The sequence below is a fragment of the Lontra canadensis genome, unplaced genomic scaffold (assembly GCF_010015895.1).
Source record: "Lontra canadensis isolate GAN:19392208 unplaced genomic scaffold, GSC_riverotter_1.0 scaffold46, whole genome shotgun sequence".
Classification (NCBI taxonomy): domain Eukaryota; kingdom Metazoa; phylum Chordata; class Mammalia; order Carnivora; family Mustelidae; genus Lontra; species Lontra canadensis.
The window spans coordinates 14117649-14406006 of NW_022631040.1; the positions used below are offsets into that span (position 1 = coordinate 14117649).

General features: G+C 46.9%; 1 protein-coding gene, 3 long non-coding RNA genes and 1 pseudogene across 5 annotated transcripts; 2 read left to right on the top strand and 3 right to left on the bottom strand.

The window, feature by feature from the left end:
• Positions 1 to 4272: 4272 nt before the first annotated feature.
• Positions 4273 to 5058, top strand: LOC116876623 (annotated as a pseudogene).
• A 33481-nt stretch (positions 5059 to 38539) lies between these two features.
• Positions 38540 to 43076, bottom strand: LOC116876609. Of its 2 annotated transcripts, none has more exons than XR_004384430.1 (3): positions 42966 to 43076; positions 39710 to 39782; positions 38540 to 39407 (listed from the first exon to the last, which is right to left on the bottom strand). It is a non-coding gene; the product is annotated as an uncharacterized LOC116876609 (long non-coding RNA). The 2 variants fall into 2 exon arrangements; XR_004384431.1 differs by lacking the exon at positions 42966 to 43076 and adding an exon at positions 40586 to 40893.
• Positions 43077 to 103941: 60865 nt separating this feature from the next.
• On the bottom strand, positions 103942 to 122422 carry LOC116876677. Its single transcript, XR_004384442.1, has 3 exons — positions 122316 to 122422; positions 121218 to 121278; positions 103942 to 103974 (listed from the first exon to the last, which is right to left on the bottom strand). It is a non-coding gene; the product is annotated as an uncharacterized LOC116876677 (long non-coding RNA).
• A 418-nt stretch (positions 122423 to 122840) lies between these two features.
• LOC116876676 lies at positions 122841 to 142963 on the bottom strand. The gene is made up of 2 exons (XR_004384441.1): positions 142800 to 142963; positions 122841 to 122984 (listed from the first exon to the last, which is right to left on the bottom strand). It is a non-coding gene; the product is annotated as an uncharacterized LOC116876676 (long non-coding RNA).
• FAM78B (family with sequence similarity 78 member B) lies at positions 142215 to 216994 on the top strand. Its single transcript, XM_032872980.1, has 2 exons — positions 142215 to 142868; positions 216097 to 216994. The coding sequence occupies exons 1-2, from the start codon at positions 142606 to 142608 to the stop codon at positions 216617 to 216619; spliced, it is 786 nt and encodes a 261-aa protein (XP_032728871.1). The 5' UTR covers positions 142215 to 142605; the 3' UTR covers positions 216620 to 216994.
• The last annotated feature ends 71364 nt before the right edge of the window (positions 216995 to 288358 follow it).

The following is a 288358-nucleotide window of genomic DNA, read 5'->3' on the forward strand; positions in this document are numbered from 1 at the left end:
TCACCATCCTTGAGCTATCTCTGTTCTTCTTTCCTAGAATAGTTGATACAGACATTTTCCTGCAATAAATAGGGTTCATTTTTGCAAATAAAATAAATATGGTATAAAATACTCAAGATATTTTCTGAAAGGCTAGCTAGAGGAAGAAAGAATTTATCTTGGAGCCAGAGGTCCTGGATATGGCTCCCAGTTTGTCTTTCTGAGTCTCTCTGGGCCTCAGTTTCTTCTTCTGTAAAGTAAGGGTAATAAGTCGTCCCTGGAAGGCTGTTAAGGGAGATTCCATTTAATTAGAGACTGGGTGGACTCCATGAAACTACGGAAATGGAAGTTACTATTTTATATGTTTTTGACAGTCTAGTCCAAGAGACGGAGAACGTGCAGGCAAAAGGCCTTAGCGATGTTGTTAGGCTAAAAATATATGGTGTGGACTAGGTCTTTGATTGTTAGAGAGATTCCAACAGCCCGTTGGAGTTGGGGGGAAATGATCCGTGCAAACTTGCAAGAAGTTAATGTGGAGCTCGGACGTGAAAGAAGGGAGGGACGCGGATTGATAGGAGGGAGGCACAAATTGCTTACAGGATCTAAGTCACTCTTTTCCTCAGCTCTAAAATGGAGATTAAAATAAAACCTCGCAGAGCTCTTGTGAGGATTAAATGAGATGATGTATTTACAAGTGCAGCTCAGTGTCTTACCCACAGTAAGTACTCACAGCTTGACTTTTTTCTAACCCTTACTGTTTTGTTTTTTAAATTATCTAACAGGTAATATAAACTCATGATTCAAAAAACCCAGCACAATGTAACAAAGTATATACTGGCAAGTGTTGCTCTCACCGCTTCCCTTCCTCAGATGCCCCTCTCCCCACAGGTTGTATTCTTAGCAACTTATGTAGCTTTTCAGTGTTTCTGATGCAGACAGAAGCCAATGCAAACATCTATTCAGACTGTCCCCTCTACTCCCCAAAATGCAATGTAGGATATACACTGTTCTAAGCTGGAGTTTTTCATTTTCTTCTTTTCGTAGAAATAATTAGAGAACTTTTCTGGTTTGTTGTTGTTGTTGTTGTTTTGAGCTGTGTAGCATTTTACCGCGTGGGCAGTAATATTCTAGCAGTGTCCCAGTTGTGGGAACTTGGACGTCTTCTTATAAACATGCCGTGACAAACCCCTTTTGAATACCCATCATTTTGTCATTTTTTGAATACCCATCATTTAAATGTATAGGTTAAATTCCCAGAAGGGGAGTAAATGCACTTGTAATTTTGATAAAATTACATTACATTCCTGTCCGTCTTGCCAACAGAGTGTGCAGTCAGAATCTGAATGTCGACACACATTCACCACTTGCTCCACTTAATTCTCTTGTTAATCAGGTCTATTTCTGAACTCTCCAGTTTGTGTTACGGTCTGTGTGTCTATTCAAGTATCACGATCACTCTGTTTTTATTACTGAGATGGTCTAACACACATTATTATCCACAGGGGCTGATCCTTCTTCATCACTCTTTGTTTTCAGATTTTTTCTGACTATCCTTGCTTGTTTATTTTTCCATACGAACTTGAGAATCAACTTGCCCCACTCCCGGGAAGGGGAAGGGGAAGGTCTTTTTTCTTCCTTCCTTTTTCTTTCTTTCTTCCTTTCTTTTTTTCTTTCTTTCTTCCTTCCTTCCTTCCTTCCTTTCTTTATTTCTTCCTTTCTTTCTCTTGGATTAAATTAAATTTACAAATGGAGGAAAACTGACCTCTTTAGGATGCTCCATCTTCCCATGCAAGAGCACAGTGCGTTTTTCCATTTGCCGAGTTTTACTTTTATGTTATGACATTGCTGAGCACATTTCACACTGAGTAACAGACAAGCTAAAGACAAGAAGACAAAGGTTAACAAGTTATGATGGCAAAAAGCAAACATATTAACCTGTCCAAAAGCAAAAGGACAGTCACTCTGAATACTGGCAAAGTGGTAAGTGGAAGGATTAAGCTGGGAAGCAAAAAGTGGGAGAAGAATCAATCTCTTGGTTCTCATGGAATCCTCATTTCACAGGTTGTAACAATGTAATAATGACGCCTCTCCCCTGGGATTATTTTATCCAAGAGATAACAGGTGCAGAGCACCTGCTGTGGTATGAGCCACAGAGAAAGAACTCCACACATGCTAGAGATTGTAATGCTGCTGGAGATGAAGAAGGAGGAGGACCGATGGAAGATGTGGGGGAGGAAACAGTTTGCCAGAGTTCTTACAGATCCATCATTCAGACACAGGTCAGCCAGTTTCTAAAGCCTGTGTTTTTTTCACTGTACCATTCTGCCTCTAGGGGAGTTAATTTAATTCGGCTTAATAACTATTTATTAAGTATCTGCTAAAAACAACTTGAATATTATGTTCCATTCCAGGGGTCACACTGGGTGAAGGCTCGTTCATTTAAAAAGCATAGAAGCAAATGCGACCTCTCTTATGTAGACAATGTCTAAGGGAAATACTTATTTATCAGCTAATGTAGCCAGTTACAGAAAGGGCTAGAATCAGATTGGCCTCAAGGACAGCGAGATTCATAGGTGTGGAGGCTGTGAGGTTGATCCCCTTCTCTCTCTACCTGTATCTCTCTCTTCCCTCTTCCTCCGGCTTGGTTCCCTGGCCTGTCCCTGTTCTGTCTCCGTTTCCTGGTGCTTTCTGCTTGCAGGTGGGCTGTCCTGGGAGTCTGGGCTCCCATCCCTGCTCCAGGCTTCCATCCTCACTTCAAGCTCTTTGGTTCTGCTCCAGTCAGAGAAAGTCTCAGGAAAGTTGGATTGCCCAGGCTTGGACCCCCTTCTCAGGGCTCCGGCCAGAGGCTATGTGGAGATTGGCCGCCCCCACCTGAATCACATGGCCAGAGTGGAGGAAGGGGGGCTGCCTGCTTGCGAATCTCTCGGGAGGCTCTTCCCAAGAATATGGGAGTGTTGGGCAGACAGCACAACAAAGGACAATGACAAAAGTAAATCAGTGTGCAGCTGCCCGGTTGGGCTACCCAGCAGCCCTTTCAAATTACGTTTCCTTTGAATGTGATGTGACAACATGGGAAAATGTTTATGCCGAGAGAATCAATGAAGAAAAGCAGAAGAGCCAGCTGGATGAACGCAGCTCTGCAAAAGCCAGAAATAAGAACCTGCTTGTGAAGACTAAAGAAAGAGATAGTGACACCGAGTGTGAATACTGCTCATCTCCGCCTGGTGCAACCCCTAGTGGTTTTTCTCCCACCTACTTTTTGGTCTTATTGTGGCTTCTGTTATGGTAGCAGTTCCCATTTGGCCCAAGGCCTTTCTTTCTTGTTCAATTATTTATTTCATGTTTATGCAAGTAGTGTCCCTTACCCCTCACCCGTCCCCAACCACCCCGAGTCCCTCGGTGCAGACACGTCACAAGGAACTCTCATACTGTTTCTTCCAAATAACATTTTTAAATAATGTATTTATATTTCTATATCCTGGTCTACACAGCTTAGGCAGCATCTATCTCTTCATTTCCTTCCCTAGTATTTGAAGATTTAACTCTTTAAAGCCATCCAAGCATACTTAGGAGCACTTTCTTTCTCCCATTGCCTTTATTTTTTTTTAAAGACTTTATTTATTTATTTGAGAGAGAGAGAGTGAGAGAGAGCATGAGAGGGGAGAAGGTCAGAGAGAGAAGCAGACTCCCCGTGGAGCTGGGAGCCTGATGTAGGACTTGATTCCTGGACTCCGGGATCACGACCTGAGCTGAAGGCAGACGCTTAACCAACTGAGCCACCCAGGTGCCCTCTCCCATTGCCTTTAAATGATTATATGAGAATGCTTATCTAAGTAAGTAGAGGGAGAGGATATTATTCTGATGATGTGAAGGCAGTTTGCTGGTAGGTCACATGTCACCCCTCTTTCTTGCTTTACTCACTTCCCTTGCTGCAAAACACCTTCAAGTAGCTCCTTAAAGGATGCCTAGGGGCTCAGCATTCAGAATCTTTGTATCTGTAAAACGTCTTCTACTCTCATCCTTGATGACTAGATATAGAATTCTCAATTGAAAGCTGCTGGAGGGATTCCCCCAGCAAAGTCCAGAATCCAGGATAACTGTTGAAAAATCCAGTGTCATCCTTGACTTTGGGACCCACAGTCCCTCTCTTTAGAAGTCACTCTTTGTCTCTAATGCTCTAAACTTTCATCCACACAGTCTTTGGGGTGATCCGTGGTGGACGTTTTGAGGGCAGCTGACCTGCAGCCTGCGCGTCCTGGACCGCCTCCCGAGGAAGCCTGAGCCAGCCGTATAGCTTTCTCCCTTTGTCTCATAACCATGTCCACCAACAAGAATGCTAATTCACTAGCTGCCCGCCTTAACAGATTCAAGAACAAGGGGAAAGACAGTACAGAAATGAGCCGGCGATGAATAGAAGTTAATGTGGAGCTGAGGAAAGAGAAGAAGGATGACCAGATGCTGAAAAGGAGAAACGTAAGTTCGTTTCCCGATGATGCTACCTTTCCACTGCAGGAAAATCGCAACAACCGGGGCGCTGTAGATTGGTCTGTTGATGAGATTGTCAAGGGCATAAATAGCAACAATTTCGAAAGCCAGCTCCAGGCTACTCAAGCTGCTAGGAAACTGCTTTCTTGAGAAAAGCAGCCCCCCATAGACAACATAATCCGGGCTGGTTTGATTCCAAAATTTGTGTCCTTCTCGGGCAGAACTGATTGTAGTCCCATGCAGTTTGAATCCACTTGGGCTCTCACCAACATTGCTTCCGGGACATCAGAACAGAGCAAGGCTGTGGTCGATGGAGGCGTGATCCCAGTGTTCATTTCCCTGTTGGCATTTTCCCACGCCCACATCAGCCAACAGGCTGTGTGGGCTCTAGGAAACATTGCAGGTGACGGTTCCGTTTTTCGAGACTTGGTTATCAAGTATGGTGCAGTTGATCCGCTTCTGGCTCTCCTCGCGGTTCCTGATATGTCATCGTTAGCATGTGGCTACTTACGTAACCTTACTTGGACACTTTCAAACCTTTGTTGCAACAAGAACCCCGCACTCCCGCTAGATGCCATCGAGCAGCTTCTCTAATGCTCTAAACTTTCAAAATCATATGTCCTCCCCTCACCCTCCACCATTTACAATGTTGGCACTTAATGGACCCATTTAAACTGGAAACACCTGCCCTTCAATTCTGAGAAATTTCTGTATCTGTCGAATAATTTCCTTCCATTTTTCTCTGCCCTCTCCTCTAGAAATCTTAAGAGAATAGGAAATATTTGAGGCCAATCTTACCAGTTTACTCATTTTTTTCTGCTGTTGTCCATTTCTTTATGTTTTATAATACTTTCTGGAAGATTTCCAAGGGCCCTTCCATTGTTTTTAAAATTTTTATTACAATATTTTTAATTTCCAGAAGCTCTAATTGCTTTTCTGTTCTTTTATCATAGCATCCTGTATTTGGCTTGTGATTACGGTATCTTATATTTATGAAAATATTCTGTGGCGTTGTTTGTTGAAACCTTTCTGTTCTCTGGGGAACTATTTGTTTTCTTCAGGAGGGTTCTTTTTTTCACCTTTGTTTCATTGTTATTTCCTGCCCCCTCTTTTATGTTTAAAGCTTTCCTCAAATATCGATGATCTTTTACTTTTTGTTCATATTTAATTTGGGGGTAGAGGTGATTGTCCAACTATTGAACTTTTGAGTAAGGTGACCAAGAGGTGACAAAGGCTCTTCCCTTGGGGGCTCTCAAACATCAATGTATCAATGCTTCTTCTCCAGAAAAGAATTCTTCCAATTTCCTGGCTAGGGATAGTGAGCAGAGGGTCAGGAGGCAGGGCTCGGCATGTTCTGGGTGGAAAAGGAAGTCGTGCTGAGGATCCTGTGGTTCAACACGGAGACACACTCTTTCCCTTTTTAGCCTCCAGCCCTCCCCTTAGGATCTCCCACTTCCTGGGGGAGGGAGAGATGGGGAGGACACATGTAGTCAACTGGCCGGAGTGGGTGGGAAGGTAGTTTGGGGGGAGCTCTGACCTGTCTGCAAAGCAGGTCATAGCCACTTGTCTTCCCTTTGACACCCCAAAGCTTAGGCTTTACCATTTTCAGTCTCTCTGGGGTATCTGTTGGGTAAGTGGGTCTCCTTTTCCCCAGACCTCTCTCTGCAGACGCTGGAGTAGAACCTCCCCACTCTGCTTGTGTGATGAGTTCTCCTCCATTTGCTTTCCATGTATGAAACTTGTTGCTCTTTTTATCCTTCCAGGTTAACTCCTTCAAAAAAAAATCACTTCACAATTACTTTGGTAGACTTTCTGGAGAAGATAGAACAAATTCAGTCAATTTACCTGATTAATGTGAAGTGTCACTTTCTTTGTTTTAAAATGAGCATATACTGTGTTTATGCTAGAGAAAATACACTTTAGTTATTTTAAGTGGATAATTTAAAATCAAGAAGGGATAAGAAAACCCAAAAACTAGATAGTAAATGGACACAAGAATTGACATGTGGTTCATATCTATTGTTTATAAATGGTCTTTAAACATGGAAAGATGCCCAATTTTACATATAACAGGAGAACTGCAATTAAAATTACATCTACATACCATTTTCCCACTGTCTTCTCACCAAAAACATCTCACCAATGTGTAAGAGAATAGCGACTGTTGGCAAGGAGATGGATTAACTGGAAACCTCCTGAATCGCTAGTAGGAATGTATGATTTATAAAATCTTATAAAATGCTTTGGTGGTCTCTTATAAAATGTTAAATATAAATGTACCACAAGACCAGTAATTCTACTCATAGGAATCTACATAAGAGAAATAAAAATCTATGTCTGTACAACTTACAAGTGAGTGCTCTTGGCGGCATTATTCACAACAGCCCGACAGAGGGAACAAACCACACGTCCATGAGCTGGTGACTGGATAAACCAGATGCAGTAGGAATTCTCTCTGACAATAAAAAGAAAGAAAATAGTGGGGGCACCCGTGTGGCTCAGTCAGTTAAGCATCTGCCTTTGGCTCAGGTCATGATCCCAGAGTCCTGGGATCCAGCCCTGCATCATGTCAGGGCTCCCTGCTCAGCTGGGAGCCTGCTTCTCCCTCGGCTCCTCCCCTCTGCTCATTCTCTCTCTCTCTCTCTCAGATAGATAAATGAAATCTTAAAAAAAAAAAAAAAAGGAACAAAGTACTGATAAATGCTACAATGTGTATGGACCCCAAAAACGTTATGCCAAATGAAAAAATCCAGACACAATAAGCCACGTACTATATGATTCCATTTATGTGAAATTTCCAAAAAAGGTCATGTGTATAGAGATAAAAGGTAGATTACTCCTTGGCTGCGGCTGGGAGTGGGAATGGAAAGTGACTGCACATAGTCCCGCAGTTCCTTTTTGGGGTGATGGAAATGTTGTAAAATAAGATTGTGGCAAGAGTTGCACAACACGGAAATTTTACTTAAAATCACTGAACCGTGCATATGAAACAGGTGAATTCTACAGTATGTAAATTAGATCTCAATAAAAGGATGAAAGGAAGAAAGGAGGGTAGGGAGGGAGGAAGGATAAAAGCTCTTGGATTTAGCACGGTAGAAAGCCAGGAATCCAGCCACAAAAGTCACTGCAGCTCTAAAGTTTCTGGCTTGAGAAGAAACAAGGAACTAAATAGAAAGGAAAAAAAAGTGTTAAATATGCAAACTCCAAGGTTTCAGAGAGGAGAGAGGCTTGGGTTTTTCTTGCTTTCGTCCCCAGGGAATGGATTTATTTAAAATAAAATATAATACAAAATCATGTTTGGCTAAATTATAGCAACACAGTAGAATATGCATAATTCAGATTAAACCAGCCCCAGTGTGAGTCAGATAACAAACCATGGGAATTATTATGCTGGCAAATAAAAGAGATGAATGGTATAAGAAGCGTCCCTTTTATTCATTTTGAAATAGATCACACATGAACTCCCAGGGAACTAAATGAAATTTTAGAGCTGATTATTGCAATCTATCCTTGTTGAAGGTACCGTGTAATCAGAGCTGATTTGACTTTGCTCCCTCTTTGGGGGAGAGGTGTTGAGAAAACTGATAAGCCAACTTTGCCTTGAAATATTATAACTGAAAAAAATGTGGGAAGTTATTTAGGGATCTAAAGGACAGAAAACCTTCTTGAAAGCATAGACTCTGCAGAGAATCTGATAGGCTGATGCTTATCTCGGCACAGCCAGAAGAAGTCATCCTGCTGGTCAGCTCCCACCACTTTCATGGGTAGCCCCCATCATAACCGATGCTCTCCAAGATCTTGCTTAGGAAGGCTGTCGCTGTCCAATTTTCCTGTTCCGTTAAAACTGGAACTTTCTAATCCACCGAATGGCATCCCTAGTTAAAACTAGGGCGTCTGGTGTCTGATGACTGGATTCTCATTCACCTGTACTCCTTACTAGCTACATGACCTTAAGGCAGCTCCTGACCTTCCAGATTTTTCCATCTGTAACGTGGGGATGGAAGTAGTAGCTCTTCCTCATTGGGGTGGTTATCAAGGTTCAGGGATAAAATACAGGCAAAGTGTATAGACAAGCACTTGGTGCCTAGGAGGGAGTCAGTAACATAGGCTAAGATTTCTCCCAGAAGAAAACCAGTCTGGGTGGCTAATATTTCTCACTCCCTACTACATGATAGGCATTGTCCTAGGCACACGGTGATCATTTAATCTTCCTGACGAATCACGCATGTGTTTTGCTCCCCTTTTTCAGAGGAGAAAACTGAGGCTCGAGGAAGTTAAGTGATTCACTGCAGCTCACTGAGTAAGTACAGATTTAGGGATTTGACCGCAGGTCTGTTTTAGACCAAGGGCTAGCATAGCTCTTAAAGACAGAATTACCAATCTAGTCATTCCCCCTTCTAGGAGCAGCCCCACCTGACCTCACAGAACTCTAGTATGAGAATTTAATCCAATAATGTAAGATATTTTGTGCAGGGCCTTTGATGAATAAAGCACCGGAAAATACAATGATGAGCGGACATGGAGACCCATGACCTCAATTCCGAGTATCTGAGAGGTTGCAGGAAAGAGGCGTGTAAACATATCATGTGCGGACGAGGCAGAACAAAAAAAAATGTGCTAAAGAGAAGCCCAAGAAAGGGCCATGGGAGCACAGAGGAGGAAGCAATTAATTCTGCCAGAGCGATAAAGGGAGACCTCGGGGAGACGCTGCAAATGAGCTGCGCCTGGAAGCTGGCATGGATTTTGATTAGCGGAGGCGTTCAGGGCCTAACAAAGGTGAGGAGTGAACGTCCTGAGTGTTTGGGGATCGTGCAGGTGGTCGGTGAAGGACACAGAAGCTACGCGGACAGATGTGCTAGAAAACGAGGCCGGAAAGCCGGCTGGGGTTAGGGTAGCTCACGCGGCCCCCCAATGCCTGTGTAGAAGATTGAACTGTATTAAGAGGTCAACAGGGAGCCCCTGAGAGTTTTATGAAGACAAGGCGAGCAGCTGCGTGGGAGACGGTCGGTACGGCAGGCGGATGGAGGAGGAGAGATGCAGGCGGAGGAGAGACTGCAAGAAATTGGGGCGCCCCTCGTGCTTCCAGGAAGTGCTGTTCTAAACAACAATCCCCAGCAGAAACATCTGTGCGCGTCCCAGACTAAACGTCCCTTTCCTGGCTTCCTCAACGGAAGATGCTGGCCAGGGAGGGGGAGATTAGGGCTGGTGTCCCCTTCCCTTCGAAAGGCCTTCAGGGCCGGGAGCAAAGAGGGCCTGCTGTTCTGCAGGGTGTGGTTGCTCAGAGGGCCAGGTGGGGACAGCTCTGAGGACCCTGTCCTTTCAACCCGAGCGGAAATCCCTAGTAGAACTTGAGGACTGTGTGTGGGGTCTGTGTCTTGCATTCACTGCCGTGTCCTCAACCTAACACCGTATCTGGCACACAGTCGGTACTCAGTACTTGTTAAGTGAGGGAATCGATGGGTGGAATTATGTTTGCGATTTTATTTGGAAACAAAGTTTCCATGGAAAGAGAAAGAAGAAGGAGAGAAGAAAGGAGAAGGTTTGAAATGCCTCTTTCCAATGAAAATATTTGCCAACTTTCCAGCGATCTATGACAGTTTTTAATGAACCCGGGAGGAAGTCCTCTTTTGTATCTGACCTAAATATTTCATTCCACAGCATAAGCCCTTTTTTCCTCTCCCCTGCTCTTGGTAGAGGGAAAGGAACGTCCTTTTGCTTAGTGGAGACAATTTATAAACAGGTTTCTTGTCATTGTTATTGCTGTTGTCTTTATCAAACCACTCAGCAGGGCATGCATTGTATTCCCTGAGTATGATCATTTCCTCGAGGGAAAGGTGCAAGGAGGGTGGTGGGGTGGGAGGTACCCATGAGGCCAACCCAGTGAAGAAATCAAGACAACATGGTGTATTGGAAAGAGTGCTGCCTGCGTAGCTGGTTCGACCCGAGTCCAGATCAATCCGTTTGACCTTGACTAATTTACTTAACTTTCCTAAACATCTCTTTCCTCTACCATTAAATGAGGAAATTAAATAATACCTACTTTGTTTGATTGTCTTGGAGAGTAAAGCTAAGTTAAGCCCAGCACATAGAGGTGCTTCATAAATGATAACCATTATTCTAATAAGCAATGACACAATACACAGAATGCTCTTATCTCCTCCCATCAAAATTAATTTAAAATATTAGTAAAATTTTCTTGAAAAATAACAAGTGATTTAAAATAGGGACAATTGTCCTATACATACACACACACACACACACACACACACACACGCATGCCCATGAGATTCATAAACTCAAAATTTGGAAGAAATCTCGGTTGTCTTAGAACGCTGAAGAATCATTATTTGGCAGTGCCCTAGGAAACCTAGAATGTAGGGATTGAAAATGAAAATGGAAATACTATAGCAGGTAGATCCCTAATTTTAGCCTCTGGAGAAATATAACGGTGAGAGCCTCAGGACCTAAACTTGAAAGGAGGGCTGGAATGAAGTGATGGTATCGTTCATTCCCTCACTGATTCATTTCAGTACTTACCCAACTCCGGTCTGATGTGCCGCACTGCCCCCGAAAAGGGAGAGGCCCCCAGGAAGAAGAAAGCCCAATGACCAAGGGAGTTCCAACTAGTTCAAACAAGGAGAAATTAGAGAAGATAAAGACGAATCTAAAGCAGCCAACATTCTAGGTAAAATTGTTAAACTCTGGTAGTCAGCACCCTTTTCTATTCCTGCTCTTGTTGTGGCATTCTGCCGTAGGTTGAGTAAAAAGTCCCATTCTCTACCCCTCCGTGCACCCACGGTCCCCATCCGTGTCCTCTCGGGCAGACATAAGTGTGGAAGGACTTGAAAAGCCCTTGCAAGCTAAGGCTTCCTGCCTCGAGGTAGGAGAAGAACCTGCTCAGATGGGTCCCAGACCAGCCCACTGATCCCAGGAAGACAGCACAGGACAGACCAGGTTGACCCATTGGATCCCTGCTGTGAATCAGGCCAACCCAGTCTGACATAGTCACCCAGCCAAGTGCAGCCTAGATCAGCCAGCATGCAGATCGATGAGGATAAATGATTGTCGTCCTATAAATTTGAGAGCAATTAGTTACACACATGTTTGTGACAATAGCTACCGTATACACATGAACATTCACTTAAGAGAACTTCGGCTCTGCAGCAAAATATCTGAAACACATTGAAACCAAAGCTTGAAACATGTCTACTAAAGCTTAAAAAGTAACTCCTCATGAGAACTACACATTTAAACTGGGAAGAGTGATTTTAGTTAGGACAGTGACTTTCTTTCCCTGTGTGTGTGTGTGTGTGTGTGTGTGTGTGTGTGTGTGTGAAGGATGTCAGGAGGGGGATGAGGCACAGAATACTCTCCTCAAAGGGACTGCCCCCTAGAATCCCAAGGTGAAAAACAGATTTTAAAAAAATACCAGAAATTCAGGGCGCCTGGGTGGCTCAGTTGGTTGAGCGACTGCCTTCGGCTCAGGTCATGATCCCGGACTTCCAGGATCGAGTCCCGCATCGGGCTCCCAGCTCCTTGGGGAGTCTGCTTCTCTCTCTGATCTCCTCTCTCATGCGCTCTCTCACTCATTCTCTCTCGAATATATAAATAAAATCTTAAAAATAAAATTAAAAAAATACCAGAAATTTGCTTCAAGATGAGATATCCTCCCCAGGCCCCTAAGGCACATTCCCCAAACTCTAGAGCCGTATGAAGACAGTTGTGAAAGTATAAGCCTAAGCAAGATTCTTACGTTAATTTTTAAAAAGATTATTTCTTTGTCAGAGAGAGAGAGCGCACAAGCAGGGGGAGTGGCAGGCAGAGGGAGAAGCGGCTTCCTGCTGAGCAGAGAGCGTGATGCAGAGAGCCATGATCCCAGAACCTTGGGATCATGACCTGAGCAGAAGACAGACAGTTAACTGACTGAGCCACCCGGGCGTCCTTATTTTAATTTTTAATGGTAGAAGAATCATCAACTCTGATTGGACTATGCAGAATGAGGCTTTAGATAGTCTTTAGGTCTGAATCGTCTGGACATACCAGCTGGACCGCAAAGAACATGGAGGCAGGGGTTGCTGGTTCTCAAGAGACCTTACACAGTACAGCTATAGTGATGGGTTATTAGTTAAAACAGAGCTGGTGAGTTTACACACAGTTATAAGGAGCCAGTTCAGTCTTCAAACCACCTTATTCTACAACTGATTAAGTGATTAAGTGAATAAACACCATTTCCTTTTTTTTTTTTTAAGGGAGAGAGAGAATCTTTTTTTTTTTTTTAAGATTTTATTTATTTATTTATTTGACACAGAGAGAGAGAGAGAGAGAGAGCTCACAAGCAGGCAGAGAGGCAGACAGAGAGAGAGGGGGAAGCAAGTTCCCTGCTGAGCAGAGAGCCGGATGCAGGGCTCGATCCCAGGACCCTGAGATCATGACCTGAGCCGAAGGCAGAGGCTTAACCCACTGAGCCACCCAGGTGCCCCAATAAACACCATTTCTTATAACAAGCATGTTTTATAAGTTATATCCCTAGTGGTTATACAGAAATTTTGTAGATAAAACTTAGTATTTAGTGTTCCTCTAACTATTCCTCTTTGTCCCCCCCCCCGCCCCCCCAGATTCAGTACTAATGTCTGGATGCCACTCAGTAGAACAGAACAAGGTAGGCATTCGTGCTGATGGGGCATACGGGGTAGACTTCAGAGATCCAGAGTGCGGTGTCCATCTCAAACAGGGTGTCCTGCAGGGGAGTGTACCAGCATGGGGTGTGGAAGTTCAAGGAGGACGAGAAGGGCATTCATGCATGGGGATCGCCTGCCATGAAGGATCAGAGCCCAAGAAGAAAGAGGAGGACATCAATGCAGAAGAGCAGCTTCGCATGGAGTGGCAGGGCCTGAGTATGGTGACAAGGGAACCTGTGCCTGGAGGAGGCTGGGTGTATGTAGGTGGCCTTGTGCCAAAGTTTAAAACCATTGAGAACAGTGTCCAGATACTTGGCTTAGGGGTTCAGAGCCAAAGTAGGATGGGAAGCCGTCTGCATGAAGGACAAGGGAACAGTCTAGTGTTGAAGTCCAGAGTCCAAGTGGGTGAGGTTAGCATGTCAATATGGTGAGGGAGGGGCCAGCATGAAGAATCAGAGCCCGGGCAGGGAAGGGGGCCTCCCAGAAGATGCATCTGGTATGGAGTGTCTGAACCCAAAACGAGTAAGGAAGGCATCTCTATGCTTGGGAGCAGCCTCAGCAAAGTCAAGATGAGGTCAATAACCATCTAGGGAGGGGACCCGGCATGGGATATCATAGACCCCAAATGGTGAGGAGGGTATCTAAAGAGGGGGTAGTCTGGCACAGACGTTTAGAACTCAGATGGGGTGAAGAGGATGTCATTATGGGAAAGGGGGCAGCAGAGTTGGGAAACTGAAGAAAGGGAATTGATGAAATAAGTAAGTATATTAAAGGTCATGGCTCAAGGTCATGGGAGCCAGGTTTTCACTGTTGAAGAGGGGAGTTACAGGTACTGGAAGGAAGGAGACTAGAATCAGCTCAATAGTGTTAGATGGGAATTAGAGTTATCAAGATGAACTCAAGTATCTTAATTAATGGAAATAAATCCTCCTCCTCCTCCTCCTCCTCCTTCCTTTAAGTAGGCTCCATGCCCAGTGTGGAGCCCAACATGGGGTTTGAACTCACAATCCTGAGATCAAGACCTGAGCTGAAATCAAAAGTCAGATGTTTAACCAACTGAGCCACTCAGGTGCTCTCCCAGAACTTGACTTCTAAAAACCTTTCTCAACCAAAAGGAACCAAAACAATGAAGACATGACAAAAGGATACAGAAGCCTGCTTGAAGGGATTTGCACCACTCAAAATTAGGACAATTTGAACATCAAAATAAAGATGGGTAATGATGGATTATAACTGATTGGATACCATAGGCTTCTATGAACATGTACAGATACAAATAAATACTTTGAAAGATGACGAGAAATGAGATATTAACATGATTTCATAGTTTGTCCTTTCAAAATGCTTGATAAGTTAAAAAGGGGGAAAGCAAAACTTCTCCATAGAGAAGTCTGGCAGACGCTACCTTAATCAATGATCAAAGTAACTCATTAGCAATGGAATAAATAAAAATTATGTGCCACTGGATGGAAAGATTCAGTATGAAGACCACAGCATCACTTCCGTGGTATTCCTATCAAAGATGCAGAACCTGAATCTAGGAGTGAAAAATCATCAAACCTAAATTGAAGGTCTTGCCACGACTGGCTTATTCTTTCAAAAATTTAAGAAGCTGAACTTCAAGAAAAGGCTAAAGAACTGTTCTAGACAGAAAGCTAAAAAACATGACAATCAAATGCCAGGTGTAATTCTAAACTGGACCCTTTCTCTGTAAACGACATTACTGAGCAACTAGGAATCTGAGGGCTGGATGGTAATATATTATTGTTATTTTCCTTATTTTGATGATTGAATTAAGGTCTTATAGAGTATGCTCATCTGTGGGAGATACTAGAGTAATTGGATGTGATGGCAACAGATGGACAATTTTCTTTCAAACGTGCAGGTAGGAAATGTTCTTTATTCTTGTATAATTTGTGTTTCAAAATAAGAAACATTGAAGCAGAACTTCATAGTTAAATATTCTGGGGACTCTCCTCCTGTGTATCAGTAAACGTTAACGGGAGGAGTTATAATCATGTGAAATGAAGACCCTTACCCTACTGGCTTTTGGCAAGTAACTTTCAGCGTCTTTTTGTTCCCTGTGCTCCCCTGCTCAGGAGAGTGAAAACATCTCCAACCTGCCCTTGTCTGTGTCATTAAGATGTCACTCTATGTCTTCATATCTCTAACGAACAAAAACAAAACAAAACAGAAACAGACTCATAGATCCAGGAAACAAGCTGTTTGTTACCAGAGTGGAAAGGGGCTCAAAGTGCCCTGTGTTGAAGATACATTTGAAATAAATAAAATGTTGAAATAACCATTTCTTTTGAACAGAAAGGACCATATAGTGTTCCCTAGTACAATTTTGTCCCACTTTCCAGGAAGCCTGAAGTCAAAGTTATAGCCAGCAGACCCTCCCATCACCTCGCCTCGTCCCCTTCTTGAGGCAGAGAAGAGCCAGAAGACAGCACCTCGAATTCCCCCCAGTTCCTGCTTCCCTCTTCTCCACTCGGTTCATTTTCTGCATGTATACTTCCTTCTTTGCTGCCTCGTTATCTAATGTTCAGTCCTCCACCTGGGCTGGGATCACCTCTCCTTCAACTGTCCCCTCATTTCCTATCTGCCTATACCTGGTCTAGTGGCCCCTTTTGCTAAACTGAATGAATTTTTTTTTCACTTACCTTTTCTATAGTTTTATGATGGTACCATGTTCTCCTTGAATTGTTTTACCTTGACTTTTACCTCTCCACCCTACTTGATGGATGGTTTTGCTCCCCCATCTAGGGCTCCTCCTCCTTATTCTCCCCAAGGCTTTATTCCCATCTCCTTGTCTTGCTTCATCCAGACTCCATGAACACAGTTTGGTCCCTAAAGGGTCTACAGTTGGACTGCAAGTGATCTGTGTATCCCCTGAAAGTATATGTAGATATTTGTATACATGTGCATTTTTATGATGAAAATAGCTTTCCTCCTATTCTCTAAGGGGTCCCCGAACACATGAAGTTAAGAACTCTGGAATATGCTGATGCCCCAACATCTAGATCTTCAAGTCAGACTCCTCGCCAAGCTCCAGACCCATAAATCCAGCAAACATCTGTAAAGCAACATGCCCCAAATGGAGCTCATTCTCTTCCTACCTGACACCCTCCCAGGTACCCTTATCTCAATGAACAGCACTATCATTGCTTTAGTTGTCCCAGTAAAACATTTTAAAGTCACCTTGGACTCCTTGCTTTCTCTCTCACCATTCCCATGTCCAGTCAAGCTCCAGGATTCAGCATTTCTCTCTGCTCAATACCCCTTCCATTGATCTGCTTCTCCAGATCCCACAGACATAAGTTCATGTCTCTCTTGGCTCTAAGCCACTATAGCAGCCTCCCGTGGTTCCTGCCACTAGGTTTGCCCCTCTGAACCAATATCGCATACAATCAGAGTCTAAAATGTAAATGTGCTCATCTTCAGTCCCCTGCTTACAACTCTCTAAAGTGGTACTTTCTCATAAGATAAAACCTAAAAGTCCTACTGCGATATACATCACAGAATAACGTGGCCCCAGGCCCCAATCCATCTCTCACCCCCTCGTCACCCTCATCATTTTGCTCTCTATGATCCAATCATGCTGAACCATTTTTAGATTCCCAAAAGGTATCATTACGTTGCTAGATTCTGTGACCTCACACAATTTTTAAAAAATGTCTTTATTTCATTTTTTTTAAAAGTAGGTTCTATGCCCCACATGGGGCTCGAACTCATGACCCTGAGATCAAGAGCTGCATGCTCTATTGACTGAGCCAACCAGGCTCCCTGCTCCACACATTTTAATGTCTCATGCCCCCTGGAACTCTGCCTTCACACCCAGTGCCTAGAACATCGACAGGCTGCAATGGTTTAATCCTGTGTCACCTTGGCTAAACTGGAATTAGCCAGACCTCATCTCTGTAGGTGGTCAAAAGAGAATTTACACATTTGCAAGGCAGAAGTGTAGCCGCAGCCATTTTGCTCCAAAGGTTATTGTGAGATGGATGGGTGTAGAGACATGGATGAAACCCAGTGTACCCTGCTTTTCCTCCCAACTTCCATCCCACTGACCAGCAGAAACCCAGGCCCACTATCAGGCTGTGAATTCACAGATATAAGAAGACCGCCTTTCAGACCTTTCACGGATACAAGAAGACCCCTCTCGTGGTCCCACTGCATGACCTGGGTGTGCCTAGCATCACCATTTCTCTGCAAGCTCTGACTAGTCCATTCACAAGGACAGCCCAGGAGGGCTGATTAATAATTTTCCTCTGGACTTCCAAATCCCCTTTTCAGACCTTTACTTCCCTGTGCTTTTCCACACGTGTGGAAGAGCTAATCCTCTAGTGAGTAAGTTGCTCATTCCCTAACCAACAGAGTGGCTCTGATTCTCTGACCCCTGATTTTGTTGAAAAGTTAGCTTGGGCACATCCTGCTGTTTGTCCTCTCTGCAGGGAAGCTTCTCTCACTCTGGAGCTATAAGGGTCTCAACATGGAGGAAGAACTCAGAGACACTTCATGGCTGCCTTCCTGGGCTCACCGTATAAGATGCACTCTCACGGCTCCACCCCAAGTGAGGAGAAACTGGGCTCTGATTCTTGGTGCTCTTCACAAGGATAGGATCTGGGTGACCATTTAGACTCCTTCTGCTCTCCCGAAATTGCCCTGAAGGCAGCTTGTCACTCCCTGGGAACTTCCCACACCTCTACCCTGCAGGTTGGGGAAGAGGAGACATGGCTCTGAGACCATTTTCTTGTCTAAAACTACATTTCCAGTCCAGGTGAGTTTCCAGAATATTGCTTTCGGGGAGATTTGGCCCACACTTAACCTCCCTGTGGTGAAGACAAGGTATCCACTAGGAGCTGCGGATGGGTCCTGCCCCCAAGCCGAGATGGGGTTCTTCAACCCCGGAGGCAAGCCTTAGCCCCACCTGCCCTGCACAAAGCTAGAACGCTCTGCCCACTCCCACCCCAGAGGCCCAGCTCTGTGCCCTCTAATACCCCAATGCCAACTCTACCGACACAGTAAGTAACTCCATCCATCCCTCCAGAAGCATCTCTGCTTGCTTGTGAAGCTCCCCCGCACCATGGTGGCTTGCACAGATGGGACCCACTCTGCGACCATGCTCTGTGAAGATGCTGTTAGAGATTCTGAGCTCCTTGAGGTCTGGGACCATGCCTGAAGACCCCTTGTTTTTCCTCCCGGCCCCGGGGAAGGAGATGGGTCAAAGATGCTAGAGAATAAAAACCAGAAGACTCAATTCGAACCTGGCTGCCAGTGAGGAGGCTGGAATAGAAACAGAAAGGGTAAAACAGCACGGAATCCTAGAACCATTAAGTGAGGGCTGGAGAAACTTGAGTGTGTTCCTTCTTTATGAAAGCAGATGTTCTGTATGATTTGGCTGTCCACTGGGTATTTTTGAAAATGAGCAATAGACTTCAGGAAGAAATGAAGATGTAGGCAGAAGGAGGAAAGAGAAGGAAGGAATGTGGAGGCAGAGAGGGACCAAGTAATTCTTGGTAATAGAAAAGATGGTCATGTTCTCTGTGCTCTATATCTCATGCCAGGGATTTAGGCAACCATTTCTACAAAATCCAGAATGATGCCCTGCAGAAGAGATAGCACCTACACAGATATTTCAGAATGGGCATGGCTGGTGTGGGAGTGTTGGCGGAGCTGCTGGGACCCCCAGAGCCATACCGATTATCTACCCTTGGTGCCGGCTGTGCGCCCGACACTGTGCTAGCAGGCACGGGGACATAGAGAGCAGTAAGAAAGATCCCACTTTAGCTTTACTCTGAGGCTTTATTTTCCCGTCCTCCACCCCCCAAGAACTCTGTTCAGAAGAGACATTTTTCATACCCACTGTGCAGAAAACTGAACTCAGGCCTGGAGAGATTTGTGACTTGACTAAGGTCATCGAGCAAGTTGGTGGAGTTGGGGCCACTCTCTATGCAGAGACCAAAGAAGCTGGCTTCAGTTTCATATAGATTTAGATATAAAGGCTATGGGTAGGGGCGCCTGGGTGGCTCAGGGGGTTAAAGCCTCTGTCTTCAGCTCCGGTCATGATCCCAAGGTCCTGGGATCGAGCCCTGCATCGGGCTCTCTGCTCAGCGGGGAGACTGCTTCCTCCTCTCTCAGCCTACCTCCCTGCCTACTTGTGATCTCTGTCTGTCAAATAAATCTTTAAAAAAAATAAAGGCTATGGGTATAGGCGTACATAAATACATATACATATATACGTACACCTGCCATCCACCATCAGTCCTCCAGCCTGGGGAACATGAGAGTAGTCACGTGGGGGTATCTCCTGCGTTTCAGCGCCTCCTTTCAGGCTGAGCAAAGATGCTTGCAGATCGCAGATGGACTATGTCTGTTAGGCATTCACTTGGTCAATATGAGGCCGACCAGAGGGCCTGATTTGTCTTGCTTTATTCTGTGATGCCAGCCAGACCCTCCTGTTGGTTTACATGCCCTACACCTCACTTCTCAGGCAGAGCAATATGTGCTCCCTAAACAGAACTCAGTCTGCCTCTCAGGGGGCAACACTTCAGATTAATTTGTCAGAAGCACTTTGTACAAATTCCATGACTGCCTATAGCTCTCCCCCTTGGAAGGCAAGGCTTGCAGCCTCAGTCCTGACGACCCGGGAGCTCCTTTGGGGTCGCATCTGTGTCTGCCTTGTTTCCCAAGTGTGGCTCCCTCACCTGACCAGGAGAGGTGCTCACAGAAACACTGGTAAATTTGTGTGGGTGGCTGGAGTTCCTGACGGGCCAGGAACTTGTCCACCTGAGTCTTTCCCTCCCTGTGAATGTCTCCTTGTTCAGGGTCAACCAACAGTCCCAGAGAACAGTAACTTTATACATCTCACTGATAAAAAGGTCACAGGGGCGGTGGGGAGGCTTTGTCTCCTGGGGATTTTTCTTTTCAACTTGATGTTGACTGGCTGCCCCTGTTGTTGGTGTATTTCCTGAGATCAGCATTCTAGAAGAAAGAGAACAAAGTTTCTCAATGGAAAAACAGTCCGGCTGAGCCTTTGGGTTTAATCAGAACTGTACAGGTGTAAAGTGATTATGATCTGTCCCTTACCTCATCTTTCCCATCTCTAAAATAGGTTAATTCTTATCTATTCTCAATCAGTGCACCAAGACCAAGATTTCAGTTTTATCATTTTAAACTAGATTTGACGGCTGCGTGCACACGAAGTCTTTATTTCCCCATCATAGCATTGTGATGCCTTCATTTTTTCTCACCACCAGCAAGGAGCCCCTCAGGTCCTAGAATTCCAGAACAAGCTCAAAATTCATGTTTAAGGTGGAGTGCTCTAATAAAAACATTATCAATATTGAAACCAGACAGAATCCACTGCAAAAGAAAAATCTGGAAACAATACTCTAAAATTCCATGCAGCCTTGTCTAAAAATGAGTATTTCACAACATGGAAGAATATTTACAGTATCTATTGAGCAAGAAAAAACAAAAACAAGCCCGTAGAGAAAACAAGTCATGGGAACTACATCGAGTGTGAGCCCACCTTCGGAAAGAAAGTAAAAAGAAAAGAAATAGGAAGTCCCATATGTTATCTAAATATATCAGAGAGAAAAGTTTGGAAGTTTACATATTAAAGTGTCAAATGGGAGAGAGATCAGTTTTTAGCTTTATATGTATTTTTGAATTCTTTGAATTGTATAAAAATATATATAATTTTAAGACTATAATTAAAAATGGGAAAAATGAAGTTTTTGAAAAGAGGGTGTGTGGACAAGTCAAGGCCATAAAATTTCTGCAAGTTGGTAAGTTCAAAAAGGCAAAAATGCTTCCATCAAAGAAGAGCCGAGAGCTGAGGCCGCTTTGCGAAGAATGGCAGCCCTTTATGGACAACCAGAGACCAAGACCTTGCCCCCAGCTCCCTGGGTCCAATAATGAAAATCGGTAACGTGTTTTGAGTGCCACCACACGCTGGGAACTGTGCTAAGTACGTTTGAACATCATTTCATTTCGTTGTCATGGCAATCCTATAAGCTAACAATGCTAGCAGAGGCCGCGCTTAAAAAGTGAAACCTAGTTCAAATCAATGAAAAGAAAGCTCGCTTTGGCAGAAGGGAAGCAAGCAATGGCTCATAGGAGATGATTTCTGAAGGAGAGTTGGCAAATACCTCAAGGCAATCAAGGCGCCAAGGGTGTATTCAGGAGAGGGGCGGGTTCTCAGACGGGTAGAGCCAAACCAGCAATGTGGTAAACAGAGCTAAGGGTGTGGGCTTCTTGAGGAATGAAAAAGAGAGGGGGTAGGATGGGTTTTTCCAGGTCCATCCACGAGACAGGAGGCCAGTAACTGACAGACATGGCAGATGAGGTTGCTCAGAGGAGCACTGTAAGGAGATCTGTGACAGATATGAAAAGTAATTACACTGTAGTTTATATTTATATAGGACTCCTATTAGCTTTATGATTGCATGTTCTGAACACCGACTGTATGCCAGGCCTTCTAGATGCTAGAGTGCTTTAACAGGTTTTTAAATTTAACCTCTAAAATAACCCTGTGCCATAGGACTGTTATCATCCATATTTTATGATGGGAAAATCAGTCCCTAGAGAATTCTCTAAGCCAGTCAGTCTGGTAAGGGAGCGATGCAGGATTTGAGGGCAGGACTATCTTGCCTCAGGGGCCCTGGTCTGAACCATTCTGTCCTTTTTTTTTTTTTTTTTAAGATATTATTTATTTATTTGAGAGAGGGAGAGAGAGTGAGCAAGAGAGAGAGCACAAGCAGGGGAAGCAGCAGGCAGAGGCAGAGGGAGAAGCAGACTCCCTGCTGAGCACGGAGCCCGATGCAGGACTTGATCCCAGGACCCCAAAATCATGACTTGAGCTGAAGGCAGTTGCTCAACCAGCTGAGCCACCCAGGTGCCCCTGAGCCACTTTGCTCTCCTGCCTCCCTACGCTGCTCATCCATCCATGGATAGGAAATCAGCCGACTCTTCTTTCTCACCTGGCATACATCTCTGTCTCTTGGATGCCTATGAGATTGCTTAACTCAGCAGGAAACACTGGCCGGAGGATTTATAGACAGAATGATGCTTCTCAGCCCTTGTCTGATTTTGTTGCTGCCAATGTCCCCAGGTCAACCTCATTCTCATGTTTGCCCCCGCTGCGGATCCCAACTCACACAGCCGGACAGACAGAAATGGCTCACGATTCCAGTCTGTAGGAAAGTGTGTGCAAGTGAAAATGAGCTTTAAGGGCTAGACAAAGACACCCTATTATTCTGGAAGGAGCCACCATTACTCAGCAATGACAACCCTGGAGCAAAAAGCTCATTTGCTGAAAGTCCACAAAACTCTCTGACCTCCTAGTGCCTCAAGGAGTCACTGAAGAAAGAGGCTGACAGGTTCTTTGTGTGCGGTCGTGGTGGTGGGCTATAGGTAGGAGCAGGGAAATGGTAATCCACACATAGCAAAGCTAGAAGGCCTTGGGGAGTATCTGAGCTGGTGGTTTTCGGTGCCAGGGACAGGCCTGCCTACATTGAAATCACCAGGCTGCCATTGAAAAAGCCAGTTTGCTGGGTCTCTCCATCGGGGAATTTGGAATCAGTAGGTCAGGATGGGTCTCTGGAATCCGTACTTTTTACATGTCCCCCCCACCCCACCCCCAGGCTCTTCTAATGTTCAACCAGGTTTGAAAAACGTTGGTCTGGTCTAAACCTCCCAGATCCAAAGGAGTTTGCCGCCTGCAGAGGTGATGAGTAGGACTTAGAAAAGTGCCCCAGAGATTAAGGAGCACTTGTCTGATCAAAATATCACCCACAGCCAAAGCATTAGCATAAATATTCCCCACATCACCAGAAAAGAATGTTCACGTGATGGACACATGGGAACACATGGGGGAAGAAAAGCCAGCTGCCCTGAATTCGTGCTCCCGCCACGTTTCAAGGCTCCCAGCACAAGACACAGAGGCTGAAAATCAACTCTGTCAATTTGCAGAGGCAGAAGGGACTCCTGCCAATTTATATGAACGTCCTCTGTGGCGAACCGCAGACTGTTTCTGCGTGCTCGTCCAACACCTCTCGCTCTTGTTTGGCGCAAATGGGGGAAAGCCTTTTTTCGTTGCCATGGCACCGCCACAGTAAAAGCTGTTTTCAAGTGTTAGATGTTCTGAAATGACAGGCTCTGTTTCGAGAAATGAGACTGCTGAAGAGGTCAGTAGAAATCGCCAACCCCCATGTATCCACGGGCTGTCGTGAATCAGTACTGTCACTGCCCCGGGAATTTGTTCTGGAGACACACGTTTTGATGGTCTCTCCCTAGCCTGGGTTCTGAGTACAGACGAGGACAGTTCTTTCTGGGGCCAGGCACCTGCTCAGAGGCCTCAGCCAGTCGTGACACCTGCAGCTGCTGGCTGTGCCCGTGTCCTGAGGAAAGCCTGTTGGTGTGCGCTTTTGGATGGAGGGGGCCTGGGTCATGGAGGAAATGCTGGTCCCATGGGACATAACCGAGCATTGCTGTCCTTCCTTTGTCTGTCTGCTTGCTTGCTTGGATGCATCTCCCCCACTCTTAAACTGAAGACAGGTTAACTGCACGCCTGCCATTCTAGGGATGGCATGGACAGAGAGCCCTTACACTCTAACACCTGAGTTCCAGGCACAAACTCCAGGCCGACTAGCTTTTCAGCCTCACTTTTGTTCATAGCCTCCCATTAAGTGGGGGGTGCCTCTGTGTGCCTTCTTCTCTGTATTGTCGGCTCCTCAAGGACAGAGGTCGCGGTCTGCTCCTCTCAACATCTACCACAGTGTTTGGCCCGTGCTAAGTAGTCATAATATTTGTTTGGTGTTCATATAGTAAATTAAAATGAAAGAAGCATGTGCGTGTATGTACATGTGTGCTTTGGGTGACAGGGGCCTTGCTTCGAGGACAGCGAGAATGGAAAAGAAGAGAAATCGTAAAGATGCTTCAGAGGCATCTTGAAACGTAGTTGTTAGCAAACTTAGGGTGATTTCATAAGCCCCCCTAACAGCTTATTCAAACGGCAGATGTTACGTCCCCACGCCTGGAGTTTCTCATTCAGCTAGGCTGGGAAAAACCCCGGGAGTCTTTGGAAGGCACGTTCCTAGGGGCATTCTGATGTCCAGAAAAGAATCTAGTAGATGAAGACAGAAGTGTGAAGGATGTCTGAGCGTTGGTGGCTCTGCCTGTAAGTCCTCTAAAGCACGTGTCAGGAGAGCAAAACTGCACATACGAAACAAGTAAGGCAGGAAAAGAACACGATAGAAAAGAGTACACAGTACGATGCAAAATGATCCGTCCAATACCAAAATCCGAGGGTCAAATACAACGTACCCTTGTGATTCTCCGAGCACCAGGGAAGATTTCATGGCAGAGTAAGACCTGAAAGGGAAATGCATGCTGAAGAGTGAGCAGAGCTTCCTGCCAGAGATGGAGGGGGCACCGCGGAGCAGTGAGTGCCTTATCACCACCACAGTTTGTACTCCAGCGGGTTTAGGAGCAGTACGGCAACCTGGTGAGGACGCAGAATAGGGGGATGAGAGAGAGGGGAGGGGTGCCTGGCCTGGAGTAGATGTGGGTCATATAGTCCTGGAGTCTCCTTTAAAGACACACTTGAGGAGGAACAAGAGAGTTCTTTTCAAACTAAGGTCAGATGAATGGAAGCAGGAGCGTGAGAAAAATACGGAGAAACCTGCATGGTTTTGTAAATGAAGCATCTGCTCTTGAAGGGTTAAACAAATGTTGGTACTTAGGAAAGTGGAAGGGAGCAAGGTAAGAATCTGCTGTGTAAGGAAAAGCTGACAGAGGAAGATAAGGATACAGCGGGGGTGGGGGGACTACGCACAGGAGGGATCAGGAGAACAATAAAGGTTTGGGGGTACATCTGTCCCAGCACAGAAGGAAAGAATGGTGCAGACGGAAACCCACTGACAAATGGGAGGTGGGTTAAATAAACAATTAGTACAAAACGATCCACAGCTGAGCTTGGCTCACAGAGAAAAAGAAAGACAGGTAGCCGTAGACAATTAAGGGCTGCTGTGATATGATCAGAAAGCTATAGGGGGCAGCGAGGGCCAGAAAGCAGGCAGGCTCTGGCAGCTGGGTTGCAGGCAAATTAATAGGGCCCCTGATTCCCAGAGAGCCCAGGGAATCGGTAATGAGCCTGGACCTGCCAGGGCTGATTCATCAGAGGGAACAGTAGCAGGGTGGGGTCCCAGGAGGCTGCAGGGAGCAAAAGCATAACTCCAAATTTCTCAAGAGGCCGGGAATTTAGTGGCCAGTGCCAGGAAATCATAGCATCAGACTGTATCTGGAGGACAGCATGGTCCGTGGTAGGTAGATGGAGACACGTTCTACCTGTAAGTGAATGCAGCCTAAACCAAGGCTCATCTGTTTAAAGAAATATGTAGGTAGGATACAGTACACCAGTCATAAAGTTGCTATGTTTATATAACTGGGCCAGAGTGATGACAAATTAGAACAAGTCCTTTATCAGAACTCACGGGGCTAAGTTCCATTTCCCCTTATGATTACTCGCATCACTGAAAACAGCTACATTTAACTGACCACGTCCCCTGTGCCAGACACTAGTGCTAAGTATTTGACATATAATAAGCTCATTTAACCCTCAGAACATCCTGATGATATAAGTTTGTTCTCATTTGACAGGTAAGAAAGTGGAAGCTCAAGGAGATTAAAGAGATGATCTAAACTCACATCACTAGTGTGCAGGGAAGGAAGGACAGCCCACATCTGTCTGCTGCTGAGTAAGCCCCCGCCAGCTGCCAGCTCACAGTGGGGTCCAGACAAGCCCCTTCTTCTCCTCTAGACTTGGGCTATTCATCTGGAGTGTCCTGGAGTGGGGTGCAGTGTTGGTAGACGTTGCTTGATGGTGGATGGGTGGCATCTATGGGAGAAAGAACGAAGGCTTAGAATTTGAATAGAGCTGAGTTTTGGTGCCTCCAGCCCCACGATGCTGGATAACCTATCAGAGCCTCATATAAATACAGGAATTCATACCTACCTCACAGGCTACTGAGGGATTTTGCGAGCCATCCTGGTCGGTACCCAGTAGCGTTCATGGTCTGCGATTTTATTCTACTTGTAAATCCACCTGAACGTACTTACACGGAAACCAAAAGATAAAACCATAATTTCTGAAAGATTTTAGGAAACTCTTCTAAAAATTAGTAGTATGTTAAATTATTGAAAAATCATCCGTTTCTAATGTGTGCTATAGTGTGAGATGTTATAATAACAGATTAGTTTAAAGGGCGCGTTCAGTCTTTGAGCTTCCATAATTTAGAAAGAAAAGTTGTAAAGGTTCTATTCCCTTAAGTCACTCAAAATTGAATTCTGAATCTAACAGCAGATTCCAGAGCCTCTGAGGATAATGAAGAAATTATCTTCTAAAGGGAATCTGTTTTCAATGAAGTTAAGTATCTTGTTACCCAGTCACTTCCAATAAAGGGAGTGAGTTCATGTAATCAAAATATTTGGGGAAATTTATGCCCTTTTGTCCTGAGACAATGAACTTCAATGTTTTTTTTTTTAGGTGCGGAGCACATTTATCTTTGTAACTTCTTCCCCCTCCTAATTTTTAATCTTTTGTTAGCCATATCTTATTTCAAGAGAGCAGACTCAGTCACAAACTGAATTTAAGCTGTTTTTGATGTCCTTTATTACACTTGATTTGGTCCAAATCCGCCCTCCCTTAATCAGTTGTGTGGAATCCCCACGAGGAGACAAACAGGAAGTGCCAGATGGCCGAATTGGAATAAAACCCAAACTTCATTCCCCCACCAAGAGCATAGAAACAGAGAAACATAACAGTAACAGGACTGACTGACATCATCCACTCCCTAATGATAAAGGAGTATTCGAGAATTATGATGGCAGCTGATAGTCAGTGAGCCCGTACTCTGGAGGAGATTTTTCTAAGATGCTGGATTCAGAGTGCTCAAATACGTTGGCACATTTGGTGCTCGGAGCAACCTAGGGAGCAGTGGTCACTTTTTACGCTCATTTTACAGCTCAGGAGGTAGAAGCCCAGAGAGGTAAGTAGTTCCCTAGGCTTCAACCCTCCGTGGCAGGGGAGGATTTTAACTCCAGTGGTCCTGCTTAGAACTCATGCTTTCAGCTACCAGATCACACCTGTGCCCCCTCCTGAGTGCGCCGGGCGAGCAAGCTCCTGTCCGGGCTCAGCCACCGAGGCCATGAAGCATCCTTATAAACACCCCCTCCAAGAGTTTAATTCTGGTTTTATAATATATTGTTATTAATGCTCATGGGCTCTCTCCAATGCAGACTGGACGTGGTGTGTCAGTTATCCGCTCGTGGGTAATGGCGGCCCCCCACAAGCTTAGCAGCGAGAACAGCACACATTTACTGTCTCACGGTTTCCGTGGGTCAGAAATCTGGATACGGGTTGGCTGAGTCCTTAACAAGGTTGCTGTCAAGGTGCCCACCAGGAGTGTGGTCTCATCTCAGTGCTTGATTAAGGAAAGAGCCATTTTCAAGTTCCGTAGTGGCTGGCAGGATGCAGGTCCTTCTGGGGGTACAGGACTGAGGGCCTCAGTTTCTTGCCAGCTGTTGACTCATGGCTACTCTCAGTTCCTAGGTGGTTTTTGGCTAGAACCCATCCTCTGTTCCTTGCCATGTGGGCCTCTAGCGCATGGTCTCTTGCTTCATCTAACACCGCCGGGGTCTCCTGGCATGACAGTTTGCAATATTATGTCACATAATCTTGGAAATAGCATCGTATCATCTTTGCCATGTTATTTTTGTGGAAGCAAGTCCTAGGTCCTGCCCTGCTCAAAAAGGGAATTGCACAAGTTGTGAGTACCAGAGGCAGAGATCACTGGGACGATCCCAGAGCCTGGCCGGGACCCATCCCTTCTGGAGGCCAAACACACAGGTCTGCTATGAAGAACACTTCCAGTTTGATGGCACGCCCCTCTTTTCATAAGAAACCTTGAAAAAGCAAAAAAAAGGGGAATTTCTGCCTCATGGATAAAATTAGGAGACACTAACCCAAACCACAATATAGAGGCAAGTTCCCAAATTACAGGAAAGATTTCACAGGGGTGTGTGAAGGCCTGAGAGGGGCCGCCCAGGGCTTTCAATTTTTGGCAAAGCCAGCAGGAAAGAGCTCTGAAAGCATGCGCCCAGCACGAGGGGCAAACTGCAGAGCGGCAGTAGGATTTTCCATAGATTCTTTTTGGTACAAAGCCTTGAGAAGTGGGAAAGGTGGAGCTAAATGAGGAATCACACACATTTGCCACGTTTGCAAGAAGCAGTCTACCAGGATGGCAGGAGGAAAGAGAGAGACTCTAAATTGGGAATATCCTGCTGGGCCAACCTAGTTTGGCTGGAGGAAAGCGGTCACGCTGACATAGTGCTGTCAGAAGGGAGATGCCTGCAGCCTGGAGGGAGCTCTGGCCCTCCCAGCCGCAAATCTTCTGCCAACAGCTGGCCCTGAAAGGACCCCACTGACTCAAAGATGATTATTAAGTTAAAGAAGTAATTCTAAGACCATAAGGAACTACGAGGAGGGAAACAAACAAACAAACAAACAAAGGTAAAGGCAACAGGAAAAGTAAAAGCACTTGCACAAGAAAGCTGTTGTCCTAAAGCAGAGGAAAAATCTGGCCAAAAATAATGATAGCAAAGTGATCGCCTCCATAAAAACAAGACTTCAGAGCAGAGGTGGAGAAGTTCAGAGGAAACATGGCAAGAAGCAGAACTGGATGAAATATGATCTGGCAAAGGAAAAAAAAGAGTAAAATCGATCACAAGATGAAAACCAAATTGGAAGTACCACAAATGGGTGGGGGGGAAGCCCTGTTGAAAACAAAGCAATGACATGAAAAGCAGGACAGAGAAGCAGCAAACTACTTGGAATGGAAATTTTTAAAAATGAAATCAAAGTCCATAAAATACTTAAAGAGGAACAGAGAGACCAGAAAATGGCAGCTCCACATATTTGTGGCCCAAACGAATAAAGGGACAAAAACAGGTACAGTTAAAGGGATGGTTAATAAAATATAATAATGTACGATAGGTAAAGAAAATTGGGCTCCACCTGTCGAAAGGACAAACCATCCCATGACCAACAGCAGAGATAATCTGATAAAATGACAAGACTCCAAAGATAAAGACTGCGTGGGGCAGCTAGAAGAAGATCGTATCCCCTAAACAGAATAAAATGGGTTGAATGAAGAGCAGACTAAGAGATAAATGGTCTGAGCAATGGAAAAACAAACAAAATAGGTGTGCAATAAGTATTTTCAAAGTCCTTGAGGAATAATGTGACCCAAGAATTTCATACTCTGTAAAAATTATTTCAGATATAAAGCCATCAGGAAAAGCTCTTAGGAGCATGCTAGAACTCAAATAATACTTACCTTGAGTACTTCTTTTTTTTTTTTTTAAAGATTTTATTTATTGATTTGACAGAGAGAGATCACAAGTAGACAGAGAAGCAGGCAGAGAGAGAGAGAGAGGGAAGCAGGCTCCCTGCTGAGCAGAGAGCCCGATGCGGGACTCGATCCCAGGACCCTGAGATCATGACCTGAGCCGAAGGCAGTGGCTTAACCCACTGAGCCACCCAGGCGCCCCAAGTACTTCTTGAGGACTGTAGGAGAAATTAAGAAATAAGTGGGAAAACTGGCCCAAAAGTTAGCCGTGAGCAATGAATCCTTAACTTTAAGTTAGAGTCCCAACCAGATGTGGACATCAGGGTTACAGAACAGACTAAAATGTCCCAAACCCTGACAGCTGCAGGCACGAAACAACTAGCAAAGTTTAGGAAGTGAAGTGAGGACAAATGGTGCGAGATAATGTAAGAATTGATTATTTTATCTTTTGTAATTAGAAGCTGCTAATCCAAGGCATAGATATATAAGTATATGGAAAACCGGAAGTTAAACACTAAGAAAAATTATATAGTCAATGGAAATTGATGTGGAAGAAGGAAGGAAAGAGAAGAAAGAAGTCCTCTAATGCTGTTCACTCATTAAAGATAATAAAGATACTCTTGCAAACATAGAAGACTGGTGTCATATGAAGGTATAGATATAAAAGTGAATGCTAAAACAAAATATATACAACTCCAATACATACATTTATATTTGTGTTGATTACTTTTCTGTGTCACCTAGGCTGGGCCATGGTGCCCAGATTTTTTGTCAAACCTTCTGGGTGTTTCTATGAAGGTATTTTTCAAATGAGATTAACATAGAAATTGGTAGACTTTGAGGAAAGATTAACCTCCAAAATGTGGGTGGGTCTCATCTAATCAGTTGAAGGCCATAATGGAACAAAAATTGACCTCCCCTGACCAAAAAGGCATTCAGCCACCAGGCAGCCCTTGGACTCAGGCTGTGTCTCCAGCCTCCTTCTGCCCTGCAGATTTGGGATTTGCTAGCTCTCCACACTCACATGAGCTGATTCTTAAAAAGATTCTCTCTTTCTTTGTTTCCCTAGAGAGCCCTGACTAAAACAATTGTGTGTGTGTGTGTGTGTGTGTGTGTGTGTGTGTGTGTGTAAAATTTCAGAGTTATATGAGTCATATATAATACAGAATTCTAACACATGTACAACTGTGGTGAAAACTGAGACTATCACTTTTTTCAAGATTCCAATAAATCTTTTTAAAAGTTAACTATTTTTTAGGACCAAATAAAGTCTCCATACATTCCAAAACGTTGATGAGGATAGTCAATATTTTCTGATTACAATGCAATAGAATAGAAGTCAATTAGCAGCACTGGAAAGAACAAGAAAGCCTTTCTCTTATACAATTCTTACATAGATCAAAGAAGAAAACTGAAATCACATTTCATCAACAAAATAACAGTAATTAAATCATTGTCTGAATCTATGAGTAGTATTCAGCAAATGTACATTTATACTAATATACAAGAAGAGAAGTTAGGCTTATGTAACAGTTTAACAGTAAAGAAAATATACCTTAAAAGTGAAGTTAATAAATGTGCAATAATAAAAATAAAGTATCAAAATCAAGAAGATAAAGAAAAGGGACACCTGAGTGACTCAGTTGGTTAAGCATCTGCCTTCTGCTCAGGTCATGATCCCAGGGTACTGGGATGGAGCCCCGCATCAGACTCTCTGCTCAATGGGAAGTCTGCTTCTCCCTCTCCCTCTGCCCATCTCCCTTGTTCATGCTCTCTCTCTCTCAAATAAATAAATAAAATATTTTTAAATATAAAAAAGAAGGTAAAAAAAACAATAAAACATCCAAAAAGCATAAAAAAGAAAATATTATAGGTATTAATAAGTTGGAAAATGAATTGCTTGACCTCATTCATAGAAGAAATGAAAATTGAAACAATATTTTCCTTTTTTACCATTTAGATGATAGAAGGTCAGAATGTTTGAAAGTATGTTGGCAACAATGCAGAGTAGCAGGTACAACCATACAAAGTAGCAAGTACAGAGCTGGTGGGAATGTAAATGGTGAAAATTCTCTATTGAAAGCTCCTGGGCAAAATCTATAAAAATTGTAAAGCATATACCCTTTTATATTACAATTCTCCTTTTAGGACTTTATTCCATATATACCAACACACATGTGGTTGATATGTACATGATATGTTATTCCTGATAGCATTGTTTATAAAAGCAACCTGCTGGAAACTATCTCACGATTCATAGAGAACTTTAAAAAGAATTACGATGGGGCATCTGGGTGGCTCAGTGGGTTAAAGCCTCTGCCTTCGGCTCTGGGGTCCTGGGATCGAGCCCTGCATCGGGCTCTCTGCTCAGCGGGGAGCCTGCTTCCCTTCCTCTCTCTTTCTGCCTGTCTCTCTGCCTACTTGTGATCTCTGTCAAATAAATAAAATCTTAAAAAAAAAAAAGAATTATGATGCATTTTTAGAATTCAGTGTGCTACATGGCTGTTAAAGAAAATCATGAGACTGTTCAGTATGGATTGACATGAACTAATCTCCAGGACACCATATACTGTTAAATGAAGAAGATCAGAGTGTAAAACAGTTTGTTCATTTGCATTTTTAGAGAATAAGAAGCATATACACGTGTTTTTGCATATGCATAGATCAAGATCAGGAGGACCCAGGAGGAATGGGTAATGGCCATCACCATGGGAAAAGGCTGCAAGAATGGGAGACAATCCCACCTTTCACCACCAACTTTTTAAATATTTTTACTTCTTTTGTGCCATTCATATATTATTTGCTTAAAAATAATGCCAAAGGCGGCTCCAGGGTGACTCAGTCAGTTAAGCATATGACTCTTGATCTCAGCTCGGGTCTTGATCTCAAGGTCTCAGGTTCAAGCTCCATACTGGGCTCCACACTGGGCATGGAGCCTACTTTTAAAAAACATTTAAATATTTAAATATTTAAGAAATATTAAAACATTTAAATATTTAAATATTTAAGAAATATTTAAATATTTAAAAAATATTTTAAAAATATTTTTAAACAAACAAACAAGCAAATGCTAAAGTGTTAAGAAGACGGAAACTGATATGAGTGCTGGCAAAGGGATTTGAGTTCTAAGCAAGATGCTCCAAATTATTTACCACCTCTCCTCCTGCCCCATCCATCTCGCCCCCACTGCTGTGGTTCAACAGCCATCGCTCTGATTCTTGAGGATTTAAAAATCAGTTCTGTGTAGCTTTGGGCTAGGCTAGTTGGTCAGCTCTGTGGGTATTTAACTTAAGCCCCATCAGTTCTGAGGCTGGTAAGGTCTTACTGACCCTGTTAATACCAAGGACCTATGGAAATAAGGAGACATAACTGAGGAGCCGAGGAGGGGATGTGGAGAACGGGTAGGTCCGAGGATGTGAGGCAGCAGGTTTTCTTGAGACACTGCGCAACAGGCTGCCCCACCCTCACAAGATAAGGGCACGCACCCCATTTCTCACCCTTCCCCCTGAGATAAGCCACCCTTCAAGTAAGCAAGTCCGCACACAAGGACTAAAGCAACAGCCTATCTCTAGGGCAGTAAACATCATTTATTTGGGTTTTGCCTGTTCCAAGATCCATTGTCTCCTGAAATCCAATTTGCCATGTGCCCTAAGCTTATTTGGGGCTCGATGGAACACAAATTAGTGCAAGGCAGCAGAATCTCCATGGAGGCCCAAACAGGAGATCAGTCAGTCTTAATAACCTCACACACAATCAGAAGGAGCAACCTTAATGTGCATGAAGACAGCCTGGTTGGGAACAGCGAGTGGAAGGGTGCATTTCTTAAAAAGTCCTCTGCTATTTTTCTCACATTATTTGCACCCAATGCTTGATTGCTTTCCTTTCCTTTCCTTTCCTTTTCTTTTCTTTTCTTTTCTTTTCTTTTCTTTTCTTTTCTTTTCTTTTCTTCTTCCTTTGTCTCTTTCCCTCTCTCCCTCTCTCTCTCTCTTTTGGTGGAATTTAAACCCAGAACTGTTAACCATTTTTTCTTTTCTTTCAAAGCTGCCATCAGCTCCAATAAAGAGACTATGATCTCCACTGAGCAGAGAGATTTGGACTAGGCTGGCTAGGAATAGGTTTTCCTATACACACTGTGTTTTGTTTGCCTGTTGCTCAGATCCAAGAGAAAGTATAGCCCTGAGCTGGTGTTGCAGAAATGTAAAGTTGGTTCATCCTCCCCTCTTACCACATAAAATACTTACTAAACACATATTGAGCACCAGCAAGAGAAAGAGGAAGCCTCTGGCACAAAATAAATGAAAGGCTCATTCCTGCCCACCAAGAATTTACAGTCTCGTGGGTAAGATGTAAAGAGCACACATAAAAAGAACCAGAGAAGACATGAATTTGCACTTGATTCTTAATTGACTTCACACATCCATGTTCAAAGGCTGACAGGTTTCTGAGCACTCAGGCTCTGCTGGAAAAGTCTCTAGGAGCGGTTCAGTGCCAAGAGGACTGTTCCAAATGCATGACCTTCCTCAGCCAGGCAGCAAAACAGTTTTCAAGAAGAGCTTGCATTCGCCTGAAACCCAGAGAGAAAGGGGAATCTAAGACCTTTGAGAGCCTCAGATTGTCTGTCCCTGTGCTGGGTGGCCACTAGTACATTTGAGCCAGAGGCCCCCTCAGGCCTGGAAAGGAGATTTCAGATCAGGGCATCAAAAATGGGGGAAATGATGGTCAGCACAGTCTTACTTTTCTTCACTGTTCATTTGGATTTCTGAGAACTGAAACCCATAAGGATGTGAGTTTGATCTTTCTTCCTGCATAATACAAAGCATAAGAGTCCCCCATTTCTGGAAGCAAAGGAGGAAGATGGTGAAGGGAAAGGCCAGGCTGGGCTGGGGTCATTGAAGAAGACTGTCTCAGAAGGGATGGGGGTTTGAGCTGAAGCCAGAAGGAAGGAAGAGAAGCCCGGAAATGGCCCTGGTAGTAAGCCGACTGTGTGACCCAACCTCTGGAAGCTGAGATGCTCCTGACCTGGGAGGAAGATCAAAGAGGGTCTAAGGCCGCCACTTGTCCTATGGGGGGCACTACGAGATCCAGGGACCAGCCCTGGACACCCCCCCCCCACCATCAAGACCCCCGAGCTGCCTCTACCTGCAAAGCTCATTTCCATCTTGAATTCTGAACATCCCAGTGGTTGGCAACCACTAGTAAGCATCTGGAACCCAAGGCCCCATGTCAGACGGAGCTAAGTCAGAGTTTTCTACAACACGTCCAGCTCCTTGTTATTGACAAGTTACCAAGTTCTTCTCTGGTCTTCATTTTTTTAAGATTTTATTTTTAAGTGGGGTGCCTGGGTGGCTCCATCAGCCAAGCAGCTGGCTCCAGATTTCAGCTCAAGTCATGATCTCAGGGTCATGAGATCAAGTCCCACATCAGGCTCCATACTGAGTGGGGAATCTGCTTGAGGATTCTCTCTCTCCCTCTGCCCCTTCCCCCCTGCTTACACTCTCTCTCTCTCTAAAATAAATAAATAAATAAATAGATGAATGAATCTTCAAAAAAATTTTTTTAATCTTAAAAACACCTTATTTTTAAGTACTCTCTATGCCCAACGTGGTGGGACTTGAACTCATGGCCCGCTAGATCAAGAGTCACATGCTTCACCAACTGACCTTTAAAATAAAAATGTTGGGGTGCCTGGGTGGTTCAGTCATTAAACATCTGTCTTCAGCTCGGGTCATGATCCCAGTTTCCTAGGATTGAGCCCCGAAACAGGCTCCCTGCTCAGCGGGAAGCCTTATTCTCCCTCTCCTAATCCCCTTGCTTGTGTTCCCTCTCTCTCTGTAAAATAAATAAATAAAATCTTTAAGATAAAATAAAATAAAAATGTTACTATCTACCTTGCAGCATTTTTGTACTATCCAGGTATAATTTATGGAAGGGGTATGACACCTAGCAGGAGCCCCAAAATGGTGGTCACTACTACTGTATCAGGTTAACATGCTCCTCAAGAAGAGATAGGGAAGAGGAAGCAGATTGCTGACCTGCTAACAGGCGCTGCTCACCCCAGGAAGGAGACTGATGCCTGGTATGTGCCCGGGGTCCGATACTCAAATACTGCATTAGTAAATAGGCTCTTCTTGCCAGTTTGGCTATTTCTTTTCACATAACTTTATTGTCATCTTAAAGGTCATTAGTAAATTATAGGATTGTCTTTTAAGGTTTGTATTACATACATTTTAAAATTTAAATTCATGCAAATGAGGAAGAAATTGAACTATGTAACTTGACTTTTGCTTTGAACTGTGGTAAGTTTAGTCTTAATTGTGGTCCCTCAGTAATAGGCAAATGAGAGGTCCTTCTTCTTTTTTTTTAAACGTTTATTTATTTATTTGAGAGAGAGAGACAGAGTGACGGGAGTGATAGAAAGAGAGAATCCTCGAACAGAATCCCAACTGAATGCGGAGCCTGACAGGGCTCGATTCCAGGATCCTGAGATCATTACCTGAGTTGAAACCAAGAGTCAGCTGCTTAGCCCACTGAGCCACTCAGGCGCCCCCCTCCACCCCAAATCAGAGTTTCTAATGGTCCCTGCCACCAGAATGTTGTTACCTTCCAAAAACCTCACAGTGCGGCTGCTGAGGGCCTGGAGCCCATGCTTGGAGCCAAGGTGGGGCGAGGTGGGAGACCTTCTGAAACCCACAGAAGCAAGATACTCCTTGCAAGTGACAAGTGCCCCAGCCAAGAGGCTGGTGGCCTGCAACGCTGGTCTAGGGCCTTGCTAGCTTTAGCTTAGGACAAAACAAGTGTAACTCTTGAGTTTCTGTGTCCATAAGGGCTTTTTTTTTTAAAGATTTTATTTATTTATTTGAGAGAGTGCGAAAGAGAGACAGAGAACATGAGAGAAAGAAGAATGAGAGGCAGTGGGGGATGGGGAGGGCAGAGAGAGAGGGGGAAGCAGACTCCGCACTGAGCAGGGAGCCCAAAGCAGGGCTCGATTCCATGACCTTGGGATCATGACCTGAGCTGAAGGCAAGCACCTAACCAACTGAGCCACCCAGGCACCCCTGTCCTTAAGGGTTTAATAATACTTCTAAGTTACAAATAGCCCCCACTGCTCAAAGCTGTGCTACGACTTGTGGGTCCCAGGCACACTGGTTTTCATGGGCACTGCCTCCATAAAAAATCATCTTAAGTTATATTCTATGCATTGGCATAAAGATGAATATATTAATACTGTATATTAAAATTTTTTCTTTGACCTAAGAGTTCTTCCTTTTCTGATTTTTTTTAAAGATTTTTATTTATTTGACAGACAGATCACAAGTAGGCAGAGAGGCAGGCAGAGAGAGAGAGGAGGAGGAGGCAGGCTCCCCGCTGAGCAGAGAGCCCAATGTGAGGCTCTATCCCAGGACCCTGGGATCAAGACCTGAGCCGAAGGCAGAGGCTTTAACCACTGAGCCACCCAGGCGCCCTCTTTTTCTGATTTTTAAAAAATATTTTATTTATTTATTTTAGAGAGAGAGAGTGCGTGTGTGCTTACGAGAACGGAGAGGGGCAGAGAGGGAGAGGGAATCCCAAGCAGACTCTGCAATGAGTGCGGAGCCTGACATAGGACTTGATCTTGCAACTCTGAGATCATGACCTGAGCTGAAATCAAGAGCCAGATGCTTAACTGACTGAGCCACCCAGGCACCTCTCTCTTTTTTTTTTTTCCCTGATTTTAAAGGAAATTAAAATAGTTCTGTGGGACTTCAGCACTGTGCATGCCTGTACTTACTGGGTAATTTGACCCCGATGGGGTAAGATTTGTATTTAAAGGCGTTGGTGGGGAGGGAAGAATTGGAAGTGTGGAAAAAAAACAACTTTACTGAGGACCACAGAGCCGTAAGAGAAAGCAGCAAATAAGTGAGCCATATTTTGTCAAGGTCTCCAAATACAGTCTCTCTTTTCAGAGGTTAAAATCTCCAGGTCTTAGAATTTGCTCATTTTACATTCAGGTTGATTACAGTTTAATGCAAAGCACCACAGTGATCACTTTTCAGGAGCAAATGTTTTTCTGATTACTTTGCATTTGTGTATCTAAAACTGGTATTTCGTGAATGCTAACAGCTGCAATTTGAGTTTCCAATTGAATTGTCAAGTAGTGACTTTGTTCTCTCACTTGTAAATGTCCATGTAATGTCCTTAGTTTCTTCAGCGTTTCTTCTTTCCAGTAATCTTGAAGTATGTTTAGAAGCTGTCATTCCCTGCCAGCAGGGTTAGAAAGGGCTCTGCAAAGAACTAGGAGAATTATGGAAAAATTCAGTAAGTGCTGTCAGAAATTTTGCTCTTAACCTGTTTTTAGGTCTATGTTCTCCTGGCCTGAGATGTGAATACAAGCGACATGTGTGGTCCTTCTACCTGCCAGACAGAGCCACCAGGACCTCCCTGGAAATAGTTAGCAAACCCACAATGTAGGCACCCAGCCACCCAGCCACTCCAAGGTAGAAGGAGGACTACCCTTTGAGATACTCCTTGTTATTAGGTTGTAAAGGTGAATTATTTTTCTAAAGATCTCAGCACTAATATGCACTATACCTCCTACAGGGAAGGAAGACACACTTCCAACATATATCAGTGCTATAGTTTCTGCCCCATATGAAATGGTGCTCCTGCCCTGTGCTGTTTCCTTCAATGTCAAGGCACCTGCTCTGAATTGTTTTCCCATTTGTAGAGACAAAGTCACACTGACTTAACCCCTATCTTTTAACCAGTTCCCACTCTAGTCACCTATTGCTTTGGGATTGTTTTCCTCTAAGGAGAAGGACTAATATTTATTGAGCACTTACTTAGTGCTTAGTTAGGTTCTTTCCTGTGCTTCCTCTGATTTAATCTTCACACTTCTCAGAGGTGGAAGTAATAGCCCTTGATAGATGAGTAAATTGAGGCTCAGAGAGGCAAAGCAATTGATAGAACTCAACAGTGAAAATTATGAAAGACAAAATGTACCAGACAATCAAGGATATGATTTATTCAGAATATTTCAATAAGGACAATGTTTATTAATGAGGAACCACTGACAGAAAAGGAAGGAGGCCTAGGGCTTATAGAAGCAGACACTCAAGAGAGTCGTCTATGAGACTGACAGGATTCATGAAGGAGGATGGAGATGGATCTTGGAATCTTCAAGGGTAGGGTGGTCCTTTCTGGTTAGCTGCTCCGGGGACACAAACTGGTGGTGGATTTTTTAACTGTCACAACTTCTTGGGAGCACAAGGCCCAGAAATAGTTCCACATTGTCAGTTCTCCTCATTTGTTCAAGACAAGCACCGTTCCTTTCTGAACAACTCAAAGGTGATCATAAATCTCCGAGAAGGTGACATAAGATCTAAGAAAGTCTCATGAGGCGTCTTGTTAGTCATGCTCCTATAAAACCAGATGAACTGCCTGGTGAGAAGTGGTGACAGAGATCAGTTGTTTTGGGGTTCTGGAGACCAGGTATCTTAAAAGGAGGATTCTTAAAATGAAAAAGGGAAATATTAACATTAAGGTACCGAGCGAGAAACTGAATTCTGAAGATTAGCAGTCCAATACATCCCAAGAGGTTGGTGGAGGAAGTTCTTGGTTATTCAGTACTACTCGGAGTTTCCTGAAGCTCTCCAGTCTGGATGTTGATGTTCTTGCTGATGTCACCCACTATGTTGGCTACCTCCTGTTTAAGAGCATGGGTGACCCAACATTTTGCTGGACTTCCTTAGTGGTGCAGATGTGGCTTGTCCAAGGAGAATTCTGGCCCATAAATGGTTGGCTGTGGTGGTGAGCCTTTGCAGGCTTATGTCAAGTTTCTGGGCTCCAGCTTGCAGGGTTTCTTCAGATCCTAGGGGAAAGGGCCAGTTCTCACCTAGAATCTTGATAGGAATCTGGGCAGTCAGGTTTTATTTCTGAGCGACTTTAAGCCGGGTAAGAGTAAGAAAAATTGGAAGAATTTCTTTGGAGAATATTAGCCAGATGTTGAAGAAAACTAAAAGGATTAAAAATTTTGGTAAAGATTGACAATTTGACCAAGGTAACAGGATTCAATCTACTTTTGGTACATAGGTTTTTCCAGGAAAGAGTGTGGGGGGGGGGACGATTAAATCTCTACCCAGACCAGACATAGTTTGCATATTTACCACTTACTTGTGATTTTCAAGGGTAAAAGATTTGATAGGTGTTCATGTAAGAATAACACAAGTGACAGTGGAGTTTGTTTCTGTGCAAAACAAGATAAAGTATCTATGAATATAATGATCATTATTTTTAATTTGTGGTTATTATGTATAATTTATAAAAATGGATGAACATAATCTTCACAAAGCAAAAACATCATACTTGATAATTGTAATTCTAAGTCGTAATATACCACAAAGATATCAAGCATATAGGTAGAAAATACCAAGAATATATCATGGAGTTTGATTAAGGTTTGGAGTTTATAAAACTCCGTAGATAAATGATGTCATAGATAGTAAAACTCCACTGGAAAACTACAACCCTAAAAGATGCTAGATTTAGGGTGCCTGGGTGGCTCGGATGGTTAAGCGTCTGCTCTCAGCTCAGGTCATGATCCCAGGGTCCTGGGACTGAGTCTGACATCGGGCTCTCTTCTCCTTGGGGAGCCTGCTTCTCCCTCTGCCTCTGCCTCTCTCTCTGTCTCTCTTGAATAAATAAATAAAACCTTTTTTTAAAAAGATGCTAGGTTTAAATTAAAGAAATAAAGTTGCAACAAAGGTAACATTTTTAAAAATACTAAAATATGATGAATGCTACACTGCTGTCTAATATAAGGCAAAGCATTACCAGGACTTTGATAAATCCAGCATATTGTAGACAGTGAGGGACTGACAAATCCCTAGGGACTTCCCATATGACATGCAATTCTGAAATATTTGTATTATTAACATTATCCATACAAATTTAACCTAGGAAGAAGGCCTAAGCATCTCTTCTGATTTGACAACTCTTTGCTTGCAATTCAACAATAACATCATATCAAATAAGCATTATTTCTAGTACCTCTCTATTTACAAGATGAAAGAATGAATCCTCTGTGATTTTCCAAGGACCCTCTGGGAAATCTCAAAAACAGTTTTAGGTGCAAAAGATATCACTTAAAATTGGATGTTGGAAAAACAAAAAGCAAAAGTTGTTAAGAGATCTGAACATCTCAGATGGGAATTGGATCTGGGTACCTGCAATGCAACATTTTGCTTCTCATCTCAAAGCAACAATAAAACATAAAAATAAACATAGAAGTTAGTATCATTGTAAAGAACCTTAGCTCCTTCTTAAGTGAGAAGGTTTTGTTTTCTTAAACCATCAAGGACATAATAAAAAACAACATAAAAATATAGAAGGTGATGGAATCTAGGTAGATTTTTTTTTAAAGATTTTATTTGACAGAGATCACAAGTAGGCAGAGAGGCAGGCAGAGAGAGAGAGGAAGGGAAGCAGGCTCCCTGTTGAGCAGAGAGCCCGATGTGAGCAGAGAGCCTGATGTGGGGCTCGATCCCAGGACTCTGGGATCATGACCTGAGCCGAAGGCAGAGGCTTGAACCCACTGAGCCACCCAGGCAACCTGGAATCTAGGTAGATTACACAGAAAGTAAAGAACAACATTTTAAAACCTCATATTAAGTGCAGACCAATGATATGAGAAAATTTTGTATTTTAACAGAGATAAAAGCAAATTCTAGTTTTGCTTCGGCATAATTGAGTCTTATAAATCTGCCCACCAAATCTTGGTGAGATTTGACCACCACAAATAAAAGTTCCTTTCCACAAATCTTCTGTAAGATTTTATACCCACTCAGATTGGGTCCTCCTCTTCCTTCTTTCTCATTCTGCAACCATCAGTCATTTTATTTTAGGACAAAACAACTCTCATTCTTCATTAGCAAAAACACATCCTGGGGGTGCCTGGGTGGCTCAGTGGGTTAAAGCCTCTGCCTTCGGCTCAGGCCATGGTCCCAGGATCCTGGGATCGAGCCCCACATTGGGCTCTCTGCTCAGCAGGGAGCCTGCTTCCTCCTCTCTCTCTCTGCCTGCCTCTCTGCCTACTTGTGATCTCTGTCTGTCAAATAAATAAATAAAATCTTAAAAAAAAAAAACACATCCTGTCTACCTTGCATACAAAATTGTTTCTCTCTGTCATCTCATTCACATATACTGATAATAAGTTTGACCACAGTAACTTGTATTCCACAGAAAAAATTAGAGGGCTGATAGCTGTGAATGATCTTTCGCATACCAGACTTTGCAGCAGATTAGTGATGCTTACAAATTCCTACAGACATACACATCCTCCATAGCACAGTGTCTCGAGGTGGCAAAAAATGAACATGGTCATCAACAACGCCAAGATATATAGCTTCCCTGCTCCATATAAAAATAAGAGGCAAATGTATATAAAGCTAAAATTATGAGCAGTAATTAATGTTTCAGTTTTCTAACATACTTAGACATGATGGATGTATCCAATGACTATTCATTAATTAACTCAATTTAGTAGAAGTCCAAGGTTTATGTTGCCTAAAGATCTTGGAAATTATCTTCAGTTTCTATACTACAAAACATAATAAAATAAAGTTTCAGAACAATGATTCTTTTTGGTTACGTGCAACTTTATATTTTTTCATAATCTTAAACACAAAGCAGAAGTAATGCTAAACTTGTAGAAGTTTTGGAAGCCCATACCCAAGTAGAATAAAAATGTATGCTTTTATTATATTTAATAATTCAGAGAAAACACAACTGTTTTTATTAAACCAAAATTATTAAACTAGCCTCGTTTGCCAGAGATTTACATAAACTATATAAACTTGAATTCTTAAAACAATTCTGAGTTATTTTATATTAACAATACCTCTTTTTTTAACATGCTTTTTAACAAAGCACATTTTACCTCTAAGTCTATCAGAATCGAACTCCTAAAAGAGATTTTATAATTTGATTTGTTCATACAATCCAGAGGTAGGAAAATATTCCATACTCACACAATGAGAGGGAAAAGCTTTTTTGAATTACAGATATATAAACATGCAGACACACACAGAGAAAAAGCATATAGCTTTAAGTGCAAAATTCTAGCCATGGGTCAAGCATAAACACAGAAATAGAAAACTCACCAGTCAATATTAAGGAACCATTCCCTTCCTAGTGAGTACAAATTCTTAGTTGATCTGAGCTCAGACAACTAGATAAACGGAAAAGACTAACAAATCCGATTCTGTTATCATTCACCCAATAGAGAAAAGATTTGTTTCATGACATTACACCTGTTACATTTACATTAATCTGTTTACAAAGAACACCAAATTGTCAGACAAGAAAACCAAGAGAAGCCATTTCCAGAAGTCAGATGAGTATTCATGAAGAATCAAAGTCAATTACTTACTGTGTTTTACCAGGGGACAGGAGTCCAGAGCACAGAACCAGGGGCTGGGCCCACTGTTATGTCCCCAGATCAGAAGTAAGGAAGAGAGCACAAAGGGCAGAAGAGTTTCGGCATGTGGACGGTATAAAAAAGGATTCAAAGGCAAGGCCTGATTCTGGTCAAAACTGTGAACGACAAAACGTGCTGGACAGTAAAGGACGTGGTTTAATCCATATTATTGCAACATGGAGAATGTTCATTAATGAGAACTGTCTCAAGGAAAAAGAGGGGGACCTGGGATTTATAGAGGCAGGTAAACAAGGGAGTCATCATGAACGAAATTGTCCCGAGGAAGGATGGAGACAGATCTTATCGCAGAAAATGCAAGGGCAGGAAGGCCCTTTGTGGTTAGACAACCCAGGAACACAAAATTTAGGGGAATTCCTGACTGTAGCTACTATGTAGGAGCACAGGGCTCAGGAAAAGTCCAACATTATTAAAAACAAAACAAAACAGCAAAAAAAAACCTTTTTCCTTTAAAGGTGAAATCCTTTCTAATTCTTTTTTTTTTTTCTTCATTCCTCTAGCCTCCCTGGTCCTGGTTTTAATAATTGCTTATGAGCTGACTTTAATTGAATCTGATGAAGGCTGTAGCAACGAGGGAGGGCTTGGGAGGATGGAAAGGGCCCACTGGGTCCAGAAGAAGTGGACTCAGACCAGTCTGAAAGTGTCCATAATGAATAAATCTATAACTGGAGTGGACTCTTGTCAAAGGTTTAAATTAATCTCTGCCAGCAGGAAAATTCAATAACCTTCTAGAAACCCATTGTTTTCATCTCTAGAATGGAGACATAACAGACTTCTCCCAACCTCCAGTGATATACTAACATAAAACAACTGTTACATGTTGGGCACTCAGCATTTTCTCCCTTCTCCCCACCCCTACCCCTACCACTTTCCTTATTACTTACTGGGTTACAGCTCAGCCTCACTCTACCAGCAGCTCTCACACAGGACTGACTGCATGCTCTGTCTGGGCAAGGAACTAGACAACTTACCTTGGAATCCTCTTTGTATGCTGAGCACAGTCAGTGCTCAGTAAATTCCAATTTCTGCATGACAAAGTCATGGCTGAGCTGCTACAACAAAGAACCCCTAAACTAAAGTGACTGAAATAGGACAGAAGTTTTTTTTTTTTTTTTTTTTTTCACAAGTTAGTCTTGAAGGTAGCAGTTCAGGCTGACAGGATGGCTCTGTGTGACACTTTGGGGATCTGATTCCCTGTATCTGTGGCTTTGACTAGGCTACTAAGGCAGGGTCAGCAAACTGAAGTCTGTGAGCAGACCACCTGTTTTTATGTAACCACAGTCATGCCTATTTGTTTCCATATGACCCATGGATTCTTTTGTATTACAACAAGATGAACAGTTTGTACAGAGACCATACAGCCTATGAGCCTAGAGTATCTCCTATGTGTCCTATTGCAAGGAGTCTGCCCACCCTGCTCTAAGGCACTGCCCTCATCTGCATCACTGAAGCTAGGTTGCTGCAAGGTCTAGGTTGCTGCAAGGTCTAGGTTGCAGGACAGGAGAGAAGATAGAAGTTCAGTACACATGGTTTTATTTTTTCATTAGAGATGACTCAAATATTGCATGCATCATTTCTGCTCTCATTTCATTAGCCCAAACTTGGCCATATGGCCACATCTGGATGCAGGAGAAGTTGGAAATGTTGTCCCTAGCTGGATAGCCAGGTGTCCAGTGTAAACCAAAGGTTTTTTAATGACCCTTCAGTTATTATAAGAAAGAAGGACTGCAAACCACATATCAGATGAAAGACAGTAGCTAGGATGTAAAAAGAACTCTCAAAACTCAGTAAATCATTTTTGATGTTTTCCCAAATGAATAATCCAAGTGGAAAATGGGCAAAAGACATGAACAGATATTTCACTGAAGAGAATATAAAGATAAGTAAACCCATGAAATGATGTATCACATCACTTGCCACTAGGAAAATACCAACTAGAACCACAGGAGATATGACTACATACCTGGCTAAAACAAAAAATGGTGACAGTGTCAAAAGCCAAACAGGATGTGGAAAAATTGGACCACTCATACATCATTAGAAGGAATGTAAGATGGTACAGGCATTTTTGGCAGTTTCTTATAAAGCTAAACATGCATTTACCACACAGACTAACAATTGCACCTTTGGACATTTATCCCAGAAAAATGAAAACTTGCGTTCACACAAAAACCTATACACAGCTGTTCATAGACCAAACTGGAAACAATTAGGCCATCTTCAACAAGGGAATGGTTAAACCAGCTGTGGTATACCTGTACCATGGAATACTACTCCAGAAAAAAAAAATTATTAATGCACAAAACAATTTGGATAAATCTCAAGGGAATTATGCTGGATTTTAAAAGGGCCAATCTCAAAATCCTATATACTATAGAAAGGATTCCATTTATATACACATCTTTGAAATGACAAAATCAGACAAATGGAAGAGATCAGTGTTTCCAGGGATTAGGGACAGTGGTGGGGAGGAGACAGGAGGGAGGTGGGTAAGGTTATAAAAGGGCAACATCAGGGACCCTGTGATAACGGAACTGTTCTGCATCTTTACGGTGGCGATGGATACACAAACCTACACAGGCGGTAAAGTTACAAAGAGCTAAACACAAGCACACAAATAGTACAAGTAAAACTAAAAACAAAATCTGTGTAGATAAGGGAAGGAAGCAGGAGAAGATGAATCCTGGGGCACAGCCAGCAATCTCTACCATGACCATGTTATTGTTCTGGATCAAGGCTTACAGAGATAGAGGAATATTCTTATCACTCTGGCCTCTCTTCTGTCCATTTCTTCTGAAATGTGCTACAGGGCCTAATACTAGCATGTGATGGACAGTTTCTCTCCCTCCCACCCTCCCTAAACGGGAGAGAAGATGAGAGCGGGAGATGTTTCTTTGCTAGTTAAATAAGGAGTTTTATTATCCCATAAGAAATCCCCATGGAAAGGGTTAGAGAATTAGAGATAAACTCCCCCATTTTACCAGATAACAAAATAATAAGCTGAACACTTGAGGGCTTTAACAGAGCAAATAACAATGAGGTTGTTTTCCTCTTTGTAAAACTTGGGTACATGAATCATTTAAATTGCAAGAGGGATTCTTGGAAGTAGAAAACATAAACTCTTTTAATCATCCGAGCTTTCCGAGGTGACAGGAATCACATAATAATGTATGTTATGGAAGGAATTAAAGTCTGGTTGGCCAGTTGGAAGCCATACTTTGTGCTTTTGGAATGTGGACTGTAACTGTGAGCCCCAGGACCATCTTTGCTGCCTAAAAAGTGTCATTCAACTGCCCATCTGCAGTTGTGCACATTAATGGGGATTGTTTTCTTTTTAATTTCAGTAGGGCAGACAGGGCAGCAGGAGCTTCTGTCCAGGGCTCCCTACAGGAGACAACAGTCGAGGGCACTGACTGATTGAGCACGGGTGCCAGACCTACTCTGGAAGCCTAAACTGGAGCCAAAGCAGAAATAGATGGGCTCTACAAGCTCTTGAATGGTACTTCCTTCTGCTCTGTGTCTTCTTTCTGAATGTCAAGGCATTCTTCACTGTGCACCATACCAGAAAGATCCCCTAAGAAGAGCCAGGGCAGAGGATTGTGCTCTTTCTTAATGAAGGTTGATTTATCCCTAGGTGAACCTGGGAAGACAACTCCAACCCCAGGACCCAAACAAGGAAGGTCATCTCTCTGGTTCCCTCTTAGAAGATCATTTTATTCATATAACCCACAAATATTTATTGAACATCCACAAAGTGGCAGACTTCATGAAGATGGGACTGGACAGGGGTTAAATCTTGATACCCTGATATCACAGATTCTCTGACTTTCCCATCACCAGGGCCTGTGGAAGCCCCTATAAGACCAGCTCTATTATTCGGTAGTTGATGGATGCCTGTCTCTTTGCCTTCTTTCAGACCTCATCATCTCTGTCATGTCAACAGCCCACTCCATCCCTTGTGGAATAGCTCTGTTAAAAATGCTACATCCAGGAATGCAAGCTGGTGCAGCTACTCTGGAAAAAAGCATGGAGGTTCCTCAAAAAGTTGAAAATAGAGCTACTCTATGACCCAGCAATCACACTACTGGGTATATACCCTAAAGACACAAATGTAGTGATCTGAAGAGGCACGTGCACACAAATGTTTATAGCAGCAATGTCCACAATGGCCAAACTATGGAAAGAGCCTAGATGTCTGTCAACAGATGAATGGATAAAGATGTGGGATATACATATGATGGAATACTATGCAGCCATCAAAAATGAAATCTTGCCTTTTGCAATGACATGGATGGAACTAGAGGGTATTATGCTATGTGAAATAAGTCAATCAGAGAAAGATAATTATCATATGATCTCTCTGATATGAGGAATTTGAGAGGCAGAGCAGGAGTTCGTGGGGATAAGGGAGAGAAAAATGAAACAAGATAGGACCAGAGAGGGAGACAAACCATAAGAGACTCTTAATTACAGGAAATAAACTGAGGGTGGCTGGGCAGGGGGAGGGATAGGGTGGCTGGGTGATGGACACTGAGGACAGTATGTGCTATGGGTGAGTGCTGTGAATTGTGTAAGACTGATGATTCACAGATCTGTACCTCTGAAACAAATAATATATTATATGTTAATTAATAAAATGCCACATCCAAACTTCTTGGTCTGTCCTTCAAGACTTTGTGACTTGTCCTTTTTCCCCTCTTCAGTGTCAGCTTCTGTCTTTCTCTCTTGTGTAGTCCAGGTACTTAAATATCTTAGTAGTTTCTCAGCTGGTAAGGCTTTCCATGTCATACCCTCTCCACTTAGAAAATGGACAGAACTCCTACTCATTCCTCAGGGCTCAGCCCAAATGCCCTTGTCCTCATTCTATAACTCTTCAACAGGCTGAATAATGACTCCCAAAGATATCCAGGTCCTAATTCCTGGAATCTGAAACGATGTTACCTTATACAGCAAAATGATCTTTGTCAATGTGATTGAGGTAAGGATCTTGAGGTGGAGAGATTATCTTAAATTAGATGAGCCCTAAATGTGATCATAAGACTTGTCCCAAGAGGCAGGTGGAAGGGGGATGTGATTACAGAAGAAAGGGCAGGAAAGGTGATGATAGAAGAGATTGGAGTGATGCAGGGAAGAGGTCCTGAGCCAGGAAATGCAGGTGGCCTCCAAAGGTCAGAAAAGGCTGGGAGGCCAATCTCCTTTGGAGACCCCAGAAGGAACCAGCTCTGCTACCATTTTGCCTTTTGCCCAATAACACTGATTTCAGACTTCTGGTCTCCAGAGCTACAAGAGAATTAATTTGTGCTGTTTTAAGCTACTACGTGTGTGGTCATTTGTTACAGCAACCACAGAAAACTAATAGAAACTCCTCAGCAGTTTGCCCCTCAGAGACCTCTATTTATGCTCCTGTTGGAGGACTAACCACATATTCTATGGCTTTCTTTCCCCACTAGCCTGTGAATTTCTCAAGCATGGGCATTGAGCCATTCATCTTTGTATTCTCAATGCCCCATACTGGGTTTGGACATAGTAGACCCTCATTAATTGTTTGAGGAAAGAAAGGGATGGAAAGAAGGCATCAAAAATTTTTTAAAAGTTCTACTAGGCATCTCTTCACCATGTTTGTACCCCTATCACCCTCTGCTCACGTCTTTCTACAAGGTTTTCCAGCTTCTTCCTGGTCTATGACACTTCAACTATCCCACAGTTAACTGGGGTGTCAGGACTAAGATGGGGATAAGAGAAAACATGGCTGAGAAGACATGGCCGAGAAGATGCTCTACTCTTTCCCAGGCCAACTGTACTCTTCAGGGAAACTAGAGAATAGAGTTAATTGCCAAATGTCCCTCTGGGGGAGAAAAAGAGCTCCCAGTTGAGAATAACTGGTCTTAAGGGATGTCTTCTTCAGGTGTTGCAAAATCTGCACAAAAATAGAACTTTTTTGAAGACCTACATCCTGTTGCTGCTCAATATGGTCCCTACATTTTTGGTTTTGGTGAGATTTCTTAGTCTAACTCCTTCTTCCCAAGTCCAGGGCAGCCTGGTCATTTTGCCAAACTGCTCTTACCAGAGGATGATTACACAACTCTTTCTTTGCAGTGAAGACCAAGCCTAAGGACACACCACAGCTGCACTTGAGTATTCCCTGATTCGCCATCAGCAGCACGTTGACAAAGCACTTCTCAGGGCTGACCCTCTCTGGCATGGCCAAGCGTATCCACTGTTTGCTGAGTCTTCCTGGTTTTTTTCTTGGATGTTGACCTCATTTGCCACATTCTTTTTTTTTTTTAATTTTTTTTTTCAGCGTAACAGTATTCATTATTTTTGCACCACACCCAGTGCTCCATGCAATCTGTGCCCTCTCCAATACCCATCACCTGGATCCCCCAACCTCCCAACCCCCGCCCCTTCAAAACCCTCAGATTGTTTTTCAGAGTCCATAGTCTCTCATGGTTCATCTCCCCTTCCAATTTCCCTCAACTCCCTTCTCCTCTCCATCTCCCCTTGTTCTTGAGACAACTCACTGCAGACTCCAATGTTCTTTTCCTGAGATGAACCTCACCAGAGCAGGCTTCAGAATGACAAATGCAGACAAGTCTGCAGACATAATTTGGGCAGATTTTTTGGTGTCCACTCTTGGGTGTGAAGTGGGAGGTCTTAAACTGTTCATTGTGCTCAGTTATAAGCATTACTTATTTTTTATAAGTGAATACTGAGATACTGGAAAGACATTCTTGGGTCCTTGCCTTTCTTTAAAAGTAAAGCAAGTCCAGATGAGGTGACCTGTGGAGTTGATGAAGGAAGGGGGCCCTGGGCCTTTGGTCAGGATGGGCCTGCAGGTGGAAAAGTGGTGAGCTTTGCAGAAAGATGCTGGGCTAGATAAAACTGGAGTTTGGCAATCAAAAGGATTAGATAGCCTCCCAGACCAACAGAAAGAAGCGGCCGGCTGGAAAGTAGCCAAAGACATTAAGAAATTGAGCAAAAACCTCAGAGTTTAAAGGCCAAAGCAGAAGATGTGAGGTGCCCCAGCTGATTTTGCAGGACAGAGGAGACTGATAAAAGGTCTGTATACAAATAGCATGTAGCCTGTTTCCAGAAGCACACGGCTATCCATTCTCCACAAATACCCAGCACACAGGCATCAGTATATTTCTCTCCTATTCTTCCTTTAAACTAGCATCATGCTGGGCACAAAGGTGTTCAGTAACTGCTGGTAGATGCTTTTCATTTGAGTCCTGATGCAAACATAAGAGAGTAGTTACTTAGTAGATGAGGAAGCTGAGGCTCCTGCTTGCTTGCCGACCAAGGGGCAAAGCCAGGACTCCACTCTGGCTCTGGCCTTATGGCTGTAAGTCCATTTTTCCTTTCTGCACAAATTAATGGGAATCACATGTATTCGTACAGCTATATTCTGGCTCTCCCTTTCAAATTATGCCATCCTAAGTCATCTCACTGGAGCTAATAGCAAGTAATAAAACGAACATAGTTCACTTCCTGTTCTTTCCTTCCCCCTCCCCCCAAGGAGAAGCCAAAGTCATAGGTTAAAAAGGAATGAGGTAATAGATCCCTGAAGGATTAGGGCTGGGTTTTCCCAGGATACCTACCAATTTACAAAACCAGGTCAAAACACACAGGTTCTAATTTAAAGAGCTCCAAGGTAAGCACCAGCACAAATCGGTCAAATAAAGTACAAGCCTGTGATGCTAAGTGTGAGCAGAGACAGTTAGCACCGTGGAAGGAGAATGGCCACCTGGAGAAGTGAGAGCTGAGTCTGACCGCAGTTCTGCCACTTCAAGCAATGTGGCCTTAGAGAAGCCCCTTAGCCTTCTCAGCCTCTTTCCTTATCGTTGAAACTAAGCTAACAACATCCATTTTATTTTTTTTTAAACATTTTATGTACTCATTTGAGAGACAGAGTGTGTGTGAGCAGGGGGAAGGACAGAGGTAGAGGGAGAAAATCCTTAAGCAGACTCCCAGCTGAGTGTGGAGCCCAGTGCGGGGCTCAATCTCATGAACCTGAGCTGAAATTAAGAGTCAGATGTTTAATTAACTGAGCCACCCACGCACACCACAACATCCACTTTATATCCAGAGTTGTGACGAGAAGTGCCTGAAAAATAATAGGGACTTGCGGTTTCTGATCTGGTGTAGAAGAAGCTTGGAAGTAGTCATACAGTCCTAAGAACAAATAAAAAGCTCGACATACTTTTTTAAAAAGTCAACAACTCACCTAACGTTCATCAGAGACATGATGTCCAAAGGCAAACCACTGCCCCAGGGCAGGATCCCTAAGCTCTGATTGACAGACAGCTGGAGGCTCAGTGAGGACAAATATGAGAATGAAAAACTCCACAAAGTCCACTCATATGGGAGCCCCACACTTTGGTGATCTTCTCCTCTAAGAACTCTATCTGATTCTCACAGTGAGGATCAGAGAAAAGGCTCCTCATGCTTCTGGCAGGAGTGGCAAGGAAGCCATTTTGAAATAAGCAAGAGGATTTTATCCTTTTCAACAAGGGTTGCTGTCAAGAGAAACTATTTTATCAGAGCCCAACCCACTGAAATTTAATTAGAGCCTGACTGACCTGGCAGAAGGGTAATACCCAACTCTAACTTTATGTTTCCACACAGAAGAAGGGAAACACACAGCTCCAGTACCCTCTAGAAATCCTATCCTCCAGAGGGAGGGAGAAACTGAAGCCCCTGTGCAGGTCACAGTTTAGAGACACAGACTCAGGAAAGCCGGAGACCCAGATGGACTGAAGAAGGCTTCCCCTTCACTACATGTTACCCCCACGTTACTAAAGACCTATTTATTACAGTTTCTCTGACCATGTATATCATGTCCACCCATCAAGAAAACATGACAAAGCATTCTAAAAGGCAACAATCACAATGAGAAGAAACTGAACAAGATATGGCAGGAGTGTTGCAATTATCAGACAAGGAATTTAAAACAATCTGATCAATATGTCAAGGGGTCTGATAGAAAAAGTATACAGCATGTGAGAACAGATGAGTAATGTGATCAGAGAGATGGAAGTTCTAATAAAAAATAAAAGAGAAATGCCAGAGACTAAAAACACTGTCACAGACATGAAGACTGCCTTTGATGGACTCTTTGGTAGACTACACAGCTGAGGAAAGATTCTCTGATCCTGAAGACACGTCCGTAGAAACTTCCAAAACTGAAAAGCAAAGAGAAAAAAGACTGGATAAAAAAGCAGGGGTACAGAATATTCAAGAACTGCAAGACAACTACAAAAGATATAACATACGTGTAATGGGATATGCAAAGAAGATGAAAGAGAAAAAGGAACAGAAGCAATAATTGAAGGAATAATGACAGAGTATTGCCCAAATTAATGTCAGAGATTGAGCTACAGATCCAGGAAGCTCAGAAAATAATAAGCAGGATAAATGTCAAAAACAAAAACAAAACCAAACCCCACCAAAACCAAAGCCAAATCAAACCAAACCAAAAACTACCCACACTTGGACATAATATTTAAACTGTAGAAAAAGATAAGCAACAAATCTTGAAATAAGCCAGTGGGGGTGGCGGCTCCTTATTTACAGTGGTGCAAAGATAAGAATTACACCCAATTTCCCTGCTCTTTGAACGAGAAGTGCCCACCAACCTAGAAATCTGCATTCTGCAAAAAATATTCTTCAAACGTGAAAGAGAAATACTTTCTCAAATGACAAAAATGGAGACAATTTGTTGCCAGCAGATCTGCTTTTTTTTTTCTGCATTTCTTTTCTTTTTTGATTTCTTTTCAGTGTAACAGAATTCATTGTTTATGCACCACACCCAGTGCTCCATGCAATACGTGTCCTCCATAATATCCACCACCTGGCAGATCTGCTTTGAAGATTTGAGTAAGTTATTGAACCACTGTGGATCTCAGTTTCCCTTCAATAAAATGACCATAATACAGATCTTCCTTGACTTACAATGGGGTTACATGGCAATAAAGCGACTTAAGTTGAAAATGTCATGTCAAAAATGCGTTTAATACATCTAACCTACTGAGCATCATAGTGTGGCCCAGCATACCTTAGACATGTGGTGTAACTCTTACATTAGCCTGGAGTTGGAAAAAATCATCTGACACAAAGCCTATTCTAAAATGAAATGTTGAGTATCTCATGTCATTTACTGAATACTGGACTGGAAGTGAAGCAGAATGGTGTGTGGGTACAGGATGGTTGCACCCAGTGTATTTACCTTCGTGACTGGGTAGGTAACTGGGAGCTGCATCTCTCTACTCATGCCCAGCATCTTGAGAGAAGATCATATTGCATACTACGGGCCTGGGGAAAAGATGAAAATTCAAAATTTGAACTACCGTGTCTACTAAATGGTGTTGCTTTTACACCCTTGTAAAGTCAAAAACTCATAGGTTGCACCATCGTAAGTCGGGGACTGTCTGTAATGAGGACAGTGGTCCTTAATTTCAGGACATGCTTTGGGTACTGATTTAAGTACTGGCTAAAAACCAATCAGAGCTGGGGCACCTGGGTGGCTCAGTCAGTTAAGTGTCTGTCTTCAGCTCAGTCATGATCTCCAGGTCCTGGGATCAGCCCCACATCAAGCCCCATGTCAAGCCCGCCAATGGGTTCCCTGCTCAGTGGGGAGTCTGCTTCTCTCTCTCTTTCAAATAAATAAATAAATAAAATCTTTAGAAAAATAAAAAATGAAAAACAATTAGTACAGCGCCAGACACAAAATGGTTGCTTAAGAAGGGATACTTGAGTAGCGCCTGGGTGTCTCTGATTGGTTAAGCAGCTGACTCTTGATTTTGACTCAGGTCATGATCTCAGGATTGTGTAATTGAACAGTGCCTTGGGCTCCACAATGTGTGTGGAGCCTGCTTAAGATTCCCCTCTCTTTCCCTCTGCTCTTTGCCCCCACCCTAAAAATCAGAGTGGGGGATACCTGTAAGGATTATTAGCTAGCTCTCTCCCCATGACTCAATTTGCATCTTGCAAGTGTTTGACAACAAGGGGAGGACTTCTCCATAGGGCTGGAATTACTGCTAGATTCCCTATTTCTTCCTGTGGTCCTTTGGGTCTCAGCTTCTATTCACCAATGGCCACACCAAGAGAAGGCTATTCCTTTCATCTCTTTCCTTTCCCTCTCCTTTCCCTGATGACCTTCTTTCCCATTAACCTGAGAAAATAGAAGCCACCAGAAAAGCACACCCACATGCTTCCACCGACCCATCTATCTATATCTGTAACAGTGTGCTCTGCCTTGTCTCCTGTGACCATGGACAAGTTGTCCATCCTGCTCTCCAAGGTCATTCCCTCCTCCAGGTCCCACACCCTTCTGCCCACTCCAGGAAATGACCATTCTCTCCCACATGCCATCTGTGTTTTCCTTTCTACTTCCTCATTCTCACAGCTGTCATCCCAACATGCTGTCTGATCTTAAAAAAAAAAAAAAATCTCTTGACAACACAGTGTTTTCCCCTCTTCCCCACCCAGGTATTTCCCTCCTTCTTCAGATCTCCCAAGTGGTCTATACTGACTGCTGCCTCTAAATCCACTTTCCCTATTTTCTGTTGAAATTCTTTGATCAGGATGTTGTTCCCACAACTAGGAACCAGGGACCCATGAATTGTTAAATCCAATGGTCAACTATCCATTTTCCTCTTACTTCCCCCATGAGCAACATTTGACACAGATGAATAAGTTCTTCCCCTCAATACACTTTCTTAGAACGTCACCCTCTTCTGACTGTCCCCCTGCTTCACCAGCTGCTCATTGCCACATTCCTGGCTGGGTTCTGCCCTTCTCCTTGACCTCTGACTTTGGAGTGCTGCAGGACTCATCCCTTAGCTCTAGTCTATCCCGTGTCGACGTTTACCCCCATGAAGAACTCATTCAGTCTCATGGCTGGAAAATATCAAAGCTGTCTATGCACACACGGACAGCTGCCGAATTTCTAACTGCCTTCCTTCTAACTGCATTTCCTTCTTTGTTCCCACCTGTCCCTCAAACATCCCAGTGAGGGCCTATTTGACTACCCTGATTTAAAGCTGCCCCCCACCCCATTAGGCCACTCCCTACCCCCTCCCCTACTTTCTTTTCCTTCACAATATTTTTTACTTCCCAATATACAGTATAACTCACTGAGTTTATTTTGTGCCTCCCAATCTTGGAATGTAAGCTTCATGAGAGCAGGTGTTTTGTCTGTTCTGCAGTACAGTTTCCTCAGTACTTAGAATAGTGTCAGGGACACAGTAGGTGCCCAATAAGTGCTTGTGAAAATGGATGGATGGATGTCCTTACAGGAGTGATCCTAATATTAGGGGCAGAAAATCATAACTGGAAACACCCATTTCACACAAATTGGCAGTCTTGACTTCTAACCACACGTCTGTTTATCTCACCTCAAAACCGGGTCTCAATCCTTAGAGCTGCCTGGGTCTGTGAGCTCCCAAGGCACTTCCACAGTGTTGTCTTCAGAGTCCTGTGAGCCAGGCATCTGCGCCCCATGGGGGTCAAGGAGATACCAAGTATGATAGAATGATAGACAGATAACCCCCTCAAACGTCCAGTCCTTACCCCCAGAACCTGAGAATATGTTACAATGCCTGACAAAAGGGACTTTGCACATGGAATGAAGCTTGCAAAGTTTTAAAAAAATATTTTTATTTATTTATTTGATAGAGAGATCACAAGTAGACAGAGAGGCCCGCAGAGAAAGATGGGGGAAGCAGGCTCCCCGCCCAGCAGAGAGCCCGATGCTGGGCCCGATGCCAGGACCCGGAGATTATAACCTGAACCGAAGGCAGAGGCTTAACCCACTGAGCCACTCAGGTGCCCTGAAGGTTGCAAATTTTAGGATAGAGAGGTGAGCCTGGATTATGCAGGTGGACCCAATCTAATCATATGAGCACTTAAAAGCAGAGAACTTTTTCTAGCTGGAAGTAGGAGAGATGTGGCTAGAAGGTCAAAGAGAGTCCAAGTGGGAGAAGGAGTCTTCATTTGCCGTCGCTGGCTACCCCTCCCCCACCCCAGCTTTGCTCAGAAGGATACAGGATATTATCAGAAGGATATCACCTAAATCAGTGCTAGAAAGAAAAGAGTATAGGCTTTTAATAAATCAGTCTTTTCTGGAAATGCCTAGAATGAACATGAGTTGATATCTCATGTCTTAGCATTCACACTTCCAAGCAATTCTTGGCTTTCCCCACCCCAGGTTTATTGAGATATAGTTGACATGCAGCATGTGTAAGCTTACGGTATATAATATATATATATATATATATTTTTTTTTTTAAAGATTTTATTTATTTATTTCACAGACAGAGATCACAAGCAGGCAGAGAGGCATGCAGAGAGAGTGGAGGAAACAGGCTCCCTGCCGAGCAGAAAGCCTGATTCGGGGCTTGATTTCAGGACCCCGGGATCATGACAGGAGCCGAAGGCAGAGGCTTTAACCCACTGAGCCACCCAAGCGCCCCTATAATATATTGATTTGATACACTTATGTATTGCAAAACAATTACCACTGTAGAGTTAATGAACACCTCTGTCACATGACATAATTACCATTCCTTGTGGTAGGAACATTTAGGACTTACTCTCTAAGTAACTTTCAAGTATATAACACATTATTGTTGACTGTAATCATTATTTTGTGTGTCCGATCCCCAGAACCTACTCATCCATCTTCTAACTAGAATTTTGGACCCTTCAGCCAACATCTCCCCATGTCCCCCACTCCCAGTCCAAAACCACTTCTCTACTCTGTTTCTGTGAGTTCAACTTTCAAAAATTCCACATGTAAGTGAGACCACAGCAGTATTTGTCTTTCTTTTCTGGCTTATGATAACCTAGGTATGGGTGTATAGTAAAATACATATAGTCACACCTTTCCCATGATTGCATTGATGAACACAGGTTGATTCTATGCCTTAGCTCTTGTGGCTGATGCTCCAGTGAACCCAGGGGTGCATATATCATAAGCCAGGGAATGTAAATGACCTCAAGATATGATGACAACCGGGGAGCCTGCATGGCTCAGTCATTAGGCATCTGCCTTCGGCTCTGGTCATGATCCCAGGGTCCTGGGATTGAGCCCTGCATCAGGCTCCCTGCTCGGTGGGAAGCCTGCTTCTCCCTCTCCCACACCACCTGCTTGTGTTCCCTCTCTCGCTGTCTCTCTCTCTCTGTCAAATATATAAATAAAAGTCTTTAAAAAAGAAAAAAGGAAGTAACAGCAACTTCTGTCCGAGAGCCAGCAGAGACACCGGGACCTCAGTCCTATTGCTGCAAGGAACTTAATTCTACCAGCAACCTCAAAGAGCCTAGAAGCAGATTCTCCCCTGGAGCCTCTGGATCAGAGCCCCACCTGGCCAACACCTTGATTTTGGCTCTGTGAACCCATGAGCAGAGAATCCACCTGTGCCCACTTGGGCTTCTGCCTAAACTGCGAGATGACAAATGGGTGTTAATTTAAGCCACTAAGGTTGTGATAATTTGTTAGGAACAGCAATGGAAAACTAATACACTGGATAGCTCTTCATCACTGAATCATCAGGGATCCTGAAATATTTGTGACAGGAGAACTTTCTTTCACCCAATAACCAGGCCCACTTTGAGAGATCTGGCCCTCATCTTTGACATCCAAAGATGTCAAACTGATGCTTTAAACTATTATTAAAACACCACTTTCTTTTGATTCCCTTGGTGTCAAAAATTTAAATGAACCAAAATAATGGAGGTTGTCCTATATATTTTTTTCAGGTTGTGGGGGAAACATTTCAGAGACCTTTCCCTCCACATGGGCTGGGCTGGGCTTAACTAATGGTCTGATTTTCTGTTAAGCTTCAGGGAAAGTGAGAAATGGCTGCTTTCATAGAATTAGTAAATGCCACCAAAACTAAAGGTCAAGCCACGTTGACATTAAATACAGTATTTCCAGTGGGACAATGCGGTGCTTGAAAGAGCGGATCCCACAAGCCCCTGCCATGCCTATCCTTCTGAGCTTGTTTTGAGTGCTAATGGAAGCCAGTTAAACTCTTTGTCAGTCCCCAGCCTTTCCCACCTGTGACCTATATTAGCCACAATAAGTCTGTTTTCTCAGACAAAGCCCCCTTGGGGACCAACGTGGAGAAAGGCAGTGTGGCGGGTTCCATGCTGCAGATGGAACATTCGCTCATGCTGGCTTCTCGCGGGCCCCCAGCCCTGCCAGCTTGCAGCATCACTGTGAGCTGGAACTTGTTTATCCTTTCATGTGGCTTTGGGGGACAGCGGAACAAAGGAGGACAGACACAGGGCGGAATGCTGCTGAGCTGAGTTTGCACAGGAGACTGAAGCTGGGCATAAGAGCCTGGTAAGCGGGGAGCTTGAAGAAGCACAGGAAAGCAGGCATGTAGGGGGACGACGCACAGACTTTGGAACCAGGCTCTGCCATCTATTAGCTGTGCCTCCTTAGGTATGGTTTTGATGTTTCTGAACCTCAGTTCTGTCACCTGTAATGCAGATGGTATTAGATTAAAAATAAGATAAACAAAGTAACGTGCCCTCACCCTGCTTAATTTTTATCCATGGCACTGACCACCATTTGACATCTTACATGTTTATAGTTTAACATCTTCTCCGCATCCACCAGAACGTAAGCCCTGTGAGGGTAGGGACCTGGCTTGGTCACTGCTGCATCCATGGTTCAGAGAGGCAATGAGAAGCAGAGACCCTCGTGGTTGGGAGCACACGTTCCAGACCCAAATTGCTGGGCTCGGGATACAGACCTGCAAGCCACTAGCTGTGTGGACCTGGGAAAATCATTTAACTCCTCTGTGGCTCAGTATTCTCATATGTAAAATGGAGATAATAATAGAACCTCCCTCAAAGGGTTATCCCAAGGATTAAGGAGTCAATTCCTGAAAGTGCTTAGGAGAGTGTTAGACACACAGTAAGTACTCGATAAATGTTAGCTAACAATAATAATGATGATTAACAACAACAATAATAACAATACCTGGCATATTGTATGCAATGCAGCAGGACTGGCCAAACGAATGGTAAATACTCACAAAGCTCTTGGAATTATGCCTAGCACATAGTAGGCCCTCAATAAATGAGAACTCTACACAGTGTGCAGGTGTATGTTTGACAACGTGGGCTGTTTGCTGTTGTGAGCTGCCAGCCTGACACACACCCTGTGGTGCCCCGTTACAGACTATTTCTAGAACATAGATGAGGACACAGATAATAGTAAAATAATTAGAAAATGATGAATATTTATATATTTATCACCTTTGCTTTAATATAATTTAATTATAAGTTTGTATAACGCAATTTTCCTAATGGCTGAGTTCATTTAATTTTTAGTAACAGATCGTCCAGTTTCCTGAAAATTGAACAGTTTGCTCCTTGGAACCAGTACAAGCTGACTCTAGCACACAGTTGGCTGGAGGCTTGCTACTCTTCCGACCACCATTCAATGCCCAAGCTTTGCCTCCAAACAAATAAATAAAGAGTAGCATAAATGCTTGAGCAGCCATCAGGGCAGACCTCTCTCCCAGGCAAAGCATGGAGTCGGATCCCCAGGAGGAAATAAACTGATCCAACCTGCAAACATTTGGCCAAACTGGGTGAAACTGCTCAAGTCTTAGGCCATTCCCCTTGAAGGGACAGCCTAGACTCCCTGTCTGTGCTAGAATTTAATTGTCTCCGATACCGCTGGAAATAAATGAGTTGTTAGCCTAATCTTGGGTATCTCTGGATCACATGGTCATTTAGAAGATGAGACTTTGAGGTTTGTCTGGAGGCATGAGTAGAGAGGATGATTTGGAGCATCACCAGTGTTGGTAATCATTGTCACAGCTTGATATGAGCCTCGGTCATCTTCATCTATCCTCGGCTCTATAGTCAGGAAAAGAAATGTATGAGATCCAGAGAAAACTCAGTGCAGCCTGGTAATTCTTTTTTGCTCCACAGATGACAATCCCAAAATAAGTTCCTCAGTTCCCCTGGGCCATTTCTTAAAGCGGGAGCATTGTGGTCCGGCACGTCCTATTAGTAGGGGGAACTACCATCTTGATTCTCTGGGACTTTCCCAGTTTCAGCCCTGCAAATCCAGAGCCTCGGGAAGCCCCCTAGTCCTGAGCAAACCAGCCCAGTTCCTCACCCTAACTCTTGGCCCCCCCAGGCCCGGATCCTTTAGCTTTCAGTCTGCCAGGAGAGTGCAGACTGAAATGATTCCAAAGGGTCCTTTAGATGCAGGCTGTGGAGTAGAAGCATGCATAGACCCAAGAGGGCAAGAATTAAAAGTGAGATCAACTCTGTTTGGGCTGCTATAACAACATATTACAGACGGGGCGGCTTACACAATAAACATTTATTTCTCATAATTCTGGAAGCTGGAAGTCCAAGAACAAGGCACCCATGGATCCGGGGTCTAGTGAGAACCTCCTTCCTGATTTGCAGATGGCCCTCTTCTTGTGGTATCCTCGCATGGATGAGAACTGAGAAAGAAAGAGACAAAGCAAATTCTCTTGTGTTTCTTTTTTTAGAGGCACTAATCTCATTAATGTGGACCTACCCTTGTGGCCTTATTATTTCCCAAAAGTACTGCCTCCTACTTCCATCACCTTGTGGGCTTAGGATCTCAACATCTGAATTTGAGGGGCATATACACTTTTAGTTCAAGACAGAGACATTACTGCAAATCCTCCTCATGGCCAGCCGTTGCCCTGAAGTGGTCCACAAAAGTTGAAAGTGGGACCATGGAATAGAAAAGGACATTTCCAACTGGACAGAAGCACAGCCTCGCTGTGCCCTTGCTGCCTTTTCCTTCCCACTTGGCTCAGTCCTGCCCATGAAAGGGGCAAGGTGGCATATTTGGAGCAGAGGAGAGATGCCTGTGTTTGGAGCCACGGCACTCAGGATACCCCCAGGGGCTCTCCTGACCTGGACCACATAAAGATTGAGAGAGATTGAAGACAAACATTCACCTGAATCAGGAAGAGGAGCCAGTAGAGTCTGAGGTGATTTTCTAACCCCCACCAGAGAGCAGACAAAGCAAGTGGCCTTCCCCAGGAGCAGAGGTGAGCCACAAGCACTGGTCTCTAGAGCAACTGCTCTCTGAACGGCTCGCCCATCACAGCAGGCCTTGTCTTTGTTCACTACAACCCGCAGGCCCCCTTCATCTCCCCTGCTTCTCTTCCTCATGCTCCTTCATGAGCCACAGAAACTCCCTCCCCTCGCTCCTGGCTCATCCTGAGCTACTCACTCAACCAGTGCCTCTGCGGCAAACTCCTTCAAAAAACTTTTGGTACAAGAATCTGTCACTGTGGTTTTCATTTCTAAAAATCCTGTTTGGTTCCTTTTAAAACCCATCTATTCTTTTTCTTCTGTCCACTTCTTGTCTTATGGTACCTCTTTCTCCTGCCAGGCCAGTGTGGAATGTAGTCATGGTGTGGTGCAGGGGACGGCCACCTGCCAAGTAATCAATCTGGAATTGATCATCAACCGACACAGCGGGTTTCGGAAAGGGACGAAAGCAGAAATACAGACAAAACATTAATTCTGAAGCTCAAAGGAAAATAGAAAGGTGTTTCACTTTCATGTAGTCGACCAGGTTAGTGGGTGGTTCAGATCCATACATGCAGTCATTGAAGAACCAAGATTCCTTCTATCCTACTTTTAGTCATTCCTAGAGCATCGTCCTCTTGGGCATGGTTGAAGCTTTGGGACCACATCTCAGATGGAGCCATGTGAAAGGAAGGGAGGGATGGAGGAGAAATCCCTACTGTCCTCAGATGCCAGCCGGGATGTGGCACCCACTTCTGCTCGCAACCCACGGAGGGAACTAAGCAAGACAAGTGGTCGCACCTAACTATGTGAGAGGCTGGGAAACATCGGGTTGTGGGCCCACCATATGTTGGACTCTAGTCCATCACCCTGAAGGGAGGTGGCCATGGATTTGGCCAGACAGCTTCAGTCTCTGTCATAGTGGATCAGAGGTGAGTACTGAAGAGGGTCTGCTGTTTCAAATCTGGCTCCGCCATTTCCTTACTACGTGGCCTTAGCTAACCAGTACGTGCTTAATCTCCTCTTCTCTACAGTGTGCACAGTGTCAGTCTCCGATTCAGTGGAAGGTACCACGTGGAAAGTTCTTATAACAGTGCTTGGCATAGAGGAAGTACTCAGAATTATCGTGATCTGAAAGATTCATATTTTACAGTCTTTTCAACATTATTTGATTTTCTCTAATTTTTAGGGTATTAATTTTGTTATTTCCTGCCTTGAACACTTTTCCTCATGAAACTTCCTTCCTGGTGTGGGCCTGTGATTTTTTTTTTTTTTTTTTTTACGCTTACCAGCAGAAGAGATCATTTCTTTTGGACCTTCATATGCCCGGGATTGTGGGTTCATCCCTAGAGAGGTTTATACTGGCTGGGTCCATTATCATTTCCATTTCTCAAATTGGCAAACCGGCATTGTGCATTTTCCAGGTAATTTGGACTGAATATTTGATACTCAGAGTTGTGATTTCTCTAAGGTGATGAGATTTCTGCAGAGGGTCTCAAACAGATGGCAAGGTGCTCAGACCATCAGAGTTTTTCTAGTGTTCTCTTCAAGGAAGGGACGGACTTTGAGGTTCCTAGTAAGACACAGGGGGTTCCCTTTCAATTCCCCGCCTTGCACGGGCGTGAGGCCTCATTTCCTGTTTCCAGGTGGGCACTAAAATCCCCACCTGGCCTGAAGGCTTTTATCTGGGTCCTCTCCCCTCTGCTCTCCCCCCCTCTGCTATCCTCCTTTGTTCTTCCCCTTTTAGTCTCCCCCCTCTGCCCTCTTCCCTAACCCCTCTGCCCTCTGCTCTGCCCCCTATGCTCTCCCTACTTTGTTCTTGTCCCTCTCCCTTCATCTCTCTCCCCTCCCCCTTTCACTTCCCCCCTCTACATTCGCCCCCTGCTCTCTCCCCTCTGCCCTGCCCTGACTATTCTAGCATTAGCTCCCATCTACCACTCAAGTTTTCTGGCCCTCTTTTTTTCTGGCACCTAGAAATTTTCTTCTCTTTCTTTAAAATATAGCTTTTTTAAATACATAGCTCAGTTACATATTTAAATAAATTTTTAAAAGTGTTTTACTGAGCATTTCTGTTTGCTAAAAGTGGGAGGGGTTTTCTGCATCTGCTCTGTCTGCCACATTCTTCGCCAGTTCATTTTATGCCATGAGACAGAGAAAGAATTCCTTTCTCCCCACATGGAGGGAGAGCACTGTGTGTGTTTGAAAGGACTAGGATGATAAGCTGCTGTGTGGGGTGGGACAGGTGAGGAAAAAGGTGATCCTGACCACCCACTACCCACGGGTGCTCCGCACTGTGATTCCAAAGTCTGGGCCCTCTCTGTCCTCCAGGGAAGAGAAACAGCCTCCCTATTCCACATCCTGGGTTCAGCCTGATGGATCAACCAGCCCCACTACAGGCAGAAAAGGGTTTAATGAACTTGTTTGTGTAGAAGGTGCTAAAATCACAGGAATTAGGATCAGAAGAGAAACGAAGAAAGTGAGGCAAGGAGCCTCTGTCTGGACTGAACAGAGTTGGACTGCGGCCCAGAAGTGCCAAAGGGAGTGACCTGAGTGGCATAGAATGGCCCACCCAGTTCTGGGGCTTTGCACAACCTCAAGGCAGGCTCCTCGCCCTGCCTCGACTTTGAGGCCTTGCTCCCTGGCCTCAGCCCCAGCACTTGCACTCCATCCCACAGCACCCCACAACAGCTGTGCCCTAGGAGTCCCTGACCTTCAGGCCACAGGCTGAAAAGGGAGGAGATACCCTCCTACGCTTGGTAATAGTAACCATCACAGCTCACAGCAAAACACAATGTTGAAATAAGTATTTTACAACAATCCTGTGGGGTAAGTATTCTTGGCTTTATTTTGCTAACTGCCTCAAATTCAACACAGCTCCATTGGGAAAGAAGTAGAGGGTGAAAAAGAAATTTATATTTTTATAAAGAACAAATTTATATTTTTATAAAGCTGAATTCTCTCCTTGTATCTGTCCTTACTATGTATCATTGTACCTGATTAAAAATATTAAAATCCCAGGTTAAATTTTTGCATTTGGATTACTTCACAAACTTCAGAGTCAATGTTTAAAAAGGAAATTGTGGTGCCTGGGTGGCTCAGTGGGTTAAGCCTCTGCCTTTGGCTCAGGTCATGGCCTTAGAGTCCTGGGATCAAGCTCTGCATGGGGCTCTCTGCTCAGCAGGGAGCCTGCTTCCCCCTCTCTCTCTGCCTGCCTCTCTGCCTACTTGTGATCTCTGTCTGTCAAATAAATAAATAAAATCTTTTTTAAAAATTTTAAAAGAACAGTTACTTGACTTATATTCACCTAAACAAAAAGTGGACTCACCCAAACTATTTCTTCAGAACCAAGACTCTGCCTTAAAGGCCACTTTGCACTCTTGGGTTAATGGGGGGAAATGCCTGTAGCCTCAGAATAGCCTTTTGTCTGTTTCAAGCCAAGAGTGTTCCAAAATTTTGATGTGCAGTCTCAAAGGACCTTACTGCATGCTCATGAGTTTTAAAAAGTACAAAATACTGGGCAGTGATATAATCCACTTATTTTATTATCATTTTCATTTTACAATTGGAGAAACTGAAATTCAAAAGGGTCCATTTCATTACGGAGCATTGGCAAGCCTGCATTTCACAAATGGGCAAATAAGGCTCAGGGAGATGAAATGACTCACGGAGGTCACACAAAAAGTGAGTGGGAGAGTCTGCACCTGAGCCCCGTCAGACCTTTTGATCAATCACTAAGAGCTAATTCCATAGTAGGTCAAAGGATGTTTGTGAGGACCATGTGAGTTTGATGGGCCCATTTCTTCTTAAACCAAGCCCATCATTGTGAAATTTCAAATATTAGTTGATACACACACAAATAAAGGCTTGGGGTAGCCAATTGTAGGAACAGAGAAGCATTCTCAGCTATAAGGTTCAAACCACACTCAAAGCCACCTATCCAAAAAGCTCATGCTGTATTTCTCCCCCATGTTCCAGGCCCTATGTTTGTGGCTTTGGCTTGTGGACCCAGTTCATGATTGAGAGACCCCAAGTCTGGCAGGTATGTTACCTTGACCAGGTCAAAGTGACCTGGGACAAAACATAGCTCACTTCCAGCACCTCCAAGGAAACAACCAGTCCCTGGTCCAATGCATACGGAGACCTGTTTATGTACCATCCTGTGCTAGAGTTGGAGGGGAATCAGCAGTCAGAGAGGAAGGCAGGAAAAAGACAGAAAGATGGAAGAAATGAACAGAACACTGTATCTTGGAAAAAAACAAGACAAAACAAAACTTGCTATTCTGTTGGGGAGAGAAGATAGCTCCACAGGGACATTTAAGAAGACAAAATGCAGAAGGAAAGTCCCAGAAGAATATATACAATGGGTGAAAGTTGTCAAGATAGTTCAAAGAATGACAAATGGCAGCAGAGAGGAAAATCTTGTTATGGGATCAGTCCAAGATTTGTTATAATCTTGCTACAAGAGAAATAGCCTCCAGTAGACCAGCCCAAAGATTTCCTCTTGGTAGGAAAACTATAGAGGAGGAGAGAATGGGTAGATAATCATTGTTAGACTAGATACAGGAAGAATGTTCAATTGAAGGTCACTAGACACTTAACTGACAGTCAGCGGGGTGGGTGGGTGAGTGGGTGGTTAGTTTTCTCAGAGCAAGTCTCAATCCCATTATACTTTCCAGAAAATAGGTTAAGCATTTTTATCAGAAATGCTAATGTCTTCCCACAACTAGATTCAGAAATTCATCTCACAAAAAAATTCTGTCCTAGTCTACATTTGGGACAATTTTTCCTTCACCCCATCACATCTGTGTCTTTCATGACCTTGTCTGTCCTTACAAGGCAACCAAGACCACAAAACTCAATTCATATTGTGTGGGTGTGCTGTCAGGGGCTAGCTCTGGACTTGAACATTTACTCTCTGAAGAAGAAAGATGACCCCAGTTAGCTTATTCTCATGGGAGAAATGTATAGGGGAGGATCCATATGTAGTCATGTCTAAAACATGTACAGTTTGGGGGACATTCTTTAAGAAAAAAATACAAAATTACAAATATATAACTAGGCACAAAAATATGCATATTTATTTAGGATGAGAAAAGAAATCCCAACAATTCTTGGATGGCTGGAGATTCAGGTCCCATTCTTTGTTATGTTTGTTGATGTTTACTTCTTCTTGTGGGTTCAGCTTGCCAGCACCCACACTTTTCCTACCCTGGACAGTCAGCACCCTGCCACCTGGCCCTGGCTTTACTCATTGACCAAAAATGACAAAGAAAACCAGGCATTCCTCTGTGCACGGATTCAACAAACAGCCGTTGACCACCTTGATATGCCAGGCATGAGCTCAGATGGAAACACACCTTCCATGAACTGAACATAACATCTAAGACTATTTTGAGCAAGTGGATTGTGTCACCTCATTTGTTTGACAGATTTTACTGAGGACTGCGTGTATGCCAAGCCCCAGCTAAACAACCAGCCCATGAGGTAGACACAATTGTTACTCCCATTTTGTCGACGAGAGAACTATGGTTCAGAGAAACTAAGTAAATTAGAAAGTTAAGTGGATAGGGGAGCTTGGGAGTTAAACCTAAGTTTCTTCAGAATCAGAAGCCTTATCCACATTCTGTGTGTTCAGCATCTAGGACAGTTGTCTCTTTGTAATGCACACACACACACACACACACACACACACACTAGATGATATGTATCTATTCTTTAAAATTTATAAAGCACTTTTACCTATACAGCATCAGCCATCTTTCCAGCTCTGTGAAGAATAAGGGAGAAAGTGGAGGATACCCTTGGGTCCTCATCCTGTTTTCCAGCTGTGGGACCTCAGAGAAACCACATTCAATACTCACACAAAGGGCTGGGTTTAGTCCTTTTTGTAACCCAAGAGCTCTGGCGTCCTTTGATCTGTGACTGTCAACCCTGACCTCACATCCCTCTCCACAGACCCTTACCGATCGATCTGTGAGGAAACCCAGAGTGCTCTGGCCAAATGCCACCACCCCCAACCCAGAGCTGAGGAGGCCTAGAAGCTGTAATTTGTCCCTGCTCAATAGTTGTCCAGTAGTGGCTTTCTGAGCCCTGTCTTTATAGACTGGAGGGCCTGAGGGGCAGGACGCTTGGAGGAGTGCCCACAGGAGTCCAACCAAAAGGAATGTTTTACCCCACAACAGTTCTTCCTGCCTTTGCTTTCCCTTCCCAGTGGCTAAAAAGGACTACTTTTGCCTGAGCTACCTGGAGCACAGTAGCACCCTCTGGCTGGACAGTATTCCAGGCTCTGCTCTTCAAGTGACTGGGACACAGGTGGCAAGGGGTTCTACAAGCAAAGGCCCACAATAACCATCAAGCTGCCCATGATAACCCTGAGGGACAGGGAGGGGGCAAGGATTCCTGAAATACATTTTAAGGGAAATGAGAGAATAATTCCTAAACTAATTACTCTTTTAAAAAGTTCTGTTCATTCAACTTTTTTCATGCTTTAAGATTATATTTCACTTTCTCCTTTCTAAAAAATATATATATATATATTTTCAGCATAACAGTATTCCTTGTATTTGCACCACACCCAGTGCTCCATGCAATCTGTGCCCTCTCTAATACCCATCAGCTGGTTCCCCCAACCTCCCACCCCCCCACCTCTTCAAACCCTTCAGATTATTTTTTCAGAGTCCATAGTCTCTCATTGTTCACCTCCCCTTCCAATTTCCCTCAACTCCCTTCTCCTAACTCCCCATGTCCTCCATGTTATTTGTTATGCTCCACAAATAAGTGAAACCATATGATAATTGACTCTCTCTGCTTGACTTATTTCACTCAGCATAATCTCTTCCAGTCCCGTCCATGTTGCTACAAAAGTTGGGTATTCATCCTTTCTGATGGAGGCATAATACTCCATAGTGTATATGGACCACATCTTCCTTATCCATTCGTCCGTTGAAGGGCATCTTGGTTCTTTCCACAGTTTGGCGACCGTGGCCATTGCTGCTATAAACATTGGGGTACAGATGGCCCTTCTTTTCACTACATCTGTATCTTTGGGGTAAATACCCACTAGTGCAATTGCAGGGTCATAGGGAAGCTTCTGTTTGATTCATCTCCCTTCCTCAATGCTTCAGGTTTCTAATCTGGCCTCATAAAGGACTTCAGGAGATGGACAGTCCCCTAAGATTATGATCAGATTGTCAAAGAGAGTCACAATCCTGAATAATTATGAATGGTGGCAGCCCTTGGTCCCAGCTGTGTTGGGCCAAGAGCAAAGAGTCTTAAAAGCCTGTGGTTGAGCGATAGAGGGCAGGTACATTGAGAGCCTTTCTTCTGAGATCATAAGCAACTGTTTCAATTAGATGTCCTCTTATAAAAATGGACTCAAGTGCTGGTGAGGTCAAAAGAGGCAATACTTGTTTAAAATCCTTAAGATAATTAAATTGGGAAGAGAAAATATCAGTAAATTAATTAGTTGTAAATTTCCTATGCACAAAGCTCCAGGTCTGCAGTTAGTCTAGACACTTGTCATTGGGAGTGATTTAGCTATGGCAACTCTGAGCAATCACCCCACCTTCCTATGGGATGCATGGTTGCCAGCATTGCCCCCATTCAACCAACTTTGGAATCACTGGACCCTAGAATTCTGAGTTCTTTTTTTTTTCCAGCGTAACAGAATTCATTGTTTATGCGCCACACACAGTGCTCCATGCAATACGTGCCCTCCATAATACCCACCACCTGGCTCCCCTAACCTCCCACCACCCGTCCCTTCAAAACCCTTAGGTTTATTTTCAGAGTCCATAGTCTCTCATGGTTCATCTCCCCTTCCAATTTCCCTCAACTCCCTTCTGCTCTTCACTCTCTGGAGCGGCCAGTTTCCAAGGGTCTTCCCCCTACAATCCATGGGCATGTTTCTGCCAGTAACTCCTCCTAAAGTAATATATAATTCTAACACTCGGAAAATTCACCAGCACCCCTTGCTTACAGAATGAAAAACAAATTCTTCATCCTTTTCCCCCAGTCCCTCACATTTTCAATCCAAAGTTCTTTTTCCTTGTTTTTATTTCATGAACTTTTCTCCTGTCAACCTGCCCCACTCACTGTCCCTCAAACACACCAAGCACAACCCATGTCCACACTTTTGGCCAACTCCCTCCCTGCAGTGACTTGCCTCTTCTTCTGAAACTCTGGTTCCCACACGGGCCTCCTCTGCAGGTCTCTCCTGGAGCCATGCCTGTTTCCATGGCTCTTCTGTCTGACACAGTGACCACACCCCGCTCGTTTATTATGTTCCTGTATCGTGTTCTAGGTCCATTTGCCTTATGATGTCTTCCCTCCCTTGGATACAATTAGAATTCCTTGAGGACAGCGGTTTGTGTGCAGCCATTCTGAAATCCCTGCCATATTGGACACAGTGTTTGAACACAGTAGTAACTCAGTATTTATCGAGAACTCAGCACATTCTTCCTCAGATCTGCCTGAATCAAAATCCTCAGTCCACTGTTTAATGACCATGTGTCCTTGAGTTATTTGGCTCTTTAAAGCTTTTGTGTCTTCACTCATAAATGGAAGTCACAGTAGTACCCACGCAAAGTGAGGATTATGTGGGATAAAATATTCATGGTGCTCAGGATAGTCTGATACCCAGTGCCCAGTGTGGGTGAGGGGCTGTTATCCTCAACAACAACACCAGTGCTGTTACAGGAATCAAAAAACGTGAAAATTCAGGTAATCCTGAGAAGAGTGTTGGGCCATCCCTTAAGTGAAGATGGCCCGTTGAAGGCAACATAGCAATGAGGCAGCCCTCTCCAACACACGTAGAAAGGAGGAACAGTAATTTCAACCCTGCAGATGTGTGTGTGGAAATTTCAGATAAAACAACAATTAGATGAACTAGAGCTAGGCTACTAAGGTTGCCTCAAACCAGTGATCTGCAACCAGCAAATTGTCACTTTCTGGTAGCCAACTGAGAGTGCCCCTGCTCTCCAAGATCTATTAGCATTCCATGGGCACCATCATGATGTGTCTTTTCTGTGTCCCTTCTAATACTTTCACTTCTCAACCTCTCAGTCCCCACACAACATAGGTCTACCTCATCTTCTTGGGACCACTGTCCCCAAGAGTGAGTGTAAGATTTTGAGAAAATAGGGGCACCTTGGTGGCTCAGTCAGTTGAGCATCCAACTCTTGGTTTTGGCTCAGGTCATTATCTTGGGGTCTTTAAATCGAGTCCTGCATCGGTCTCCATGCTTAGCTGGGAGTCTGCTTGAGATTCTCTCTTCCTTCCCCTCTGCCCCTCCCACTCATGCTCTGTCTTTCTCTAAAATAAATAAATAAACCTTAAAAAAAGAGTTTGAGAAAATAAATGTATCTTTTCATTAGAAAGACTTGGGGATACTGTGTTAGAGTCAGAGCCCAGAGGTGTGTCCATTAGTACAGGCTAACCCCTAATGATTGGTGTCCAGGAAGTAGCTGGTGTTTTTCTGTTCCTCGTGTTTTTCTTAGGTCCTGTCCTACAGTTGTGGACAACAAGAGTAGCACATCTAACTGCAATGAAACGTCACTATGGAGAATTCTAGTCATGGGCCCTCCTTGTCCTGCAACCACCGCTACTCCCACAGAGTGAAGGAGGTGTGGGTCCTGCACCACCTTTAAAGAAAAAAAAATATTTATTTATCTGTTTGAGAAAGAGAGAGAGCATGCATGTGAGCGGGGGTAGGGGCAGAGAGAGAGAGAGAGAGAGAGAGAGAGAAAATCCTCAAGCCAGCTCCCTACCCGACATAGAGCCCAATGCAGGGATCCATCCCAGAACCCTGAGATCACGACTCGAGCTGAAATCAAGAGTCAGCGGCTTAACTGACTGAGCCACCCAGGCACCCCCCTCTACCACATTTTAATCATATCATTTCATCAATGCACTTTTTTCCATGCTGGAAGAAGACCTTGCCAAGATGGGCATCATGTTTCTTAATAAATTAAACCAGCATGTGTCTGGCTCTGTCCTAAGTACTAGGAGTCAAATGATAAATTAAGACATGGTTTCTGAGCCTCAGATGGCCCATCTTTTATGCACAGTGTGGCAGAGAGCTTTTCTGAAATACAAACCAGCTTTTGTCACTGCCTTGCCCCCTGCCTCCCCCAACTCAGCCAGAGCATCTCTTCGGCTCCATCTCCAGGTTATCAGAAACAGACACGCAAAGTGGGAAAGATTGAGGACATGCGGTTTAGAATGTTGGCTCACCACGGTTCCAGCTCCAGGAGAACATCTGTAAATGCAGCAATTGCTCACTGGTATATACAGAAGATACATGAAGAGAGCTGTCCCTGCCCAAGCTCAGTCCTTGGTGGAGAGGCAAAGCATCCCTCTGGAGCCATGTGAAACACACTTTCACTCCAATAGGGCTTCATCAGAGTGTGCGTGTTCTGACTCCAGTCTTCACATCCCCCCCGCCCCAGCCAGAGACTCTTTCCCTATCCCCAGGAGCATCTTTCTAAAGGTTCTCATGCCTTTTCCCAAGATTGCACAGCCCTAAAAGCAAGTCTGATTTGCTGGAAGCCTTGGAAAGACGTTCAGTAATCTTCTATATTCCCCTGGCATGTCCTACCTTCTCTTCACCAAATGTGCTTCTTTCATTTCTCCTGAAATCAGGCCCCAAGGTCACTCCCTCCAGGAAGCCCTCCCAAATTTACCACCCCCCCACCATCTCTAATCATGTATTTGCTCTCCCCTTCTAGCTCTCCGTGTTGTTTTGTGTTCAGTTTGGGTTGTGTCCTTTCCCTCCTGTTGACATGTTGTTAAGACTACAGATTGTTTATCCTTTATCCAAACCCGTGGAGAGAAATGTGTTTCAGAATTCAGAATTATCCAGATCTTAGGAAGGTAATAGAGGTTGTAGGGGAGCACCCCTAACCAAACACATTAATGTTTATTCAACAAAACATGAACAGTCACACGAAGTGGGATACATTAAGATTATAATCAGCTTCTTATCAATCAGTCCAGGTGAGGTTTTCCACACGTATGTAGGGTATTTCTGAAGCGTGGATCTGGGTTGCTATTAAGAGTCAGCACTCCTGAGCCTCCCTCTGTGCCCAGTGCTCTCCTCTTTATTATCTCCTCCAACCTCACAACAGCACACACGAGGGAGGTGTTATTTTCCACCTGGGAGAAATGAGGACAGCAGAGCTCAGAGGGGGTAATTTGCCCAAGGTCAAACAGAAAGAAAACAGGGCACCCACATTCAAACCCGAGCCTGCCTACCCGCAAGCTTGATGCTTAATGGCCAGACAGTTTTCATACCAAATGTGCTTCCTCTCACATCTCCGATGACAGTGTTCCATATGCGAGATGGAATATATAAATGCTTGCCAACAATGAAAACAAACAGAAGAGCATTTAATTTTTTTTATTTGTGATTCACAAGTTATGCTTGCCTTCTTCCAAAAAGACTGTACAGCCCTTCAAATGTCAGTCAGCTCTGCAAGGCAAGCACAAACTTCTGGAAGCCCAGATGTGACCAGGGTAGCTGAAGGCGGCGACAAACAATGTCAGCGGATGGGTCACAATGCGGCAGTGCACGGGCCACACCGACGGCCATGGGCGTCCAACACACATCGCATCGGTGGTCAACACTTAGAGCTCAGGGGATTTCAAATAAAAGTCAAAATGGTTTCCCTTTATAAATGTGAAACACGCTATTTTAATTATTCCTACTTCTTTCTCTCAAGAAAATTAGATATTCCCACAATACCGTGTCTTCATTCCTTCCTAGCAATCGTTAGCCGATGCTGGTGAGCAGCTTGAGGTGGGGTGAGCAGGTCCCAGTTATCCAGAGTCCTTCCACTCCTGCACACTAGGATTCAGAAGGAATTTGAGTGTGGGAACCCTGCACCTGATAGAGCAGACCTGTGTCTGATACCTTGCCCTGTCAGGCTCCCCGTGGGCCGGCAGTTTGCTTGCTGATGTGAGCTGGGCGGATGGTTTCTGTAGTTCTGTTACCAGTCAAGGACTTGCAACAGGGTGACACTGGAAAATCGTATTTTCAGCAGTCACCGACTTGCAGCAAGGACAGAGAGAGACAGACAGACAGGCAGCAGGTGTGTGTGTGTGTGTGTGTGAGACAGAAACAAAAGAAACCTGAGGGGACTTAACGCAGCCATCAGACCCAGGACCCAGAAGGAGGCAGAGGTGGGCCCTAGTGCCAGCTCCTAAAAGGGAGAGTTTCTCCCGTGCGACACGAGCACCAGAACAAACACCCAGGTCACTTCTCGAACCCAGCCTCCACCCCCCTCTAAAGGAAGCTGAGAAAAGCCACAACAAGCATTGCTGGGGGCTGTGGCATACATGAAGTTCTGTGATCAGAGGGTCTGTGTGAAACAGTGTCACAACAAGGTCCCAGCCACATGTTGCCTCCTTGGGTTTTCCCAGTTGCCAAGGTGATCATCCAAAATCCAAGTTGCCCAGCTTGCTGACCTTTCTTAAGTTCAGCAAAGACACCTTATGGAAGTCCCAGCAGAGTTTACATTGGAATCAGCAGGTGAAGAGAAGCAAGTATTCCTTTTCCCCCACGTTGGGAAGCCAGGTGTTTGCCAGTCATGATCTGAAGTCCACTATACAAGAAGCATGTGCCTTTGGACCACCAATTCCTAATGCTGAGTCCCTCGAAGGGGTCCTCTTTGCTTCCGGAACTCTCGGGGAGACTCTTGGGAAGAAGCAGAAAGATAGCAGTAAAATCCAGGCAACCCACCATGCCAACGCTTGTCGAGGGCACATGTGGGCAAAAGGACCTTGAATAGATTGGCCCACCTGCCGTCTTGGAAGGAGGGACCACAGTGATGGCTCTAGTCTTTACCACCTGCAGCACTTGCTGTCAGACACACTCGGAAATCTGGTGACTGGCTTCCAAGGAAATGTGCCCGCCCGTCAGTATTGTAAACTGAATGGAGGTAATTATTTTGCTAGTCTTTTGAGCATTTCTAGATTTTCCAAATCGGCTCTGTTTGCTGGGCCTGGGACAGAAAGCCCGGTGGGCTATGTGCCCCACCATCCTGGGAGACGAAGGGCTGGCCAAGAGCGGCTCTCCGGGAGCCAGAAACGAGAGCAGGCCTGGTAACTGCATCACTGTTTTGTTTGGACCTGAGAGGCAGACATCCAATTTGAGATCAAATAAATGGATCCTGGGCCTGAGTAAGCTTTTTAAAAAGGATTCACTTTAGAGTCGTTGAAAAATTAGAAGGAAGTGCCAGTGAAATTCTGCCCATACTTCTTGGGCTAAAAAAGAGAACCTCCCCCAGGAGGGGACCCATCCATACCAGATGCTGTTTTATATTTACAGAACAGGCTTGAGGAATAGGGAAGGATCTTAGATAATTTTGACTCAAATGAAGATAAATGGAATTTCTTTTTTTTTTTATAATTTTTTTATTATGTTATGTTAGTCACCATACAATACATCATTAGTTTTTGATGTCATGTTCCATGATTCATTGTTTGCGTATAACACCCAGTGCTCCATGCAATCCGTGCTCTTTTTTTTTAAGATTTTATTTATTTATTTGAGTGAGAGAGAGAATGAGAAAGAGAGAGAGAGCATGAGTGGAGAAAAGGTCAGCAGGAGAAGTAGACTCCCTGAGGAGCAGGAAGCCTGATGTGGGACTCGATCCCAGGATCCAGGATGATGACTTGAGCTGAAGGCAGTTGCTTAACCAGTTGAGCCACTCAGACACCCTACAATCTGTGCTCTTAATACCCATCACCGGGCTCACCCATCTGCCCACCTCCCTCCTCTCTAAAACCCTCAGTTTATTTCTCAGAGTCCATGGTCTCTCGTAGTTCAACTCCCCCTCAGATTGCCTTGCCTTCATTTTTCTCTTCCTTCTCCTAAGGTCCTCCGTGCTATTCCTTATGTTCCACATATGAGTGAAACCATACGATAATTGTCTTTCTTTGTTTGACTTATTTCACTCAGCCTAATCTCTTCCAGTTCCATCCATGTCAAATTAAATGGTTGGTATTCATCCTTTCTTTTTTTTTAAATTTTTTATTTCTTTTCAGCGTAACAGTATTCATTGTTTTTGCACCACACCCAGTGCTCCATGCAATCCGTGCCCTCTCTAATACCCACCACCTGGTTCCCCCAACCTCCCACCTCCCCACCCCTTCAAAACCCTCAGATTGTTTTTCAGAGTCCATAGTCTCTTATGGTTCACTTCCCCTTCCAATTTCCCTCAACTCCCTTCTCAATTTTTGTAGCAATATGGACGGGACTGGAAGAGATTATGCTGAGTGAAATAAGTCAAGCAGAGAGAGTCATCTCTCTCTGTGAAATCATACGATTTCACTTATTTGTGGAGCATAACAAAGAGCATGGAGGACAAGGGGAGATGGAGAGGAGAAGGTATTCATCCTTTCTGATGGTCGAGTAATATTCCATTGCATTACAAACCTGTGGTCACCAAGGCAGCATGGTACTGGCACAAAAACAGACACATAGATCAATGGAACAGAATAGAGAGCCTAGATATGGAGTCTCAACTCTATGGTCAACTCATCTTTGACAAAGCAGGAAAAAAAAATCCAATGGAAAAAAGACATTCTTTTCAATAAATGGTGCTGGGAAAATTGGACAGAATTTAAATATACAGCACGAGTGATTTCAAAATAAATGCAGGTAACATTTCATGAGTGCTTACTATGTACTTGACACTGTTTCAAGTATTTAACAATTATACAACATTAACTATTTAGTATTTATAAAATCATCATCATCATCACCATCACCATCATCATCATCCCACCAAAGCTATGAGGTAGGTATTATTACTATCCCTGATTTACAGATGAAAAAACTGAATCATAGCTAGTGTGTAGTGGGGTCAAGATTCAGACCTAGCATGTTTGACTCTAAACTCCATGTGTTTAACCTACCTAAAAAGTGTTCTTACATACAGATGTAGTGATCCGAAGGGGCACGTGCACCCCAATGTTTATAGCAGCAATGTCGACAATAGCCAAACTACAGAAAGAGCCTAGATGTCCATCAACAGATAAATGGATAAAGAAAATGTGATATACACACACACACACACACACACACACACACACACACACACATATACACAATGGAATACTATACAGCCATCAAAAAACACCAAAATCCTGTCATTTGCAATGATGTGGTTGGAACTAGAGAGTATTATGCTAAGTGAAATAAGTCCATCAGAGAAAGACAATTATCATATGATCTCACTGATATGTGGAATTTGAGAAACAAGACAGAGGATCATAGGGAAAGGGAGGGAAAAATGAAACAAGATGAAACTAGAGAGGGTGAAAAACCATAAGAGACTCTTAATCTCAGGAAACAAACTGAGGGCTGCTGGAGGGGGCGGGAGTTAGAGGGAGAGGGTTGGGGGGGATGGACATTGGGAAGGGTATGTGCTATGGTGAGAAAAAATAAAAACAAAAACAAATAAATAAATATGTGTTCTTACAATATCTTACTCTAAAAACAATTCCAGAATCTATGCATCTTACCTACAGTGAGATCTCACTACACACTGGCCTCGTTTACTCCCAGCTAGTCCCAGCCTCCTCTTTGTAGAATTTCACATTGTTTGAAACATAACATCTCAAAGGAAAAGGGACCCTCCTTCAGACCTTGGCAGTGAACTGTCATTGATCTGAGCCACACAGAGTAACCTCCTTTGCCTTTGCTGGGAACTGGTGGACATGTGACACAGACCTAGCTGTAAGAACTGATGAAATTTTTGCAGGTGTCTGGAAAGGATTTTGTACCATAATAAACTGATGCATTTTTTCCTTTTTTGAATGTGTATGAAGCATGACGTTTGGAGTTGAGACCACCATTGACACCATAGGTCTGTCAGCCTATGGACAAAAAGCCAATATACTGAGAATGGCATAGCAGGAAGATTTTTAAAAGCCTGGGTCTCCTGACAGATTGGACGCTTGTATCTCCAGATTTCTCATCTTGCTACATTGGATAATTATACACCTTTGTTGCTTAAGCCATTGTTAGGCATTATGTCACTTTGCATTCAAATGTATCCTGACTTACACTTGTATCCTTTGCCCATGTGTAGACATATGTCATGTCTATACATTTTCCACCTCATCTATGCCACTTAATTTAGAGCTACTTGACCAGATAAAACCAGTCAGTTAAGAAAGGAAAGGCAGTGTATTTGAGCAGCAGTTAATCAACACTGTTCTGGGGAAAAAAAAAAAAAAAAGCTCAGGACTGCTATATTGTCATTTACTATTCTCCTACCCTGACTCTTGCTCAGATGCACTCACCAGGAGGCTATGACTCAGCAGTAAACAAGATAAAATACATCCCCAGTTTACTCATTAGTAAAATAAGCAATCTGAACCAGATGATCACTACGTAAATCTCAGCACCAACATTTTATTCTTCATGCTCTAACTCTCTGTTAGAAAGGTTATATTATAATAATTTCTAGAGATGCCCCATAACTAATGACCACATCTTTAAACGCTGAATAAAATAGTAATAGTTTATCAACAGTCCTAAGTCTTCCCACTCTGCTGTCCTCAGTTCTTTATCAGTAAAACGGGAAAATGAAATCGATGGCCTCTAGGGCACTTTCCAGCTCAGACACTCTTGAATCTGGCCAGATTCTTATATATGGGGTTTTACTCCTTCCAGACTCCTCTTCTGAGCTTCTGAAGCCAGGTACCAGGCAGTGTCTGAACCACACATTAGACCTTTCTGGAGCCTGTATTTATGGTAAAAGTTAACGGACTCACTTCAGCTGTGAGCTCCTCATTAACCCACGTTCTCAGTGCCAGGAGATACACGCAGTGTGTAGTGGGCCCTCCGTAATGACTGGTAATTCAAAGACGCTACCATTTTTTTTTTTAAACATCTACTATTTGATAAACATTTTAAAGAGGCTATCTCAAACCCTCGCAACAACCCTGCGAGGGCAGTACTTTTTTTTTGTCTTTTTTTTTTTTAATTTTATTTTTCATCTATCACCTGAATACAACTGGGCTGCCTGCAGGGCAGCCCCAGCATGGTGTGACCTCCAAAATAAACCCAACAACACAGCAAGCTCACGTAGGTCTTTAGGGAAGTCTTAGAAACAAGGCAAAGAGGCCGGTTCTATTGCCGACACCCAGAAACTCCTCTTTACCCATCCCTCTTCCTAAAATCCTCTCTAGCCCCACAAACACCCACAATCGCAGTCTTCCCCAAATGCCCTCACAACGCTCCCCACTGCTCCCCATTCCGGTTCACCCTTTGGGATCTGTTCCCTCCTTTGGAGAGTTGCCTCGCACCCTGCGTAATGTAAATTGGTCTGAAAGTTTCATCTCTCGGAAGTCTGCAGTGTTCCCAACAGCCGTTGGTTTGCCAGGTGGTCTGCGGGTTCAGACTGGAGGAGGATTTGGGGCCATCCAGGGAGGCAGAGTCCACGTCCCCCAGCACTGTGCAGTGTCTGCTCCCACAGAACCGCTCTCTCCCCACACGGATATCCGTTAGCCAGCGGCTGCCTCAGAACCACCCAAGGAACTTGTCAAAAATGCAACATCTGATCCCCAAAGCAGTCCCTCTGATTCAGTATATCTTAGCGTGAGACCCAAGATTCCCCATTTTTAATAAGCTTCCCAGGTGAATGTGAGGCAGAGCCATGTTTTTTTGTTTTTTAATTGTGTTATGTTAGTCGCCATACTGTATATCATTAGTTTGGCTTTTTTTTTTTTGAAGATTTTATTTTTACTTATTTATTTGACAGAGAGAGTGAGAAAGCACAAGCAGGGGGAGCAGAGCAGGAGTGAGAAGCAGTCTCCCTGCTGAGCAGGGAGCCTAATACAGGGCTCGATCCCAGGACCCTGGGACCATGACCTGAGTCAAAGGCAGACACTTAACCGACTGAGCCACCCAGGCATCCCACATCATTAGTTTTTGATGTTGTGTTCCATGATTCACTGTTCGAGTAGAATACCCAGTGCTCCATGCAATCCGTGCCCTCCTTAACACCCATCACCGGGCTCACCCTTCCCCCCACCCATCTCCCCTCTGAAACCCTGTTTGTTTCCCAGACTTCATAATTTCTCATGATTCGTCTCCCACTCAGATTCCTCCCTGTTCCTTTTTCCCTTCTTCTAATGTGGAGGACATTCAGAGCCAGGTTTTGAAGCCCTGTTTTCCACCACAAAGGCTTCCCAATCGGGCCACTGAGTAGCTCACGCCCACAGGAACAGACACATTGCCCTGAATTTTCATGTTTGATCTTCCCTAAGATGTGGTGTTTCTCCCCTACAGCCCCCTGTGAGTTTCAGAGCTGCATGAGTAAGTTGGTGGTGGGCAATACAGAATTCTTTCCCCCAGAGAAACACTGACTTCAGATCCCTGCAGACCTGGACAGTGCTCCAGAGCCTTCCATGTCTTCTCAAAGGGCTTTTGTGAGAAAATGGACAGCAAAGTTCCCCACTGGGACTTCCAGGAACAATTTCTCCCTGAGGCGAGGCAACAAGTACCTGACCCTGACTGCTGTCCTTTCTGGGGGACTGGTGACAGAGAGAGAGCAGAGAGCTCGGGTAGCCACTGGGGCAGAAGTCAGAAAGGGAACCTTCCACAGAACCTCCAGGAGGTGGGCCCCCAATGAGGAAGGGAGGCCCAAAGCAGGATTCTTGGGCAGAGGGCCTCACCCTTTCTCCAGCAGTGGCTTCTCTCACAGCGTGAACACTCTGAATTGAGCAAAGGAAAAGGTGTTCATTGGCCTGAAGAGGCACCTTGAGCTGGGGAGGAGGGAGGGCTCCAGGTCCTACATCCCTGAGGCAGCAGTGGCCAAGGATCCCTCCAGCATCAGGAGGACAGGAGGACATCAAACCCAAGGGCAAGGCCTTGATCAACCAAGTGGTCACTGCCCTTCTCGAAGCCCTGTTCTCTGGAACAGACCTGAGCATCTGGAGGCTCCTCACTGGATCCCTCTGTGTAATTTAGCCACTGAAGAAATCACCCAGCCTCATTATAAGGCGATCATACCGGAGAGACTCTGAAGAGTTTTAAAACAAGGGCCACTGTGTTTCCAAACTCAGTTGTGTTGAATGAGGAGCAGCAATTTCTGTCAACAAACATTGATCAAATGCCCACGGATGCCCTAAGCCTGCGGAGCACGTGGGCAAGAGTGAATCGATCCTTTGGCAGAGCTTCAAGGACCAGAAGTCAGAACACATGATCTGACAAGCATGAATGTCCCTGTGAGTCTGCTGGAACAGAAAAGTTGAGAATAGAACTACCTCAGAAAAGCCAAGATTTTGCTTGCTTGAAATAAACCTGGAAAAGTCAGTGGGATCATTGATCAAAACAATTAATTAGGTCTGCATACCTGTGGTTAAATCTGATGTAATCCAAACATGAGTTCCGATCCAACACCAAAGATGGGCACAGCCATCTGTACAAGGGAATAAGATTTCACCCCTTCCCAACGCAGCTCCACCGCACAGGGCAACAAAATCAAGGTGATCACCGCTCTGGCTGGCTACAGGGACACGCGTACAGCTGACTTTTTTATTATCTTGTTCGTGCTCCTCTATTTCTCAGATTTCCAAGTTTACCCCCTCCCCATGTCTCTCTGTAGTGTTCTGCCTTCAGGCTTGTTTAGAATCGACGGACATTGTCTGTCCTCACCAACGGTGGTTTGCAGTTACCTTGGGCAGTGGAATCCTTTTAGAAAAATAAACCTTCCATGTCACTCCAATCTTTTAAACATGTAAGCAGAGACCTTTGAGTCTCTCCTTCCCTGAGACTCTCTCCAGCCTCAGAAGAAACTCTAGAGTGTAAGGAACACACCTGCTCAACATGCAGCCACGTGTGTCTCCGAGGCAGACACTGCAACTTGCCATCCTACAGCCCTTCCCCTTCTTTCTTGGTAACAGAATTCCAGTCAGTGGGAATGAAACCAACTAAAAAACTACATTTCCCAGCCTGCCACCAAATATCGGGGAATGATAGGTAAATGGGAGAATCATGAAAGATTCCTGGGAAGATTCCGTAAAACTGAGAATCCTGCCCCTTCTGTCCTTCCACTCTTCTTCCTCCTCACTGTCTGTAATAGATGGGTGATGGTTGGAGCTCCCGCAGCCCTATGGGGCTATAAGGTTACATGGAAGTTGGAGGCTATGCTCCAGAGATGTGGGGCAGAAAAAAGACAGAGCCTGGTCCTGTGTGACTTCATGGTGCTGCCGTACCAGTTCTCCGTTGTCTGTCTCTGACTTCTTTTACATGAAATAGTAAGTCCAACGTGCTTAATGCAAAGTTGTTAAGATTTTCCTGTCTGTAGCTACTTTTTTCCACGTGGGCCTTTTCTCATGTACTATTTGGAAAAGAAGAGTTATAGAGAACTAAGGTAAGGCTATACTGACATTATGGTATGCACCATTTGGATTGAATTTGTTTATAAAATCAATAATAATACAGGGCACCTGGGTGGCTCAGTCAGTCAAGTGTCTGCCTTTGGCTGAGGTCATGATCCCAGGAATTTGGGATCCAGTCTTGTGTCGGGCTCCATGCTCAGCAGGGAGTCTGCTTCTCCCTTTGACTCTCCCCCACTCATGCTCTCAGATAAATAAATAAAATCTTTGAAAAATAATAATAATAGCTGGCATTTCCTGGGTGTTTACTGTGGGCCAGTATATCTGCTAAGCACTCATGCTTGCATTATTTCATTTATTACTCAGGTATTAAATATATTGCTCAATCCCATGAGGTAGGGAAGATAACAGACTGCTTTCCGGTGAAGAAACTGAGACTGAGGGGGATTCTGTCCTACCAAAAGTCACACATCTAGTGTGAAGATGATTTAAGCCGAGAAAATCTGACTCATGTACTCTTCCACGATCTAAACTTGGGGTGAGATAGCTCTGGGATCAGACTGGGTAGGGTACAAGTCTTTGCTCTACCTCTACCCTTCCAGAAGGGTGACCTTGGGCAAAATTCTTTGCCTTCCCTGAGCCTCAGCCTGCCTTCCGCAGAGAGGTGTGGATTAGTGAACTCATGCACCTGCGTGTGCCCAGGGAGCCGGTATCAACCAGAACACAGGGCAGAGTGCAGGTAGAAGAATGTGAGGACAAGAAATCCACCAATTTTCAGAAGAATTTGGAAATAGCTCCTTGGAGACCAGGCACAGAATAGAAAAATGTTTAGGGTGTTTACATGCATACCATTGTGTGAAGTTGAGCGAGATACGTCTCCTCATTCTCAGATTTCTCATCTGTTAAGTGGAAATAACAATTTCTTTTATGTGGGTCCCAGGCAGGAGGAACTGATTGGCAGCAGGATGAGACATGGAGCTAAGGATATTACATGTTCACTTCGCTAACCCTAACCCTTGGCACTTCTTCATTTTCCCAGATGAAGTGGCAAATGACCTATCCCGCTTTCTTCTTTTTCCTTTTTCAAGTGGTTATTAGGATTTCCTTTATATTGAGGAAATTGATGCCAACGGGTACAATTCAGAAATGCTAACCCCCAACAAAAGTGCAAGAATCAGTACTAGATGATAGGGAAAAAACAGCAAGCCCACAAAAATGGTAGTTTTAAAAGGAAATGGGATAATTTCTAAAATCCTGAAAACTTTCAAGAAACTACATCAAAATTGAAAACTTCTGTGTATCAGGGGACATGAGTAATAGAGTGAAAAGACAACCTATGGAACAGAAGAAAAGATTTTCTTGTCATGTATCTGATAAGAGGTTCATATCTAGAATATATGAAGGACTTCTATAACCTAACAACACCAACATAAGTAACCTTATTTGAAAATGGGCATAGTACTTAAATAGACATTTTTCCAAAGAAGATACACAAATGGCCAGCAAGCATATGAAAAGATGTGGAACATCACTAATCATTAGGGAAATGCCCATCAAAACTACCACATGATGTCACCTCACCCATTAGGATGGCAGCTATCAAAACAATAGAAATCAGCAAGTGTCTGTGAGGATGTGGAGAAATTGGAAGCCTTGCCCACTCTTGGGACTATAAAGTGGCGCGGCCACTATGGAAAACAGTATGGAGTTTCCTCAAAAAGTTAAAAATAGGACTACCATATGATTCAGCAATTCCACTTCTGGGAATAAATCCAAAATAATTGAAAAAAGGGTCCTGAAGAGACATTTGCACACCCATCTTCATAGCAGCAATATTCACAATAGCTAAAAAGTGAAAAAGCAACCCGAGCATCCATCAATAGATGAATGGATAAATAAAATGTGTTATACCCGTACAAGGCCTTAAAAAGGAAAAAAAAGTGGACACATAGATGAACCCTGCACACATTATGCTCAGTGGAATAAGCCAGTCACAAAGACAAATGTTGTATGATTCCACTTCAAGATGCATCTAAGAGTAGCCAAATTCACAGAAATGAGACGAAGGATGGTGGTTTCTAGGGGATGGGGAGAAGAGGAAATGGGGAGTAGTTGTGTAACGGGTATAGAGTTTCAGTTTTACAAAATGAAAAAGTTCTGGAAAAGTTTTTGAAAAAGCAGTGTGAATAGTTTTAACACTACTGAACTGTGCACTTAGAAAGGGCAAAGAAAGGACATTTTATGTTATGTGTATTAACCACAGTTAAGACAAACAAACCCTACTGGGAGAGCAGCAATAGGAGGAGGCATGAGAGAGACAGAATGAAGGGATGAGCAGGTGATGGGAGAGCAGCAACGGAACGTGGGCGTCTATGACGCATTTGACAACGACTTCCATAAAAGTGGTGCTCCAACTGAAATTGGCCTGTTTGGGAATGCTCTCATCAACGTGGAATGCTGGCAGAGTGAGAATACCACATAATCAGGGATAAATGGGAACTACATCTGGGTGGGAGCAAAAGCCAGGGCAAATCTCAGGCTGGTGTGGGAACAGGCCTCATTGAACAAACTCATGAATGACCCGGAAGTCAACAAGAATTGCCACTGTTGATGAAATTCGCAAAGATGGGCTGGCAAAGCCCTGGCCTTGGCCATAATGACATAAACATCCCCGGGATGGAGAAAAATTTCCCACTAGGTCCTTAATTGGATTAAAACAGTGACTTCCTGGGATGAGGACACTTGCCCAGCCCTACCTCTTATCTCCAGAGCAGAAAGAAATTCTGAAATGTGATCCAGTTCATAAAATCACACTTGACAGAAGCCAGTGGAAGAACAGTGCTTTCCCAGAGCACAATTCTGCCTTTGTCCTTTACCTCTGGTTATAAGACAAGTAAGCTATACCTTCCAAAGGGATAAGAGAAAGGAGAAGGTGAGAGGCAGGGGAGAAAATGTTCCCTCCATGGAGGAAGTTCTGGGCCAGATGCCCACGAAACCTAAACTTATCCGAGGCTCTGACGTGTGGCACAGATTTGTCACCCTCTTCCTCTGCTTAAAACCTATCTGCTGTTTCCCAGGGCACTTCAGAGAAGTCTAACGTCCTTGACCAGGCCCTGGATGGTCTGGCCTCCCCATCAAGCCTCTTGTCGCATGGCTGCCATTCTCACCTCTGCCATGCTCATCAACTACTTGACCTGCCCAGGAGCCCTGCCTCCCCTTCTGCCCACAGCTCCACTGTTTTCCTCGGCGAATACACCCTTCCCCTCTCTGAGTCACCACTCCAGCCCCAGCCCCTTTGCTTGGTGAAGATGTGGACAGTGAGGACCCAAGCTATGCCAATCTGTTTCCACCCCAGGACTTTGAGAGCAAACACTGTGGAAGGAGCAGCTCTCTGATGAGGCCAACTGCCAAGAAACTGACTTCAGCCTCTAGGCTTTCTTTCTTATTTTTTAAAGATTTATTTATTTATTAGAGAGAGAGAGTGAGCAGGGGGAAAGGTAGAAGGAGTGAATCTTCAAGCAGACTCCCCACTGAGTCCAGAGCCTGATGCAGGGCTCCATCTCATGACCCTGAGATACTGACCCAAGCCAAAATCAGGAGTTGGATGTCTAACTGACTGAGCCACCCAGGTGCCCCCAGCCTTTGGGGCTTCTTAGAATAAGGTGTTGTTGGCATTTGCAGAAGGACAGTTGTGCAGAACCATCTTTGGCATTTAACTTCTCTGCTTCTTCACACCAATTTCCAGTAGTATTCCCTGAATCATTGTGACGACAACAATGAAATGATTGACGACAACAATCACACACACCTGAACACCACCTGTGGTTGGAAACTGTGACTTTTTGCTATGAGAGGAGACCTGAGAAAGAGACACTTGCTGGGGCCACGACGTACCTGCCGTTCATTCAGGTCTGCAGCTCTCTTGTCACTTCCTCAAAGACGCCTTTCTGTTTCTCCACCATCTGAATCAGGTTCCCATCATGGCACCCTCTACTTCCTGTGTGTAGCATGGAGCCAGTTTGCAAATGCATGCTTCAACATGTGGTTGTTTGTTTCACATGTGTTTTCTCCCACTAGACCATAAGTGCCACGAAGAAAGAAGCTATTTTGGTTTCCAATGATTGCTGTTCAGTAAACATTTGTAAAGAAAGGGAGACAAGGAGAAAGAGAGGTTGCTTGGAAACTAGTAGCATGTAGTGACTAGAGTCTCAAACCAACCCACAAAAGCCTGTTCAATCTGAGAACCTAAATGTCATCTTCTACACTGTGTTTATGAGAGAAGGGCATGAGCTAGGGTTGACTGTAGAGCCCCAGGAGCCCATCTGGCTTTCCCTAAAACACGTTCTGGGAATTCCCCTGCCTCCCAAGTGGGAGAGGGTCCATTTCAGAGCAGCAGGGGCTGGAAGAGGGAGGGTGAGGGTAAGAGTCTGACAGCAGCTTCATCTGACCCTGCTCCTCTCATCCCTCCCTCCAGCCTTGGCAGTGGTGTCAGGGGTTCCAGCCACAGGGAGAAGGGAAGGGAGTCATGAATGGATCACTTGCGTTGCTTTGGAAATCAGAGACCTGTCTTCTAACATACTCCCTTGTTGGGAACAGATGTTGTTTTGTGGGCACCTAGCACTATGTTCTCCTTCCTTACACGCTGCTGTCCCCTTGGGGGCACCATACTTCCCTCTGTGGGTAGCCTTGGTAGGATAGGAACCCCAGATGCCTGCCTCCCACTTTGGAAGACAATGGATCAAATCCTTCCCACCATGTTGCCTTTCATTGACACAGCTAATTGATTATCTCCCAGGATCTTGAATATTTAGTGGGCAATGTAAAGACATTTTTTAAAAAGTGACCAGAGGACATTCCTCCAGTAATGTGACCCTGACTGACCACATTCCTGCTGAGTGAGTCATGACCTCTCGTTTCCTGGGGAGTGAACTTACTCCTATCTGTTTCTAAGCCTAACTCTATAGACTCCTCTCAATTCCAGTAAAATACCTTTATCTAGAGGCCCCTGGGTGGCTTAGTCAATTAAACATCTGACTCCTGATTTCAGCTCAGGTCTTGATCTCAGGGCTGTGAGATTAAGCCCCATGTTGGGCTTTGCACTCAATGGGGAGTCTTCTTGAGATTCTCTCCCTCTCCTTCTGCCCTCCCCCAACTCGTGCTCTCTAAATACATACATACATACATACATATATAAGATCCTTAAAGTACCCTTTGTCTAAATTATCAGGGTCAGAGGTTTTGTATACAACACAAGAGTCTAGATGGATTTTCTGAAGCCTGATCAAGTCATTCATTGCAGCTTCATATTCATTTTCATTCATTCCAAATACTGTTAAGGGAAGTCCTTTATGGCTCATGCACCATGCCAATTGTTGGGTGTACAAAAACAGGGTTCAGGCCCAGGCTTAAGAGGGTACACTCCACTTAAGGAGACAGAGAATTAAATCAACAATTAAAATTAAAGTGACTTGATCTATGGCAGAGAGTCCTGGGAAGATGAGGACCTGAACTTCTTCCCTCCCCTCAATCTCTCTGCCATGCCCAATTCTAATGGCTTCAGGGGCCTCTGAACAGCAGGTGCAAGTAAGGATTTAAGTATCACAGAGCAGCCATTGAGAGAACTTATGCAAACGTTCTCCATAATGGGCTGCACTGGAACCAGAGTTGGAGAGCTCCAGGCTGAGGTCGTAAGCAGAGAATCACAGTAAGAGCTGGAGCCCCCAGGGAAGTTGCCTCAGTTTCCTGGCCCTAAAAGGCCAAGAAGAACAGGACTAGTAAACAGAGTACCCCCTACTCCAGAAGATGGGAGAGCATGACAAAACTAGGGAGCAAAGAGGCTTCTTCCAGGGCCCTGGCAATCTACTAGTTTGCATACACTGCCCTCGCCCATTGTGAGGACAGCATTGTCTTCTGCCACAGCTGGGGCTGCTGCCATGTGAGGGGCTTACACAAGCAGACCTCATCCTAAGGAAGCTGAAATGTCTCTCCTCTGGCCACCAGAGTGAACTACCCATCAGAGGAAACTGAACAACACACTAAAACAGAGTTTCTGAAGAATGCCATCTTCTTGAATATAGAAATAATGAGTACTCAAGGAGGTTCAAGTGCACACAGCAACAGCAGCAGCAACAATCAAATGGTCTTCTGGAACTTAAAAAGAAAAAAAAATCTCAAAAGATTGAGGAGAGAAATCACATAGAGGGTGGTTACTGTTGAGACCCACATAAGTGGCCTGGATGGTCAAATATAAGAAACATTTCAAAGCACAGAGAAAAAAAAATAGAGAGATGGAAATTGTGGAGGAAAACATATGAGACATGGTGAACATATTTAGGAAAATTAACAGGTGGATTATAAATATCTCAGAAGAAGAAAAAGGACACATAATAAATATGGCCTCTTGGAGTTGTGTCAGGACTGAAGAAAAAGGGATCCACCAAGAATATCCTAGTAACATTCCAAACATTAGGTAAGAAAAAGAGCCTGCCAAGCATTCAGATAGAAAGAACATAAGCTCTACAAGGGACATATAATCAGAATGGCACCAGCTTTCTTTACTGCAACCTTGGAAGGGGAAGAACAGTACAAGAACATCCACAGACACTGAGACTACAATCAAGACCCTAAATCCAGCCAAGGTTATTCCCTGACTAGAATGAAAGAGAAATGCAAGGGAATGTGCCAGAAATCAAGGAGGGCATCATCCCAATCGTTCACCTTGAGAAAAGAGTCCAGGGAGCATATCCAGATGCAAAAGAATAAAGCCAGACCCTTATTACCCTGCAAAAATTAACTCAAAATGGGTCATAGACCCAAGTAAGAGTGACAATTATAAAACTTCTAGAAGAAAACTTAGGAGTAAGTCTTCATGACCTTGGGTGAAGCAATGGCTTCTTAGGTAGATCACCAAAATCACAAACAACAAATAAAAATGGAGAAAAATTCAACTTCATCAAAATAAAAAGCATTTGTGGGGTGCCTGGGTGGCTCAGTTGGTTAAGAGTCTGATCTTGATTTCAGCTCAGGTCATGATCTCAGGGTCATGGAATGGAGTCCCTCTCCTGGCTCTACACTGGGCATGGAGCCTGCTTAAAAGTCTCTCTCTCTCTCTCTCTCTCCTTCTGTTCCCCAACCCTCCACTTGCAAGCTCTCTCTCTCTCGAAAAAAAATTGGGGGGTGTCTGGGAGGTTCAGTAAGTTAAGCATCTGACTTCAGCTCAGGTCATGATCTCGAGGTCCTGGGATTGAGCCCCACCTTGGGCTCCGCCGTCAGCAGGGGCCTGCTAGTCCCTCTCTCTCTGCCCCTTCCCCCACTGGTGCGTTAAATCTCTCTCTCTCTCTCTCTCTCTCAAATAAATAAAATATTTTTTAAAGATCTTATTTATTTATTTATTTGACATAGAGAGAGTGATCACAAGTAGACAGAGAAGCAGGCAGCGGGGGGGGGGGGGGGAAGCAGGCTCCCTGCTGAGCAGAGCACCCAATGCAGAGCTCAATCCCAGGACCCTGAGATCATGACCTGAGCTGAAGGCAGAGGCTTAACTCAACTGAGTTGGGTTAACCAAACGGAGCCACCCAGGCACCCCTCAAATAAATAAAATCTTTAAAAAAAAAATTTGTGCTTCAAAGGACACCATCAGGAAAGTGAAAAGATGACTTATAGAATAGGAGAAAGTATTTGCTAATCATATATTGGACAAGAGACCTGTATCCAGAATGTAAAAAGAATTCTTTTCAATTCAATTTTAAAAAGATAGACAACTCGACTTTTAAAGAGTGGGCAAAGAATCCGAGTAGACACTTCTCCAAAGAAAATATATAAATGGCCAATGAGCACATGGAAAGAGCTCAACATCATTAGTCATTAGAGAAATGCAAACCAAAAGAACAATTAGATACCACTTCAGACCCACCAGGATGGCTAAAATAAAATAAAATAAAATAAAACATATAATAGGGAGCATGGGGGAGGGAGAGGAATTGTTCCCTTCTACGTTGCCAATAGCAGTGGGAAATGGTGTGGCTGCTTTGGAAAATAGTTTGGCCGTTCTTCAAAATGTTAAACATGGAGACACCATATGACCCAGTGTTTACTCCTAGCTATAGACCCCAAAGTAATGGAAATATTTATCTACACAAAATCCTGTACGTGAATGCTCGTACCAGTGTTAATTACAACAGTCAAAAAGTTGGAAGTACTGTAAGTTGGAAGAACCTTAAAAACATGATGCTAAGTGAAAAACACCAGCCACAAGGGACCACACATTATATAATTCCATTTGTATGAAATGTCCAGATTGGCAATTCTGTAGAAAATGAAAACATGGTAGCAATTGTCTGGGGCTGGGGGAGCAGCAGAGATAGGATCGGGTGTGATGGTGATGGGTGAGGAGTACGGAGTATGGGGTTCCTTTTGGGGGTGGGGGTGGTGAAATGTGCTAAGTCGGTTGCATGACTGAACATACTGAAAACCACTGGGCTGTGTACTTCATGTGAATTACATTTCAACGAAGATGTTTTTAACAATTAAATTAAAAATTAATGTCTTTAATCACACTAGCCACATTTTTAAAAAATCAGGGGCGGGGGACTTTAAGCAAATGACTAATGAACTGAAACCAGCACTTTGAGACAGAAGAGAAATATATGAGAAGAAACAGTGATGGGCATGAGCTGGGCCATGCCATGTGAACAATGGACTCTCAGTGGGTACTAGTGAACTGTCTATGAGTATGAAATAGATGTGTTTTAAAAGGTCTCTTGATCTCACAAAACCAACTGAGGGTTGCTGCGGGGAGGGAGGTCGGGAGAGGGGGGTGGGGTTATGGACATTGGGGAGGGTATGTGCTATGGTGAGTGCTGTGAAGTGTGTAAACCTGGCGATTCACAGACCTGTACCCCTGGGGATAAAAATACATTACATGTTTATAAAAAAATTAAAATAAATAAATAAATAAATTAATTAATTAATTAATAAAAGGTCTCTTGAAACAGAAGGTATATACTACAGGGAAATTGTCTGAACTAAAAGTACTTAAAGCCCCAGAAGTGGCAAAGCCCAACCGCTGAGGAAGAAGAGGAAGACGTAAAAGTTCCCTGGAGTTCTCCTCTTATTAGGGTAGAGTAAAGCTGGGGGAAAAGTGTCTTGGGGGGAAATGTGTGGCTTAGTGGAGGGAACAGTTGGTATGTTGTTTTCAAATAATGCAAGAAGCATATGTGTTTGATCTCTAATGTACAGAAACTGAATCACGCATCAATAAAAGGGAAAGCAGGGTAAAACTTCCGAATTAACAAGGAAGATGGAGCGGGAAAATGAGTCAAGTGGTGAACACACCAGCAGATACAAGAAAAGAAATAACATAAAAGCATTTTTTTTTTTTTTAGCAGAGCTGGTTTTGTCTCATGTTTTCTTGAGGTTACACGGGGATTATGGGTTTTTTGGAAAGAAAAACCACAGAAGTGAAATACCCTGTCATCACATCCCATCAGGTGATAGATGACATGCACACAACATCACTGGTGACATGAATTTTCATCACTTGGTTCAGGTAGCATTGGCCAGGTTTCCGGCATAACTGTAAAATATTTTCTTTCCCTGATCTAGTCTTTGGAAGCCAGGCGGTAGGTGTCCGACTCCCAATGGGGTGGGGATGAGGGGGTGCGATGGGGGTGCCCTTCCAGGATGGAATTAAGCTCCACCTGCTGGACCAGGGAACATCTACATATATTTGGTTTTTGGTTTTTGGTTTTTCATTTTATTTTATTTTATTTCTTTTCAGTGTTCCAGAATTCATTGTTTATGCATCACACCCAGTGCTCCATGCAATATGTGCCCTCCATAATACCCACCACCAGGCTCACCCAACCCCCCCAACCCCTCCCTTCCAAAACCCTCAGTTTTTTTCTCAGAGTCCACAGTCTCTCATGATTTGTCTCCCTCTCCGATTCCCCCATGATTTGTCACTTCTCTCCATCTCCCAATGTCCTCCGTGTTATTCCTCATGCTCCACAAGTAAGTGAAACCATATTATAATTGACTCTTTCTGCTTGACTAATTTCACTTAGCATAATCTATTCCAGTCCTGTCCATGTTGATACAAAATGTGGGTATTCATCCTTTCTGATGGAGGCATAATATTCCATTGTATATGTGGACCATATCTTCTTTATCCATTCATCTGTTGAAGGGCATCTTGGTTCTTTCCATAGTTTGGTGACTGTGGCCATTGCTGCTATGAACATTGGGGAACAGATGACCCTTCTTTTCACTACATCTGTATCTTTGGAGTAAATACCCAGTAGTGCAACTTCAGGGTCATAGGGAACCTCTATAATTCTAGAATGAAGATTTGTCTCTTCTCTCTCCTATAAAATAATTTTTTTAAAAAGCATAAACATGAGAGGAATAAAGTCCAGTATATTAGTCATTCCAATAAATGTTAAATAACTAAATTCCCATTAAAAAGCAGAGACTATTCAGTGGGTGGCAGAGGAAAAGGAGAACAAGATTAGACATATGCTATTTACTATAAACATATTTAAAAGAAAGCAAACATATTAATTAATTAATTAATTAATTAAAGACATAGGAACCAAACAACTACTTTTTTAAAAGCAGGAGCTAACCACATCACTTGGCATCAGGGAAATACAAATCAAAACCATGATGAGATACCACCTCATATAGTCAGAATGGCTAAAATTAACAAGTCAGGAAATAACAGATGCTGGTGAGGATGCAGAGAAAAGGGAACTCCCCTATACTGTTGGTGGGAATGCAATCTGGTGCAGCCAGTCTGGAAAACAGCTTGGAAGTTCCTCAAAAAGTTGAAAATACAGCTACCCTATGACCCAACTATCTTACTACTGGGTATTTAACCTAAAGATACAAATGTAGTGATCCGAAGGGGCACATGCACCTGAATGTTTATAGCAGCAATGTCCACAATAGCCAAACTATGGAAAGAACCTAGATGTCCATCAACGATGAACGGATAAAGAAGATGTGGTATATATATACAATAGAATACTATGCAGTCATCAAAAGAAATGAAATCTTGCCATTTGCAATGACGTGGATGGAACTAGAGGGTATTATACTGAGCAAAATAAGTCAATCAGAGAAATACAATTATCATATGATCTCCCTGATATGAGGAATTTGAGAGGCAAAATGGGGGGCTTGGGGGGTAGGGAAGGAAAAAAATGAAACAAGATAGGATCAGGAGGGAGACAAACCATAGGAGACTCTTAATCTCACAAAACAAACTGAGTGTTGCCGGGGTGGGGGGTATGGAGAGGGTGGTTGGGTTATGGACATTGGGGAGAGTATGTGCTATGGTGAGTGCTGTGAAGTGTGTGAGCCTGATGATTCACAGACCTGTACCTCTGGGGCAAATAATATATTATATGTTAATTTGAAAATTTTTTTTTAAAGCAGGAGCTAAGATCAACAGAAATTTAAATTTAAACAGATTAATAGCATAAAGGGAAACATTATGTATTGTGAGACAAGGCATAAGGCAAAATTTTGGAAGACAATATGACTCATAACCCTGTGTGCTTAAAGTAATTATAACACCTAAATACTTAAGGAAAAAACTATTAGAAATGTTAAGGAGAACTTAAAATTTCAAATATAGTGAGAGACTTCATTATACCTCTTTTATATTTAGATAGACCCAATAGACAAAAAAAAGACAACCAACAAATCAGTAGAAATTAATTCATAGATATATAATTATCTATAGTTATGAAAATAATGGATAACATAAAATAAACCATTAACTATTTTAGTTTATATTTCATTTACAATGGTAACAAAAATTATAGAATACTTAAGAAATTTAGCAACAAAAGCCCAAGTCGGATATGAAGAAAATATAACATCTTAAAGATATAAAACAATGTGGGGAAAATACAAAAGCATACCACAATTCAATCTTAAAACTTGGCATCAAAAACAGTCAGTATTCCTGAAATCATTTCCTAAAATTTTTGCAATTAAAATCTCAATTAGTTTGTTTAATTGGGTAAAATAATCTTAAAACTTACGTAAAGGAAAAACGTGACCAAATACAGCCTAAGGAGGACATCTTGACTTACCAGATAACAAAATATATGATAAGGCCATTGTAGTCAAACTAATAATCTATTTCCATGAGATGAGGAAAATAGATCAGAACAAAATATAAAACCCAGAAGTAGATCTCACTATATATGGTAATCCATTTTATGACAATGGGAAAATTATGGATAATTTAATAATTATTGTTGGTCCCACAAATTATCAATCTGGAAGAGAAACTTTGTACATTTGTCTTAAGCCTTATAGTAGAATAAAGTTCACATTGCTTAAATATTTAAATGCAGAAATAATAAATAGATGATTAAGATTTTGCTAAAACTCTAGATGATTACATAAACAATCTAGGGAAAGGAAAGACCTTTTCTCTTTTTTGTTGTTTTCTTTTAAGGAAAGACCAAGACTGAAAACCTTGGAGCTGTAAGGAAGAGAGAAGCATATTTGCCCCTATTTTTTTATTCAACAGATATTTATTGTGTGCAATCCAGTTCCCAGGATTCTCTACACACTCAAGACAAAGCCTCTGCTCTTACAGAGCTCTCATCTTGGAAGGGAAAGATAATAAACAAATAAACAAATAGATGCCTAAGTAGCAAACCAAGTGATGGGAAGTACCATGAAGAACAAGGGTGAGTGTGAGAGTAGAGTGGCAGGGATGTTCTTGTGTGTAGGATGGTGTGATAGCCTTGGTGGCAGACTCTCAGGTCTCTCTTCAAGAGAAAACCTGCTTCAGGCAGGGCTGTTGATACCATCAGTGGCTGCCATACCTTCAGGATCCCCTGCAGTACTCATGTCAAGGCCGCTCACTTCACAAGCTCCTCCCAGCCATACCTGGGCATGGTGTGGTGTGGCTACAACAGCTGGGACCTTCCTGACCCCCATAGGACCATTCTCCTAGGCAGTCCCTGTTCTTGGAGCGCCCCACATCCTGGCTAAGATGTTCTCAGAGCTGTATTGTCTTCCAGAGATCTTCCAACCCCATCCTCTCTTCTTCCCTCTCTCTTAACACCACTGTCCTACCTGCACTCCTACCTGAAACCTATTTCTGCCCACTGCTACTCTTCCCCCTTTGCATCTCTCATACTTCTACTTCCATCTTGACATTTGCTTCCTGGTAGTCCCCAAATGACACACATGGTCATAGAAGAACTCATTTTTAAAGTAAAAAATGCATGACCAGAGTCCGGAAAGAATTGAGGTAGAAAGCCAAGAGGATATCAGGTGGAAGAAACACCAAGAGGGAGGGAACAGCAAGTGCAAGTCTTTGAGGTAGAAACATAGTGGTCATGTGAGATAGATTGGATTATTGTCCCCAGTTCCTAACCCTTTGTCTCTCAAGTGACCTTGTGGTACTTACCAGAAAATAGAGAATACATTTCCACCCACAGGCTTTGGGTTTGGTAGTAAGATCTGCTTGGCCAGTAGATTGTTAGAGGAGATCACTTTAGCAGAGAATTTTTTTTTAGAGGCTTTAAATGCACTTACAGAGATCTGGCTGGGCCTCTTATGCTTCTGTGGTCACTGTAAAAGGAACATGCATGAGCAGACACGTGTCCTAGAAATACTGAATATGCATGTAGCGGGTCTACACTCAACCCAAAGTGTGGAACCAGCCTAGCCCAGGTGAGCTTGGCTTAACCTCTGAGTAAGACAAATAAGTGTTTCATAATCCCCTGAGATTTGGAGGTTGCCTGGTACATCAGGTTTTGGCGGAATATCTGATACCTGGTTAAGTATTGGCAAGGAAGTTAATATGACTGCTGCATGTTGAGCGGGGGATGGTGGTAGGAGACAAGACAGAGACCTAGCAGGGAGCCTAACCATTGAAGGCCTCATAGACCATAGTCTTTGACTCTTAACTCTGAGTGAGATGGGAAGCCACTGGAAGTTTGAGACAAAGGGTGGTGGTACTATTGACATTATAGAAGGATCACCATGGAAATGCCTTATGGAAGAAAAAAGGACGCTGTTAAATGAAGTCAGTAGGTGTCATATTAGTTTGCTAGGGCTTCTGTAAGAAGCATTACAAACTGGGTGGGTATTTTTTTTTATTATTTTTTTAAACCTGCATGGTTTAAACAGCATAATTTATTATCCCACAGTGCTGAAGGCTAGAAGTCTGAAATCAAAGTTGACCTCTTTCTGGAGGCCGTGAGGGAGGGATCTGCTCCAAGCTTCTCTCCTGGCATGTTACAGCTCTCTTCTTCCTGGTTCTTCATAAGGTCTTCCCTCTGTATGTTTCTGGGTCCAAATTTCCTCTTCTTATAAAGACACCAGTCATGTGGGGTTAGGGCCCACACCAATGACCCCATTTTAGTTTGATTACCTCTGAAAAAGTACTATCTCCAAATAAGGTCATGCATGTTCTGAGGTACTGAGGTTAGGAATCCAACAAATTGTTTTTGAAGAGACACAATTCAACCCATAACAGCTGTACGATAAATCTGGGGGGGATTTGCAACTCAGAGAATAAACAGAATTAACATCCCTATTATAAAAGGAGCTCTTATAAATTGACAGGAACAAGTCTGACAAACCAATTGAAAAATGGGCAGTAGACATGAAGAGGCAAACTGAATGGAACAGAGCAGCAAACCCAAATGGCCACAAAGGTTATAAACAAATGCTCAAGCTTGCTAGTAGTGAAGAAATATGAAGTGACAGTGAAAAATCACTTTCCACCTATCAGAGTGGCTAAAAGGAAGAATGCTGGTGATATCTGCAACTGGCAGAGATACAGAGAAAAGAGTACCCCCATGTACCACTGCAGCCTTTTACAGAAGCAATCTGGAAACTTGTACTAACGCTGGAAAGGGTGAACAATTTCTGATGAGTCGGCATCAGGGTATATGCAAACCCCATTTCCCAGAAAAACAAGGATAACTTGTAAAGAAAATTATATTTTAAAATACCAACATTTTAGAGTCTCTAGAAATGGTCCTAAGGGCATAGAGCAAAGAAGCACTTGTTTAAGAAAATCTACTTAATTTGGGTAAAAAAAAAAAAAAGCAAGAATCTACACCACTTATGAGACAGCTTGTTCCTTCTCTCCCCTTGCCCCCAGTTCACTGTGATGGAAGTTTCATTTCAGGTAAGTGTGGTCAGGAGGTTGAGGTTCTCTCTCCCTTAACCTCTCAATCAAGGGTCTGGTATCAACCCAAGAGGAGCAAGCTGTGCATTTCACATTCCTGTCCACTACTCTCCCCCAGTCTATATTACAGGGGCTAATCTAGGCAGGCAAAACCAAGAAGTCAGAGGCTCCATTTCTCCCCCAGCCTATACTCAAATGCTGAAGGCTCTACCCTATATGTCACTGGGTGAGAATAATTGAGGACTACCACCCCAGCTCACTTGTTGCACATAGGTTCTACTAGGAGAGGCAAGCTGAGAAGACCAGAAGCTACCACCTCTGACCAATAGCCTATTTGTAAAGCAGGAGTCATTCCAAGAGAAGCAGGCTACGTCCTGGCGTCCAGCTCCAAAAAATCAACCCAGAGATCTTTCCCAGAGAAAAAGGTATGTCATAAAACAGAAAGCTCTGAAGCTCTCCACAAGAGAACTGACATGCAGACTTATAACAAGAGAAGAGATTGCTTTATTAATTGAAAAAAACTTCCCACAAAGAAAAGCCTAGACCCAGAAAGCTTTAATGGTGAATTCTACCTATCATTTAAAGAATTCTTCGCAAGCTCTTCCAAAAACTCAAAGAAGAGAGAAACTTTCCCAATTTATTCTATGAGCCTGTATACCAATAGCAGTCAAAGATATCACAAAAATCTATAGACTAATTTATCTTAGGAATATAGATGTAAAGTTCCCCAACAAAATACTAGCACATCAAATCTAACAACATGTAGAAAGGATCATATACTATGACAAAGTGGGATTTATCCCCGGAATGAAAGGTTAGCTAATATCCAAAGTTTAATTAATGTAATACACCATACCAACAGAATAAAGGACAAAAATCATGTGTTCATCTAAACAGACTTAGAGAAAGGCATTTAAAAATGTCCAACACACATTTATAATTTTAAAAAACTCAGGAGTGCGTGGGTGGCCCAGTCATTAAGCCTCTGCCTTCGGCTCAGGTCATGATCCCAGGATCCTGGGATAGAGCCCTGGATTGGGCTCCCTGCTCCGCGGGAAGCCTGCTTCTCCCTCTCTCACTCCCCCTGCTTGTGTTCCCTCTCTCACTGTGTCTCTGTCAAATAAATAAACAAATAAATAAAATCTTTAAAAAAATACTCAATGAATTAGGAATAGAAGATAACTTTCTCAGCCTGATAAATGGCACTTATGTAAAACTCACAGCTAACATCATACCTAATAGGCAAGGACTGAAAACTTTCTCCCTAAGATCAAGAACAACACAAGGATACCCATTCTCACCACTTTTATTCAATATGGTATTGGAGGTCCTGGCCAGTGCAATTAAGCAAGAATATAAAATAAAAGGCAACCAACCCAAAAAAGAAGGCATAAAACTATCACTTTTCTTAGGTAATATGATTTTATACATAGAAATTCCTAAAGAATCAAGATACACATACACACACATACACACACACCATTAGAGATAATGAGTGAATTCAGCAAAGGTTCAGGATACCAGATTGACGCACAAAAATAATTTGTATGTCTATACACTAGTAGTGAGCAATCAAAAAAAATTAAGAAAATAGTTCCACTTTCCACTTTGGAAACAGTTTAGCAGTTCCTGAAACAATTAACATATACTTACCATAGGACCCAGCAATGCCATTTCTTGGTGTATGTGATGGTTAATGTTATGTGTCAGCTTGACTGGGCTGCCCAGATGGCCACTTAAACATTATTTCTGGATATTTCCAGAAAGGGTGTTTTCAGAAAAGATTGGCGTTTGAGTTGGTGGACAGAGTGAAGCCGAGGGTCCCTCCCAATGCAGGTGGGTATCACTCAATTCATTGAGGCCCTGAGTAGGATGAAAAAGCCAAAGAAGGCTGACTTTGCTCTGTGCCTGAGTGTTTGAGCTGGGGCATCAGTCTCCTGCCCTTGGTGCCCTTGCTCGTCAGGACTTCAGACTGAAATCTGTACCATTAGCTCTCCGGCTTAGGTCTTCAGTCTACCACTGGCTCTCTGGGACTCCAGCTGGCAGAAAGCTGATCATGGGACTTCTCAGCCTCCATAATTACATAAGCCAACACCATCAAATAAATCTCTTCATTTATATCTTGATTCTGTTTCTTTGGAGAAGCTTGACTAATACAGTACGTACCCCAGAGAACTGAAAACAGAGACTCAAACCAATACATGTACACAATGTTCAAAATAGTACTATTTACAGTAGCCAAAAGGTGGAAGCAGTCCAAAGGACCACTAAGGGATGAATGGACAAACAGAATGTGGTAGAACCGTGTAGTTGAATATGATTCAGCCATGAAAGGAGTAAGTTACTGATACTTCCTATGCCATGGCAGAGCCTTGAAAACGTTATGCTAAGCAAAAGAAGCAAATCATAACAGACCACATACTGCAGAATTCCATTTCTCTAAAATGCTCAGGATTGGGAAATCTATAGTGACAGAAAATAGATTAGTGGTTGCCTAAAGATGGAAGGTTGGTGAGAAGTGAAGAGTGACCACTATTGGGTATGGGCTTTTTTTGCAAGGAGATAAAAATGTTCTGATATGGGTTGTGATGACTGCACAACTCTGTAAATATTCTAACAAGCATTGAATTGGTTTCCTCAGAAATACAATTCCCAGGACATAAGAATACACACCCAGGGATTCTTATTGCAACATTGTTCACACTAACACTGTATCAATTACAATTAGAATTACAATTAAAGTCATGAAAACAAAGTGACTGTTCATCTATAGGGGGTTGTGTCCATTAGTATAATACACTCATGCCATGAAATATGGTGCAGCCATTACAAAGCATGAATTAATTCCCTAACAATGGCCTTGAAAGGATGTCCATTAGTTTTTATGAGCGAACAAGACAAATGGAATAACTGTGTCTATAATGGGATCACATTTTTGTAAAATAAGTAATCACCCAAAACCTGTTTCCTATGCATATATTTATGTACACACACACACACACACACACACACACACACACTGTACCTGATCACCTCAGCAGAAGTGGGATCATGGCAGAAGTGTGCAAAAATGCCCCAGGAGTGTGTGGGTCATTGGAGCTATGGAAAAAAATGATATTGCTTGGATTTCCCAATCAGATACTGAAATCAGCAACATGTCTGTCACCTGAGCTTAAGGACAGGACATTTTGAAACTACTGAAACATAAAATCTGTATAATGACATGCATGTTCCACAGGATCCAGTCCCTGCCACTTTCTAGCTGTGTTGTTTTGGGCACATTACTTCTCTTCTCTGTGCCTCAGCTTCCTCAGTTAAAGGGGAGATAATCAGGTTCTGCTTCAGAGAGTGGGGGTGAGGGCTGAAAAAGTTAGTGTGTATTAACACACACATCCTGTTGTTTGCTATTTATTATTATCTGTATGACTTGTTCTTCACTGCAAATTTTGTACAAAACCACAGCCTATTCCTGCTCAGGAAGTACAATATGGTTGTTTTTCTTCTTGTTGGCTTTTTCTTCCTCTTCTCCCCACCTTCTTCCCGTAATGGAAGGACGTGTACTCCTGGCCTGCTCTGTGGTCACTCTGAAGTCATGGCAACCTGAACAGAGAAATAGGCCAAGTGTCAGGCAAGGCCAAGTGATAATATAAATGGACTTAGCAGACTAGAAATATGGACAGCACCCAATGAAATGAGAGTCATCTTGGGAGGCAAATGCAAATGACTTTATCTAAGAGGAAATAGTTCGATGCATTGAAAGGGAAGAAGAGCGTCTCTCAGGGAGATGGACACAAGGAGCAGGAAGGGAAAGGACTCTGACAGGGCTATGGCAACATCCCTGCTCTGCACATCATGACCCTAGGGAAAGGAGATAATTCCTCATGAGACACGCCCTGACAAATATGTCCTCATCCTATGGACTGTTTATTTTGCTTCATTTGGATTTTCCAACTCAAATAGAGACCAGTGGTCAAGTGGTTGATGTCATTTGTTCACCAAAAATATTTTTGTCAGTTGCGTTAGTCATTCTTTTGGCAGCTTTTACAACCAAATTAGAACCATCGCACATAGTCTGAACCACTGCTGGGCACTGTGCCCTCATGACAAGCACAAATACCAAATCTAGTACAGAGGCAGGTCTCAGTTACACTGTATAGACACAGCCTTGGACTCCAAAGCTAAAGCCCCAAAATATACTTGGCACAGAGCTGGTGCTGGGTGCTGGGAGGTCACTGCTGTGGCTGTATCTCCCCCTTGGATTTCAGCTGGAGCCTGCCTCTCTTCTCCCGGTGGGGCACGTCATCTCAGGAGGCTTCTGCAGACAGGAGAAATAGACTGCTCTTAAGAACTAAGTATGAAGGGGCGCCTGGGTGGCTCAGTGGGTTAGGCCTCTGCCTTTGGCTCAGGTCATGATCCCAGGGTCCTGGGATCGAGCCCCGCGTCGGGTTCTCTGCTCCACAGGGAGCCTGCCTCCACCTCTCTCTCTGCCTGCCTCTCTGCCTACTTGTGATCTCTGTCTGTCAAATAAATAAAGAAAGAAAGAACTAAGTATGAAGCATTAGAGGGCAACTGACTGATTAAGCTGGGAGAGAACCCACTCATTGTCCATTCAGCAAATGCTTCTGTAGTTCTCTCCCAAAGCACCAGACACAATGGGGTTGCAAAGAAGAGACAGGCATAGTTCCTTGTCTTGATGAGTTTACACACTGTCAGGAGAGACAGAATGGGATGTAAATAAATATCAGACTAAAATGCAGGCTTAAGTCAAATATAATGAGGGAGAAAATATGAAGAAATTACTTCCACTTGGAAAGATCTCAGAAAGCTTAGTGAAAGAAAAGTGACTTTCTCAAGGCCCAGAAAGAGAAGTGCCTTTCTCAACTCCAAGAAGGAGTTCAGTAAATGAACATGTTGGGGAAGCAGGAAAACAGAGATGCCAACATTCCAGGATGAGGAATCATGGGAATAAAGGCTGAGGGAAGAAGGGGGCTTCCCTGGAGAGTGGAGAGTTGTGCTGGAGTGATGAGTCTGGGAGTGGAGAGAGAAATCCCAGAAAGGAAGACATGGAGACAAGGCATGGTAGATGGAAGCCCAATCCTATGGGGCCTTGCTTACCTGGTTAAGAAATCTGGACTTTGCTTTGCAGGCAAAAGAGAACAAATGAAGTTTTCTGGTCAGAGGAGTGACATGCTTGTTGCTGTGCACGAGATAGATTCCTCTGGAAAGAATGGGCAGTAGAAGAGATTAGTAGAAGTGGCAGTGAGGAGAACAAGGAGGAAATTGCACAATCCTCAAGTTATATTGACTAAGGTCTCAGCCAGGGCTGCGGCAGTGGGGATAGAAGGGAGGGACTGAATGAGAAGACATCAACTCTGTGAGGGCTGGGAGCTCAGGGGGATGACAGCTTCTCACAAGGATAAGAATGGATCAATGCCTCTAACTATGACAACTTGGACTAGTTCCCTAGCCTTCTCTGCATTGGTTTTTTTCCTCTGCAAATTGGGGACTATAACTCTGGCATCTGATACAATCGGCAGAGACTGGGGAAAATAAGACACATTCAACCTCATGAACTGTTTACAGCTCCCTGGAGTAAAGGGGTCCTAAATCTACAACAATCTTAGCAAAGAAAACCAATTGTTTTAGAGCAATAGGATTAATGGGTGGTTCTTTTCAGTCCCTACAACCTTCTTGTGGTTGAGCTGACTCATTTTCCTTTTTAAAGAAACTTTTTCTTCTCAAGGTTGAAAACAAAAAGATCTGAAGGTCATCATAAACTAAAGTGAACATCAAAGCAAGAATGTTTCTGTAACTAATGACATCATCAACACACGTTGGAAATCAGTCACAGGATCTGTCAATAATGGGTTTCATTGTCAAAATCTGCTGATTTCCTTTATGGATGCCAGATTCTTGATTCACTAAAAAAATCTATGAGAGCATCATCTCCATCAGGGAAGCAAACAGAGCTATCTTGTTCACCTGTCAAACCATCATCATCTAGCTCAGGCACCCTATCATCGAAGGAGTGAATAATATGAGTGAGCTACATGGTCACCCCCAGTTAGTACATGGTACATTCTCCTACCAGCGAGAAGCCACAGAATTATTTCAATCAGACCTCTCTAGCAGCACAAGGAAAAATGTCAATGGACCCAGGCAAACTTTTTCTAGGGGAAAAACTTATATTAAAAAAAAAAAAAAAAATATATATATATATATATATGTGTGTGTGTGTGTGTGTGTGTGTGTGTATATATATGTGTATATATATATATATATATATATATATATATATATATATATATGTATCTAACATTATGAGCTTTATTTCCTGCAGACTGAGTTCTTTCGGTCTCATTCACATTTTTCTTAAGGCTCTCTACACGTATTTCATACTAAGGCAGAAAGTGGTCATCATGAGCATCATCATTTGGGTCAGGGCTCTAAGTTATAAGTGAGAAAAACCTATTTAAACTGGCACATATGTTAGAAAATTACTTGTCTTCAAGCATGGCTGAATGCACATATTCCAACGATGCCAGTAGGAGTTTGTCTCTCTCCATCTCTTGGTCCTTCTTTCTTCTGTGCTGGCTTAATTCTCTACTGGGTTCTCCTTTGTTAATGGCAAAGAGTCCAGAAACTTCAGGCTTCAAGTTTTACCAGTCTAGAAACCCAGGAGGAAAAAGAAAGTCTCTCTTTCTCAGTGATTCTTCCTAAAGTCCCAGGACGGCCTCTCATTGGCTGAGCTTGAGTCTCATGCCCATCCCTCCACCAATCACTGGGATTCCAATAGTTCAAGGCTAGCCCTGGAGCAAGGGAACAGAGATCAGTTCCTTGAACCTCTGCTTGAACCACAGAGACTATAAACAGAGGAGTGGGAAGAGAGGTAGTTTCCCAAAGGAAAATCAGGTGCTGTTAACAAAAAGGGTAAATACATACTTATATGTAGAAATATATACAACAAATATGTAAATATAAATGTAAATATATGTTAACATATATGTAAATGTATATAACAAGTAGGTTCATGCCACAAAGGCAAAAATGACTTGATATCTTTAAAAAAAATCTATCAGTGTGATTTCAACATAATGATGAATCAAAGGAGAAAAATCATACGATCATATGAACTGACACAAATCAAGTGTTTGTTAAGTTCAACTCATATATACCAGTATGTTTTTCAAGAGGCAACTTCTCTGCATGACTTATTTCACTCAGCATAATCTCCTCCAGTCCCGTCCATGTTGATACAAAGTTGGGCAATCATCCTTTCTGATGGCTGTGTAGTATTCCATTGTTTATATGGACCACATCTTCTTTATCCATTCGTCTGCTGAAGGGCATCTAAGCCTGGTGCTGGGTATTAAGGAGGGCATGTATTACATGGAGCCCTGAGTGTGGCGCATAAACAATGAATCTTGGGACACTGAAAAAAATAATTTTTTTTTAAAGTGTAAATGGATGGTGGGAAGACTGGATTGGCAGGTGTCACCATCTCCACCCATCTAGAATGAGGATGAGTAAGGCCACATCTGATGGGCTGTCAGAAAGAAAGTGATTAAACCTCTCTCCACTATGGATGCTATGCATGTGCTTAATGATAACAAATGAGATCCAGCTCAGCCGGCAGCTGCAGAAAAGGAGCCAGCAGGGTTGGGAGTGGAAACCAAGCAGCAATCCATCTTACAGCCTAAGAGTTCCCTCAAGTCTGTTTTAGTACATGAAATGCCCAGACTGACTCAGGCACTTTTCAAGTTGCAAAACTTGCTTTCATGCTCAGCAGATATATTCGAAGCTGTTTTATGACCAACAGTTAAACAGGAGGAAATTAAGGGAGAAAAATCAAGGATACAGCTTCATGCATAAAACTCAGCCACACAATTAACAGAGCCCACGTTAATCACATGTCAGTTAGGCCTCAGTGGTTTGATGGTTTTTCATTGGCAGAAATACGCAAATCCTGATAAGCAAAGAGGGTTGATGCCAACATAACTGAAAAACCTAAACATTAGTTTAGGCTCTATCATTAGTTAATCAAGTAATCACTCTTTGTGGTATTTGTGTGATATTTGGTAATTGAGTTTTTTAATGTTTCTCTCCCTTTAGCCCCAACTCTTTGTCATACCCAGCCTTTCTTTATCTAGACGTTCCAGTGGAAGATGAGATGTGTTTTTAATAATAATAAAACCCTTGTATTTGTAGATCACGTTGTACTTTATAAAATGGCTCACTAGTCTTCCAGCAGCCTTTGAAGATAAGCAAGACAAATTATTATTCTCCCAAATAACTACCAGAGTGTCAGGGTTGGAGTCTGGCTTGAAAAATACCAGCAGAACCCAATTCTTTTGTAAGCAAGTAAGATATCTTCACGTTCTGCTGGTGGAGTGTTCTGGAACCTTGGTTCAGGGTGAGGCACAGACAGGTGGAGCCTCTTTGAACAGATCCACCCTTAGTACTTGTAGTCCAGGGTCCCAAGGAAATGCTACACAAGAGGAAAGGGAAGAACTATCCCTGGACTTGAACAGAAATATCTCGGGCCAGTGAGCAACAATTCCATAGACAGGGAAGAAAAACAATCACGTAGAAAATCCAGAGAGATGCATTTCATAAGATAATACAAAGATGCTCTAGCTATCTTCCTACTTCTGGTGTGGTTAAGAATTCTTTGTACTTCCTTGAAATGTACTATCCTGTTAGCTCTCAATCTCTTAGACCAGAAGTATCAGCATCTGCATGGCTTTAGAAAATCTTGAGGAAAGAATTGAATTCCTACAGCTGGGGGACTTCTTATGTCTTTCAGATGCATCCCTCTAAAGCTGTTAAAGTAAGAAATGTACTCAGACAGTGGTTCCTTGTTTTAATAAGAAAAATAGTGGCACGTTGAATTAATGTTGGTTACTTTTTTGCATGACCCTAAGGCCCATGCTTGGAACTACTAACCCTAAAAATGATCATTACTAAGATCATTATCTTAGTTCTGCTGGACACCTGCGGTCTTAGGAATCCTCTTCACTGCCTTTCTGAACCTGAGTCACACTTTTATAGACCCCATGTCTTCCTCTTTTTATTTGTTCTCTTGTTTTACTAGAACACATGCTGGACAACTTCCTGATAAGTTATTTATTTCTAAGTCCTTAAATGACTCGAAATGTTTTAATTTATCCAATATACTTCATTGATGAGTTGGATAGGTAATAACAAATTCTAGAAGGAAATCATAATACCTCGGAATTTTGAAAATTTTAATCACTCAAATTGCCTTTTACCATCCATTGCTGCTGATGGGGTATTTGGGTGATCTAGCTTGATTCTGGAAAACAGGATTGCCACATTTAGCAAGTAAAAATACAGAACACCTGATTGAATTTCCATTTCAGATAAGGAAATATTTGAGACATACTTATTCTAAAAAATTATCTTGTTTATATTACTTCAGATTTAATTGTGTGTCCTGTGTTTAATCTTTTACCCCTGTTGGGTAAACTTTTAGGACATTCTCATTATCCTTGATGTACTGGAATTTCACAGTATATTTTATTTTTTTTAAAGATTTTATTTATTTATTTGACAGAAATCACAAGTAGACAGAGAGGCAGACAGAGAGAGAGAGTAGGAAGCAGGCTTCCTGCTGAGCAGAGAGCCCAATGCGGGGCTTGATCCCAGGACCCTGAGATCATGACCTGAGCTGAAGGCAGAAGCTTTAACCCACTGAGGCACCCAGGCGCCCCTCATAGTATATTTTAAAAGATTTTTACCTATTCACTTATTTGAGAGAGTGCGAACAAGAGGGGGGAGGGGCAGAGGGATAAGCAGAGCTGAGAGCCCAACCAGAGCTAGATCCCAGGACCCTGAGATTACAGCCTGAGCCCAAGGCAGATGCTTAACCAGCTGAGCCACCCCTGTTCCCTTCACAGTATATCTAAGTGTGAGTCTTTAAAAGAAAAAAACTCATCATATTAATGCTAATTGAGCCCCAAGAAAGAGGGTATGGTTTTTGTTGACTTGTTTAACTGGTGAGTCACGACTGCTTCTATGCTGCTTGGGTTTGGGTTTGAGGAAATGGAGGAAGAAAAAAGTTTCATCAAACATGGAGTTTAAAAATCCTTAGAGAAAGTAATATCAAAAAAGAGGCATAGGAAGACTCCAGGGTACTCATATAGGGCCTGGTCATCTAGTTAAATTATCTGGTTTGCAGCCCAGCCACCCAATCATCATGTCACACAGCATCAGTGAACAATCTTAGGAAAGGACCCAGAATTCAGGCTGAAGAGCCTTGCTTTGTAAAAGTGGCTATTCTGAACACATCCTGAATTTACCATGGAATTGCTCTGCTGTGAACATAGCACAGAGATATACTATCTCCAACCGAGAAGATGATTTGCTTGTGAGATGCATATTTCCTGGGGTTATCTTGGAGTGAACTAGCCAGAAAGTAAGTGAAGAGACAGAGAGATAAGAAGTAATCACTTTGGAAAGTAGTCGTAAAATCAGGCAAGGTAAAAACAGGTCAAAGAAATTAGAAGGAGAGCTATAGAGCCAAGAGAGAGGAGATTAAAAAAATAACTTCAGAATCGTTGAACTGGGCATGACCTTAGAAATCACCTGGGCCAGCCCCTCCTCTTACCAGCGACAATACCCAGGCTGCTGGAGCAGGAGTAGCTTGCTGAGAGTCACAGAACCAGACTAGACCAGACCAGTTCCCCTGATTCCCAGTCCAGTGTTTGTTTATTCCACTCCATTGACGGTGCCGTTTGGGACCTCTTGCACAACAGCCCTATTTAATCATCTTGACAGCCTCTGAGAATGATAAACTTACTCCGCAATGATCTGACTCAGCTCAGAGTAGCAGTTTCACCAAACGCCCCATTAAAATGCAGTCAACTCCATAGGGGTGGTGGATTGCAAGGGGCTTGCAGAAGGTTCCCCTGACCAAAAATATTGCCTGCACCCACCTGCCTCTGTGTCTGGAATTAAACGTTGAAAATGTCTGTTGTAATGCAAATGACTACATTTAACATTTTGCTTCTATCTTTGTAACAACTCCTTAACAAAGATGAAGGTCTTGATGGAATGTGACATGGACAAATATGTCTTGATTGGACCGGGGTAGAATGATTAGACGATGGCCTGAGATGTATTAGGACCCATCAGGTACAAATGGCAGCAGGTGCCTACTTCACCATCATCATTTCATATCAGACAAAGCAACAGATTGCTTTGTGCTCTAATCATTTTCCTGTCATCAGATTTCACTTTTGGTGTCTGATGTCACAGTAAGATATTTTAGTAGACCTAGTTTCCTTGATTACTTGAATAATTCACATTTAGTATCTGAATATGGGATGTTTTCAACAGAACAAAGTCCCTTTAAATGGCAATTTTGATTTCAGCAACAAGAATTGCTATGTCTGGACCACAGGTAAATGTCATTTGCCTTCTTCTCCTTGTGATCAGAAGTTAAGGAAGATGAAGATTGAAAGATGGCCACTGGTTTTTGCCAACAAAGAGTAGGTATAATCCAGTGATATGGACGAAGGATAGATTGCCATGCCTTGTTGAGAAGTGAATGCAGGTGGGGCGCCTGGATGGCTCAGGGGATTAAGCCGCTGCCTTCGGCTCAGGTCATGATCTCAGGTTCCTGGGATGGAGCCCCGCATCTGCCTCAGCATCCCTGCTGAGCAGAGAGCCTGCTTCCCCCTCTCTCTCTAACTGACTCTCTGCCTACTTGTGATCTCTCTCTCTCTGTCAAATAAATAAATAAAATCTTTTTTAAAAATTCTTAAAAAAAAAAGGAAGTGAATGCAGGTGAAAACGTGGGGGAAAATAATGTAGACAGTCTTTAGAGAAGCTAGACTATGGCCACCAAGAGAAAATGTTTTATTAAAATGTTTGATATTAATTAGTTGGTTAGTTTCAAAGGTGGGAGAGCTTGAGCATTTCTACTATCTTGGGAGAATACGGTAGGGCCTCAGCTTCTTCAGCTGCATGTTGCAGAAATGCTAGTACCACCATAAAAAATGTCTGTTCAAGATCACCTAGCCTATTGGCCAAAGCATCAGGATTGAAATTTGGGTCCTTTATCAGCTTGTTCTCTTGAGTGCATGGTGTATCTCCATTTTGCAAATGTTGGGTTTTCAGTGGGTCATGGGAGGATATAGGTGGTTATTTCTGTACAAATACATTTGGAAAGAGCTGTTAGGTCCTCTTGGGCATGGCAGGGACAAAGAAAGCCAATACTTGGCTAAGTAAATGCATTCCATTTGTCAGACACCAGGGTAAGCACTTTACATATAACAAGTTATTCAATCCTCATAGCAACTACACAGAGCAGATGAAGTTACTATCCTTATTTTATAGAGAAAGACATTAAGGCTCAAAGAGATTAAGTAACTTGCCCAAGATCACACAGCTAGTGAAGCCCAAATCAAAGAACCCATGTCCTTAACCACTAGACTATACTGTTTTTCATGGGAATGCAGAGTAATACTGATTTTTATCACAAATTACCAAATAATATTTTAAAATGTCACAACTCAGTTTTTTCTAGGCACAGTCATATTTATTGCCCTATTTTACTTTATTTTACTTTCAGAGCAACCAGTTGTGAGACAGCTAAGGCAGAGAACACCATCTGCATTTGAGAGTAGGGAGACACTGAAGCATATTCTCTCCCTCTCTCTCTCCCCCTTCACGTCACCCCAACCAAACACACACACACACACACACACACACACACACACACACACACACACATGCTTCTCTTAGGAAGCAATGGAGCCTGGGCTGGCTCAGTGCCCAAATTTGCTGCAGAGTTGCCAGGACCCTTAAGGGAAGAGATTCAGTCTTCTGCTGTTTTTAACAAGTAATGCCTGGTGTCCAAGGTAGAGAAAATAAACCCATTCCATCAAAATGCCAGAACATAGGCCCTTGAGCTGCTTTATCGAAGAACTAGGTGAGAGGATTCATAAGTAATAACCAAGGAAATGATTCTTAGTAATAGAAACTCTTTAAAAAATAAATGTAGCATGTCTTCACCCCTTCTAGACTTCTTCCCCCTTCCAGGTGACCTACAGTCACTTGGCATCAGGGAGCTCTTTGGTGAGATGGTGATTTGCGATTAGCTTTAGGAATAAAAGAGTAAACACAAGTTGGTTCCACATGCTCTTGACACATGGCAGATTATTTAGAAAGGCAGTATTAATCAGTTATGGAAAGGAATCACTAGTGTGAAGAAGAAAAGTCAGAGTCAGTGCAGGTGTGACTTGTTGATAATTTAAAGGAAGGGCCATGTCTTATTCATCTTTCCACCCCCAGCAGCCAGAACAGTGTTTGGTGCACAGTCAGTGCCCAATAAATTTTGTTTAATGATTGATGAATATTAGCCAGCATATAATGATGGTCATGCCTGCCACCATGCTTTGATTCTCAAAAACCAATGATTATGCTTGTGAAATCTACTTAGTTGGGCAGAAGGAAAATCAAAATGGCACCAAAAAACTGAAATTCCCGGCCTGAAATTCCTAGGGAATTGTCTCAACTTTTAACTTGCTTGACTGGTAGCATTCTGACCTTTATGAAAGCAATTCTGTCTTGGGTGGGTAAGTTTCTAGACCAACTATAAGATTCTTATATCTATGTTCAACAGCAGCATAGAACCATATTCCCATTGTAATTATGTTTATTTGGCAAGATTTATTTGGACCTCCAATCTGAGATGGCAGAAAGAGACATTCTTTTGCTGGAATCCCAGCTTCAGATTCAGGAACTCCTTTTAAACCCCCTTCCAACTCTTTCTTTCTCTCCATTACCTGACGAACCTAGTCATACTGCTCTGTGCCCTGACAGAAGCCTCTTCTCTTCCTATTTCCTGAAATCTCAGCCTATTTCCTGAATCTCAGGGACTCCAGTCTGACACTTTGGAATCACCCTTACTCAGTATGCCCCTCACTGGCCCCCCCACACACATCTTAACAGGCTACCAGGTACCAGTGATTCTACTTAACCATTACTTTATTTCAAGACATTATTTTTCTGAACTACTGCAAAATGTTTCTGTGTCCCAGGGAGAAAAAAGCTATAAATGCTGTAAGTCTTTTTGCCATTTCTATGCAAGGAAAATTACCTGAATTCATAGGTTTATATGTGTACTCAGGTGACTACAACACTGGGGTAATAGATGAGACTATAGGAACGATAAAACTCTCCAAAAAGGGCACACTCATTCTTCAGGACCTTGGAGAGAACCAGCAGAGGCAGCTGATGACTAGATATAGGCAAGTGCCATCAGAACCAGCTGGTGAACAAGGCCAGTGCAGGAAAGAACTCAAGTTAGATGTCCAGTCACAGATTTTCCTTCTGGTTCTTGAAACTTTGAACCCGTTCCTGTTTCAGGGCTTTTGTGCCAGATGTTTCTCCTGGCTGGAACCCTTGCTCCTGTATATTTGTATTGCTCTCTGCTCCTCCCCACTCAGGTCTCAGCTCAAATGACTCTGCAGTAAAGTCTTTCTTCAATCACTCTTATCCCATTTCCTCATAACAGTGACCACTATTTGCAACTGTGCTACGTATTCATTTGTCTACCTGACTGTTGTCTCCCTCACCTTCACAGAAAGTAAGCTCTGTGAAAGAACAGACCATGTCTGTCATCCCTGTGGTGTTGAAAACGTACCTGACACCCAGAAGGCACTCTATAAATATTTGACAAATGAGCAAATGAAATAAGACAAGCAGTGAGAGCAGGCAATTAGATTTGAGGCTGAGGAGACTGTTGAGGACCTTGAACCCAATGGTTTGAGCTAATACCAGACACGTATTGTTGGGTTTGGAAAAGGAGGATCTGAGATGCCATGTGTAGGCTTGTGTTAGCATGACTCATGTAGAAACGGGCATCTAACAGACTCATTGGGTGACTCTGCCAATACTACATTTTCATTTCTAGAATAACCAACACATTTTGAACTAATAAAAGTGAGACAATTCCATATTCTTCAAAACTAGAAGGGAATGAGGAATGTTTCCCTATTTACTTCCTCTATGTACTTTGATTTTCTCAGTGACATCAAATGGAGACTGACCAGGCAAATCACTGAATGGATTGTTGAACTACTCCATAGAGGTCAATGAGTAACAACGGTTGCCCCTTGTGCACCCAAATGTTTATAGCAGCAGTGTCCACAATAGCCAAACTATGGAAAGAACCTAGATGTCCATCAACAGATGAATGGATAAAGAAGATATGGTATAGATACAGATATAGATCTATCTATCTATCTATCTATCTATATACTGGAATACTATGCAACCATCAAAAGAAATGAACTCTTGCTATTTGCAACAACGTGGACGGAACTAGAGGGTTTTATGTTAAGCAAAATAAGTCAATCAGAGAAAAACAGCTATCATATGATCTCTCTGATATGAGGAATTTGAGAGGTCATGGAGGGTAGGGAAGGAAAAAAAGGAAACAAGATAGGACCAGGGAGGGAGAGGAATCATAAGAGACTCTTAATCTCAGGAAACAAACTGAGGGTGGCTGGGGGGTGGGGGGAGGGGATAGGGTGGCTGGATGATGGACATTGGGGAGAGTATATGCTATGGTGAGTGCTGTCAATTGTGTCTCTCCATTTTGCAAATGTTGGGTTTTCAGTGGGTCATGGGAGGATATAGGTGGTTATTTCTGTACAAATACATTTGGAAAGAGCTGTTAGGTCCTCTTGGGCATGGCAGGGACAAAGAAAGCCAAGACTGATGATACCCTGAAACAAATAATACATTATATGTTAATAAAAATTTTTTTAAAATGTTGCCCCTGAACCCTTACCTTTTTTTTTTTAAGATTTTATTTATTTGTGAAAGAAAGCACAGGTAGGGTAGGGAAAGGGACAAGCAGACTCCCTGTTGACCAAGGAGTCTGATGTGGGGCTTAATCCCAGGACACTGGGATCTTGACCTGAGCTGAAGACAGACATTTAACCAACTGAGCCAGCCAGGTGCCCCAACACTTACCTTTTTTAAAGGACTTTATTTATTTGAGAGATTGTATGAGCGGGGAGGGGGAGGGGCAGAGGGTGAAGCAGGCTCCCCACTGAGTAAGAAGCCTGATGAGTTACTCAATTCCAGAACCCTGGGATCATGACCTGAGCGGAAGGTAGACAGTTAACTGACTGAGCCACCCACGACCTGCTCCTGCACCCTTATTTACAGAATTCTTAGGAAATGGTAGAGTCTTATGGCCAGGGAGGAGGAATCCTGCCATGTCTGCTGATGAAGAAGGAGCACACCCAGGTGGTGGGACCACCTGTCTGCCCAGAATTTGAATTTGGTTAACAGGTTTTATTTGGCCCACATAGTGGTTTTAAGTTTTTAAAATTAACCACAGGCATTTTATTTTTATTTTTATTTACTTTTATTTTTATTTTTATTCAAGGAGGTTGCACACTCAGTGTGGAGCCCAACATGGGGCCTGAACTCACAGCTATAAGATCAAGACCTGAGCTGAGATCAAGAGTTGGACATTTAACCGACTGAGCCACCCAGGTGCCCCCACCAGCATTTAAAAAAATCTGAAGAGTTCACTTAAAATAAAGATTTCCAGCCTGTCCTAAAAAGGCAGAAGTTCAGGCACCTGGTGGCTCAGGCCTTGGGCGGCTGCCCTGGGCTCAGGTCATAATCCCAGGGTCCTGGGATCAAGCCCCACGTGATGATCCCTGCTCAGCTGGTAGCCTGTTTCTCCCTCTCCCGCTCCCCCTGCTTGTGTTCCCTCTCTCTCTGTGTCTCTCTGTGTCAAATAAATAAATAAAATCTTAAAAAAAAAAAAAGGCAGAAGTTCTAGTAATACCGGCCTTTGAATTCCCACATGACAAAAGTCGCCTGACACTGAGTAGCAGCCGCACTCTGTGAGCGGGATTCGTGGCTTCGATGCCATCAGAGACCCCAGCACCCTCCCTTCGCACCACTGAGCCTACTCTGCTCATTTACCTTAACCGAGTGGCCCTTGTAGGTGTTTGAAGTACAAGGATCAGATGGTTTTGGCAGCGGGAACATGAGAGTGATTAAAAATACGAAGTATCTATAAGGAATTAATGTGTCCATTTTTCCAAAAAAGCAACAAAATCTGTGATCCATTGCTATGGGCATGGACTTTGTAATACTGTGCACTATACAGACATTTATGAGGACACTGTATGCTATTTTGCAGCGTCCCCTTAAGAGAAGATCTGGTAAACTCTGCATATGCGAACATGCGTGCACAGAGGTGTGTACACAGGAGATACTCAACAAATATTAACTGAATAAATTAATGAGGGGCTCAAGAGAGTTCATCAAAATCCTAAACCCTAGGGGCGCTTGTGAGGCTCAGTCAGTTAAGCATCTGCCTTTGGCTCAGCTCATAATTTCAGGGTCCTGGGATCGAGCCCTAAGTCAGGCTTCCTGCTCAGTGCGGGGTCTGCTTCTCCCTCTCCCTCTGCCTCTCCGTCCCTCCCCCTCCCCGCCCCTGTTTGTGCTCTGTCTCTCACAAAATAAATAGTCTTTTTTAAAAATCCTAAACCCTAAAAAATATTATGAACCACTGCTATACATCTTCCAGCTTCTGAATCCACCGTGCTGCTTTTTTCCCCCTCTTATTCCCCTCCCCAGTATTAATCCAGAACTAAAACTAGAGATGTAAGTAAAACCCATTAATTAATTATAAAGAGGCCTCATTAATCAATCATCTGTTAGTCTGCTTGCATTCATGTGATGTGGTTTGATAGGGCCTTCATTACATTAGAGAAGCCAGGACTTCTTAGTTGGGAGATACAAAGTCCTGGCTGGGCTCTACCACTAACTGGTTGGGGTTCTTTGAACAAGTCACTTGGCTCTCTGGCCAAAGTTTGTTCATTTTTGTAGTTATGTGATCTCCAGGGCTCCTCTCTGCTTTACCGTCTCTGTTTGCCTGAAAAGCAGACACATGTGAGGTAAGAAGCTGGGAAGACATAGCAAACAGAGTCTAGCAAGGAAAGACCAAGAATAGATTATTTTTTCTTTCCTGATAATTAAGGCAAGGAGGTCTCCAAATGCCTGGGCAGCAATCCATGGAGCGACAGGAGTGGAACGTGAACTCATTAGCAGGATGTTGAGTAAAACTCAGAGAGGGAAAGAGTAATGGGGAGGGAGTTCAACTGGAGACTGAGAATTCTAAAGAAAGAATGGAAAAGTACTGCTAATTAGGTCATTTAGAAACTGAACAACTGAACGTAATTCTTGCTGAAGCAATAAGAAAACACCGAGGGGATGCACATTAGGAACAGGAATACATGCTAACAGACAAAAACAGGATCCCCAGGATCCCCCAAGTAACTCAGGAAAACAAGCCCCAGGCAAGCCAATAGATACCAGGTAGAAAATGGCCCGTGAATTTCAGCACAGTTTTCAAAAACATACAAGGAAGCACATAGTAAGTGCTCAGAAAATATTGGTTGAATTATATTATTAAAAGGTCAGTTGTGCTTTATTATGTAAGAATTCTGACATGAAAGAAATGAAAAATTTGAAAAATCTCAGAGTAATTATTCATTTTTACAAAAAGATTCACTCCTGGGGCACCTGGGTGGCTCAGTGGGCTGAGCTTCTGACTCTTGATTTTGCCTGGAGTCATAATCTCAGGGTCGTGGCATGGAGCCCCGTGCTCCAAGTTGGGCTCCATGCTCAGTCTGCTTGGGATTCTCTCTCACCGTCTCCCTCCCCCCCCCGCCCCTCCCCTGCCCCTGCCCCACGTGCACACACGCGCATGCTCTCTCTCTCAAATAAATAAATAAAGTCTTTAATTAAAACAAGGATTCCCTGCATGGATATTTTCTTGAAACAGAATCTTTCACCTTTAAAATATAAAATTAAAATATTTCTACTTAAGATTTTTTATTAGCAAATAAGAGTTCAGAATCAATGCTTTATTTAATTTAGCATCCATGTTTCCTAACACAGCATCAGGCACAGAGGGAGAGTTAAATAGCTTGCAGTGAATAAATGCATGGGTTTTGTTTACCTGCGGCTGCATATCATGCCTCCCTAACTGAATAGCTTAAAACAACAGCCTTCTGTCTCACAGTTCTCTAGGTTGACTAGGCTTGGTGAGAAATTCTTCTCACAGTCTCACTTGGGTTCTCTTGTGTGTTTGCCGTCAGATGGCAATGGAGTCATCTGGAGGCTTCTCGCCTTCTTGGTGTGGTCTCAAGCTTCACCCTCTGCATGCAGGCTCTCCCTGTGGTCTTTGCAGCAGGGCAGCCAGACTTCCTACAGGACGGTGGCTCAGGGATCCCCAGAGTACAAAATCGGAAGCTGCCAGGGCTTCCGGAGACTTGGGTCTGGAGCTAGAAGCATGGTGTCCCTTCTGCCATAGCCCGTGGGTTAGAGCATATCGCAGAGCCAGCCCAGGGCCAGTAAGTGAGGGAACTCAGAAGGATAGGAAAAGGAGGTGGCACTACCGGAGGAGTTTTTGTAACCTAGTCACGCAGCTGGCCCTCACTCAGGGCCAGTTACCTCCACTGAGGCAGGAAGCAGGCTTAGAGCCACATAGCTGCAAACATGGGCCGTTCTTATGGAAAAGGAAGAACGACTCAGAACCAGAGCCCAGAGGATGAAACCAGGAGCTGAGAAGAACCATTCCTAAAAAGCAAAATTGTGCCTTATCAAGGAACATTCCCTGCCTGGAGTCAGAGAAATTGGGACATGTGCCAGGCTAGATTTTTCAGAATTGTTATAAATCAGTGACTGCTTGTGTCTCCCTTTCTCTCTCTTTTTACACAGGGAAGTCAATTGTAGTTTTTCTATCTCTTTCATTATTATATGATGGGTGGGTGAGGGACAGATAACCTGCCCCTTGCTGTTCTCTGCACTAGAGGAAGTGCATGTAAGAGACTGCCCCCAGGGAGCCCCATCCAGACCAGCGCCTGATTTATGGACAACATTCTGGGTTTCAAACTGATGCCATATAGGGCTGAGATTTGTAGGGGTAAGTGTATTTTTCACATAGAAGGGACATGAATCAGGGATGCCTGGGTGGCCCAGTTGGTTAAGCATCTGCCTTCAGCTCGGGTCATGATCCTAGGGTCCCTGGGTCGGGTTCTCTGATCAAAGCGAAGTCTGCTTGTCCTTCCCTATCTTCCCCTCCCCAGCTCATGCTCTCTCTTTCTCTCTCAAATATATATAATCAGAAAGAAAGAGAAAGAAAGAAAGAAAGAAAGAAAGAAAGAAAGAAAGAAAGAAAGAAAGAAAGAAAGAAAGAGGGACACCAGGGTGGCTCAGTCGGTTAAGCCACAGCCTTCAGCTCAGGTCATGATCCCAGGGTCCTGGGATCGAGTCCCACATCGGGCTCTTTCCTCAGCAGGAAGCCTGCTTCTCTATCTGCCTCTGCCTGCCACTCTGCTTGCGCTTGCTCACTCTCTCTCTCTCTCTGACAAATAAATAAATAAAATCTTGAAAGAAAGAAAGAAAGAAAGAAAGAAAGAAAGAAAGAAAGAAAGAAAGAAAGAAAGAAAAAGAAAGAAAATGAATCATTAAAAGTCAGAAGATGGTAGCTAGTTTCCCAAATGGCTCCCAATGAACCACACCTCCCTGCATCACACCATTGTATGGACCCTTTCCTCACTGAAACTGGGCTTCCCCAAGACTTGATTTAATTAACAGAATAAGGCAGAGCTGACACTGTGCCAGCTAGGACTTTAGTTCCATTGGCCTGGAAGCTTCCACGATTTCATTTTTGGAAACCTTGAGCTTTCACATAAGAAATCTGGCTCTCCTTCTGGAAAGACCACATGGTGAGGTGACATAGAGAAGCTACATAGAGAAGGAGAGGTAGGACCACTTAAAGAGAGAAGAGGTCCAGCTATGCCAGCATCCCAGCCAAGCCTCCAAGTAAGCACAATTGCAAGAGAGACCCCAAGATAGACTAGCCAAAGAACTGCCTCTCTGAACCCAGTCATCCTACAGAAATTTGAAAGATAATAGAATGGTTGTTTTAAGCCACCAAGTTTGAGAGTAGTTTATTCGTGCAGCTATAGGTAACTAAAACAGCATCGATGGATGAATACGGGCAAAGAATACTATCTCAGGAAGTTAAATTTTCATATACTACACATAAGTTTCTTTTCTCTAAAAAATATTTGTTGAGCCCCGACACTGGTCAGCACATCCTTCTTGTACGCAGAGGAAAATGGTGTCTCCTTTGCCCCACTCATGTGCTCTCTCCTCAGAAACCAAGCTTAGATTTAGATTTAGGGAAACATCTTCAGTTGAAAGTCGACATGTTTAGTTAAAAATTTTTAAGTCTGTTTGTCACTAGCTAGAGTGTCCTCTGGCCTGAGAGGAGGTGGTTTTGATGCACTAGCAGCAGGAAACCATCACAGATGCTAGGGGGAGCAGTGACATGATGAAGTAGTATTTGGGAAGGTTCATCTGGCAGCAGCATGCAGACAGGTTTCAGGGTGTGCGAGTGGGATGATGAGGCATAAGCGCATATGCAAGCTGACCTGCATCTAAACCAGGGTAGATGGGAAAGGAGAGAACTTGATTATAGAACTTAGTGAACAATGGACAATGAAAGAGATCATGCCGAAGATTACTGAGACTGGGAGAACAACAATGTCATGAAGAAGAAGAAGAAAAGGAGAGGAAGAAGAAGGAGGAGGAGGAGGAGGAGGGGAAGAAGAAGGAGGAGGAGAGAGAGGATGAGGGGGAGGGGGAGGAGGAGGAGGAGAAGAAGGAGAAGAAGAAGGAGGAGGAGAAGGAGGAGAAGAAGGAGGAGGAGAAGGAGGAGAAGAAGGAGGAGGAAGGGAAGGGGGAGGAGGGGGAGGAGGAGGGGGAGGAGAAGGAAAAGAAGAAGAAGGAGGAGGAGGAGGAGGGGGAGGAGGAGGGGGAGGAGGAAGGGGAGGAGGAGGGGGAGGAGGAGGAGAAGAAGAAGGAGGAGGAGAAGAAGAAGGAGGAGGAGAAGGAGGAGGGGGAGAAGGAGGAGGAGAAGGGAAGAGAAAAGGAAAGGAAAGGAAAAGAAAGGAAAGGAAAGGAAAGGAAAGGAAAGGAAAGGAAAGGAAAGGAAAGGAAAGGAAGAGAAAAGAAAAGAAAAGAAAAAGAAAAGAAAAGAAAAAGAAAAGAAAAGAAAAGAGAAGGAAGAATGTGGGATAATTGGAATAAGAGTCATTCATGTATGGGAAGAAAAGATCCATCCAGATTTCGACTTACTCATTTGGACAAGAGGACAACTGAACACAGCTATTGTAGAAGCAGTTGATGGTAAAACAAACAAAAAGGCTGGAGCAGCAGACTATGGGTAAGAAAGAGGAAGAAAGGGATTCAGGAGGTCCTATGCTTGCCCCACTTGCAATGAGCATGGCTTTGCCCCACCAGCCAGTACACGGCTTGGCCCAAGTCACAGTTAATGTCTGGAACTGAGACCTGGAATTCTGGAGTCCTTTCCAGTCACCCTCCTTTCTGAAAAGATCCTAATACATCAGGGTGGTTGCAGAAACCCCAGTGGAAAGTAGAGTGCTGACAAGGAGAAGTCACCAAAGACCAGTCCTCTACAAAGGGGCCCATGATTAAGCTAGCAAATTTGAATCCAAAGCAGATAATTTTCCAGCTTCCCCACAAATTATCTTCAAAGCAGCACAGTGTCATTACTTACTGTTATGGACCAAATGTTTGTGTCCTACCCCAAACTCATTCGTTGGAGGCCTAACCCCAATGTGATGGTATTAGGACGGAGGGCCTTTGGGAGATGATTAGGTTGTAGTAATGTCACCAGGATGGAGCCCCCATGATGGGAGCAGTGCTCTTATAAGAAAAGGAAGAGACACGAGAGCTTCCTTTCTCTGCCAGGTGATGATATAGCAAGAAGGCAGCTGTCTACAAGCCAGGAAAAGAGCCCTTACCAAGAACCAAATAGTCATCACCTTCACCTTGGATTCTCAGCCTCCAGAACCTTGAAAAATGAATGTCTGTTGTTTAAGCTTCCCAGTCTATGGTATCTTACTATAGCAGCCCAAGCTGACTAAGACACTTACCCTTTATATAGATGCTGTATTCTATATGGAAGTGAACTTGGTGAACTCCCAGTAAACTCACAGTGGTTTAGACTAGTTCAAGCTCTCCTGGAGAGCAGCTTGTGTCTCCAATCTCCATGGTACTAGATATTCCTGCCTTAAAGCCATAAAGTAAAAATTAATAATGCCTATGAAGACAACAAAACAGAACTGGAGTTCCTTCTGCTTTGTCACTCTATGTGACCACTTGGAGTTTTTTATTCATGTTTAAAACTTTTAAACAGTGAAACACAGTCGCTGGAGTGATCATTTGAAAATATGCTTAAGTGAATCTGAAATCTAGATACCTCTATAATATATTCTTAAATCCAAAGTGTGTGAGGGGCTTGTGCATTTGGACTCAATCATAGCTATGTATATCATTAAATCTCAATATTAAAAGTATTCTTCCAATCCATGAGCATGCCTGTCTTTTCATTTCTTTTTTTTAAGATTTTATATATTTATTTGACACGGAGAAAGAGATAGCAGGAGAGGGAATACAAGCAGAAGGAGTAGGAGAGAGAGAAGCAGGCTTCCAGCTGAGCAGGGAGCCCCATGTGGGGCTTGATCCCAGGACCCTGGGATCATGACCTGAGCTGAAGGCAAACACTTAATGACGAAGCCAACCACACACCCTTGTTTTTACATTTCTTTGTGTCTCCCTCAATTTCTTTCATAAGTGTCCTATACTTTTCAGAGTACAGATCTTTTACCTCTTTGGTTGGGTTTATTCCTTAGCATCCTATGGTTTTGGGGTGCCATTGTAAATGGGATGGATTGAACTAGAAGGTATAATGCTAAATGAAATAAGTCAGTCAGAGAAAGACAAATACCATATGATTTCACTCATATGTGGAATTAAAGAAACAAAACAGATGAACATAGGGGTAGGGAAGGAAAAATGAAACAAGATGAAAACAAAGAAGGAGGAAAAGCATAAGAGATGCTGAACTCTAGGAAACAAACTGAGGGTCTCTGGAGAGGAAGTGGGTGGGGAGATGGGGTAACTGGGTGATGAGCATTAAGGAGGACATGTGATGTAATGAGCACTGGGTGTTCTGTGCAACTGATGAATCACTAAATTCTATTCTTGAAACTAGTAATACAGTATATGCTAACTAAATAGAATTTACGTAAAGAATTTCTTAAAAATCTCAATAGTAATGCCACCATTGTTCAGCACTTAGATAACAATTTTTATTTAGGAAGAAGTATTTTGTTATTATTGGTGGCACATGATGATAATACAAAATAGGCCAACTTCCAGTTCATTTTGTAATTTAGAAAAGTCTCCACAGAAAATGCACTGAATTAGGGGCAGCTGGTGGCTCGGTTGGCTGAGCATCGTACTCTCGGTTTTGGCTCAGATTGTGATCCTGGGGTCCTAGAATAGAGCCCCACATTGGGTTCTGAGCTCAGTGTGGAGTCTGCTCAAGATTCAATCTCTCCCTCTGCCCACCCCCCACTGTCTCTCTCTCTCTCTCTCTCTCTCTCTCGCTAAAGATGGGTAAATAAAATTTTGGGGAAAAAAGGACAACTTATTACCTGCACCAGGAGTGGACCGTTCCCACTGCCCTGCCATTGGTATGCCAAACAGAGCCTGATTCTGGAAAACAACAGCATAAGGATGTAGCACTAAACGACCTCAGTTCCTCCAGTCTGAATGACCATAGACCAGAATGCAGAGACACAGATTGGAGCAAGCACCTTCTGCATAAAATTGCACAACCCATGTGGGACTGTTTGACTTTCAGAGAAGTCAAATAACTGGCCCAAGTACCTAGTTAATGAGTAGCTACATGAGACAGACTTCTGGGACTCACCAACATCTGTCTTCTCTCTTTCTTTGGCACACTGCTAGATCCTGTTCCTTGTCCCCTTGTATTTAGGTGGGGTCATGTGACTAGTGCTAGCCAACAGAATAAGGGAAGAAGTGGTCTATGCCTCTTCTGGCCCTGGCTCCTACAACAAGTCCTAACCTCCAGATGCTCCATGCCCTTTCTCTTTTCTTGTCTCCTGGCTGGATGCCAATGGGTCCCATGGAGGGCTCAGATGAGGCACTAGGTGGAAGGAACCTGGGTCCCCAAATCTCTATGTGGACACATGCCAGTGTGATGAAACACAAGTTAGCCTATCAGGGCATGAGACGCCACACAGAGACAAGCCATCCCCCCGAACCCTCTTAGACTAGCCAGACCCAGCCAGCTCTGCAGATTCTCACATATGTATGAGACACCCAGTATATAAATATATAAATGGGTTATGACATGGGGGAGAAATGCACATTTATGATGTAAAGCTACTGAGATTTTCATGTTTTTACAGTTGTTACACCACAGAGACACAGTGCCATAGTTTGAATCAAGGCCAGTTTGACTCCAAGCCTGTAGTCCCAAAGGGCGCAGAGCATGATTGAAAACCAATCCTACCTCCTAGCCCATATTTCCCAAATTACACCTGGCTGCAGAGAAAACCATCCCTAAAATCCCATCACACACCATTCCATCTGTAGTACTAGACTTCAGGAGAACCCTTAGGAAAATATTGTGGAGCTTTTGCTACATAACAAAGCACTTCAACACCAAGTGGCTTACAGAAACAATGAAAAGAAAAAAAGCAAAGAAAAACGTAACAGCAGCTCACAGTTTGGAGAGTGTGCAGTGTGGGGCCTCCCACAGCTGAATGGTTCTTCCAATCTGGGCCAGACTCTGTTAATATTGGCTGGGCATGCATGCATCTGTCTTCAGCTGCAGAGTTGTGCGATAGCTGGCTAGTCCGTTATGGCTTGGGCGAAATGACTTACCTCTCCTCCATGCAGTGTCTCTTCCTCCAGCAGGCTAACCTGAGCTCGACGAGGTGGTGGCAGCAGCCAAGGTCACAAGAGCAGCAAGAGGAGAAACCTCAGCACACAGGTATTTCCAGTCAAATCAGAACACGTGGCTATGCCAACAGTGGCATGAGAGGGCATTATCTAATGCTTGGATACAGGAAGTGGGAGCCAATGTGGTCATCATCACAATCAATCTACCCCAAGAGCCAAGGATCACTGTTTGGGGACCAGAGCACAAAACAACTGTGTCACCGACTCTCCAGCCCTGACCTCCAAACCTCCACCAATAGTAATACGATATGGGTGGGGGGTGGGGACAGGCAACAGCATCAGTTGGCTTTTTTTGGAGTTTACTGGAAACCAAGCTTGGGAGGAAATGACCAAGTCATTGTTCCTGTGGTTGGTTTGGCAGAATTCTGGAAGCAGAGAGTCGTCTCCATCTGACAGAAGGATGGTTCCACTGGGTGTGAGAAATCTTCTTCCTGTAAAAAGTGAGTCATGATAAGAATAGAGTGCCAGACCTCCCTCGTACTCGTCAGCGTGGCAAAGGAGAATGTGACCAAATCCATGATGAGTGCACTCCCTTTCCTGGGAGGCAAGGAAGACAAGAACCTGGCAGGAGAAAGAAGTGCTCCTGGGGCGGCTGCCCCAATCTGCTCTCTGCTAACACTTCCTTTTGTCTTGATTTCTATGTTCCAAATCTTCTCCTTGTGCCTTGCTGTTGTTTCTCTAAAAATGTCTTTTACTTGGCAACATCCTAACCAAGAAAAGGAAAATATCTAACAAGAAAAAAACACAGCTTGCCTGTCATTTCAGGGACTTAGGGACAGAACAATAATTCTTTATTGTTATTACAGGTTGGATTGTGGCCCCTCAAAATTCACATGTTCAAGTTCGAACTCCCAGGACCTCAGAATGTGACCAATTTGCAAATAGGGTCATTGCAGATGCCATTACTGAAGATGGGGTCATGCACACAGAAAGAACAGACTTGAGATGATGAAGCAGAGATCGTGGTGATGCAGCAGGAGCTAAGGACCCCAACGATTGCCAGGCCACCATCAGTAGCTAGAAGAGGGGCGTGGAACAGCCTTCTGAAGAGCAAACCCCACCGATGCCTTGATCTCAGACTTCTGGCCTCCAGAACCGAGATGATACATTTCTGTTGCCTAAGCCACTCAGTCTGTGCTAATTTTTGTTATAGTAGCCCTAGCAAAACAAGACAGGTGTGAGCAACTACCTGTCATGGGCCATTTCCACTCATTTTCTGTTCCACTTCCTTGCCCCCAAGACTGTTGGCCCCACTTCCAGATGAGAACACTGAGGCTGAGCCAGCATAGTCATAAGCCAGGCTCAAGCCCAGGGGTCCTGACCCTGTCCATGCATTTTCTTTTACACAATGTTGCTGCCTACTGTTTGCTGGCAAAAGGCCGATGGCAAGCAATTCTAAAGGTAGCTAACACCCCCATTGTGCCACAGAATGGTTGCTGAAAGAATTCGATCTTAATTAATTCTTCATAAACTAGATGATATTTTAAGTATTTCCGGGAGTTCCCTATTGAAAGGAGCCCTATGGGAGAACCTTTTGTATTGCAAAGGGTCTTTCTGGGTTGTGAATGATAACCTTGCTTCCTTCTTGATTCATTTGCTTTGCAAGTGTAATTCGTTCTCATAAGAGAGGTTTTTGAGAAAGTGGGCCTGCCTTCAGTTCTGCACCTCTGCCTTGGCTGGCGGGGGCTCAGTAAATGCTTGCACTTGCCATTGTGGTGATAGCAGTTACGGGCGTCCACCAGTGGCACTGCCTTTAAATACAGGGGCTGTCTGGAATGATTTCCTCCCATTTCAAGCCGTTTTCAGCATCCTCAACTTAAAATCATTGCTTGGGTAGAAAAAGGGAAAAACATCATTTTGCTAAATGCCAACATTTACCTATTAATTACTCCCTAACTATTAGTGAGCTTTGTGTTAATTACTATTCCAAATTCCTAGGTGCTGGTAAATTAGCAGGTGCTTCATTTCCTTTCCTGGATCTGTCTTTAGGCTGCCAGGGCAGAAAGATTCCCCTCAGGAGATACATATGGCCCATCGGAGAGGGGCTGGCGGTGGCTGGAGTGGCTACAATCTTCCTACTTTAATGACAACCTCTATTTGGGAAATACAGTTTGCCAATGTTTTAGGTAACTTCCAAGGTTCTTTCCTGCAATCACTTTCATTATTAGTTAGTTAATTCACAAGCATCAAGGGAGTATCTACTAAGTGCCAGGCACCATCCTTGGCCCTGAAGATGCAGAGATGAGCAGAGGAACTCCAGCCCTGCCACTCACTCCTCACCATCTAGCAGGAAGCCACGTGGGTAAGTCAGAACCACAGTCAGAAGGCTAGAGAGCACAGAAAAGAAGAGCTACACTTTGCTGGAAATGGCAAAAACCATTTCCCAAAGTTGGCGGCATTCTCACTAAATCCGAAGGCTCAGTAGGAGTATGCCAAATGCATAATGTGATAAAGGACATTTCAAGAAGAGAGAGGAGTGCGTGTCAGAGGCAGCTCTGAGCACCTGGTGTTTGGAGACTGGTGTGTGGATAGACACAGGAGGTGATGAGGGAGGAGCAGGAAGTGAGTTTAAACCAGTTTCCTAGGGGGCAAGATCGCAAGGGAGCTTGGACATTAGTCCACAAGTAATAAGGAGCCACCAAAGAGTTTTATCCTAGAAGGGGGGACTTGATTAAATTTGGTGGCATGGAAGGTGGTCTGCAAAGTGAAGGGGCTGGAGGCAGGGAACTGAATGGGGAGACAAATACAGTAGACAAAGGTCCAATCTGGGGGAGCAGTGGGACAGAGAGAAGCATCTTTGAAGGTCTAATTGGCCTTATTAAGCAATTCATCAACTGGGCAGCATCCCACCCAACAAGCAGAGAGATACTCCAAGGAGTTGTACGAAATGGAAGGTGTTTACAGGCAGGAAGGTGGGGCAGGGAAGTTATTAGGGAAAAAAAGACAAAACAAAACGAGAGAGAGAGAGAGAGAAAGATTTGTTTCAGAACATGACATCTTCTTTTCAGAGAAGGAAACAGCAGTTTCCTTTTTTCTTTTTCTTTTTCTTTCTTTCTTTTTTTTTTTTTTTGCTATGGATAAAAATACGATTTTTAAAATACATTTTTTTTTAATTGAAGTATAGTTGACACACAACAGCGGGGGTTTTTAATTTTTTTTCATGCAGGTTACCTCACTAGTGCTGATCAGGAAATTTCTGATTAACTTTTAAAAGGTCACAGTTAAAACTGTAATTAAGTCTTAGTTTGCTATTTCCAGGGCAAAGGACACCATTCTGAGCTTGTTTCTTTTTCTTTCTTTCCTTCCTCTCTCTCTTTCTTTCTTTCTTTCTTTTTTTCTTTCTTTCTTCTTTCTTTCTCTCTTTCTTTTCTTTCCATCAAATGTACTCAGCTGAATTTTGTTTTTAACAGTATGTTTAGAGTGCAGATGTCACAAGGAAGCTTCCAGAAATGACATTTGTGCTCACTCCTTGCAGGGCGGGTTAGGACCTGCTCACTCATTCTGACCCAGCTACCGTGAGGAAGTCCCACCTGAGTCACAGAACAAGTGAGTCCCTTTTGCATTCACATGAGTGGGAAAAGCTGGCATGAGGTTTTTCAGTCAGGTTTCCAGGTACACATAACGGAACCCCCTTGGGCCACCATAAGCAGGAAACGAATTTATTAAAGGATACTGGGTAACTCAGAAAATGTCCAGGAGGGCGGGAGGGCTAGGCCTGGGAACCACAAGACTGGGATGGGCCTGGGACCACACTCCGGATGGCTTCTGAGGAGACCCCATTGAGCGGGGGCGGGGGGGGGGGTGACAGCACACAGTTCACACTCCTGACCCTGGAAGCCCCAAAGTCTCCTGCCTCCAGCAGCCCAGTGCTCCCTAGTTTCCTTCAACAGAAAGCAGTTTCCAGTGCCTGCTTCCTCAGTCCATTGTTTTCCTAATCGAAGTCTCCAGGCAGCATATCTGACTGTTGGAACTTGGGTATGTGAGTAAACCCCAGCTACAAGGAAGGCCGGAAGCCTTTCTCCTTGAGGAGGGGAGGCTTGTGTTGCAGAAAATACCCCAAACATAAGAAGGGTTTTAGAGCATGTGATTAGGAAACAGACAAATATTAGCTCCAGGAGGCTGCCATGTGAAGAAGAAGCTGGAATTAAGTGGTATCTTCCTCCTGGGTTTCGCGAATCACTGCTTTTGTAGACATTGCAACTTTTTACTTTGTAGGATAGTTCTTTTCCCCAGACTGGGAAACTCCCTGTGGCAGGTGCGGTGTCATTTTCGGCTTTGTGTGCCACTTTGCTGATGCCGTACACCCAGGAGCATCTCCTAAATGAGTGTCTCCAAGCCCACGATGACCATAGAGCCTCGGGGCTTGCTCATTCAGGGAGGCCCCGCCACGTACCTGCCGTGTCCTGACCTGTGTGGGGCACCGCAGCTGACTCAGCACCTGGACCGGGCACACGTGGGCTCGCACCCTGCAGTCACCTTCTGTGCAAAGTGCGCGGGGATGACACCTGACATGTGTCATCACGGTGATCACCCATCATCCTTATAGGAATAATCAGTTTGCCCTGGGAAAGAAGCCTTCCTTGTCATTCAAGGAGGTCAAAGCCTCCTTTGGCAGGCCACCCCAGTGGCCCCTACTTGGCACTGGTTTCCATGGACGCTGCCTCAATAAAAAGAAACCCAGAAGGAAGAAGTACTGAGTTCCAACGCCATGTAAGAAAAAGACCTTGTAGGCCGCCTAGTCTTTGAAACGAGGACTCTAGGCCTGGGGAGAGGCTTAACCCATTGGTAACTCTGTTCCCATCTGTCTTTCTGAGAGGGAATGCTCAGGGATGCTCAGCGTCCATGCCACTGGTTCTCCTGCAACCCAGGGCACTGCCCAACTCTTACTCCTCCTCCCAGCAGAGCCGCTGCCCCTGGGAGATCAGAGTCACTTCAGGGAAAGAAAGCCATCCATCACAACTCTGCCACAGACTTAATCATGATCCCAGAGGGGAGAAGTGAGGCCCTGGATGGATGGCTTCACTTCTCAGTCTTGAGTTTTAGTGTTGAGGGGTTAGGAGTCCCCATGGGGGACTTCTGGCCCGTTTCCCTGGAAACACAGGCAGAAAGAGTCTTCAAGGAAGCCAAGCAAATCCACTGACACCAGGGGCCCAGGCCCAACACCACCCGCAGACTTCAGCAACTTCCAGCAGATTGAGGTAAGTGGGTTCGCTAGAATTCAGGGTAAGTCAATGCCCCAGGTCCCAGTGATAATGGGGGCTTCTATGTCTTGCTTTAGTTAAGCTTTCAGAAGGGTACAGTGTGGACTTCTGATCTGCTGCAGTGTAGAACCGATGACACTGATTTTAGGTAGTCTCTTGCTCCTTACCACACTCCAGGTGTCCATGCTCTAGGTTTTCACGATCATGGCCCCATTCTTTTGAATCTGAGGTTTCTTAAAAACCAAGCCTTTAAGCAATCTCATTTTAAGTTATTTTATGTCTACTTCCACCCAAACAAGATGAGGTCCACTTTACTGAAGTTACTCTCCCTCCTTAAACAGCTGAAAAGCTGGACAAAAGGTATGGAACAATGGGTTTCAGACACTGGACAACAGGCAGTAAAGGACAGAGTTCCCTGAGAAAGGAAGAACAAGGGAAGCCCAGTGGTGTCCCACAATGATGTCAGGAAAGAGTTTCCAGGGCATAGAACAGGGAGGAGGAGACCCAGGCAAAGAGTCTCCCTGAGTTGGGAGATGCAGTTGGAAGATTAAGGAACCCAAGGAAGCTCCAGTTCACAGAGCCAGATGTCAGTGAACACAGACCTGTGCAGAGAGAAAACTGCAGACGTCTTCAGAGGCTTCCCTTGGAATCTTTGGCCGAATACCAATTAGTGATTGCATGTGAGGAAACTAGCTGAGACAAGATAAAGACCCACCAGAAAAGAGCAGGAGAAACAACTCCCAAAGCCCACACAGAGCTGGGTATCATTTGCAACACTTAGAGTGGAGAAACCTGAAGTATGTAGAATATCAGAAAGACATTTGAAAGACTGCTGTCAGATGGAATTGTCTGGTATCACTCAACAAAGTTCAACAGCAAGCCTCAAAAGGGCCCCACTGTTTTTTTCTTAACTGCATCCCAGGACAAAGCACAAAAGCATGTAAAGGAGTACCAAACATTCAGCACCCAAAAACATAGAATGTGAAGTGCTTAGCATCCAATGAAAAATGGTCAGGCATATGAACAAGAAAATATGTATGATCTCGCACAAGGAGTCATACATATGTGTAATTGGTGGCCCTCGTGTAAGAAGAAGGAAATAATTCTAACAGATAAAATCAATAAAATCTTAAAAAGAATAACAATAGAAAAAGGAAACCAAAAGCCAATTCTTTGAGAATGTCGATGAAATCTATAAACCACTACACATAGTGATCATGAATAAAAAAAGAGAGAACCCAAATGACCCATATTAGAATGAGAAAGTGGACATCACAATAGGTCCTATAGAATTAAAAGGATAACAAGGGGTATGATAAACAACTTTATGACAGTAAGTTCAGTGATTTCAATGAAATGGTACAAATTTCTTAAAAGGCATAATCTACAATGCTCTACCAAAAAGAAGTAGATAACCTGAATTGTCTTAAAGCTATGAAAGACATTTTATTTTTTTTACTAAAAATTTTTGGATGAAGAAATTGCAGGCCCAGAAAACTTCTCTGGCAAGTTCTACCAAACATTTAAGGAAGAAATGATACCAAATCTACACAAACTCTCCCCTCAAATTGAAGAAGAGTATGGTAGGCAGAATAGTGGTTTCTACAGATGTCCATGTCCTAATCCCTGAAACCAATGGATGAGTTGCCTCACATGCCAAAAGGGGCTTTATAGATGTGACCAAACTATGGATCTTGAGATGGAGAGATTACCTTGCATTACCCTGGTGGGCCCAGGGTAAGCACAGGAGTGCTTGCAAGTGAAAGACAGAGGCAGGAGAATTGAAATAAGAGATCAGATGATGCTACACTGTTAGCTTTGAAGAAGAAAGACGGGGCTGTGAGCCAAGGAATGCAACAGTCTCTGGAAGCCAGAAAAGGCAAGGAAATTGACTCTCTTAGAGCCCCCAGAAGGAAGTCAGCCCTGCCAACACCTTGATTTTAGCCCAGTAAGATTCACTGTGGACTTCTGACCTCCAAGACTCTGAGATAATAAAGTTTGTTGTTTCAAGCCACTAAATCTGTGTTCATTAGTTCAGCAGCAATAGAAAAATAATAGAAACAGGGAACACTTCCAACTCTCCCTATGAAGCCTGCATTATCTTGATACCCAAACCAGACAATGGCATTACAATAAACCACAGAATAACACTAGATGTCATCAGCAAATTTAAGCAGATCTACTCTACCAATATATAACGAAGATAATTCCTCATGCCCAGATAGGGTGTAACCCAGGAAAGCTATTATGATTCAATATTCCATTGTTTTTCCAACCTGCTCCAAATCCCTTTAATAGACCTGGCCTCCAGCAACCCACCCTATACCATCTTCCACCTTTCCCCATTCCACTCTTCACTCAGAATTTATCTGCATCAGCCTTCTCAGCATTTCCTAAATATATAAAATATCTTTGTATGCTCATGCCTTTGCTCATGCTCTTCCCCCGCAAACAATGTCTTCTCTAGCTTTCTCACTAGAGACACTTATTCACTCTTCATATCCTAGAACAGATCTCTTCTGGTGCTCTGAGAAGCCTTCTGCTTTTAGTCTCGGGCTCTTCCTCCCCATCTTCTGTCTCTCTCCACAGCACTCCAATGGGACCCGTCTTACAGGACTTCACCTTCTGTTATAATTCTTACTTTCTTCCCAGACTATGAGTTCCATCAGGGCAAGAATGGTGTCCAATTCATCTTGGAATCCTCAATGCCTAGTACAGTGCCTGTCACGTGGGAGACTCTTCATAAATTACTGATCAATAGATACCGCACTAGAGAATAGTTGACAGTCACTTGAGATAGAGTCTAGTGTTCTGTGGCACAGAGGGAACTAATCCACAAGGAAGAAATGAGCCTCAGAGACTGGAAGGGTTCCAAAAAGAAACACATCATCTTTCCACTCAAAATTACATCATCTAATTGACATGCGTTTGGAGCCCCACCACGTTGAACAATTTATACATATGATATTCCTTTTGAGGGTAATAAGGAGGATGTAATTAATACCATTGTTTCAGGAAGAAACTGGAGCTGAAGAAGGATAAAGTATTCACCTAAGATTATGGAATGAGATAGTGGCAGAGCAGTGAGATCCACTCCCAGGTGGCTCACGGTACCCTCCGCTGCCTGCTCCTTTCAGCATATGCCACAGTTTCCCACCTCGACCTAAAGGAAGTGAAAATTAGATGCAGGCATCCCCTTTGCAGTTCTGAACCACATGCCCTCTCAATGATTTCCACTGTAGGCTAAGGTACTGGAGGTCTCCCCAGCCTGGTAGAAACCCTGGCTGCCCCTACATCTACCTCTACATCTTCTGGCTAGCAGAAGGTCTTATCTTTAGCAAAGCAATTAGAACACTAATAAAAATGGAAAAGAGAATATGTTTGAATGGAAGACAAGTAGGTATAGCCAATAGCCCAGTGAGCCTTCCCATTTTACATCTTAGAAATCATGGAATCACCCAGACACAGTCAGCCATCTCCACAGCCATGGTGTCTTCACCTTGGGGTGTCGGGGGTCACTGACAGTCTGACACGCCTGAGATGGGTCCCTTTATTCTTGTTTGACACGTATCTTCTCACACTAATCTCTCTAGTTGGTCTTTTGGTTTTTACCATATCTGCTCATCTACCTTCAACTTTACCTATTCTGCTCAGGTGTGTCCCCATCCCCGTGAAACTTGGGTAACGTAGATAAAATCTCTTACTTTTATCTCTACTCCTTCCTCACCTTGGGAATTTCCTTTCCATTCCCCCTTTTCAGATCCCATCACTCTTTATGTAGAAAAGGAGCTGAATTCTTTCCCCTTGATCATTTTTTTCATCTATATAATGTAGTATTTTAATCTCTTCCTGTATGAGAAGAACATGCTTAGTCTCCTTTTACCTCTCCAGAATTATTTCATTTGCATTCATTTTATTTTTTTAAGATTTTATTTATTTATTTATTTATTTATTTATTTATTTATTTATGGGAGAGAGAGAGTGCAAGCACAAGCATGAGCTGGGGGAGAAGGAAGAGAAGTAGACTCCCCACTGAGTTGGGAACCCAATGCAGGACTCAATCCCAGGACCTTAAGACCATGACCTGAGCCGAAGGCAGATGCTTCACCAACTGAGCCACCCAGGTGCCCCTATTTTTGCATTCATTTTAGCTACTACCATAGCATGCTTAGAAAGATCTTCCTAGAGGGGTGGCTCTTGATCTCTGACAACCAAGAAGAACAGACAATAATCCTTGTGTAATGCTTTCCAGATTGGACACTGAGGCACAAAGTTTAGGGACACGAGCAGAGACAGATTTAGGTCCCTAAGACAGTAGCAGTAGTAACAATACCTGACATCGGTAAAGCTTTTCACACTCTCTGATGGCATTCCTCAACCCTTAACAACCATTTAAGTTGAGCAGGGCAGGACAGTTTCCATCAGTAATAAAAACAGTGCTTATTCCAGGGGTAAATACTCACAAAGATTTCTGCCCTTGTGTTGTGTTTTTTCATGTGACCTGGCTTTCTCAGGTCCTCCTTCTTGAGAAAGAAAGACTGAATTAGCTCAAATGCTTAATCCATACCCTCAGAAAGTTCATTTGCTTTTGCAAGATTTCTGCAGTTCCAAGAGGCTGACGTCCTCAAAGCATCCTCTAACTCTGACTTCATGCCACTTTTCAACTCCTGCTCTAATCCAGCTGTCTTATGGAACTCAGCATTACTTTTAAATTTACATAGACATACCACACACACACACACACACACACACACACACACACAGAGTCTTCATAAATAAGAAAGACTCTGTTAAAGGTTTGGGGACAAGAAGAGTGAGCCTTTTACATGAAAAAAAATTAATACAAACCTCTTAAAACTGGACATCAGATTTCCCTGATCTAACGGGTGGATCTCCCTACCCATCTTAGCAGGCCATCCACTCTTTCCTTCCCTGTCTTCTCTTTCCATCCCTCAAATTCACATTCATTTCTGTGGGAGAACCAAGAACCAACCAACATCTTTCTACCAGGTCTCAAGTTCCTTGTCATGGAATTCTCACCTTCTGCCCCAAAGAGTTTATCAAGGTGTTTCCCAGAACAAACACAGGAGGAAATCTGGAGATATCCATGAAGATCATCTTTTTGAATTCCTAATATAAGCAAGGAAACTGAGTCTCAAAGGCTTTATCTGACCTGCCCGTGGTCAGGGAGTTGGTATCACTTCTAATCTTCCATTAACTGCAAGACACAAAGCCTGAGACATAACTTTCTAATAATGCTCCCTGTGCAAGGCTGTGAGCTTATTTTTAAGATACAGTCAATTGTACTTTGAACATTTTAAGGAAACAGTATGGTCCTCTTCACCCAGCTCCATGGAGCAGGGGCGGGGGGCTGTGAAATGAAATTGTGATGTGTGGCCTGCTGGATGCTTGTCTCGTGTTGCTACAGGATTGTGGGTGTTGCCAACTGCCTCAGGAAGTATAAACACTAATGTTATTTCTTCCACTGTGTGTGGTACTAACTGAGTGAATCAGATAGAGTTAGTTTCTATTCCAGTAAACACAATGCCCAATTTAAAGAGATTCTCAGGTTTTCTCCTTCCTTTCTGTATTGTTTTCATCCTATATTGCTCATTCCCTTTATTATAATGTGATCTGGACTTGCTTCCATTCATAAATCAATATGTTCCAGCAGTAGTAAATATAAGTACTCATTCCAGGGGTAAATGCTCTGAGAGATTTGTACCCTCGTGTGTGTGTGTGTTTATTTAGCCTGGACTGAGACCCAGGCTGAATTTTCAGAGTAAAGACCACACACACTAGAGTTCCTTACACAATCAGTTCCTGGGGACCCTCACACCAGTTCCTCACATCCTCCTGCTTTATCTCAGATACATGCCCACCACAGATTGGATGGGGCAATCCAGGAAGGGTGGGACATGGAGCTTAACAGGAAAATCCCAAAGCAGGTGCTGAGAGAAATGCACCTGGTCCCCCAGGTACAACATGGTGTTAGGAAGGCCAGGTCTCGGCCCCAGAGCTGCTTCTGGAGTGACACATGCATCCTGGCATGGGAAAAAACCCAGGGCAATTCCAGGAGCAGTGACAAGGTGGGCAGCAAGATGGAAGTCAGTGAGCGAGTGTCGGATCCATTCTCTCTCCCACCGTGGGACTGAGGGACTGCTCAGGGGAGAGAGGGCAGCAACTCTAGAAGGACGGGGATAGTGGGCAGTTTAGCAAGATGAGACCCCCAACTCATTCCACAGAGATCTGTGTACAAACATATATGTATGGGACATTGCTCTGATGCCTAGGGAAACAGCCATAAAAAAATTAAACATAGTTCCCAAACTCGTGCAGCTTATCATGTAAAGGAAGAGCGATCATAATTAAATAATCACAGAAGTGGTTAAGTAGTTCCTACGGTGAGAAGGGCTGTGAGGAAGAGGTAGAGGGGCTTTGTAAATGCGGGTTGGTAAGCCCTCGCTGGGCCTGGGCAGTCAAAAGCACTGCCAACGGGGTTGAACATGTAGGTTGAGCCCCAAGGGATGAGTTGGCTACGTGAATGGCAACCACGAGAGAGAAAAGGTAAGTGCTGAGCATTTATGCATTCAATAAATATTTATTAGGTGCCTACTGTATACCGGGCACACGCAAAGCATTTGGGATGCATTAGTGAACAAAAAGGCAAAGCTCCCCGCCCTCACGGAGCTGGCGTGCCTGTGGAATAAGAAGATGAAAAGCCAAGACTGTGCGGGCCTCGGTGTGGTTTCTCCGAGTGAGGGGGAGAGCTGGCGATGATGCTACGCGGTAGGAAAGGGCCAGATTACAAAATCGTCTTCATCACCGGGAGGGGCATAAGATCCTGGTACTTTGTATCTCCTGCGTACGACGCCTGACAGATGGCAGCTGCTCAGCACACGAATGAATGAATGAATGAAACAATAAGTGAACACATGAATGGCTTCAGACAGGCCAGTGAACAAGGCCGAGGGCATTTTGGAAAAATAATTCTCAGTGTAATGTCCCAGAAGGAATCGAGACAAGGAAACCAGCCAGAAGTTGCAACTAGTGGCCACATAGGTTTGCTTATTTACTTATTTATACATTATATATGTGACCACCACGATATGGGAACATTCATTAATACCAGATACATAAAAATAGAAATTTGGGGGCACCTGGGTGGCTCACTGGTTTGAGCGTCCAACTTTTGACTTCAGCTCAGGTCTTGATCTCAGGGTCGTGAGATTGATCCCCACATCTGCTCTGTGCCCAGAGCAGAGTCTGCTTGTCCCTTTCCCTCTACTCCTTCCCCACTCATACTTTCTTTTTCTCAAATAAATGAATAAATAAAATCTTTTGAAATATAGAAAGTGGTCATCCCACTTGGGGATGCTATGAAGCCAATATGCAGCCTATTCCCCTCCAGTCATGACACCAAAACAGAAACTGGAGAGCTATGGCCAGAAGCCCATCCACACCGATGACCCTTCCACTCTGGAAGCTCCCGCAGACAGGGATCGAGATTTATCCTGTGCCTAGGTTGACGCTGGCATCCTCTAGAATGGGGCGAATGCTCACCAGCATTTACTGAACGCCTACCATGCCCTAGGCACCGCAGGAGGAGATGTACATTTAATTAATGGTCACGGCAGCCCTACAAAGTAGAGGTCATGTTCTCCCTATTCCTATTTGATAGACAGAGAAAATGAAGCTAAGGACCACCGAAATTATACAGCTCGTTCTTGTCTAAACTGAGATCAGAACCCAGGTATGTCCGACATCAACGGCATTAACGTTTCACTCTGCCTCCCTCTGCCTCATGGAGACCCAGGGAGCTGCAGGCCCTGGTCCCCGCTCCCTGTTTTGGCTTCCTTGATCCCCAAGCCTCCCTCCCCACATGCTATGTCCAGCCACCTCCTACACACCAACCTCTCCACCAGGCATCATGAACTTGGATCCAATGCTGAGGATCGTCAGATCCCATTTTGAGGACAGATCTCACAAGGACCTAGAGACTCACCGCAGAAGCAGAGTCTCAGGCCCACCGAGACCTACAGAATCAGAATCTGCATTTTATCAAGCTCATCAGGGGTTCTGTATGTATAATTTGAGGAGCACAGGTCTCAGCCCGAAATGCCCTTTCTCCTGCTCCTCACCAGGCTATGCTTGACTCAACATCACCTGAGTATCCACAACACACAAGACTGTGCTTACAACTGAGGACACAAAGTTGAATTAAATATGAGACACATAATCAAGATGATGATAATGTAGTCCTGAGAGAGACATGTAAATAAATAGTATTTTTTAAAATGTGAGTGCTAGGAACAAAGTAAGAACCGGAGAGAGTATTTCATATGCCTCACTGTCTCTAAGCAGCATCATAATACCAGGCACGAAGAACAGGCTTGGTGATATTTCTGGAAGAAAGTGAAGGAGGGAAGGTAATGCAGAGAAAAGGAAGGAGGGAGAAACGAGAGAAGGAAGGCATTGCACTAAGCTGCAGTTTCTAAAATGACAGCTCAAGCAAGATGTGTCCATCAGTGATTTCCCCAGTCAAACACTTGGATGCCCTGATATCAAGGTCACTATAGTCCTTAACCCACCAGCCTCTCCCCTTCTCCTCTTCTCATGTGATTTACTTGGAAAGTGGCCTTATCATTCTCAGTAATTAGTCTAAAAATCTTAGATTTGTCTTTGAATCTTCCTTCTCCTTTGCTCTTTCTTAAAGCTATTATAAAATCTTCCTCTTCTGTTCATTCATGTGTGAGTTACTCAGTGTCCAATGTGTGTTCTGTGCAGGAGTTCAGAGGTAAAAAAGATCATTTCTGGCTGAAGTGCTCACAGTTTCTATGAGTCAGAGGGTCACAGTGTAGGGGCAGACAGGGAACTGAATCTTGGCCCAGCCACTTACCAGTGTGACCTGGGGGCAGTCCCTTCCTTGCTTTGCACCGTTATCTATAAAGGAGGATAACAGTACCACCTCACGGACTCACGTAAAGACTCAGTGAGACACACATGGTCGCCATCATTATCATTGTCAGGGAGCAGGGTGGGCTTTGAACATGCAGCCGGGGACTGAGCTTACAGAAGGACAGAGAAGTGGAAAGGCTGCAGCTCTGTGGAGGGGATGGTGAGTTGTCTGCTCAGGGTGAGGCCCAGGGTATGCTGGAAGCAGAGGCTAAGAAGGCTCAAAAGCCTGCTTGGGGCCCCATCCTGGAGCACTGCAACAACCCATGAGCTCTGTGGTGAATCTGCGACAAGAAGACACTGAAAATTTCTACAAAAAGAAGGATCATGACCAAAACTTGTTTTCACTGGATGTGTTGGCTGACAGTGGCAAAGATGGGGAGGGAAGAGCCTCCGGCCAGAAGTGGGGTAGTCAGGAGGAGACACTGCCTTGCAGCGAGAGAAGTGCCGGTTCACTGACATGAAGAAGATGGCAGGACCTCTGAATGGAAACATCTAGAAGGCAGGTGAACATGCTAGCCTTGAACTGAGGAAATGTTTGGGCTGGAGGGACCAACTTGGAAGACATCCATGGAAAATAATAATTAAAACCAGTAGCATGGGTACATGCCCTGAAGGAGTTCAGGTAGGGGAGGAGAGACCCTTGGGCATACTCTGTGGGAGACGGGGAAGCAAAAGGAGTCAGAGAAGCCAGGAGGAGAATCGTGATTTGCAGAATCATGGGTTTAAAAGAAGAGAAGTAAACCCTATGGAGAAGGACCTAGAAAAGGACTCAAATATGGCAGAAACAGGCATGAGTGACCTTCAACAGGACAGCTGAGCAACTAGGGCATCCTTTTTCACAGTCTCTGCAGCCTAAGGTAATATGAGGCTGGTGGGAAAGGCTTGATACATACAGGCTACATGAAGCAGCTGTCACATCTTGGGCCAAGTGCCTTCTGCGAAGAGTCCATGGCCACGGTCCACTTCCTATTGAGCTTAGCCTGATTACTCTGACTTGAAGTGGTGGGAGGGGGAGCTCACACCAAAAAGTCAAGTTGTTTCTTTAACCTTGAACTCTTGGACCTTGAGGATTCATTTGCTCTCTTGCCTGTCTTCAGGACATCCAAGCTAGGTAGAAATCCATCTCCATTTTTAACAGCTCCAGAGGCAAAAACTCATGGTAATCTGTTCTCCAGTTTCTGAATACCCTTGCCAAGGTCAACTAGAAAATAGGCCCTTGTAACCCAGAGTTTCTAAAAAGCACACTTGACAAATTGAGTAATGAGTCAACCAGTAGGAAAAATAAAGTCAGAGATCACCCTGCTTCTGGAAAAGACTGAGCATGGGGTCATTGGAGGCTGAGGGAGTGGACTGTAAAGGAGATGCAGAGGCCAGAATCCCAGAGAGTGTGCTCTGGGGCTCTACTTGGGGGAACTGAGGGTCTCTGTCATGCACAAGACCATCAAAAGCATGACATACAAAGGAACATTTGTGCTGTGCTCTGAGAATAAACTCGAATGAGGTTATTCACAAGGAATGATTGTCATCAGTGTCTCGTCATTGAAGTCTTTCCCTTTCTTGGTGCCTAGAGTGGATGACCCTTGGGATGGCATATGGTGCTCAGAGACAAAGGGCATCACTTACCATCAAGAAGGCATGTCGTGAGGGAAGAGTGGGAGGACAAAGAAGTACCATGCAGAAAGAACTAGAATAAAAATATAGTCTTGCTGTAGGTAAGGAGACAAAGCTTCTAGTTAGGTTATGGGAAATAATATTCTATCATATTAAAAAATAACTTTAATCATTTTAACATTTACTGAGCAGCTCCTAGGCGGGGAGCCCTGAGCTGGGCAACAAGACACGATGCCACGTTCCCTGGAAGTGTGAACAGCTCACTGAAGGAGACCCGCGTGAGCATTCTATGGTGACACAGCACGAAAGGCGCTAAGAGAGGCGAGTAGGTGAGGCTCACGGGGCAGGGACACTTACTACTCCAGGAGAGAAAGAGGAGCTTATAGAAGAACAGCACAGAGAGATCGTGGCACGTCTGAGGACTTTCATGCGTGCTACATGGATTTAGCAGTCCACTGGCATTTGCAGACTGAATATTCATGGATGAACACCGTCTCCACTGCGTGATCTGAAAGGTCTCCGCCATGAGGTAATTGCTGAGACACAAATTTGAATGGCTTGCCAGGATGCCAGAGCGGACTCACCAGCCACTTAGCTGGTGAATGGACCACACCCGATGGCTGGCATTCATGTCCCCACACAGTTCAGCTCTGCTCTTCTCTTTGACATCTATGAAGTCACACTCCTACTGTGGCTAAGATTTTTTTTTTATTTGATTTGCAGAGCCAGGGAAACATGGAGTTAATAAGGTACAGATGTCATGAAGTAAGGAGTTTATTTTAATGGAAAAATTTATTTAAGTCACTTTAGAAATCACCTTGGTCCCCTCTTTATAGAACCATTAAGAGTTTAAAAGGATCCCTTACATTTTTCACACTTTACTGATTTTTATAGTGGAAATGATATGTCATGGTGACATTCATGATTTTGGAGGCTCACGAAGGTCATGGATGAATCCTTTGAGAATGTCAAGGGTCTAGGTCTGTGAATAATGAGTTATATTTCATTGGTACTCTACAAGGCCTCATCTTAAATTTGGAAAGTAGGTATTTTCTCCTTTATATGCTTTATCTACCACTTGGAGAAGGCTGCCATTGCTCTGCCCAGTTTACCAAGGCTTAATATGTGCTACCAGAAGATCAAGGATGATATTTATCCACAACATTGCATCCTGACAACAATTAACTACATTCCGCCCATTGAGTGCTTTTCTCTCCGTCTACTTCCTGGAACCTCATAACCGCTGGGACTCAAACTCTGGCCCCGCCCCCCAAATACCCTCCCTGTACTTCAAACTTAGCATGACAACCCACAATCTCAATGTGCTTCCAATTCTGTCTGCTTGTTTTGACTATTACTAAATCAAATGTATTTATTGCTGAAGCCAGGAAATTCAGAGTTGGCCAGACTCTTTCCCCAACATCTAATCAGTTACCAAGTAAATCGATTTTACCTCTTAAATGACTCTCAAATGCAGCCAGGCCTCTCCAGCCCCATGGCACTGCCCTAGCTCTGGGCCAAATCATCTATCATCACAATACCCTGACCCCCTGCGTTGAAGCCATCCTTGCTCTATCCTCCAAAAGGATACCGGGTAATTTTTCTCAAACTGCAAACCTTGCACTCATTGGCTTCCAGTGAAGATCAAGATAGCGTCCTATCGATAACTGGTTCCTGGCCAGTGACTCAGATGCCCTCGGTCTGCACCCAACACTGAGAAACGCCTTGGCTGTGAGCTCTTTATCTCCCTGAGTACACTGCATTCTTGCAGACCTCTATGCACTCTGCATTTGCCCAACTCTTGTCCTACACTGCCTGAAAACTCTCGTCTTCTCCGAGAGCCTCTCACAGTGCCTTCAGGATCCAATTCAAATGTCACTACTCCAAGAGAGCCACGGCTGTATCTCGGAGGGGCTGGCCCATCTGGCCCCCCACAGTACTGGATAAACACCACTATTTTGTATGTGTCACAGCACACGCTAACATCTTGTTAACAGGTCTGTCTCCAGTGATCCGTGAGCTCCCGTTCATCTCTGAATCCTAGTGTGTAGCACAATGCTCGGCCCCTGTCAGGAAGTCAATGAGCATCTCCTGAATGAAAGGATTGAGTGATTGAGATCTGTAGCGAGGTAATAACCGAAGCGTGTTATCAAAAGGCAAAAACGACTTTTTGGTTAACTACAAAGTGAATCAAGGTGCCAGAAAATTTAAAACAAGGATGAAGAATGCTTTTATCTTAACTGACTTTTAAATTACTCATCACATCTGTCCTAGCTAAAGACTAACCATAGTCAGCCCCCTGCAGACTAGGAGTCACTATTTCACACTTGGGCACCAGATCCTGCAACATGTTCTATGATCAGAGAAGAAATACTTAAAGAAAAGCTATTGGGCTTTTAAATGTAAAAAGATGCCCAGAAAGAGCATTTGCTAAACATCATTTCCCATCTGGTACATCGGACCACAATATCCCAGGCATGGCTTGGGTCATACTGCACACAATGTCCAATACCTACAGTAGCGGTTACCATAGGGCCATGACAGTGAGGTTGCTCTTTCTTTAGTCCCTCATTCATTCACAGACGACTTGCGGGTCAGCCCCCACGTGCTGTGCTCTGGAGAAGCTAGGACAAGGGTGGGCCCCTGAGATTCCAGGGTTACTACAGACCGGTGTCCTGGACTTGTATCATTAAGCCGTTACTATTTAAATCCAGCCTGGTTCCAAAAATGTTCCCAAGTTCCCCTTGTTCTTAGCAGGTCACAGGCTACCCTGGGTAACCTCAAGAAGGTTGCTCAGCGTTCTAATCCAGCTAGATGGCCATGCAGGCACGACCTGGCTCCAGGACAGGTACGATCAAAACGTCGTGTTTAGTGTGAGTCCACCGCTGTTCTAATGCCCCAGTGTGGGGGGTTTTGTTGAAAGAGCATTTTCTCAGAAAGAAAAGATTTAGATGAAGGCAGGAGATGAGTAAAAGCTGAGCTCATGCTAGAACCCAAACTCTTGGCATTTTGGTGACGCGGTGTTAGGGCTCAGGGGTGGGGGAGGCGGTTCCCTGGGTGCCCTCCCTACGTCTGGTGGCGGAGAGAAAAGCTTCCAGAGCAAATCCAGTCGGGGAAAGACGTAAACCCACCGCATTCGGAGCCGCTCCGGGAGGATTCCTCAAGGTAGGGCACTAGGGGAGCTCAAGCCTAACTCCAGCCTAACAAACCACATTACAATAACCCACCAGCCGAAGACAGCCGCTCCCCTAGCTCCCGGCGGCCCCAGACCGGCACCCACCGGACTCGGGAGCGCAGCGCCCACCGCGGCCCCACCCGGGCCCGGCCGGAGACACCCCCCAACCCCCACGCCCACCCCGGCACCACCTACCGCAGCCCCGCCCCGCGCCGGCCCCACGTGCAGGGCCCCACCCCGGCGCCCGCGGCCCTTTAAACACCCCCCCCTTACACACCATCACCCCCCGCCCGCCACCCGGACGGCAGCCGGAGAGGGACAAAACTCATGGCGTACAGCCAGGCTCCTCCGCGGATCACGTCCCGGGCAGCCCGGCCCGAGGAGCCCTCCACCCCCGGCCGCAGCCCCCCGGCGCCCCCCAGCCCCAGCGGCCGGGCAGGGGAGTGCGGGGCGGGGCCGGCGGCCGCGCGGGTCTCCGCCGCCGCCCTCGCCGCCGCCGCCTCCGCCTGCCGCTCGGGCCGCCCGCTCGCCCGCCGCTGGGTGCGCTGCACGCGGGGGGCAGCCGCGGTGCAGAGGTTCATGCAGCGGCGGCGGCGGCGGCGGCTGCGGCTGCTGCTGCTGCTGCTGCCGCCGCGGAGGCAGACAGACCGGGCGCTGCCGCCGCCGCCGCCCTTCCCCCGGCTCCATGCCGCCGCCGCCGCCGCCGCCGCCTCTTCCTCCTCCTCCTCCTCCTCCTCTCCGGCGAGGGGCGGGGGGCTCCGGCCCCGGGTGGGCACCGCTCCGCGCAGCGCCGCTCCCCCCTCTGCCCTCGGCGGGGGCGCCCGCCGCCTCCTAGGAGCGCACGCTCCGCGCGCCCTGCCGGAGAGAGGGGGCGGGCGTGGGCGGGGGCCGGCGGGCGGGCGTCGGGGCGGCGGGGACCCCGCGCTGCGGCCGGAGGAGGGGGCTTCCCCGGAGGATGCCCGGCGGCGGCTCCCGGCTCCCGGGCGCGAGCTGAGCCGGACCCGGAGCGGGCGGCGCGTCGCCATGCCGGCGTGACGGGCGCCCCCGGCTGCCCGCGCGGGCCCCCGCGCTGCCCCACGCCGCGCCGCGCCGGCGCCGGGCGGCAGGATGGGCTGTATCCAAAGCATCACCTGCAAGGCGCGGATCCGGCGCGAGAACATCGTGGTGTACGATGTGTGCGCCACCATCGACCAGTGCCCCACGCGCATCGAGGAGACCTCGCCCATCGTCCTGCGCTACAAGACCCCCTACTTCAAAGCCTCGGCCCGCGTGGTCATGCCCCCCATCCCCCGCCACGAGACCTGGGTGGTGGGCTGGATCCAGGCGTGCAACCAGATGGAGTTCTTCAACACCTACAGCGACCTGGGCATGTAAGCGACCGGCGGCGCGGAGCCGGAGCGGGGTCCCTGGCCCCGTCTCTGCTCCCCACCCCGACCCTCCTCCTCAGCTCCTTCTTAACGCTCTCCCCATCCTCTTTCTAAACCTTCCTCCCGCCTCCTCTTCCACCTCCCTCCTCCCTGCGCTTTTGTTTCAGTGACAGGGCGGGTGTAGGGAGGCTCCTCGCGAAGGCATTTTCTCGTGGTTTGCTTCTGACTCCCCGTGAACGCCAGGAGGACGGTGCGGGGTGGCGAGAACGCGACAAGGAGGGTTCGAGAGACGGGCGTGGGGGTGGCTGGCGAGTGCCCTGGGAGTTTCTGGGCGCCGTCTCGGCTTGATGGGGCTTCCCGGGAAGAGTTTGGGGGGACCTGTGGAGAGAGGAGTGGCGTGGAGTGGCGTGGAGTGCCGGGGGCGCACGGGCTGTGCCGCGCGTCCTTTGGAAAAGCCCGAGAGGGCTTGGAGAAGAAGGTCCCGGGCGTCCGAACCGGACTTGCTGGTTGTGCCCTTGTTCCCTCGGCTGTTGAAGTCGAGCCCTTGTGCCCCAGGCCGGGAAGCCTGCAGGCGTTTCCATTCAGAGCCGCAAACCCGGCAGAGCCGCCTGTCTGGCTCGGCGCCCTCTGGACGAGTTGTGCGGCGGTGGGGAGCGGGAAGGCACCTTGTGCGAGCATCCTGGGGCTGGCGCCGCGCGGGGTTTTCCTTGGGCTCCGGAAAGTACACGTCTGCTGGCTGTCCAGGGTCCTTACTTGCTCCAGAACTTTGCTAATTGCGGCGCCGGGAGGGATTTCCCAGCGCCCACCGGCGAATCCAGTCGGCGAGCTGGGAGCTCTCCAACTTGTTCAGCAGCGCCGCTCGGTGCGCGCCGAGGTGGGCGGCTGCGGCGAGACCCCGCACGGCGGCGACTCCGCGGCCGCTACCGGGAGCCCGCAGCCTCCCCAGAACCGCAGGCTGCGGGCTGTCGCATCCAGGACTTTTTAGTTACTCACTTGCTTAACTCCCTGCCGGCCTCCTTGCAGAAGCCGGCTCTGAGCAGTTGGCGACCACAGGGGCTAAAAGCTTTGGGGCCTGCATTGTACCTGTGTTAACGGTGTTGGTCTAGAGCACGCTAATTAGCCTGCAGCCTCTAGAGAAACCCTTTTCTGGAAACCCAGCCTCATTTCATGTATTAGCGGAAGACTGGAGCTCCCAAGGTTCATGCGTTGAATATATGGGGCAAAAGAGTTTCTATTTTGAAACGCGAAACTATCTTTTGTAATGGCAGTTCACAGGCTTTGTACTGCACTCTGAGAGCCTGGAAGTTAACACTAGTCATAGGTGCTGAAAGGAATTTTGGCGGGTTGTTTTGTCCCCCCTGCCTTACCCACAGAGTTTGAACTTTTCTCTTTAAGCATAAAAACTCAGTGCTGGAGGAAGCTCATTCCCCGTGAAGATGGGCGAGAGCCTAGTTTCTTCCTATATGCCTCTGTTCACTCTGTTCTTATCTTTCTGGAAGACAGCCGGATGTAAGCAATGGGGGACATATTATTTTGGGTGATTCATGCCATTTAAAAACAGACACACCCTCCAAAGGATGATTATATCAAAACACAGAGGTCTCTTAAAGATGTTCTTTTAGAAACCCATTATTTCCAGCCAAGCCAGGGAAAGGCCTTCCCTTTTGTCCTGGCCCTGATGGCAGTGTGCACCTTGCGGGGGCGAGGGGGGGGTCAGTAATTGCAGTCTGGTCCCCCTGCAGAGGAAGCCGGGAAGGACTGAGCCAAAACAGCCTCACTTTTCCCCAGACTACACAGTGAGGTCTTTCTGTGGCTTTGTATCTGTTGTGAATCAGTAAAGCAAAAGCAAACAAATAAATAATTTCTTTCCATAAAAGAAAATGTATTCTACCTCAGGAAAAGCAGAGCTAAGTTATAAACACAGTAGTTGAACTTTTTGAATCTGGGGAGCGTGTGTCCACAGTGGAACCAGCTTTATCGGGGATGAACCGGTGTTAGGTCTGAGCGGCACTTACTCCCTGACCTTCCCTTGCTGAATTCTTGCCTCTGGGGCTTGGAAAAGAGCTTTGCTTTGAAATTACTGCTGGCGGTATTTTAAGATTCTTGGTGTTTATATCAATGGAAGCAAAACAAAACCCAAGAAATTGTGAAGAATATTATTGGAGATCCGGATCCAGAGCCCACCTGTTTTCACACTTGTAGTAATTGCTCTGTTTAAGCATACTTTGGAGGCCAAATTTGACGGAACCCACAAAATATTTATGCCCTGAAAACTTAGCCAGTGCAGACTCTTTCGTGGGACCTCATATTGCATGAAAGTCTGCACAGTCTGTTATTACACACTTTAGCCAGTATCTTGAGTGGGGGGAAAAAAACACCAGAGGCTGAATTTTCACCCCGTGCAATGCTCTTGTTACATGAAGCATGATATGATCAGAGGGTATAGGTTAGAAAGCTGCCTTTTCAACATTTTAAAAGGGACTGCCGGAGGAAATCCACAATTTAAAATGGCAAGAAACTTCTGGTGACAGACTTAAAAGAAAACATGAGCTTTTGTGGTTTAAAGTTTCAGCATTTCCAAGAAGGAGTAGGTTTCTGAAGGAGCATTTGAAATAGTTGATGTTCATGATGGCTGGAGCTTAATTTGAACTTGAACTCAAGTGATTTGGAACTTCCTCACATGATTGCATAGAACCCAGGCTGGTGAATACTCACGTCCTCTTATCTATTTCTCCTTTGGCCCTGGTGAACCCCGCGAGTGCAGCCCCGATCCAAGTCTTCATCTTTTGGGAAGGAAGGGCCTCTGGTTTTTTGTCAATCATCCCATCAATAAACAAATATCCATCAAGCACCTCTCAGAAAGCAAAGGACCAAGCAGGCAGCTTCATAGTTCCTCATGTAGGAGAGAGGGAGGGGCACGTGCAGAACAAAGCTTTGCTCCCAAGTGGTGTAGCAGAATTTCTGGGAAGAGGGGCAGGAGGCCAGGCAAGGTCTTCTAGAGGCAGAAGGACTGGAGCTGGATGTGAGCAATGGGTAAGATTCAGCTGGATAAGGAGGGGGCTCGTTCTAGAAGGGAGGAACAGCAAATACATGGGGACAGGAAAGTCTCAGGTGTCTTAGGAGAGCATAAGGAGGCCAGGGTGGGGCTTTCGAGTAGGAGAGCATTGGGAGGTGAGGTCCTGAGGCAGGCCAGGGTCTGCTGGGAAAGGCCTAGGACAGAATGACCTGGAAGAGAGAAGGCTGAGGTCCCGTCTTCTGAACCAATGCAGAGAGGCTCTTTATACTTTCTTCCTACCTCCACAGCATGCAGGGGCTTTCAACAGAGACATAAAATCTTTGTGATGAAACGGTTTAGAAAGCTAAAGTACGCCACCCAAGAGGTTTCCAGAGTGAGGTGTGGACAAAGAATGGGGTTCATGTTTCAAGGATGAACGAGGTGAAGCTGAGGTCAAGGGGAGAACAGACAATGGCTAACAGTTCCCCACTCTCTCTGAGCCCGTGTGCGTCAGTCTTCTAGAGTGGTAAAGGAATTGTGGTCAGCCTGGGGCTGGGAGACCCTTGGCCTGGGTGAAACCTGCAGAGCTCATAACTCGCTCCTGCCCATCTCTACTCCTTCCTCAGAGCCAATGTTGATGAGACTTGGACTCTACCTGCCCACCTTTGTTGCCAAACCAGTCCAAACAAAGCTAGTTTCTATCCATTCCAGAATTACTCGGGCGCAGTTTGTGATTTCCCTGTTACCGAGCCAGCAGGTGGTTTTGAGAGACTCACTTTTTCAGCAATATTCCGCGTAGTTGACAGATCCCTCCATCTTGAATCACTCCCATCTGTTAGCTTTATGCTGTTCTAGCATTTTCTCTGTCTTACCTGAGTACAACTCATCAGGACATTCCCCATCTGATCCTTTCCCAGGGGAATTGTATCCATCCCAATGGCGGTAGATGGCCTGTGTGATACGCGGTCACCTGCAGTACAGGTGTGTGTGTGTCGATAGACCTTTTCCACTTGTCTGTCTCCAAGGCATCTCAGGCTTCATGTATCCGAACCGGAACTCTTGATTGCCGCCATAGCTCCCTCCCCAAATCTGCCTCTCCATCAATCTACCCCCATCTTGGCATAAAGAACACCTCCAGCCCCTGAGCTGCTCGGGCTAAAACCTCTGTGTGTCATCCTAGAATATTTTCCCACACATCCAGTCCATCATCAAAGCCCGCTGGTCCCGTCTGTGGTGTAGCTCTGTAATCCGGCCACCGCTCAAATATCCTCACGGGACAGGTCACCATCCGCCGTCACCTGCTCCAGCAGACGATTTCCGGCCGAACTTCCCGCCTTCATTTTTGCCTTGCCTCCCGTCTCTTCCCCACACACTGGCCAAGTGAGATTTTCAAAATGTAAATGTCATCACTTTCCTGCTTTAAATTGTTTACTGACTTTTCATTGTAATCGGGAGGCTCTGTGAAGGCCTCTTCCCAGTCCCTGAATTTCTGTTCTTAAACTATATCCGCCTGCTTCCGTTTCCAAAACAAATCACTACTTCATCCCAATTCAGAACTTTTCCATGTGTTGATCTCTGTCTGAAATGCTCTTCTTGCCCACCTTTTTCCAGCATATTCCTACTTCTTATTCAGGTCTGAAGCCTGACCTCATCAGAGGCCACCCAGATTTCACAGTTTAAGATTCTTCTGTTCTCTTGAATGAGACACTATTCTTTTACTTGTTACAGTTTGTAAGAACTGTATGTTTACTTGACCCCTGACCCTTCCGCTAGAATATAAGCCCCATGAGAGCAGATATCGCATCCGTTTTATGCTCTCTGAATGGTGCTTAGCTCCTAGCAGATACTCCATAAACAGTTGAAAAATAAATGAGCCATTTTTTCCCACCTCAAATACTCTGTGTCATCTTCAACAAATTATCTCTCTTTCAAAAGCAGCTTTTTTTTTTTTTAAGACTGACTATTTTTTTTTAATTAGAGAGCCTGAGAACACAGCAGGGAGGGGCAGGGGAGAGGGAGAACCTGGAAGCAAACTCGGCGCTGAGCACAGAGCCCCACGCAGGGCTCGATCTCATGACCCTGAGATCACGACCTGAGCTGAAACCAAGAGTCAGATGCTTAACTGAGGCCCCCAGGCGTCCCCTCAGAATCAGCTTTTCCTGTCACACCAAGGCTCACCCGATCAAGCTCTTGAACTGCAGACACCGCAGCCGCGGCTTAGCGTGCACGGGGTTTCACACCGCTCTGCTTTCCTGTCGTTTCCTTCTGCGCCGCCCCGGCAGGTCCGCTGCTGCTCAGCACAGGGCTTCCCTCTGTCACTTCCTCTGCCTCCATGCAGATCTGTGCGCCAGGAGTGGGTTGCACCAAACACCGAAGCCTCACTTTTACGTCACCTGTGATCAAGTGGCATTCGGTGTCTGCCTGCAGAGACGTAACCTGGACACGGTGTCATAGCACCATTCGCCCACGTCACTGCCTCGTGGCCGGAATCTCGGGACTCGGGGTGCTTTAGTACCCCACCCCTTCAGGTCATTTCCCCCAAAGCTAGCACTTCCCTTCTTGTCCGTGGCTGCACGCGACCTGCGCGCGCAATGTGGCTTTGAGTGTGGCCCGCGCCAGTCATAGAGATGGCTCCTTCAGGCATCTGATGAGCCCCCCAGGCCACTTGCACCAATACCCACCCTGTCCTGTTCCCGTTACATCCGCAGAGGGCAGGGCTCATGACCTGGAAGGGGCTAGAGCTGCTCTTCCCCAGAAATGTCAGGGACTCCCAGTCTAGAGCATCAGATGGGAAACAGGATCCTGTTCCCTTCTGAGAGTCCTGAGTGCCCTTGAAGGGGAGCTGGCCTCACCCTTTGCCTCTAATCTTCTCCATCTCGGAGAAGAGGAGCAGGGAGGATTAGCAGGTCTGATCAGGAAGCATTAAGCTCACTGGAGATAAAGCAGGACTCTGGGGCTGGAAGGGATGGGAGGGACCGGAGGAGGCGTCCTGACTTGGGTTTTTTGAAATATGGCTGGTGTCACCCAGATGCTACAACGCAGCCAGGCACTGGGTGGGCAGGAACAGCAGGGTGTCGGTGACCTTCCACTGAGCAGCAAAGGCAAGGGCTGTCTTTGGGGCCACGTCTGCAGATGCTCCATGTTCCAGGCGAAGAGAGAAGGCTGGTGATAGGATAGGGAACTGCAGATGCCGGTGTGGGGCACAAGATCCCAAGTACCCCTTACCCCCCAATTTGTACAGTGCTCTGATCTCGACTGCCCCTCCTACGACCCCGGGAGCTCGATGCTGTCAGTGTGCCCATCTTCCTGAGGGAAAGACTGAGGTTCAGGGAGGTCAGAGGACTCAAGGGCACAAGCCTAGCAAGTGGCAGCACGGCGACTGACTTCTGACCCTGTACCCTGCCTATCTGTATGCTGCCATGCTTGGCCCGGCTGAGGCGGGGACCAGCCAGCACCCCATTCCCATCAGCGCTAGGAAACCTGGCGGTTATGGCTGCTAAGGCCTGGGGCCTTGCTCCTGCTTCATCGCTCCTCAAGGAGAGGCTCTGGTTGCCCAGAGGCCTGGGTGGGTGATTCTGTAGTTCCCTTCTCATCTGGCCACTTGGGTCACAGATTCCAGAGGTGCCACCCTTTCTGATGCGTCAACACTAACCAGGCCACGGGAATTGGCCACCGTTTATGAATGGCTGTCCTGAGAAGAGCTAGAATAGGAAGTCAGCAGCAGCAGGGCATTCTGGTGTCCACCCCCAGACAGGCAGGGCCCGCATGGTGCCGGGGTCCCTGGGAGGGGTTGGGCCGCACACACCAGCTGCAGAGAAACCCCCACAGGGTATTGGGGGAGCTGCCTGCTATTCTCACGGGGCCTCCCAAATCAGCGAGATACCCTGGAGTTGTTGCAGTGGGTTTTAGAAAGAGGGGTGCATGTGTCCAGGTGGCGGGAGAATCATTTGCACCCAAGAAAGCCTCCCGAGAATGGGAGATGCGCTACTGAAAGGCCGCGGAGGGAGAGGGAGAAGCCATGGAAGGTCTCTGTGCGGAGTGCTTTCCACGCACGGCCCCCACCCGGGAAATCTCAGCAGCCAGGGGTCCCTCCTGTGGCAGCGAGGTTCAGTAGCTGATCCAAGCAGCCCCGCCAGGAGCCCAGGCCCCAGCCACCACTGCCCCTGCCCTTTCTAACCCACTGCCTTCACTCCTAGGAAGGAGACGCTCAGAACTCGCTCTGCAAAATATCGTTGTCCTGCTACAGTTCCCTAGTCTTTTCCAAAAGTGTCCTGCTGTAGTACATTTCTCTGAATTGTGGGTTTCCTCACTCCTTCGGAAAAGGAGAGAATTGTTCCGAGGTCAGGGATGTGGAAGTCTCAGAGCTCCTGCTGAGGGGGCAGTAGATATCAGCAGTGAGAGCCAGCACTTTCTGGTGGTGCAGGGGGCACAGAAGGCAGCCCCCAGCTCTCAGGGACCCTAAGCTGGCTAGTCTGGGCTGCAGATTGTAGCTCTGGGCCGCCTCCTCAGGAGCTTCCTTGATGGTCCTGTGTCAGCCCCGATGGGCAGCATGACAGTCACCAGCCAACAACTGTCTCCCAGACCACTCAGTTCCTGGACTTCAGAGTCTGCTTGTCCCTCAGACTCCCCAGATCATCACTGTTTGGACAGATGATCAGGAAGAGAAAGAAGACCCCCTTCTGGTGGCGAAAGGACCCTTGGCTCACCGGACCGTCATCCCCCTGGCTCCTGGGAATTGTGGTACTACTGTTCCCCTCCCAAGGCCCCCTCAGGCTGCCATGTGAGCCCTGGGGACCCTTCTCCCTCGTTAGGTTCCAGGATGCTAGCCGGGGGGAGCCAACAGCTCCCTGTACCCGCTGAAGATGGCGGCTCCCCAGTGCCAGGGTTTGGGTCAGAAGGCCTGGGTTCGAGTGCCCGTCACGTGACCTGTGGCAGATGCCTTAACAATTCAGTGTCTGCTCTGCACACGTGTCACTGAGTGATGAGATCTGCCCTGTCGCCGTCACTGGGGGGTAAAGACCGTGAAAGAGCTCTCCAAACTGAAATGGGCTGTGCATGCGTTATCATTACGGAGCATGACCCTTGTCACTAGAGGATGACTCTCAATCAGCCTCAAGGACCAGGGATGTTGTGGCTGTGGCCCTGTGGCTTCCGGTCAGGAAAGCATCCTGACTCTGAAGATGGAGGGTCCCAGACAGCTCAGAGGCTACTCCCGGGCCCCACTCAGAGCTGGGGGTTGGGGGAAGAGGCTGGCTTTGCCCATGGGGAGCCCGGGCTGTTTTCCACACATACTCGGGGGTCGGTGGAGGCTACCCCTCGTCCCACCCAGAAGTCACCCTCTCAGATTTACTCTGACCTGTGGGCTCTGGGCAACATCCAGAACCAAGAGCCTCTCCAGTTCCTGGACGGGTTACCTGCAAGTCAGCCACGTCCTGGCAGAGACTCCCCACCCCATCCGGGCCCTCCTAAGGTAACCGTGTCAGTCAGATGAGGAACCTAGGACTTGGGGACGATTCTAGAGTGTGTGAACCATGCTGTTGCAGCTCTGGAAGGAGCTGTCGCTGCAGATGTCCTAGCCCAGGTAGGCAGGTCGGACCAACACCTGAAATGATTTGCATCCAAATTATCGTTAGTGTGTCTGTTGTCATTAATACACTTTATTCTCTCCGTATAAAATGACTTTGTCTCTTTGTAAGAAGACCTCCCATAATTAACCTGATGATAATCACGAAACATATTCAGGGCAACCTTAATTCCCATTTCACACGTGGAAGAGGAAGCCCAAAGAGATGACAGAGTGCACTCAAGGTCACCCTGGCAGACACTGGGTGGGGCAGGCCTGGGGCCCAGGCCTCTCAGCTCCGGCCCTAGTGCCTCCCAGTGCCAAGTGAACAGTCAGCCAACCCTGGACAGGAGCTGAGAACAAAAGAAGTCACCTTAGAGCCTTGCACGTTGGGCACCTCTGGGCCAGTCTGCATTTGTGGCCTCTGAAGACAAGAGGGCAGAGAGAACACTTCAATGTATTCAACAGAAGGAAAGAGAAACGTGCGGGCTGTCAGATTAAAGTGAAATAGATTTAAGACCGTGGTGTCTGATGGCACCTTACTGGGGTTTCTGGGACAGGCCTGCCTCAGAAAGCCTCTGGCTGCCTCTCTCCTGGGGCCTGACCTTTCCAAGCTGGCTTTGGGCCTGTGTCAGGCTGGGGCACTCAGAAGCTGTCAGAAGCCCGGCAAATGGGAAGTAATAAACCAGCATCCGAGGTCAGCGTCTTGAAGGGCAGGTGGGCTTAGGAGGTCGGGGCTTCCGGGCATGAATGGGGGCCTAGACACACCTTGGCAAGTTGGGAATGGCCAGAGATAGGCCAGTGAGATGTCGTTTTGCTCTAGGCACGGGTAGGGGACCGGGATCGGGCGCTGGGGTATGTGGGGACCATGAGGCTGGAAGGGACTCAGGCTGGTCTGGGACAGGATGCTGCCTTACTTCCTCCTCCTAAGGACCACAAGCCGGGCCTCCATTCCCAATGGCAGCCTTCACACCAGAGGCTGGGGGAACTCAATTCAAGACCAGATTTTTCTTTGTCTTTTTTTTTTTTTTTTTACAGATTTTATTTATTTATTTGAGAGGGAGAGCAGAGAGGGAGAAGCAGACCCCCCCCCCACCGAGCAGACAGTCCAACGTGGGACTGGATCCCAGGACCCTCGGTCCACGACCCAAGCCGAAGGCAGACACCCAATGACTGAGCCACCCAGGAACCCCTTAAGACCAGATTTTTTTAAAGCAACTCAGATAATTGAGACTCTGTTTCAAACGTTCATAAATAACCTTCACATTTTTTTAAGCAATTTGTGCCAGAAAACTAAGCCCACACTCCCAAAATTTCTTTGTGGCCTTTAGAGCCAGGGAACCTGTCTGGTGCTGGGCCACACGTGGACTTTAAGGAAGGAGCCGGCGTTTGCCTATTGTCCGTCTCCCTGCGAGGCCATAAGCAGCTTACTCAACGACAGTCAGCCGCTTGTTGAAGATGTGTCTCTCGCTCAGGGTGCCACGTGCACATCTGTGAGTGAGGCTGTTACTTTCCCCGTATCAGAGTTGAAGAAACTGAGATCCAGAGAGGTTGACTAACTTGCCTGGCGTTACCCAGCTAATCAGTGACAGCCGGCATTAGAAACCAGATTTCCAGAGACTCTGTGACAAGAGTCTGCCTCTATGAAGAATGAACTAATGAACGGATCGGGGGGTTCAGGAGACTGCCTGAGTGCTTGCTTTGGTCCTTCCTGAGCAAACCTGGGGAACAAAGGGTTTAATCATACTGGAAATAGCCAGCCTCCTCGCCTCCCAGCTGGTCTGCTCAGCTGGTCAGGACATGACGTTAATGAAGCTGGGGTCTTGGGTTTGGACCCAAGGGACCCGCTCAGCACCTGAGTTTGCATTCTTTACCCTGCCAGCCACCTGGCAGGTGACCAAAACCACCTACCAGTCAGAGCAGAGTCTAGATTCAAGAGAAACACCAGAAGACTGCAGGTAGCAGACCAGCAGAATCATCCACGAGTCGGGAGTGTTAGGGCAACGTGGGGACTCATCTCGCCCCCTGGCTCATCTTCACAAATGGTGACCCTGAAGCCCAGAGAGGGGTCGTGACACAGCCAGTGACCCGAGTCCTTCTGACACTGGGCACCCCTAGTCCGTGAAGGAGGAACTGGGTCACCACCCCCTATGATTTCATCCCTGCCCTCAGCACCCCGCTCCCTGTTTGCTGAGGGTCCAGGTTTCTGGGCAGAGATCCCCAAGGGAGGGAGCAGCCCAGAGTCCAGGAAGGGCCTGGCCCTCAGCAGCCCAGGGAGGAACCCTCATCAGCCCAAGGGATGTCTGCACAGTTGCCGGAGTGGACAGACCGGCCGACTCCCACCCTCCATAGACAGTCATTAGCAAGCAGGAAAGGAGAGGGTCTCCCCAGAGATGCCCATCACAGATGGCAGGAAGTAGGAGGGTCCGGCAGCCTGAGGGAGGAGGGATGTGTGGAGAATGCGAGATTCTGCCTGGGCACCCAGCAACTCAGAATCCCTTTCCCCCACCTCCCACTCCCTCGAGCCCAGGGGCCGATGCCGTACATGGGCCCCCCCGGCCCGCTGCCCACACGCAGGCAAGGTAGCTTCATGGTCCCTGGCAGGTCCAGAAGAAACAAGATCCAAGTGGCGTCAAAGGTGACAGATTTGTTGTGGGGGGCCTCCCCTGACAGCAGGGCTCAGCTGGGAGACTCCTGGGGATCAGAACAGCTGGGGCAAATTTGAGAGGAAAATCCTAGCAGCTGGGAGACTCTTCCTGTTGTGGCTCTTAGCTAGGTTTCTCTCCCCGTTTTTTTCCTCTTATTTTTGATCACTTGAGGCCTTTCAGCATGGGGGCATGATCTAAGCGTGCAGCCGCTTACTCTCAAGAAGGGAGAGGTGGAGGGGAACGGAAGCCAGCCGGTCAAGGTCAACACACCTTGCCCTTGGTGGGATCTAAGGGGGGATCTAGAGGAAGGACGCGCAGAGGGGGCCGCGGGTGCTTCCAAGCAGCCTCTCCCCTCGGCCCTTCTGGTGGCTTCAAAGTTCTGTCTTCGTGCCAATGCAGCCTGGCCCTCATGATGCCTCGGGAAAGTCTGAGCAGCCGTCAAGCGGTCTGCCTCCCCCTGACACGCTCCTGTTCAGCCTGGCCTTCCCTCTCAAAACTTGCACGGGGACCCACCTCCGGCCCTCCCTGGAGGACGAGGCAACCTCAGATCTCCTGGCCTCGTTGGGCCCCTCACAGTGGTCCTGTTGGCCTGCATGGTCTTTTCAAGTCCCGGTCCCTGACCACCACGTGCACCGTCTCTGTGTCCATGTCAGCATCGCCCTGCCTGGTTTCTGGCTCTTTTCTCCTCTCGGGCCAGTCACCCTGTCAGCCGGGCCTTAGCCAGGTGCTTGCCCCGGACCCCCGTCTGTCAGACTCCCTCTTTCTCTCTCTGAGGTAGGACAGCTCAGAGGAGCCATGCTGTCCTCTGCCCTGGGAGGCCGAGAGCCACCCTGTCCCCCTCCACGTGCCCTCTAAGCCTGCACTCTTCTTCTCACGAGGGTAGGTGTTGGGGTTTCAAAAGCCATGAAACAACCTTTATGAGGAAAATTGTTTGTGACCTACAGGGGCAGAACTAGAGTTCTGGGAGTCTGGCAAGGCAGCTGAAACTCGGGCCAGACCAGCAGGCCAGGGACATCGCAGACAGTGTCGAGTAGGGAGGCGACGGACTGATGCTCTAAGGCCAGGCCGCTCACAGAAATCTGCTGCAGAGGGAGGAGGGTATGAAGGAAGTTGAAGAACATGGTTCACTGCCCTTGTCCTCTTGGTGGCCATCAGAAAGGCCTGGGTGTCAGGAGCAGACCCTAAGATGTGGGAAAGAGGACAACTGATGGGTGCGGACAGGGCCGAGGGAAGCCACAGCCCGCCTGCTCCTGCCCAGTGAGGCCCAGCTCCTGACCTTTTGTCCGGCCCTGCCTTCCTGGGGGTGAACTTGGGAGACTCAAGCCAGGCTGCCACTGATCTCACCCCCACCCCAAGGCCAAAGACCAGCCCCCCACACTCTTCTCTGCTGAAAGGCCCTAGGGTAACTGTCTCTGGTCAGGTAGCTGAGCCGACCACCCCCGACTAAGGGGTGCATGAGATGGATGGGAAGGTTGGGGCTGGGCACCCCGAGATGCGCCTCCCTCCACAGCAAAGGTGCGTTCCTCCTGCACCAGCTGCTGTCTCTTTCAAATGACCCTGAAAGAAGATATCTTGTCAGAGCCCTGGTCCCCCAGAGCATCGCAACACCAGGGGACCCCCATGGGGTTGCAGAAGACTCAGAGAGGAAACTGTTGCATGGAGAAACCAAGGGTCAGACCTGAAGTTGCCGAGAAGGGGTCATTGTGCAGATTTGGAGCTAAGGGCCCCTTTCTCCTGCAGTAACCAGGCCCTTGGCGTAGAATGGAAGGGGAGATGCAGCATGGGTCTGCAAAAAAAGATTTTTGCAGAAGCCTTAGCTGTCAGCCCTTGACCTTGGGATCTGTGCGGACTGTTCCGTTTAGCAGCCAATTCTCTTTAGTCAAATGGTCGAAGGGTCGCATGGGCCCAGGACCTGAAGCCGGGACGCTTGGGCACAACACCCTCAGGGATGGACTGTGAGCACTTGAGGCCTCAGATGGTTTTCTCTCCACTCACATCGCACCACCGTTTCTGTCGTGTGTGGTGGTGGCTTCAGACTCAGGATGGAGGAGTCCCAGGCCAGGGACCCCCACCCTGGAAAAACCACCACCCCTGAGCCGAGAAGACCAGGGATGCTTCTGGATCAGCGGACAGGTGCGCTTAGGTCTTCACGAGGGAAATCCATCCTCCCTTGGATGCCGAGAGAGGTTGTTCTAAGATTTACTCTCAGCATCTGGTGCTTCCTGAAACGTCTGGGCATCAGAATTAGGATCTAGAATTTCACCTTAGTATTTATGACTTGCCACACACAAAAAAAGGAAAAGCATTTTGGAATGTTTTCATGCTATTCCAAAAGAGCAAAGACATTGAAAAAATATTCTATTAGAAACATCTCTGGTTAAATGGAAGCAGAAGTGGCCGGAGAGACGGAAGTGGGTAGATGGTGAGGCTGTCTTCACTGGGACAGGTCAAGGACTAAGTAGAGCCAGAGTTCAAGAGCACAGACCTGTTTACAGGGAAGCATCAAACTCCTGAGCTATTACAGCTCTCCCTGCAATCATTTCCAGTCTCAATGGTTTGGTTTCTTCTGTCCTGCCATCCCTGATTGTCAACGTTTTGACGTATGCATGACCATGGAGCGCCCTGACCCTTAGCTCCTTGGCGAAAATCAGCTCCCAGACAAGCTCAGAACTTAGGCTCTGGGTCCCTTCATCCAGCTTCTGAATATGCACTATTTCGCCCGTGACATCAGACTTGTTCGTTGTGTTGTGCAAATGTTCTGTGTTCCCGCCAAGTTTTATCTGCTCGCTGTCTTCGCTACCGAGAAGGTCCGTTGAAACTCCTCTCCAGGCTTGTTCACCCTGCGGGCTGCCCAAGTTTGCTTCGTACACTTCAAGGCTGAGCCTGCTTATTTCTTTGCTTTTGCTTCCTCTTTGTGTTTGACCTCCGGGGAATTAGTTTTGCAAGCTCAACCACGGATTCCATGAGAGATCTGCGATGGAGGGGTTTTTGAGATATTTACTGAACTACATTATGACTTCCCTACTAGGCTCTTCCGTTCCTCAGCTATAGGCAAAAGTAAGGCAAAAAAATACACTTTTAGAGGCTACTTTTTCTGGTGGGAAGGAATATCTTTCAGAGCAAGCTGCTTGTCGAGGCAAGGCCCTTCCGTAAGAAGAGCTGAGGTTTCTCAGCACCCCCAGCATTGGGAGTGGAGAGCGGAACCATGGCACAATGAGGATCTTGGACTGAGGGAGTCTGGCAAGACCCATACTGTGCACCGGCCACAGCCGACGGAGGCATACTGCTGCCACAGTGACTCAGTTTCTCTGTGGTGCTGAGGAGACTCTGCTCAGGCTGTGGCATTGGTCCCCATCTGCACACACTTCAGGGCCCTAAGCCTACCTTGAGAGCCAGAATGTTCTGCTGGAGAGGAAGCTCTCGAGGCCCTGTCTGAGCACAGCCATCCCCATGGTCCCTCCAGGGGATCAGAGACTCAGAAGGGTTTGCTGACGCTTTCTTTGCTCTTCTTCCCTGGGCCCGACCCCGAGGCTCATTCTGCTCTGGCGTTTGGCCCTTGGCAGGTGGTGAGCTTGTGCACCTCCTTCTCTTCCAGAGGGCTTGGAGAAGGGCCAGCAGGAGGAGGGAGGGTGGGGAGGCAGCGCTGTCTGCTGTTTAGAAGGCGTAACCAGGGGACCCCGAGAAGGCCCCCGTGCCTGGTGCAGCCCAGGCACTCCTCGGGCTGACTCGCCCGGATGTAGGGACAGAGGTGGGGACTCCTGCACCGAGCTGCTCTGGGGTTGGGGGACCCCAAGGCAGTTGGGGGTCACATAAAACTAGAATCTGGTGACGCAAGGCTAGGCTGGAACTTTAGCATCTACCGAAGTGCTTTTCTCTAGGTACTTCCACTGAGGCTCAGACTTACTTTTCGAGCTCGTGCTGTCATTGTCCCTATAGCAAGGGAGAACACCCAGGCTCAGGAAACCTGAGCGATCTGGCAGATTCACGCAGTTAGGAAGGGGCCACACTTGCCACCTGATTCAAAATTGGTTGCTCCCTCTCGGTAGCTGATGGTAGAAAAGAAAAGGCAATAGAACTTGAGAAGCTGGAAAGGCCTCGGAGCTCCCCAGCCCGACTGCTTTCTCTCTCGGGCCCAACAACAGCACAGGTGCGAGAAGAGGTCAAGGGAATCATCCCAGGTTGTACCAAAGGCTGAGCAGCAGATCGGCTGAGATCCTCCAAGGATGCAGTTTATTGTTAAAACATGTTGGTTTTTATAGCAATTCAATGAGTTTATTTTTTTTAAATATTTTATTTATTTATTTGACAGAGATCACAAGTAGGCAGAGAGGCAGGCAGAGAGAGAGGAGGAAGCAGGCTCCGTGGGAGCAGAGAGCCCGATGTAAGACTCGATCCCAGGACCCTGAGATCACGACCTGAGCCAAAGGCTGAGGCTTAACCCACTGAGCCACCCAGGCACCCCGAGTTTAATTTTTTATGCGAGCTTGACCCTCCTCTGAGAAACACACAACGGTCTGCAGGAATGACCTCACCCAGACGGGCGCTGCACCGGGAACGCAGGGATGGAGCCTCCCCTCTCAGCTGGGTCTCCCAGCCGCTCTGAGGGGCAGAATGAGTCACCTCCTCCCTCAGGTGCAGGTGGTGCCCGTCGGAGAGCTGAGCTGCACCTCCCCCATCTGACTGGCATACTGTCATCCGTTCGTCGCTTCCCGATAGGCACCGGACGAACAGGGTATGCCAGAAGTTTCACCCAAATGTGTCTCGTTAATACTTACTGAATTTCACGTTGCCTCCGTTACACACACAAAGAAACTGAAGCTCTTCAAAGATCACGATTCGCCCAAACTCGTGGTGCCAGAGCCAGAATGCAAAGGACTCTAGGTTCGAAGGACTCGAAGCTGTGCCTCTGACCAGCAGTATCCGTACAGCACCTCCAGTGCTACTGCCTCGCTCAGGACACGGCAAGCAACTCAAGATGACCAGCGGGGCTTGCGAAGGCTGCGCACAGCAAATAATGAGAACCCCCGATCACGGGACGATGCGAACATCCCTACCAAACTGCATGTGCGTGAGAGGGAGTTTGGGATTTTTCTGCAAGCCCACAGAGCAGTCTGTAAACAAAAATGATGGAAGATTATCTCTTCGTGTTAACGGCCCTTTGCACCTTGCATTCAGGTGGTGTTGGTGTGTGCCGGAGTAGGGTAGGGCCAGGAGTTCATTGTCACTGTGGTCACTGTGCGGGTGAAGCATTCACTGCCGGGCAGAGGGTGCCCCAGGGGAGAAGGGCACCGGGTTCAGGGCCACCTGGCTCCTGAAACTCATGGCCCTTAATTCCCCTTTCACTGGAGGCCACAGAGCATGAAAGAGCGTGGACTCGGAGCCCCTGTCCACGGGCTATGTGCGCAGCTCCATACGTAGCTGCTATTAGCTGTGTGACTTCAGGCAGTTCAGGGACCTCTCTGTGCCTCTGCTTCCCCATCCATAAAAGGAGGTGCCTAACTCATAAAGTTGTTAGGAAAATGACATGAGTTAACGTCTACAACATGCTTAGAACAGTGCCTGATGCATTGCGGGCACCCTGTGTTTTGTTAAATGGCTTAAAAAATGGGTGAGGGGTACCTGGGGGGCTCAGTCAGTTAAGCGTCTGACTCTTGACGTCTGCTCAGGTCATGATCACAGGGTCATGGGATGAAGCCCTGCATCAGTTTCCACGCTCAGTAGGGCGTCTGCTCGAGATATTCTATCTCTCTCTCTCAAAGTAAATAAGTAAGTCTTAAAAAAAATATATGAAAAACGGGTGAACAAATAACTAAACAAGTATGCATTGAATACCCAGTATGTGCCAGGAGCTACGCTAGGAAATCTTTCATCCTGTGCAGAAAATCCTGTGGTTGTGTACAAGCCCTTCAGACAGCTAAATCAGCCAGCTGCTGTTATGACGCACCTGGGTGCTTGGCACTATGTGGGGTCCACTGTGGGCTTTGTAATCAGGGAGGCCTGCCTGGAGGAGGCGGAACCCGATAGACCGGTAGAGACCACTGAAAGCCTGCCGTAAGTTGCCTTTTCTCCAGGCAGAATTATACCAGTTCCTAAAGGGTCCTTACCAGGTTCTAACTTGCTCATCCTTGGGACTCTGTTCCCAGAGGAGGTCTTCACGAACAGGCAGCAGCCACGGGAGGACATTCTATGTAGACATTGTTATCCTGGCCTGTGCCTGCTTTGAGTCCAGAACCACAGCGTTCTAGTAAAAGAAGTTAGGTGTTACCTTCAACAGCCCCTAGGACTTTTCTGGCCATCCTCACCTCATACCGAGACTGTCTTCCCCGTCCCGGCTGTCAGCAAATTTCCCTTCCCTGTGTCCATTGCTGTGCTGACCAGGCTGCACTCGGTTCTTTCCTGACCGCCTCTCCCAGGACTGATTTCCCTCTGCTCATCGCCTCCTGGATCTGCTCTCTCCTGAACCCCAGACCCAGAGCTCAAAGCCCCTGGATTTAATTATGAGCTCAGAATTTTTAGGAACCTTGATAGCTTTGTGCGCATGCTTGGCTGGGGACGAGACCCACACAGAGTAGAGGGTCCTTATCCAAAGTCATCAGCTGAGACGGAGCACTGAATACAGAGGAAGGCAAAGGACCTACAGCTTCCAAGGGGAAGCTGAGGATAACTGCAGGCCCTGTGAGCCAGAATGAAATGCATGCTAACACTCACGAGCCTGTTTACCTGTGCCCAGGTGGACGGAGATGCCCCGAGACTCCTTCCCCACCATTTGTCCACTTTTCCATCCTCCTGGCTTTCTGGGTTCAGTTTAATGTGCCACCCTGGCCCAACAATCAGTAAGTTTAATTCAGACATAAAAAAGTGATTCAAACAGGATCCTAAATAAACATAATGCTCTGTGGTCCCAGATGTCATAAAACCCACAGTGGAGAAGGTAGACATTGGCCCTCGAGGTCAAAAGCCTCTTTAAGAAAGTGGCCTCTGCAGTAACTGTGAAACATCCATCCGTTGAGCTCAAGGCCCAGAGCATTCCCATGAATTGTCCTCAGGGAAGATTCTGGACCTTCCAGGGCATGTTAATAATAACCATCCTTCATCTCGGTAACAGAAATTTACAAAGAGCTTTGGCTCGTAACATCGCCTCTGCTCCTCACCGTCGCTGTGTGAGGAAGGCAGGGAGGTATCATCTCTTTTTTGCAAATGAAGAAACCAAGACTCAGCAGAGTTATGTGATATGTCCAAGGCCTGAAGGCAGGGGATACGACTAGACAACCTTCTTCTAACTCATGATGCAACCTTCGTCCACTCTGGCCCCCCTTCCAGCCCTCGGGTTCTGCCTTTGCACGTCAGCTTGGTGGGCAGCCAACCAAGGAGAGCCAGTCACCTTTCATTTGGAAAACTTGCAGAGATGGGCTCATTTTGGTGCCAGGAATGTGTCTGACTTGCGCTTGTCTTTGACAATATGCAGATCCACGGCGGGCATTTTGCTGACTTTTGCTAAGATAATGCTTTTCGGCCTCTCTTGAAGTCACAAAGCAGCTGAAAGGGAATTTGAGAAAACATCAGACTCATTCTTCCCTCTCCCCCGGGAAACCCAGCAGCAGATGGGTGTCCGGTACGACACGGGCCCCTCCACACACACCCCCCCATCACCCTTTGCCCATTGAAAACCCTCCTTTCCCTTTGAAAATCTGAGCGAAGTGCTGATGGCATGATGGCCTCTGGACCCAACCTGCAGAATGCCCTGGAAGGCAGGACGCCACACATGCTCGGGGACAGTTGTTTGCCATTCAGACAGGTTAGTGAGACAGATGGAAACAAATCCAAAATGTCAAGTCTCACCTCGGTTTAGTAGGAGGCGACCTCGATTTGGAAAAACGAACATGCTGGAAACAGTCTTGATCCAAAATTTGAGAGTCTGAGGCAGGAATGGCAATTGCTATGGTACTTGGCCTCCTGAGTCTGGGGCCGTCGGACAGGGGTCACCTTCTTTGTCCCAGGGCCCTCCAGGTGTCAGCTCCTTTACCTCGACTAAGACAGATTTCACCCCGGAGGGCCCCCTTCCACCTGTGTTCTCTGGCTTCGCTTGAGAATTGAGGAGCTGAAGTCTGCCGGGGGCCTTTGAAATGACAGTCTGGTCTCACAGCTGGTTTTGAGTCCCCCCACTGCTCTCCCCATGTCTGGCCTTTTCAAAGAAACTCAGAACTACTTCTTTTCATAGGTAGGGGGTTGGAAGGGAGGGTTGCTTTTTTGGCGGGGGGAGGCAGATGAATGAATCACAGAGCAGCTCCTGGGTGAGGCCCCGTGGGGGAGAACAGAGAGGAAGTTTCTTCCATAAGGAAATGGCAGACCCCGCCTTTGCCTGTGGGCTCTCTATCTTTGATAGATACCTTCAAGGGGTCTCTCCCCTTGAAGCTGAAGATTCTGCCTGGAGGAAAGTTAGTTTACACCTTGTTACTGAAGAAAATAGCTGAGGTTTGAGAGATAAACCCCTGCCCACTCCTTGTCTGTCAAGAGCTCCGAGCTCCGATGAACGGGAGACCTCTCTCTGCTCCCCTCTTCTTGCCACTTCTGCTTGGTGGTAAGGACAGCCAGCTTCCTCCTCCCCAGGTCTGCCTCCCCTCTCTGGGAGCTGAGCTAATCCTTTAGAAGATATTTAATGTTCATAGGCCTCTCTTGCCTAGAAGCAGTTGAAGGGTTCCTGGGATCCTGGATTTAAATCCATCTCTTTCGTTTGCTACAAATTTATTGCCATCTGTTGATTTCATTCCTGTGACACCCACATCAAGATCATTCATAAAGAGGAGCAGAACCGTTCCTAGACCCTTCCCTTACTCAGCACATTCCCGCATCAAAATGCCTGAGCCTGCCTGGGTCCATGAAAACACATTCACGCCCCGCCTTTGGTCTCTCGGTCTCTCTCTCCATGCACACACACACACACGCACGCACAGTGTGCACACGCACACATAAGGGACTGTCAGGCAGTTTTGAGTTTTGGTATTCGTTTCCTGAATAATGAGAAGTTGGCACTCGCCCGTCCCTTTACCCCTCGGGAAGCCTGGTTGCCGGACCCACTAATTTGGGTTCAGGATGTCTCTGCTGCCTTTTGTCAGCTGCTTTGCCTCGCCTTTACTTGTTCCTTCATAAAGGCCCTGACCTTCCTTACTCTCATCTAAGGTAAATTAGCAGATTGTGTCTTAGCTGTCCCGCAGCCCCTCCCATCCCACCCACCACACCCGTGGGAGGCTTGGAGGGTTTGGGGAGAGACGAATGAGGTGGCCCGAGCCTAGTGCTCAGCACAGGGCCTGACTCCGGTTAAGGGCTCCCTACGAATTATCATGGGTGTTGTTTTAGCGTCTGCCAGATCGGCTCACCCTCTTTTCCCCATCCTTGCCCCCTCGTGCCACTACCACCCACCTCTTCTCCCCTGCACTGCTGCCTCCCATCTGGCCTCCCTATCTTCTATCCCCACGCCCTTCCCTCTGTCCCCCATCCTCTGCACCCAGTCCGAGTGGGCATTTCAGCACATACGTCTGATCATGTCATCCTCCGACCTACAAGCCTCCCAAGGTGCTCCATCCCCTCCAAAGCAAGGGTCAGACTCCTTACCAAGTAAGCCAAACGTCTGCAGGGGGAGGGGCGGAGGGCATGTAACTGGCTTCCTCTGCCAGCCCCAGCCAGGGTCCCCCTCCCTTCCGGAAGACACCTGTGTGTCTCCCCGGAGAGCTTCTCTGGCATCCCCCCCACCCCAAGTCGGGATGAGCTCTCCATCCCTTCCCCCCCCCCAGCCTCTACTACACGTTCATAGCCCGATTCCTTTGAGTGACTACTGTCATCTGGACCTGACTGGATAGTGGACTGCTATCATCTGGATCTCAAGTCATGGGATCCTCACAACGATCCCGTGAGCTGTCCTCTTGACAGCCACCTCTGCGTGAGGAACTCAGGATGGAGAGAAATGAAATGACTTGCTCAAGATCACACAGCTTTAGCGTTAGGACGGGAACCCGGGATCTGGCTCGAGTCTGCATTCGTCTCGAGTCTGCCGCCAGGCTCTGGGGCCTCCTCTACTGTTGATCGAACCATGGCCTTTTCTGGATTGAGCTCCTTGACCTAAGAAGCCATGGGCTACACATGTCTGGTCCTGGAAGCGGCCACACTGCCCGGCTCCAGGCCAGAGCACATCTCCTTCCCATTAACCCTTCAGCCAGTCCATCCTCGTAGGCCTGTGGATTTAAAGGCAAACCCTCCTGATGCAGCCGGTTGCCAGCCCATCACTCCAGTGTAGGCCCAGAATGCCTTCTAGGTGTTAGAACCACCGGGTCAGAGACTTAGGAGACAAAACCTCACCATTGGAGAACTTGTGACTTGGTTGAGGAAATAAACAAGATCATACATAAACCTAGAGTCATGATAGTGAGTCTTCAAATCACAAACAAAGCCAGTTTCTTTGATTTATGGTCATTCCTGACATAGAGTCTCCCTGTTGTCCCAGCTGGACCCCAGACCCCCTGAAGAGAGGGACCAAGGGCCTCTCCATGGGCTCAAGGCTTCTGCGGCCGCCCCGTGTCTTGGCCTTGGTTGTGCACTCTTCCCAGGTCCGGATAGTAGTCGTCACTCAAAGGAATCAGGCATCTGGGACATCCCAGGGTGGAAGAGGTTTTCTGGAGGCAGAGCCCCAGATTGCAATAGACCCGAGTTGTTCAGGACTCTAGAACCTTCTTTAAGCATAGTATGACACCCCCTCCGGCAATTACTTTCCGTTGCCCCATGTCCCCTAGTGAGTTACCTTCCTAGAGATCTCTGCAAGGCAGTGGTCCCTTCGATGCCAGGGCACCTCGGGTCAGAGCAGAACAGGCTGCCACCGCACCCCTCACCCTCACAACCAGCCTGATCACAGAACTGTGCCCAGAGCAAGGAAGCCAGGACCTCTGACAGGATGCCCTGCTGGGGTGCAGAGAGTAGCAGAGGTTTGCATGACCAGCCCAGCCCCTGGAAGCCTGCCACTCCCCTGCAATTACCATGCTCTCCAGCCCAGAGCAGTCTCCCTCCAGAGTCCAGGACAAGTGCAGACTGCGCTTGGCATGTGCAGCTTTCTATCCAGCAGCACACGCAAGACAAGACAACTTGAGCTGTCATGGGCCATGCATCCCGTAGCTGCCCGCGATCTGTGGCTACCCTTTGCCGGGCCCCACATACATATGTACCTCTCATCACCTCCAAGCAGGAGCACACTTGCCTCTTCTGTAAAATGGGGATAATCACGCTCACCTTGTAGAGTTTTTGTGAAGATTCTGCATCTACTCATCTAACCAGTGGTTCCTGAGGAGCTCTCCAGGGCCCAGCTCCCAACACCTAGTAAATATGCAGTTACAACAGCTGTCAGGAAATCTGTCTTAGGGAGTTTCAAAATGACGTCCAAAATGTCCAGGTAGAAATATTGCACTGTCTTCCCTTCAGTTGTTTCATGCTCTGAGGATGTTCAGAGAGAGGAATGTCGGGGCGCCTGGGTGGCTCAGTCCTTAAGCGTCTGCCTTCGGCTCAGGTCATGATCCCAGAGTCCTGGGATCGAGCCCCACATCGGGCTCCCTGCTCGGCCCCATCAACCATTTGTCTCCCTAGGATGTAATTGCATGTGGACGTACCCGTTTGTCTCACTGGACACCTTGAGGGCAGAAACCGTCTCCATGCATCTCCTGTGTCCCTGCCCCAGAAGGCACCTGTTGGGCCACCACAGGTGAGCCCTTTGTGAGCACTCCGCCCTCGCGCTGGCCCACCCATGAAGACGGCGTCCACTCTGGGAACCCTGTGCTCCTATAACACAGCTACTTTGCTTACAAGGCAGTGACGCACTCTGGACTTTTGTGTCCAGAGACCAGAGAGTAACAAAAGAGCCTGGACGAGCTGGGAAAATTTCTGTTGTCCTCCTTGCTTTGTGATTCTGGAGCACCTTCAGAGAGGACATCCCGAGGTGGCAAAGGCTCTGGATATTCTTTAGGTAGCGTTCAAGGGACTGTAAGAGTTCAGTCACAGGCAGGAGAGGGCACAGGTGTCTTGGATTATTTGAGGCACCATCCTACAGAAGGCAAAGAGCTTTAAACTCTTTTGAAAGACCCCAAAGGCTAAAATTAAAGCCAATTATTAATTAATTCACAAGTATTTGTTGAGCACGGCCAGATAGCAAGAACTATTCTAGTCAAGGGGATGCAGTAATGACTAAAACAAACCAAAGATCCCCACCCTCGCGGAGTTCATATTCTAGCAAGTGGACACAATCGACAAATAAACGTGGTGGGTAGGTAGGAGCTTCTTGGAACCACACAGCAGGCTGCCTGGGAGCCAGGAAGGCCTCTGCGTTCAGGGATCCTTCCGGGACTTCTGTGGCTGCTGGTTAGACAAGATGACCTTCCAGCCCTATAATCCTGTGAGTCTCAGGCTAGTTAAGGTGAGTGGTCTCTCTTTATTCAGACACCTTCAGACCGAATCAGCCCTCTACCCTCCAGCAACTCCCACTCTGTGAGCGATGCAGTGGATACAATGACTGGTTTTATGTGTGGCACCAAAACCCACTGCTGAAACGAGTCGGGGGAGGGGCAGTGGTTGCCTTTCCTTGAGGTTGCTGTGCTATTGAGACTGAAGAAAGAGGACCCCAGAGGATGGGCGATGTGGTTGGACCCATGAGGGTGTCAGGGGGAGGGAGAGACGGGATTGCGAGCAATAAAAGGAAGGATGGAGGCTTCGATGGGGAGCGAGCAGAAGCCGGAGACAAAGGGGAGCTCCCAACTCAAAACACAGACCCACCCCCCCAGCCTCCCTCTCCACAGGCCCTACAGCCATCATCCTCTTCTCCGAGCTGCAACGTCCCAGGTTGCAGCGACACAGCTCATGTGTGATGACTAGGTCTGGAACAGCCACCCTGGAGAGCAGGATGGAGGGGTGGGAGGGATAAGAGAGGACACGGCTTCTGCCCCCAGCCATGTGCTCTCTCCTGCGACAGCCCTGGAACCAGCTGCCCCCCTGGGGGGTGCTGGGGCTGCCTCTGTTGCCAGCCTTGGTTGTCTTCCATTCTCATTCTTCCTGAGCTCCTGCACGTGGGGCTGGAGAGAGAAAGCCGGCAGGTGTGGAGCGGATGGAAGTGAAGCAGAATCTGGGGCTTCAGATGCCTCGTTTCCATTCCAGGGCACTGCGTTCTCTGTGTCTTCACGTCTGTAGATGGCGTCACGGTGCAGCAGCAGGAACACCGGCCTGCGAGCTCTGAGTTCTAGGATTCTGACATTTCATTTGATTGCCAGTAATTCCTCAAGATAGAGAAAACAGGAATGATCCCCTCTAACCTGCAAGTGAAAAAAAGGATTCCGGGTAGAACTCATTCATCTGTGTTCGTGGAGCCATGACTGGTAGTAGGGCCAGGATAGCATGACATAGTGAAAAAAGTCCTGGACTTGGGAGTTCAGCATCCCTGGATCCAGATTTCAGCTCTGCTATGGTCTGGCTGTGTCACGTAGAAGGAATTAATTTTCTAATAAACTTTATTTTATTAGCTACAAAATAAATAAGTACTATTATGCAAAATTAATAAGTACTTGAAGAAAATGTAGCCAGTAGGTGACATCATGGTGACATCGTGGTCCCATTAGCCCTTTCCGTGCCTGGGGCAGACATAGCTAATCGATCATAGCACACTCTCCCACCGAGCAGCCCCAGGGGACCTCCTGGCTCCTGGAGCCAGCAGCTGCTGCTGAAAATTGGAGCTGGCACATAAAATGAAATTGTTTGCCATCCCTCCGCTAGATCTCCAGGTTCTGTTCTAATCATCCTGGGCATAGAAATCTGTTCTCCTCTTTTAGCCAGGTCAGCCTGGAACCTCCCTTTCCTGGGCTCTAATAAGAGTAACAGAATGAGAAGTTCTGGGTCTGGGGCCCTTCTCTTGCCCTTCGTCGCCTGTGTTGCTCTGGAGTGTAAGGGCCCCTCCAGTGTGCGGGTTGGGAGGAGTGAAGGCGAGAGAGTAAGCAAACACTTTTCTAAACCGCGGAATGCAGGACCGGTGCATTCAAGGAGCTGACACTTGGAGCATCTGCTCTGCACTGGGCACTTCAGTAACACACAGGCGCAAGCCGTATCTGTATTTGGGCAGGTGAGCATTGCGAGCCCTCCACCACCAGACATCCAGGTTCTCTTCCCATGTGGAGGCCGAGGGGGGAGCCAGGCCTCTGGATCTGGGGCAGATGTACCGCCCCAATTATAGGCAGGGTAGCCTGGAGCCCGGGATAGATGCTCCCTGACCTCATTCTTTTCTTCTTTTCGGCAGATCTGCCACTGGCCTCTTTCCTCGTTTATCAGCTCTTTGAGACTTTTATGTGGGATTATTGCTTATCAGTAAAGCTAGGCTGCTGGGAAGAGAGAAAAGGAAGGGTCACGGTTGGTAGTAACACTGGCAGGGAGAGTTGGCAACAAGGGCGGCGGCAGCCAGAGCAGAAGGACGAGGTGCCTGGATGCAGCTGTCCTGTCCCCCCGCACCAGGATCAGCACAGGGTGAGACGTCTGCCTCCTAGCCCCACGCCCGGCCCCACCTGGGCCTCGGCTTCCCACTCGCCGGGCTCTGGCAGATTGACGTGCCCTCTGGAAAGCACGTGGCCTTCTTGGAAAAGGCCACGCTGTGAACTCCGACAGTGGTAGAAGACTGAAGTCTCCTCAGATCTCTGCCTCCTTCTGTGCCTTAGGATCCTCACAGCCTCATTCTGTTACATCCTCCCTGTCCTTTGCTAGTTCCCAGTGCGTTCCATAGACAAAAGCCCATCACTGGCAGAGTTTGGCGAAGACACGGTACTTATCCCACCTAAAAATACTGGTGAATGGCACGTCTGCCTCGGAGGGGCTGTTCGAGAAGATTGAGTGCTGATGTTTGCCCTGTTGCTGCATTTTTCCTGCTCCGTCTTGTGAATGCAGGAACCCCATGCGGATTTCCGTGGCTTGGGGGAGACGACATCTCTCCCTAAAGTATCAAAACCAACTTTTAGAAAATGAGTTTGGTATGTATTAAGTCTAAAATACCCTGGATGACTAACCTTTGCACTACCTTTGCAGAAGGCACACAGAATGGGACCCTTCAGGGGAAAGAGAAACTCATTTAAGCACTGACCCCTCCCAGCCCCCAAGTGACAGCTGGCATGGCGTTAAGCACTGTGTCTGGGCCTTGCTAGAGCTGATCCCAGAAGCCTGGGACCATGATGGAAATTGGAATCCCTTTGGAATTCTCTCTGGCTTGGGTGCCTCTCCATCTTTCTCCTCGCCTGGCCACAGAAGGAGACTCCGTGCCATCCATCTGCCCTTTCTTTGAATCTTCAAGGAGAATGGCTTCACCCAGCATTTCTCGTACGATTGGACTGAATAGAAAAACAATGAAAGCTTATCCCTTATTGAGAGGGAAACAGACAAGGGCTGATGCAGGCTTTCATTATAAACGGGGATCCAGAAGGATTCAGATAATGAAACCCAAATCTCCATCAGGATGGTGTTTCCTGCTAGCCCATCTCCCAGCCTGAGCTACTAGGGTCATTCCCAATACACCCTCCGTTCAGAAAGGAATTGTCCTCAGAGTTTCGGACTTTGAGAACAAAAGAATGTGTTTTGAAGATTTCATTGCTGTTACACTGTCATTAGAGATGATACATTCCTGTCCCGCAAGGGACTTTTTTTCGTGTTTCTTCTGGGGCAGCCCTAAATCGTGTCCACACGGGTGTCAAAAGAAAAATCCTACAAGTAGGTTCTACCTGGAAGTCTTGTGGAAAGATAAGCCCCTGCACGTGGACTGAACTCCTTCAGGGCACTTGTAGGAACCTCAAAATTGGCCTAATTAATGTTTTTGCATGGTAATATACCTGTTTTCATTGTAGACTTAATTAGCTTCTTTAAAAATAATTCTTCAGGTGAAAAGATGTTAATGACTTCTCGTCCTGCCCTGCTGAGCCAAGCCGGAGAACTTGATAGTTTTAGGCCAAATAAAAGGAAGTAGTACTTTGCACTGTAGGTAGTAAATGTGCAAAAATCGTTACTCCGAGAAACAGTATGGGCTGAAATTATAAATAGATTCCAGGAATGAACTCTCAGAGAGTCAGGGATGACAGATATAAATGGGGTTATTAAATGGAAGTTAGGGGACATTTCCAAAATACTTAAAGTTAACATTCTAGATGCATCTCCCATATTCTCCCATGACCCTCTGGGATACCCCTGTCAGGGGTGCCTTGTAAGGTGGGGTGAATGCTGGTCTGACCTACTAAGGTGTTTTAAATTCTCAGTCTCCACTCTTGCTAAGCCCATTTAATCACTTTAATCTCTATTATTATGGGTTTTTTTTGATGTTCTGGTCTCTTTCAATTGGCCGCTTCTCTAGAACTCTCTGAAATGATTTGGAAAACGTGGGGGGGGGCCGTCCTACAGCCCCACCCAAAGAGGGAAAACCCCTGAGCTCGGCTCCTGCCTCTACCAACTCAGTGCCCAACCCTGGGCTGTCGCTGAACCTCTCTTGCCTTGTTTTTCGTATCACAAAGAGAGGGAGTAGGATGAAAGCTCCCCTGAGGTCCGTGGGTGGGAAAATTCTGGGAACCTATAAATAAATACAATATGCACACTCATTTGGAAAGCACCTAGAGTGAAAGAATGGGAGAGGGCAGGGGACTGCTTTGTCTTTTTTTTTTTTCCACTTTTTATTTAAATTCAATTAATTAGCATATAATGTATTATTGGTTTCAGAGGTGGAGGTACATTAATATAATGTAAAATAATAGAGTATATTACTATGTATTAATAATAGTACATAATATTTTAATTAATACATGATTATGATATATTGATTAGTATTATTAATATTATATTAATTAATACATAATTATATTATTATTACATAATAATATAATGTATTATTGGTTTCAGTGATTCATCAGTCTTATATAACACCAGGTGCTGTTTCCCTCACGTGCCCTCCCCAGTGTCCATCACCCAGTTACCCCATCCCTCCATCTCCCTCCCCTCTAACAACCCTCAGTTTGTTTCCTGTCATTAAGTCTCTTATGGTTTTTCTCCCTTTCTGTTTTCGTCTTGTTTTATTTTTTTCCTCTCTTCCCCTATGAACCTCTGTTTCATTTCTTAAATTCCGTATGTCAATGAGATCATATAAATTGTCTTTCTCTGATGGACTTATTTTGCTCAGCATAATACCCTCTAGTTCCATCCGGGTCATTGCAAATGGCATGATTTCAATTATTTGGTGTCTGAGTAATACTCCATTGTATATAAACACCATATTTTCTCTATCCAGTCATCTGTCGATGGACATCTGGGCTCTTTCCATAGTTTGGCTGTTGTGGACATTGCTGCTATAAACACTGGGGTGCACGTGCCCCTTCGGATCACTACATTTGTAACTTTGGGGTAAATACCCAGTAGTGCGATTGCTGGGTCGTGGGGTAGCTCTATTTTTAACTTTCTGAGGAACCTCCATGCTGTTTTCCAGAGTGGTTGCACGAACTTGCATTCCCACAACAGTTTAGGAAAGTTCGCCTTCCTCCGCATCCTCGCCAACATCTGTCGTTTCCTGACTTGTTAATTTTAGCCGTTCTGACTTGTGTGAGGTGGGATCTTGTTGTGGTTTTGATTTGTATTTCCCTGATGCCGAGTGACGCTGAGCACTTTTTCATGTGTCCATTGGCCATTTGTGTATCTTCTTTGGAGAAATGTCTGTTCAAGTCTTCTGTCCATTTCTTAATTGATTTATGTGTTCTTTTGCTTTGCCTTACTTTTTCAGGAAGGATAAAGTAGAGGACTTCTCCCTTCAGACAGGAAATGAACATTGTAGGGACAGTGTCAGGAAAGAACTGTCAGCATCGCGGGAAACCCTGGTATCTTCCTTTTCTTCCAACCTGGTAAAGGCAGTGAGTGCCCTGCAGGGTAGGGCCCGTGTGTAGGGGTCTGGCAAGTCTGGGTTTGGATGTGGCTCTGTCACCAGCTGAGTCTGTCCCTCATTGGTAAGACAGGGATGATGATGCGGAGCCATGGGATTGTGATGAGGCGGCAGTGAGTGGCGGGAAGTCTTGTCTGGTTCCTGGTATAAAGTGAGTGCTCAGTACATTGTAGTGTTCACGGGAGGGAGGCAGGGGTTTCCGAACCAGCATGATTACGGTGGCAAGTTCCTCCTCGCCAGTGGCCGGCAGAGAAAGAGCCGCCTGCAGCTGTTCAAAACCCACTCCAGTTAGATAGGCGTGAGGTTTGCATCGGAAACCATCTCTAACCAGTAAGAATCAGATTCGGTGTTCCATGTTACACCCAGGGTTCTTTTTTGTTTGTTTGTTTAAGATTTCTCAGTTTGGCAGATTCATATTGCTTTAAAGTTATATTCTACTAAATCTACGTTCTACTAAATCCTTGGAAATAGTCGCACACCTGTGGAGTTTGGGGAATGATCCGGCAGGAGGAGGAAGGCGTCTGGGTCACATGGCTGCCACCTGCTGTCAGAACACACAAATTGCAGGTTCTTTTGTTTCACTAACAAAGTTCCTCTGAGGTGCATCTTTGGGAAAGTTCAGAATTCTCTAAACCTAGAATTCCGAAATAACAGCCATTCTCTCCCTAGAGTTCTCATAACCTGCCCTTGTGGAAAACCAAAGGGGGCCTTATTATGGGTTTCAGGCACTGCGTGCAGCTGCTGGATCAGCCAGATGTGCAGAGCTCTGCCCTTGCTCCCCGTGCATGAAGCCAAAAGAAGAGCACAGGTGTAGCCTCTAGCAGCTATCTACTCCCAAAGAGAAGAAGAGGGCCACTTGGCCATCCCCAGAGTCAGCAATGCCTCCTGTCCTGCCAAGATCCCGCCAGTTTAGCAAACAAACCATCCGTACCTTCCCTCCTTGTTGCAAGTGCAAGATCTCCAACAAATTCCTGGCACCGCTGGTGACCTGACCTGGCCCCAGAGATCGTTTCCATATCCCAGAAGGCTCAAGTAGTACTGTGGACACCCTACGAACTGCTTTTACAGCTTTCATTGTGGGTCGTGTTGGGAAGCCGGCAGATGCCAGGACGCGTTGTTTGATCGCACTAATGAGCTGGCCTGAGTGACTCAGACCACTGCTTATCTCATGACACTTCTGGGCAGTTAGCAACAAAGTTGACGTTACTGGGTCATGTAGTTGATGCAATACGTGTGTGTGTGTGTATGTGTGTATATACACACGTATGTGTGTATATATATATAATATGTATAATATGTAGTATAATATATAATATATTGCTATGCATATCAATATATATCAATATATAGATATACATATCAATATATATTAATATATATCCACATATTATAGTGGTTCTTTTACGGAAAGCGACTGGAAGCAAGAACTTGGTGCCTTCATCCTAACAGGAGAGTCTCTGCCTAATTAGGGAGAATGGTTTGGCAAGAGGGCACAACTGTTGGGTGGAGAACCAGGCGCTGGAGGGGTGGGGGAACCTCCCGCGGCTGCACCTCGAGGGGAAAAGAGATGACATATGGGAAAGCCCTTGTAATGAGGGCTTGCGTTCACCAGCCGCTCACCGTGCACATTCCCTGTTCCATGCGCGTTACAGACATCTCATTTCATCCGCAACGATTACCCTGTGACAATAAGTAGTGGTGGTGGTAGTACTAGTAGTAGTAGTTATCCCCATTTGACCAATAAGGGAGCTGCAATGTTCAATTTCAATGACTTGGCCAAGGTCACACTTCAGTGGCAGTGCGAGATTTTGAATGCTGGTCAACGCCGGTGTCCCTGTCCTCACCCTGTGAGTGTTGGGGGGAGAGGAGAGGTCTGGAATCACCCCTCTAAGTAGCAAAGTGGGAACAGAAAAGCCAGGCCCTCCCCAGTTCGGTGTGTGAACTGCATCCCCCCCGTGTAACACAGTAGGAATGGTACCACCCAACGTACCGTAGTCGTTTTGTGAGTTTTGTTTCCTGGCGACCGCTACTCCGTGCCCTGTCTTCATGGCCTGTTGCTCTCGCTGTAGAGACATCTGCTAACAAATTTTTAAAAATTGGAGAAACCCGTACTTAGAGGAATTTTTTGGGCCTTCCTGACTTTCAGCCTCAGATCGAGCAGAAACCTTCTAAACTGCAGGCAACGGCTCTGATCCGAGCGAACGCGATGCCTGTGTGTCCCTGTCACTGCTGAGACGGAGGTCTTCTGCCTCCCGCTAAGCATCTCCTGCTATGCGGGGCTGGGCTTTTTCAGGTCACGTCTCCCGTCCGGGGCAGCCGTGCTGTCAAGGCCCCAGGCTCAGACCCTACAGTTAGCACCTAGCCGCCCCGCTGCGTTCTCCTTCATCAAACATTCAGGATTTGGGGGGCATCCCGTTCGGAGCTTCCTCAACACGCCTGGAGACCACGCCGCTTACCCTGGGTCCCAGCGACTTGGAACTTTATGTCATTTTATACAGTTGTCCCTTTTCTTCCTCACAATGTGCCCAAATCTGCCAACTGTCGCCTTCTCCAGGAATCTCACTTCCACCCCAGAGCCCCCAAGAGCATCTTCTCGCGTGGCCACCCCGTAGACACTAGAGGAAGTGCTCGCACCCCCCGAATGCCCTCTGCCCGTCCGTCTTCTTCAGGCTTTTTCTCTCCCGCAGATGTCAGGTTCCGGGACACGGGCCCAGATACTCCGAAGTGGCCTCTGTGTCTCTCGGGCCCCTCCCCACTCTGTGCCAGCCAGCTGCCCTCCTGCTCTCTGGAGTCCAGGAATGCAGTAACCGAGGCGCCGTGTCGGGTTTCCCAGCGCGGCTCACCTTGGGCTGCTTCCCAGGCTGCTTCAGGGCGCTTGGAGCGGAGAAAACCAGCCTTGTGCTCTGGGGCCTCAGCAGAGCCACCATGTCCCCAAGGGCTTAGTTATCCATGGATGGGAGGGGGACGTGTTTTCCTTTCCCTGTCATGCTTCCCAGCATGGCCCCGGGACATTGCTGGACCCGCCAAAGGGGATGAGGGTTCCCTGGTTTTGCTTGCCGCTGGCTTGTTTAATTTGGAGGGACTCTAGGAAAGCATCCCAGCTCAGGAGCGTGGTCGGAAGTCCAAATTATTTTACCTTGGCCCACGCCCTTGTGGTCACGTGAGCGTCCACCAGGCTTGTTACCAGCAATCTCGGCCAGTCTGGTGTTTCGAATTTCTGCCAGGCTGTGTGTCTATGCAGGTGGACAGGCACGCTAGGAGGAGGGACGCAGCTGGCAACCAGGGTACCTGGGGGGTAGGCCTGCTCCTGCCACAGAAGTAGCTGTGCTGTCTGGGGAGAGTCACCTGACTTTTCGGTGCCTTGGTTTTCTCTGGCTCAGTCACAGGGTTAATCATGCCGATTTTACAGTAATTCAGGGCTTCTCTGCAGGAGAATTATTGACACTTTGGCCTGAATACTTCTTTGTGGTGGGGGCTGTCCTGTGAATTGTAAGACGGTTAGGACCACCCCAGGCCTCTACCCACTAAGAGCTAGCAGCATCTCCCCATCACAACAACTGAAAGTGTCTCCAAACATTGCCAAGTGTTTCCTGGGGGGCAAAATTGCCCCCCAGCTGGGAGCCACGGCATTAATCCCCAGGATGACAAGGAAACACAGGATTACCATGTGAGCCCCGCAGGACACGCCATGTGCCACCATCAGCATCCTTCAGCATTTTGGTCTTCTCCAGTCTGACCAGAATTATGCCGAAGCAGAAAGAAGAAACAGCATATTCTAAGCCAGAGCCCTCTGAGATACAGCAGGAAACGTGATATGTCTGTGCTTTCCTTTCGCGCCATTCAAGTGTCTTTCTTCCAAGGTTTAATATCTACTGTGTGTAGGGAGAGCCAGAAAGATGAGTAGCAGTACCTGTTTTCATGGGTGATAACCTCTAGTGGGAGGAATTTTCTGGCACAGAAAGGACTGGAATGCAGAGCGTGCATGCCTGAGACCGCCAGGAGGTGGTCAGATGGCCGATGGCCAGGAGGAAACTTCCTGGAAGAGCTGATGTTGGGGAGGGGCTCTGGGGGTTGAGTAGGGTTTCAGCCGTGGGAGCTAGACAGCAGGGCCTGCAGGAGGTCTGAGCAGAAGGAGCAGTGTGACAGTGGGCAGAGACGCACACAGCTTGAGAGGACAAGGTAGCCGGACATAAGAGCTAATGGCCAGTCTTTGAAGGCTCTAATGTCCGCTGGGCCAGTCGTCCTCAAGGTTGGCAATGGGGAGCCATGGGAGGTGTGTGAGCAGTAGAGTGCCGTGGTCAGAGCTGTGTTTAAAGGGTTGTTTGGTGGCAGTGTCTGGAGTGGACTGGAGCGAGGGATTCAAGGTGTGTGGGGGCCTGAATGAGAATGGTGGCCGTGGGAGCGGGGAACGCAGCGTGAATGAAGGAAGAGGGGCCAAGAGGCAGCAGGACTGGTGAGGGGTGAAGGGGGCGGGGAGGAGGCGGAGGGACAAAAATGTGGGATCTGGATTCCTGAGAAAGACTCGGCCATTACTGGAACAGGAGGAGCTGAGGAGAGTCTGGGAATCAGGAACCCTGGGCCCTGGAGGGGGGCCCGGGAAAAGCATTAAACATGCGGGTTTCCCAGAGGCGGCCACGCCCATGCCTGGACCGGCCACCCACACTTCCTGTGGGGAAAGACACCCGCGTGTTTGCAGTGCTTTGTTTTTCCAGAGCGGACGGGCTTCTCAGATCTATTTACAATTTTTTTAGGCACGATTTATGTGACCCTCAAAAAATAACATTCAGTGAGAAAAGAGAGAAGCAGCTCAGTCTGGGGCCTTGGTCCCCGTGCGAAGCACTTTTTTTATAAGCAGAGAGAATCCGAGTTTTAACTAAGTTAACAGCAGGAGCAGAACCGCACACGGCGCATAGGCCATATGCTATTTTTTCTGAATATTCTAACAATACACTAGGACGCTTTGAGTCTATGTACACTGGCGTGTGTGCGCGGCGGGAGCGCTGAGCCTGCCCTGGTACCGCTGGGCTTCCTGCCATGGCTCACACCCCCAGCAGGGAAACAGAGCCGGGACGCTGGGAGCAGGAGCCGGTATCCCCTCCAAAGGCTTCTGCCTTCCCAGGGCCACCAGTCACATTGGCCTCGTGTCCTCTCAGCAGGTGACCCAATGGCTTTCTTTTTCCTCCTTGGACCTTGCTTTACCTCCCCCCAGGCTTTTTATTATTTCGTTCCAGCTCTCTACAATTATCACGTTGAGGTCCTTAAATGCATCCAAGAAGGGACAATGAAAGCAATGGCTCCCGGGACACCCATCCATCTTCCGTCCTACGTACATATTAAGTCATCAGTATTTATCTGCTAACCAGCCAGAGGGATGCTGCCTGCCTCTGTGGGGCCACCGCAGGACAAAGAAGGCGGTCCTGCCTCAGCCACTCTGGCTGACAGCCCCGTGCCTGATTTGCTCCTGGTGGACCAGTGGGAGGAGAGGCCCAGGGACCAGGTCCCCCAGACTCTGGTTTGTGGATGTGGACAGTGAGATCCAGCTTGAAACCTTGTCCGCTCTCTTCTCCAGCTGATGCCTGAAAACAGCGGCTTCTGTGTGTAGAGCTTTTCACAAACAATCCAGCTGGGTCACCCGTAGTAGCCCCGGCAGTGGCCATGACTGGAAACTACGTGTTTCTATAGAAGTAGGAAGTTTCCCGTAGGAATATTAAGCCCATATTACAGGGAAGATTGGGCTGCACAGCGGGGCATGACTTGTTCAATACATTCTTGGTGGCAGCAAATGCCATTGTACTATTAGTCACAACAGGGTTAACTGTTTATCGAGCCCCTAACGTGTGTCTAATGCTTTACATGGAGCTCTGAGTCCCTCCAGTGGGGCCCCAGCCATTGAAAGAGGAACCGTAGAGCCTCAAGGTTGGGGATACCCGGGGTACCAGATCCTGGCCCCCTGCGTGGAATGTGGACTTGCCTTGTGTGGGGACAGATGAGGGAGTGACGCTCTACAGTCCCGGGAAAATCCCCAGTGCCCCCCGGATTGGTGGTGATCAGGGGCAACGTACTGATCCGCATCTGGTCCCCATCGGGGGCAGGACTGAGCTCAGAGAGGGTTGTCAGTGACTGCGGCTCTAAGAAGCTGGGGAAGGAGGCAGGACAGGAAAGAGGAACTGTCAGTACTCGTCGGGAATTTCTGAGTCTTGGGTCCCATCAAACCTAACTTGGTTGACATGGGCGGACATCAGGAAGCTTTGGTGTGGAGCTCCTGGGGGGCTCAGTCGGTTAAATGTTCGACTCTTGATTTCAGCTCAGTCATGATCTCAGGGTCGTCAGGCTCTGTGCTCAGGAAGGAGACAACTGAGGATTCTCTCCCTCCACCCCACCCCCCACTCAAGTGCACACTCACGCATTCTCTTTCTCAAATAAGTAAATCTTAAAAAAAAAAAAAAAAAAGGTGGCAGCTTTGGTTTGCTGTGTGTAGGGGGAGGGGCATCCAACCTCAGGATGTACACCTGGGCTCTGTTGTAGACCCCCTGGGTTCAGTCCTGGCTCTGATACTTCCTACCTACACGTCACATCACCGTGGGCATCACCTTGCTCTGCCTCAGTTTCCTCTTCTGTAAAGTGACTTGTATTGTAACCTGCAAGGGCCTGTGAGATATTAGCCCCTCGCTGCCTCTCCTGCTCATCTTCTCTGGCCTCACACCTCCCCAGCCTCTCGCGCCTCCTCACTGTTCCCCGACCACTCCTGGCACGGTCCCATCTTAAGGCCTTTCCCACTGGCCATTCCCTTTGCCCAGAATGATGTTCTCCTGGACATCCCGACAGCCAACTCCCTCATTTCCGACACATTTTTGCTCAAATAGCATCTCCTCAATGGGGCTCACCTGGACCATCCCCCCAGCACTCGCAGCCACTCCCCTGTTCTACTGTTGGGTCCGTCTTGTCCCTAGCCTGCTCTGTGGTTAACCTTGTGGTATGCTTGTGTGTTACGTCTGCTGCTTGCTGTCTGTAGACAAGTCAAAGATCTCTGTCTTTGACTCTGTCCACTGCTGCATCCCAGGGACCCACTCCAGAAAGAGTCTGCCGTAAACGGATGCTCGTCACACCATCGAAAGGATTGACACAGATTTATGAGGATTAAATTAGATAGGAGTTGTTAAGAGTTTAGCTCAAAGGCTGAAGGACACAGGAAGGACTCAGTAAAAGGCTGTCTCATCGTATCTGAGTTTAACATTGATTAATTCGCTGCTGGGGTGTAGTTTGGGTTCAGGTCCTACTGGAGGGAAACGTGGGCCATCTTTAACTTGCCTTCCTTCTAGAAACAAGTAGTCCCTTCTATTGAGCCCCGTGGCCCATGAGGCCGGTTGTTGAAGTCAGCTTCAGTACACAGCGAGAGAAATCAAGTCAGGGGACGTGTGATAGCTTCTTTAGGAAAGCCGCTGAGTCAGAGGCCTGCCCGTCGCTGGGCCAGCAGCCGAAGGAAAGCAAAGCTAGACCGAGGAATGCCACAACTCCAGGTGAAATGCGTCCCAGCACTGCACACCCCAATGCTGGCTGTATCACGTTATGCTGAAAAAAACTGCGTCTCAGCTCAGTGTAGAAGCCTCCTCTTGTGCCATGAGGCAAGACGTAGTTACCCACAGAGAAAGCCAAGTTCGCTTCAAGGATACGGAGACAAGTTGCAGAGGAAGAAGGGTGGCTGAGTCAGCCAGAGGCATTTCGCAGAAAGGGCCAGTGGGCAGCAGAGCTCTGGCCGGCTCGTGTGGTCTGCCAGGACCCGGGCAGCTCGGCCTCTGATCCACAGGTCTGCAAAATCCAGCTCAAGGAGTCTTTTCTCCTGCCCTCTTCATCGTCCTGCCACCCCATGAAAGTTCGATTCGATTCTGTCAGACAGTATTTGGTGAGTGCGGGCTCTGTCATCATCTGGAGTGTGAGGGTGACTGTCACTGTCCCCGCCTTTGACGGCTCATAGCCCAGCAGGGCAGACTGCGGCCCTTCGAGCCAGTTCTAGACACAGGGGTTAGGACCACAGACTCAGAGCCGTGGGTGCTGGGTTTGAACGCGGCTCTGCTGATTGCTAGCTCTGTGGTCTGGCTTCTATACCTCGGTTTCTTTGCTTCGTAAAATGGGGACTAGTAATACACCTGCCTCGTAGGGTCGTGGTGAGGTGCAAATGACTTCCAAGTGGGTCTGCTGCCTAGGACAGTGCCTGGCACACGGTAAACGTTGTATGTGTTTGTCTTCATTGCCGTCATTACTAATGGGGGGACGTCGTTCCTGGGAAGTACTGTAAAGATGCCCAGGTGGGCTGGGTGCCAGAAAGGGACATCCGATCTGATCCAAAGCTCTAGGAAGCATTCCTGGAAGAGGGAACAAGAACTGAATCTAGCAGGATGGGCAGGCATGACCCAAACAACCAAGGTATAGACGTCCCCAGAAACGGGTATTGAAAACATGAGCAAGACAAAGTGGCATGTGCTGGGAAGTGCAAAGGGACTGGGGCTCCTGGGAGGGAAGGTTCTAGGCAGGACACCGAGTAGTGAGGTGCTAAGTGGACTATGAAATCAGATCATGGTGGGCTTTTGTATTTACCCTTCTGACTTTAACCCAAATCCCACTCATCTCCCCAGTTTGGTATGCCCCAGAGTGGAGCTCAAGGACCAGTCACCTCCCCCCATTCCACGGGCCACAGAGTGAGCGAGGAGTGGGCATGTGACCCACGCCGGCCAATCACATAAGCCCTGGGATCTCCGCTGAGCTGGGAGAAGCCAGGTCACCCCCGTGCTGTGTGAGGCAGAGACGTGTGGTTCCGGGAGCCCGAAGGACCCACCCCGTGGAGGGGTCCTCAGTCCTGGCCCCTGAGATCCCAGGAACTGCCCAGGTTCCTGTAGTTCCTCCTTCTGCATTGTGAACTTCCCAGCGTCCTGCCAATAAGCCCTTAAAAAAAAAAAAAACAAAAAATCCAAGCCTTCTCAAGCTGGTCTGCAACATTTGCAAATGAAACAGGCCTGACTAATAGACCCTGCTAACGAGCTGGGATTTCATCGCTGAGCAGCGAGGGAGCCATTGAAGGTGTTAAATTGGGGTTGGCTATGCATTTGAGACACGCAGACTCGCTGTGGAAGACAGCTTAGAAAGAGTAGAGAGGGGACACCCATTAGGGGCCGCCGGAGTCCAGGAGAGAAGACCGGGGCCTGGCTGGCTCAGTCAGAAGAGCACGTGGCTCTTGACCTTGGGGTCATGAGTTCGAGCCCCACGTTGGGCATAGAGATGCCTTGAAGTAGGAACAGAGAAGGCAGACTGATCCCAGAAATACTGAGGTGACCGAGAGCAGCCTGTCCGTTGTGTCTCTGCACAGAGTCCCGGCCTCCTTGGGTCCCTGGACCAGCCTGGGTTGTGTGAGAGGCCTGGCCTCGAATGTCAAGGCCTGAAAGTAGGAAGTGGGCAGCCAGCAGAGACAGTGAGAGGTGCTGTGTCCCACCCCTCCCCCTCCCTGTGCAGCAGACCCTTTGGGCTATGTTCACTGTCCCCGTGGTGCTGGGCACGGTCCCCATGGCTCTACGGTCATGGCCATGGAGGGATTTCTTTTCAGTGTGTCTGTCTGGTCTCCCATCTTCCTTTAGAGCGGCTCCTGTGGAAAGCAGACCCGGGCCTCTGCTACTTCTGTCTGTGCCCCGGAATCCTGCACGTAGCAGGGGACAGAGGCTCCCAGGATGGCCTCAAGGAGGAAATGGCATTTTGCCCAAGTACCTTCTATGTCCCAGAGGCCTTATGCTTTTTAGTTACATGTTAGTTACTGCATTCTCCTTTCTAGCAGTAATCCCGGAAGGTCCTTTGTTACCATTTTACAGAGGGGAGAATGCCAGGGTTCAGGCAGACGACACACACGACAGCATAGAGCCACTAAGGGAGAGAAGGAGGATTTGAACCCAGATCTGTGATGATTCTCACTTCTGGATCGATATTTTGACCATCTGTCAGTGGGTCCCAGCTGTGTCTGTTCTGATGTCTGTTACCGCCTCAGATAGGAGCCTGCCGACATCATGCGGGACAACACACTTCACAAACATCTGTAAATACCACACTCCTGAAGTTTTTCTTCCCCTTTATTAACTGATTCGGGTAGAGATGAGCCGGGCTTCTAAGATGAGGTACAGTAGCTTTCTTTCTGGACCTCCCCCAGTTCAAGGGCAGCTGCCGTCACCCGCTGCTGGAAACCTCGCTCACGCACGAGCCTCCCATCTCTCGCACTTCAGGTAGATCTGGGTCCCCAGCCCAGCAGCCTTCTGCTGGTTATCAGCTACGGCATCAGCCCACACATGCCCTCGGACTGGGCTTATCCTCTCCCCCAGGGATGATTTCTTTCCTTCTTCCTGGCTGAGGTGCACACACAAACCCAGCCCCTAACTCATTTCCCGTGTTTCGCAATGACGCCTCAGCACACCTACCCCCCAGCTCTGGGGATGAATCTGCGATTCAGCAAAGCAGTCAGAGAGAAGGGGTCATCCCAAATATTGTGGCTGGGAGCATACAGCAGGCGCTCTATCGTGCCTGACTGGCAGTTGCCTTGAGGGCTCTGGGTCTCTCTAGGGGGCTGCCGTGTGAGCCTTACGTGCGCCGCAGGTGAACTCGGCCACGTGAGGGCAGCCACACAGCCTGGCCCCATCCATCACTTGTCACCTCGGGCCCGTGGCTTCCCGCCCTGGGTCGCAGGTTCCTCAGCTGTGGAATGACGACAAGAATAGTACCTACCTCCCGGAGTCATGAGAATTAAATAAATTAGCCCGTGCAAAATGCTTGGGACACCTGTTAGGAGGTGACACTCAGTGGGGGTCAGTGGAGATCATTACCACTCTTGGGCCCTGGGCCCCATGCTTTAAGAGGGCCCCGCACTCCATGAAGCAGGAGTTCTGAATGGCCAAGGAGACACCTATGTCCCAACTCCTCCTTCTAGGCCGTGCTTCAGGGACCCAGGACCCCTGAATTCCCTGCTGAAACAGCCTCGAATGGCTCCCAGGGCCCATGGGGAGCTTTTCGCCCCAGGTCAGCCTCCTGGGGGGGCCTCCACAGCCTTGGGAATCCTCAGAGGCCGTCGGTGCATCAAGGCAGAGCCTGGACCGTGGACTTCATTGTCCCACAACGTGGGTCTGGCCCCTCCCTGACCTTGAGGTCCATGTCCATGGGTGTGTCACCCCTCGCCACCACGGGCCAACACAGAGCTCTGTGGAGTCTGAAAATTCCGAGTTGGAATCTTATCTTCCAGACAGGAAGATGTCCAGTAGCCGAGGTAGCAGAACAGCATTTTTCTTACCTAGCAGTTGGTAGGCTTGATTTGTAACTTTCAAATTATTTACTCCTGTGGCGTGTGGGCTTTTTTAAATTCTTGCCCCAGACGCTGAACGTTTTTGCGGTGGGCCTCGTGGTGATAATCGTGGTGAGGCGTGAGACTGAGAGCAGTTACTTTGAGCTGAAGCTCTGGGATGTGCCTGTCTCGCTGTATTGATTTCTGTCCGCGATCGCTCCCTCCGCTAACCGTGCCCAAATGGATGGAAGGTAGAAGTGCTGGGGACTTAGCTGTAAGGAACAAGATCAGAGATGTTTGCCAATGAGACCGGGGGTTCCGGAGCCAGGCTGACCCCTCTGCCTGGAGCAGGCATCCAGGTTACCTACTTGCTCCTGGGGGAGGTACTCCGCTCGCCGCCCGCCGCTCCTCTTGGAAACAGCCGTCAGCCCCTGTTTTCACCCGCCCGCCTCACTCCAGGGGCCACTGGAGTCTTACGTTTTCGCTGTCTTTAGCAGCCCTTGCTGTGGCCCTGGGGGACATCCCCTATTCGTCCGGAGCCCCTGGGGCCTGAGCGAGCACAGCTGTCAGTATGTCGGGCACTCTGGCCAGCCAAGATCAATCGCAATAATTCACACCAACATACACAATTGGATTTCCACACAAATCCCGTTAGTTCTTCCCTCGTTTCCCTCGTCTGCCTCTCCTCTCCCAATGACCTTCGCCAGTCCAACTTGCCCTCGTTTCCACTCGATATGCAGCCCACCCAAGGCACCTGCGGGTTCCTGCAGCCGCTGGGCCCAGTGAGGCACTGTGGGCCATCAGCCGCCGTGAAAGGCAGCCCCCAGACTTGGGAGGTGGCTTGGTGTGATGGAAGGCACACGGACACACGTGAGTTCAAAGCCCAGCTCTCTCACTTCCTTCCCATGCGTGTCTGGACCAGTTGCTTAGCTTCCGGGAGCTGGGGATGCTGCATGTGTACAATGCAGATAAGAATGCTGACCTTTTCGTTTGGGTGAGGATTTAAATAGGCAGCACAGGCAAAGCCCCAGCACAGTTCTCAAAAGATGTAGAGACGAGGACCTTCTCCATCTCTGATTGCCAGCCCCCCCCCCACCACCGCTGTCTGACATGGTACATGTCCGTTGTGGTCTTGGGTAAGCCAGGAGGAGCTGAGGCCACTGAGAAGGGCAGGCTGAGCTCAGAGCCAGGAGTAACAGGGTTAGCCCCATGCAAAGCTGCCTCTGGTGACTGGCTTCCCTCTGGTCCTGGGCTTTCCTCCCTTGGCTGGGAAAAGTCACCCTTGAAATTCAAGCTTCTGTCTGCCCTAGTCAGGAGCTCTTGGGTCCAGGGAACCATGCCCGTGTGAAATGAATGGCCTTGGCCAGGCCTGGGAAGGTGAGGGGGGGTTTCTCTCAGGGACGTTAGTCTCTTGACCACTTACGTTGGGAATGCTGATGCTCTTTAATCTCTCCCGTGAATATTCATCGCTCTCTGTCCAGGAGAGATGTATGATAGAAGTGGCAATGCAGGAAACATAAAGGCTTGTAAATGGTAGGAAGGAGGAAAACAGCCCTCTGAGGGGCCGCAGTGGGGAGAAGGGAGATGCTTCCAATTGATGCTCTCCTAGACTAACGTAGATCATTCGGGCCGTCGATTGATCTCGTAGGTCTGAGAAATCTCCCATGCAGAACACAGAGGCCCAACGTGTGGGCCTCCGGTTGGCTGTCTGTTCTTTTAAATATGATTGTGGGCAGGTAGGGTGGTTTTCCCCCATGCATTCTCTCGTTTGGAATCTCTTATTTCAAAAGAAGGTAAATATCAGGTACTCGTGTGTTTTGCTTTTCGTAGCCAATGCCACGGAAGGAACTGAAGGCAACTCGGTGTGTTAAAATCATTTTAACCCATCAGGGCCTCTTGGAGTAATTTCCCTGGAAACCTGAGGAAAGGGTTTTCAAGTTGAACTCGAGACAGTTGTAAATGTGTCCTTTTGTTGGCTAACAGAAGGTGAATGCTAATGCTGAGAGGGGATCCAGGAGCCAGATGAGGTCTTGTCTTAGGAGCTCTCTCTGCCTGCCAAGGCTTCTGCCTTCTTGGAACAGCCCTTGGGAGCCAGCCCCATGGGATCAGAACTCAGGGTGTCAGCCCCCTCCTGCAGCCGGCTGGTGGGAGTGGCCCTGGGCCCATCAGTTCACCTCCGCCCTCGGGCCTTGTGTCTGTGAAGTGAGCACATGGCATGATGTCGTGGTTCTTGTCCCCTCTCAGCCACCAGTGTGTTCAACCTGAAGGAAGTCACCAAACTCTGTCAGCCTCAGTTTTCCTACCTATAAATTGGGGGATTGCACTAGAGAGAAGGGTAGCGAACTTTTTCTCTAACGAGCCAGATCATAAATACGTTGGGCTCCACGGGCCATATGGTTGCCGTCATAACTAGTCAAGTCTGCCGCTGCGGCACGACGACAGCCAAAGAGGATATGTAAGTAAATAGGTGTGGCTGTTCCAATAAAACTTTATTTGTAAAAACAGGCCACAGGCCCTAGGTCCTGTGGAACTAATAAGGTTCTTCTTTTTCTTTTTTTTTCTTTTTTTAAATTCACAATATTTTTTTCTTAAATTAACAGCTTTATAACTGATACGTGAAAAACTGCACACATTCAATATTTGATTGGACGAGTCTGGACATCTGCAGGCCCTCGTGAAAACAAACCACCGCCACAGTCGAGGCAGTGCGCAGATCCAGTCAGCTTTTTCCTAACTTAATAAAGTTATGTGTTTTATCTAATGAAGGCATAAAACCCATTAGGAGATGAAATTGTTGCTTCTTTTACTTGCTGTGTGATTAACTGAAATTATATATTAGATGACTATCTTGGGATATACTTGATAAAAATTTCATAGAATGTCAGACTCCTAGAGCTCCAAGGGATGTTCGGGATTACGGAGTGCCCCCGCCCCGCGTGCTGGAAGCACCTCTCCCGCTTCCTGCAGCCCTGGTGATCCATAGCCTGCCAAGGGCCTGTCACTGCAGAAGCAGCCCCCTCTACCCAGGCCCCTCCAGTGGTGAAGGCAGACTCCACATCCTCGAGGCTTCACCGACTGGTCCCACTGGTGTGCGCTCCTTCCTTCTGCCTCCTCTTTCTCCCCTCCTCCCCAAGATGAGCTGCAGAGCCCAGCACACTTCGAGAACTCAGGCAGCTCTGCCTCCTTCCCTTCATTGCATTCCTGGCCTGGCATCCCTGGGCCCCACAGCCCTCCCTAGCTGCCTCGGTCCAGCCTGCTGAGCCTGGCCAGCCTTTGGGAGTGGGTGCTCCCCAGCCTTTGGGAGTGGGTGCTCCCCAGCCTTTGGGAGGGAGTGCTCCCCAGCCTGTGGGAGGGAGTGCTCCCCAGCCTTTGGGAGTGGGTGCTCCCCAGCCTGTGGGAGGGAGTGCTCCCCAGCCTGTGGGAGGGAGTGCTCCCCAGCCTTTGGGAGGGAGTGCTCCCCAGCCTTTGGGAGTGGGTGCTCCCGTGGGCTGCCTACCTAGCTTTCCAAGCCAGCTGCACTCCCGACTCTCTCAACCCCTGTGCCCTTCCCAGACATCCAGAAACTCTGCCCTCATCCAGCCCTTAGGCCCCCATTCATGAGGAAGAAGCTTTAGAACATAGGAGAACACTTGAGGTATTTATTTAAAATTCTTTTCCAGACCGGTCAGACCCTCAGAGCCTTCGACCTACCTATTTCCCTACAGTTCAGCCATTCCTGCCTTGAATAAAACCGCTAACCGCCTTCTCAACAGAAATCTGGGCTCACGAAAGCACGTATCCACAGAAAAATCAGTGCCATTAAGACTGGAAGGAAACAGGGGTGCCTGGGTGGCTCAGTGGGTTAAAGCCTCTGCCTTCAGCTCAGGTCATGATCTCAGGGTCCTGGGATCGAGCCCCGCATCGGGCTCTCTGCTCAGCAGGAAGCCTGCTTCCCTTCCTCTCTCTCTCTGCCTGCCTCTCTGCCTACTTGTGATCTCTGTCAAATAAATATATAAAATCTTAAAAAAAAAAAAAAAAAAAAAAGACTGGGAGGAAACAGGCCCTCGGAACTGCACTTCTCAGGTGGGAGTAAATGGCCACTTCTGTTACTAGTACACGGGACAAGCAGCCACTAGCACCGACCAGGACATGTGATGCCAGGGGTGCTGAGACCACAGGGGCCGACCATCTAAAGGAACAAGCTTGCGATTCGGAGTCTATCATTGTGCTTGTACTAGGGGGCCCAGGAGCAAGCTGCAGGCTTCAGAAAATGCAAAATTAGGCACGAATCCTACCCAGGGACATACGTCTTTCCCTAAACAGGAGAGGGAAGCAGAAGGAGACATGGAAAGGCAGAAGTCAAGATACAATCCAAGGGACACAGTAGAGCCTCAGCTAGAAGAGATGACAGGGCGTGTGTCCCTTAGAAACGAAGAGTCATGGGACCTTGGGGTCCACTGTTCTTACCCCCACTTCCTCGAGATAGTCTTAAGGCCCAAGGGGTGCTCAGGGTAATAGAACAAAAGCAGTATTGGACTCCGAAGTCAGGTGTGGGTGAGCCGGGGAGGAGGGGAGCTTACCGGAGGACAACTCAGCAGAAACACACACCGGGGATGATGTACATCCAGCTGTGGGCTTAGTGAAAGGACACTCCTCTTCCTCGAGGGACCTGGACACGAGGAGCTCTTTAACTGGGGAACAGGGCATGTGGCATGCACTTCATTCTACCTTCATTGACGGTTTTCCAAGCACGTCCGCAGTTGGGACCGTGTTTTCTCTTTAGAGGAGGGGTATTATTTCCGCTTTCTGCACGAGGGAGTGGAGGCTCGGAGAGGTCAGGGGACCTGACTGAGGTGGGGCGGGGACACGGCTGCTCCCGCTATAGCTCTGGCATCCTCTCCTCTGGAAGGCGTCCGTGTCCCCACTGCCCCCTCTCCCCAGCACTGACCGCAGGGTCCTGGACTTCTCTCTCTCTCTCTCTCTCTCTCATCACTCACTAGATCCTAAGCTGTGTGAAATCAAGGGCCACAACCTGTTCACCTTATCATCCCCAGGTCCAAGGACTTGCCTGGCATGTAGAAGATCGTAATAAACACCCAGAGTTCATTCATCGTGGCCTCCAGGGCCCGTGGGATCTGTCCCCACCACCCCCCGCCCCATGGTGTCTACACCCTCTTGGGCCTCACTTCCACCCACCTCCCCTAAGCCCACCTGAAGTACATGAAGTGCTTTCCCACCCCAGGGCCTTTGCCCTTGCTGGTCCCTCGGCCTCCACGTACCCACGTGGTTCTTTGCCTCACTTCATGTAGGTATTTGCTTATGACAAAGTGACAGCGTTCTCAAAGAGGCCTTCCCTGCACCTGTCTTACAAGGCAGCTCCCACCCCTCATTCCTTCTGTCCTGGGTGTTTGCTGGCTGTTTCCCCAGCTGTGCAAGCTGCCTGAGGGCAGGAGCCTTGTTTGCCCCCTGCCGTGAGCCCAGAGCTTAGAACAGTCTCGACCACTCAGCACACCTTTGCGGGATGAATGAACAAGCCACGTGCGTCACGTTAAGGCACCAAAAGCTGCTTTCGGCTACATCTTGAGAGGACGTAGTACCATCTGCCCTTCCTAAACCTCTCACTCCTCTCCTTCCTCCCAGAATTTAAAAATTACCATCTCTGTGCTACCAAACGAAGAAGGCTGAGGGGAACCATTGGTGCAAAACCGGACTCCCTCCCTGGGAGTCAGGAGCCCTTGGTATAGACGTGGGTCAGACACACAGTCTTTATGGTCAAGATGGTGGCCAACATGGAGCTTGGGGAACGGAAAACAAAGAAGCTGCCCTCTACTCAGGAAAGAAGAGGAATCGCCATTGTTCTATTCTCCTGGGCAGGCTCCGTGTCCCCTCTTCTGTGTCCTCGGAGGTGACCAGCACAGAGCACAGAGCTGGGGAACGGATGAGCAAAGGTCACCTCCCCACCCGCACCCTGTTGTAATGCAGGATGGACTAGGTTTTTTTCAAGTCCTGCTGGAAATCTCCTGGCTGGACAGCTTCCCAGATACCCAGTTTTCTTGCTTGAAGTGCATTTCTTTTCTCCTTGAAAATCAGTACAGGAGAATTTGTCTCTGTTAAAAACCCCATCCTGGTGGGACGTGCAGGGGACTCCCGCTGCACACAGAGACTGGCTGATGCTTGGTGTATGCGACACTGGCTGGGGCTGGGGGCTCCGAGGGAGGGAGTGTGAGGGACTGGGGGGAGGGGCACTTCAGACAGAGAAGTTTCCGGGGACGCTGCACTCAGAGGACACGTGAACTGACTCCTGTCTGTCAAGAGGTGGGAAGAACTGTCCACAGGCTTCCTATGGTTCTCCTCAGGGAACAGAGGGGCCGGAGCTCCCTCCCATTCCGTGTTACCCTCCTCTTCTCCCCTCACTGACCGAGATTACAGGGAGCTCGGGCCCTTCCTGCTGTGAGACCCAAGGGAAAGCAGAATTGGCCCTCTCTCTGGGGACAGTGACTCAGATCTCAGGAATGATTCTTTCTGTTATAATAAATTCCTCAGGTGCCTCTTACAGGCCATGGATTTGAAGAGCTGTTTGGACACAGGCCCACCTTCTGGGTACTTCCATCACGGAGGAGACAGGTGTATATGGAGGCAGAGTGGGAGAACTTTGTGGGCCTCCTGAGGAGCCCGTGCTTCCTTCTGTCAGTGATAGGGAGCCACCGAAAGGTTTGGGGAAGAGGTGTGGTTTGGCTGCATTTTCATTTTCAAAAGGGGGTCATTAGGACGTTGGTTGGCTTGAACTCATCACGGAGGTCCCAAGCCTCCCTTGACCCCTGCACACCACGGCCCCCACTTCCCCCAGCTGGGCCAGGCGCGTCTCCCATGCGCTCACACCACGTGAGGCGCTCACACCCTGCGGGGTGGGGATGCCCGCCCTCCTGTCCTGGTCCTCCCCTGCATGCCAGGCTCTGTGTCACACTCGTCGTTCTTCCCCAGGGCCCAGCACAGAGCCCGGGCCACTGCTGGTGCTCATGAAATAGATACATAGACGTATATATTTTTAACAAATGTCAAACGGAATGACGGCCGTATCGCATGAGAGAGAAAACTGGGGTCTCGGTGAGCCAGAGAACTGCCAGCAGGAATGTGAGCGGGAGGCAGAGGCTGGACGGTGGGCAGACCCCGGAGATGGTAGGCAGAGCAGAGGACACAGCAGGACCCAGCAGCCTCCCGTTCCTCTCCTGCTTGTGCCTTCCGTGAGGTGGGAGGTGTCGGTGCCTATATGAGACTATAACATGGCAGCTGGCTGCCAGCGGGACTGACGGTGCCAGGCTGCCTCGGTTTCCCCGCGGCCCGTGTGATCAGGCCCCAGACTACTAGCTGCAGAGCAGAAGGGAGCAGAACCACTGGAAGGAGGTAAAAGTTCCCTTTTCTACCTTCTGCATCTCCTCCTGTCGAAGGAGCCACTTTCCTGGGGAGCCCACACCTCTCTCAGGCCCGGGACCCTCTGGCCTCAAGGGCCAGACTTTTCTGAAAGGTGGCAGATCTATACCAAAATCAATTCCAAAAAGTCCCAACCACTCTGTGACTGACTGACTGACCGACCGACGGACCAGCGGCTGGTCACCCTTGCTGTGCCGTTGACACCTTTCCTCCCCAAACTTCACATTCCCGAACACTCGATGGGCATGAGACGATGTTTGGTACAGGTCCGTTTCACGAATCCGGTTCAATCATGCTTCTGGGAGCGCCTCTCAAATTCTGCTGTGCAACAGAAATGCCCTTTTGTCAGCATACTTGGTCCCCCCAAAGGTGCCCAGCATAGAATGTGCACAGAGGAGGCCTGTGGCTAACGTGGAAAGGATGAATGGGATCTGTCTGATTTCATCATTGTCCCATATCTTGTTCTAGAAAGAATTTGTGTGCCAGCAGGTACCCATGGGTTGGTGGATACCATCGTGGGCACCGTGTTGCCAGCTCTGCTCATGGCCTCCTTTTGGCCACCATTTGGCCTTCGTGGTTTCACCCCACTTTGGATCCAGACACTGCTTCTGCTGGAGATGGCGTGTTCCTCCAGCTTCCACAGCTCGCATGGCAGAGCTGACAGAGGCCTGGCATGAGGTTTCAGACCTGTGCCCACCTAAACACGGGCCCATCTCCATATCCCCCATGCAGCAGCCCCCTGTGCCAGGAAACAGCAGCCCCTTCCCGTGTCAGGCTATCGAGGGGAAAGCGCCCAAGCGAGTGTGCCAGGGAGACCAGCTAGAATGGCAGGACAGGGCCAGAGCCTCTGGGGGCCAGGGTGGGGGTTGAGTCTCGTCCTCCACCTGCTGGAAAGAGTTTCTGATGCCACATCAACAAACCACTCATTTGAGTGCCATTTGTTTTGATCAAATTCCTCTTTTATAAAATGCAGGAGGTGGGGCACCTGGGTGGTTCAGTGGGTTAACGCCTCTGCCTTCGGCTCAGGTCATGATCCCGGGGTCCTGGGATCGAGCCCCACATCGGGCTCTCTGCTTAGCGGGGAGACTGCTTCCCTCTCTCTCTCTGCCTGCCTCTCTGCCTACTTGTGATCCCTGTCTGTCAAATAAATAAATAAAATCTAAAAAAAGAAAGAAAGAAAGAAAAAATGTAGGAGGGTAGGGACGCCTGGGTGGCTCAGTCGGTTAGGTGTCTACTCTTTGGCTCAGGTCATGATCTCAGGGTCGCGGGATGGAGCCCAGCCCACACTCATCGGGGCATCTGAGACTCCCTCTCCCTCTCCCCTGGCCCCACTCAAGCTCTCACTGTCTTTCTCTCAGATAAATATGTAAATCTTTTTTTTTTAATGCAAAAGAGTAAATCCTAATGGTCCTTCACACCCTGATGAAAATAAATTTAGTTACATACTTAATTGCCAGTGTGTATAAAGCTTGAACACAGCTTTTGTCATCACACATTTAATTTCATCTTCATAACTCTGCGATGTGGTTTCTAGGCCTGTCTCACACTGTGTCGTCATTGGACATACGGCGACAATAAGGGAGGTCTGTTCCCTTGCAGACCAGGTCTCCCTTGGCTGCCCCACATGGTCTCCCAGGAAGGCTGTGGGGGCAGGACCCCGCTGGGGGAGGTCTGTGAACTCCGGGCCCACGGTGGGGGCATCCCACGGCCAAGAGCAAAACAGGGGGAGGGCCACAGTGACAGCCAGCCTGCTCACCATGGCTCCCACGCCTGCACCTTCCTCCCGACCGTGGCCTGCCTCTTGGGGGATAGGGAAGCTGGTCTCTTCTAGCAACCCTTGAGGAGGGGGGCGTCTGTGGCAGGCAGTGCAGACTGGGGGGTTAGCTGGCACCCTGCTCTGCATCAGTGAGCTCCAGGTCGTACGGTCCCCCTCACAGTCTTTCCTCAGCTCCCTCAGAGGAGGCGATGCCATGAGGGCCCCAAGATGGGTCCCGCAGCAGCGGGAGGGTTCTCAGGGAAAAGGGCTCCTTCCAGCTCCACAGTTTCTCTCCTCGGCTAATTCAGACTCTGGGCCAGGAAAATCAGATTCGTGCTTTTATAGAAACCGGGTGAAGTGAGGTGAGGAGGAGAAGCCAAGCCACAGGCTGGGCTCCAGAGAACGCAGCTCTGGGCTCTCGCCTGTATTTTCCCTTGACCTGCCTCTGTTTTGTGTCTGTCTGGGGCCCGGGGTGGTCAATGCCATTATAATAGAATCGTGATCAGTGACTAAGAAAACCAATCCCTCGTAAGTGCATTCTGAAGGTGGGAATGACTCAGCTCAAAGGGGATTGCAGAAGCAGTGGAGAGAGTCACCCAAGAAGTGAGACAGAAGGAACAGAGCCAGGACAGCCCGGCCACCTCCAGAGACGGAACGCAGACTTACAGCCGGGGAGGGCCAGGCCGCTGAGGCCTGTCTCTCGGCGTTAATCAAGTCCATGAGAACCTGGATCATGCAACTTCCCGAACTCAATTTATATTCTCTTAGGCAAGATCTCTAGGACCTGGGTGGAAATGTAGCCAGAGAGCAATAAAGAACGGTAAGCCACAGGTAATGAACCAGCCTCTGGCGAGCCAGGAGCCCTGCTCTCTGGCTGGTTCTATTTTAAATATAAGAGGAAATTAGATAATATTGAACATCCACCAAGTACATATTAGGTACCAGGAGCCGGGCCCCAAACTTGAACGACCTGCGTTCATAGGGCCCCCCCCCAAAGCTCTGCGCAGTAGGTTTCCCAGACCAGTACAGGCCTCGTCCTAGACCTTGTGAAAATGAATTTTCCCCCAACGTAGGTGGCCAAAAAGAAGTGAGAGTCCCCGTTACCTGTAAGGAAAGCAAGAGACTTCGTACTTTTCCAGAACAGACGATGGGTACAGCAGGCACCCTGCACATGACTCATGAACCTCCCAGTCAGCGCATCCTTGCTGGCTACCAGCCACTCGGGCCTCTGTTCCAGGGAGCCCTGGACACGTCTGAGACTTCCGGCCTTCTCTCTGCATGGGTGAGATCATTCTCATCAGTGTCTTGATGACAGCCAATGTCTAAAAGCATATCCCCTTTTATTGGGGTGCAGAGAGCAAATGTGAGTCCATTATAAGCCTCTCCTTCCTATCCCTGCCCATCTGTCTTGGAGAGAGTCCTACTTCTAACAACTTTATAAATGTGCGACCTTCTTGGTGCAGAGAACAGCAGGTGCCCCGAGCAGGGCCCTCGTTGGACAGATCCCAGCCACCTGGACCTCGCAGTTGCTTGATCCAAGGGACGTATGAAAGAGAAGGCTCGGGTCCAGGCCAGCGTCTTGTGGATGGTCAGGAGAACCCTGTCAACAACAACCTGTAACTGGTCTTCCCACGGAGGCCTTTAACCTTCTACCCTCCAGGTGTGGTCATCAAAGAGCTCATACCGGTCACTTTGTTTCTCTCCACTGCCGGAGAGACCTCTCCACTGCTCAGGGGGGTCCTTTCAGGTTTCTCTGTCATTCCTCACGTTTCAGGGGCACCGGACCTCCCAAAGCATGACTGCGTGGTGTCGGCGACACTCACCTTACAACCAACACCCGGTATTGCGCGCAGAGGCCCTCAGATCTTGCGCTTGTCCCAGGATCGTGTCTTCCTGGCGGGTTGTCATAGTGTCCCCGAGCCCTGCTCCGTGAGGTGTCTGAAGCCATGTCTCCCATAGTTGGGGCTGCAGTTCTACTCTCCCAAACTGGGGACTCCCTCCTTGCTTTACCTGTGGGACTCGGTTCCAAGTATCACGGAGTCTGCAGTGACCGAGGCCCACCCAGCCAGCAGCCAATGTGCTTATGACATCCACTCACAGTGTCAGTGACTGACCGAGCGAGACAGGGGTGGGGACATTAATGTGTGGCCCAAACTGCGAGTGCCCACCACTCGCCCAGGCCTCAGCCGCAGGAAGAGAGACAATGTGCAGAGGCTGCAATAGCAGCAGGAAGAGAGCAGTTACAGTCCTGTCCCCCCCGACTCTTCACAGAGACCCCGCTGTGCCGAAGGAGGAGGCGAAGTCAGGATTTCACGATCCCCAGGGTCAGGGCCGGTGACCAAGCCCCTCTCACTTCCTCTTGAAGACTGCTCTTCGTCTCCTCTGGATCCCAGGACTCCGACCCGGTTTCCCCGGCAACTGAGCTGACCTCCCGTGGCACAGGTCGGCGTGCGGTGGGGTGCAGGCAGACCGCGCACGGTGGTCCTGGGGGACCCCGGGGCAAGGACAGGAGCGGGAGAACATGAAAGCAGTCCTCTCGGGCAACATCAGGCCAGTCGGAAATATTCTCCTGAGTCCACATTTGAGATGAGGGAACGGGCCTAAAGCTGGGAAGTGACTAGGCCTGGGTCACGTGGTGCGGACACTGGAGAACCTGGACTTAGGTCTATGGTGGGGCGGGTCTCCTTCCTTCCAGAGACACTGCTGCCACTGACCAAGCATGGGGAAAGGAGCTCTTTTCCCTGGAGAGGGGACAGGTGTGCCGTGACCCGCGTGCAGGCCGTTGGGGCCTCTGGCCCACAGGTGGGAGCAGGTGAGCCCGCCGCCCCTTCCAGAGCCGCTGCCCATGCTCCGATGGTGGCCGCCTGTCCCCAGCAGCGGCTCTGGGGTCACCTCGGAGACTCAGAAGCCCAAAGGGCGGCTGGTAGTCCGCACGTGTGCTCCTCCTACCGGAGCAGGGCGGAGCAACTCGGGAGGAAACCTTGCGGAGAGCAGCAGAGGCTCCCAGGACTACTGGCAATTTGAGCTTCTTAAGAGACAGACAATATGTTGGTACCAGATGTCATCTCTAGCTAAAAACCTATGGTTATGTTACTTAGATGATCTTCTTTATTTACTCTAACCCACAATCCAGAAGCCAGTCTCGGCTGAACGTGGGCCGCTGAGCATTCCTGGGAGAACCGCGGCTCCGTATTTTTAGGCGTTGCCCTTCCCAGCTGGGGACCCTGCAGCCTGCCGCACTTAGGGTCTGACCGTCTCTGCAGTTACTCTGTCACTGGTCCTCAGGAGTTCGCATCTTACTCCTCCCTGCTGGGGGAGTGTCACCCCCCAAACGGTTCCTAACGTGCTCCCTTGCTCCGGCCCCAGAGACCGTCTCCTACCTGGGAGGGTCTGTGCGTCACTGACAGTGTCTCTCACTTGGGCACTTCTCGCATTTCCCCATGCCCCCTTCTCAGCAGGGGCGAGGAGAGGCATGACTGAGGTGGGTGGGGCGGGGGGGGGCCGTCCCTGGGGGTTCAGGAGCAGGGCAGCCGAGACTGTGTGCATGGAGGTTCACGCTGTAGAGCTCTGCTGGAAGGCGGTGCAGCCCCTCCCACCCCTCCCCTGCTGGCTCCGGCAGCCCAGGCCGTAGCCGTAGGAAGCCAGGAAGAGTGCCCACACCCCCAGATGTGCCCACATTGCAGGCCAGCACCAGCCCGTGTGATGTCTGGGCGTGCCTCTACCCATGTCCTTCCGGCTTGGTCACCCCAGCTGCCCTGGCCTGCCACCTCTTGTGGGACTGGGATAGTCACAGTGCCTATCATGGAGTTGTTTGTGATCAAAGGAAAGGAAGCTGCCTCCCGCCAGGAAGCCACCCTGCCCACAGGGCCCCGGGCAAGCACTTTGGGAAAGGGGCAGCGTGGCCGTGCGGGCCTGCCAGCTAGCTCCTGCAGGCCCCCAACGGCAGGTGCAGGGGGATGCAGAGTGTCATGCCTAATGAGGACGGACAGGAGGGTCTGGGGGGTCAGAGTGGCCTACCAGTGTGGCCTCCTCTGAGCCGTCACGTCGGACAGGTGGTTTTAGCACTCATGTTCTTATATATTAAACGGTTCTAATAATAGCCACTGTGCAGAAGGGTGACTGTGGGATTAAGAGTATCCAATGCCCTACATCCTCGGGCATGTCACAGCAGCTAGTACTGCTGCGGTCACTGCAGTCATTGCAACAGAAGTCTTGTCTCTCCCTGCACCCGCTGGCCTCTGCTGGCCTCGCCTGGCCTCTGCAACCCTCAGGGTTCCCTCCAGAACACGGAGCCATTTTGATTCACAGCAGCTTCCGTACGGAGCCAGCACGTTGCCGGCACATTCTGTCCCCACGTCTACAGGACACGCCTGCACTGTCAGCCTTCTAAGGAAGGTACGGGCTGGAGCAGAGGGACATCTGTCCCAAGCAAACGGGCCAGCATGGGGCCAGACTCTTAGCCCGGTGCAGCACCGCCGAGGGCTCCGCTGGGTCCACCTTGCCCAGACGATGCCCAGGGCCACACTCTGTCAGGGAGCAGAAGCCCAAAGCTACACGATCCTCCCGGTGGAGAGGTCCCCCCCCAAGAGCAGGGTGGGGGCCTTCTGCTTCTGTCCCCCAGCTCCTGGCTCCCATCGGGGCCCACATGACTCTAATTCCCAGCACTCATGTTCCTGGCCTTCAGCGGCCACCGTTCTTCTCTTGGCAGTGACCACGGGCAGCGTCTTGGCACCGTCCGCCCCTCCCAAAAGCGACCTCTCTGGGGCTGCATTCAGAGCCTTCTGTGTGAGGTCAGCCCTGATCCCAGCCTCCTCCTTGTTCCCCAACCTCCAGCTCCGTAAAGTGTGGCCTCAAGACACACACACACCCTGAGGACTTCTCTCCCCAGGTCTCCCGCGCCCCCTCCTCTGTTCCCTGTGCCCCCTCCCCTGGTCCCCATGCTCCCTTCTTCCCCCGGGAGGCCGCCATTGTCCTCAGGACCAGGTAGTTTCCCTTCCCAGCAGCCCTGTCCTGGTAGCATCCCAGCCAATCAGGATGCATCAATTCTTCCTTAACAATCAATGCCCACCTCACCTCCAGCACCTCATCTAGTCGGCTAATTTCGTTGCTTTCTTTAACAAAATAATAAAGAACACTTTCCTTGTGACCCTCTTGCCTGCCGACTCCCGGCCCCTGCAAAGTTTCCGCTGAGCAGGATTGCTCATTTTGCAAAGAATTGTTCTGACGCACTTTCCTCTCTTACTTGTCCTCCGTTCATTCAGCACAGGCTGGAGGTCTTAGAGCCTTTGCAAGTGACAAGAGACAGAAAGACATTTTATATAAAAGGAAGCAAGCTCTTTGCTTGAAAGTGGGGGGGGTCTCATAGGGCCTGGCATCTCGTGATATTTTGGTCCCGGACAAAAGGGAACAATTGCACCACTTTTTTCCTAGATAAAAGCAAAGGGAAGGGCGGGTGCTTGGAATCAATGCATGAAAATTAGTATTTACAACCACCCGCGTGTTTGCGCGACCGTGCATGACCACCATGTACAACTAGACTTGAGCCGCCACCTGGCTGTGTGTTCCTACCACGCCGCCCCACCCAATACCTCTTCTGGGTCTTTCCTTACAAACTGACATGTCCCACTTTAAAAAAACGGAGTATCTATTTTTTTTTTAAAGATTTTATTTATTTATTTATTTGTCAGAGAGAAGGAGAGAGAGAGCACACAAGCAGGCAGAGAGGCAGAGAGAGAAGCAGGCCCCCTGCCGAGCAAGGAGCCCAGTGCGGGACTCGATCCCAGCACCCTGGGATCATGACCTGAGCCGAAGGCAGTGACTTAACCCACTGAGCTACCCAGGCATCCCTTCAGAGTATCTATTTTTAAAGAAACTTTCAAAATAGGAGAAATGCATTGGTTCTCATGTATATGTCACAGCAAGAGTTTTCGGTTCCAGAATGCTTCTCTGCAAGACTCCTTTAGTGAGTATCTGCCCCCGTGTATTTGTTCCTCGTCATACCCTTAACTCAGGCTGAAGTTTGCAAGTGGACTTGAAGGAGGATAGGTTTGAGGCTCGGAGAGGCCTGGCTTTAATCCTAGCCTGGCTGCTTAGTGGCAGGTTAGAAGGGCTCTGAGATCCAGTACTCCTCCGTGACATGGTCATCGTTGGAAGATTAAAGTTACTTGTTCCTTCATTAGTCAAAACGACGGATTAGAATGACATTTCTTGGGGCCTCTTTACTTCTCACCTTAGCATGCGAAAGTCATCAGACAGACAGCACCACATTTATGGGAGCATGTTCGGGATGGTGGAGCCTATCATCAAAGCTATTCTGCAGACACAAAACTCCCTTCGCAGAGCCCGCTCCCCGCTCCAAGGGCCAGGACTGGATGTCTAGAGGGGCAAGGCTGGCTTGCAGCCGAGGAGCATGGAGTAAAGGAAGACTGAGGTCTGTGTCCTGGACGGGAGGCTTAAGGAAGCTCGAAGCTCGAAGACCAACAGGATGCAAATGGGCAGAGAACCAGACCTGAATCCATGGCGGATGGTCTCCAGGAGGGGCAGAGCAGGACTCCCTGGGTGCAAGGAGAAGGAGGTGGGGTGGTGGAGAGCACTGACGACCCCAAGGGTCCCAGCCAGCCTGGGGTCCCCTCCTGGGAGGAGGAGCGAGGCCGTGTCCACCATCAGAGGGACACTTTCCCAAAGCTCTTTATTCTCCACACCAGTGCTCGCCTCCACTGGCACAGATAATTAGCACTGATGGCAGCTTATTACCCAATTATTTCTGGCTCATGTTTACTAAGTGTATTACAGGCAGTTTGGACAGAGAGTCTCCCCGAGAGCCAGTTCTGGAAAATTCATCAGAAAAATAGAATCTTGGTACATAGGCTCCCACCCTCTTTGTGTTTCAGAAAAAAATGGTAGCTCAACCATTTGGACCCCAGTGTCTGGGCTCTTCAGCTATCCTGCGTCCATGAGAGCAGGGTGAGCGTGGCAGACAACACACAGAAGGCAGGTGGGGGTCCAAGACCAGTCTCCGTCACTTCCTCACTGTTAGACCTTAAGATAAACCACCTGACCTTTCTGGTCTTTGGCTTCCTTGGCTCTCACATGGAGGACATACCATCAGCCCCAGGGGATTACTGTGAGGGCTAAGTGGGGGCATTGAGGAGTATCTTGTGAAGTGTGCCATCCTAAGCCTATCTTGGGCGATGCTGATTTTCCCACTGGCTTGGTCATTGAACGTTTGCAGAGCATCTCTGTGGCAGCGAGACGTGGGGGATCCACAAGGAACCGTGTCTGAGAGCCCACCCCCTTGTATCTACCTGACCGCACCATCATGGGGGCATGGACAAGGCCACCCGCTCCCCTCCCCCTGTGTCTGCCCTCACTCTTTTTTTTATGATTAATTTATTTTCTTTTATAGAGAGCGAGAGTGCAAGTTGGTGGAGGGGCAGAGGAAGAGGGAGAGAGAGAGAATCCCAAGCAGACTCTCCACTGAGGGCAGAGCCTAGCTCGGGGCTCGATCCCAGGACCCTGAGATCATGATCTGAGCTAAAACCAAGAGTCCAACGCTTAACCGACTGAGCCACCCAGGCGCCCCGGTCTTCCCTCCCTCTTGGCCCAACCCCACGTTCAAGTCATTCAGAAGCTATCCTGAGCCCTCCCTGCCCGGGCCACGCAGCTCCCTCCTCCGCCACTCAGTCTTCATCCGGGATTCCGCATGGGACATGTCCAGAGCCCGCATTACCCCAGGCTAGGTCATTCGCCGCCTGCACCGCGGTCCCCTTTAAAGCAGGACAGTGCTACTTCCAGCCTCCCGGGGCGGTTGCGAGGATTTTAACCGGTGAATGTGTGCGAGGCGTGGGGAAGGATGCCCATGCAGAGCGGGGCCTCCATCAGCGCTGGCTGTCGTCGCCGTCACCACCTGTTCCTCTCCCCAGCTGGCCTCCAGCTTCTCCTACCTCCCCTAGGATGACATGGCTTTGTCCCCGGATATCCCACACTGCAGTGAAGTGATCTGCCGCGAAGCCCGTCCTCCCCAAATATTGTCAACATTGCCTGGGATGTCAACAGACCTGTCTTGAGTCTCGGTGTCCCCTGCACCGAGGACAGTGCTAGGCATGGGGCAAGCGCTTGAGACATCATGGAATTAAATTTAAAATGAGCCATATCTTTGATGCAGTTTTTATTATTGATTTTGATAAGGGTGACATTCCCTTCGGTGAGGCCAGGTGGAGCCGTAGAAGGATGGACTTGACCTATGGTGTCGGGAGGCTCTTCTCCTGTTGTCAGTGACTTCCTGGTGACTTACTTTTCAGCCCATTCTTCTTCCTGTTGAATGGGGTCCATTTCCGCGATTGGGCACTGATGTGCCCGTGCAGGGGCTGGGCTGGTTCCTGTATCTGTATGGGTTGTGGGGTCCTGGCCTGGAAAATGGAGTGTCATCTCCAGGACTGTGTGCTCAGGAGCCCCGAGCAGTGGCACATGCAGGATAGGATTTTCGGTGCCTTGGGTTTGCACATTGACATCTCCCAACCCACAGGAATGCACAGGGTCAGAAAGGAGGCACTGGGAATGGGAGGGTCTGGAAGGGACAGGAGGAGCCTTGGATAACTGACCTTGGTAGGAACCTTTGTATTTAAAAAGAGCTCCTTCTGCAAGGCTGCTAGCAGCTTCCTGTTTGGCTTCCCACTGCAGCCTCTACTTTTAGGCTTTCTACTTGCTGCCCCAGGGACACAGAGCCCCAGTGCGGCTCAGGACCGTGTGGGCCGAGCCTTGCCGAGTCCATGCAGTGCTGCTGACCACAGGGCTCCAGCCCAGAAGGAGAAGCTGCTGTTCAATCCCCAGCAAAGTTATGGGCAAGAGCCCCGCGCCTCCCAGGGAGCTCCCTCCCACAGAATTCAAGGAATCCTGGTGAAATTCCAAGTACCCCTCAGATGCCTGCAGGGCAGGGCCACCCCCACCACAGGGATGCGGGCAACACGGGCCCATCCACAGAGCCCTGTCCTCCTGCTGGGTCCATTTCCTAACTCCCTGGGCACTTGGATACCCCGGAGGCAGCCCCTACCCCTTTCAGGAGCCCTAAAACAGACCACCCTTCCCACCGCTCTTCTAAAATCTTACATTCCACCAGCCACTCTCAGGGGTTCCTTCATCTCTTGAGCCCTCCGCCTTCCCCCTGCCTGCCCCACCAGGTTCCTCCTCCACCCTGCACAGGCAAACAGCCCGACCACCTCTCCAAGACTCTCCATCCTCTCGCCTCCTGCAGACGCTCACTACCCCACCTCACGTGCTTATGCAATCCTAACACGTGCCCGCCTGTGTTGCTTGGTACTTGGTACTTGGTCTGTGGGGGTAACCAGAGTCCGTGTGTTCTAGCCCGCACGAAGACACGGACGTTAAAGCACAAACACACTCATGCCTATGTAATTGCCAACAGTGATATGGTGAATGGTCATACGTTCTGTGAATCAGAAAAGGCACAGGTTCTGGAAGAAAAACCTAGTTTAGTTCAGCGTGGCGGTAGGGAGGGCGTGTGCAGTTCGGGGAAGGTCCCAGAGAAAGTACCACTGGCACTTGGAGCTAAGGGTTATTCCAAGTTACCCACATCAATAGCAGGGGAAAGTGCTTTCCGGATGGCATGTGACAAGGTCCTGGTGCAGGGCAGAGTCTGGCATGTTTCAGGACTACGAGGGGAGAGGGTGGGGACGGAACACTGACAGCACCGGGCAGCATGGTACGAGATGAGGCCAGGGGCAGAGTCCCAGAGGCCAGATTGGGCAGGGTGAGTGGAGAAGGTGAGGGGTTTGGGATCTATTCTACCTGCAATAGGAAAAGTCGCAAGCTGGGGGGCCTGCCCCTCCATCCAGGTGGCTGGGCGCTGTGGGCAAAGGTGACACAGCCTTCCAGAAGTCAGGTGAGCTGGGATGGCCAAGAAGCTCTTCCCAGAGGACCATGGGGAAATGGCTTGGCCACAGCTGGATGTCACTCAGTGAACCCAGGAAATTGTAATGGGCATAAAACCTAGCGTTCTGCAGATTTCAAATGTAAACTGCACGGTGGCTCCTGGCTCTGAGGGGGCGTTATTGTCTGCATTTTATAGCTCAGTCAGCTCAGGCCGAGGGGAGCCGGGGTGCAGCGCAGGGGGTTGTGCAGCTGAGGGACAGGCCGGGATGCAGGCCCAGATCTGACGTCGAGACCGATGCATTTGCTCGCTGCCAGAGGGCCTGCGGAGGAAAGGGAAACTCCCCTGGGAAGAGAGAGCGGCCAGAGGGGAGCACGGAGTGCAGAGAGCTCCAAGGCTCCTTCCCGTCACACAGCTGTGACAGGCTCCCAAAGACAGAAGAAGCACGAAGCTCCGGATTTCAGCTTAACATCTGAAGAGAGTGAGGTGCCGGAGGATTCCGTCGTGAGCCAGCCCCCCGGCCAGCTCTCAGGCAGGTGCCGGCATCTTCAGAGCAGAGCTTATCCATCCAGGGGCAAAAGCCAGTCCTCCGGAGGGTTGGACGAGATGCCCCACCGCTTGCGCAGCATTGGCTCCAAGCGTCTGCAGCCTGGACCCCGCGCTGGGGGAGGCTGACTGCAGAGCCGCCTTCCCCAGAGCACAGAACACAACGGCAGACACACCTTCCCTAAGTCAGCTGCGTTTCTTTGTTCACAGGAGTATCAAACGCTCTCGAAAGGAAATTAGGAAAACAGTCCATTTTACAAGGGCATCCAAAAGACCGAAGTACGGAGGAGGGGGTGCCCTCCCGCACCCCCAGCGCCCCGGAACGTTCTCTGGCCTGACCGCGCTCCTCACCTTCCTCCTTGCACTGAGGTCATGGGTATACAGCTGACACCCGCCAGGAGCCAGGCCACAGCCAGCGGTGTGTCCCCCCTCCCCACATGGCCTTGGATGCAGAAGAACTTCACAAATTAGGCATTAAAGGAGTTAATCTATTAACAAGGAAAGCAGATGTGGGGACAGTGGGGGGACAGATAAATAATGTAACTTTTTATTTATTTTTTTAAAGATTTTATTTATTTATTTGACAGACAGATCACAAGTAGGCAGAGAGGCAGGCAGAGAGAGAGAGGAAGCAGGCTCCCCACTGAGCAGAGAGCCCGACGACGCCACGGGGCTCGATTCCAGGACCCTGGGATCATGACCTGACCTGAAGGCAGAGGCTTTAACCCACTGAGCCACCCAGGCGCCCCTAATGTAACTTTTTAAAACACAACATGGTCAAGTGGGAGGCACCCAGGGCAGGGGAAAGAGTGTGGGGTCTCTCCTGGGTTTAAATCCCGGCTCTGCCACTTCCCAACTGGGAGAATCCACACAAGCTACTTCTCCATCTGGGTTGCAGCCTTGGTGAGCCAGGGCTTGCCGACGCCTCCTTCACAAGGATGTTATGAAGATGAAATGAGCTGACCTGTAGAGAGCACCGAGCCCAGTAGACAGAGCAGGAGCTTGAGAAATGGTAGTTTCCTCCCATCTCTGGAGAGCAGAGTGCTTTAATACGGGCCTTAGAGGTGACCAGGGTATGAATCCTGGCTCCCCGGTTTACCAGCTGCCTTATCCCAGCGTGACTCCCTCTCCCTGTGGCTCAGTTTCCTCCTTTGCAAAATGGGGTGGTGACAACAGAAGCCATCGGGGAGCATTGTTCCAGATTAAGCGAGAGCAGTTGTGTGCAGCATCTCCCTTGCCGAGAGTCCCGGGCCATCCCGCCTGGACCGAGCACCGGGGGAATGCGTTTTTAGAATCTCTCTGCCCCTCTAGGTCAGTGATACCTCTGCAAATTCCTCTATGCTCACACATGTGTCCACCTCCACTTCCCTGCAGACAGGCAGCCCTTCTGTGTGCTAAGCAGGACCTATCTAGAAATCCATTTTCATGGCCCTGTCACCAGGACACACACGGAGCCGTCAGCAACCACATATCGTCTGCCCCCAGCATCGTTGGTGCTGGTGACCCCCCCCCATCCGCCACCCGGCTCAGTGTGCTGTGAAATGCGGTGTGTGAAGAACATACAGTGGAAAGTTAATGAAAACAATAAACTCTGATTTGAAAGAGTCGGTGCCGCTAGCCCACACCACTTCCGTCCTCAGCCTCGTCCCTTCTGTGTCCCTCTGTCTGCCCTGCTCCTCTGCTCTGCTTCAGGAACTTGTCCGTCCCCCCCCACCCCCGCTTCCAGGATCCAGGCTTGGGTATGACGCAGTGGGAACGGGGATCTCCTTGAAGAAGGGTGGAAGTGCTGGGCCACGGGCACATCCCCGTTCTCCGCCTTCCCTCCCACAGCCTGCCTGGTGCGGGTGCTGGGGAGAGATGCGTGCTCCCAGCAGCCAGCCAGTGGCACCCGGCAGAGCCAAGTCCCTCGGCCACCATGCCTCCCCTGGGGACACGCCTCCACTGGAGTGTCACCCGTACAGAGAACCAGGGCTTTAGGAGGGTGGGAGTGAGGGGAGCAGGGTAGTGCGCTCAGGTCAGCACTGGCTGCCAACAGCCTCTGGTTCTGAGCCACAAGTGGGCACCGCTGCTGGGGAGTCAGGCTCATATCAGGTCAGCTGCCTACTTATTTGTGACTTTACCAAATGATTTAACCTGAGCCTCAGTGTCCTATTTGGGGGGAGGGATGTGGAGGGGAGTAACGCGTGCATACTTTGGGGTTGCTGTATCAAGTATCCAGTAGAATGTTCAGCATCCAGGAGACCCCCAGTTAACACCAGCCATTCTTGCGGGCAATAGCGGTATTACTAACACTGGACTTTTTGGAGTCCCCTCTGTCTGCCTTGATTTCTACTTTGTCACCATAGACACTGTGCTCAGTCTGGCTCCTCTGGTCTTGTTCTTGCTCCAATAAATAGATCTTTGACTTCATTTTCTAGTTTCTACCCTGTAAGCCCCACTAACCACTGAGGCCAAGGAACCCGTGCCCCAGACCCTGCCTGGACACTCCCCATCCCTGGTACCCAGACCCTCAGATCACTCGAGTCCCATCCTTGGCTTGGTGGCCCAGAGCAGGTCTTTCAGCCTCTCCCCGGTCGGGTGGCCTTTCTACCTACCTCCCCAGTTCTGGTTCCCCAAAGCGGCCCGAGCCCTGTGGGCTGTTCTGTTGGACTAGCTGATAGGGTGGGCAGGAGGGGGAAGAGGCAACTTCTCCTCTCCAGGCTGGGATCAGAGAGACTCAGGCACCTCAGGATGCCTCTCGGACACCTGGGCCTGGGAGCCCTGCTCTGGTTCATTCATTCGCTCGCTCAGTTGTAAATATCTAGTGACTTCCTGTTCATCTTGGGGAAGATTTAGCAATCACGTCATTACCAGTATGTCCTTGACCTTGAGGAACTGTCCCCCAAAATGATTCCTGAACCAGATGGGAAGAAACCACAACTACGATCTAGGCCAACAAATACGAAGACTTCGGAGTTCTGGCCCCAGCCTCCGTCGGCAGCGGGTCCAGATGTCTGAGTGGGATAGCAGAGAGGCGGCCTGCTCTGCGGGGCTGCCTGGGGCCCCCCACCAGCCATCCTCAGGATTCCCCATCTCTGTCAGATGCATGTGTCATCATCAGATTCAGCCCCCAGAAAACCAGTTGTGTCTTTGTAAACAACAGCAAAAGCTGCAGATGTTCTGTGCTAAGAGTCAATGAGACCCAGGGTGTGCAGGGCCAAGCTGGCAGCTCCCCAGACTGGGGAAGTGGGAGGGCCCCAAGGTATCCTCCTCTAGGGACCCACCTGGAGGACCCAGAAGATTCCACATTAGGAATCTCACTTGGCTAACACAAAAAGAAGTAAGCCTCTTCCCAGTCAGTGACAGAACAAGAAGAAAAAATGCAAAGAAAAGGTTTGGGTGCTCCAAGGGTCAGAGGCCTGTCATCATCACAGGAGCTGGATTCTGGGGCGTAGGAGCTCCCAGGAAGGCTGGCTTGGGGCTGGGACCAGGTGGAGTGATGGAAGCCATGTCTCCTTCCGTCCCAAATGCACAGGCTGGAAGCATGACAAGCAGGGGCTCAGAACCACTCATCGGGAGCCACACTGGCTCCCCAGCGGCAGGTGGTGCCAGAGACTCAATCAGGAGGCTGCCAGGGTCCTAGAGGGGAAACCAAATTAGGGTCCTAGAGGGGAGATCTCAGGCCCAGCTGAGATCCAGGGCAGCAGCCAGAGTCCCCAGTGTCCTCGGAGTCCTGGGAAAACCAGGGGGTGCGGTCCTATGACCCAGAAAACTGTCCACTGACCAGAAACCTCAGGCATGTCAAATATAAACAAGCCAGCAGAGGCCTCTGAAAAACCTGCTGGGCAAGGGGGTCCACTGGAGAAAGTAGTGAAGGATAAATGCGTAATAATGTGTCTCTCATGCTAGTGAAACCCAGTCTAGATAGAACATGAGTGTGGTCGCAAGGGAAGCCTTTCAGTGAAACATGGTGCCTCTCCCAACATGGAGGGCTCTTTAAAAACACTGAAAATTGTTTTTTCTGCTGTGGGAAAAAATACTTCCCTCTGTGCCAAGAAAAAAGGATGTGGTCAGAAAGGAAGGGGCGGAGGAGGAGGTGGGAGGCTTCTTGGAGTCTGACATAAACAGTGCAGAATGAGGAAAAACCTAATTTTAAAAACTTACTCTGTAATCATGGTGCAAACCATCTGAGAACTGGGAGCCCTGCCAGGGCCGGGCCGGGGACTGGTGTCTGAACAGGCTGAGAGGCTGCCTAGAGGTGGTGGGCGTCTGGACTCACCAGGTGACACAGGGCAGTGGCCTTGAACTCCTGCTTCCCCCACCTCCCACCACAGCCCTCTCCCCAGCCTGAGCCCTGCCTCCGCATGCTCCTTGAAAGGGGCTTCTCTTCCTCCTCTCCTCTCCCTTCACCCACCAGCCATGGGCTCTTGCTTCCAGCAACTCAGGTGGGGGGTGAGGGGCGGATTCAGGGACACGAAGGTGCTGGCCCCTGCCTTTGCCAAGTCAGAAGTGATCCTGAGCCACGGACTCTCTGGGATGTGGCACGGACTGCTTGTCCCTGCAGTAGATGGAGAAAAGCCTGAATCCTCAGAAAACATGACGTTCTCTTTAATTTTCCACACTCCTGAGTGGTAATGCCATAGGTTTGAGCCCTGAAGATGAAGAGAGAAGCCAGGAGCCCCTTCCCACCATCAGAGTGCAGTGAAGTTAACACAGCAGCCAAATTCCTGTAGGAGCAGGTCAGAGGGTAGGCGAACCACAGACTCTCAGAGCAGTGCCTGTGGTATGATCAGGGCTAATATCGGCCTGAGAGCTGGGGCGGGGTTTCCGAGGTCCCCTGTCCTGCCTGCATTAACTCTTCAGTTGGTAGACTTTGGAGAGATCTGGGGCCCTGGGAGGCATTTGGGGAGAGTGGAAGGTGTCTGTTTAGCAGTTGTTTAAAAAAATGTTTCAATATTTTAACAACTGGTATGGCGGTAGCAAGTGTCTATTGGCTAATATCACCCATGACTATTATCATTATTTTTTCAGAGCCTTTGGACCACTAATTTAGTACCAGGGAGTCACTGTGAGGAAAGCATGTGATTTTGAATCAGATCCTAGATTCGCAACTCAGCTCTGCCCATCGCTAGCTCTATGACCTTGAGCAAGTTCCCTATTGTGTAATGGAAAGTAGAATGATACCCACTTCATGAGATTGATCTAAGAAGTGTGTGCAAAGCTATTTCTGAGAGTACTCTGTAAATGTTAAGACTGAACAGATGTGAGTGAGTAAAAGCACACAAACCAAAAGGAAATACTGATTTGGAGCTGTCCAGGGTTCTGAAGCTACGGGGCTTGAGATCTCCACCTGTCCCCAACATTTGTGGGGCCCAAGGAAAGAACACAAATGAAGGCCCACATATTAATTTTAATTATTTTCTAAATTTTCTAAATACTAAATTTAATTCTGAGTCAACTAATGGAAAGCTAATGGTGTAAGTCAGACTAAGTGCTAAATCGCATCAGTTCTGTCCTCCTACCCTGATAGACACAACTTTATAACAACCTAGGAAACAAGGTTCAGATTTAGAATCCTTGGACTCCTCAGAATTCTGTGCTAGAGTGTAGCAGCGCAGGAAGAGCCGACCCCAACTGGCCCCACTCCTCTTCCCACCCTGGCTCATTACCATATTGAGAGATATGGACCATCACACATATGCATGTGGATGCCTAACACACGTGTCCAAACTCCATGTGCACCCCCAACAAACAGCCAAGCTTTGGCACACACAGGTAGAGTAGGCTGCCCTTAGGAAGACAGAATGGGCAAAAGGCCTGCATTGACCATGGAGGCACATTTGGAGCCCTATGGGCTGGGAATACTGAGATCCCAGATACCCAGACTGTGGTCTAGAAGGAGGGCAACAGGCTTCAGGTGGGCATGTCTTCTTAGCCCCACAGGCCCCCTTGCTCAGTGTGGACTGGCATAGCTACATGATACCAGAGTGGGTCCCTTAAAGCATAAGGCCAGGCAGGGACTCCTCTCACCTGGGCTGAGGGGCCGTGTCATCTTGGATCCCAAAGCCTCCCTTGGAGCTTGAAACAGGCTTGAAACTACACATCCATCAGGGGACATCAGTGTCAGCAGTGCTGCTTCTCCCTGCCCTCGAGAATGCTGCTGCTGGCCTCCATCCCCATGGTGACCACAAGACTCCGTGGGGAGCAAAGTAGGGCTTCTTCAGAGAGGTTGCACTGTCCCTCGTGGACACTGGGAGAACTGGCTGGAACCTGGACCTCAACCCAGGGACCCCTTATTTGAATGAAATGTTTCACATGAGTTTGTTTAAATGAGATTTGCTTTTTTCTTCTAAAAATGGGATGCAGAAAGCATGAAGGTTGCAATAATCGATGTTTTCATTATTAGCTCCATCGGTGAGTCCATTAGCTGTGAGCTTTGGGTCAATGACTGGTTGTCTAAAATGAAAACGCCGTGTTTATCACCATGAGGAGAGGGTTGTAGGAGGAGGGGAAACAGATACTAAGGTCTACCCAGCATGTTATAGTTTACAAAGTGCTCACATTCCATCACTCCAGTTGATCCTTGTAATAGCTCTGAGATGTAAGGAGCCTGTGAGGAGTTATTCTCCTTCCCATTTTACACACAAGGAGCCTGAGGCTGACAGGAGCAGCTTGTCTGAGGCCAGCCCGCTGTTACCTTGGGACTGACACCCAAACCACCAAGCACAGTGTGAGTGTTTTCTCCACTCAGCATGGCGAAGACTTCGAAGAGAAAAAATGAGATGAAGAACTCATTTACGGTTAAGGTTAAGATTAAGGCACTTTCCCACAAGTGTGGTAAAGGAGAGAGAGCAGGGTTTGGGGTCAGAGAGACCTGATTTCAGATCCTGGTGCTGCCCTTCCCATTGGAAGAACTTTGCACAGTTCGTTCTGAGCTTCTTTCCCTTGTGTGACCAGCATATCAACATCCCTGCCTCACACGGTTGCTGTCAGCTGCTTGCCCATGGAAGGATCAGTGGCTGTTAGTTTCCTTCCTTCCCAACCCTCCCCCCATCACTCTTTCTTACTAATACCTCAAGTCAGGTCTCACTTGTACCACACACAGTGCTACATACTTTGCATTCATTACCTCATTTAATGCTCACACCAAGTACATCAAGTAAATCCTATTACTGTGTCCTATTTTGTAGGTGGGGAAGCTGGTACAGAGAGGGCAAGTGACTTGCCTAACTGACACAGCCAGTAGGTGGTAGCACTTGGTTCACAAGCTGAGGCACCTTGGCTCCAAATATCCTGCTCTTGGCCACTCTGCCCAACCTTCTCCCCACCTCGCTCTCTCGTTCCCTTTGTTGCCCAACTTCTTGAAGGAATTACCTGAACTCCAGGTGTTTTCTTGTGCTTTCTCATTCCCTCTGTAACTCCTTACAGGATGGCCTCCACCACATATCCTGACTGCTGTCTTGATAATTAATAATTCTCATGGTCTTTTTCTTAACCCCACTCTCTTCGGTTCATGTGGCTTTCGGCAACGATGGCTTCCTGAAATTCTCTTGACTTTGGAAGTGAGTTGTCCCCGTTTGCTGACTCTTCTGCTTCTTAGGCTCCTCTTGTCTCCTGGCCATCTGAACAAACCTCCTAAGGTATCTCTTTTATCCCCAGTCATCTCACCATCACCAATCAGCCAATCTTCTCCATGCAGACAGTTGACAAATTTACACCTCTAGCCCTGACTTTCTCCTAAGCTCTCAATCCAGCCATGCAATTCCACAAAAGCAGGTAATTCTGAACTCCTTCTATGTGCCAGGCACTGTTCTAGGTACTGGAGATATGGCAGTGAATAAAACAGGGAATCCCTTCCTTCTTTAGGGTTACCTTTGAGGACCCGGGTGAGGGGAGAGAGACCATAAACAAAGTAAGTAATACAGTGTATTAGACAGTGGAGAAAAGTAAAGGAGAGTCAGGAGATGGGGAGTGCTGGGGCAGGAAGCTGTGATTTTAAGTACAGTTGGCAAGAAAATTTGCACTGAGAACATAATACTTGAGCCAGCAATAATGGAGCCAAGAGAGCAAGCCTTAAAGATCCTGAGGGAAGAATACTTAAGGTAAAATGAAGAGTCTGTGCAAAGGCCATAAGGTGGGAGTCTTCCTGGCATGCTCAGCTGAATGGGCAAGAAGGAAAGAAAAGTTGATGATAGCCAAAAGGAAATGGAGAGCCAGATCATGTAGGGCCACATAGGTTCTTTCAAGAACTTGGGCTTTTCCTGAGTGGCTTAGGAGCCATGGAATCATTTTGGGTAGAGGAATGACATAATTTCACATTTGTTTCACAAGATCACTGAGACTACCATGCTGAAAATAGACCAGGGCAGCAGAGCAGAGGTTTTAGCAAGGAGGAGACTGGTCAGGAGGCTAGGGCAGCAGTCCAGGAGGAACAGCTCTAGCGTGGATCAGGGTAGGGCAATGGAGGTGATAGATGGACAGGAGTTGAATTCTGGATAGATTTTGATGACATCAACAGGATTTGCTGATAGTACGTGGAATGTGAGAGTGTGGTCAAGAGTGACTCCTAAGTTGTTGGCAGGTGGGCAGTTGGGTCTTTGGATCCAGAGCTCAGGGAAGCAATCCAGATTGGAGATAGACCTTTGGAAGTTGTCAGGATGTAGATGGTACTTAGCTGTGGGACTGGATTCACCAAGGGAACGTGAGTAGATAGAAAGGAGAAGAGAACCGAAAACTGAGACCTGGCACTTTCCAAGGGTAAAAGGTTGAGAAATGAAGCAGAATCAGCAAGGGATGGCGAGGAAGAGCTCATGAGACACACGGGGAAACAGGAGTCATGCGTGTGCTCGATGTGTCAGCCACTGTGTTCCGGGCAAAGATGCAAAGACAAACGTGACTCCATCTTCACTCCCTCATGGAGGAGTCAGGACTTTGCGCCCTGAAATACAACTGTGGGTGGGTCCGGGGATGGGTGTGGGATATCAGAGGTAGTGGGACCACACCTTGTTACTTCTGAGAATGACTTTACACACATACACACACATGTCAACTGTGTGTGGCTCCTCTGAGTGTTTTACTTTATCCCTTCTTTTTGTCTGTGACAGGCAGTTACCAAGCCATAGAGTATCTGCCCCTCCCCTCCGTTCCTTCCAGCCTAGACGGAAGCCTCATTAAAGATCACCTACAATGTTGCAAAAGCTCCTAAACATCCAGGTTCCCTCCTGATGGCCCTCTAATTCTCCTTCTTACATCACCCTACTTCCTGGCACATTATCCCCTGCTCAAAAGTCCTACCACCTCTGGAATGAAGCCCAGTGCCTAAGCCCATTACTAAAGGCTACTTCACAGGCTGACTCTGCACTGTCCACCCAGCGTTGTCTCTACTCTTCCTAGGTGGTCCTTCTGTTTCCTGGACACTCCATGTTCATGCTTAAGGCCACATGTTTGCCCATGGTAGAACCTCCCACTGGAGTGTGCCTTTCTTTGATCCCATATTTCATACCCATTTCCTCTGCAAAGCTCTCCCCCTATAGCCTGCATGGATGTCCATGTCTCCAACATCCTTATCACTCCGAGTCTGTGTCATTCACTTTTGTATGTAGGTATATAATGGCAATTATATACCATTATATATATAATGGTATATAATTTTACCATTTATATGGTATAATTATATGCCATATTATATGGTGTGTGTGTGTGTGTGTGTATATATATATATGGCATATATATGATACACAATTTAGTATATATATATGGTATATAATTTAGTGACTGTCACTAAATACATTTATATTCACCAGTTCATTCATTTTTTTAAAGATTTTATCTATTTATTTGACAGACAAAGATCCCAAGTAGGCAGAGAGGCAGGCAGAGAGAGAGGAGGAAGCAGGCTCCCCACTGAGCAGAGAGCCGATGCGGCATGATCACTTTGGGCCATGTGGAATTTGAAGTGCCTCCAGCACTTCAAAGTAGTCCTCTTAAATGGTCAGAGAGTGACTCCAGGGTCCTATCACTCTTGGAGTTTATCAGGGACTTCTTTGAAAACCATTACCAGGGCACCTGGGTGGCTCAGTGTTTAAGCCTTCGGCTCAGATCATAATCCCAGGGTCCTGGGATTGAGTCTCACATCAGGCTCCTCCTGCTCTGTGGGGAGCCTGCTTCCCCCTCTCCCTCTGCCTGCCATCCCCCTGCTTATGCTCTTGCTCTCTCTCTGTCTCTCTCTCTCTCTCTCTCTCTGTCAGATAAATAAATCTTGAAAAGAAAAGTAAAGAAAAGAAAAGAAAAGAAAAGAAAAGAAAAGAAAAGAATACTATTACCAAAGCCAGTTTATCAGCTACATAAACCAGTCATGCACTGTATAGGCATAACTCTTTTGGAGGAAAAAAAAAGTGCCACTACCTTAGAATGTACATTAGTACCTATTTTTCATAAAAGAAATAAAAATATGATATTTTTGCAAAAAAGAAACCTATTCACTAGACTTACATCATAATGAATTTTGGCTACTTCCAAAATCAAACCTTCCCTTAATGATGGAGCCCTTCAGTCCCTGGAGCTGTGGGAGAGAACATGCCTCAGACCCAAAGGATTTCCGATAGAGCAGTGTCAGAAGTCACAGCAATGTGAATGGACTGAAACACAGCCTCCCAAGGTCAGGTCACCTTGCCCACTGGCTACACTCAGCCAGGTACCTTGTTTTGATGTGATGAATAAGAAACTTGTTTTACTTCTCTATTCCACAGAATTGTCCAAGAAAAGGGTATCTTCCTTCTCCGCCAAGACAGGCACAAGAGTGCAACTTTACTGTATTATCTCTGTTTGCAGAAAATCTGGGACCAAACTAAGCTTTGTAAATTTCCCACATGACTGACGTCTAGAACCCTGGGCTTAAGTCTGCTCCCATAGCTCTAGGCAGGAAGGTAAGGCCAAAAATAGGAACTGTAAAGACTCTATGGACAAAGTTTCTTAATCGACCAGCAAGATAGCCAGTCCTGAGAAGGACAGTGTTATACCAGAATCAAAAACCAAGAACACACCAGAATGAAAAATTCCCCAACCAATATGCCACAGTTGGCACAGTATCCAAGATGGAAGAACAAGTACAATTTGGTACTGCCAAGAATGCTTGTCCTCCCGTCCCACAAAGGAACCAAAGGAACCCAAAGCAGGCCTGGTTACTGCCACCTGAATGGAGAACAGAGTTGAGGCAACACAGAAAGTAAATGCCTGGTGACTTAATTATCATCCCCACACTTCAGCTGGGGGCAAGAAGCTGATTTCATAAACCCAACAAGCAGATTGGGTCTCACCTGACCTCTGGCGCGTATATGGTCACATCCCACTCAAACAACACTGACGTCCCTCTGTACAGTGAGACATGGCTGTAGCATTATTGGGGAGCTACTCATCGAAGCAGCTACAGTGAGCGTGTACAGCAAAGTGGGCTCCCTCTGACTTTCTTGAGGTCATTTCCTCTTCTTCATTTCTGCCAGTCATGACACACTGCAGTTAATCCCAGCAGTTACCAGGGGCATGGAGATGAGAGAAAAGGTTCTTGCAGTGGTGGACCCACCTCCTCCCCAGGCAGCCCCGCCTTCCCTTCTCTTCCGACGGGGGCTGACCAGCGCAGGGGTGCTGTGGGGACCAGCCAGCGACAGCAATTAGTGCTGCTCAGTCTCTGTGCGACGGTAAAGGATGCTGAGACCTTTTAGCCTCAACTTGACAATGCCACTCTCTCTTAAGCCATTTGTATAAATCCCTGGAGGATCTTCTGTCCCTTCATAAGAGGAAGAATTTTCTATCAAACAAGGCAGCCACGTCTTAGCTGATGAGTGGAGCATCTCGTTTTTTTTAATTATTAAATTCTTCTGCAATGTCACTGAGAATCACTCCCAGTGCCAGCAGTGGGTATATGGAGAATGCATAGGCAGCCTCTGCTGACTAAACTTCTGCTTCTATTTGGATTCAGTCCAGCTCCCTGGGGCTGTTCTGGGACCTGCAATCACACGAGACAGTCTGAGTCCCCTCCACTCTGGCTCTCTCCAGAACCAGGAGGTGGTAAAATAGAGTGGTCAAAAGCATGGACTCTGGAGGCAGATAATTCCCAGCCCCACCTCTTACAATCTGTAGAACCTTTGGTGTGGGCTTTAACATATTTAAACCTCCATCCTCTTGTGTATAAAATGGAAATAGAAATTCATGTATCTTTTGGGATATTTTGAATGTTAACTGAGAAATAACATAGTTAAAGTACTTAGCACAGTGGTTGGAATAGAGCAAGTGTTCAATGCGTATCGGCTGTGATGATGATGATGATGATGATGATGATGATGATGATGATGATGGCAGCGATGACGGCAATGGTAGTGATGATGAGCAGAGGGGAGAGACATGGGCTAAGATCAGGAGCAGCCAGGGGGAGTAGCAAAGTATCCAGAATGATGAGTTTGCTAAGCTAAAAAATTGGACTTCCAGGCTGGACCTGAAGTCAGTAGGATAACAGCACATTAGAGACTACGTATGCCAGCCTATGGCACAACATTTGCATTGAGATGGTTTTCAAGGTGACCATGATTTCCTTTTGTTATCAGTTTCTACATCTGTTTGCCAAGTGCTAGATTGGCCAATGACTGGAATTTTAGCAACCTTCTTTGTTGAGTAGAAATTCTACTACTATGATTTCTTGGGAAATTGGTGTAACCCCTAACTCTGCTCCTTTTGCCCTCCTTTCCACCTGATACTTCCTTCCAAGTACATCAGATTTCACCACCTCTTCCCAACAAACAAACCTTACACACACGCACACTTCCCAAGAAAGTGGTTCTTGCAATGGAATACCTCTAACCAGCTGATGACAATTCCACCATCTGATTACAATTCCACCATCCCAACGAGTTGATGACTCCATGGGGCTCACAAATGCCTCTCTGGGCTTTCTATTTCCAGTTGGACCAGCTATGACTTTATTTAACTTGTTTAGTATAGCTTTTTAATCTTTGTGTTGTTCTGATTTGTCCCTATTTAATACCGAAGCATCACAGCATAGAATTTTTCTGACCAGAATTCCCCTCTGAACTTCCCATTTTGCCCAAGTTGACCATGTTAGTAAGTGGTGAACATCTCCTCAGTTTTTTAAAAATTCATTCAGCCTCTTCTTTTCTTGTGCATCTCTTCTGCTTTGCCAGGTCAAGCTGGGAACTACCTGACTTGAGGGAAGGGAGAGTAAAAGCCATCAGTGACTCAGATGGGGTGAGCTACCCTTGGTACGGAAACACCACGGAAACTGTGACCCTGGTTGGTCCCACGAACAAGATCTCCAGGTTCTCCGTCAGCATGAATGACAACTTCTACCCAAGTGTGACATGGGCAGTGCCAGTGAGTGACAGCAATGTACCACTGCTCACAAGGATCAAGAGGGACCAAAGTTTCACTACCTGGCTGGTGGCCATGAATACCACCACGAAGGAGAAGATCATTCTACAGACCATCAAGTGGAGGATGAGGGTGGACATTGAGGTGGACCCTCTTCAGCTCTTGGGGCAACGGGCCCGGCTGGTGGGCAGGACTCAGCAGGAGCAGCCCCGGATCCTGAGCCGAATGGAACCCATCCCCCCTAATGCACTAGTGAAACCCAATGCCAACGATGCCCAGGTCCTCATGTGGAGGCCCAAGCGAGGACCACCTCTGGTTGTGATCCCTCCTAAGTAGATGCAGACTGGCCTGACTGTGTGCAGAGCACATGGCGCTATGACATGCAGTGAGGTTGCCAGGGGTGGCAGGAGCCAAACTGAGTTTCTGAGCCAAAGCAGACCTCTTGGTTTGCCAGCCTTTGCAGCCACTTACGAAGAGCAGGCCTGCTTCTGGGGCGGCAGAACCATAATCCTTAGGAAAAGTCCCTTCCTTTTAGGAATAAAGAAATCACTGATTTGACAGACTTGCTGTGATTACCATGCAAGTAGCCATATTTCGGAGCTGACCAGGATGATTCTTTTACCTGAACTATTGACCATTTCTTTCCTGTGAGATGCAGGGGATGGAAACAAAATTAAACAGTGCCTGTGGCAAATGCTGCTTTCCAACCAATTAGAAGTGGGAGTGAAAACATCCACACCAGGTGTTTGTAAGACAGACAGTCCCGCTGTCTGACTAGAGGGTGCTTGGGGAAGGGGGTGGGATGGAAGTCGGGGGGTGAAGAGAATGGGGAGAAGGAGGAACGAGTTGCTACTACAAAGGAATACCTATGAATTTATTAGTAGACAATCAGATCTTCAACATACTCCGTGGAATGAAAGATACAGCTAGAGAATTAGAGATGCATTGATATTTGCTCCATTCTGAAGGGGGGTGGGGCAGCACCTCCTGGGAACTGTCCAGAGTTCTGATGTGAATAGACAGATGGTGCCTCGATGGTTCCATCTACCCACCTCTTTCCAAAATTTGATTGTTCTGAACATCTTTTTTTTTAAGATTTTAGTTCCGAATATCCTTAATCACAGTATTTGGATAGACAGTTCCTGTATTCTGCACAAGCTATGATAATTGGGGACTTCACCATGTTCTTTGGTGAAACGTTAATTGTGATTTTGTTTACAGCTGCTTATCCTGTTCCCATTACCAATTCTAAATTTACAAAGAGATAATTGCTTATAAACCATGGAATCCACGTAGGATTTCGAGAACATTTTAAAAAATAAGAAGACTATTTTCATTCTTTGGGGGTCTTTTTAGCTTCTGAATGATGTGAACATACACAATGCATACGCCTGTGTACACGCCCACCTGCAGGCATACACGCCAGGATGCTGACAGCCTGACCGACACAGGTGCCAGCAGGCCCTGCACATGACCTTGTAGCCTGGGACATACACTTTATATATGTTTATTTTAGCTCAAGTTCACAAAAGCTCAACTTTAACTCCATGAGCTCTTGTGAGGAAGTGCCTCATAATGCTTAACTTCAAAGCTCTTTAATGAAAATCTGATGAGCTGCTCACGTTGTACAATGGCTGAGATCCAACTAACAAGGATGAGAGAACATATTTCCTTCAGTCAGGCCACCAGCAAACATTTTAAAGAGTTTCTAGTCTTTTTTTTTTAATCTTTTTTTTCTTAGATTTTATTTATTTATTTGACAGACAGAGATCACAAGTAGGCAGAGAGGCAGGCAGAGGGGGGGGGGGAAGCAGGCTCCCCGCTGAGCAGAGAGCCCGATGTGGGGCTCGATCCCAGGACCCTGGGATCATGACCTGAGCCAAAGGCAGAGGCTTTAACCCACTAAGCCACCCAGGCGCCCCAAAGAGTTTCCAGTCTTTGCCATTTTTGGCAAAATGTTCTAGCGTACATCACCCAGAAAAGAGCCTTTCTTTTTATTCACAGTCATGCAAATTGTGGTACACACACACACACACACACATGCATACACACACATGCATACACATACACACACAAGGTTTCTTCATTTAAAATCCCCCAAGCAAAATAATTGTAAAACTGTCACAATGTCATTGTAGATTTTATGGATAGATACTGGCAGCCTAATTTCAGAGGTGAAAGAGTTGAAGTTCAGAGTAATTATTACAGTCCTATGGTTGGCTCCAATGATATCTTCTACCAGAGTTTCAGAATGAAGAGGAAAAAACAGGAGGACTTTTTCATTATTTTTATTAAAAATACAACCAAGTCTAATTTCTTTCAGGTTCTAGTCCCAGGGGATGGTGCTTATTTGCAAGAGAGGTTTAACAGATCCGCTCAAAATCCTGTAGTGTTAACCTCACACTCCAACCACCAACCACTCTCTTATAGATGAGTTATTGACGGCAAGCTGAGCTGTTTATAACAGCACATTAATGACACATCAGTGACTCACAGAAGACCTAGAGACATTCCATTTAAAAATAATTCAGTTGTTACATTTGGATTCCACTGTCCTTCCCATGCTTCCTTGTTTTTTATGGGAGCTCCAAAGAGCTCCATGGCTGAAATAAACTGCCTATTTTACACCCTGATGTTTGAAACAACAAACTGTCTCTCTGATTGAATTAGACACCACCTTTATAGAATGCCTGGACACCAATCCTGGAATCCAACCCATGCGGCCCTATGCTAAGAAAACCTGATATTTAAAAATCCAGAATTGCAACAAACAACTGGTTAACGAGAAACTGTACATTTCCTGTACAATTGTACAAAATCCTGTACAAGATTTAATTGTACAAAATCCATTGTACAAGATCCATTGTACAAAATCCTGTACAAGATTTCTGTTTTTAAATTCCCCTTGCCCCTCCATTAAAACAAGACATGACTTCCACAATCACATTTACATTTAGTGTAACTTTTCAAGGACAGATCTGTAGAACGCAAGGGGCAGCATACACAGCTAGACTTGTTCCTGCTGAAAATTTGCACTTTGCAGAGTTTGAAAAGAAACAACCTGGCCAGTTTTCTGGAAAATTATGTAATAACAAAATGAGAAACATAGAGAGGAAAGTGCTTATCAAAGTCAAAAGCCCTTGGGCAAATATACATTATGATTATTGTTGTGATACTATTGCGAGCTATGCAGTGGGTCTCTCGGTCTGGGAATGAGCCGGCAGAATGCTCCGTTGCCCTACAGCCGATAGTGTTGAAGTTGAAGTCGCTTTGCAAGGAGACAATCCCTTTTCTTTTCTGGAATCCTTCCATCATTACCTTTCAGCTTAGTCAAGGTATTGCCAAACTAAAGGCTCTCCAGCAAGAGAGAAGTCACCTTGAAATATCTATTGGGGTCACCCCATCATCCCATCAGGCTTTTCTTCCCCTGAGAGTCCCCTGAGGTCTGATGCCAGGGGCCATCAGTTTAGAGAAGCTCATTCAGTGCCTTGATCAGGTTTTAGTTGGGTGGTCTCAGGGCTATACTTGGATTCTGAACACACACGTAATTGACTGGTGGTGCAAGAGCTTTTAATTCCGTGTAGGAAAGAGCATTTTGTCAGGTAATAGATCTTAAATGTAGTCGCCTTTGAGATCTTTTCTTCCACAGCCTCAAGGAAATTGAGGTCCAGTTGAAATAGCTCATCTATTCAGGGTCACAGACCTAATTAGCAACAGAGCCAAGAGAGAAGAGCCTGGGTCTCTAAAATGTCATAGCACAGCATGCGCACACTTACCTGAGACCCAGAGTCCCCTCCAGTGTCTGCCCCTGGACAATTCACCCTCCCAGCACTAGAGACAACTGAATTCCCCCTTTAAAAAGTAGGGTGAAATCTTCATTACCATTATGTCAAAAAAAATGAATATTCCAGACTCCCTCTTATCCATGACAGCTGTTTGGAGACTGAACTCTTAATCTGGACCCTTTGCATCATGGATTTTGAATTCCTGGCTCAGTGCTTTGGTCCACAGCACATGGGAAGGTTGGAGGCTAGTCCTCTTGCCCCCTCCCATATCATGGGCTTTTTACAACCCCTTGTCTCCTGGCGCTAGGGATGATAGCTCATAGGGCAAAATCACGTTCTAAGCAGCAATTCTGCGCAGTAAAATAAGAGAACTGTGATTTATAGAGTATTTTACCGAAGGCTTATTCTATATGCCTCTTCTCGTCCCCAGACAGTCTTGCAGGGAGTAATTTTGTTGTTGATATTACTGTCCCCATTTTAGAGACAATAAATTGAGATCCAGAGGGGCTAAGTGACTTATCCATGGGTGCATAAACGGGAAATGTCAGGAGCTAGGATTCACACTGGGCCATTTGGCTCCAAATCCCACACTAAGACACTGCACTGCATGCCCCCTCCCCCCAGGCATTCCCTGCCTGGAGGGCACCAAAGAGAAGGAAGCAAGGGAGAAAGCAAGTCACTTTCCTCTCTACAACCATGTAGTCCCTACCAGCCACTGAGTAGACATATTAAAAATAAGAGGACAAACCTTGTTTTCTTAGGCAGAGAACCTTGCATTCCCCGGGGAGACTGTCCCCAAAAATGCCTCTTAGGGACTGCAGGCTGGGGGACCTGCTGTCACTTGGCAGCTCTCAGCACAGCCCTGGTCATTAGTAGAGGAGGAAATCTGCTCTCCCGGTCTCAGAGCCCCTTCAACAGCCCATAAGCATGAAAAGAGAAGGAAAGTGTGCATCCCGCAGCTGGGGTCCTAGCTGAGCGAGACTCTGCCAGCCACCATCCCTCGATGTGGCAGAAGCAGCCCCCGGGGCAGAGGCAGTGCACAGACAATGGCTCTCTGAGCTCCGGGTGGCACCTCGAACATTCTTGTTAGAACGGAGGGCACAATTAGGCATTACCAGAGCCAGCTCCCAACTGAGCTGCAAAGAAAGATGTAAACACACACACACACACACACACACACACACGGACCCACTACACTCTCACACTCCTCAAGCTGAAAAGAAAATTAATCAAAAACCCAATGAACGCCTGAACTCTATAATTAAGCCTAAATGATCCTTAGATAGAAGGGAGCTGAGTGAGCAAGCTCAGTGCACATGGATATTTTTACCCCAGAGTCTTACTGCCATTAATTTCTTTTGAGATCTTGAGTACATCTGGTTCCAGTTTCCCAATAGGACATCTGCCTCTAGAAGGCCTGCAGGGGACTTGCCAGCTCAGTGGCCAGAGGACAGCCAAGGTTATCTGGCCATCCTCAGACACTTCTATGGGAATGCGTCTGGGGAGCTGAGGGCCGTGGCCGTGCTCTCCCACCACCCCCCACCCCTGCCCATGGATCCCACCGCTAACCTCAGCCGTGCTAACCATTCCATTCCCTCCGGCCGTACCACGCTTCACAGCTAACAAGGGGTTTTTACTGTCCTTTATGTAGAGCTCTGTGGAAGACAGGAAATCTTAGTACCGGCCTAATCTTTCTGTCTTCGTATTAACAACAGCTCCCATTTGGTTAGTATGTTATACTTGACACTGCACAGTTACAGAAATTCTGTCATTTTGTTCTTGATGATCCTGGAAGGGCTGCCCTATGTCCCCATTTTACGGCTGAAGGATTTGAGGAGAAAGGTCAAGCGACCTGTCCAAGGTCACTTTAATGTTAGTCGTGCGCAGAGGATTTGAGCTTTCGTCTTCTGGCTGCACGCCTGCACTCCATTCTCACGGAACATTCTCTCCTCGTTCAGTGCCAGTATTGTTGTCTGTCCGTCTGGCCACTGCTCTTCCCCGGGCGGGGCTGACCGACTAGGAGAGGGTGTCTGCAGGAATGCAGGCGATCATCCTTTTTGATTGGTCCCTGGATGTGGTTTGACAAGATAGAGTCAGCTGTCCTGAAGAGTCTGGGTTCAACTGTCCCAGGCTCTGTGCCTTCAGGTGATTTCTCTCCTACTCCTCACTGGAAGGGAGGCCTGTTTGGGGGCTCTGAAGTTGGAGGCCAGAGCCAAGGCCCTCAGCGTGACTCGAGATCCAGCTGGTGAACTAGACCTTCAGCAAATCATTTAATTCACCCGGCCTTCCATTTCCTCTGCTGTTAACTGAGCCACTAATACAACCCAGCCAACATCACAGTCATTGTGAGGCACTGTCACATTGGTAGAATCACAGGGCCCAGAGCTAAATGCACGATCTCAAGTTCCACCTCCTGGGAAGCCCAAAACCATTTCAGGGAAACCGACTCTGCCCACCAAGCCTGCCTGCCTTCAGTGGAGGGTGGTGGGCTTTTAGCACCCCCTACCCCACCTGCAAACACCTTGCTGGAGAGGCCTGGACCCTGGCAGTCAGGAAAAGAAAGGAGACTACTATGTAGCCCTATAGAAAGCAACAGTGATCAGAATTCGTAGCTGCAACTCCAACAAGCCTTTTGGAAAGGAAAGGGGCCTGAACATCAGATCTGGGCCAGACTTGAAATCCCAGCACACGTTGCTTGGTTTAAGCCACCTAGAAGAGCCAGCCAGGGACAGAAGCACTTTTCCTGTTGTGAGCTCAGGCAAGAGATACAGAGGTGGAAAATTATGATAATAATTTTACACACACACACACCTTTTTGTGGGTTTCCACTGATACAGAGGTAGAAAATAATTATATATATACTGTTGGGAGTGAGGCTCTCCCACCGTCCTGTCTCTGCACAGTTTCCGATGCCCCAGATCTTGGCTAGGACTCCACGGTTTGAAGGTTGCATACAGATTGGGTTCTGAGGGTACACATGAAAGAAAGATATACTTCTTCAAATGTTCTACCCCTCAAGCTGTCCCACCGCATGGCAGCCATATTTGGTTATGGCCCCTCTCTCTGCCCACCGTGCCCGAGGTGGCCCTATTCCACATGGCCCCACCTGCGCCGGCCACACAGCTTGCCTCAGGACAGCTTCCCAAGGCCCCCTGGCCCCACCGGGACCCAGCACCACAGGCCTTCTGAGGAGAGAGGTACTCTTGCCCAACTGGGGAGTGGTCCTGAAGAGAACCGATCCACTCTTCTCACCAGGATAAGTGTGAAGCCAGGCCTCTGGGCTGCAGGCCACAGGGCCACACGCAGGAGCCTGTCCTCCACCTCCAGGCTCCCAGTGGTCCTTAGCTAACCCAGAACGTGTGGCTTAGTCCTTCAAGCAGCTGAGTGTGGGTCAGAAATGCCTGAGAGAAGGGAAAATAGATGCTAGCATGACAGCCCTGAGGGGAGAAGGCCGAGACCCAGAGCAGTGGCCCAGCTGCTCTCGGACATCCCTGGGCGCCATGGGGGCGCTCGGGCGTGCAAAGCATTCGAACAGCAAGATGGCTGCATGGGTGGCTGGTCTCAGGCTGGCCCAGGAGCCCCCAGGGCTCTGGGAACAGGGAGGAGACAGGAAGGAGGACAGAGTAGTTGGCCTCAGGCCAGGCCCAGGAAAAGGCTGAGCCAACCAAGGCACCCAGGGTGCAAAAACTTCAGAAGGCCCTAGCTGCGTGTTTGTGCAAACACCGACTCCGCCTTGCTGAGAGGGAGGACCCCACGGTGTCTGCCCGGGACGCCTGGCTTCCCTCAGCCCGCTCCCAGCCCTGCTCTGGCGCCGTCTACGTGCTGCCTTCTTCACAGGAAGGGAGGCTGGGGGGCGGCTGCCGTGAGATCCCCCAGGATACTCATTCTTCCAGCAAGTGTTTATTCGGAGCTGCTACTATGTGCCAGACTAAACAGAGGCCCTGACCAGGGGGAGAGACGAGGCTCACAGGAAGCTCTGGGCACCACTCGTCCTCTCTGGCGCCACGCATCACGAGTCACCCCAGTTTAGTGAGCACTCCCTCGGCCTGCCTGGGAGGGGAAGACACCTCTCCGGCCTGAGGACTTGGCAAGGACAGGTGAGGTGACAAGCCGCATTCTGTCGTCGCCCTGTGTGATCTCTTCCAAGGAAAGGCATCGGGGAGAGCTGACAGCCGCATCCATACCTCCGCGGGCTCTGGCGACGGGAGAAACAGCTGGTTATCTCTCTGTCTGCTCTTGTCCCTCACCCCACCCTCCAAACCAATTAGAATATTCCACACAGACATGATCCAATGAAATGTTAATTGGAAAAATAACAGGAAAGATAATACATGCACTTCAGGCTGAGAACTATTTCATTAAACTGAGCTTTGAAAGCAAGACAGCCAATTAAATTATTTCCCACTTCACTCCCTCACGTACCAGAAACTATAGAAAGCGATTACTTCTAATTAATTAGGAAAGAAAGAAGGGCCCTGCGTAGGCATATCAGATGAACGGGGACCGAGGCTCTATGCCACCCCGCCCTCCCTGTGCAGTGCGTGTGTGCATACAGTGCATACACACGCACATGTAGGTGCACACGCATGCACACACACACGCCTCCGGGAGGAAGACTCGTCTGCTGTCTGACCTGAAGAATTCCATGGGTCTTCTGAAAACAGCACAAAAAACACCTGCACCCAAGAGTCACTCACAAAATCAAACAAAGGAAAACGCCTTCTTGGGCACTTTCATCAGAAGGGAGAGAGGGCCTTTGTTGTGAGAGAACACGCAGCTCGAAACTCAGCTGGAGTCCAGACTTTTCGCAGCACAGAACGATCTTGTCTCTGGGAAAGAAGCAGGCACTTCCCAAGCCAGCTCCCTCTTTCAAATGCTCAGGAAGGTGCCAGGGACCGGGAGACCGGTAACATGCGGTCTCATGCGAGGCATCTTCATGTTTCCATCTGTGAAGCGGGAAGAAGGCCTGTTCTCAGGGCCGCAGTCACCACCCCCCCTCACAGTTTTTAAGGCTGTGAGAACATACTGGCAGAGTTTCCTTGGGGAAACTGAGCGACAAAATTCAACCATGCAGTTAAAATATTTCCTGTACAAAAATTACACTAACCCAAAGGCACCCTTATTGTAGAGCAAGTCGAACACAGTTAACGTAACATGAACACTGTAATAAGGAATGGAATGGTCCTATAAAGCAGTCGTCACCAGGATGTGACTTTTGCACACAGGCTTCTCCCAGTATGGTCTCTGAGCAGCACACAGCTCCGAGGTTGTCTCAAGGCTTCTGCCCACCTGTGCCTGCCTCATGTCCCATCTTCTGCCATCAGCCCCCACGTCTGTCATTGTGCGCCATGCAAGATATCAAGGGATGGCAGAGCCTAGCCCCATCGGTGCCCCTCACTTACTGCAGGATGAGGAATGGGCACTGTAGACGGTAGAGCACAGCAGCTAGTCTAGAGTCTAGGAACAGTTTCTAGAATGGCTTGTCGGCTATTAATGGCTTATAGGTTATTGCACATATAATGAGGTTGTTTGCAAACTTCAAACAATTACAACAAGTTGATTTGACAACCTCTGTAAGAACTGGGGTTTTGTTTTCTTCCTGAAATTGAAACCATGCATACATTCTGAAAATGCAGCCGTGTTCATTTGTTCTCAGAAAAACTTGCTCTGCCATTACAGCTTCGCATCCCTGTGAGCAAAGGCAGTGTATCAAAACTCCAAAGACACAAAGCAGAAGAAATGATCAGGGAAGAAAGAGGAGGAGGCCTGGTGCTTGGATTTGCCTCGGGGCAACTCCTCCTTCCATGCATTCAAAAATATTCTTTTTATTTGAAAGACTCGGCTCGCCCCCTACTACTCGCTAGGTCTTCAGGACCACAGTGATTACATAGAGGGATACACACAAATACCCTTCCCCACACAAAAATAGTGGTAGCCAATTGTCTTCAAAAGGAAAATGGACTGACAACTTCAACTGAGTAGTGTAGGCCTACACTCAACAAATTTTAGTGCATTTGGAGCGTGCACCCAGGCTCAGGAATATGGGGTAAGCCACAGGGTTTTGGTAAATCAGCAAGTCTTGCAAATCTCCTAGTGCCTTGATGCTGAGAATCAAGGCCATGGGGTTGGGTTGGGGATGGGGGTTCTGGAATTCCCACCCATTTCTTTAGATCCCTTTGTGGCTTGCTGGTGGGTCACACATGTGTCATCTGGAATCCCTTAATATTATTTTAGTTTTTAATAATTTTTTAAGACCCACATAAAAGCTATAGGCCATCTTTACTGAGAAATGCATATGTAAAGAAGTCCCAATAACTTTACATAAAATCGCAGGGTCGTTGTCCCCTTGAAATCTATTTATAAAGCCCAGATTATAAACACCTGCTTTTAAGGAATGACACTCTTTGGTCACTGTCTTAATGCCCATCTTATTTACATGTTTCCATGTCCACATACAGGTCACCTAGTAGAACAAGGCACGTCCAGCAAGCAGAACCACATGGCAGAAACTAAAGAGGAGGAAGTGAGCCATGGCTGGTGGTTCTCGAAGCGGAAGACCTGGACAGCTGATTTCCCATTAAAACGAGTGCCATTCTATCTCCTAGCCATCCTCCCACCCCATGACCTGTAGCCCCTCCTACCCCACCACGGGTCATGCAGCACTCCCCATGGACTAGCTGGGCTGGCTGCTTGGCCCTCAGTGGGCTGCGCTGAAGTGGGAGCTGTGCCTGCCGTATCTTTGTGTGTGAAAAGATTGGGTCCATCAAGATCTCAAGTCCATCCCTGACCCTCTAAGTGAAGCTGCCCAGGGAGAAAGAGCTGGTCAGCCTGGACTTCAGACACCTAACATGGCCCAGCCCTGGTTTCCAAACTCTTGCCTTCCTTCCCTATGCTTTTGGGTGGGAAACAGCGGGAAGGCGTATCTCCCCTTATCCTCCCTTCTCCACATTGGGGGGCCAATGTGGATACTCTTCTCGAGATTTCCCTGATCCTTGGAGCTCGGGCCAAAGCAGTCCTGCCTCCCCGGCATGACCAGGCTGGGTGTCTTCAGGGGACCAAGGGCAAAGTGCATGTCAGCAGGATTGATGGGGAGAGGGGAGAGCCACCCTAAGAGGGCAAAAACGGTGTGCATTGTTTTATTTATTGGTTTATTGATTGGCTTGCTTTCTGGTTGATTCATTTAGGAAATATGTATTTATTATACAGCAGAAAACCCACTTCCATCTTTGAGGCATCCAGCCCCAGAATCTGTCTTCTTGGCCCCATAGAGCACAGTGAGTGACTCCTCTCCGAAGCCACAGAAAAAAGGGGGCGGGATTCTCTCTCTGTACCCAAACATTTCCACCCCAACCCAATTTTCAGCCAGAAGAGGGGTTAGAAACCACCAGTTCTAGTCAGGATAAAGCCACACAAATCAGCAAACAGAGGGTCAGCTGTCCAAGTAGAAGCTCCCAGCAGCCCGTCCCCTCTCCCCGGCCCTCTATGCATTGTGGGGGGACATCTCGGATCTAGACCTCTCCTTCTGCTCTGGGGCCACCTTCCAAAGGCCACATGCACATGAGAGATGCCTGAGGAGTTTAAAAATCATCCATACCCTGTCCCCTCCCCAACTCATTACAGCAGAATCTGGGGCTAGAGCCTAGACGTGGGCATTTTTAAAAGTACCCTGTATGATCCTAATGTGAAGCTAGGCTTGGGAAGCGCTTCTAGTGTTTTCTCCCTTCATCCCTCCCGTCCATTCACATCCTTTATCCTCTACTTCCGGAGCTTTCTGCCTCACCAAGAATGGGAGCGGCCACTGGGGAATGAGAACTCTCTTCCCACTTCTCCAGCCCCTCCTCCTCACTCAACCTACCCATCAGGTCAACCAGCCTGAGTAGATCCCCAGAGAGTTGTCAGGTCCCAGCATTTTGTACCCCAAGGCTGGTGCCTGCACCCAGCCCAGGGGCTCTCAAACCGTGTCCAGCTTTCCTAGGAACAAAACCTACTCCCCGCCAGATTTTCTCTCCACCTGCCCTGCACTCCCCAACTCCAGAGGTTTAAAGGGCACTTTGGTGACTCTGAATCCCAATCCTCATGGGAAGGCCTGTGCTGAGTGCTGTTAACGCCGGCCATTTCTGCAGAGCCGCCTGAAGTGAATGAGGGCGACGGTGACAGAGGAAGGAGTCTCATCACCCGGAGCCAGTCCTTCCCCCAACAACTGCGCGGCATCCAAATCCCAAACAGCTGAGAAGCAACATCTCCCCCTTCGCACTTACAAGCTTTCCATTGCTGAGTGTGAGTGAATGCGCGTGTGAATGTGTGCATGTGTGTAATGTTCATGTGCTGCACAAAACCATCGAGATCTATAGAGATGTGCCATGTTTACAGTGGGCCCAGATGAATTCCGTATTAGATATATACACCAGAATTCTGTATTAGGTATAAACAAACTGTTTTACACACACACACACACAAACACACACACACATACACATACACATACACATACACACAGCCTAGGGAAACCTGGGATGTGGGAAGAGGTGTTTTTTAGTGCTTGATCTCCCTCATCCGGGTAATTTCCTGGGGCAAGTACTAGTCCACACACACCCTCCGCTGCCCAGCCTTTCCCCTCCTTCGTTTCATACCACCAAGCCTTCGTTCCCCCGTTCCCCATTAGTCAGAATGTCCCTGCCCTACGTCCCATCTCTCAGGGTCCTCCTCTCTGACAGGTGACAGACGGTTCAGTCGGTGGGTGCTAAAGAGTTGAGTGTTACCCCTTCCAGGTGACATTTATGTTTTAATTGGGGCTACAGATAATGCCTTAATCCGAAGGAGAGGCTCTCACGGTGGGCATCTCAGGCACAGCAGTGGGCCAGTAAGGGAGATTATTTTTTATCAGGAGAGCTTTTTAGAGCACCCCCCAACCCTACCTATCTCTAAGATCAACCCTTCATAAGTACATGAGCACAAGAAAGGACACTGACCTAAGTACAATTTCCAGAATGTTGACACACCTCCCTTGTGTTAGCCTGAACTTTGCAAGTGAAAAAAATTAGAAGGAACAGCTAAATTAATTGAAACCTCACTGGGAAATGTAGCCTATATTTCACTGGCTGCCAGCCCCCTGGCCCCATCTCCCTTCTGCTCCTTCTCTTTTCTGCGACCACCCCCATCCGTTAATTTACTCAAAAGTTTCCTCTCTGTGTCCCCCTCCCTCTTCCCCTCCAACAAATGTATTTCCTTCCCTCACTGTTTCCCGTCTGGAATTGTGCTGTTTTTCGGTGTTGTCTGGACAAAGAGCAGGTGAAAGCATGAGCATGTGTGTATCGCTTGGAAGAAAGAGAAACCAGGTATTCTGCTGCAGTTTGGAGAAAAAGCCACCAGAGGAAGAGACGAAAGTTGGCTCTGCAGAGTGCCTTAAAAATGACTTTAATTAGGAAATTCTGAGTCGTCAGTCTTTGGATGTTACATAAACTCAAACAGATGTTGCATTTCACTTCTCTGGGATTAAAAAAAGTTAAATACAGTATGTATTCAACAACAAAGTATCTCCTCTCTTTAATTTGGTCATTAAAGATGCAGCGGCTGGGTTTTTCTAAAAAGCCTCAGGGAGGCCTCAGAACAAGTAGCTCTGGGACGTAGGGAGGGCAGATGCAAGGGTCCTGCCCACTAGGACGACTGGTGGGCTAAGGCCAACTGAGTGCTGCGAAACTAGGGAAAGGAGAACATTCTAGAAATCCAGAGGGAAACCTTGCCTTTCATCCCCTCCTCACCACTACTCCGCTCTAGGGCACCCTTTGGCCAGTTTCTGCTTTGCCTTTGCTAAATGATTTTCCCTTAGTTCAACACTTGCCTCCTAGGATTCTACTAAAACAAGGTAACGTGAAGAGTCTGAGCTCCCAAAGGCAGTTACGGCTTCTAGGGTATTGCCTTCTCTCCCTCGAGCCGCAGTTTTCAATAGTCAGACCTAGCTCGGCGACCGTGGGAAGTGTAGTTGGGACGGAGATCGTGGCGTGCATGTGGGTTCAGAACACTCTGCAGGCAGGAAGGAATTGAGGAGCACAGCCCTCCGACCCCAGCCGGCCACACCACCTCCCCAGCCTGCCTCTCCCGCCTCCCCCTTGCCCGGCTCTTCTGCCAGAAGACAGCACCTGGCTGGCAAGTGCTTGGTGTCATCGGGCTGACAGCCGTTCTTTCTACTGGACCTTTAATTCAGAGCTATCATGGTTGTTTGCCACAAGAGATGGGACCCTTCTGGGGGTGCCTGAATGGCTCAGTCGTTAAGCATCTGCCTTCGGCTCTGGTCATGATCCCAGGGTCCTGGGATCGAGCCCCACATCGGGCTCTCTACTCAGTGGGAAGCCTGCTTTTCCTTCTCCCGCTCCCCCTGCTTGTGTTCCCTCTCTCGCTGTATGTCTCTCTGTGTCAAAAAAATAAATACTTTAAAAAAAAAAGAAAGAGAGATGGGACGCTTCTGAGGGACCAGCAGTTTTGAGAGGGCTAGGAGTCAAAATTCATATTTGTTCTCTCTTTCATTCTCTCTCTCTCTCTCTCTCTCTCACACACACACACACACAAACACACATATTCAAAAGAGGAAAAGCAAGGAGACCTGGATACTCAAAGAATGGTAAATAGTGGTTTCCACTAGTGAAAAAAAAATTTTGTCTATCATGCATCTCCTGGGGCAATGGGGGGGTACATTTTTAAACATAGGTATTTATAACTAGGACACTCCCCCCAAGTGAGCCACACAGGACATGAGCGATTCTGGGGAAGCAGCCTTAAAGGCACATTTCAGAAAAGGGATTTCTGCATCTTCTCCATTAAAAAGCATAATCCCCCATAAATAAATAAATAAATAAATAAATAAATAGCATTGTCTGAAGTACATCCTGTGAGAAAGGGCAATTAGCATATTTTTCCTAATTCATTTAAAGAAATAAACAATGCCTGGCAATGGCTGAACACACCACATGTGTGTGTGTGTGTGTGTGTGTGTGTGTGTACACATATAAAGCTCAAATATACGAATGAGGGTTGGGAACATAGTGACAGTTGAGGCAAACTTGAAAATAAGCAGCATTTCTTTTTCACTAAAAGAAACTGTAAAATTCTATATTAAATTATAATGGTTTAGGAAAGGAAATGATGATGAATTTGGTTTAATACACACACACACACAGAAACAGACACACACTTAGAGAAGAAATGTGGGAGAACAAAGATAATATTCCAACAAAAAATATATATTTATTGTCAACTATGTGAAGAAATGGTACAACCTGCCTAATCAACTTATGGTACAAATAGGGTCACATTTCTTTTATTTTTCAAATTAATTATCTGAATTTTCTTAGGCCCTGTTAACAGAGGGTTCAGTGACCCCTTCTTGAGGCTCCTCAGCCCACCCACTCCTAATTTCTCAGGAACCCTGTGTCCCAAACTCATCCCAAAGAGACCCGAAACTCCAAACAGGAAGAACACGGCCATGTTGACCCATTCCTGCCTTCCCTTGCCACCCCACTAGCTGACGGAAGGTGCCCAGGACACAAGTTCTCACCCCGGTACAGCTTTGGACACAATACTTTGCTCAGTCACTGTTCTCAAAGAAAAATGATGCCAAGAGTGCTGGGACCAGAGGCCCTTCTAAAATCCATCTCATGTTGAGCTGAAACCACCTTCCTTGTAAATTTCTCAGCCTCTATGTTGCACCCAGTTCAACAACCTAACTTCCTGTCCCACCCCCGCCAAGCACTCTTCCTGCTCTGAGGCCAGGTATGGGTCCCTTGGAGATCCCCACAAGTGTCCCAACTTCAAACCTGGGGAAGGGAAATTGGCTCTCATTCCCTGTCTTACAGAAAGGCCTGGGTTTCCTCGGCCAGCCGATCAACTTCCGGCCATGCCCCCTCCCTGAAGCCCCTATTTGCGTAAGTAAGGAGACCACCAGCGTGGTCTGAAGAGCAAGAGATTTATTATTTCAACCAATACTCATTAAGTGGCCAGCACGAACCAGACACTATTCTAGATGCTGAGCAATCCTCAGGATTACACAGACAAAAACCCATCCCTCGCAGAACTGCCATCCTAGAGGAGGGAGAGAGATGCAATAGACATAATGAATAAGGAAATTACATGTTATGTGGTGCAAGGTTCAATGGGATCAAGAGTTCAGGAAGATCAGCCTCCGGGTGCTTTTCTGCCTGGGCCACATGCCACGAAGCAGCTGCCAATCACATTTACTAATAACAATAGTAATTATGACCTCTCCCACTTAACCTATGCGTCAGGAGACGTCCCGGGCCAGGGAAGGCTCGAGATCTACACTTCACACATTCCAGCGCAGTCTCAGGTTGACTGTCTCCTATCTCAGCAACTCATGGGGCCTTCACTGATTGCTGCTGAGAAAGCTGAAGTGGCCCCTGAGGGCCACATGGGTCCTAAGCATCAGGGTGACGATTCCAAGGACACTGTCCTCATGCCTTGTGTGATGTTCCTGACGCACGCAGAAACAGCACAAGACATGAAGCCAGAGGATTCAAAACTGAGACCCAGCATTGCCTCTTCCTAGGTGTATGGAACCTTGGAATGTTCCCTGCAAACAGAAGATAAGACTGGATGTGAAATTACATCATAAATCAGAAGGTCTGGGACAAATGATGCTTTTGGGCAACTCCGTGGGCTGCCTCAACACTCCACATACCTACTATTGGTGTGATTCATTAAGTAAATAAATATAATTAAAAGGAGTTATTTTTACAGCATGCTGTGCACAGCTCCCAAAGCAATCCTTACTCAAGTTGGAAAAATTAAAACAGTATATATTTTCTGTCTGTAAACTAATTATCTGATTCCAGTTGGATTCAGAGCAAGCCCACCTGTAGGTGTTCCATGAAAGCACGCGAGTGACTACACAGAATGTGTTGAAGCAGAGCTGGGACACAGTCCCTGCTGGGAGCTTCTGAGTACCCTGTGTGGAGGAAAGGACATTCGTGTGACAAATCCCAGGGGTGTGGGTGTGGCGATGAATAGCCAGTTGGACGTATGTCCCATCGCAGGCCTCTGGCTTCACTCTGTTATCTCAGCCACTGGAGAATGTCCACCACAGAGGTGAAAGCAAAGGTCACACTGGCCTGAAAGGCAGCTGGTCCTGAGCCCATCACTCTGAGCTAGGAAGTAAGACTGAATTCACCTTCTGGGAAAGTACAGAAGATAAAAACCATTGGCAGGAAGGCGTTACATACTGAGCGTTTCCCCCAGAATGCATATGTTGAATGCATATCACCCAAAGAGATGGTATTTGGAGACTGGGAGGTAAGTAGGTTGGGGGGGTATTTTAGTCTGGAGAGGAGATCAAGTCATGGATGAGGTCATGGGGAAGGAGCTTCCATGGTGGGCATGGTGCCCTTATAAAGGGATGGAAAGACCCCAGGTCACTCTCTTGGACATGCTCTCTTGCATGCTCTCTCTCTCTCTTTCTCCCCCATGTGAGGAAACCAGGAAGAACTCCCTCACTAGAAGCACACCGTCTGACCTCCCTGATCTTGGACTTCCAGCCTCTAGAACTGTGAGAAGGAAATGTCTGTTGGTGAAGCAAGCCAGTTTATGGTGTTCTCCTAGCAGTCCAAACTAACTAAGACAAGAGGCATACTCTCTTTTCTGAAATGGTTCGTAGAGCTGCCAGATGTCGCCTGCTCTCCGCTCCCCACGGTCAGGGTCAGAAACTTTAGAACAATAAGAGAAGATAGCAGGTGGCCTTTTCAGCCGTCCTCCCAGCCGTACCTCCCAGCAGAAGTATCCCTTCCCTGCTTCTGCAGCTCCTCACTCAAGGAAGTGGGACAAAACCACCCAAAGCACAAAGATACCCGATAAGCCCAGGGTCAACATGAAGGAAGCCGCAAGTCTCATTTTCATGAGGAAGGACAGAGAATGAACCGAGATGGAAGACGAAAGGAACTCCAGAAGAAGCAAGAAGCGGGTGGGAGATGCTAGAATCTCAACGCTCGTAGTTTCTAAATGAAAAAGTCATGTGCACAGCCTGGCAAAGACACAAAACAGTTTAATAGACTCTAACCGCAAATCCTGGAGCTTGTCTGCGTCTGCACCCCGCAGCATGGTCTGAACACAGGCACTGCTCAGTCCGGCCAGATTATCTGCACTGAGGATGATGGGAACCAATTATTTGCCCATCACCGAACAAAGACAGAGAGAAATGGGTTCCAGCCGAAGCTGCAGGGATCTTTTGTTAAGATTCTGAGAGAGTGAAAAATGGTCTTCAGTGGGGCCTGTTCTTCCCTTCCTAACACGCGTCTCCCCCCACCCCCACCAAACAGAGGCTCCGCAAGGCAGCAGCAAATGCAGCAGGCAGGAGAATTTGTCCCTGGGCACTTCTGAGCTGACCTGGGCTATTTCTTCTGAATCGCCATGTGGTAAACGGATGGTTATAAGGACCCCCCAAATCCCATGGAGGAGCAGTTCCCCTTAGTAGGAAACAGAACTTGGGGGCGGTGGGTCTGGGGTGGTGAGTCGCTCAGCAACCACACAGCCTGGGACCCCAGGGCAGGGAGGCCGCCGCCAAAGCAGCGGGAGAAAGCAACCAAGCTGACTGGGGACCCCGACCCCACACCGCCTCCTTCCCTCGAAGGAGAGATCTCCCTGCTGGTGCGTGTGCAGAGACAGAACGCAGGGCCTGAGAACAAGGACGTTCTTATATTCTGTTTAACACCTCTGTTGCCAAGTCACACTAGGGAAATACTGCCTGTGATGAGCAGGCCCCTCACAGAGCAGGGCGTGGGGGGCCCACTCAGTTGGACACACCTCCCAGGAGCACCTACTATGTGGGGGATGGGAAGAGGAGCAGAATACTGCCCATTTAGTACCAAGCCCCCAGATGAGCCCCAGAGGAAGCCTGTGACCGGAGCCTGGTAGGAGGGTGTGAATCCTCCATGAACGAGGACAGGGGCCCCAGAGTCAACAGAGTAGAGGAGTTGCCCAGTGATTTCTCCTGCAGCCCCCAACCACTATGCACAGCCCCTCAGCGGAGGTGTAAGATGAACCTCCCTTCAGTCCATTATTCACCCCCAGAAATACCCAATCCTTCATTATTTATTCAACGCACACATGGGCACGCCTGCTTTGTGCCAGGCACTGTTTTAGGGGTAGGAGACCCAGTGGTGAACAAGGCAGGCAAAACTCTGCCTTCGGGAACTGATGTTCTAGTTGGAGGTTGCAGAGTGATAGATAATAAAGAAAAATCGGTAAGAAAAATAGAGGCTATGTTAGAGATAAGCGCTTTGGGGAAGAATAAGCAGGAAATGGAAATAAAGACTGATGGGTTTCAAACAGGATGGTCAGGGAAGGTTCACGGAGAAGGTAGCATTTAAATACAGACTTGAAAGAAGGTGTCAGGCCGATACCTGGAGAAGGAGCTTATCAGGAAGAGGAACTTGGCAGTGCAAAGGCCCTGAGGCCAGAGCCAGCCCGAAGTGGACATGGTTGAGGAACTACAGAAGCCCAGTGGGTTAGAGTGGAATGAGCCTTGTCTTTCAGACCCAACTTGCCAGGAGTTCATCTGAGTGCCTTCCTGAGTTTGAGCTGGCCCTGCCCACTGGTCTTCATCAGAGGCGAGGATGCCCTGGCTGGGTAGCCATTTTCCCATGAAAATTCTTCAGGAGTTCCTGGGTCTTTGATGGAGGTGAGTTCGAAATGGGAAAAAGAAGGAAGGAAATATCCCCCCCACTGTAGGAGAGCTGGCTCTGCAGGGGGGAGGGGTGCAGGGACATTTGCTGAAGGAGGGACTTAAATGGACAAAATAAGATTGAGTTCCCAGCCCCATTGAGAATGACCTCTTGGGCATAGAGCCCCCATTCAAAATGACTGACGTGGGGCAGGGGTACAGGGTGGGAGTGAGCAAAGTCCCTGATAATGGGTTTACCTGAGGCCATAGCTGCCCTGTTCACTTGTAAAGGCCCTGTTTTGAGGTTGGTTGTTCTAATTTATTTTAAGCTAGGTAAGGCTGAGGTGTATGGGGCCATGGTACCCTCAGCCTCCATGGGGAGGGAAGAAGGGGGAGCTCTTTTTTTATGTTGACTTTTTTTTTTTTTTTCTACTCTGTTTTCCCTTTTCCTTCTCCATTTGGGGCCCCTGGGGATTTCAGTCATCACCCCATTTGGTCCCCTGGATTGTCTTTCTTTGTCTGTTGATTCTAACTTGTAAATAAAGAAAATATTATTCAAAAAAAAAAAAAAGAAGGAAGGAAATAGTAAGGAGAAGCAGGTATAGGACACGTGGGGTTATGGCAAGACCGTGGACAGAACTGTGAACAGGTCCTGCTATTTTCTCGGTAACTCTGCACAAGCTGCCCCTAGGCAAATGCCGACCCTGCCTTGCCCCCTCCTGCTGCAGGGCTCAGTGGTTCCAGCGGCCGGCACACACCTCTACACTCACGTCGGCGGCTCGGCAGCTCACTTATTATGAGTTTCTTGAGGTCAGGAAGCAATACCATAGCTCTGGGACCTCAGAATAGAGGGTCACGGGCCGAACGGATAGGAGATTCTAGGATCACTGCTTTCCTTAGAACCGAGTGCTCTGACGCACTTACTGCAGCCTCGCGGAGGGAGGCTAACCAAGCAAAGCCGATCCTCCTCGGAGTGAGCTTCCCACTGCATCTGGAAGCTGGGCCTGGTGCACAGGCCTGCAGAGCCCATTCCCCCATCGGCCTGGGACATGAGCTCTTTGGGGCGGGGCAGAGTCTCCCCAGAGCTCAAATCCTTGGGACACAGCCCAGCGCCCAGTCTTCGTGAGGACCCAGCAGGAGTCCCAGGGCTTGGCCCTTCCTGGTGGGGGAGGGGCATGGTGGGGTGGCTGGAGGGGTCTCATGACTGGGGTCAGTGCCTGCGGATAAACCCAGGCAGCAATCGACACCGATGGCATCTTCACGGGCCCAGAGGGCAAGAGGTCATTTTCGCTGGCTTTGCTTGCCTATCTTTTGCCACAGTGAGACTTCAGCCATGGTAGTTGCTGCTTCAAAAGCCCAGGGTTTACTCATAAACATCCCCATCGCAACAGGCCACTTCGCAGGGGCCAATGGAGTGAGAAGGGGTAGTGGCCAGCCTCCTGACAGCCCCCCGCCTCCACGGGGCATTCGTCCACGCCTCATGCATTCCTGCCTCTTGGCCATCACAGAGAAACACGCCAGCAGCCATTCAAGGGGCCAGCAAGGCAGAGGTATTTGTCTGGGGCACCAGGGTGTAAGAAAACAAATCCTTTGTCGAACAAATGTGGGGAACGCTTATTTCTGTGTTCGACATTTCAAATCCTGTGTTCTGCAAAACTGGCTCCCGGGCAAGCGAAGCTGCCTAGATCTCAGAGGCTGCGATGGTTGGCGCACAAGGGGGGAGCCAGGGCTCTGAAACATAGCCCTCTCAGCAAGAGGGTGAGCCCTGATCATCCCTTTGGAGAAGGAACCTGGGAACTAAGAAGAGGGAAAGAGGGGAACCTCTTTTGTGCAACATATCCTTCTGCCCTATTTTGTTTCTATACATGTGTAATAGCCTTTCAAAAAGTTTTTACTTCATCATATTTAGTATATAGAGACTTTCCCACATTTTACAGTGATGTTCATCCCGTCGCTATGTATTTGGTTTTCAAGAAGCACTGAAAATTACACTCACCAGACTTACCACATGCGGAGTGCTGAAACAGCCCTCATTTCGCCTTCACAACAACCACGCCAAGTAATGGAATGACCGCTTTACAGGCGAGGAAGCTGGGGCTCGCTGTCCCGGGAGCCGCACCCCGGACTCCCAGCCACCTGACCTCGGGGCTGGGCTGGGCCACATTCCTGCCTATTGTCCACGTCCTGAAGGACTGCGGAGAAGGCTCCGGAGGAAGGGTGCTTTGTTGAACCATGGCTGAGAGGCATGATGAGGAAATGGACCATCTCCTCCGTCCTCTGGCCTGGAAACACATTTTCTTTCCCCACTTGCCTTTTCTGGGGTGTTGGCCTCTCCTGAGTCTCAGCAATAGCTAGCTCAGGTCCCAGACTGCGTGGGCAAGACGGCAATGAGCTGTTCTCACCTCCTATGAACCCTTTGGTGCTCAACTGTCTCTTAATTCACACTACAACCACAATTCCCCCCCACCTCACACACACACACACACACACACACACACGCACACAGTTCTATACCCCCTTTGAAATCAACACTCTCACACCTGAATATTGGCTCTACACGGAGATTTAGAGACTGGCATTGGCCCTTGGTCCAATAAGCAGCATGAAGGAACTCGACCACCAGTAAAGACCTCTATCCCTTCATCTGTGTCCTTGTGTTGGGGGGACACATGGTGACACTCACGTTCTTCTTTAGGGGCCTCAGGGAACCCCACTGTTAGCATACACACCCACCACAACCCCCAATCCCTCCTCTATAGATTGAATGTATCTCCCCAAAATTCCTATGTAGAAACCCTAACTCCCAGTGGGATGGTATTAAGAAGGAAAGCCAGGGCACCTGGGTGGCCCAGTTGGTTCAGCGTCGGACTCTTGGTTTAGGCTCAGGTGGTGATCTCAGGGTCATGAGATCGAACCCCAAGTGGGGCTCTGCTCGGCAGGGAGTCTGCTTGAGATTCTCTCTCTCTCTCTCCCTCTGGCCCTCCCACTTGTGCTCTCTCTGTCTAAAATTAATAAATAAACAAATCTTTAAAAAAAAAAAAAAGAGGTGGGGCCTTTGGGAGGTAATTAGGTCATGGGGGTGGTCATGTTGTCTTATGAAAGAGCCCCGCAGAGCTCCTTGGTCCCTTCCACCATGGGAGGACACAGCAAGATGGTTGACTATAAAGTAGGAATCAGCCCTCATCAGACGCTGAGTCTGCCAGCGCTCTGATCTGGGACTTTCCAGCGAAACAAAAGCGAAAATGGGACTTTCGGCTGCCTGTGAGAAATGAATCCCATTGTTCGTAAGCCACCCAGTCTGAGGCAATCTGTCAGAGCAACCCAAACAGACTAAGAGACCCCTAAAAAAATACCTAGTCCCTACTCCCAGCGGGGAAAGCCATGATGTCCCTTTGCACGAGGCTGTGATCCTATTCAAACACACTTTCCCCGGAAGGGCAGCCTGCGGCAGAGGCCACGAGCCCCCTGCCCATGGCCCCCCAGGCTGTTGCACACTCTATGCTACAGAGCCTGGGGCTGTGATTTACATCCTAATACTCAGGGGTCCTTTATATTTTTGTGACAGCTGGCCGACAGATAGCAGTCAGATGTCTAGTACTAGTGTTTCCCACCTTCCCCCGCTGGGATAGAACCCACTTGATCTGGACACCTTGCTGCCTTGAGTCATGGGAGGGGGCGGGGTGGAGGTTCATGGACCTGTCTGCCCTGGTCTCTTCTTTCCACCAAGGCTTGTGCTCTCTCATTATTTCAGTCTGCCTCCACTCCATGACCTCTTCCTGCATCTTTTTTATTTTCTATGTTTTTGAGAAAGAGAGAACACGTGCGTACACACACATGTGTGCATTGGGGGAGGGGCAGAGGGACAGGGAGAGAGAGAATCTCAAGCGGGCTCCATGCCCAATGTGGAGCCCAATGTGGCGCTTGATCCCATGACCCTGAGACCATGACCTGAGCTGAAATCAAGTGTCAGATGCTTAACTGACTGAGCTACCCAGCCGTCCCTCTTTCTGCATCTTGATAGGAACCAGTGTCCTACCCTCCATGGGAGACTAGCCTGGAAACTCTAACCCAGGACTCCATGGTCAGTCACAGAATGCAGAAGGGGAAGAGGGGAGCAGCTGGATCTAATGGAGCTCTCCACGGAGAGCTCATGCCATCTCTATGTTGACCACTGTGGTCTCCAGCCATCGAGGTGCTCCCACTCTCCGGCCTGAATGCCTTCAACTGCTTCTGCCATGTCCCCAGTGTCCCTTGGCTCTTCTCATCACCACCAGACCCGGATCTGTAGTTGGATGACTGCAGCTGTCCACTCTGACAGGGCTGAGATTCTGAAGGGCTCTGTCCCCACCCATTACAACTCCCTCCACTGTTCCGGTGATCTCTCTCAGCAAACTGGGGACATGGCCCAAGACCTAAGTCAAAGACATTGGTAGGGTCTCCACATTCCCACCCCAAAACTGTCCCACCTCCAACAATCACTCTATCCCAGGACAGACCGAAAGCACCTCAGCTCCCTGTGGTCCCAGGGTGAATTCCCAGCCCATCTAGGTCAACCTCGGGGAGGGAAGCTGGGGGCTCCCCTAAGTCAGGACATCCAGTGCCTGGAACTTCACAACCAGCATCCTCTTCATCCATGCAATTTCTTCTCCTTATAAGGTTGGTTTGTTTCTTTTTACTTTAAAAGCCATGAAGTTGCCATCTTCCACCCTCCCCCACTTTTTCCTGTGCCTGTGTAGACAGCAACACACTCAGGCAGTCCTTTGGACTTGTCGGAAGATAGTCCACCCAGAATTCCTACGTAGGATGCTAAGCCAAGCCCCACCTCCAGCTCCTTCTCTGGGGCTTCCACCTTTGTTTCACACACACATACACCCCTCCCCTGGGAAGGCAAAGCCCCTGGCACACGAGGCACATGCCTCCAGGGTACCTCTTCGTGCAGGCTCCGGGGGATAATTATTTATAGCTCCTTAATGTCTGCTTTCCATGCCTGGCTTCCTAGGAAGCAATAAAATGAGACACACTTGCACCTGCTCTAAACGCTCACCTTGCTACAAACAATGGCTTCTGGTGATTTAGGTCTTAGCCTCTCTGTGGCCAGGGCAGGGGTTGCCACAGTCCCGTAATTATGCTTCTTGTTCCAAAGGGATCTGAGGCAGCCCTTTCCAACCGCCTAAAACAAGGTGGTATATTTATGTGTAAGCAAGCCAGCCAGCAAGCAAGGGCAGACCCCCCAGCCTGGGAGGGTCGTGGGCCCAAGTGCATGAGTTAATCCCAGAGCCTGGCAGCACTCAGGGCAGGCAAGCCATCAATAAAACATCAAAGACCGGTGCCATTAGAGGAGGCAAAGCAGGATATTTTATTCATGACCATATTTTGAAGGGGCTTGCTCATGACCACAAATTATTCATGAGCTTCTTTCTATTTTTAAATGCAAATTACAAACGTGTTTAAAGGGGCAGAAGTGCCAGGCTCTCCCCCTAGTACCACTCTAGGCTATTTTGGGGGAAAGACTGTCCCACTTAGGCGGGGGCCCCTTTCGTTTCCGGGTCATCACGGTTTCCTGCGGAGGGCCTCTCCCAGCCAACTGGAAGGCTGGCAGAGCACCCACCCCCCAGGCCCACCTTCTGCCTCTCATTACACCAACAGCTCCCGGCCAACCAGCACTGGAGGCCAGCCGCTACAGCAGGGACCTCAGTGATCAGCTCCTGCCCCAGGGATGAACCGGACACATGATCCAGAGCGGGGTCCCCAATCTCCCAGGGTGCACACACCCGGGCTTCTCTGACTTCTTGCATCACAGCTTCTGTGATGGGGTCCAGGGATCTTCATCCAAGGTAAGTTCCCCAAGTGATTCTTTTTTTTTTTTTTTTTAAGATTTTATTTATTTGACAGAGATCACAAGTAGGCAGAGAGGCAGGCAGAGAGAGAGAGGAGGAATCAGGCTCCCTGCCGAGCAGAGAGCCCGATGCTGGACTCGATCCCAGGACCCTGAGATCATGACCTGAGCCAAAGGCAGAAGCCTAAGCCACTGAGCCACCCAGGTGCCCCCCTCCCCAAGTGATTCTTATACCGAGTACAGTTTAAGGTGCACTGAGCTGGGCCAGAGGTTTTCAGACTTCAGCACATCTCAGTCACCCAGACGACTTGTTAAAACACGGACGGCTGATCCCCGGCTCCAGTGTTTCTGACCCAGTAGCTCTGGGGTAGGGCTGAGAATCTGCATTTCCAAGCAGTTGCCCGGTGATACTAATGGAGTCTGGGGACTCCACTTGGAGAACCACCGATCTCCTGAAGACTATCAAGGCCATGCATCTGGGTAAGAGTCTCACCCAGAAGGCCTCCCAGCAGCCAGGTCCACAGGTCATGTAGGACACCACCTCCCATCGCATCCCATAAGCTTTTCCCACTTCTGAGTCCAGTTCCTGGGCTTCCTGGCTTGCCAGAATATGGCCACAACAGAGACATAATTTCAATATCATGACAGCTTTAGGAAAAATGGGCAAAGTCCTTTTCTTCAATCCCCATTCGTTGCAGAGGCATCTGCTTTACAGAGCACCATGTCTGCATTTCTTGATCCAACAAACACCAATTAAGCACTTACTATGTATGCACTGGTGATGGAAACACAGAGTTCCTGACCACAGAGAACCAAGTGTACCAGATTCAAATACAGACGTTCTGAGCAATAGTGGCATTGATGGGAATGCCAAGAGAGACACATAATACATCCGGGTGGAGGGGAAGGGGTCCCGAGGGAGAGGCAGTACTGGAGCTGAGTCTAGAAGGACGTAAGGAGTCAGCCCTGGGAGGAGGGAGAAGGAGGGATGATCAGCCTAAGCCAAGGAACAAAGGTGAGGAAGTTATCCAGGAGTGGCAGGTCTGGGAACAGGTATGTTTCTCAGGTCTTTAGTCTGTGGTGGCAGCATCTCTGACACTTAGAGTGATTCATCCGGACCCTGGAGAGGGCACAGTGGGGAGCAAGGAGGTTGCAGAAGTTGGAAGTGGGGAAGTTCCTCAACTTCCGTGAGATGGGCCAGAAAGAAGACTGTGGAGCCATAAGCCTACGACATTTCATGAACATGATCTTGAACGTCATTCTGCAGAGGATCACTGCTCTGGTTGGGAGGGAGTGAGGATGGGGGGCCAGCAAGGTTTCTTTAGAGACTTTGCTGCTGGCCCCGAGGAAGCTTGGCCCCTGATGGGCCTTCAGGAGAAAGTCCTACAGACTCACCCACACAATGGGCTTCTAGTCTCTGCCTCCCAAGAGCCAAATTAAACCTGCCTTCTAAGTCCGGCTTAAACATATCCTTTCCCAGACAACCTCCCTGTCCCCTCATTTAAAAGTGCTTTTCCCCTCTGTCATGTGAACTCCTGTGGCATTCGATCTGCACCTCCCTCGGCGCGTATAAGACTCTCCTATGTGCTTGTCATCTCCTTGACTAGACCACGTTTCTTGAAAGCAAAGGCCATGTCTTATTCATTCACCAGATACAGAGCACCTGGCATAATGTCTAGCATGTCGTAGGGTCTCAAAAGATGTTGAATAGATGAAGGGATGAACTAAGTAATTGAATGAAATGATTTCCCATGGTGGCCTCATTCCCAGAAAGCGGGCCGGCCACCATGCGGTGGGAATGAACATCCAGGCAAAGCGTCCTCTTGATTACGGGTTGTTACTCATTGCCAGCCAGCCCCGGAAGGAACGGGGCCCTTACTGAACCTCCCACATGCCAAAACCCTGAATGGGAAGTTCAAAGCTGTCCAGCCAAAGCGCCCCGTACTCAACCAACAAGCGAGGGCTGCAGAGCCCCAGACCCCTCAGAAGCTGAGAGATCACTCGGCGCATGTTCTGCAGATAATTAGCTGTGTGCACCAGGGACTGCAGGCACTTTGGGAAAATAATTACAATAGGTCAAGGGCTCAGCCAGAGCCAAATCAAATGCAATCATATGGACTGCTGAGGCCAGGAAAGGGATGCTCTAGGCTTTGAAACTCATCAGAGTCATTACAAAAGGAAGGTGGCAGTGAGGGGGGGGATGGATGAGAGAAGACGAGCAGAAGCAGGACTCCTGCCCAATTAGAGCAGAGGATTCTGGGTGAATGAAGACCAGTGGGGCCAGAGAGCACCCCAGTTCCGCCTTCTCCCACAGCCAGGGTGGGGGGCGTGAAGGGTTCTCCCCTTGTGCTTCCCTCTTCCTTCATACACACACGAACACCCGCTCACTCCAGTCTCTCTCCTCCTTGAGACTGCTCAGAAGGGATGATTCCAAGGGAGATGAGAACCACAGTGCACCGCTGTGGGTGCTGGGAATGGGGAACCTCCCCTGTTATTCACTCAAGAAATCAGGCAGTTACTTCCTTTTTTTTTTTAAGATTTTATTTATTTATTTGACAGAGATCACAAGTAGGCAGAGAGGCAGGCAGAGGGGCGGGGGTGGAGGTGGGGGGGTGGGGAGCAGGCTCCCTGCTGAGCAGAGAGCCAGAGGTGGGGCTCGATCCCAGGACCTTGAGATCCTGACCTGAGTGGAAAGCCGAGACCCAACCCACTAAGCCACCACCCAGGCGCCCCCAGGCAGTTACTTCTTAAGCCACAAGTACGTACCCAGGTTCAGAAGGGCCAAAGGCTAAAGATTAGTGAGACTCACCCCAGCCATCAGCGGTTTATGCCTGGGCTGGGGGAGAAAACTAAGGTTCAGGCAACAATCAGAGAAACCATACAGCAAGCCGCGAGTCACCATCAAGCAGTGGCTTACCAAAGCGGGGCGGGGGCGGGGGGCCCGAGGCGACCGTCCCCGCGCAGGAGATTAGGAAGTGAGTTGTGCTCCGAACATTTACAAACAACAGGTGACTAAAAGAAGGTCTGCTTCCTGTGGTCCCCACTGCTGCAACTCCAAACAACACCCATCAAATACTCCTTCCCATGGGTAAAGATGGCGCCAACCTGTACATCACTGCTGTTACGATGCAGATTCCCAAGAAAGAGGAGGTTAGCGCAGTGGGAAGACTTCACAGAGGAGGAAGGTCCAGGGGCGAACCTTCCTGTGTGGGAAGAACTGGCATAGTGAGGGGTAAGTGTAGGGATTCCTGACATCGCCACACCCAGGAGCGTGCCCACCTCCCCCGCCAGAGACTTCCTACTGGTAATCTGCCAGTGAGTCAGTGCAGGAGCCTCCCGACCGAGGCTCGGGGCCCTGGACCTCCCTGTGGGACTCTAACAGGGGAAGGAAGAGCAAGCAGGTCCTGCCCACAGTGTGCCCGGGGTCCGCGTGGGGGTACAGGCAAGACAAGTGGGGTGTACTAGAGAGCTGTGACTGGGGTCCCAGGACACTGAAGTGAAAAGAAAATGCATTTTTAAGAAGCAGAACGTGGGAGCAGCAGCAGAGTTGACGTCCTGGCGTCCACTAGAATAAGCAACAAAAATTGAGCTATCCAGAGAATCTGGTCCTCCAAGCTTTGGGGTGAGGCTGTTCTGGGGACAGCTCTGCTTCCTGACGTTCAGAAGCAGTGTCACTTCTCAGCAGGGGGCCCTGGGAGGGAGCTCCCAGTAACTGAAAGTCTGTCGAGAAGAAGGGAGATGAGTCTCACTGTACAGCTCCGGAGGCAGAATTAGACTCAGTGGGTAGAAATTATACAGACGCAGATTTCAACCCCACATTAGCCTGTTTTCTTGCCATTAGGGATGTCCCACAGTAGGGGACACTGCTTGAGAGGTGGGGAGCACCCAGTCACTACACGTGATCGTACAGTAGCTGAGGGGGGCCTGGGCGGCTCAGGCAGTTAAGCATCTGACTCTCTCTTTCGGCGCAGTTCATGATCTCAAGGTTGTGAGATTGAGCCCCATGTCAGGATCCACGCCTAGCATGGAGCCTGCTTAAGTCTCTCTCTCTCTCTCCCTCTGCCTCTGTCCCTCCTCCCTCTCATGTTCACTTTCTCTTTTTCTCAAAAAAAAAAAAAAAGAAAGAAAGAAAGAGAAAAAGAAAAAAAAAGCGGTTGAGCAATGACTTACTGGAGGATTATAAGCGGCTCTGAGGGATATCTTAGCAATGAACATGGATCTTGGGAGAACCTAGAGGTGCCTCCTTAAGTCTGAAATTCTGTAATTTTGAGTCTCCTCCTTGACCAAACACTTCGATTTAAATCATGCAACCTAGGGGCACCTGGGGGGCTCAGTCAGTTAAGCATCTGCCTTCAGCTCAGGTCATGATCCTGGACCCTGGGATCAGGTCCCCCCATCAGGCTTTTCTTCTTTTGTCCTTTTCCCCTTCCTCCCCGCCCCAGCTTGTGCTTGCTCTCTCTCCCTCTCTCTCTCTAACAAATAAATAAAATCTTTAAATTAAACAAATCAATTAATCATGCCCCCCAATATCCAGACACACCAAAGCCACTGTGGAAATTCCAGTAATAATCCCCAGGGACACAGCTCCCTGGTAGCTCACCAGAGTCTAGCCAACCACCTCCATAGGGAAAACCAGAGACATCTCCTGCTGATTGACAGGGAGTAAAAAGAACACAGGGCTCAGAACCCAGTGATCTAGGTTCTGAGCTTAAGCCGGTTATGAACTGTCCAGGGAAACAGGCAAATCTCTTCTCTGGGTCTTGCTTTCCTTACGCATCAAATGAAGAAGATTGTCCAGAGCGGTGCTCAGATTATCCCCAGCCCAAAGCAATTTGCCTATTTCCGTATTTGATTGAGAAAATAGAAGCGACCAGATAAGCATCACCTCACCTTCCTACTGCCAACTTCTGAGACCACACATCCTTGGATCTCCATACCTCTCCAAAGCCAACTCCTCCACATGTGCCCTGGACCTTGCGTGCTACTGGAGCATGTTGGTCCTGAAATCACTCTCTCCCTTTCCTGCATAAATCATTTCGCCCTCCCTTCTAGGGGAGCACACACCTGCACCAAAACGGCAGCATGTGGTGTGAATCTTGTTCAGATACTGATCTGAAGACATCTACCCCATGAAAACATTTGAGGGACCATCGGGGAAAAGTGAACTCCAACTAAATATTTGATGATATTAAGGAACAATCTTTAATTTTTTAGGTGTGATAGTGGTATTGTGATCTGTGGGGGGGGGGGGGGGGGGGGGGTGGGTGTTTTAAGTGCTTTCCTTTAAAATAATCCAAGGGACCAGAGGTGTAGGTGGCATTATGAACGAAACGAGACTGGATATGTATTGATAAGTATTGGCCTTGAGGACTGAGTACTTAGGGTTCATTACACTATTTTCTTTACTTTTGTATGTGTTTGAGATATTCCAGAATAAAACTTAAAAATCAAAAATAAATAAGGGGCAAAGCTTTCAGCAGATATCACACCACATCTTGGTAGCAACCCTCCCCATCCCCCAGGGTTCCAGAAGCCTGGCAGGGAGGAGAGGTGGGTGAGCTCTACAGATAGGAGGACTCATCCCCAGCAAAGGCCAGTCCTGGAAGCAGAGAAGCAGAGGTGGGGAGTGCTCAGAGGGCAGAATCCCGAGGAGCACCAGCACGGGGAGCAGTCAGGTCTTGTGGAAAGAGGACCGCCAAGGGACCCCAAGTGTACCCATTCCAACCCACCCAGTGTCTCAAGAGTGCTCCCATTTAATGCTTTACTGTTTCCTGAAAAACCTCTTCACATGCCTTATCTCATTTCCATCAGCCTCCCCATCCCTTTGAGGCGGTCCTCAGCCTCCTCCATTCTGTTGAAGAGGAAACAGAGGCTCAGTGTGGTAAAGTGTCTTGCCAGAGCCAAGACTTGAATCTGTCCTCTCTCTATAAAAGTCGTATTTTTTATCATTCTCAATGGAGAAAAACTGAAAGCTTTTCCGCTAAGGTCAGGAACACGGCAGGGATGTCCATTATCACCCCTGCTATTCAACATAGTACTAGAAGTCCTAGCCTCAGCAATCAGACAACAAAAGGAAATTAGAGGCATCCAAATCGGCAAAGAAGAAGTCAAACTATCACTCTTCACAGATGATATGATACTATATGTGGAAAACCCAAAAGACTCCACTCCAAAACTGCTAGAACTTGTACAGGAATTCAGTAAAGTGTCAGGATATAAAATCAATGCACAGAAATCAGTTGCATTTCTCTATACCAACAACAAGACAGAAGAAATAGAAATTAAGGAGTCAATCCCATTTACAATTGCACCCAAAATTATAAGATACCTAGGAATAAACCTAACCAAAGAGGCTAAGAATCTATACTCAGAAAACTATAAAGTACTCATGAAAGAAATTGAGGAAGACACAAAGAAATGGAAAAATGTTCCATGCTCCTGGATTGGAAGAACAAATATTGTGAAAATGTCTATGCTACCTAAAGCAATCTACATATTTAATGCAATTCCTATCAAAATACCATCCTTTTTTTTTTCTCAAAGAAATGGAACAAATAATCCTAAAATTTATATGGAACTAGAAAAGACCTCAAATAGCCAAAGGAATATTGAAAAAGAAAGCCAAAGTTGGTGGCATCACAATTCCAGACTTCAAGCTCTATTACAAAGCTGTCATCTTCAAGACAGCATGGTATTGGCACAAAAACAGACACATAGCTCAATGGAACAGAATAGAGAGCCCAGAAATAGACCCTCAACTCTATGGTCAACTAATCTTCGACAAAGCAGGAAAGAATGTCCAATAGAAAAAAGACAGCCTCTTCAATAAATGATGTTGGGAAAATTGGATAGCCACATGCAAAAAAATGAAATTGGCCCATTTCCTTACACCACACACAAAAATAGACTCAAAATGGATGAAGGACCTCAATGTGAGAAAGGAATCCATCAAAGTCCTTGAGGAGAACACAGGCAGCAACCTCTTCGACCTCAGCCACAGCAACTTGTTCCTAGGAACATCGCCAAAGGCAAGGGAAGCAAGGGCAAAAATGAGCTATTGGGATTTCATCAAGATCAAAAGCTTTTGCACAGCAAAGGAAACAGTTAACAAAACTGAAAGACAACTGACAGAATGGGAGAAGATATTTGCAAATGACCTATCAGATAAAGGGCTAGTGTCCAAAATCTATAAAGAACTTAGCAAACTCAACACCCAAAGAACAAATAATCCAATCAAGAAATGGGCAGAAGACATGAACAGACATTTCTGCAAAGAAGACACCCAGATGGCCAACAGACACATGAAGAAGTGCTCCACATCACTCAGCATCAGGGAAATACAAATCAAAACCACAATGAGATATCACCTCACACCAGTCAGAATGGCTAAAATTAACAAGTCAGGAAATGACAGATGCTGGCGAGGATGTGGAGAAAGGGGAACCCTCCTACACTGTTGGTGGGAATGCAAGCTGGTGCAACCACTCTGGAAAACAGCATGGAGGCTCCTCAAAATGTTGAAAATAGAACTACCCTATGACCCAGCAATTGCACTACTGGGTATTTACCCTAAAGATACAAATGTAGTGATCCGAAGGGGCACGTGCACACGAATGTTTATAGCAGCAATGTCTACAATAGCCAAACTATGGAAAGAACCTAGATGTCCATCAACAGATGAATGGATAAAGAAGATGTGGTATATATACACAATGGAATACTATGCAGCCATCAAAAGAAATGAAATCTTGCGACGACGTGGATGGAACTAGAGGGTATCATGCTTAGCGAAATAAGTCAATCGGAGAAAGACAACTATCATATGATCTCCCTGATATGAGGAAGTGGAGATGCAACATGGGGGGGGTTAAGGGGGTAGGAGAAGAATAAATGAAAAAGATAGGATTGGGAGGGAGACAGACCATAAGTGACTCTTAATCACACAAAACAAACTGAGGGTTGCTGGCGGGAGGAGGGTTGGGAGAGGGGGGTGGGGTTATGGACATTGGGGAGGGTATGTGCTATGGTGAGTGCTGTGAAGTGTGTAAACCTGGCGATTCACAGACCTGTACCCCTGGAGATAAAAATACATTATATGTTTATTAAAATAAATAAATAAATTTTTTTTTTTTAAAAAGTCGTATTTTTCCCTGTCTACTCATTGTGAATTCCTCCAATATAGAAATACTTTTTAGGCTTCGACTCTCAAGCGTAGGAAGCATTCTGGAGCATGGTAAGAGCTCAGTGTTCGCTGAACGAAGGTATGAACTGTGGGCCCGTACACTGTAGAGGTCTTTTCTGGTCCGCAGCTGTCATCACAGCCTGCATTACGGGGATGAGGACTGGTCTGCTATCTCTCCTAGTGGGTTGTGAGTTCCCCAGCGGCCAGGAGAGGCCTTCCACATTCCACATTTCTGTGGCCCCAACTTGGCCCTAGACATGAGCCAAGAGGCAGTCTGGGTAGAATGGCTGGGGGAGAGGGGCAGAGCTCCTGGGGCACAGTGGCAGTAAGTGTCTTCACAAGAAGAATCTCTGTCCATTCGTTGTACTCTCTCCCAATGAGAGATTACAGTTTATTGTCATAAGATAAAGAGAACCGTATTTATTATTCACATGCTGGTTTCTTAAACTGTTGACATGTATGGCTTTTCTGATTTTTGTAAATTGTTTCCTCTCCATCATTGAAAAGCCAAATTAGGATGTTGGCTACCAGCTCCCCATCTCCGCATAGGCTATACCCACCTCAGGGTCAGACACTGGGCAGACGAGGACCCTTCTCTGGAATAACATTAGAATCCTCAGAGCCTGTCAGGGGCTTGGCAGGGGCTAAATGAATGTATGAACTCACTGAGAAATCCAAGGGCCATGGTCTTGGCACATGGCGAGAGCTGGCACTCCCAGGCACACTCTGAACAGAATCGATGGGTTAGTAGGAAGTGGGGAGGGAGGGCTGGGGAGATGCAAAGTTTAATTTCCTTCCCTGGCACCCTGCCAGCTGGATATAACAGCAGCTGCTAATATATTTCAAACAGCCAGTTTCATGCAACACTGGTCGTGGAAAAGCTGGGTTTTTGTCAAAAAAGAAGGAAAAAAAAAAAAGAGTGAACCGTGGGCTAGAAGCCTCGGGTGGCATGGGTCGGGTGGGCGCACTCCCAGGCCATGACCCCGGCAGCTCCAGTGCTCGAAGCTCTTCACCAGCCCTGGCTGAGGTCCTCCCGCCAGGACGGAAGTGTCACCGAAGCTGCCAGGCATTTGGTGTCAGGCCTGAAAACTCCTACGGATTTCAGAAACAGAAGGGCATGGGGAGGGCTCAGGACCAAAGAGGGACGGAGCAATCAGGGTTTCTAATGAACCCTGCCACGTCTGTGCACCTCTGGCACACCTGCCGGGCCTGTCCGGGAAGAGGGGTGGGCCAGCCCCGGCTTGGGGGGTGGGGGTTGCCCTGGACTGCAACTGACCAGCTGGGCTGCCACGGAACTGCACCGTCCTAAGGCACTCCTTGTCCACCGGGACTTCAGAGAAATGTGTCCCCAAGCCCCCGGATGCCACTGAGAAGGAAGCTGTGGTGACATGGACTCAGGTGAACAGAGAACCCTCCTCCCTGTGAGCTTCTAGCTCAGCCGCTCAAGGAAACTGTGCCCAGTTTCGTGGGAGAGAAGCATCCCGACTCACAGAGACACAAAGATCCCTGTCGACAATGATCGGAGGATGCTGTTCTCCTGCCTCTCCCTGGAGCAAGGAGCAAGACGGTAATAGGAGAGAGACCGCAGAGAGAACACACGGCAAGGCCATGGCTGTTGGTCTCCCCCAGCCCACCCCCTACCCAGGGGCCACTCATTGCCAGCCAAAACCAAACAACCAGGATCCACCTGAAAGCCCATGAAAAGGCCTCTCTGGGTTTAGCGCTGGGTCTGGGCACTCCCGCAGAGAAGGCCCACTTGCAGTGTAGTGAACACAGGGAGAAAGTTTTCCTTCTCAATGCCTGCGTCCCGTGCTGCAGCCCTGTCCTGAGGTGCTCCTAATATGTTCCAGGAACCGCAGCTAACAGATGCCCCAACACGCCCCAAGCATTCCTTCCATTTCTGAAGTCCCCCATACGCACCCAAGTTCCAGCTCCAAAGGAATGAAAACAAGCCTCGGGGAACCACTTTTGGGACCAGACATGTGACTCCACTCCAGAGACCTCGACCCTGACTCTGGGCTCCCGCGGATGCATTCCCTCGACCTGAATGCCGAGCACACTGGGCCTACCTCTTCTTGGGGAGAGAATTCATCGCTTCCAGCAGATTCTCCAAAGGGAACGTGTCCCCACGAAGGTTAACAATCACTGATCTGCAGGTCGGTATGTTGGTTTACGAACAAGGCCAGCAGTCTGGCAGTCCTGCCCAAGTACAGATGATGCCTTGACCTCAGACATGGATGATACACAAATTAGAAGCAGTTTTCACTGCCTTTGTAATTCATTAAAACTGCTAAACCTGATCTCACCAGAAGCTCTCGGGGGTTTGTGTCATCAGCCAGTTCATTACAGAGGCTGGCGGCTCATCTGCATTGCAAATAGCTCTTCTGTGTTGACATCCCATTTGGTCTTGAAAGGCCCTTAATATTTTGGGTGGGGCTAATGGCTCCCATCCAGAAATGAGCATGTATTCAAGTGCTGAAAATATAATAGAGGGGCGCCGGGGTGGCTCAGTAGCTTGAGTGTCTGCAGTCAAATGCTCTACCACTGAGCTATATCCCCAGTAGCTTGAGTGTCTGATTCTTGGTCTCGACTTAGGTCATGATCTCAGCGTCCAAGATGGAGCCACACACGGGGCCCAGCGCTCAGTCCCTCTGCTCCTCCTCTCTCTATCTCACTCTTTTGCTCATTCTCTCTCCATTAATAAGATCTTTTAAAAAATATATAATAGATGCTCAATAACTATAGTTTGAATTAATAAATAAAATGAATTTACAGATAGGTTTCTCACTGCATTGTAGCCACACATGCCAGTGTTCCAAGCAATTATAAAGTTTAATGGCTTTTTTTTTTTAAGATTTTATTTTTTTATTTGAGAGGGCGAGAGAGAACGAGCGGGTGGGAGGGGCAGAAGAAGAGGGAGAAGGAGACTCCCCGCTAAGCAGGGAGCCCCATGTGATGGGGCCTTGATCCCAGGACCCTGGGATCATGACCTGAGTGGAACGCAGATGCTCAATCAACTGAGCCACCCAGGTGCCCCTAAAAGCTTTGCTTTTTTTAATTAAATACTCATATTCCTTATTTATTCACCCACCCAACAATGTTTTTTCAACACCTTATTTAACTCCAGACTGGAAACTCCATGATAATTGGAAACCTGGGACCATGTCATATTCACCTCTGCACCTCCGGCATCTCGTACATATGAAATGCTCGATAAATATTTGTCGGATGAAAACAGGAATTCTGTTCCTTGTTTTTGTTTTTGTTTTTGTTTTTTCCCAAAGAAGCGCCAAACATATTCAAGCTAAGGATCTGACTTATGCACCCGCTTCTGGAAATAAGAGTGAACTGTGAGCAAAGAGGAAGCTTTGGAGGCCGTTCAGATACTCTGAGCATGCAGATACCTGAAAACCGTAGCCACCACTCATACGTTAATCCAACACGTCCTGGTTAAGCACCCAGCACTCCACAGGCACCAAGGGTGCAGAGGGGAGCTCGGTCTCTGCCCAGTGGCATGTACTTTCAACAAAGTCTAATCCATGGAGGGAGAAGGGGAGGGAAGATTCGCCCGTGTCATCGAGGGAGGAGGCAAAGGGAGGCTGGCCCAGGCCAGATCTGCAAACAGTTTCCCAGCAGAGTGATGGATCTCTGGATTAAAGGATGAAAGAGACCGAGGCCAGGCAACAGGGGGCAACTGGAGGTGTCACGGGACACACCTGGGGACACTGGAAAGTTTCCATCCATAGCTCTTCAAACAGCTGCCACCTGGGAGGCCAACATCGCCTACATCCTTGGGTCTATTGAAGGCCTAGGAGTACTTTGAGAGGAAGAGATAAAACACCCTGATCTGATTCACCTCTACCTGCCTCTCCCTTTCTTTTTCAACAATAAGATCCACGGTGAATGCGGAGAAGGGGCTCGACGGGGAATTTTTTCTTTGAAGAGGAAAACCCTGCGCGAGGCCTCCTGGTAAGGGAGGTGGGGTCCATCAGACGGACTGAAAGCATTTCAGCAAGAGGCAGGGGAGATGTGGCTGGAGAAGCAGGCAGAGCAAACCTGCATAACCTTCCACCCATGGAAGGAATCTGCCCCAGATCCTAAGAATAAAGGGGTCCTGCTTAACCAGGGACATGATGTCACTCACATTTGTACTTTTGAAATATCTCTCTGGCAGCAGAGATCACATCAGGAAGCCCTCGTTCAGCTGAGCAATGATGGTGACCCAGGCTGGGGGGCAGCGAATGGAAAGATGTTGATGATTTCGGGAAATATTTAGGAAAGGGAATGTGAAGAGCTTAAGAATTCTTAGAGCACTTATTGAGTTCTTGCTGTATGCCAGGCAGGAATTATCTTATTTACTTCCCCCGACAGTCCTCCTGGATTGTTTCTATTATGATCTCCAGGTTTCAAGAAGGAACTAGGACATATCAAGTGGACTTGGTTGCCCATGGCCACCGAGCTTGTAAACGGCAGATCTAAGTGTTGGCCCCGGGGCCGAATCTTGATTATTGCACCATAGCATTCGGGTGTCTGGCTCGGGTGACAGGGAGAATGGCGGTGCCTTGTACTGAGGTAGAAAACAGGAGGGCTCATGAGTCTGTGTGGGAAGGAAGTTATGAGTTCAGTTTTCCACATGCTTGTGGAACATCCAATGAAAATGAGCAGCAGTTGTTCTTGGAGCTCAGGAAATGGGTTTTTTGGTAGGGGGCAGGGCAGATAGATTTGAGAGCGATCAACAAGAAAGCAGCAATCACACTTCACGGGCCTCCTCCCTGAGGGTGATGCTGAGTTGGGGAGCAGATTCAATGTGTTCAAAGTGCAGAGGAAGTGGGAAGATGTCAGTCGTAATGAGCCCAGCTGGTCATGCCCACTAGCTGCTCACAGGGGATCATGTCAGGGCCCAGGGCTCTGCAGCCTCAGCCTTCCCAGGAAGCCTTTTGATACCTGCTCCATGCCTCTGCCAGGGGAGCTGCTTTTTAAATACTGATTAACTCCTCCTTAAAAAAGTCACGCTTCCACGCTGCCTGCCAAAACGGTAACAGACAGATAATGTACTGTGTCATTAACACATCCCTGTCTATTTAAAAACCTCCAGAGAAGCAAGCAGATGAGCCTTGGAGTTAGCTCAGCGGTGGGGATTATTGCTTGGCTAATTATAAACAGCATTCGCAGAACTCCAGAAGACACGAAGGCAGGCACAGCCCCTGTCTGCCCCGAGAAGCCAGGAGGAATTATTGAACCGTATCAAGTCCACACTCAGGACACAGGAAGGTAAGATGGGACATGACACTTTGGCACAACTGTGGACCTTGAAATAGTACCTCATCCAGGAGACAGTGGGCCAGCCAGCCCCCAGTGGTCCTCACCTCCTCAGACTTGTGCCCTTGTGTGGCTCCTTCCCTGAGAGAATCAGGGCTAGCCCTCCGTGGCCAATAGAACACAACAGAAGGGTATGATTTTCAAAAGCTAGATGATAAATAACAGTGCAGATTCCACTTTGGTCTCTTGGATTGCTCACTCAGATACCATGTTGTAAGGACACCCGAACAGCCCTGTGGAAAGGCCCGTGTAGTCTGGAATGGAGACCGCCAGCCACCAGCCAGCCATGTAAGTGAAACACCTCCACGTTGAATAGCCCAGCCTCGGTCAAGCCTTCAGATGATGCAGTCCAGCTGACACCTAATGGGAAACTGACGAGACCTCAGAGCCACCCAGGGAAGTGGCTGCCAAGTTCCTGCCTGACAGTATCTGTTATTGGTAATCAATGATTATTGTTGTCCTAAGCTACTGAGATTCGGTGTAAATACAGCAGATAAAAACTGGGTTCAGGCAGGGAAAAGAAGTAGAGTAACTGAGCCCCTACTACTATCGCTCAGACTACTACACCTCAGGGACTCACATATATTATCTCATTTAATCCCCACAACACCTCTATGAGGTAGACATCAGCTCCGTTTTACAGATCAGAAAACCAAGGCACCAAGTATGCAAGACTGCAAAATCTGCATAGTCCACAGCTAGGGAATGCAGAGTAGGGTTTGAACTGTGACCGGCCTGCTTCAAAAAGCCCCAGCTTTCTATCACAATTGTTCTGCCTCTCTGGAAATAAGGAGCCTCAGACTCGTTCTAGCTCTGCCACGACAGCTCAGTAATTTGGGGGAAATTGTTCATTCTCTCTAGGTTCATCCATATAAAATAGAAATTAGAGTCTTTAGCTCCAGTCAATACTAATATTCTTTGATCCCGGGACCCCATCTCACTGTATTTACTCTCCTTCTAGGACAGATTATTCTCAAAGACTGCCCTTTGGCTCTAGTTGCTCCCCATCTCCTCATAAGAAATCAGCTTCAACTGTAGCAAGAGGGTCTTAGTTTAGCCTTAAGAAATCCTTGGAAATTCTGGGAAACTTCACTCACCAAGAGAACATAAGAAACTTTCTTCCCTGGAGGCTTTTCAAAATAACGTTAATACCTATCTGTCTAGGAGCTCTTAGGCTAGCTGAACAAATTAGAAAGAAACGAAGCTAAGTCTGAGAGAAACCAGGTGATGAGCTTTTGGTAATTTCTGTCTTGCACACAGTAAGTATCTCAAGGAGAATTTGTGGAATAAATAAATGAATAATGGGCTTTTTCTTTCATGTCAAGTGGAAATGAGCTGTGTGACAGTGGTCAGGTTATTTAACCATGCTGAGCCTCAATTTCCTTATCTGTAAATAGTAATTAGCCCCAAAAGATTATAATAATTATAAAACACAATAATGTTTATCAAGTCTTTAGCATAAAGTCTGGAAGAGAGAATGTACCCAAGAAAAGAAGAATCACTACACTGATTCAACAGGAGGACACATCATCAGTATCCTTGATGGCTGGAATGCAGGTTCTTTCTCAAAAACATTGGCATCTGTGGAAGGTGAATTTTGGAAGGAGAAGGCCATATGGTAGATTCAACAATCCCTTCCAACAGCCTCCAGCTGCTTAATATTTGCCTTGCAGCACCTCCCCATCAGGGCTCTCCATCTCCAAGCCTCATTTTTGCCATGTCCATCCCCAGAATCTACCTGTAGCCCCCACCACCCAGTGCAGTGCAATACCACCATTCCTAGCCCAAGTTTAGAATAATGATCCACTTTTTCCAGCCCTATTAGGAAACTGACTTCTGATTGGTGGGCCCTTTAGGACCTTCCCTTAACAAAAGGACTTTTAGCCCCACCAACTCTACAGTGTAGCAGCCGCCTTCATACCTCTCCCAGAGGAACCTCAAGAAGAAACGGTTCAGCCCCTTCCCTCCTGCCTGTCTCCAGATCAAACCCCAACACCACCCACTCAGAAGGCTGAATCCTGCAGCTCCATCCACACAACCAATTTTCTAAGTCTATTAGATCCAGTATGGGTCTCTAGAAGGCAGAGCCATAAGTGGCACTGATTCCATTCTGTCTGAGGATGTCACAAAGGCTTTCTTATCACTCACTCAGCACAGGAAAGTGAGTGTGGGGGAAGGAAAGGGCCCTGGAACTACTGTTATCAAGTGCCTGTCGTCCAAAAAGAGATCTGTCAGACCTCAGCAGTGGCTGTTGATGGGCTAACTCAGTTAAATCCTCTCATTTCATTAGGGGGAGGAGACCATAATTATATCTTGAAGCCCATAAGTAAAGGGTCATAATGCTTAAATAAGTGAGGAGGGCTCCAGAACATTCAATAATTTAAAAAGGTTAGGACCAGAGAGAAAATATGATCATTGAGTCAGAGATGACCCTTGGTTTTCATTAGTCCTAACTAAGATTGCTGGTGGAGACGGTTTGTTTTCAATTCATTTCAACGGGGCTCTAAAGAGTACACCACACTTCCTTCAATATCCACTCCATCGAAAAATACCGTGAACCTCACCCAAATTCATAAAACCAGTGACAACAACAAGACTCACTTTCATCAGAAATCTCTTAGGGATGAGGAAACCAACTCAGAGTTGACATGACCAGGTATGGATTCAAGTCAACCCTTTTAAATCTGTATTGCCCTTTACCATTTACAGAGTTTTATCCTGCACTCTCATTTAATTTCTGTTGACATCAGCACTTAGTCACATATTCCAGGTATAGAAAATGAACTTAGAGATGCTTAGTTCAACATTCACTGAGGATCTACTCCCTGTTAGGCAATATGTTACGTGTCAGTAGGGAGGATCACACAGATAACTTGCCTGTGGTCATACATCTAGCAAGAGGCAGGGCTAGGACTGGAGCCTTGATCTTGCAACTCTTGATCTGGGTCTGACTGTGACCTTGAAGCTGGGCCAACTGAATCATCCCCTCTGACTGGGGGAAAGACATATGGTGTGTGTCCCATAGCTAGGTACACATTTGTCTTCCTGTAACTCAGATTCTCTATTTTGAAAGAAGACCCATCTTAAACATTTAAATGGAATTAATTTTAAAATAAGAGATTCTCTCTCTCTCTCTCTTTTCTCTTAAGAAGGCTAAGAAGCCTAGAAAGATGAATGGAAATGTTCTGAATGCAAATGAAAAAAGTCCCAACATGTGAGTATCAGGATTTTGCAGCATTACACATAACAAAGCTATTTGCCTTCCCTAGTAAATGGCTTTTAAAGCCTGGAATTTTCTGGTCCAGGGACCAATATTTCTCTAAAAAGAATAATTCAATACAATGAAAGCTATGTCTTATCACCAGTCCTTCTGTTATATGTATATGGAATCATCTCATGGGAGATAGGGTTTGTCTCACTACACCACAAATTCCTCAGGGCAGCAGCTGTGCCTAGCACAGTGCCTGACAAGCATGTGGAGCCCAATCAATGTTTGTTCAACCTAAGTGATCTCTATAAGACATCCGTGTATTTTAGGACTTCAGTTACAGAACACACTCAGACAATTAGGTTTTCTTTTTTTTAAGATTTTATTTATTATTTGACAGATAGAGATCACAAGTAGGCAGAGAGGCAGGCAGAGAGAGAGAGGGAAGCAGTCTCCCCACTGAGCAGAGAGCCCGATGTGGGGCTCGATCCCAGGACCCTGGAATCATGACCTGAGCTGAAGGCAGAGGCTTTAACCCACTGAGCCACCCAGGTGCCCCAGACAATTGGGTTTTCTACATGTAAGAGAGTTTTTCAAGTAACTCAGAAATACTCTCAACTATAGAGAACACACTGAGGGTTACCAGGGGGGATGTTGTGGGGGGAATGGATTAAACAGGTGATGGGAGTTAAGGAGTGCACTTGTGGTGAGCGCTGGGTGTTGTACGGAAGCAATGAATCACTAAATTCTATACCTGATACTAATATCGCACTGTATGTTAACTAAATGGAATTTAAATAAAAACTTGGAGGAGGGAAAAAAAGGAAATTCTCCTTTATACACCAAAACTTTGCACATGGAATTTTCCTTAATGTCCTCAGGTAGAATTACCATCCCTTCCTCTCCACTCCTACTCATTTTATTTTTGCCCTATTATTATATCTGATTACATTGATGGGTTTACACTGGAGATACCTCAAACCCAGATCTCATATGCTGACAAGGATGCCCCTTCTGTGTAAAGCTCTCTCCCATTAAACTGTGAATGCCCTGTGTCTTTGTATCTGCTCCTCTATCATGAGGCCTGGCATAGAGTATGTGAGGGCAACGGTTAAGGAAGGAAGGACGGACGGACTAACTGAACTGCTAAGAGAATAAACAAATCTATAAAAACAAGGGGAGATTTAAATACACCTCTATCAGAAATTGAAAGAAAAAGGAGGCAGAAATCAGTAAGGATATAGAAACTTTGAACAACACGTTTAACAAACCAAACCTAATTGACATATTTAGAACACTGCACCCAGCAACTGCAAATTACACATTCTTTTCAGGCACACTCAGAACACTTACAAAAATTAACCATATGCTGAGCCATAAAGCAAGTCTCAACACATTTCAAAGGACAGAAATCAAACCGAGTATCTTTAACCATAATGCAATTAAGCCAGACATCAATAACAGAAAGATTATAGGAAGTCTCCATATGTTTAGAAAGAAAGAACTATGCCATCTAAATAACCAGTGAAGAAATCACAATAAAAATTAGAATATAGTTTAAATAACAGTAAAAAAAAAAAAAAAAGAAAAAAAAGTACCGCTTACCAAAACTTCTGGGATTCAACTAAACCACTGATGTATTAAAAAAGATACCATACCAGGTGTACCTGGGTGGCTCAGTCGGTTAAGTGTTGGACTCATGGTTGTGAGATCAAGCCCCATGTTGGGCTCTGCACTAGAGGGGAGTCTGCTTGAAGATTCTCTCCCTCTGCCCCTCCCTCCACTTGTGCCCACCTAAATTAGTAAATAAATCTTTATTTTTTTAAAGATTTTATTTATTTATTTGACAGATAGAGATCACAAGTAGGCAGAGAAGCAGGCGAGGGCGGGGGTGGGGAAGCAGGCTCCCTACTGAGCAGAGAGCCTGATGTGGGGCTTGATCCCAGGATGCTGGGATCATGACCGGAGCCAAAGGCAGAGGCTTTAACCCACTGAGCCACCCAGGCGCCCATAAATCTTTATTTTTAAAAAGATACCATACCATACAATCATTCAATAGATTTGGCAACTTCCCCCTCAAGAGGCCTCCCCAAGTCCAATCTCCTGAGCACACCCCAGGCCTGCTGAATGGACTCGGCCACTCTCCAGGGCTGGATGCACCATTTCCTGTCTTAGCATAGCCCTACAGTGTGGTGCCCTCTCAAGCAACTTCCAGAGAAAACGTATGGGAGATACTATTTCCCCGTCTTTACAAGTTGAAAAATAATTCTACCTTCATGTTTGACATTAGTTTGAAAAGATAAAAGACTTTAGGTTTAAAATTCTTTTTCCCTCAGAATCTTGAGGACACGTCTCAGTGGACTACCGACATCAAGGTTGTTAAGAAGGGGATCCCAGGCTGTTTCTTGTTTCCCTGTGGACATTCTGTTTTTGTTTGCTTCTTTCCTCTTCAGAAGCTTTTAGGAGCTCCCTCAGTTTTGAGTTTCTTTCTTTTTTTTTTTTTTTCTTTGACAGAGAGAGAGGGATCACAAGTAGGCAGAGAGGCAGGCAGAGAGAGGGGGGCAAGCAGGCTCCCTGCTGAGCAGAGAGCCCGATGCAGGGCTCCATCCCAGGACCCTGAGATGACCTGAGCTGAAGGCAGAGGCTTAACCCACTGAGCCACCCAGGTGCCCCCAGTTTTGAGTTTCTTTGACAATGTTCTCTCCTCGATTTCATCTGCTTTCTTTTTGTGGGACTCCTAGTAATCAGATGTTGAACCTCCTGTATTGACTGATCTGCCATTCAGCTCATTTAATTTCTTTAACAATGATTCCCATTTTTTGTTTCTAAGTGCTTGTTTGCCTGAGTTGAGGAATATGTGCCTTGATGCGAGGCACTCAGTGTAGGGAGTAAGGGAGAGGCTGACTTTCTGTATGTAGCTGCAATTTCTTCCTCCCCTTACAGACCCACATAGCACTCCCCCCTACTATGGCTGATGTCCTCCTTCCAGAGCCTGCGGGCACCTACATTTCCCCCTTCGTTGTAGTCCTTCCTTTTCTCTCTTTCACTTGGTACCCCTTCCCCAACTATTTTCCATCTTCCAGAAGGTGTTGAAATCTTTCTCTTACTGTAGAGAGATTATAACTTTTTTTGTGATTTAATATTATTTTAAGGGATCTTGGGGGAGAGGAGATTAAAGCTTTGTATTCAGTCTCCTGTCTACTTGGATGCTCACCCAGCTTCTATTTCCTTACCTGTTTGCCTATCATAGGACAGTAAACAAAGTCTTTTCTTCTCTAACTTGAGTGTCTAACACATGTGGCTGAACATCATTCCTTTAATGTTTGGTATTGGATTGCCCAGTGCACATTATGCATGCTCAGGTACCCTAAGATAATTGCCAAGTCCTTAAGGAAACCTATAAAGAGGGGCGCCTGGGTGGCTCAGTCCTTAGGCATCTGCTTTCGGCTCAGGTCATGATCCCAGGGTCGTGGGATTGAGCCCCACATCAGGCTCCTGGCTCAGCAGGAAGTCTGCTTCTCCCTCTCCCACTTCCCCTGCTTGTATTCCCTCTCTCGCTGTCTCTCTCTGTGTGTCAAATAAATAAATAAAATCTTAAAAAAAAAAAGGAAATCTATGAAGATATGCCTGTAATAACCTGAGTCTCCAAACTAAAGTCAGGATAAAATTTCTGACAGATGTCAGTGCACTGACGAGGACCACATAAGTGAATACTTTAAATCTGGATGATCCTGAGAAACCCAGCTGCTTACTGGGTTAACTAAACTAACCTGCTTACTCCCCTGCCTCCCCAGTACCTAATAGAGTGTGCGCTACTTACAAGAATCCCTGTTAATGTGGTTTTTGGGATGATAAATGGAGTTAGAAGAAATGTCACTTATGTCAATCCTGAGAATATCAGGCATTTTCCCAGTTGAAAGCAAGAATTTCTTCTTCTCTCAAAGTGAGTAACTGCTGAGTATTGTCCCAAAGGTTACTGCTTTTATTTTATTTGCATTGATAAAACCTTGAGATTTTGATCCATGAATTGGGCGGTTTTCCATCTTATCAGTGATTTAGAATCGGGCTGATAGCTGATGAAAGAGTTTAATTCACAGAGGATTGATTTTCTAAGGTATTTACAAGGACGCAGCTATTTGATTCCCAGAAAGAATTATAGCTCATTTTTCTCCCTTTGTCTGAGCTGGCCAGTAACCTGGAAGAATCAGAGAGCAGTCCCGATTGAAAGGTCAGGCTGGCGGTGTGTACTCAACTCTGTGTGAAGAGAAAAGGTAAATCTTTGCAAGTCCTGAGATAATAGAATCCCCGGGGAAATACAAGTAGAGTCATATGGGTCAGAATCTGAATCTCCTGGATGCCAGAGTCTCTCCTATAGAGATGTTTCATGGTACAGTGGCAAAAGCACAGAGTCACCCAATGCTGCTACGAACTCTTTGATCTTGGGGAAATGTCTTGACCTCTCTGAGCTTTCCTTTCCTTCTTTATAAGGCTATTGGAGGGAATTAAATGAGAGTGAATGTCAAAGACCATATCCAGAGCTCCATACATGGTAGTTGCTCAATAAATGCTAATTCCACCTTTCCCTTTATGTCCATGGAGCCTTGCTGCAAAGCCACTCCTGTCGACAGACTACATTCTCACAGTCAGCCCTGCACTCAGGGGTCAAAACTGGTAACTCTTTGGGCAGATATGACACTGCTTCTTCATTTCCAGGCACCCCTCCCATGACTTTTCCTCATGTCCTTTTCCGTTTTCTCCTTCTTTCTTTCCCTTTTCCCCTTGCTCTCCCCCACCAAGGCCCCTGTGACGTGATAAGAAAGGACGTGGAATGCGGGCACAGTGTGGCATCAAGAATGGGGAGTACACTGGGGATAAAAATATATTATATGTTTAAAAAAAATTTATTAAAAAAAAAAAAGGATGGGGAGTACGAAGGAAAGGGAGAGAAAAGAAAGAATATGGGGCCGCCTGTCTCTTGACAAGTTTCTTTCCCTCTCACTCAAGGCACTCTTGTCTCTGCCTCCTATTCCATCTGCCATGATAGGCTGGTGATTTCCAATTCTGCCTCCATCCCAGATGCCTCTTCTCTAGAACACAATATCCGACAGCCACTCAACATCACTTCTATGTCCATATACTCTTTATGTTCAATACTTTTAAACTGAACCTGTCATTCCCCCACCTTCCTGCTTTGCCCACAGTGCACTTTACCTCCAGGACAGCCCATTTCGGGGAGTGGCACTGCTGTCCATCCAACTATCCAAACCAGAAGCCAAGGAGAGAGACATCCTTGACATTTCTTCTCTATCTACTCCTGCTAGCACTGATCACCAAACTGTCCCTAGTTTGCCTCCTGCAGGCTCCTACCATTCCTGTGTTAAGCCTCCCATATCTACTCTCCAAATCTCATTTTCCCCTCATGATTTCTGTCTCTTTGTATTTTTGATCTTGTACTAAGAGATTTCTTTCACTTGAATTTTTAGATCACTAATATTGTTTCCAACAGTGATCATCCCTTCCTTAATTTTTAAATTCAAAAATTTTAACTATTATTTGTTTTGGTTCTCTTTTTTCCCAATTCTAGGAGGTCTTACTTTTTTTTTAATGTTGTACAATTCTCCTTAAATGCTTGTATAATTTTTAAATTAAGATTGATATCTATCTCTTCTAGCAGTTTTATTCCAAAGGAGCTACTTCTCTGAATGTTCTACTCACTATTGCTTTCTGAGGCTCTTGTGAATCCCTGGGCTCCTTGTGTTTTCCTTTGTGAACTCTCGGCTTGTTCTGTGTTTGAACCCAGGTCATTGCCTATCAAGGATGGCAATGAACTTGGTAGCACTGGAAAGCACAGCAGCCCCTGACCCAGGTGACGAGTTGTCTCTCACCTGCTGAAACCTCTGGAGAAAGCATCTCTGCAATCCGTCTCCTCAGCAGTAATGACCACATCTCTCAGGGATGGAAGAGCTCAGTCCTCGTTGCAGTTCTGCCTCAGCTCCTTGGAAGCAGGCACACCAGCAGGTGCTCTTAGAACCACAGGGGCTGGCACTGATTTTCTATGGGCTCCATGGATCAACCTCCCTGTAATAACTCTTCTTTTTGCCCCATGGCTTTTCCTCTATCTCTTGATGTGCTCCCAACATACCCAGAGATCTGAACATTATTCCTGGGACACTACATCTCTAGCTGGTGGTTGGATTGGAGCTAGGACAGAAAGGCTGTAAGATAATTGCTCAAACCACCATCTTCCCAGAAATCCTTCTACTCAATTCCCCTCCACTGTCATGTATCTAGACAGGCACAATCATTTCTTGCCTTAACTCCCACCTCCTGAATGTTACCACTCCTGCCTTCCTACAGTCCCTTCTCCCCACCGCACCCAGATAGCTCTTTAACAAATAAGCTAAGATCTGTTCATCTTGTCTTCCTACCTACAGTTTTTCAATGACTTCCCAGGGTTCTTGGGATAAAGACACATGTCTTTGACCTAACCTACCAGGCTCTGAATAATCTAGCTTTCTTTGAAGCCCATCTAGTCACAGGCCAGGGAAACCACTGTGTGAAGGGGGTCTCCTTCCTAAAAAGAGGAACAGTGGCTCCAGAATCAGAATACCTGGTTCTGGTCCTATTTCCTCATCAGCCAATTGACCAAACCACATCATCTCTCCAGCCTTCTGCTTTGTCATCAGAAAAACAGCGATAGAGCCTACCCTGCCTACTTCACCAGGTCTTGTAAGCCTCTAATAAGAAAATGTTTGCCAGGGTGCCTGTGTGATTCAGTCAGTTAAGTGTTTGACTCATGATTTTGGCTCAGGCCAGAACCTCATGGGTGGTGAGATCAAGCCCTGTGTCAGGATCCATGCACAGCCGGGAGTCTGCTTGAGATTTTCTTCTTCTCCCTCTGCCCTTCCCCCCGCTTGTGCTTGTGTGCTCTTGCTCTCTCTCTCTCTCTCTCTCTCTCAAATAAATGAATAAATCTTTAAAAAAATAAAATGTTTGCCAATATATGTTTTGTGAACCACAAAGCACTATGAAAATTGAGCTCCCATAAGAAATGGTGTGATTTTAGGGAAACTATAACTTAAAACCTGACTCCTACCAGCTTGTTACTGATGCCTCTTAGGGGCTACCATGAGAGGTGCTCCCTTAAACCACTATTAAAATTCACATCATTCAGGAGAAGGAAGGGAAAAGAGAAAGCACGGACTTACTAGCAGTAACTGCTATGGTGTATTCTCATGGAATTATTGCTCAGATTGGCCAATTCTGTGAAGTTAGGAGATAGGAGAGGTAAGGTTTTATGAGTGAGAGAAGGGGTATAAAGCTTTCAGATGACACCCAGAGAGGGAGACCCAGGTAAACATAGGATTGGCATTCCCCAGGCCAGGGCAGTGACAGCAAGAAAGCCAGCACCCTTCATCCAGAGCAGTGATTGTCTTCCTCTTAATTTTATTTTGGGAAGTGTTTCTTCCTTTTAGACAATTATCTTCCTCCCCATAAGAAAAAAATATTTAATTACGAAAGACAAAAATGAGAAAAAAAAATTGCAATCCCTAGCTTCCCCTCAATCAAGAATGCTGTGTAACATTTTACTCCCATATTTCATTTAATCTAAGACATCATCAATTGTAAGACACCATAATTTATGTAATACTATGAAAGAAAAATTGTTTCCAGTTTAAACTGTGACATGACATCGATTATAAGATTTATCCCAATTTCAGAGATGATAACTGTGGGAAAAAATTACATCTTAAAATCTATGAAGTCTAATACCTATACATTGATTGGGTCAATATGTCTAGGCTGTTGCCACTGCTTGACATAATGCCATCCATCCACTAGAGTGGGGATTGTAATGAGAAATTTTCCAAATAGCCAGAGTACAGAACAGTTAGTTGTTACCCAAAAATTTGATCATGATTATGGTGATGGTAATTTTGGGTTTCAGTTTCTCCTGAAGTAAAATGGAGGAAATCCTACATACAAATACAAAGGATTTTATAAAGTATACAAATGGTTTTAGTCCAAGCCATAAGACGCAAAATTAGTTCCAACTAGTATTTCTGAAATTGAGGCTCAGGGCTCTCCCATAGACCCAAAATGCATTCCCAGGGTCCCTGACAGCAATAAGCATCCCAGATCCCATATGAAGTCCTACAGAGGACCCACTTCAGTCCACAGGCCCAGAGACCTCCTCATCAGTCCACCAGTCACCATGATTCAGGAACTCCCTGGTTCCAAGGGATGCCATGTACTATAGGGACGTTTAGTTCATCTGGTCTTTGTTAAATAATGACAAGGAGTCTAGCACTAGTTAATATCATTAGAGGTAAAAAGGAAATTGACCATCCAGTCCCTGTCCTACTCTTCATGTAAATCCCAAAAGGGAGAATAGGTTCTTAGCAAGTGTGAGGTCAGGATATTCCCTGGAAAAAGCCAACGGGATCCCCAAAGTCAACATGGATATTTGAAAGGTGCATCATTACTTGAGTTCACCCACAATTCAGGCTCTGGCCCTGGCCCTCCCAGGCTCAGAAACATGGCTTGCCAGTACAGAGAGAACAGAGTCACTGTATAAAATCAGGCTGCAAGTTCATTCACTTACAAGAGGAATTATAACTGCTCCATGGACTTAAACACTCTGGTCCCCATGACCTATAGGAGAGACCTATGTGGGAATCCACCCCACAGCTGGAGCTATTTGTTGAGCCTGGGAACAGAAAAGGCGTTAGATGGATCAAATGTGCAATGGCAATAGGTTAGGGCTGCCTCTGGGGCACCTACTTCCACAGCAGGGTCTTACCTTACAGAAATTCTATAGATCCAGTGGCTGCAACTCTTTCTTACATCTCCACATTAGACATAGCCTTGCTTAATGGGATCAGAATAAGCAAAATTTCATGGCTAAGGCACCTCCTCCTGCATGCTGCATGGCTGGGCACTTGTCAAAGATTTGCCTTTCATTATTATTCTGAGGCTGCCCATCCCCCTTCTTTCTTTAGCTACAGTCCTTATTTCCACTGGGTCTTACTCTGGTCTAAGAGGAACTCTGTCTCTTCAACTCATATCCATTACACCATTCATTCAGCAATCAGTCACTAACTTAGCAACTACTATGTTCCAGGGTTCAAGGCACTACAGCAGGCACTACAGGCAGGAGAGTGAGCAGGTGTTATATGTGTTACAATGGAGGAAGCACGGAATGGACTGGAGGCACACAAGAGAGAACCTAGAACAGACTCTGGGAGGGAGGGCTGCAAGGAGGTTCACCCAGAGAAGGCTGAAGGATCTGTAAGGAACTGACAATGGTATGATTGGGCAGAGAGAGAAGCTGAGTGTCCATTGATCCTACAGGGAGCTCTGAAATTGAGAAGGCCCTTCAGAGTGCTCCTGTATCTAACTAAATACCTCTTTCCCCAAATTTGCGGTCTGGTGCCCTGACCTAGCACCTCAGGATTCAGTCCCTACTCCTACCAGACTCCCACTGGTACCTGTCAAACAGACCCTGCAGCAACGAGAGTGTCGAGTCAGTCCTTCTCCTCTTTAGTGGGCCCAGCGTACCCTCTGTCAAGCTGTGTTGGGATGTGGCCCTTGCAATTGCCAGGAGAGGAGCCAGAGGTAGATTCTGAGAGAAACAAGCATCACCTTGGAAGACCCCTGCCTCAACAGAAGCCTCCACGTGATCATCGGTGTCCACCCAACAGAGGAGAGGGCCACTTCTGTGGCTCCAGCGGAATCTGTAAGCCAAAGATTCCCAACTGCATCTACCCAAAGTTCCCCATCTTGAGTCTCAGGATCCACTTGCTTCTCTATTAGGGCCCTGACGCTGGCACTTCAGACCCATCAGGGCTAGAATTCATCCTTCTCTGAAGATCTGTTCCTCTTACAACTGAGGCCTGAGCCTGACTCTCCATTCTTCCTGGCCCTTCTACAGAGAGTAGCATTGTCTTAAACGCTGCCAAGGAGGTTTCTGGCTCTCACATTTTGCCAGAGATTAATTCCACTCTGAGCCTGCCATCATCTCTTTTCAATGACACAGTGGCATTCAGTGACTGACACCAATGCCGTAGTCCTCCTAGTTACTAGTGCCCTCAAACCTCTCTAATGCCCAAGATACTATGTGAGCCAGTGCAGCCCCTTCCACTGGTATCTTATCCTAGGCTTGACAACTGCACTGCTGCACACACCTGGGGCCCTCCTTCCTCCTCCTGCCATCAGTGTTGAGGTCCTCCTTGCTGGATGACTGGATGGTGGGAGCTCCCAGGTGGCATTTTAGTATCTTCTTCCCAGGACTACACCTCAACACCAACTGTCTTAGCTTGGGTTTCAGAGAAACAGACTAAGATGGACAGGTGTGTACAGAAAGTTGAGTAGAGAGTTCCTGAAGGAGACACACATGTGAGAAAATGAGGAAGGCAGGCTTGGGAGATGGAAAAGCTGGCCAGCAGTGAGGCTGCAGCCCAGGACACCACCAATTTTATGGGCACCTGGGAGCTGAGACAGCCTTGCAGAGTGGCCCAAATTGAGGCAAGGGAGCTAAGCCTCTGAATCCCCAAACTAGCTAGTCACTGGCTGTGTGCTGCCCCTGGGAAGGAGCATGACCTTGGGGAGGTGGTTCCTGTGGCTCAGAGCAGATCTCAGTGACAGCTGCAGCAGTTGTTGCCAGGCCCAGCACCTGGGGGTGAGTGGACGGACCCAAAAAGGGGATCTGGGTGGACCTTACAGTGACCACCCCCAGGGATATGGGACGCAGTCAAGAGAAAGGTTAGAGGGAAGGGGTAGAAGGAGAGAAGGAAAGTAACCTAGGCAGAAGGGGAAGCATGTCCCAGACAGGACAGCAGGGTGGCAGATGAGGCTGAAAGGGTGGGGAGGGGCATGGTGTGTATGCATGGTATGCTAATTCCCCTGTTTAACCTTTCAGAGGGCATCCCTGTTTCTCCCATTTCAAAATTTGTGTAGCAGTAAGTCTCTTTGTCCCCAGGCATTGACATAGAGCCCCTTTGATTGAAGAATTTAGGCTTATGGACAAAAACAAGAAGAGCTCAGCACCTGGCAGTATAAGTGGAATGCCTGGGATGGGTAGAATGCCCCAAGACGCATCATGTAACACACTCCACCTGCTCTGTGCTGTGCTCTGTAGGACAGGCTGCAACTATTTCCCTGCTTTAGTGCATCCAGAGCCAGAAAGCTGAGGAGGGAATTTGCTCCGGCTTCCCTGGGACCACATAGGGCCCAAATCAGCATGCTCCATGAGGACAGCTGAGGCAGAAAGGGCTGCAAAGGGGAGAGAGAGAGAGAGATGTGAACGAAGGAGCTGGACAGGAAGATGGGTGTAGTCTGTGGGGCTCTGGGAAAATCCTTACACCTATTAAGGCACTAAAGAGTGGGAATAGATTCAGTCCTGTGAGTTCAATGATCCTTTGAATGTGCATTTCTGGTAAACACTTTACAACACACTTAATGAAACCAAGGCATCATCTTTTGATGACCAAAACAGTCCTTGGTCTTCCTTTAGTTTGGGTAGGGTTTGTGATAGTGGAAAAAGAGACCAGGTGGCCTATAGGGCTGATTGAGGGGGTTTTCCCCTCTAAATAATGGGATCAGTGAACCAGAGAAGCACGTAACTCTCCAGTCTAAGGTTCCCTTCTGGACAGCATACCGACTTTCCACTGCGGCATCCCATCCCTCAAAAAGAATTAAATTTCTACACCCATCCTCACCTTCATATCCCACCTAGCAATCAGCAAGTAAATGGCCCTTTCTGTTCCATCTGACTTCTCTCTGGTACATTCTTCTCTACACTCTCCCCACTTTGTCCCTGCCTTGCAGTGTATGTTATTTGATTCACAAAAAGTACTGCATTCTCAGCTCTCAGCTCACGCAAACAGGTGGCGGGGCTTTATTTAAGCAATAGGTAGAAAGGCAAATGCTACATCACAGATTTAACTTTGTAAAGCAAAGATCAATCTAGTATTTATAAAAAAGAAGAAACCTATTAATTCCTTGTCCTCAAATAGAGCAAATCTATGCCTTAAATAGTTTGGTTCTCTTAATAGCTGTTACTTTAAGGTTGGCTTACTGCACTAGGCACCAACATACATTATCAGATTACACATATTATTTATTTTGTCAATGTATTTCATTAATGAGTTAAACTAGCAATACATAAAAACATAACTTACCCACCTAGCAGGTTTGCACCTGCCCCAACTATTCATTACCAAGAGTAAATTTGCTTTACAAGAAGCCAATCACTTCTCACAGTGACCAGATAATTTTGGACAATCAGCAGCAGATGGCATGTCTGTTGGTCAAGCCACCCAAGGGTCTCCCATGTAGAAGATGTTCCCTATGATGTTTGTAAGCATCCTTCCACCCATCAATGAGCACATGAAGGAAATATGCTCTGTGCCCTGGTTGTGTGTGAGCAGGACATGCAGTGAGAGGCTTGGCTTCTGGAATTCCTAAATCCAGTTCCTGTCCCACTGCTGTCTCCTGGGAGCTGCCTGAGCTTTGGCATGCTCTCCACCCTTTTAAGCTTTACTCTCCTTGCCTGAAGAATAAGGCTGCCCCAGCCATTTTGGAAAACAGTGTGGAGATTCCTCAAGAAATTAAAAATAGAGCTTCCCTATGACCCTGCAATTGCACAACTGGGTATTTACCCCAAAGATACAGATGTAGTGAAAAGAAGGGCCATCTCTACCCCAATGTTTATAGCAGCAATGTCCATGGTCGCCAAACTGTGGAAAGAACCAAGATGCCCTTTAACGGACGAGTGGATAAGGAAGATGTGATCCATATACACTATGGAGTATTATGCCTCCATCAGAAAGGATGAATACCCAACTTTTATAGCAACATGGACGGGACTGAAAGAGATTATGCTGAGTGAAATAAGTCAAGCAGAGAGTCAATTATCATATGGTTTCACTTATTTGTGGAGCATAACAAACAACATGAAGGACATGGGGAGATGGAGAGAAGGGAGTTGAGGGAAATTGGAAGGGGAGGTGAACCATGAGAGACTATGGACCCTGTAAAACAATCTGAGGGTTTTGAAGGGGTGGGGGGTGGGAGGTTGGGGAACCAGGTGGTGGGTCTTAGAGAGGGCACGGATTGCATGGAGCACTGGGTGTGGTGCAAAATCAATGAATACTATTACGCTGAAAAGAAATAAAAAATTAAAAAAAAAAAAAAGAATAGGGCTGCCTAATCAGTACTGCCGTTAAGACTGCCCACAACAGTGAAGTGAATATGCTGGGGAAAACTGAAAATCATCCTCAGGGGGAAGTTGTAGCTGTTGCTGTTTTTGTTAGACATAAGACAACTTCTGCTTTTCCAGTTTTCTATTCTCAATTATGTCACAAGTTTTTCCCTGAAAGACTAGAGACCATCTTATTCATCTGATATCTTCAGTGCCTGGTATATATCTGACATTCCATTATTGTTGGGTGAATGAGTCTGTTCTTTACTAGTGATCATTTGTTTTATTTCTAATTATTAAATAGGTTTTAAGTAAAATAATTATGATAATATAATAATTATTAACAGATGGGCCATTGTTTGACATAATTAAAGACAAACAAGATATTATATTGTACATACATGCATGCACTCAATAAATATATTTGAAATGTGTCCTAAGGGCTGTTGAGCCCTGTCCTTGGTGCTGAAAATAAGAACAAGACACATAAGGTTATTGTCCTAAGAGTGGGGTCCTTATAGAAGAGGAAGACAGACAAACAGTAAATATACACATATTGAGATAATCAGAAATAGTTGTAATGGATGGCGAGGTATGGTTACTTTAGAGTGACTTCTTAGAAGAGATAATATTTGAACTGGGATTGGAATTTTATTTTTTTTTAATTTTTTTAAAGATTTTATTTATTTATTTCACAGAGAGAGAGATCACAAGTAGGCAGAGAAGCAGGCAGATAGGAGGAAGCAGGCAGACAGAGGGGGAAGCAGGCTCCCTGCCGAGCAGAGAGCCAGACGTGGGGCTCAATCCCACGACCCTGAGATCATGACCTGAGCTGAAGGCAGAGGCTTAAACCACTGAGCCACCCAGGCACCCTGGGATTGGAATTTTAAAAAGGAGCTTGGCCCCTGAAGTTCTGGAATCACTTTTCTAGACGGAGGAACAAGTGCAAATGGCTTAGGAAGAAGTGAGTTGTTAAGTTCAAGATAGAAAAAATAACCTTGTGTGGCTGGAATGAAATGAAAGAGAGAAAGAATGATATGCAATGGGGCCAGAATCTGTACCATGTTGAGCTATAGGAAGGATTGAGGATATTACTTTAAGTGGACTGGGAAATGAACAAAGACTTATTAGAAGGGAAGACATGATCCACTTCATATTTTTAGAGTTTCAGTCTGGCTAGTAGGCAGAGAAGGATTTGTAGGAGAGAAGAAGCTATTTCAACAAAACACAGTCTTAATTTAGGTACCCCCCCCAGAAGCAGTACCTTGGTAGGACTGTGGGAAAGTGATACTGAGAAGGGGAGGCAACAAAGGGCTCATCATTAACCATTACCATGTGAATAGCTGAAGTTTAATCCTTCAGAGAAACTCAGGAATGCTTTAAAACACACCTTGGACTAGTCCCACAAGGGCAAAAGAGCTGGGGTATTTAGGCACCAACTCCCAAATTGAGGTTGCTCTTAGAGGGAAGTGAGTATTAACTCCCCAGCACTTCCAGGCCATAGAAGATGGGCAGAGTGGCCTTTCAGGATTGGAGGAGGACAGCCCTCAGGCACTGGGATACCAAGTCAGAGGGAGAAGAGTGGGCATCAACATCATCTGCTATACCAGGTTAAGTGTAATGATGGCTTGAAATAGGAGATAGTGCTGCAGATGGTGGGAAGTGGATAGATTTGAACTTGAGCTGACATAGCTTTCTAGCTGTGTGTGGGGAGTGATGGAAAGAGAGAAGTCAAGGTGGTTCCTGGAGTGGGAACCTAATAAACAACTGGGTAGACACAGGAGCCACCTTATGGAATGGGAATGACTGGAGAAGGCATCAGCTTTGAGGGCAAAGAATTGAGAAATTTGTTTTGGGATGCTTATTAGGAATCAAAATGGAACTGCCAAGGAGACAGTTAGAAACAAAGGTTGAGCTTACAGAAAACGCCCCTGCACTCAGCCTCCTACACCCACTGTGATTAGAATAACATGCTTTAACAGACAAAAGGTTGATATCCAGGATCTATAAAGAACTCCTCAAACTCAACACACACAAAACAGGTAATCATATAAAAAAATGGGCAGAAGATATGAACAGACACTTCTCCAATGAAGACATACAAATGGCTATCAGACACATGAAAAAATGTTCTTCATCACTAACCATCAGGGAGATTCAAATTAAAACCACATTGAGATACCACCTTACACCACTTAGAATGGCCAAAATTAGCAAGACAGGAAACAACATGTGTTGGAGGGGATGTGAAGAAAGGGGAACCCTCTTATACTGTTGGTGGGAATGCAAGATGGTGCAGCCACTTTGGAGAACAGTGTGGAGATTCCTCAAGAAATTAAAAATAGAGCTTCCCTATGACCCTGCAATTGCACTACTGGGTATTTACCCCAAAGATACAGATGTAGTGAAAAGAAGGGCCATCTCTACCCCAATGTTTATAGCAGCAATGTCCATGGTCACCAAACTGTGGAAAGAACCAAGATGCCCTTCAACGGACGAGTGGATAAGGAAGATGTGGTCCATATACACTATGGAGTATTATGCCTCCATCAGAAAGGATGAATACCCAACTTTTGTAGCAACATGGACAGGACTGGAAGAGATTATGCTGAGTGAAATAAGTCAAGCAGAGAGTCAATTATCATATGGTTTCACTTATTTGTGGAGCATAACAAATAGCATGGAGGACAAGGGGAGTTAGAGAGGAGAAGGGAGTTGGGGGAAATTGGAAGGGGAGGTGAACCATGAGAGACTATGGATTCTGAAAAACAATCTGAGGGGTTTGAAGGGGTGGTGGGTCTTAGGGAGGGCACGGATTGCATGGAGCACTGGGTGTGGTGCAAAAACAATGAATACTGTTACGCTGAAAATAAATTTTAAAAAAATTAAAAAAAAAAAGAATAACATGCTTTATGCCAACTTATACCCATTCTCTAGGTTGGTCTCCTTGAAGATGTCATCTGAATTAATGATTCTGCCACCTTGGAAGTATTTGCAAAACACCTACCAGGGATAACATGCTGGCTGCAGAAACTTGAGAGCCCGCACTTACTGACAGCTGTCATGTGCCCGGCCTCGCACTCCACCATGTCACATACATTATAAGCTTCCGATAACCCAGGATATAGGTTTATATTGTTGCCATTTTAGAGCTGGGAAAACTGACTCAGAGAGATGAGTTGACTTATCCAATGTCACACAGCTAAGGAGAGCAGAGGCACTGGGCTCACAGATTGTGGATCCATGCTCATTTGCCCGGCACCATGTTGCCTGGCTCAAGAATCAAGAGCTAACTTTGCACTCCAGCCTGAGTCCCAGAGTTTGGCTGCTGAAGAATTTCAGCATCACTTTTTAGTCTTTTGCTAGAGACCCCACCCAGAAGAAACCAAAAAGGAAGGTACCAGATGATCACTTCCTAGGCTGTGTCTGAGGAACAGTGATGACCAAATAAAGACCTCATGATCATCAACCTGAAGAAAGACTACACAGCATATTCTTTTCTTGGAGAGTCACATGTACGTTGGAATGCTAATAATGTGGATAACACTATAGTTTAACAAGCCAAAACCCATCTACTTTTGTTTAATGTGGTATTTCCCAAATCTGCTCTGCCATTGCACCCTGATTTTATGGCTGCCCCATTAATGTGCCCAAAATCAGTGTTCTGAGGAACAGGTTTGAAAATCCCACATGTGAATAAGTCAGGATACCTTAGTTTTCATCCTCTCTTAGTTCACCCTTCCCCACTCGACCCATACTCCTATTGCTCTGTGACCTTGAATATTATGCTTACACTCTCTGAAACTCAGCCTCCTCATTCCTACGATGGCATTCACATTCCCACCATTTGACAAATGTTTGTTGAGCTGTGCCAGGCCTTGTGATAGGACAGGCAAGTCAGCAGTGAATGAATGGGCTCTTGACCACTTGGCTCCTGGTGTTCACCTCAGAGGAGGAGGCCACCTGTTGCCCCTAGATAATCTCTAGAGCTTTCTCTTTTATAAAAATGAAGTGCTTTTTTTTTTTACCAAAGCAGATGAGAAAAGTGATCCTTTTTTCCACAATGCATCCTGAGGCTAGCTGAGATGCAGCCCTCAGAGTAGGGCTATTTACATAATTCGTCTGCCGGCACAAAATAAAAATGCAGGGACCCTTCTTCAAAAAGCACAGGGGGAGTACAACTAAAGGTACGAAAATATAAAGCTTTTTCCTTTAAAAATATTATATTACCTATAAACCATAATAGGTGGGATGGTAATAGGTGAATAACAACATAAATTTATAAATTGCAAAACTAATACTTTGGCATCATAATTTTACATAACACATTAAATAATACTTTATTATTTATTAATAAATGCAAATTATAATAAATATAAATAAGTATAATAAATATAAATTAATAAATAATCTTAACATAATACCTTGGTTGAGATTTTTCTGGCTTGCTTTACTAGAAATTCATTTACTAGGTTATTGAAATTTATAGTTTCAGCAACTTCATTTTTGCTTTAGGTAGGACTATTCTGAATAGTCTCTCTTGGCAAATGCAAGATTGCAAATAACTTTTGGTAATTTTTTATCTTGAGAAGGATCTTTCTGATGATATAACTGCTACTAGAACTGTTAAGAATATTTTGTGAACTGTGACAACACTGGGATGCATTTCTGATAAATCCTTTCAAAATAGAAATGTTAGTCCATCTAGAGCTCATAATTCTTGCAAAATAATTTTTCTAAAAAGATTTAACTCTTCGTATAATTCAGTTCTGTGTAAGTCTGAATTTAATTTTAAATACAAATTTATACAATGGCATTTTAATGTGTCCTCTGACATTTCTTGTAACTTAAGGAAGATGTACAAAAATCAAAAGTGGCATCATGGTTTGTATATCATCCAAAATGTCTGCACATGCATTATATGGCTGGACCTCAATTACAAGGGAAAAATTGTCTTTTTCATTAATGATTGGTTCATCCAAAGCATCATATGAAAATATGGTTCTAGGAGCACTTGGGTGGCTCAGTCAGTTAAGCACCTGCCTTGGGCTCAGGTCGTGATCCCAGGGTCCTGGGATCAGGCCCTGGGATGTCTCAGCAGGGAGCCTGCTTCTCCCTCTGCCCCTCTCCCTGCTCATGCTCATTCTCTTTCTCTCTCTCAAACAAATAAATAAAATCTGTTTTTTAAAATAAGAAAATATGGTTCTCTTCCACTGAATGTGATGATCTTTAAATTTAATTTCTATTTCTAAGCCTGTGGATGTCTACTTTGCAATGCTGCAACAGCTTTCAAACCCAGAGGTTTTAAAGTCTTTGAAGAATTGTAATAGCTCTCTTGTACGCTTTATTGCAATGCCCATATGGACGCTTTTATTCTGTAATAATTTGCTCACAAAGTTTACTGCCTGTGCCTGCAGTTCCTATTCAGGCACTCAGAGTTAATATCTGCACAGAGGCCACGGAGACAGGCTTCCACTGCAGACTCCAGCACTGGCCAACGGGGAGCTCCTCCTTTCTCCCACAGTCATGTGCTACCACTGTGGCCACAACAATCATCCTCTCCCGTCTGGCCTCAGTGCCCTGGACTGCCCCAGGCATGCACAGGAGATGGTCAGGCCAACTGCTCAGCATGTGTGTTGCCCACTGCCGGCTGTGTTTGGAGACTTGGCCTACACTTGCATGTGTGCTGCCTGGATTATCTCTGTTCACATATGTGCTCCTTCATACCATCAGACTTTCTTACAAAACACAAATTCAATGATAAAATCATTACAAATTCCAAGATGGTAACAGCAGAGCATAACCAAGAGCCTGGCTCCTTCTGAGAGTAGACAGTGTAGCTCTCTCACCCACTAAGGCAGCCCCTCCCCCACCCCCAGAGAGGCAGCAGCATTAACGTTATTCTAGTTTCACAGAAACCCCTAACATCCTTTAGTGTCAGTTTTGCAGCCCTGCCATGTGCGTCCACGTTGAAGAACTGCATTGAGAAAAATAGCTTTGCCTGAGGCTCTTCCATCAGATCCTTCCCTTGTGAGCATCAAATCAAGGTGTTGCCCTGCTGGATTCTTTGAGACCAACCCTTAGCCTACCTTACTTTGACTTCCCAATTTATCCCCTACCCAATAAAACCCTGTCTTTACTTTCAAAACCCTCCACCGATAAGTCCCTCTGATCCGAAGATTTCATCTCTCCTGCAGGTTTTGTTCACTTGGCTTTGCTGGGTTCCAACTTGGTTTTTCCAACGGCAGTAAGATTGGGTTTAAAAATAAAGCAAAGGAATCATAATTGTGATAAGACTTACCCAGGAGCAGTGACTAATGGAGGTAACTACAAATTAAGTGACTAAGCGTCAGTGGGCCAAGTAGCTATTATGAGATGCATCTCAGCAGAGGTAAAGAGCAGCACACCCTGCTTCTCTGGCCTTTTTCCCACACCGGCTCTCTCTGCTCTCCATCTCTCTTGAAATTATGAATTTTAAAGAAGAAAAGCCATCATCTTTCTCGTCACTGAGACAACCCCTTGGAATGCACTATGAAACAAGGGGAACCAATATTCATAAGCACCCAGTGTATACCAAACACAGTGCTGGGCACTTTGTAAAATCTTACTTACTCTTCATGACAATCCTATAAATTGTCTGACTTCCCTCCCAGAAAGGCAGAGGCCAGAGCATTCAGAAAGCCTGGCTCACATTGCCCTCATGGCCTGGCTAATTGCATCCGAGGAGAGCTGATGGATTCTGAGCCTATTCTATGAGGGTATCTGGCCTGAACCAAAGTGACAGGCCGATGTAAGTTTGTCAAATCCCTCTAGGCTAACCAAGAAAAGATCGATATCCAGCCAAGAGAGTGATTAGCCCAGGGGACACTCCTCATGAGAACATTTGAAGAGGATACCAACAAATCAACATCTGGAGGGCTCCCTAAGCTGGAGTTTGGGGCTGGATTCATGTGGTGCCCACAGCTACTGATGTGGGCGGGCTGGCATAAGTCAAGGGAGCCATGGCAGAGCAACTCAAGGTTAAGCAGGTTGCCCAGGTCATACCAAGAGAGCTTAAATTCCAACCTGGACTTGGCACATGAAGCTTCCATCATTAACTGGATATGACACTGGGGAAGCAAAGATATTTCTTAGTTAGCTTCCCCCACCCCCATTCAGCTGAACTATAGGAGAACATAATCCCCCACCTCAATCTTGGCAAAGTGCTTCATACAACCAAACTAACCCAGGAGGCCTGGGATCCCTGGTACTCGGAGTTAAGGAACAATTCAAGTCCAAGTTACCCAATTTGCAAACTGAATAAATATAGGCCACGTTTATTTCTCTGGATGCCAACAGACTTTGTCAGCCTGGCTCTTGCAAGTTTTCAGACTACTGTCTCTGCTATGGACTTAAACTCTGTTTTTCAACAAAATACTATTTTGAAACAAAACTGAGCAGTGATTCTTTTGTCTAGGCCATGTTTATTTTTCTCTAGAAACAATGACTACTATTGATTTAATGGGCAGAAGTCCTTGAGGAAAGTAGGAACTAGAAACAAATAAAATTTACCAAGAAATGAAAAATAAATCAGTTAATAGTTCAAAAAACATTATGTTATTCCATATTTAATAGAGGATACCCCATGAGCCAGGAAGTGATTGAGAGAGCTAAGTGATAAAGGAGAAAGAAAAGTAAGTGGAAGTCACAGTGAGACTGGTACAGAATTAAAGAATGACATGGCAGGTGGTGGGGCAGGGTCTAGAACGCCTCTTTCAGCTCCTGTTGTTTCTGTCAACGTGTGGCTGTGACACTCTTGCCATCCGCCCACCTCTCATTGCTCTTCTCCAGGAGGTCAGCTCTCGGTCATGCTGCCCATGGCTGAGTGGATAGGTCTGTCCAGTTGAGGGGTTTAACTGGTACTCCTACCAAGCTAAGTCCTCTAAACTTAGCCTTTGTCACTAATCAAGATGACATTTCAGCTCTCACCTGCTCACTCTTTCGTATTCTATCTCACTGTGTTCAGAATGCAGGTGGGGAAGAGAGGTGTTTATCATGGGGTCCAGACTGCCTGTGGCTGAGTGGATAGGTCGGTCCAGTTGAAGGGTTTAATTAGCTCTCACACCAAGCAAAGTCTTCCAAACTTAGCCTTGATCACTAATAAAGATGCTGTTTCAGCTCTCGTCTGCTGACTCTCTTGTCTTCTATCTCCCCATGTTCAGAATGCAGGTGGGGAAGGGAGGGGCTCATCATGGAGCCTTCTCAGAGACCCCAGCACCATCAGTCCCTTTACCAACACATCTTGGGAATGGGCATTCGACCTGCTTCCTCCCCGAGATGGCATTCAGACCATACTCCTTCTCATTCACAGGTTCATTCTAAGGAGCAGCACCAAACTCCTTGATCATGTGCTCCTCTCGTCTACCATTCTAGTTCCCATCCCAAAGAGGTTACCTCAACTTACTTTGCCTTGTTTTGGTGAACTCATATCAGCTCCACAGAGACACAATTTCCTCTGCCAAGACTACTTTGACTTCATGGTATGCTTGGAGATCTTACCAAGTGTCAGTATCAAGTCTTGGGAACCTAACTTTCCCCTTCAGGAAAAAGAAGGAAGCCCACAGGTGTGAGGCCTTGTCATTATCCATGACTCTTCAGCGTTCAGGGCAGCATTTCTATGTCACATCTGCAATTTCTTCCAGCTCGCTTGGAAGTAATTCATGTGGGTTTCAACTCGTTTAAAGCTGCTTTGCACTATCACTTGACCTATCTAAGATTTCAATTCCCTCTTAATCATGTTTGTTCTACCCTTTGCAGTTTTAAGGTCATTCTGCTTAAAGAAGACAGAAGCAAAACCAACTGCTTTCTCCATCATCTGTTTACATCATCCTATTGGCTCCAAGCCCTGGCCTAGCATTTCAGCCCTTGTTTCAGCTTTTTGCCTCAGAGGTAGCTTCCATTTTGGTGGTGGTGGTGGTGGTGGTTGGTTTTGGTCAGGAACAGCTCTGCAAGCTGCATCTCATCCTCAGCTTGACCTACTCTGATATGGTTTTTGTACATTCATACTTCTCTTATGCTTTCCTAGTTGTTTGCAATTGTTCTTTTATGCAAAGCTATATATATGAGCTCATGCAAGACCCCTCTGTGGGGTCATTTTGCCCCCAAGTCTCCCCCTGGCTATACCTGAACTTTTGCTTCCTCATCAAGTTTCTGTATCTGAGATATTCTGTGATCTTTTTTTGTTAAAATGCTAGAGTTTCTTTATTGATTCTCTGTACCCTCCATATCACTAGATCTGTACATGAGATCATAGTTACTGTCCATGTCACACCTCCCCATTTCTCCCTCCTTAGAACAGCTGTACACTTCCACTCTTCTTCCTTCAGGGTCAGGACCCTTATTCTCTACAGTTAACGATTGGTAGTCTGGTATTTTGCTCTTTATCCCCAAGTTTTTAAAGCCTCCTTGGTCAAGTGAACAATTCTCTTGCAAAACACGTTCTTCCTCACCCTCCAAGCGTCGTCAGCTGCTGAGGAAGTAGTGAGCAGGTGGGATGCTCAGAGCATGCACAATGGGTCAGCTGTCCATGTGGACAACCCTTGTAAAATCCCCACACCCCTCCAAAGACCTCAGGTTCGTTGTCTGTAACATGCACAACTACCTACTTCCTACTTCTTGTCATTTTGTGACAATTAAATCAGGAGAAATCTATAGCCATCTATACAAATGTTCCCACGAGTCCCCATCTGTCTTTCTCTGCCATTCACCCCAGGCCTGTCAGTTCTTGCTTCATCCTACTTCATGGATTTCTAAACTGTACTCTTCTCTCTGACACTGTATCTACACAGCTAGAATTTCATGCAGGTCTGGGCTTCTACGCCTGCTTTGTTCCTGTTATACTGAGGAAGAAGGAGACAGGCAGGAATAAAGGGCTGCCCCAGAGCCTGGATTTTTTTCAGAGTTCCAAATTCTGATGTCAGCTGCTCTTGCAGGAAGTCCCAGTGACCCTCCTCATGGGAAAAAAGGGAAAGCCGGTCTTTCCCAGATGAACATCATCTAGGGACATGGGTTCTTCAGAGAGGAGGCACCTGACCTGGTGCCAAAAGTCTTGGGGAATATTCTCCACTCAGACCCTTAAAAAATACTATAATGGGGACGCCAGGGTGGCTCAGTTGGTTAAGCGACTGCCTTCGGCTCAGGTCATGATCCTGGAGTCCTGGGATCGAGTCCCACATCAGGCTCCCTGCTCAGCAAGGAGTCTGCTTCTCCCTCTGACTCTCCCACTTCTCGTGCTCTCTTCTCACTCACTCTCATTCTCTCTCTCTCAAATAAATAAATAAAATCTTAAAAAAAATACTATAATGATGTAGGGAGATTCCAAGGGCAAACACATCACCTGCAGAGCTGTCTAGGAGGATACAGGGTTTTCTCATGGCCATTGTGGAAGAGAGAGAGGTCAACCTTCCACCCTTTGTGTTTTTGTACTATTTGAAATCTATGTTTCAGGGCAAGCACATGGAGATCAGGGTTCTGCAACGACTGGCTGTGACCCCTGGTGGGGAGGTCCCTCTCAGCCCAATGCAGTGGTGGCTGGGATCAGGATGGCAGTTTATAAACTCTCCTGTGAGAATGGAGAGCAAAACCACTCGTTGAATACTTAGATACTGTGCTTAGGGCCTGACCTCGGTCAGCTTTCAGGACAACTGTGAGAAGACAGTGGCGGCACTCCAGGTTTACAGATGAAGAAGCCTCTGCTTGGTGAGGTTAAGTAACAGCGTGTGGCAAGACACAGGTTTGAACAGACACCTCTCCACTTCCAGAACTGATTGTGTTAGCCACTTCTCTATGCTATGCTGCCTCCTCCCCAGCCTGAATCCTTACCCCCATACATACATACACACACACACACACACACACACACACACACACCATCACCAACACTATCATAAGCCCTCCATCTCAAAGTGATGTTTGAGAGTGATTGCAGGTGACCAGGGAATGGCTTAAACACCGTAGACACTCGTCCACAGGTGGAGAAACAGCTGCCCCCAGCCCAACTAATGTCTCTGGAGGGTGAGAGGAGTTTGGTGAAGATGTCTAACCAAAGGGCTGTCTTTCAAAAGACTGGTTTCCATACCGCCCTGCTGTTCAGTGGAGGACGCTGCTGGGGTCGAAGTCCTGCCCTGGTGTGGCGCTTTCTCAAGCTTCTTACCCTGTTTGGCTGCTTCCCAAACACATGCTGTGTGACTTTTCAGAGGCCACCTCCTCTGAGCCAGAATTCCATCAGTTGTAAAACAAGAAGTGTCATACCACGTGACCACTAAGAACCTTCCAGAGCTCCCCAGCTCCTCTTTTCTAAATTTGAGCCTTCATCCTGAGGAATGACGACGGCTACCTGAGCACCCAGGTCCTTTGGTTTTCTCTTCAGGAGCCGCCTTGGGGGGCATCTGTCCAGGTCACAATCCCTCTCTGAGAAGCTGGTCTGAGGCACAGTGTCTCTCTCTGTGGGCAAGGACCAAGGCTTGGACTACTTTAGTATCAAGGAGGCAGGACATCAGAGTGGTCGAGGGAAAGGCCTCCGGAGTCAGAAAGACCTGCATGCAAGTCCCAGTGCTGCCTCTTCCTAGCTGAGTGACCTCGAATAATTATTCAAACTCTCTGAGCTTCAGCTTCCTCATCAGTAAATTGGGCAAAACATTCCTATTCCACAGAACTGTGAAAATTAAATGAGAATATGCATGTAATTAATTAACTGACATGCATGTGCATACACATATACACACGGACACTCAATGAGCTGAGATATTCTTCCTCAGGTTCCTTGCTGGGAGGGAGCAGAGTCGGTGGGTAATTCTGCTTCTTTGGTCCATTCTTGTGCTCCAGGCTCTAGGTCCAGCAGAGAAAGTGTGGTTGAATGCCCCTCCCCCAACAACGTTACTCTAGTGAGATTTGGCCCACATTGATGGGTCCAGACGGGAAGGTGGACATGGTGGGAGGGAAAGAGGGAAGCTCTCACTAGTCACAGACACCTCTTGGTCAAAGGACAAACACAGAGAAATCCTAAAATGGTCATCCTCTCACACCCCGCCCCAAAAGCAGAAATGGTCAGGTCAGCAAGTTGACCAAGAGGAGGCCCAACAGGCACACTATTACACAAGTGAAATAGTGAGCGATCTCAGCATGTCCACCTTTTCCATTACTGGAGGCCTCAGGGTCTCAGCTAGGCCAACATTTCCCGGCATTGTGGTCATTATACAGAACGTGGGGATAAAAAGGGTGCAATGAGTTTGTATCAACTGAAAGGTCAGTTCAGTGAAACTCCATGTACTGTCCTCCGCTCATGCACAGTCCACATCAGGAGCCCCCGTTCTGTTATTTTCCTCTAGTTTATGAGACAAGCCTTGGCCTTAAATTCAGTCAGAGTGAGGAATGGCTCTGCAGAGAATATATTGTTTGAATCCAGGTGCTGAAATGTGGCAGTTGCGAATAATGAGTTGATTTGCTCTAGAGAATACACTGAAATTTGCCCAGGATGAAAGCCCAGGCTCCACCAGCTACATGGAGTTTGAACAACTTCCCTCTTCCCAGTTGTAAATGATTGTAACAAAATGCCATGAAACACCACAAACTGGGTGTTTGTCACATGTGGTGGTCCCGATCATCTCTGACCGTCACCTTCAAAGTCTTCCCCGTTCCCAGAAGAGTAGCCCATGTTCCCCACTGATTGGCTCTATGGTCCTGTCCCACATGATCTAAGAAGGCTGACAGTATGCCTTCATGTTGTCCCATTCCTTCCTTCCCTTAGTTCAAACTGGCAGTGTCTTTGCTGGCATAATCCCAGCGCTATTCCTGGCTTCTGCCAAAATGGCTGATTAAGTCCGTGAGTCACACCCATGATTTGTTATCAAATGGTTGTTCAGCCACACTGTTCTCTTCACAAACTTTCTCAGTTTCTGCAAGATGGATAGGCTGAGAATTTTCCAAATCTCCAAGTGCCAGCTCCCTTTTGTTGAAAAGTTCCTTCTTTAATTCACCTCTTTCCTCTCCCTTTCACTCTAGGCATTCAGGAGGAACAAAGCTGCTTCTTGAGCACTTTGCAAAGTAATCTCAGCTAAATATCCAGTTCCATTGCTCCCCAGTTCTACCTTCCACAAAACACTAGGACATCATTCAGCCAAGTTCTTTGCTACTTCATAACAAGGATTGCTTTTCCTCCAATTTCCAGTATGTTCCTCTTTTCTGAGAGCTCACTAGATTCACCTTTAATATTTCTACAGTACACCTCTAGGGCGCCTGGGTGGCTCAGGAGTCAAGTGTCTGACTTTGGCTCAAGCCCTGAACTCAGGGTCCTGGGATCAAGCCCCACATCAAGCCTCACATCACGCTCCACACTGAGTGGGGGAATTTGCTTCTCCCTCTCCCTCTGCCCCGCCCCTGCTCATACGTATTCTTTCTCTCAAGTAAATAAAATCTTTTTAAGAATGTCTATAGCAGAGGTGCCTGGGTGGCTCAGTGGGTTAAAGCCTCTGCCTTCGGCTCAGGTCATGATCTCAGGGTCCTGGGATCGAGCCCTATATCGGGCTCTCTGCTCAGCAGGGAGCCTGCTTCCCCCTCTCTCTCTGCCTGCCTCTCTGCCTACTTGTGATCTCTATCTCTCAAATAAATAAATAAAATCTATAAATAATAATAATAATAAAAATGTCTACAGCATGCCTCAGAACTCTTCCAGCCTCTACCTGATACCCTGTTCCAAATCTGCTTCCATAGGTTTAGGTGTTTGTTACAAGAGTACCCATCTTTTTGGTACCAAAGTCTGTACTAGTCAGCTAGGGTTGCCATAACAAAATAACACAGGTCAGGTGGTTTAAATTGCAGACATTTACTTCTCATAGTTCTGGATACTGGAGGTCCAAGATCAAGATGCTGGCAATTTCAGTTCCTGGTAAAATCCCTCTTCCTGGCTTGTAGATGACCACTTTCTTGCTGCGTCCTCACATGGTAGAGTAATATCTCCTTCTTTCTTCCTCTTCTTATAAAGCTATTAATCCCATCATGAGGGCCCCATCCTTAGGACCTTGTCTGATCTTAACTACCTCCCACAGGCCCCATCTCCCAATACCATCACATTGGGGGTTAGAGCTTCTGCATAGGAAATTTAGGGAGGGGGGCAACAATTTAGCCCATGGCAATAATTTAACAGCTATCTTTAAATAAATCTTCACCTGGTCTTTGGACCCTCTCCCTATACTACTTGACACCCCTGAGTATTCTTAAGGAAAAGCAAGAATAGCTGTGCCTCCCATTCTCCCCCATCCCTCTTTCTCTAATTCCTAAATATTTAGTCAAATCATAACCGCTAGCATTTGTTGAGGACTTACCATGTGCCAGGCACTGCTTTAAGGAACTTACAGGTATCACTGATCCTCATAACAACCCTGAGATACACATTATTAATAACCACATTTGACTTGAGGAAACTGAGGCACAGAAACTTAAGTATCTTGAGCTAACTTCAGATTCTGGACCCTTAACCACATGCCGAATGTCTCTGCGTCTGTTAGATGATGCCACACTTCTGTGCCTTTGTCCGTGTTGTTCTGTCTGAACTTCTCTTCTTGCTCTGGTTGCCCATTTAGCAAGCGACTCCTGCTCCACGGTGAGTGGAGCTCACGTGTCTGTCCCTCCCCAACCAGGAGAGACCAAAGATCCACAGCCACAGGCCTACGTAGACCTCATCTCTGCAACCCAAAACCAAGCACCTGGGGTTTAGCATCTTACTGCCATTTTAAAAATTGCTGAAATTAAATTTAAAGAGGAATATGTAGTAATAACTGTTTGAATTCAGCAAACGTAGACAATTTGAGTTCAAGATCTGACCATCGTAATGAAACAGCAGGCATCTAACATTTCTGCAGTGAATTTGCCAAGGATGAAATAGGATCCAGGGTCCTGTCAACTCCTGGGAAATATCTGTTCCTCCCCTTTGCCACCACCTTCCTCAGCTCTTTTTTTTTTTTTTTAAGATTTTATCCATTTATTTGACAGAGAGATCACAGGTAGGCAGAGAGGCAGGCTCCCTGCTGAGCAGAGAGCCCGATATGGGGCTCAATCCCAGGACCCCGAGATCATGACCCGAGCCAAAGGCAGAGTCCCAACCCACTGAGCCACCCAGGCGCTCCCTTCCTCAGCTCGTGACTGAAGAATTGCAACGTGCTCCTCCTAAGCCTCTGGCCTCTTGTCTTAGCCATTCCAGTTCATCCCCCTCAGCACCATCAAAATGATTTACATCAACAGATCCAATCATGTCATTTCCTACTATCCCTTCAACGTCCCCTCCTTGCCTGCCACTTCCACACACCCACGGGTAACCATCACACTCTGCTGTGGGTAGCTGTGGTCCACTCATGCAGCTACAGAGATGCGTTTTGAAATATTTAAATTATATCACATTTCAACACTGGAATGCAGGGTTGAGGGAAGATGCTGAGGTCATCTTGTGGGCTCAGAGTGGAGAAATTTTTAAACTCATTGGTTTTCCATGCTGATCAAGTTCTATTCAGCTGGAAGCAAACAAATCAATCGCATCATTTTTTACTTAATTAGCCTTGAAGTTACTGGCCTGGGCATTCTCCCTGCCAAGACATCACAGGCCATGCCTGCTTCCTTCCCCTCCCCATTAGTCAGCAGAAGGTGTCACCCCTCTACAGTTAGCTCCCAGCCCTGCAGCCACATACCCATGACTCCTGTAGCTCCTTGCTCATGTCTATAACAGGAAGGTTCTCTCAGTCTGCTTCCTGGACTCGCTGTCTGTCTCTCCACCAGGGTCTGAATTCTGAAGGGGCAAGGACAATGTTCACTCATGATATATCCCCAGGACCTGGCATAGACCTGGGGCCCAATTAATTTTCAACAAAGGATACCACATCCTGAAGTCAAATTCCCAAGAGGCATGCTTAAGAATTAAATTTAGATTTCTCATTCCACTAGAAGAACTTGATAAGGGTCTTGCTGGTCAACAGTGCAGGTACTCTCTCAAGCTTTTTTCTTTCAGTAGGTACACATACTCTCTATGTGTCTAGCTTCCCAAAGTTATAGCCACACCCTGGCATCTGACCAGTATGTCCTCCTCAGTCCATGTAGATAAACTCCTCCTTGGGTTGTTAAAAAAAGTTAGTAACCAGTCCAAGATCTTTCTGGTCTTAGGAACAGTCAGAGAGTTAGAGGACAATTATGATAGGTATCATGCAGGATATGAATACTCTTTTTATGGTCAGAGGTTTTTGGATGTTCCAAGAAGAATGCAACTCAGAGCTCCTCCTTGATCCTAGTCTACACATGAACCAATGGTTGCCAACAATACGTCTATTTGCACTGCTAATCTAAAGTCAAGCCTCCATTTACACAGTGGATCCTATTCCCTGTCACTTATGGAAGGACAACACTAGAAATTTTCCTTATTCTCTCCTGTATCGTTATATTTTTCTCTTTACTGGATCATTCTCATCATTATATAAAAGCACTGTAATAGCTCCTATATTTAAAAAAGAAAATCCTCCCTTCACCCCATGTCTCCTTCTAGCTTTATTGTCATCACAAAGCAAGACTTGAAAGCGTTGTCTATATTCATGGTCTCTACTTCCTTTCATCCTCTTATTTTCAACCCATTCTGATTGAATTAATACCCAACATTACACCAAAACTGTACTAATCAAAATCACTAAAGACCTCCATATTGTCCAAAGCAATGCCACTTCTCAGTCTTAGCTGACAAGACCCACCAGCAGCACTCAATATAGTTGATTACTCCCTCCTTTCTGAAATTTTTCTCACTTCACTTTTGGGATACTTGGCTTTCCTCCTCCATCACTAGTCACTTCCTAGTGACCTCTCAGCCTCATTTG

Coding starts and splice junctions, on each gene's coding strand:
- FAM78B (XM_032872980.1), top strand. CDS start 142,606: ATGGGCTGTATCCAAAGCATCACCTGCAAGGCGCGGATCCGGCGCGAG. Junction 142,869..216,096: donor ACCTACAGCGACCTGGGCAT/GTAAGCGACCGG, acceptor CTGCTTTGCCAG/GTCAAGCTGGGAACTACCTG.